General features: G+C 39.2%; 1 protein-coding gene across 7 annotated transcripts; it reads right to left on the bottom strand.

The window, feature by feature from the left end:
- Positions 1-35,113: 35,113 nt before the first annotated feature.
- Positions 35,114-184,886, bottom strand: CALCR (calcitonin receptor). 7 transcript variants are annotated; one of them, XM_038128871.1, is made up of 14 exons: positions 183,826-184,150; positions 125,254-125,493; positions 103,662-103,749; positions 93,573-93,726; positions 90,058-90,168; positions 82,239-82,351; positions 78,095-78,186; positions 73,018-73,144; positions 60,705-60,858; positions 55,849-55,909; positions 55,680-55,746; positions 53,017-53,235; positions 44,446-44,487; positions 35,114-38,773 (listed from the first exon to the last, which is right to left on the bottom strand). In XM_038128871.1, the coding sequence occupies exons 3-14, from the start codon at positions 103,707-103,709 to the stop codon at positions 38,552-38,554; spliced, it is 1,410 nt and encodes a 469-aa protein (XP_037984799.1). In that variant the 5' UTR covers positions 103,710-103,749; positions 125,254-125,493; positions 183,826-184,150; the 3' UTR covers positions 35,114-38,551. The 7 variants fall into 7 exon arrangements, with proteins under 7 accessions (XP_037984799.1, XP_037984801.1, XP_037984800.1 ...); XM_038128873.1 differs by lacking the exons at positions 125,254-125,493; positions 183,826-184,150 and adding an exon at positions 184,795-184,886; XM_038128872.1 differs by lacking the exon at positions 125,254-125,493 and having other exon boundaries at positions 103,662-103,746.
- Between the last annotated feature and the right edge of the window lie 98,870 nt (positions 184,887-283,756).

Raw genomic sequence — 283,756 nt, forward strand, 5'->3', positions numbered from 1 at the left:
TGTCCAATATCTGTCTAAATGTGTTGATCTTTGAAAAACAAAGTATACCAGCAAGCTGAAGATCTAGGGGAAGAGATGCAGGGAGGTACCTCCTGTCACTAAGCACGAAATGAATGATCAGATGTGCAAAATGAGTACAGGTATTTCTGAAGATGTTTTTTACAAATAAATCCAGGGTTTGTACCTCTGTATTTCCTGCCCTATATCACTAGTAATTTTTATTGATACATAGAAAGTCATCCCATTCATTGTATTTCAGTAAACAATAAAAAAGGAATGTCACTTGAGCCTTAAAATGAAAAGGATCCTTGTATAGGAAAATTATCCTGGGGCTGCTATCTGAGAGCTGCAGGGATGGCATGTGGAATATGCACACGGATTTGTGTTCCTTGAAATTCATTCTTATAATATAATGTAAATGTATACACACAGAGAGCTTTTTGTGCTATGTAAGGGACTGCAAAAAAAGAATGGTAAAATTGAACAAGCCTCATGGTACTGCTTTATCTGCTGTCATTGACACTGACACTGAAGCCTGGGAGGTGTTTTGCTTGTGGGAATAGTGGGTGTCCATTAAGGACAAGGTTGTCATCTGAGTAGGAATTCTGAGCTTGGAGTACACCTGAGTTACCGTTCTGCTCCCTCTGCCACTGCCTGTGTGTGCCGCTGATGTGTGGTCTGCAGGAAGCACCACATGTGAGCCTGCTGGAGAGGAGCTCCAGCCCAAAACATTGAAAGCAGCAGGTTGGACACTTGGAGCTCCAGCCCAAAACATTGAAAGCAGCAGGTTGGACACTTGGTGGAGCATGTTGGCCTTGCCCTTAAGGGAGAGCTCATGGATAGTCATACTTGCTGTCCTGGCTGCTCAGGGAGGATACGTGTTTCGGATCTACAGCGCATGGGTGGATCATGGCATGGGTGGATTGAATTGAAATGCAGTGACAGGGCAGCCTGGTGAAAATGTAGCTTGCTCTATGAGAGTTTGCTGTCCTCTTGAATCCTTGGACCCCAATAAATGCAGGAATTCAGATGCCTGATGCAGTTATTAGCGCAGTACTAAGCATCTGTGAGTTTTCAGGACCATTTATTTCCAGAAGTGTAGGAAAATGTCATTAAATGTAAATGAGTTTGACCTGGGGGTATTTCCTGGCCCTGAGCTGCTACTTCAGCTGTCTCCTCCAGCACAGTTAGGATATTTAAGCAGCCAAATGTTCCAACCAGCTGAGTGGTCATGGGTAGTTTATACTGTGCTACATTTCACTACAGAAGATGAATAGTACAATTCACCACTACCATGAATAGTAGTGGTGTGTCATGGCTGTAAAGCCATTAGCCCTTCCTTCCCCCTTGCAGATGCATCCCAGTGCTGTCTCTGCTGTTCGAAAAGGCCTTTCCTTATCAGACCTTTATGCTGAGTTCTGTTTATTTTTAGTGAGGTGTTTACTTCTGCCTTCGATTGCTCAAAATGTCTGCAGTGAGATGCAGGGCTCTGGGTGATGCACGAGTGCTTTTGTCTTGTGTGTCAGGAGAGCTCCTGGTGTTTGTGGCTACCCTGGCCAGGAGAAAGGATGTCCCAGTGGGAACACCTTAGAACTACTGCACACTGCAGCAGCCAGTCACAGAGTCATCCTGAGCTTTGATTCAGGTTCTGCTCTCTCTCAGTGCCTGACGCAGGGAAGTTTGTTATATTTTCCTGTTCTTTACTCCCCTAGGTATAAAATAAACAGCATTATCTATAACATTTTGTGAAGTGCTGTTAGGCCATGGTTCCATAGGCACAAGTTGTAATTTTAGCAGCCATTGGTGACTTAACCCTGGGGAAGCTGAAACATGAACTGTTTCTTTTCACAGGGTAACAGTAGGCAAACAGCCAACATGGATCACGTTTTTATTTTCCTTGAAGCTGAAGTTATATTTCTTAAGGTTCTGAGTTAAGACCTAAATAGCAGAATTAATATGCAAAAAAAGTTAGACCAGGAGGTTCAAGGAGAGTGTAGATGAGATTTAAAATCTTGCTTGCTCACAAGAAAATTAGGACATAAAATTCTTGGCTGTTTATTTTTTTTCACAAATACTGGTTTTTAGTAAAGCCCATATCTGAAACTCTTACAAATGAAACAATCAGATAAAGAGATTGGGGAAATTTTTTTCAATGCCTATCCATGCGTTTTAAGATCTATGTCTACAATAATGGGAAATGATGGGATAATATCTCTAGACACTTTTTTTTTGAGGCAGTAAATTGATTAGCTTCAGTTGCCTGGGTGAGTGAGCAGACTCTAAGCTGCACTCTGTTGAAGATTCTGTATGATTAATTCCCATGAACTTGGGTGCTCTTATCTCATGTCTTTAGGTTGAGAGTGATTTCTGTATTAAATTTCAGTTTTCTGCATTTGAAAGGAGGGAATTTTATGAATAATTAAAACGCATACATTAACCTCTAATGAATGGTCCGTAAAGCTGGAAATTGGACTGAGTGACATGCATGTGGGACGTTTTGAACTGTGCTCTTTGCAGGAATAAGGAAAAAAATTGAAGTAGATAAAAACTTTTCTGGGGGTCAGTATGTGCCTGTATCAGAACCTAAAAAATAGAAGTATAATATTCTCAGGCTTTATCTGGTACTTCATGATGAACCTTTCTGCTCTCACTATTTCATGAGGTCAGTGAAGGATTTTCAGACTGGGCTCTTCTAGTCTGTACTCTCACATGTTTTCCTGAAAATGGGGTAACGTTCATATTTGTTGTTTTATAAACATTGATTTCTTAGGAAAAGAAAATTTTAAAAAAATGCATAAAACTGAGCTTCTTAAAATATTTTCTTAATATGTTCACCTTGCTTTACTTATACAGTGTGGAGGAGAATAGAGATTAAAGCATTAGCTTCTTTTTGCACATAACTGACAGGTAAATAGGGACTTGCCTTTCAGCATGTGCTGGATCATGGGCTCAGGCTACAGAATCATTTCCATGCCGTCCCTGGAGCAAGGCTGACAGAGGGTATCTGGAGGGTCCAGGATGTAGAGTGAGAAGAGTAGCCAGGCTGCAGGCTGAACAGAGTCACCACCTTGCAGAGACCATATTTCTGATATGTTCCTGGGCTGTAGAGGAGCAAATGGTAAAAGTCCCACTACAAAATAGATGATTTTTGATATAGGTTTTGTGGTGTTCAGATCCAGGACTAAAGCAATGAGGGACCAGAGAAATGCAAAATGCTCTGCATGTTTGACAGAATCTCCCATTATCTGCGGCAATATATGGAGAGGAATAGGAGGACAACTGAGCAAAGTGGCCTCTGTCACCTGCCATGGAGAAGGAGCAATAACCCTTCTACTTTCTCCTCGCTGATCTGTTAAGTCAGCCTAATATCTAGTTTTTCATGTTCATCTCTAATCATTATTTTGTATTCAAACCAATTGAATGAAAATGAAGAATATGTTGAACAGTTTCTTCTAGAAGGTATGGAAAACATTGTGCTTATATAAGCAGCCATTCTTCATTGTGCATTAAATACCTGCCCGGGTATCAGTGAAAAGTAATTTGCAGACTTGGTGCATGTGTATTGTCTGTTGTTTAGAATGCCTGTTTTGTGAACATTAGGCTGGTCCAAATAATTGGGTGTAATGAAGAGGAATATTTGTGAGCACAATATTTGTGCTATGAAAAGGCTGAATGCACTTTGGAAGAAGAGTTAGAATTTCATTCCTCCCATTGCAGTCTCTAAGAGTAAGATAATCTGAAAAGAAAAGGGACTACTCTGACAAATTGCTTTTATTTTTGCTTCTCACAATAGCTCACAGACAAAAGACAGACTGTTTTTTTGATGCATTGTGTCAGATCATTCTCTCTTCTGACTCAGCCCCCCTCCTCCAACCTTCATTTTACCCAAATGTCAATTTGGTTGTACATATAGGCATCCCACCATCTTCCTAAATGTGGCCTCGAGGTTTACCTGAAACACCATGGCCTGTATTTTCCCTGTGAAATTTAAAGGTCCCAAACAGTTCCATGTGTACAGGAGGAGAGGTGGGATCAAGTCCATGGTGTTGCCCTTGCAACCAGCAGCCATCAGGCCATTGCCAGTGTCCCCTCGTGGTTCAATCATGTGTGCTCAACTGGAAGAGCTGAGGAAGAAACCTGAGCAAGGAATAAAGTGTCTGAAAATTGGACTTTTTTGAACATTGGGGCATTTAGTCCAATCTAGAAATGCATAATCTCAACCAGAAGCCAAATAATTCTGTCAGCCACCTTGTAAGCTCCTGATCCCAAGGGATAGGATGACCCACAAATGTGGAGGGGACCAGAGGAAATGGTGAGGGTTCCTGATACTGCAGTCTTGCAAACAAGGTCATTAGGTTTTCTTCACAGCTTTCCTGTGAAATTAACCATCTGCTGTGATACCATATAGCCTCAGTGTCACTGTGCTGTTTTAGGCTAGAAAGTAATATGACTGGAGCTTTCACAGTTTCTCAAAGGTAGGAAGGAATAAATTGTAAAATACGGAGGACACTGTCATGACTAAGATAAAGGCAAGAGGTCTGAAGCAATGGAAGCCCAGAATTCTTTCTCCATAGCACCAATGTATCACTGAAGGAGCAGGAAGATGGCACAGCCTGGCTTCAGTCACCAAAAAGGCAGTGAGGAAAAAACTGACAGTGCAAGGAAGGATTGGCAAAAAACACCCTGAAATGAAATGTTGAAATCCAACCTTCAGTAAAAATATGCTTTGAAATAGTAAATCAAACACTGAATTCCAATTAGACACAAAAAACTCTGAAATAAGCTTTTGAGATGAAATCTACCAGTAAAGTGAGAAGGAAATGGTTTCTTCTATAGAAAGTCAAATGTACTTTTTATTCCGTAGAGACACGTATGTGCTCAGGGCCATTGCTGTATGTGAACTCTGTCAGAAAGTCATTTTTCCCCATCATAATCCATTTACAAATTGATTCAGTGAAGTACCAATCACCCTTAGGTCATTTATTTTAAATACACTATCCACTTTCTTTTTTTTCCCCCTTGTTTTTTCTTTTTTAAACTTATGTAAAGATCTGTGGAGAGTCTTGGGTGCTTCGCCTTAGACAGATCTTTTTTTAATGCACCAATATCAGGGCCAGATTACCATTATCCTTGGCCTTAGAGCTGCTGAAGACATTTCTATACCTTTAGTTTTAGTCTTCATCCTCCACTTCCCTGCGTGGGGTGTTGTGTGAAGGGCAGGAATTAGTTCCAGCCCTTTTCTTGGTTGAGAATGTGAGTTTATTTTGGGTTTTTTGTGCGACACAGAAGGAGCAAGACTTCAGCATCTATAAAAACAAATTCCTGCTTTTGTTTCTTTTGTTTTATTATTTTATTTATTTTATTATTTTAAAGTTACTTCCATACTGTAGGCTTAATTTTTCACTTCTACTGTCAGATTTTTTTAAATTTTAATTGAAGGCTCAGAAGAATAGAATGTGTCTTGTCTTTCATAATTTGCCAAGAGATCCTCTGCTGTGAGCTTCTTAAGCAGATTTGGAAGATTTGGCCATGGCCAAGTTTGCCCTAGGAGGGGCTTAATGAGGTTGACTTGACTGTTCTGCCTTTGTTAAGCCCTACTTTAGCAGTACTTTTAGTTGTGCTGATAGAGGAATTGCTGAGTATTATGGGAAATGACACAACCCTTTGATTAGGCAGGAGCTCTATTCATTCCCTTTAGGAGACCCAGCCAGTGGGTTTCTAGCCACTCAGCTCAGCTGCATGCATGTCTAACACCATGAGGAGCTTCTCTGTGCAGGTCCTAAGCACAGCCAAACACAGACCCTACGACCAAAGAGCTGCCCTGGAATGGATTCTTCTGCTTGTGAAAGAAGAATGATGCCCACATAATTTTACTCATTTTCTTATCAGATATTTTAAAAGCCCAGGTGTTTAATCTTAAAAATTGCCAACACAAAAATCTGGAAAAATACTACAACCCAAAGACTCCTCCAAAATAGATAAAATCCATATATTCATTCTGAAATGTTACCTGCATTCAATTTAGTAAAGTAAATCTCATTCATAGAACAATATAACAGGTATTAAAGCATATGTCTAGAAAGGCGGGGCTAAAATTATTAAACTGACTACAAGCTGGAGTTAGGGATCCAAGCTTCTGGAAGGTGCTGGGCTTAGCATGCACAAGATTTCTAATATATACATGTCTGCATGGGGGTTTTGGGCACCCTGTGCAAATCAAACTGACTCCCTGTTATCTAAACTACATGCTAACCTTCACTCATTCTTTCATGGCTGTGAAACAGAGTTGGCTCTGACCTTGCATACACATTTCCTGAAACTATCAGCAAAACTTCTGGGTGATCAAGAATGTGTTGTCATTTCTAAATGAATTTATGTTAGCAGAAACAACATATGAAATGGATCTACCATTTGATTTAGGAACCTGCAAGGTTGTTTCTCAGAAATGTATATTAGAACTGCTAGCGTCTTTATACCTGGCATAGGAAGGAGTTGAGTTCTACTTGCAGTATGGAATTACAGCTTGTATAATTCCAGACTTACATTAGGAGCTGTAGCATGTTGTCTCAGTCAAAAACTGTTAAAACAGTTCTGAACAAAAATAGTCCATCAATACTTTGAAATAAACAGCACTTTAAAAAAAAATCCCAAATCACTCCATTTATTCATATTTCTTTGCTTCCTGTTTACAGTTTAAACCCCGAAGTTTTGTGGGAGAATTTTTGAATTTTTATTAATATTAATTCTTATTACAGTTCCCAGTTGCTTGGTAACTGGTGACAGGCTTATGCTTGTCATATTCATGAAGGATGTAGGAGAATATATAATACAAGCATGAATCAATTGGACTGCCGTCAACTCAAAATATGCTATCCAGGGCAGTTCTTCAAACTGCTCGACAGATTATTTCTCTGCTGTCTTGATCCTGTTCCCTTTTCTGGATTCTACTTGCATGCTCCTGCTCCTCTTATCTTTCCCCTATTCTCTCTACTTTGTTTACCAGGAGTAAAACTCCAGAAATGGCCAATTGTTCTCAGGTCCTGTGTGTGGCGTGAGTAACTCTTAGCTCTGACTTTGATTGCAGTGTGACAGAAGCTTCACTTGCCCAGTGGCTGCCAACAAGCACCTTTGGCTTTTTCAGACACATTTGCTATGCAGTGCAAATGAATCATTCTCTGCCATACAGTGGCATTTGAGAGTTTGAGACAACACAAAATAGATCCAATAACAATCTAATAACAGATTACTATTCATAAGACATTCTGTATAATTTGTCTGGATAGGAGATCAGCTGGGGAAGCAACTCGATGGCTAGGATGGAAATATTTAGCATAATTTTACTCTTATGCTCAAATTCCTTTTATAAGCAAAAAGGAGAACATACATGAAAATAAATGAACATGAGGATAAGGACAACATGAGAAAATAAATGAAAAGGTTTTAGAGTCCAATCATAATAGCATGATTAGTTTAGTTGCAATATTATATATTTGTATTCCATACATGTAATTCAAATTAGTACTGGAGATCCTTGATAATAAAGTTAAAATGTGATAAAATAAAATTTCCTTCTTAGTATATTTTTTATGTTCACCCTTGCAATGCTTCTCCAGTTGACAGGCTGTGAGTTTCAGTGTGTGTACCTGTGGGTGGGTTATGAAGAGGTGTCAGTACCCTGCAGCATTCACCAGGGAAGAGAAAGGTGTCCTGTGTCCCTCCTCTTTGCCAGGACAAACACAGTGGTAATTTTTCGTACACCTTTCTCTTGTGTTCCACTTGGGTTTATTTTGTTTGCTTTTTGCAGCAGCTTGTTTCAATGCTATTCACTGCTTTCCATTTACTTAGTTTTTTCTATTATTTTTCTTACTGCTAGAACTATTTTTCCAGAGCAGTGCAAATTGCACTGTAGGGACTACTGACTTTATCCGCATGATTTGTTTTATAGTCTGTGACCTCCAGTATGATCCTGAACCTACCATCTTCCACACCATTTTCATTCCAGGCAGTTCAGAGAGACTTTTTCCCACACAGCATAGGTATTCATTAAATTATAAACTGTAAGTTAACCAAAATAAGCTTAGGAAACAAGTATCAAATATTGGACTAGTGTAACAGTTAAACAGCTAAATTCAGGCCTGTCCAAGTCAGGGCATCAGGTTATCCAATTTCAGGCCAATACAGAGCCTGTAAGTCATAATGGCAAAAGTCTCATTTACTGCCCTATGTTATCTGGATTCTGCTCAGTCTTAGCATAATACCTTGACTTTGTTAGAAGCTACATTGGAAGGCTTAGACAGAGCCAACTGTGGCTTTCAGGCAGGCAATAATATATAGGCTGACTAGTTTTATTGATGTTTGAGGGGCTTTTTAATTGTGCATGATATATTGTACAGCATAATTAGTTGTCAGATGGATAAGAATGGCATGCTCTGGAATCTTGTGCAATGTCCTCATACTCACGCAACAGACACAGCAAGCATTCTCTTTTACCAGAGAAAAACAATCAGCATTTTGTACTTCAGCCTTTCTTCTCATAACAACAGCAAGTTTTAATAGAAAATGAAATTTGAGGGTAAATTTGTATGTGCATAGTGCATTGCATCATTCTATGGGCTACTGCTGCATTTCTTCCAAAGGTGGTTATTTATGTGTGCAAGCTGAATGGTAGCTATTGAAACAGGTCCAGCCCCTTGAGAACATAATACCATTAATTCACTGTGTTGGTCACATTTTAGATAATCACTGCTGGAGTTGATCCAAAATGGAGTCAATGGACATCAAATCTTGACTCCTCAAAGTCTTTGCCTTTGCATGTAGCAGTCAGGTTGTGTGCACTGTTTTGGTAAAACAGAGAGTTCCTACGAAGGAGAAGCAATGCACTCAGAGCAAGCTGTTGTGAGCACTGCTGTCTACAGCTGATTCCTGTTTTCCTCTCTGCAATCCCAGTTGGTGAAGCAGATTGATTAATTTCCTTCAGTAAAGGGATGCTTACTCTTCTGGGTCCATTTCCCTGGCAAGTTGTTTTGGGTGTTTTGTGTGTTTACTGAGACTAAGCAAGATGGGAGCAGACAGACCATAAGATGTTTTATGTTTCTGCTAGCAATGCAGCCCTTGTTGGGTTTAAAACTGGAGCCTCCTGTGGAGTCCCAGAGAGAGAAACTAACCCTGGGAGCTCAGGCATGGCAAAGGCATCAAGCAAAAAAACCAAACCACAAAGCAGAAGATTTGTGGGAAAAAGCCTTCCCAGAAACCTTCTTTATGTTAAAGTCAATGTATTGTTTATTTCTCAAATAAAAAAATTATTCCTTTTAAGACAAAAAATCAAAAGAAAAAATTAGTTCCAAATTGCTTTTTAATGCTTTGTATACTGCTTCAAGTATATACATTTGTATAAAATTCAAATGTTTCATATCATACTGTTTTCCTCATTATAGAAGAATATTTTGTCTCTCATAATTTATGTAAAGAAGGAGTAGCTCTGATGGCCACTGGCAGAAAAGTGGCTTTTGCTATTCATTTGCACTTAGCCATGAAGTACTGCAGAGTATGTTTCAAACTCTGACTTTGTGGTGAGTGAGATGGGATCATTCAAGCAAGTAAATGTTTCTTTAGGTACTTTGATGAATCAGAGGATAATTTAAATGAGGAAATGTTATATAGTGATTGAGCTTCAGAACATTTTGTTGCAAAATAAGCAGGCAATATAAAACACTGTTATTTTAAACACAGGTAACCAGTCACCTAGGCTGAATCAAGAGGCAAAACTGAGTGAGGGAGCGGCAGCAGCCCAGGTCTTAGGCACTGCTGGGCAGAGCAGCTTCCCTCGTCCTCTACTATGAGTTTCACCTGTATAATGCTGCATGCATACAGGATGCCTTAGAGACCCCTAGGGCTGAGCCAGGCAGGAGTAACATGTCCTGGAAGAGAGCTGGACTTAGACGGTAAGTTCTGGGGCCAGTCTTTTGCTGTAATTTTTCTTACTGCTGTGCTCCTCTCCTGGTTGTTATGCACCTAATCCAAATTTTTCCATTTGTGAAAGACAAATGCAGAGTGTACTGCATTAAAGGACTCAAATATCAACATGCATTGTATACAAAAGCCTACAGTAATTTATCAGAGAGCACCCTGCAGAACAGAGAGCAGCTCCCCATTCAGGTGACAGCAGGTCCCTTCAACCTGCTTCAACCCAAGGACTTAGAGGTGCTGCTGCCAGCCCCTGCTGTCAGGTAGGATTTCAGATGCAGTTGTAGCAGGTAACATACAGGGAAAGGCCCGGCTGAAGTAACTGTGGGCAAAAATTGGATGTAGATAGATCCTATAAAACACAGTGAGGGCACCATGAAGTAGCACAAGAGTCCTCTCATAGTAGCTCCTATTGAAATGTTTACCATGGGGGATGGACTTATATGTTGCATTTTGATGACAATTCTCTAAGGTAATTTCTCAGATATAGAAATGCAACACTTCAATTTTGCTAGGAGTCAGAGAGATAATTTCTGTAAAACATGGTCATTTTTTCAACTCATCCTGCATATCCAGTGCATCCTTCCCCTAATGTTCTTTGTTGTCATTTGCAGATGCCGTTAAAATGTTTTCATTTCATATCTGGAAGTTGTGGGTGTCTTAAAACTATCCTTATCTATTTTATCAGCCAACAGGAGAAATGAGGCCCTGGGGTCTTGAAGTGTAATTCTGGGTGAGATTAGCCCAGCAAACAAAAAACCTGCACATGCGTTGTGTAAACAGGCACTGCTTTTCTGGGCAACTTGGATCATAATTGCAAAAATGAACCTCCTGTCATCTAACCAGAATTTGGTTTGCTGCATGGTGCATTTCATCTCTTTATTTTCAAGATTTTAAAATGATGGTTTATTGGTGTCTCTAAGACCAAGTTGAGCATTTTTCATTCATTTCATTTTGCTCAATTGCAGCTGTTAAGGACCAAAATAAAGAGACTTTAACTACATTTAATATATAACTGACAGTAAATTATCTCTGAAATAAATGACTCTGAACAATCTAAATAATAATAAAATGTATCAGGTTCTGAACTATTAACACTGACTCACTAAAGTGAATTTGTCCAAAAGAGTCAGACACAGCCCATAACCCATGTTCAGAAATTAGTGAATGAATAAGGACTAAGTCCAAATCTTTTGAATAAGTCAAAAGCAGTTTTCCCTTGATGTGCTTTGAGGCTAGAATTCTTGATTTTCTTCTGGCCCTCCTAAAATCTGCACTAGAAACCCTTAGTCAGTGACTCAGAAACTGGTGGCAGAGGTCTGTGATATTTGCAAGGTGCCCAAGATGGAGGAGAAATTTGAGACTCTGACTCCATGTTCTTAGAAGGTTATTTTATTATATTATGATATATGTTGTATTAAAGAATATTATACTAAACTATACTAAAGAATAGAGGAAGGATACAGACAGAAGGGAACAAAGAATGATAATGAAAACTCCTTCCAGAATCCCAACACAGCCTGAATGTGATTGGTCATCAAGTTAAAACAATTCACATGAAACCAATCAAACAACCACCTGTTGTATCAACAATCTCCAAACCACATTCCAAAGCAGCAAAACGCAGGAGAATCAAATGAGATAATATTGTTTTCATTTTTCTCTGAGGCTTCTCATCTTCCCAGGAGAAGAAATTCTGGTGAAGGGATTTTTCGGAAAATATGACAGGGACAGAGGTCCTGTTCAAAAATTAAACACAAACTCTTGCAATTTAATTTGGAATAAAGTATCCAGAAGCAGATGGACAATGAGGATGTAAGATCATGACCACAGCCTTTAGCTTTTAGCAGCTCTTCTGCTCTGTTTAATTCACAGCCCTGAAGTGTTGGAAAGGTTTGCTGTTCTGGCTCCTGGGTTACTGTGTGCATAAATACTTGAAGAAATATAAGCTTTTAAAGTCATTTACTGCCAACAATTCAGTGCGTAGTCATGACAAATCTTCAGGACCAGATGGGTTTTCAGGTTCTGCACATTGACCTTAGGTGCTTAAAGTGGGGCTTAAAGAACTGTAGCAATTTTTATAATTGATGTTTTCTTTTCTTACTGACAGCAATAATAATATATTCCTTAGTTATTTCATATTTTATTATGCCTGAAGAAATGCTAATGTATTGCCATTCAAAGAGTTACAGGATGTGTTTATGTAGAACCCTAAACTGCACAGTTTTGCACATCCTGAGCTTCATATTGTAAATATAAATGTTTCTGTCATTGTATCAAACCCATTAAATTTTAAACCTATTGCAGTAAATATAATAAACAATTTTTATGAGTCATAACATTCATAGTTGCTACAAATGTTAATGAAAAAATGGAATGAAGAAACTGCATGAGTGATAAAATTCATAACTTTTAATGGATTTAATTCCTGCATTGACTATAAACTCATCCTTTTATAGATCCACCAGTTCTGCCTGCTCTGTTCTGAAAGACTTTTTCGAATGTTGACAATATTGCAGTACTGCTGATCCAAACACTGCTACTGCCATTGTGGGGCCATTCTCCATGGACATAAATTAGTTTGGCTTAGACCTGGAGCTGTTAGCAACTGATTAACAAAATTAGAAATCTAAGGACTTATGCTATTGGAACTGAGAATTCCCTGGGGATAGAAGCTGCCCAGAGATTTGTGTGTTTTTGAAGACTGTCTCATGCTATGATTCTGAAACATGTACTAGTGAAAGCTGGAAGAAACATCTTGATAATTTTAGCCAAATTTTGAATCAAATGACTGGTAAAAGCTCTTTGAGAACACCATCAGGCTCAGATTTTTCTTGTCATGGAGCTGAGAAGGAAGGAGACAGCTAAGGAGGCTTCTGGGTGGACCTACCTAAGGTGTGTCTGCTGTTTTCTGGAGCACTTCCAGGGAATCTTCCGAGTCGCTTTACGTGTCTAGAAATTTTAGAAAGAAAAGAAATCAAGAAAACCAAATCAAGAAAAAATGCCACAGTGCAAGAAATGAAATGGAAATACAGGCAATGTTTTCATGATGTGGAATAAAAGGTATTCATCCAGACTCATACAGTAAAATTCACATATTTCTGAGAGGTGTGAGTGCCACATCCTCTCATGGAGGAAGAGAAGTTTCCATATGTAAATGTGAAGTAACATTCACAGATTTATTTTTAATTTGAAAGGACTTGACACTAACTACCAAATCTCTGATATTTTACAATGACCATCATTTTGGTGATGCACAGGGTGGATTAGAAGTACCAGCTCAAAGAAGGTGTGGAGAATTCTCTTTGCTACCTTGCCAGTCAGATGAAAATTTCATGCCAGTTTTGTAACTTCAGTGGAAGGTCTAATATTTGTGATTTTGATATTTTATTATGTTCCTTCTATTTACAGGACTGTGTGCTGAAAAGTAAGGTGGTAAGGGAGAGTCTGGGTTGAAAGCAAATCTCTCCCAGCTCAAAAGTGGAGTATTTTCTAGTTTAAATACATTTTTATATTTTATTGCTATAAACTGGTGAGAACAGAAGTGGCTAGACATTAAGTTAACAAAGTTATCTAAGTTGTTGTTCCACGAGCTAAAGCATATCTTGACTCTAGCATATTAAGCTTATTAACACCTTAAGAACTACCAGTTACCCACTAACCTACAAAATTGCCCTTGAGGTACTAGATTTGAAAGTCTGATAGGTAAGTATTTAGCTATTGTAAGTGAAAATAACCAAAAAGAATAAGTGCTGCTTCCAGGAGTTTTGAATTCTTTTGAAACCTCCAGGCTACTTTACGATTAAATATTGGGGGAAAATACTTTTAGAAAACTTCTCTGTAAATCACTGTGATATGAGAGCTGGCAAGGACTGCTGGCTCTGGCACTGGGTTATTTCATGGCTCTCCAGCTTACCCACCACAGTGCTGAGCTCGCCCTGGTTTCACATGGTGTTTCCATAGGTCACTGCTCTGTTTCTCTGCCAGTAAAGCATCTCAGCAGTGAGCCCCAGCCTCGTGTGAGAGCTGGTGTGTGCAGAAATGTCCAAGAGAGTACTTATCACTCCATGCAGCCTACAATTGCCCTGCCCATGCAGTTTGTAGCCATGCTAATCTGTATCAAAACACATCAGCAGTGGCATTTAAAAAATGAAATCCCTTTATCTTGTCAGCAGTATCCTCATTTCAGAGTTCAGTCAGTGTAGCTGTGTGGCTCAGGACAGGATATGTGCAAAATGATCCCCCCACAGCTCTGTCCTGGACCTCGCCTCTGGTCGTTTTAAATTTACATATGCAGAGGTCTGCAAGGAGGGTCTGCAGTGAGTGGGCAGCTTCTCTCTCTCCATCCTTTGCCATCCCCCAGTCCTCTAAAATGTCAAATCTGAATCGTCTGTCTTCACTTTAAGCCCAAGAAGCTCACCCTGACCACAATGCCAGCTCTCCTACTCATATTATTGACTGAATTTCAAATGCCAGTCATTGTGCTTTCTCCTGCTCTGTGCCTCATGCCTGGGGAAAAATGACTTACCAATAACACCCTCCTGCTGACCATGCTACTCTTCTGCAAATTGCTCCTTAAAATTCTTTCCTTTGCTTTGACATTTTCAAAACATAAGAAACTTACAAAGTTCTTTATATGCCAGGAATAGTGCCTGTCATGGTGTCCAGCACTGTCTCCCTGGTTTCCTGAACCCCTTGTCTGTCTGTATTTGCCATTCTATAATGTTGAGAAGAGTGAATTCTTGTGACACCTACAAAACACAACACAGAAACAATAACAATTGTGAAATCTAGTAATTCACAGCAACATTAAAAAATAATTGAAGAGCAGTTAAGATAAAAATATCTACTTGGGAAGTTAAAGGAAAAAATGGAAGAGCTTAGCTGTTTGGCTTGATTAAATAGCAAGTGGACAGTACAGAGCAGAGGAAAAATGTAACTTGGGAATAATTGTGAAAGGATGACTGTGTGATGCAGAATAAAGGTCTGTACTTTGCTGGGACAGCTGTTACCACCCAGATTTTTTTGGAGGAAGGCAGGTTCTTAAGAATGTTGGGAGCTTCACTGAGTAAGTTCCCTCTTTATATACCATCCTTTCACTACAGCTTAGCTACCATTTCTGACTGTAAATCTCAAACTTGAGCACCTTGTGGAGACCATTTTCTAGGCAGACGCTGCTATAAGCCCACCTCTGTGTCATGGGTGTAAATGTGCTCTGTGGTCCCTTCACCATGGGGACAGGCTATAGAGATAAAATGGAGGTGCTTCGTGTCAAGCAGTGCAGTTGAAGGCTGAGTTCAATTTGTAAAAAGGAAATAGCACATAGAAAAGAAAGAAACCCATATGGCTGAAAAGGCATGAATGAAATGCATCATCAGAGAGATTTGTGGTACCCCTGCAAAACTGAGACGTCTGACAGGGTGTGGCAGGGGCAACAGGGAATCTACAGAACATCCATAACTTTCTGGAGGGGCAGCCCCCGACCCCAGCATTCCAACTTAGTATCTAACTGAGTATCCAGGACTTGAGCAATGTACAATACACTTGCGTTCTTTTTACTAGACCTCAGTTTTGTGTTTTAAGCAAACAGGAAGTTTTAGAGAAAAAACCCAAATTGCCTTAGTAGTAAGGTTTTCAATCCACCAATATCTGTATGGTATTGTCATCTTTGACGAATGCTGTTTTCATGTGCCAATCATTAAAAAGCAGTTTAAAGATTTTTTGGTGAAGAAAATATGTATGATACTGAACACAGTTTCCTATGCCCAGTTAAAAATGCTTTCTGTCACTTTTTGAATCCTTCTATATTGTCCTAGGTTTTTTGAAACTTTCTTTTAAATACTTTTTTACTATTGTAGAATTATTTAAACCACTTCACTGAAGCTGCTGAATGTGATAAATGACTTCCAGGACAAATCATAGTACTATTAAATGCCTGTTTAAGCAATAGTAAATAATAATGGGAATATAATAATGGGAATGTAATAATGAGAAGTTGAGCTTCATGAGGGTTTAGGCCAGGGCTTAGGCAGCTGATTGAATAGATTCCTCTAGGACCCTGACACAGAATATTAAGGCAATTTATATTTCAGGGTTTTTTACTCTGTGTGTATCAGTGGGCACAGAAGAGGCAGAAGAAGCAGAGAAAGGGCAAGAAGACATGGAGCAGAGGCATTGATGGCAACCTGGCAGCAGATAAAAGATGCAGAAAGAGTAAGTGACTAACTTTTTGTGCTAAGATGTTGCTGAAGAAGACATAGAATTAGGCAGAAAGGATCTACCTTGCCATGTCCATAAAAAAGGGATAGGTGCATAGTCAGCCATCTTGATTTATGAGAATGAATAGAAATTCTTCCTAAACCTCATAAGCTGAGGCTGGGCTTTTCCAAAGGGAGTGAGGGAATGAGTTCTGATCTCCTGGTAATATAAGAAGAAAAAAAATTAAAAAGAGCAAAATCAATGTCCTCTAACTTAGCCATGTGAATTTAGGGGCCATGAGTAACCTCTAGTAACCTCTAGAAATCTCTCTTCACTCACTGTGAATGAAAGCTAGGTGGTTAATTTAGATTAGGTACAAAATAAAGTGCCCAGGGAGCTGATGTGAGGTGAAGATAAATCTCACACATGCCTCTTGCATGTCTGAAAGGATGATGTAAATCAGTGAGGTCCTCTGAGTGGAGGAGTTTTATTCTCTGCCACGAGGACTGATGGATTATTTTTCTGTGTAAAGAAGCATCACTTTGAATATCTTTTTCTTTTCAAGTTTCACTGTTGTGTTTGCAAGGTAAATATATGTATGATGAAGTCTACCAGACTAGGCATTGTTTGCTCTGCATTGCCACACTTAGTTTGTTCCTGAGGGGAGGGAAAGCTGAGTTGTGACAGTACATCCTAAGGCTGTTTTCAACATTTGTGAAAATGTGCTTACGAAAATGAATTTTAAAGAGCTGGTGGCTGTAGTTATAATATTTTATGAAAATCCCTTTGTTAGGATTTTCTTCTCCTGAGAAGCTGAGAAGGTCTCAGCTTCAAGTGTAAACAATTTGTTATCTGCTACTGTGGAATGCAGCAGGTGCTTTCTTGATTGGTCAATGTGGGATGTTTCTACTTGGTGACCAGTCGAGGAGGCAGCAGCTCTCGGACTCTCTAGGAGTCACAGAACTTTGTTTTTCATTCCTTTCTATTCATGTCTCGCCTTCTGATAATTCTTTCTCTCTGTTCTTTGTAGTATAGTTATAGTGTAATCTTTTTTAATGTAATATATATCATAATATAATAAACCAGCCTTCTGAAATAGAGTCAAGATCACTCCTTCCCTTCACCAAGTCCTAACTACCCTGAAGACCACTGCATCAGGTGGCCATCAGACAGCATACACTGCAACATATCAAAGTCAGGCAACAACTTGCCACTGTCTGTATGTTGTGTGTGATGCTCTGCCAGCCTGGTAAGTTCATCTGCAGAAAAGGAAGCGATGTGCTCGCTAGAAGCCATGGGGGGCTGACCGAGATGGGCCAGAGACACACCATGCCTGCCACTTTTTCTGCCATGAAAGACATCCCTGGGTTGCATATTGGTGAAAGCAGGGTCTGGCTCTGGGGAGTTTTCAAGTGAACATTTTAATTTGAATATACATTCAAACACTGATAAATGTCCAGTCATGTGGCCGTGTTCAAGCCATAATTCTGTGTGACGCTAACAACCACTTTTGTGAACAGGAGTCACTCACAACTGGCACATTTTATTTCTGAGAGGAGAGTACATTGCTTTCCCAGGTTTTACAGTCACATGCTCAGCAGCCTGTGCCCTGTGATGTGCTGCTTAGTTGCACAGAGGAAGGTGGCCAAATAAATGGCAGACCTGTTGGCAAGGAGGATGCAGCCCTTGCATGACCAGGTGGACTCACGCCTTGGTCCCCAAGTGTTGCTGCCTTTGCAAATGGGACTGCAGCTGGGTCAGGCATGGCTACTGAGAGCAGGGACACAAAATTTAATTTCATATTTGAGGCAGTCATGTAGTAAGGGTGTCCTCTATCAACCTACCCTCTGAGAGGCAGAGAAGCATTTAGGCAGATTCTTACTTTCTTCTGGGCACTTGTGCACAGAAATGGACTCACTGCATTAGATGAGTCAAAACTCGAGTGACTCTCCTGTTAAATGGCAGCCCTCAGGGGGAAGGTGTTATAAGCAAATAATAATAAATTTTAGGATATTCCTAGTTTAAGTGATGGAACCAATGAGAGGAAGGCAGATTTAATGGAAAATTAGAAAATGCATAGTTTGTCCCTGAGATAGAAGGAATGGTAAAATATATCTCTTAATAAGCTAGAGGCACCTGAGATTTCTTTTCCCCCACATATAAAAATGATTATTCTTTCCAAACCTTTCAACATATGGTGAAAAAATTAAATTATTAAATATTGCTTTTCACATCAAATTTCTTCCTTTCAATCTACTTTTATAGGAAAAATATTTGCTACAGTAAGCAGTTCTGGAAGACAGTTGCATGATTTATATTTCCTTATTTTTATCTAGCATTTCTCCTCTGCAGATATATGATAGATGAAGTGAGATTTTCTCTCATTTCAGCAAATATCTTGTGACAATAGGATGATGAAGAAAAAAATCAGAGGAGTAATATCACTGCAAAAAGCTCCATGGTTTTAGTGGAGTCCCTGTAGATTTCCTGGATCAGTCTCTGGACAATTTCTGAGGTGTTAACTTTGTCTGTTTATTAAATCTTCTTTTTCTGTTAATTTTGGTAACATTTTTTGTCAGCCATATGGGCTGTAACCCACACTCAATGGCCACAAAAGGCCAACGCTGAAGTCAAGGAGGATTTACTCCCTCTTGGAACTAGGTAAAGATTTTAGGACATGAATAACAGCAATTTCTTTCACTTTCCTCTAAGTAGGAAAAGTTAACACATTTTACAGAACATCAGCATCTTCTGAAATATAATAATTAGGGCCTCACTTCACTGAAGCACTTGGAAAAATGCTTAGCTAAGTTTTAAACAGAAAAAAACCCCCTGTGTTTAGTCCACTACATTTTAAATCTGAACCAAACTATTAAATTAGCACCTTCTTTGAGTGGCAGGGTCAGTTTTCAAACCTGTGGCTCCTGATATATTGAATGAAGACCCAAACAGGGTGAGTGATCAAAAAAAGCAGTTCAGATTATTGAAGACTTTTCAGAAACTACCTATTTTTTAGGTAAATAAGGGTTATTTAACTTAAAGACTGTAGGTTTATAATTCTTCCTTACAGTCATGCTGCACCAAGGGAACAGCCTTCCCAGGGTTTAACAGCCCTGCAGGCTGGAAGCTGTCTCCTTGTGCTGCTTGTTGCTAGAGCCATCAATCATTATCAGAGCTGGCAAACATACCAGGCCTTTGTGCCACTGCCTGAAATAATATTCTGAACTGATTCAGTAACAGAGCCATTAGGGAAAATTTCTTGGGGACAAAATCAACAGCTTTTTCTCTTCGCCCCATTAATTAATATTGTTATTTCTGCCTGTTAAAATGTTCTTTGAATGCAATGGACAAATGGAAAGCTGATTTTTGCCTAAGGAAGCATTAGATCCAAAAAGTAATGTATTTCTGCACTTGCAGAGTGTTTCAGTCCTAAAGGTCGGTCCATTTGGCTGATTATAGAGTCAGGAAATGGAAATATTTTTCCTACAACTTGTCATTGAGTTTATCTATAACTGATCCAAAGACAGTAAACTTCCCCTACTGCTGGTAAGTTTTGTGAAGTATATCAAATTTGCAAAGCCATAACTTGTCCTTAAAATGCCCTTCTGTTTTCATTTATCCTGCTGGTTATGGAATAGTTATTAAGGCTGTTTTTCCTGGTGTGATGTGCTTTTTACATGGGCACCAGAAGATATATTATCCCGTCATGTAAGCAATAAAATAGGCAATTGGATATAATGCTGGTGTAAAATGGGAATTTTTTCCCTTTTCACTGGTATCATTCCCACTTGGTGCTTTATTCCACTCCACTTTGGTGCCTGTGTTCCTGCACTCCTTTGCTTCAGGGAAACCTGTGGTCCTGACTGCAGGTGAGGGTGAACATGGACATCTGGTCAGAAGGAAACCACAGGGGATGCTACCCCAGAAGCAGCTGTAGCAGGGATTGCTCATGTGTCTGGTGTTTTAGTTACAGGCACTGTTTTGGGAATGAATTGGCACAGCAAGAGCTTCACTGAACTATTTAGACAACTCTCATTATAATTGCTTTTCCCCTAACACTAATGAGCAGTAATATTTGGTGCTGAATCCAGTGGATTTTTGAAGACAATTGGGTTGCAAGGAACAGAGCTAATTCTGTATGGTAAGACTCCTGTGTTTGCATCACTCTTCAGCCCCCCTAGTGTTTGGCCAAATAAAACCTCCCAGAGTGTATGTTTCTCTCTGCCTAGATAGCTGCTTTCATTCTGTCTTTCTTGAGGGATAACATGTTTGTTCCGCTTAAAGGTGGGGAAAGCCTGTATGATTTTCTTAAGAATTATTGAGTTCTTGAAGTAATGTTAAATGGCCTCTGAAGATTCTTTTTGCAGACACAAATGTTCTACTTCTCTTTGATAAAAAGAAAATCAGACAACTGTAAGAGCAGATTTAAATCTGTTCTGCTGAAAATAAGTGTAGTGTAGGTGTTCTTGCCATGTCTGCAACAGAAACCTGCACTGACAGTCTGATCATCTCATCCATCTGGTTTTCTGCTCACACTGCTCCACCAAATTCCCTCTGTGTCTCTGGCTCCTAGGACCTTGTCAGTTTTATGCGGAGATATTTGTTCAAGGTGCATCCAAGAGCTTTCTGGAGATTTTGAGAAAAGCCACTGGGGTCCTGTTGGGACATTACACTGAAAGGATCTCTCTAATCTCTCTTATCTGCTTTCAGACAACAGATGGAATGTGTTTCCCCACTTAAAAAAAGCTGCAAAGACCTGAAACAGCTGGGTGAGATTTTAAATAGTAAGAACTGTGAATTCAGAGATCCCATTACTTTTATTACTTACTCCTGGAAACCTTAGATGAAAGCACCTTTTCTGAGGTGGCACAATGGGCTCCTGGACTTCACTAACTCCCAGACAGGGATCTTGTTGCTCTGGACAGATTTGCAGCCCACTGGGCAAAAGATCCAATGTTTTCTTTCTCTTCTGTCAGCCCCATTTCCAAAGCAGGAGATACCACTATGGCTTCTATGTGCCTGTGTGACACTGTGTGTCTCTCTGTAGGAGTAAGGGCTCTGACTCTCAGCAAAGATAACTTCCTGTCTTTTTCCTGCCCTTCCTCTCTTTCCCACCAGATTTTAGAGGGCCTTACTTTTGCCATGGACTAGCTAGCACAATGTGTGGGTCAGCAGGGATGGGAACAAGTGCTGCCATCAAAGATGAACTGTCTTGTTTGTAAATCACAGCGAGCTGGTTGGAGTGCCCTGTGACCATAAAACAGTTTTGGAGGGTTGTGCAGCATTGCAGGCAAGCTGCTTTGCCATGTCCCCTGATGGGATGTGTTTCCAGCTCCATACCTAGCCTGGAGTCAGGCCAGCCATCCTCCAGCTAGCTGTCCTCCCTAGTCTTACACACATTGGAATGAGTCAGGAATCTGCTTGCTCTGCTTTGTTGCAATGAAGCTTTGAGTTCCTGTGAGACGTGACTTTCATCTCAGGTGCAGTGCTGCTATCCAAGTCTCTTTTTTTCCTCTCTTACTGAACTCCATGCATTGCAGTGCAGCTTTAGATATTGGATCTTAATCTAGCAATCTCCTCTCAAGCATGTGGAATATTCACACTCTATCCTTTCTCAGGTTGTTGTAAAACACGAGTCCAAGTGAGGAAGCTCATCTTCAAAGGACTAGGTGGGTACAGGCAAAGGGAAAGTGGCTTGGACACAACACTCCTCTTCATGTGTTTGAAGTGGATTTCTTTCCTATGAGCAGTTTATCCTAGATTATTTTACAACACTTCTGCTTCCTGTTCTACTGACTCGATACTTTGAGGCCATGCCCATGAAATAAAATACTCTAATTTTTATGTGTGTTTTCATTTCCCCATAAAAACTGCAATACAGATTTACAGACTTTTTTCTCCCCAATCTCATTTGTGATACTTTTCCCTTATGGTAGCCAGAAGCCTTACATAAGGCAGTAAAACCCTCCAGGGTTCAGCAACCAAGTAAAGTGATGGTGCTTATTCCCACCTGCTCAGAAAGAGCACAAAATTGCTCATGGATACACTTGTCCCACATGCAGCATTTGAGCAGGCAGAATGTTGCCAGCTTGCTGAGAGAGCTGCTAGGGCAGTGAGGCTTGGGGGACTGTGGCAAGGCTGGATGGGGTGCTGAACAATCTGGTCTACTGAGAGGGAGATGGGAACTAGATGATCTTTGAAGTCCCTTCCCACCCCAACCATTCTATGATTCCATGACTCTGGAGGAAATCCTGATTCTCTCTTTAATTGCAGCTGCTGTTCCTTTCCCTTGGTAGCATGGCTGGTGAATTACTCTGCAATTCTCCTCTTTACCTTACCCTAGCTCTCTCTCTGAGCATCCTTCTCCAAAGTGAAATTCTTGGTGGAATTCAATGAGGGTTTTTTCCACTGGATTTGCAAATGTTTGTTCCAAATTATAGCATAGTGTACTATATTGCAAATTATCTCATTCGAATAGATAATAATGCTATATTCATTTATAGTATATTGACAAATTATACAGTAATATTTATATTTATATTTATATTTATATTTATATTTATATTTATATTTATATTTATATTTATATTTCGTCTTCCCTGTGACACCTTTCAAAGCAGATGTACCCAACCCAGACTCTGTTGAGAATTTGATCTATGCAAACTGTAGCTGTTTTAAAGTAAAATCCAAGTCTGGGAATTCTAATTGCAGTAATCCAAGGTCACTATAAACTTGGAAAAAATCCTTTCCTGTTCCTTCCTTTCTAAGACCTGCACAAATATTTTTCCTTACACAAGGCGATCATACAAGAATTTTCATTTGTTGTTTAGTTTCATGGTAAGCACATTTTTGTGGTGAATACTGTGTGCTTTGTTACCAAGGATAAAATACTGTTTATTGACTTCTTTAGAAAGATTTCTGAATAAGAGTAGCTGCTACTATTTATTTTCCAAATTATAGAGATTTGGAGCATGTAACCAAAATAATTATTGTATTAGCCTTCTGAAATAGAATTAAGAGTTTTCCAGTTTGGTTAAATGATTAAAAATATGTTCATAGAATATGTTTCTCTTATAACATATACCAAATGACATATAGTTTTATTTCTAAATTACATATTCTGTTTATGTTATTTGTACCTGTGGCAAAACGAGTGAAAGAAAAGCATAGCTCTACACAGCTTCAGTTTTCTTGAGCCTCATTTGACAGAAAATTCATAGAATACACTTTTATCCCATGTGTCACTCAGAGTGTTGACAATAATTTTCAGGCCAAAAGGGTGAAGTCCCTAAGTCAGAGACAGTTCTTGCTGCTTAGTCTGAGCCCTGAAATTGATAGTAGTTTGATTTAATGGTGACCAGGAAAAGGATATAGTGATTTATCAGCTGTGGGGGCAGCCAGATCTGGCAGAAGGATGGGTAGGCAACATGGGAATAATGATTTCTAGAGCTCTTCCAACAATCTCCTTGGTTTCAGTGCTTGGCAGTTGAACTAATTTTGGTCCTATCAGTCTGTTCTGAATCTTCAGGGAATTTATAACATGGCAGTTACAGGGAGAAATGTTTCAGTTAACTCAGACTCCTGAAAATGGAGGCAGCAGCAAACTGCAGACAGCCAATTAATCAAGTGGATAATTGAGAGGGTCATTCAGACTGAGACTCAGCCTTTCAGTCCTGATAGATCCTCACTGTTTCAGTTATCAGTTGTAGAGATGTAAAATTCCTGTGCATCACTGTTATAGAAACTCACGGTTTTTTTATCTCTGAGGCTTTTTTTGCTGAGATTGGCAGCTGTAATTGTTTGGCACCATAGATTTGAGGTATAACTAAGTGATTTGTAATTAGAACAATTGCTGAAGTCTCCATGTCACTGAAATTCTGGAGAGTAAGGCCTTTTGCCATAAAGTGTAGAACACTTATGTTAGAAATCAACCTAGACAGCATCCAGACTTCATGCTAGTGGGAAATAGAGAATGAGTGGCTTGCTGGGGTTTTCAGCTGGACAAGAAATTAAAAGAGAAGCTTAGAAAAAGCAACACATTTTATTTTCAGGGAGAAAAACTTGTTTCCGAGTCCTTAGTGCTAGAATTTATAACTCTGTCTTCCAGATGACCATGTAACAGGTGTTCCCTTCCTCTTTGTTGTGTGGGTTTTCAGTGCTGAGAGCCTGTGAAACTCCCTTTCTCTTTGTAGCCCGTATGGTTAAGGTATGAAATATCTTCAAAAGCTGAGCTTGAGGATTAGAGTATTAAACACCAAACAAAATGCTGTACCAGAAGCAGAGGTTTCAATCTATTGTGCATTTTTTCTCCATGCTCATAATTTGTGGCCTCACCTTCTCTTTCCCAGGTGGAATCAGCTCTTCTCTGGCTGCTGTTCCCCCTGGGTCTATTGGTGTGAAGTGTGCTTTCCTCTTCCTGATCATAACTGAGGAAAGATGCTCACCAGTTCATTGTACAGTACAGAGGGAATTAAACACAGGAAGTGGATCTATTTTGCATTTTCTCTGGAAGCAAAGCTGATGCCAGGGTCTTCCTTTTCCCTCTCCTTTCCCACGTTGCATTTTACCATCTCCTCCCTGCACTGTCCTCTACCACATCTATCAAATGGCTGAGACAGATGAAAGAAATAAAAAATTTGGGGTGTGAAATTTCTCAATTTATTTATTTATAGTTAGAGAAAGTAGTCAAATTTCTATGATTCAAACTGGATGTGTAGAAATGGCTATCTAACATGTAGAGAGAGGAGAAGAAGCACATCAGGTGCTTTTATAATTGCCTTTAAACTGTGTAATAACAAATCTTGTTACTTCTAGATAAGAAATCTTGCCTAAGAGGAGGGTGGACTAGTTTTGCACAAACCTGAATGAAATACCCAATATATTTGGAGCTCTAAGACAAAAATAAGATGTTGTTTAATTCATTAAAGACTATACTCCCCTGGCTGAGGCACAGTGAAAAAAAGATGACAGAGAAATTAATTAGGAAGGGAGAGATCTTAGAAAAATAACAAAAATGCTTCTTAAAGAAAATTTGGAGTATGTTAATGAAGTGTTAACCTCTGCTGGCACTTTTCTAAGACAAATCATGTCAGATGGAAAAACACCAAGCTGCATGCTGGGTGAGAGTCTGCAAGTAAGGCTCTCCTCCTTCCACTGCAGGGCTTTTGAGCTCCTTGATCCCAAGGTGCAGAATAAGTAAGAACAGCCCCCCAAAACAACAACAAAAACAACAAAACAAACAAACAAACAAGCAAACACACCTCTCATAAAATAGTTATTGTACAAAAAAATCTTCATGACATTGAAATACCCTTTTAGTCAGCACAAACCCATTTGTTCATTCTGAGGATAGTTGGCTGCATAGCCAACTCATAGTTTTTTTCAACATAGCCTTTTCTCACCTGCCCTGTGTAATTTCAGCATGTGCTGTGAAAGCAGTGTGTGTGAGCAGACTCCTGAGCTCTTCATAAAGCTCCTCTTGACTTTGCCTTGCTGTACCCAGATAACAGCACTTCTAGCCATTGCCTAGGATCTTTTGGCAATGGAAACTCTTAAATAAGTAATAAACTTAATAAAGATAATGATTGTCTCAATCACAGCTTAGACAGAACCTGAAAGATGGCTATGAGCAGTGAAGGATACCGTGAGCCTCATGTTTGGGAGTAGTATGGAAAATTTCATAATTTTCTGTTCCTACTGGTCATCAGTAGAAAGACCAAAACCAAAGCAGTTAAGTTGAGAGTAAACCCAAATAACTGCTAAAAAATTTGGATGCACAGAAGTGTTTTCTGGATTCTTTAGAGACATTTCTAACTCAAACCAAAGAAAAACAGAACAACACAAGCTTTGTCAACATTGTTTTCATGCAGCCAAATTTTCTCTAAACAACAATAATGGGATTTGAAAGATTTCTAGCCTGACTTTTTTTTTTGTATAGGAAACAGGCTCCATTTGGAGCCTATGTGTTTTCATAGGTAGATGAATTCAAACGTGCTAACTCCTTATTGTTCAGTTACAGTTGGATTGTCAGAAAAATTATAACCTTCCAAATCCCTCTTTTTATGGCTCAGTGGGGTTTTCTCAGCTTTAGGGAGGTTACTTATGACTTCTGCTTTGGCTCTGATGCTCTTTTTATGAAACCCTTCCAAGCCTAAGGAAAGAAGTAACCTCATAACACATAGTTTGCTGCCCCACAGCACACATTTTAGAGAAAGAAAAGCTAGAAAAGTTGTTTGCAATAGAGTTTCCTTCTTGTTTTGTGGTGCTGTAATTAAAGGGGCAAATACCATCTATAGAGAAACTTGTAGCTTGCAGGGATTTAATATATATCCCCAGCTTTTTTTTTTTTTTTCTTTTTTTTTTTTTTTTTTTGGCCTGTTCACTCTAATCTCTGTTGTTTGGGGCTGGGAGGGAAACCTTTTGCCTTTCATATTTTGCCCTACAGCTGTGTAAGACCACAACTATCACCAGCAAACAAATAACAACAACCCCGACCCAATCCTTCCCTTAGAGCAGTGAGTGCCTGAACCCAGAACCAAGCCAACAGGAAGACACATTTAGACACATTTTCTCCACTTTCAACACCCTCTTTCAATGTCAGAAGACAAATGAATCTAACAGGGCATGCTCTCAGCAAAAAATCCGAGGAGTGAGGTGACCCTACTCATGCACAAGACCTCCAGAAATCCTAGCACTTTCAAGCCACATTTTGACAGTCAGTTGTAGCAAAGAATTAGAACAAGAATGAAAGTTTTCTGAAAGATAGAGATGAAGAAATGAAAAATTATTCTGTAAGAAAAATGTCCAAAGTGTGATTCTGGTGTGAATTGTGCATTTTGAATTCTGTGCAAAAATGCAACTAGAATATGTATATTCTACCACCACAGTCCATCATGGCTCCTCTTTAATCCCAGTTTCTTCTTAGTATCAACTGCAACATTGTATTTTGCTTATTGTAGTTTCCATCTTGGAAATTTAGGTTTAATATTTCAGCTGCTTCTAATTTGACCACACTGAAACTTGGCTTTAATCAGGTATGTTTCCCGAGGAATCCAATGAGCTATGTTTTTTGAAGTGTAACAAAAATAGCAAAACTCTGTTGATTTCAGATATATTTTCCAAGGTGCTACATCCAGCAAAACTTGGTTTTGAGAAAATAGAAAAGTGCAGGAAAATTGCTCTTAGTCCATGTCTATTTTCTGGATCTCTCACAACACAAAAATGGTAGAGATGGACTCCAAACCTTAAGATAGCTGATGGACATTGACCAAAACTTTTACTGCTGGGGTTCTTGCCAGCACAGGACAAGACCACACTTTCCATCAGAGATAGAATGCCCATTCATTTAAAGCTAAATTAGCTGGAGAATTGCAAAAGGATAGAGGCTTTCCAGTATGAAACAGTGGGAATTTTTCAAGGCTTTAATGAAAAGGAATAGTTTAGGCTTTTAGGGGAAATAAGATGACTATTTGGGGGTGGTGGGCAATGGCTACAATCACAATAGAGATATGGATCTATTATAAATGCTTCTTGTTATGGCAGATTATTTGGGGGCTTAAATTTAGACTTGCTGGAGTATTCACTGCCTTGGTCCCACACCATTGGGACCAGAGTCTTGGTTTGGAGATTATTACTATGACAGAACATTGATAACCTTTTCAAGCTGTGCCACATGGCATTGTGAAACTGTGATACTTAGCAGAACAACCAAGAGTTCAGACATTTGACTTACCAGAGACAGAGGGAAAATTTTTTAAGACTGAGATCATCCTTAAATAAATTTTAGAAAACCATGGTACTAAAACACCTTTGAATGGCTAGGCTTTCCCTGTTGCTGAAACATGTCAAAGGCTTCATGTCCATTCTAAATGTCAGTGTCACACAGTCTGAATACAAACCATTCCTTACCTATGTCCTTGAAATTCATATGAGCAAAAATGTTTGTTAGGGATTTTTTTGTCATTACAAAATCCATTCACACTCAAGAGCCACACAGAGAAGAATCTCAGAGCAATATCTGAAAACAGCAGAGAAATGTATAAAGTTCTGTGTGAAGCAGAGTGGTTTTCGATTAGAAAATGGAAAAATCATTTTTGGCTGCTGCTTTTAAATTGCATCGACACACACCATTATTCTGCATTTCAGCTCAGAACTACAAGCAACATTATGGGAAAGTACCCGTGGGGAGATGAAATCTGTTTTGACGGGCAATGAGTGCTTTGGTACCAGGAGAAGAAAGCACCCCTCCAGAAGTGAAGTAAATGTCTGAAGATTTGGAGGAGAGTTCCCACTCTGAAAATGGAATATTATTAACAAGCAATTACTTTTTATCACGATATTATCAAAGACAACAGTTTGGTACTTGTCTATCAGACCTGACTTTTTTGTCTAATGTCATTAAAACACTTCCCAAGATAGACACTCTGGTCTCCCTTGGGCCATTGTCCTCCAGACGAGGAAGACTTTCTAAGGCAGATAATGTGAACTGCTAACAAAAGTCCTTTGAACTTATAATTTGTCTGGAGAATATGAAAATAAAAAGGTTTCCTCCCCTGTTACTTTGCAGATGTTGTTTAGGTACAGAAGGTTTCATTAAATAGATACATACTTGACGCCAAGAAAGTATGTATCTGAAATGCATTTGCCAGCCCAATGAATCTGATGGGTAGCAATGGTCCAGACTCTCCTGCGCAGCTTTTCAATGCACTGAGCAAAATAACAAATGCAACTATATTTGGGAAGTGCTACTGGAAGCTTTTTTCAGCCTTGGCTTATTGAAAATATTCTTAGGACACATTTGAACACCACAGTGTCCCATGCACGTAGAATTGCCTAATGTTATTTGACTATACTGCTAATTGGTGGTGCTTCCTCTAAAGTGAAACATTGTTTCAGAAGGAGCTCTCTCCTGGAAGATTGACAAGCATCTCAGAAAAATTAAATTCTGCTGAAGAGCTGATATTTTTGATATCAGTGAACCAGCCTGGGTTTTGTCTTTCTGAGGGCTGCTGGCATTCACACACAGGTCAGTAATTCCTTGTGTATGTCCATTTTGCCTTTGTACAAACAGAAGTAGGTTCCTCAGGTCATCGTGACACAAAGGAGATTTTAACTTACTCAGTAAATTTGTCACTGGTGGTAGACACAGGACAAATTCTTTGTTGAACAGAAAGAGGCATTTTTTTCAGCAGAAATGGAGAAAATTAACATCAGAAGGATGATAGCAAAGCCTGCAGAAAATATTGTGTGAGTTACATGCATTTGATATGCTCTTTTAATTTTTCCTTTTTTAAACATTTATATGGAGATTGACCTTATTCATGGAGAAGGGTTCAGCTCTCTCTACTACATGGATATTTAAAATTATGTGCAATATATCCAGGCTACATATGTGCAATATATCTGCTACGCCTCAGCCCAGCAGCCGCCTTTCAGCAAATGAGTTGCTGGAGCACTGCATCAGGTATAGGAGCTGAATCACCTCCCTGCCCAGCAATACCAGAAATTGCATCACTTAATTTGCATCACTTAAAACCCAGGCTACAGATATAGAGGCTATGCAGGTATTTTGCATTATATCTGAATGTCTAAATATATGTATGGTGTGTGGTCTCTACATCAGGACATGCTAGAGGGCTCTCTTAAGACTGGCCTCTTTCAGAAGATATTGTTGAACATATTTCCTTCTAAATCTTTAAAATGTTTTAAATATTTCAAAAAATTCACTAACCAGAGGGAAGAAACTAGAAATTAGTGCTCATGACTGAGCACTATTGCAAAGGAGGAGATTTTGGTACAAAATTCCTGTCAGAAAGCAGAAACCCAGGTCAGTCAATGTTGTTTGCAGGGATGGAGGGGCAGCTTTTCCCCACTGACCTTTATGGGAACATTGGTTACGACTCAGGGACAGTTTAGATGTATCTATAATAAAATGATCTGACAGGGAATTTTCACCAATGCAAACATGCTTGGAGGAAAAGTCTCAGTTTTGAGTATGGGCCCCTAAATCTGCCAGTGGCAGTTTCAGTGGATTCAGTGAGTCTGGCACCTGGTTTGCAATCATTTTCTTGGGACCACACCGTAAGTCTGTGGCAGGGACATGACTCAAACATAAGTCTGCTGAGTCCATGAAGTCCAGCGCCTTAACCACAGGTTTTTGATTGATTTCAGTAGGTATTTCTTTAATGCTATTATTCTACTAGCTCATAGCTGTCAGAGGTTTCCAGAAAGCTTTTGAGGGAGTGAGGGTTATCGAACTGATTAAGAACTAGTGGTTTGGTATTCATTTGTATCACAATATCATAAGAGAAGAAGACATTCCAAAAATTTTAAAATGAGTCTGACTTTAATTGCAAAAAGAAGCCTCTCACAAAGCCAAAATTTCTGAAAGGTTCAGTTCTACACCAAAGAAATTGCATCTAAACCACTTCTGTGCAAAATGTAAAATAAGGGGCGATTGACTGTTGCTCAGCCTGACATGGATCTCACCAGGAACTGCCTTCCCCAATGGCTAGAGCAGACCAAGATGTCCAGAGTCTCTGAAAACCCTTTCCAGAGCTACATCTTCCTGTACTTACTGTGAAAGGAAATGTCAGATCAAGGCTTAACTTCTGCATTGCTCCCTCCAGCCCTGCTCTCTGATCGACCTCCACAGCTCTTTGAGGGAATGACCTGAAAAGGTGACAGCAGTCCCCACATATTTGCAGCCCCTGTGGGTGACATGGGTGTTACAGATGCAGTACCAAGCACCCCTTTCCCTGAACCATCAATAGCCTTTAATACTGGGAAAACAGGATCTGTGAAGGATGAAATCCTTGTTACGGCAGAGCTCAATTAGCTGATGCTTTTGATTTTGGGAAGGCTGAGATTTCACTCATGTTTTTGCTGTAATTCACCATGCGTAGAAAAATCTTCTTACAAAGAGATACTGACCAAAGTGCAGCTTATGAAGAGCACACAAGGCTGTACATTATGCAGCAAATACTACAGCAGATAGTGAATTTCTTGGCTTGTATATAAAGAGAGGGATATTAAAAAATATACAATTATAATTGTCTTTTCATTAATATCAATAATGAACAATAGATTTGTGACTTATGAATGTGCCTCAGATTTGTCAACATGGGAAGTCTTGCTACATTTTTAAACCTTTTCAATTTTGTGAACCATGCATTTCGAGCATCACCCAATAAAAAATAATTGCAGAAAACTGTCCTACCATGAGCACACAGTAACATGCTATGTAGACATGGATTACTTAAAAAAAAAAAAAAAAGGGAAAAGTTCTTATGTGCCCATGGAATTATTTAAATTCTATCCAGATGTTATTGTATGTGTTTTGATTACTGAAGGAATATTGCTAATTTGTAATGACTGTATATGCTGAGCATCAAGTATATTTATTTTATTTCTTTGTCCTGATTGCATTCACTGCTTTTGCCAAAGTGCAGTGTTGGTAACTGATACACCATTCTGCACTGAAGTGTGTTAGTACTTGTGTAATGTAAAACAAATGTCCGAAAACCAGAGCTCTTTGCTCATGACTTCCTGATGTATAAAAAAGTTGATACCAAGTTACTTCTACTTGGGCTATAGCTTGAAAGGAGAAACACTATTTTTTTTTTTTTTTCATTTACCAAAACTTGACAAGTAGTGACAAACTATTCATCATGTAGGTGATGGTACCTCTGGAACGACCTCATGTCCTTTTACATCCTTTCTAACTCTGACTTTCCAAGGAATCTCCTGTATGGAAGAAATTTTACAGCAGAGGATTAAATGGAAGAATCTCTGAAGTCTCCTTTTTCAAAATTGAAGGTTACTTTGTGTGGCATTCACATGCCCTCTGAACAGAGAGAAGGTGTGAGACAAGCTGAGAAGAAGAGAAAGCACAATTCTTATCTCTCTTGCTGTGCCTGTGTTGTGCCGGAGTAGAATGCAATATGGAGATTATTTACCTGAAGTGAGGCTGTTTTGTTTCCTTGGCCTATCAGGGCCAAGAGTGTGAGTGTGTCGGGACTGTCTGGGGACAGTCATGAGACAGTCAGATGATGAGTGCAGTTCTGTGCAGTTGTGAGCAAGAATGAGTGCAAGGTAGATTCAGTTTTAGATGTATAGAATAATATAGTGTAATACAGTACTTAATAAGACTTCTGATAAGATGGAGTCTTCCTCATCATTCTCTCTCCTCATCGGGGCCATTGCAGCATTGCAATAACTTTGTGCTGGATACACTCATCACCTTGTTATGAGGCCTCTACACTGCTGCCAGTTCAAAGCTGCAGCCTCCCCAGAGGCACACCTCCCTTCTGCTGCTGGAGAGGCAATCATTAGCATGGTGGCTGGGTCCTTGGGAGTTACATATTTGCTATATGCCAAAAGATAATAGAAGAAAAAAGCCTGTTGGATAATATAATAAGAAGAAACTTTTCTTAAGCTATTTCCTCTTCACATTCGGGCCTGAACTTGTTAAGCTTGCCTGCACAGTCTGCAGCAGGCAGAATATGGGCTCTGACCATTTGTAAAGTGACCCTCATTAAAGGCAGCTATTTTATGTAAATTCCTTCTGTGTGGAAGCCTATACTGGCAATGCTGTCTCTGTACCTAAAATACAGCCTGTTTCCTCATGAATTTTATTTCATAGACTGTTCAAATTCTGCAGAACTTTCTCCCACCCCTTCTTAGCAGGGGTGTCAATTGTGATAGTACATATAGCTAAAGGTATCTTGCATGTATCTGCATCCACACTGGGAGAAGATCATGTCCTTGCAATGCTCATCTCCTTGTGTACCTCCCAGAAACACCTATCCATACAATCTAGTGCTGATCAGCCTTGTGCTGCCATCTGGACTGAGGTACATTTGCCCTCTTTGTTCAAAACTAAAGGAATAACAGGAAATAAGAGAGGAGAGTAGGATACAAGGGGTTTCCACCTCTCAGGTTTTTCTGTGTAGTCAGCATGGACTGGGAGGGCCTTTGCATTCTTTTAATTTTGATCTTCTGGAAGCTGTTGCATGCCAAGCTTTTCATATAAGCAACTATACCTATAAATGTAAGAAGTAAAATATATTTACCTTTATGTTAGTGGCCAAGTAATCAGTGAAGTTTGTCAAATACATGTAACACGTACAAATGTGGTGCTAATAGAGAACAAACATTTTACTAGAAAAACCAAGGCAAATATAAAAAATAGTATCTTGTAACCTTAAGGAGCCTATACGTAGCATAATACAGATGAACCAGGATTTTTTATGTCAAATATGCAGGTGATACTGTATTACACCAAGCATTTTCAGTATTTGCTTGATATTTAGATGATCTCTAAAATCAGAACGGTAGAAGTCCTGCCTTTAGCCACACTGCTGAAGACAGTGAGAATTACTTCTCTGTTACCCAGGGTAAAGTGAAATTAAAAGGTTTTCCTTACCAAGGAGCTGCCTGGTCTAAGATCAGTCCTCTCCACGGCAGTGGATCTTATGCTAAGGAGATAACCCAGCATTACCATGCAGCTGAAAAAGAGATTGCACCTGCTCATCTCCCAGTCAGCTCCTTTGCTCAGCTCAGTGTTGGTTTATGAAGCAGAGAAATGCAGTGCAGCCAGTGTCTCTGGTCCTGGTCATTCCCATCATGAGCACATCTGGGATGGGAGTGGGATGATAGATGACCCTGGTTGTCTGTGCTCCATATGGAGTCCCCAGAAAGCATAAAGGCACTTAGTGGAGACTATAAGTCTTCTCTGACCTGCAGGCCCTCCCACTCATGACTTAGATTTTGTTCATGGATGATGGGTCACTTTCTACCTGAACACAGCTCTTATAATAATTTACTGTACATATATTCATATGTATACATGCTATCTAGGCTTTCCAAATGGTTGGTTTTTTCTGGTGCCTCTTGTATAACTTTCAACATCACAAGGTTTGCTTAGATTTTTTCTATTAAAAAAATAAGTATTTAAATAACAGGATTTTATTCTGTCAAAAGTAAAAAAGATAATGTTACTCTGCTTCTGGAGATACTTGGTTTGTGCGCTCAGACTTTTATCCTTAACTTAATTTTAAATCTGCACCTACCATTCCCATAATTCCAGCGGGTAGTTTTTAAAAAACAGTGTGGGCCAAGCACCTGAATTCTAAAATCTGGTTTGGATCAAAATATACATTTTCCAGTCTGATTTTGGTGAGTACATCTTTGACCAAGAGCAAGTCAGCATAAGTTGCAAACTGCAAAAGCAAAATGTTTCTCCTGAAAATGCATAGAAAACACAGATTGAGAAAGAAACACATCTTATGATAGTGATACTGAGGGGGAGAGAAATGCAAAGCATATGAAGGAAGGAGCTGTATCTCTTTGACCATATCATGCAAACCAACATCACCAGCACTTGGGTGTGGGAGAGTTGCATGTAGTTACACATGGGCACACATTGCACATTACACAAAGTAACCTCCTGTAGTGCAGTCACTGCTCAAGGCTGCTTTTGCTTGCAGTGAGAGAAGAAGGACCAGAGTCATAAAATCAATGCTGATGCCCTCTAAATATTGGCTGAAGATAATTGTTTCTTTTAAAGATAGCCTTGTGAGGTCCTGAAATTGGATTATGAAGACAATCTTAAATGCCATAAGGAGAGTTAAATATTTCCTGCTCCAGCAGAGCGCAGTGACCATCTTCACTGCTATGAAATAATGGCAAAGAAGTTTTGACAGGGATTCAGAAGGTCATTGAAATGGTTCCTCTGCCAAGGCAGGTGAGCTGGGCCTGAATCATCCCCAGTGCTGACTGTGCTGATTTGTGTTTTGTGAAACTCACAATACCACAACCTGGTTAGTCATTTTACCCCAATTCTTCCTTTTCCTACAGCAGTAGTACATGCTCTGCAATGGGAGCCTTCTCAGCTCTTGATTTCACAGGTAAAAACAGCTGATCTTTATAAGGATGAGGGCAACATGCTGATCTGTATTTGTGACGCTGAGATTTACTTTATTTTCTCAACTATGCTCTGAATGCTCAGTAAAGGGGTTCCTAAATACAGATTTGGGATCCATCTGGAAGTACATAAAAAGTTGTGCAGAAGGCAGAGAGGGCATGTTCACACTGCAGGTTCTTGTGGCTTGGGATCAATTACTGTTTCAACGCAAATACCTTTTAGGTTACAAATCCTCAAATTTTTGAGCAGTATTTAGCTTCACAGAGACACACCAAATTTTAAAAATTGCTAGCAGTGGAAATGTCGGTATCTTCACATTTTCAGTGTTTCAGATATCCATCTTTGTAAGTCTGCTCATATTTTGCTTATTGAAGCTGGCAAAGAATGGGAGAACAGAAATTCACCATTTTTGTGGGGTTGTTCTTATCCTAAAGCAGAGTTATTTTGCTATGTGAGCACTCTGTAATGTTCTAATTAAGGTAGCATTATTGCTAACAATTTTAATACAGAGAAAATTGTCTGTTTTACTTTTGTTGCTGTTTTATTTCAGATAAAATATATTTATTAAGTAAATAAAATAAAAATGAAGTCTTTCAACATCCCACGCCACAACAAATATTTTAATTTGTGCTGTGTTTCTGTACCTCGTAAAGACTAACAACCATCATCCATCTAAATCTATCTTCCTGATAGATTTGGTTGCTCAGAGCAACCACACAAAACCTTCTGCAAGAGGAAATGCTCACTAAACTGGATTTTTGTGTGTTGGATGTGGTGTTTGAGAGGAAGCTGATACTGCAGAGGTGATAAATGTGAGGTTGCTTTCCTCTTAAAATCCACCCTGAATCCACTGATTCAAGTGTCAGCTCCATCCATACTTTTTGATTCACTTATACATCAATTATGTGTTTCTGCTTTCTTGTGAAATCTATTTGAGTCAAACCAACCTGCTGTCATAATTGGGATTATTGAGGTTGTATCAGCATTCTCAATATTACTGTCACTAGTGTTTGGTGCTATTTATAAAGCAGAGAATAAAATGTACCTTATGTGTGCAATTATGGCATTTCAAACCATGTTGAGATGAAGAAAAATAGCATTTCCCATTGGAAAATATTTTGATTAGAAATTACTCAGTAAGTACCTTTAAAACTCAGCCTTTCCTACAAAACTAAAGTGTGATGACAGCTCTAAAGTCAGTGTGTATGTTAGACCAATTTTTTAGTGGCTGGAAATCATCATCCCTTGATTGCAGCCAAAGCTTCCATAAAGACTGACACAAGCACACCAAAGCTGCAAACAATATCCTAAACCTCAGCTCCTGACTCTGACTTTCCAGAGCACTCTACTAAACAGAGCAAGAAAATATCATTATAGAAGAAAGAAAACAATCAGTATAATGGTAAAGCATTTCCATTTTGTACATCCACATGAACGTAACTGACTGTGAAACAACTTGCACTTACATGTTGTAAACTTTACATTATTAAAACCGACATGTTCATTATTAAACTCTCTATATTATGCACATTTCTTTTACAATCATCTCATTTTTGTCTTTAGAAAGCAGGAATGCCTTCTGCAGCCCTCCTGGGAAGTGCAGTATGCCCCAAAGCTATCCAGAATAATACAGATTCATATCAGAGCCACTTTATTGTCTTTAACAACTGGCTCCTCCGTTTCCTATTGTTCACTGGTGAAAGTAGAAATAGCAATATGAGAAATACTGTTGTTTGAAAAAATACTGTCTTTGTATTCCTTGAAGTCTGAAAAATAGGTATGTGGCTTGAACAAACACACACAATGGTATTTTCTTGTGAGTGCCCCGCTGGATTGACCATGTGATGATCTGCACCGCCAGCAGATGATTCCTTCTTGTTCCTCAGCTCTTCTTTTGTTCTAGAGTGGCAGAGCTGGCAGCTTCCTCCTCATTCTGGGGACAACGTGCCATGGTGCACAGCTGGTGGGTGTGCTGGTGGTGAAAACAGAGCAGCCTCCTTACCTGCAAGGCATGGCCTCATGTATGGATGGACAGGGTGAACCTGGTCCCTTTTCACAGTGCTGGCTTTACAGCTCTGCCTCCTGAACTCACTCCTGGAAGGGACTTTTCCAGTGAGATGCTAACTCGTGTAGCTAGACATGTACATTTTTTCTCCACTTAAAATCTACAAATTGAGGGTAAAGCTTAGACTCTGGTTGTGTCAAGGAAGGAAAATCAGCCTGGCTAGATACAATATTTAAAAATGATTTCAAGTCACTGTGGAGGAAATGGCCTCATGTTTTTGAAGTCTACACTGAACTCCTTCCTGACCATTGAAGAGAGTTGTTCATTGCTCATCCAAGTTAACAGGGATTTGTGTGCTAATTTCAATAGAAACAGAACTAGATCATAAAGAATTTTGGCAAGACTGTGTAATGATTAGGAACTCAGGAGAGCAAGCAGATTCTAAAAGTAAATGCTTCCTGTGCTAAGATATTGATTCTTGATTTCTTTCATGGTTACATTTTCTGCCATGATCACAAATTTATAACAGAAACAAGCATTCATCTACCACTCAACTCAGAATGCCTGTTAAATAAAACATACTTCCCAAACTAATTTCACAGCTTATTCAGAGTGAGAGAATTGTGTCTTAATGATGAGTTTCTGGGTAGAGTAACAGGCTGACAATTTTTCCTATAAATAAATATTCTTGAACTACCAGTATTGATAAATGAAATCTATTCTGAGATGTCTTCAGGACTTGTGTCATTAAGCCTGAAGAATTGATTTGTTTCTCTGTGTTTGAGATCTTGAGATGCAATGATTATTTCACCTTGATTTGCTTTATGCCCCTGCTAAAGTGATGATAATAATTTGGACTATCCTTTGGGGATGGTATTATTTTGTGGCATTCTTTGGAAGGCATCAAGATTTCAATAATTTGGAATGACTTTCTGCTGTTCATATGGTTGATTTTTCTTGCAATGTGCAAGATCTTTTAAGCGGTCATTCAGCTCATTTAAAGAGAAAAATGAATGACTCCAAGTCAGTTACCCTTTGTGAAAGTTGATGGTAGAAAATCTAGTGTTAAGGAAAAGTACCAAAACCAAAAAGTGCTGAAAGTTTCCAATTGTCACATACTGGTTCTTTCTTTCCTATTTGCTATTATCTACCTGTGGCTGTTACAAATGTCAGATGGTCACCTCATACAGGTTCTAGAAGATGTGGAGATTACACAGCCTCATGGGCAGGTCCATGTTCACTCCCGGCTGCAGTGCACAGGAAGAAATGCTATTCCAGGCCTGCATTACACTCTCTCTACATCATTGCTGTCAGAGGTTGATGTGGTTTGAATAGGATGTGTCCTTCTGCCTGGGCCTAAACTCTGACACAGCATCTTGGATTTCCTCACTCCCACCCTTCTCCCCAGTTTTCTCACAAGCAGAGCATGAAATGATGTGTTTGCAGTGGCTGGTGCTGAGCTAGGCACACGTGTCTCCAGATTTCAACGCAACGAGTTCGGAGTCCTCAATGTATCTTCCATTTAACTGTTCATTGTTGGCATCATGATGGTACAGGTACACAGGGACCTCAGTGATGGACGTGGCCGTGTAGGAGGTAGATCGTGTGGAACAATGCTCGCGGCGCCTTTGGCCCCACTGGGCTTTGTACTGTGTCCATTGCCTCTTCAGAGCTCCTTGCACCTGCCAGGGAAACACACTGCTAGCGTGAGGCATGATATAAACACCTGAGACAGGAGAGGAGAGGAGAGGAGAGGAGAGGAGAGGAGAGGAGAGGAGAGGAAAGGAAAGGGAAAGGAAAGGAAAGGAAAGGAAAGGAAAGGAAAGGAAAGGAAAGGAAAGGAAAGGAAAAGGAAAAGGAAAGGAAAGGAAAGGAAAGGAAAGGAAAGGAAAGGAAAGGAAAGGAAAGGAAAGGAAAGGAAAGGAAAGGAAAGGAAAGGAAAGGAAAGGAAAGGAAAGGAAAGGAAAGGAAGGAAAGGAAAGGAAAGGAAAGGAAAGGAAAGGAAAGGAAAGGAAAGGAAAGGAAAGGAAAGGAAAGGAAAGGAAAGGAAAGGAAAGGAAAGGCTGATGCTGCAGCTGAATTATTGCCCCTGAAATGCCTAATGAATTTTGATACCTGAAGAACCTCAGCCTTGAGTAATGAGAATTACCATGAACGGCAAAGTGTAAGTGCACTTCATGAGCTTGCTAGGACTAGTTTTGTAGGAAGAGTTAGAGGATCAGGACAGCCAAACAGAGATTTTATTCTTTAAGGACAGGTTCTGTGCTCACAAAATATAGAATGGTCCTCTGCATAGCAGAGGATGTCAACCTTTGAACAGTCAACTGTTAAGGAAAAGATATTTTTTTCAACATTTACATTAAGAGTGGTGTTATACATGGTATTAGGAAATGATTTAAACTACTGAGTCTTGCCAGGGAAGAAGAAGGACTTCTCCAGCTGCATGTCCATGCATGACAGCTCTTGATAGAAGAGCAGAAAGTGGGCAAATCCTGTCTCTTTTTGTTTAGATGAATGATTCTGAACACACAAAGTGAGAATAGCAGCAGTTTGGCACAATAATCTGATGTAAATGACCCTCTCCTCCAGAGGAAGGCAGGTGTAAGTAAGGCACTGTGATGACAGGAGTCTACCAGTTTCTGTGGTCCTACTGAGGTGGGCACTGTTTGTCATTTGGAGAATGTATTGCTAGTCACCTTTTCCTAACACATAAAGGAAAAAACCAAATGGCTCCGTGGAGGTTAATTAGATACCGAGTGCAGGAAAGGCATATGGTCACAATGGAACTTTAATTACTTGGGCTCTGAGCAATGTTTACGATGCCAATGTTGAAAATTAAAGTGAAATAGCTGCATGTGGGGATGTTTTATGACTCTATGACCCAAGTTTATTAGTGAGAAAGAATTACTGGGTCAAAGAGTAATGCAGTGGCAGCACTTGATACAGCAACATTACACGAGTTAAACTTTGTAAAGATTTTAGCCACTTTAAAATTGCTTTTTGATGTTACAGTATGAATATTTTAGCTTCGCTACCCCAGAAACTACGGGAAGGGACTGGAAGAAGAAATCTTCAGAAGTACTAGGACAGTGACTTTCCCCATATCTCACTGAGGCATTAGGGCAGACACAAGGAGGATGCTGCAGAAACCTTGTGTGTGCACAGCAGCTCTGCCTGCCCGCAGCCACCTGTCCCCCACTGCACCACAGTCACCAGCCAGCGTGCACTTCTGGCCCTCACCTCTGCCCCAAGCTGACCATGTTTGCATTTCACAGCACTTCATCCATTCAGATTCATGTCAGCATCTTCAGTGCAGGCAGCAAGAGCCTGCTCTTAGAGACTTCTGTTCCTTTCCTAGTCCTCTCCTTCCCCTGAGCCCTGCACAGACCCCAAGGCTTTGATCGCTCTTGCACGGGGAGAAGAGCTGCTGTGCAGGTGAGAAGCTCCTGATAAGCTCCCTAGCTGCTCTCAGCTGAACTGGAGTCTGCCATAGGTCTGGAGATGATAGTGTGGCTATCTGGAGAGAGAAGAACAATGTCCCTGAGTCTTACAGAGCCTGTCATGAGGAGTTTATAATTTTCTTCTTCAGAGGGAGTGATGCTTACATTGTATGTATGGTGGGTAGACAACAGCCACATCCCTTCCAGTTCAGCCCACGATCAGAAGTGCCATTATAAAGGTCTAAAAGGCTCCACAGAGCAGTGAGAGCACAAGGTCAAAGCATCTTTTTTTTGTTCTCTGCTGAACTGCTTGTTTGTACAAGGATCTGGCCACAAATGGATAATGGATTGTACAAGTTGCTGCATTTGAGTAGAACTTGCTAATCTAGTTTTCTGCCACGATTCCAAGAATCTCAGATGATCATAACTCAGTGCCAACTAAAACCATTCAGGCATGGATTTTAAATATATAAACAACATTACTGAAAATCACATGCACAGCCACGACGTATTAATGACTGGGGAGGCACCTGGGGACCATGAGGCACACGGGGATGCCTGCCACGCTTTCCACTGTGATGGCAGATAAACTAAAGCAACCACTGAAGCAGTGAAGAGCCCAAGTTTATTTACTCTGGTCTTCAAGACTTTAAAGGTTTTTCTGAGCCATTCACACCTCACTGGCACATAAAATACATGGCTGTTTTTTCCCCAAATAGACTTTCCATTCCGTTGTCCAGCCTTGCAGTCTAGAAGCAATCCCAGGCTTGAAAATGTGGTCTGGTGAGCAGACTATTGCAGAGACCTTGTATCATCTGTACAAAACTGTTGCTGTTGGACAGAGAAACTCCAGTTCTACTGGACACTAAAATTTTATATGAAAACATATAAGAAGATTTTTCATTTCGAAAGTAAAAAACCAAACATTGTTTATGTGTTCTTCCAGATGAATGCAGACATTAGTACAGCTTTCTATTATTATTTTTAGATGTCTTTCTATAGATGGCTGATGGTGCTAAAGTGAGGTTAGTGAGGCAGTAGTGATGAATGCACTAAAAAACACATTAAAGTGGTTCTGAGTTTAGCATTGTTTGTCCTGGCTAAGCTTCATGTATTTCAGTCTTGAAGTTAAATGTTCCAGTAGGAAAAAGTAAATCCCAGATTAGCCAAGCTTCTGCAGTACTAAAATTAATCTCCTTGCCCCACACTGAATTTTCTCATGAGAAATAATTTTAGCGTCTATGGCAGCAGATGTATGCAGCAGCTTGGAAACAATCTTACATCATAACTGAAGACCAGACTGTGTCTTTGGTCTGTGTACTTCTGCATACACCAAGACTGAGGGAAATTAGCTCAATTTTCTTGGTCAAACTCAGATTAGTGCTCCCTTTGGAAGGCCCTAATACCAGCTTGGCATTAGCCTGCTGCTGTTTTTCTATAGGCTTTGTGCCTTATACATCAACAGATTGTGTAACTGTAGAAATAAATGGGAAAAAGGATCACAATCCTTTCATCCTGTCCTGGCCCAGCCCAGCCCAGCCCAGCCCAGCTACTCTAGTGCATGAACTTTGCTGGGTGTTTATGGGTGATGTGCTGTTGCAAGTAGCACCAAACTGTCTTGAGTCTGTATTAGAGAGGTGTCATCTTTGACACTGCTCACCTTAATGGGAAATTCTAAAAAAAGCTACCCTAAATAAAATTTCCTAGAAGAAAATAATGAGAAGGTTTTTCAGCACTCCTGCCACTGACAATCTGCAAATCTGAAGCACACGCAGTGATCTTGAAAATGGGTGTAATGGTGAAAAGTACCCAAGCACCAATAAAATCACCCTCAGCAAGTCTGAAAAGCCTGCATCCTCACAGTCATTTGCTTTTACTGCCTGACTTTGATCCATGTTTCCGATCAGCTGCTCCACCCAGGAGTCATCAATCATGCATATTGGCAAGCAGATGCTTCAGATGTATTCCTGAGTGCATACTTTGAGAATTGTGTTCCTGGGGTTGTAAAGGTGGGCATGCTCTTCTGACATTGTAACTTTGCCAAAAGTACTTTGGAATTAGAGCTAGTTGAAACTAAGAAAATAATATACTTTAAGATACTTTATGTTTTCAGTGCATTTTATTGCGATCTTTCCTCATTTTTAACATTGCTACAACCTTTAATCTAGACAAATCTGAGTGTTCTCATTAGAGATGGAGAATCTACCTCTTGCACTAAAGCTATAAAACATAAAGGGGACTTGTTTTGCAAAATCTAATCTGAAAAAAAAATGCAGGGGACACTGGGGGAGTGAAGAAGAAAATATTCAAGACCAGGATTTTGGGATAACACATTGTTTGGAGGAGACACTGGAGTACTGCTTGCACACAGTGATGCAGTCACTCTTATAGGCAGAGGATGCTTCAAAAACTGCCTCACTGGTCTCTACTTTCTTCACAGTAGGTCCTCCATGCTAGGGAGTATCAGAAGTTTGTCTTTGTTTCCAGGGCATGGATATTCAGCTGTGTCAGAGTGATGACAGTAAGGCAGAAGGAGAAAGATGATAGTAGGCTGCAGATACTGGGGACAGAAATGTGTTAGGAAAAGAGTCGTACATGTCTTCAACTTTGTTTAGTTGGATGCATGAAACCGTGAACTTCTGTAGCATGATCTTTACAGCTCTCACTTTGTGTTAGGTTCTGATGTGATTAGCTGCTCACATTTTGCCATTCTCTGTCATGCCTCCTGAGGAGCCATGCGACAGAACTGCAGCTGAAGACTCTCATCTTTTTTATCCTTCAGTTTCTCAGTACATTTACACAGGGAGCCAACCAGAGGCAAATGTACAGAGATGCTGATAGACAATGGCAGAATTTAATACTCTCTGCTATCCTGAATGTCATCAAATCAGCCAGTAACACCTTATCAGTAAGATAGCCTGCTTCCAGTCTCTATCAAAACATCAGTGTGGTCATGTCATTACATGAAATTTGCTGGTTTCTGATAATACACAGGGATAAAAAGGAACACAAATGTTTTTCTAGGTTTACTTAGTGAGTATTAGCATCACAAAGTTTGTTCTGTATCTAATTCATCTGCTCTGTATTGAAAATGAACTTTTTAATGGACTTCCTAGCTTTGCTAAGATATATGGTGTTTTATTTCGCTGCAGTTGAATGCTCTTGATGTGCTGAAAAAGCTGTATTTCTGCCAACCACCTTTGGAAAATGGCTTGCTGCAGGAATTTAAATGGTTCTTGACATATTTTAACTTACTAGTATTTGTAAAAATAAAGAAGTAGTAAAGTGAATCTAAAACCCACTGTAGGTGTATATTCATACATATGATCCAGCTGTAAGAGATTAGGAGAGATCTTTGCCTCAAGGGTTTTTATTTCTCAATTGCTACACAAGAAACATTGCCTGTAAGAAGGCCAGTGCTAATCCTCAAAGGAGCTCAAGTAATTGCACTCGTCCACCTCTGACAGCACTACCAGGGATGGATTTGCCATGGCTCTGGCCTGACCTCCCCACTGCATTCTTCAGACAGATCTCTGAATGTCTTCTCTGCTTCTTACTGAGAATTGTGGTCCTTCCTGCTGTTCTGGGGCAGGAAGGGGTGTAAAACATTTTCCTCCTTTACTTAGATGTCCATCTCAAACTTGCAGATAGTAGGGCAAGAGTGTCATGCCTGTACCTCCCTAGGTGCCATCTGCTCTGTAGTGGTCACAGACCTGATGAATCTGTTCAGGGATATTCCAGTCACACTCTGCACTGAGCTGTCAGAAGTGCACACCACTGCTTGTGTGTAGAGAGTAAAAGCGACCTGGTGTGGTTTCAAAGTTTGTAGTGTGACATGCTTCACATCTACATTAATGAACAGCAGGATGATTATGTTACAAGCTCTGTTCATTTCCTGCATTTCATGTACTTACCTCACCATTGAAGAAGCAGAATATGGTAGCTACAAGTAAGCCCTAAGAGAAGCAAAATAAAAGAGTTTAGGGATCAGAATATATACACTTCATAATGTTTTGGAAATTTGGACTTTGGATACAAGATAAAAACATTAATCCACTTTCTCTGCATCACAGACACACCCCATCTTTCACAGGTGTGCTATTAAAAGGCTTTTTTTGTCTTTTCATAATGTTTTACTATTTTCCCCCTGCCCCATATTACTATAGTTTATATAGATTATAGATTATCTGTTATGGCTATGAAGTTATTTATATATAAGAGATGTAGAGAAGGAAAATAAAAGGTAGGTATGTATTTTGCTTACAGAGGAGAACCACACTGCCACGGATTTTGCTGAAGAGATGGTAGAGGAATTTTGTCCTATATGTTGCCACTGACTCTTCAGGGTGTAGCTATCCAGTAAAAATTGCCAGACACAGAGAATCCAGCTGTCCCAGGAAGGCTTTAAATTGAACTGTATGTCAGGATAAGTGAACTGGTATGTTGGGCATCACAATGGACGGAGAGGACATGAGAAGAGGTGTAAGTGGCCAGAAAAAGGAAAAAAACCTACCACAGCACATGAGTTAGAGGGTAGGGAGGCAGAAAAAAGAGACACTGCACATGATAGCTTGGTCATACATGGCTTTAAGTTAATTTCATCATCACCAGAGTTGTTCAGATAGCATTTCACTCCTGCTATAAGATTAAACAGAGCCAAGGCAGGAATATGACATGGCAAAGTGGGAAATTAATAAGAGAGAAAATTCTTGCACAGAGAGCCTGCCATTCAGGATTATGTAGTTACACTGGTCCATGTCCTAACTGCACTCGCTCTTATTAAAATAGCATTACATAGCATCACTGGGAGCCAAATGCCTTAATTTTAAATTACTTAAAGCAGTTATTATAAACTAAGCGTATGGCAGTTTGTGAAATTGAGGGGAAAACTGCAATGCAGCTTATGTTCCCAAGGGCTGCTTTGAAGAGCTTTACAGCTGTATCTTTTCTATAAAACCTTCATTTAAATGATTACCAGTTGAATTGTAGATAATGCTTTGCAAAATGCCTTGGACTCTCAGATGCATATTTTGCACCACAAACAGAACAAGAAATAACTTTTAAACAAAATGCTTATATAGAGATACGCAGGCTGGTTTGGACAAGTGCTGACCACTTGAATAATGACAATTATTTTTCTTGAATAGATTTTCTCTGATGCAGAATTTTTAATTTGACGTAAATTCAAATATCAACATGAAACAGCACGTAGGAGGAGGATGAAGGGTAGACATAGTGAGAAATAACAATTTCTTTTCATTTTTTGGCAAAGCAGTGAGTATTTTCAAAAAACTCAAATCCCATCATGCAGTAAGAAATACACAATAGCTTGTCCACAAGCTTTGGGCTGAGAAGCTCCACAAAGTCAAACAAAACCTTACAGCTCTAAAGCAGGACTTTGCCAGACCAGACACTCCTAAATCAAAAGTTTTGCAATGGCAGAAAATGCGCCGGTTCCTCGCAGCCTGTACCAATGCTGCTTGTGCTGTGCACAGCTGGGCACAACCTCTGCTCTTGAACTGCTCTGGGCACCTTGCACCAGGGGTCTGCTATTCTGCTAAATGTGCTTTCACTAGCAGCAGTCAGCCACAATGGCAAACCAGATGGATCTGGATCTCCTCTGGGAGCAGGGATGCTGAGGGACGCTCAGGGACGCTCAGGGACAGTCCACATGAGGCACAGGAAATCAGAAGACAGCATGGGGAGAGAAAGAAGCAGGAGGAGAGAAAGAAGCAAGGAAATTTTTTTCAAGTTTGCTCTTCAGTGAGAGTGGGGGGAATATGGAAACCTCAGTTCACCTAAAGACAGAAATTGAACCTGAACTATTGAAGGGAAGCCATTTTCCGTTTCAATTCCTGCATGGTATTGGAATTCTTCTGTTACATCTTGCAAGTGCTACACTTTTCTGCTATTCAAGAGTTTAGATCCCTTAACTAATGTTTTCTCTTGTCAACTTCAGACAGAAAAGCTAAATAGGAAGGTGGAGAGATGCCTCATATCCCTTTCACTTTCTCTTCTAGTTTAGAGTGAGCTGAAAGCACACCCGGCTTCTTGTTATTTTTAGACCATGCACGTTGTACATGTTCTGGCTGAAGAAATTATTTTCTCTAGTCTGTTCCATGTATATCGCATTGCCCTTCTTCCACCTGCCATGGCCCTCTGGACTCAGCCATCTATCTTTCTATTATTTCTACTTCTGTTTCTGTTTCTGTTATTTCTATTTCTATTTCTATTTTGTATTTGTATTTCTATTTCTATTTCTATTTCTATTTCTATTTCTATTTCTATTTCTATTTCTATTTCTATTTCTATTTCTTCTTTTCATACATAAAGTTTTGCTCATAGTTCAGAGGGATATTGTTATCTTCAGCTGTAAAGCTACAGAGTTTTCAGTAGCAGACACCAGCTTTGTCTCTCTGGAGGGCTTGGGATGACCATAATTCTACAGTGGATCTATTAAAACATGTGACAGACTACATGTAGGTTAATTTAAGGCCCATGGGTTATTTCTCATATCTCTTTGACACATATCTTCCAAATTCTAACTGCTACTGGTTTTTGCTCAGGATACAACTCTTGCTGAGCATGAAATGTCTAAGTCAATTATATCTCTCTGCCACTGTGTGGAGTTGCTAACCAACACAGTTAGTGTTAGTCACACTAACCTGTGATATATTGTCTGCTCCCAGCAAGATAATGTTGGCTGTGGTGTTGAAAGTGGAAATGAGGAATATATCTATTTTAGGATGAGGGCCTTTAACGACTTCTTCTGAAATTCTTTATTTCTGAAACGATGTGATGAACAAATGAATATGGCTTTCAGCTGAATCCTGCCATAGGGACTGTCCAGAGACAGCAGCTCTCAGACTTTCACATACCTTACTTTATTAACACAGTATTGAGTTTTTTTCCACCGTTGAAGTGACTATACTGGCCTAAGTAAATACTGTCTTTGCTTGACAGTATTTAATTTGTATCTCATTCTCCTAGAAGACATGAGTGTCTTGAAGAGAAGTTTGAGTAATTTGCTCAGGTTAGAAATGAACAAATAAAAAATACCAATGCAGATACTGCAAATTTACATAGGTTACTCATCCTCTTTTTACTTTTTTATTCAAGCTTATGTCTCCATAATTCAAGAAAGCATATATAGGAGCACTTATTCCTGCTGTTCCTGACCATGTCCAGGTCCCTAGTTCCTGCCCTAATCAATCATACACTGTGTAGCTGTTGAGATTTTAGTGGGGTCATATATTCGTTATTGATATTAGAAGATAATTTACAGGTGGTCATAACATAAAAATCAGTTTTTTATTCTTTATGTGGACTTTGCTCCACGTCCATTCACTTCTCACTTCTGGAGCTGAATGGACAGCAAAAAAAAAAAAAAAAAAAAAGCGTGGCTGAGGTTGTTCATAGAAGTACATCCCATTCTCACCTCTCTCATTTTGGCAAAGATAAAAAGCTTTGAGAAAAACAGCAGTGCTTTTCTCACCACCTTCACTCACAGCACACCCATACAATGTCTCTGAGGTAAATGACTGCGTTATGAATTGTTAATTTATGTTACATGAAAAAAATAAGCAAAGCAAAAAACATGTCTATGCAGTTTCTGCTGCCACTGAGGTGGGGAGATTATCATGAGAGGGCTGAAGACAGCAGCAAAATGACAGAGACATCCCATCAGCCAAAGCTCATGCTTTGCTTCTCCTGCTTCCTATGGGGATTTTATTACTGTCATATTTTGCATGAAATTTTCATACAAAATTGCCACTTTATTATATTTAGCTTACAAAATCTGTTTTCCCTAACCTTAATTGGCTTGAAATATTAAAAAGTTTTTAAACTACTAATAATTCAAAGAGAAAAAAAAGAAGATAAAGAAAAAAATGCTTATGTTGTCAAAAGCAGTCTTATAACCTTAAGTTTGAACAGAAGGAGAAAATATTTCTGCCTGGTTTTGCATTATAGAGGATATTTATTTCCCTTTAAACTGAGAAACAGATGGAATGAATACCTTCTAAAATACATTGAAATCTCTCACTATTTTTACCCAGCTACTTTTAAATGGGTTAATTTTGTTCTACATAAGGCTGAATAGAGAGCTGAATTTAAAACTTGGAGGCAGCGTAGATACATATGCAGTCCAAAGCCAGGCCTAAAAGATTCAAGATATTCTTGTACCAGAGCAGGCACCTCTGAGCTGCATCCTCCTGCCTGGCACGGTGGGTGCTGCAGTCCTGAGGGTGCTGCTTGGAAACTGCTGAGTGGCACATAAGAGATCTCACTTGTGGAGAAAAAGACAGTGATTATTTTCTGTTCAGCAGAAAAAAAAGCCCTTTTCATTTTCCAACAAAAACCAAGGCTCTTATGCTGAATAGCATTTTAATTTCTCATTAGAGGTAGACTTACACTTTTAGAGCCTCAGTCACCAAAGTATTGAGAAGAGCAGCTTTAGATGCTGTGTAGTGCTGTTGATTCAGGGGCTGTTCCTCCACCCCTCCCTCACAGACCTGCACAGTGACAGTGCCATTTTATGTAACCTGACAGCCTCTAAAAACCTGGCTTTCAGGTGCTAGAGATAGAATGGGACAGTTGGTGTAGGGAGCTTGAAAGCTGAGGCTTATTAATCCCCACGTTGGTTTGAGAGCTCTGGGGGGACTGTGTCTATATTTGGGACTAACTGATGCATCATGCAGGTAATTTTCTACTCTTCCTATTTTCTTGTCAGGCATTTGCTATGGACCAATGTCAGAAATGAGAAGCTGGGGTAGTGGTCCTCAGTAACAAAACCTCTGATGGAAGAGCAGCACCCCAATCTCTTTACAGCCTGGGAATTCTCAAAAGGTTGTCAGTGGTTCCAAGGATGAAGGAAGCATCAGCTCCAGTCCCAGCACCAGCAGAGGTGCAGGAGGCCCTGCCAGGTCATCAGGCACAAGCCACATGTCCTGCTCTATCTTGGAATAGAGACCTGAATGCAGATACATGCAGGACCGAGGGCTGTGGCTGTGCCTCTCCTTTGCAGGAGGCATTCCCTTTGACCAGGTGTACCGTTTTGTCTTCATTGGGCAGCATGATGGGGTTTTCAGGCATTTGAAAGATGTGTTTTCATGCCAGAGGTGTGCTGGTATATATGGTACCCTAATGCTTTACAGCCTGAGGGAGTTTGCATCTTTCATGTGATTTCAGCATTATCGACCAAGTTTTGAAAATCAGGTCCTTTAAGGTAGATCTGCAACTCACTGGCTCTTGTGGAGTGCAAATGTTCGCTTTGTGATGCCTAAGTTAGGAGCTCTGTGAAATAAGAGGGCTCTGTATGTTTGTCAATGAACACACAGCATCCCAATCCATGCACATCATTCCAGATAAGATGTGCTAGTTTTGTGTAGGGTAGAGTTAGTTTTCTTCACAGTGGCTGGTATGGGGCTCTGCTGTGGATGTGTGCTGGATACAGTGTTGATAATGCAGGGATGTTTTAGCTATGGCTGAGCAGGGCCTCCAAAATTCAAGGCCTTTGCTGCTTTTCATCTCGCACCACCTTGAGTGGGCTAGGAGTGCACAAGGAATTGGGAGGGGACACAGTCAGGAGAGCTGAACTCAGCTGATCCAAGGAATATCCCAGAGCATATGGCATCGTGATCAGCATATAAAGTGGGAGAAGAAGAAAAAGGGGGATATTAGGATTGGTGGCTTTTTTTTTGTCCCAGGTAATTTTTACATGTGATGGAGCCCAACTTCCCTGAGGATGGCTGAACCACTGCCTGGCCATGAGAAGGTGAGAATGAATTCTGTATTTTACTTTGCTTGCATATGTGGCTTTTGCTTTTTCTACTAAATTGTCTTTATTTCAACTCATGAGTTTTCCCTGTTTTCACTTATACCCCTCCAGTTCTCTCCTCCATGCCAGTGAAGGGAGCGAGTGAGTGGCTCTGTGGGGCTGAGCTGCCAGCTGGGGTTAAAAAACAATGTAATGATTGAAATGTCTCTCTCTTGCCTGGTGTACTTTTCATTTCAACTTTCTGGAGACTAAAGAGCTGATATTGGTGATGGTGAGAAGATATATGAACCTCCACATCTAGAGGATTAGTGAGAAGTTGTCTAGGTGGTCAGGAAAAGTGTATGCATTCCCGTTTGCAGAACAAAAGCCAGCCTTCCATTCTTTTTATCATTTAGGTATCTGTTCTTCAGATCTGTTAAGAACTGGTCAATTGTGTGAAAGACACATGCAGTAGACATTCAGTGTTCGTGAATTGTTCATATTTGAAAACCCACTCCTGCTTAAAATGGTGAGCATTGATGGCACCATCCCAAAAAGGGTGGGACAGATCAAAACCAGACTTCTGCTGTTATTCAGAAATTACTTCAGCAGAGGAAACCTAGCTTGTTGAAAAATAAAATAAAATAAAATAAAATAAAATACAATACTGGGGTGCTGTTTTTCAGCTGGGAAAACCATTCTCAGAAAGAAATAGCATTACATGGGGTTTTTTTGTGAACAAGTTCTTTCTTATCTTCAATCCTCTGAGTTTTACAATAGACTGCAGTTCTTGTTTGCGCCATTTCTGTGTACATGAATTATATAACTAACACATCAATCCTTCATGTTTGCTTAAAGAATTCATGTACTGTGAAAACCTGCCTCTCTTTCTGTTCTAGAAAAGGCATAAAATTTTCTCATTTAAGCAGTGCAGAAATGAAGAATGTATTAAATTTTGCACCAAAAAAATGGGTAATTTTTCCCAGGATGCCTGCTTATATGTGACTGACATGCCATGAGCTGCAAAACCCCACAGACTCTTGCTGGTGTCTGCACAGGCTGGTGTGGTGTGGGTCATGGGAGCACAATAGCTAGAGGGGAAACACAGCCACTACACAGGCTCAAACAGTATCAGTTAACGACAGAACCAGCCCTAGAAGAAAATGAGCACCAGATTATACAGCTGGTGATCAATCTTAAATATGCATACAAGAAATGTTAGGGAAAGGATTAAGAATGTTTATTTTAAATTTTATTTTAGTCTAAGGGGAAAAGGAAGAATTGCAGTTGGCTGCAGGCAACAGGACAACTGTACAGCCCTCCTAAAAGGCCACATTCCAGCAGGAAGCACACCAAGATTATACTGCAGAGGTGTCAAGAGTTCTTCCATGTGAGCAGAAGGAACCCACCAAGGATGGAACTTTCCTGCCTTGGATTCCTCCCTCACCGAACCCCCTTCATCAGTGCAGCCTCCATTTTAGCCTCAGTTTGGTGATTTTCTGTTGCATAATGATCACAGTTAGAATTTTTAATTAAGACAATTATAATCGATTTTGCAATCCTCCAACAACTGCACGGAATTTAAAAGATATTTTAAGACTAAAGTGATTATTGTAATACTCTGTCTTATCCTAACTCGCTAGAACTGCAATCAAATAACTTGTCACCAAAAAACTAATTTGGAGATATTCCTTTGTAGCTCTTGTAAATGAAAAAGTAACAATACAGGCAACAATAGAAATAACAAAGCTGTCATTCCTTTTAAGCAGAACTGTAATATAATATTTCATACACTTCAAAAGCAGACTTATAACTTCAGTCATTCTACCCATGCAGCAGCAGGAGCACCCACAGTTTTGAAGGCATAAGGACGACAGGCTGGATATATAATCTGACAGGGTTCATAGATTTTGGTAGCCTTATTTATAATTTCATTTAGGGAAAAAGCAGTCCTGAATTTTTAAGCCATTTTCTTAATAAAGCATTAAAATAATTTCTCCACTTACTCCTTCCATACGAATGGAAGCAAGAAATTAGTCACCATATTCACTCATGTTGACCACTACTCACAAATGCATTGAAAAAGTGCCTTTCCTAGTCAATATAGGTCTAGGTATATTCCAGTCAGTCAACCAGATAAGTCAGCATTTAAATGCATTTTGGTTTGGCTTGTTTTGTTTTCAAAAAAAACAAAAACCAAAAAACCAACTAGACTTACTGAATGATGCTGTATTTTCAGAGCGTTTTTGAAATCAAAATGTCAATCTGATAATTTAAACTGCCTAATAATAGAATTATAACTCCTAAATGAAGCTTAGTTATCTCTGCGTTTTCTTTTGTGTGTTGGCATTCCCTCTGAACAACAGTTTGCTAAGACTGCTTATTTTAACATTAAGGTCACAGCACTAGTTTTAGTCAATTTGAGCACTTCAACAGAAGTTGTGCTGGAACATGAAAGCTGTCTATGAACTCAGTTTTCTCTCCATAGTTTAGAAATAGTGTGAACTGATAATTCTGGTAACTTATTACATTGTTTCCTCTATCTTGTCTCTGTTCTTTACACAGTGGTGCTGCTTGTGTAAATGCAGATAATCCAATACTGTGAAGTGGCTAGAGAAGAAGTGAAAACCCAGTTATTTCAGCTACAGGGCAAAACTCCTGGCAACAGTATCTTTGAGTAAATTAGCTTAACATCAAACAATCCAAGTACACTGAAGCTGCTACACACCTGGTAATGCATTAGTATGTGCATGATGTAATCATATATTTCTCCAGCAAGTCGGTTTTCTGGTCTCCAGGGAATAATAACAAACTGAATTCCCAGTAAGGGCACCAGGATTAAAGTAGCTCTGACAGCTTTCATATACATGTTGGACTCAGCACGGTGGGTATCTCTCAGCTTTGTCACCAAAACTCGGACAATGTTCAGCAAAAAGAAAAAATTGACCTGCAAAAACAAAGCTATTGTAGATGAAAGCATTCAAATTAAACAGAGATTCAAAATAAAAATATTACAAAGCACATAAATGGCGGTAAACTGTAGCTTTCTAGCTTTATGGTATCTTATAACGGGCAGTTCCTTGGCAGTCAGGCCTTGGAAAACATCTTGAATATTTTCAGGAAAGATCTATTAAGCAGCTCTACATGCTTTGGAGCCTGCATGGATGCTTCAGGCAGGCAGGGATAAGTTCTAGGATGCACTGGATGTTTTGACACTGATGTGGGCAAATTCAGGGTTTCCAGGGAACACTAAATATTATTCTTATATTGGAAGTTTAAATGGGGTGGACAAATTGTCCCCTGGAAATAACCACATCTCTGTCCCGAGTCTGACAGTTGCCAAGCTATCTTGCCGCTTGGGATAAATTCCAGCATGTCCCCGGACACATGGGACCTATGGGAGCACACAATTTCCCTAAGGAATATGCTGCATGGACTAATGCTTCAGGCTTGTCTGTGAGCAGGGGTGTAAGGCTGTTTTTGAGGAAAACCTAGGGCATCTCTTGCCTCCACCAGACTGCAGGGACCCGGGGCTACTCTACCCACAGGGGACAGGTAACTGTTGCTGTCTCAAGGCAGAAAATTTTGCCCCTGATCCTTATAATCAGTTATACCAAGTAGTTCAGCATCTCCTCTCCTCAGTTATTTCTGGAAATCTGATCTCAGCATAGAGTAACCTGCCCTTGACCCTGGCTTCACAGAGAGCTCCTTGTGGGATGTGCTGAGAGCCTGCAGGAAGAGGGAGGGCAGACCCAGACTGGTAATGAGTTCAGTGATTACCCTGTGGACATCCCTGGATCACAGACCCCTTGGTCTCCAGTGTACCCAGATCACTCTTTTCCACTCTGCTGCAGTAAAATCAGGCACTGACACTTTGGAACTTTAATACACTTGCTTTTTCCTGCTAATTTTTTGAAGTAAGTGTGTAAGTGTATAACTTCCATAGATATTTCAAGAGCTCAAATCACACACACACACACACACACACACACACACACATATATATATATATATATATATATATATATATATATACACACACACCAGAAGTTTCAGTTGAATTTTTTCAGAACAGTGAATCAGCAAGCTCTGGTAAAACATTTAATCACTTCTAAACTACACTGGGAGACCTTTCAACTGTTTTACATTTGTGCTCTACTAGAAAAGAGGAATAATAAATTACTTCTGAGGTCCCAGTCAACATTAAATCTAAACCTTATTCTCCATCCTATTCTGACTTCACACACTCTGCTTAACCTTCACTTTTAGATTTTCTGAAAGTAACTGTAAAAAGTCAAAGAAAGACTTTACAAAGTTAAAACCCCTCAGCTCTTCTGAATCAGTCTGCCACTATGGGATATTTTTGTAGCAAATCAAGCAGGACATTCTGTAGACATTGACATCTTTGTAAGAAAAATAAGACTGGAAATGACATAAGCACAATATAGAAATAATAATGTCTTATTTTGAAAACAGCTAAAGATTGCTCTTTTCCCATAATAGTTGCTTCTTTATCCTTTCTGGTCAAGATAAACAGACTGGAATCACAATGAAAAAAAAAAGTTAAATGGCTTATCTCAGTTGGTAATTGGCATTACAATAGCAGATACAGTCAAGATTGAACCAATAAACCCACAATAAATGTGATTCTATGGGACCAACAGACTACCTATAAGGCAGGGAAGGATGGGCTATTTCATATAGCTGATGTTAAAGACTGCTTCTCCAGAAAGGTAGAAAGATTTTTTGTTTTTTCAGCTATTATATGGAATGTTGTTTATTTAATATTTTCCAAGTACTCACTGTGCTATTGTTCTCTGAGGCAATTATTGCAGGTATGTCCATGCAGGTGTTTGCAAGTAAGAGGCAGATAAAAAGAAGAAAGTGTACCTTGGGTGACACAATGACATGAGCTTGGAGCTTGGGTTGCGTAAAACCTGTTCTGCACTTGTCAGGAAGGTCGGGGTTACCATGCCCAACTGCTTGACTGGCATACCAGATGCTGTATGTATGCACATGGTCAAGCTGCACTTGGAATCTTGTCCTCCTACTCAAACACCTCAGCTTGAGTTCTTTCCCTGGACTCTTTTAGCTGCCAACCTTTGGAACCTACCAGCTCAGTGACCAGAAGAACCCATGCTGAGCAACCAGCTCACCCCAGCTAAAGCACAGTTAAATGATTGATGTTGCATAAATGCAGTGTATTCCTCTCAAGTACCACAGGAAAAAAGTGTTTTGTGAGCCTGTCCTTTGTAACACTGAGTAGAGAAAACCTCTGGTTACTTCTGGGTTTTGACCAAAATACTTCTAGCACATAAGCTTCTATTTTGTTTGGGTTAGTAGCATTTCTAAAATACTTATTATACTGTTGATAGCAAACAATATTCTTACCAATAAAGCTGCCATTACAGGTCCATGAACAATATAAAGCAAATGTGTGTCAACACTCATCCAGCAGCTGGAGGAGAAATACAGCATTAAAATTTGTTATTAACTTGAATAAAATTTGCTGCACAGTTAAACAATGCTAAATTCCTTCAAAAACAGATGTGCTACTCACTTGTCATTGAAGTATCTGGCCCTTGCGACTGCATGAATGGATGCTGGCACTAAAGGGAACCCTGAAATGATTAAAGTTATAGATCAGTCTTGGTATTTGTTTAGCTTGGATTTCATGTGTGTCACACACTAATAAGTCTGTTGTTCACAAAAAGTATGGATGTGAAATTACATCCTTCAGGAAAGAAGTTATTCCATCACACCCAGATCCTGTCTATACCTCAATGATGAGACGCAAAAGGGATTAACATTCAAGGCAAGCCAAAAGGAGAAGCAAAACCCACAGACCATGCTCTCCTGGGGTCTCAAAACTGCTGCCAGGCTCCCCTGTGTTGCTGTGGCTTTTGCAGGGAAGGGTGTGAGCAGGGAGTGTGGGAAGGATGTAGGGATCATTCTGTTCTCAGAGGAGTCTTCTCTCAGGAAACCAGGGACACTTGCTAAAGTCATGTAAATAACTGTTGAGCAAGAGAGACGTACATTGGCTTGCATGCCAGATTATGGAGCAATAAGAAACAGAGTGAAAGTTTCTCTTTTGGAGCCAATGGCATGAGAAAGTGTTTGGAGCCAGGAGGTTTTTGGGGGATGGTAATTTGTGATATCTTCTGTAGGTTCTCAGAGTCTGTTCAGCCAATCCCACTCCATGCAGCTTTATCTCAACAGGGAGAAGAGCTGTGACTACCATAAATCCACGTAACCTGACTTATTTGTGACATCTCAGAGGAGGCTTTGATGGGGAGCTGATGGGAGCAAATTTACACTGGGCTTGGCAACATGCCATGCTTAACAAAATGGAAAGCTCAGGTTCTTTTTTCCGGCTTGTCACTGAGAGTGACAGTCTGGTCCACTCCTTTTCATTTCCCTTCAGCTTGCTTAAATGTCATATCCCTTTCCAACAGGCTAGAAGCCTGGAACTGGGGAGCCTGCACCATGGTGCTGAGCCCAGTCTGTGCAGCATTGTGCATGCAGACAGCTGGACAGGATCTGCTGCCTTGTCTGTCCTGCGCAGAGAGCTTGGCACACACCTTTGGTGCTACTGCAGCTCTCTATGAACCACTAACCTTTCTACTGAGCTTTGGATATTCTACAATTATAAATTAAAATGTGTGAAAATATCCTATTGATACCATGATCAATCATGGAGGGATTAAAAGAACATAGGTCCTGTTTTTTCACGTTAATGGTTTCATAAAAATATTTAGAAGAGATGGAAGATCCTTAGCCATACTGTGGGGAGTGAAAACAGGGTCCAAAGATAAACAGGACACACTTATGTTTCCAGGCATCTTCAAGCAATAGCTATTTACTCTATTGTCAAAAAAAAAAAAAAAAGAAAGAAAAAAATTTTAAAAAAAAGTTCTTATTGCAATTTACCTTGGGAGGACAATGCAGCTGTGGGAGAAGAAACTGGATTGCCTTCTCCTTTATATGTTTTTAGAAAGTGATTCCAAGGCCTCTGGCTGCAGAATTACCTTTTTGGGTGATGATGCACAGCAAAACAACAAAAAGCTCAGAATAAAAAGAAAAGAGCTTATGACCTCAGGGTGAGCTCATGGGATTAACAACTTGAGAAAATAGTTTTGAATGGGAAATGGAGCAAGTCTGGGCCAGTTTTGTTGGAAGATTGAAATGCAATTTTTAAGGGGCCTTTCTAATAGCAAAATTTCTTCAGCTGAAAACTGTGGCCTGGAGTATTGCAAGTAGAACATGCCATATGATGAAAAAAGAGCTTTTTTCTTCTGCTAAATGCATTAGCCTAGGATATTTGGCTCAACAAACTCAAAAGCAAATCTCAAGAATGCTGTGGAAAGTCTTCACTAGCTAGTTACAGGTGAAGAAGCTCATGACTCTCTGAAACTCAGATTTCCAGCTGCAGGCTGGATGGGCTATTCCAGGGCTGAGTGTTGCTCTTGTAAAGGGGCAAAAAGCAGAGAGTGGCGGAGAAGTGGAGCATCAAAGACTGTGGGGTCGTGGTTACATGCATCAGAGTCCCACCTGCACACAGTGAGCAGTGAATGTTGCAGAGAAGGTCCCCAGTCATCCCAGGGACAGGTCAGTATTCCCAGTAACATTTGGAAGGCACTCAAGTTTCAGCACTGTCCAAATAAATGATTCCTTTTTCACTTTCATGCGGGTGAAGCTGCCTGAAGCAGCCAGAGTGAACTGTAATGTTGCACACTGTTTCCTTGTCCTGCCTAATGGTGATTTCCTGACCCAGTGAAACAATAAGAAATGACATCCTCAGCAGGGGCTCCCAGAGAAGGGGTCAGCTGATGGCGTCAGCCTTGAAATACATCTGCCCATGCCAGATTCCGTTCAATCACCTCAAACCTTTTGTAGATGTTTTTATATTTGCTCAGATTTTTATTTTTCTTATAAAGCTATTTTACAAATGTCATTAGTGGTTTAGCCTTGATCTACTGAATTGTAATTCAGAGCACAGTCTGCTCTGGTTCCTCTTTATTGCCCTATGGAGAAACGTGTCTCTGTCCATTGATTAGCGTAGATGGATGTTTAAAGTTAGACGGTGTTACTACTCCTTCTGGAATCAGTGGAATTACAATGATTTATACAAACTTAAGAGGTTACCAGGTTGTCATAATCAGACCATTTTGCTATTCATAATATTTCTATTTAAGTTAGGAGGTGCTAATTGTTACTTTTTTTTCCTTTTAAAATTTTTTTTGTGGAAGTATTTGTCTTTTTTTTGTGGAAGTATTTGTCTAGTTTCATAAAAAATGGCTGCAGACATCATTGTCAAGAGTAATGTCCATTTTAAATAACTTTTTCCTTCTCAATATCACCCTATTACCACTGCCACTACCCTCTTCATTTTTTGGGCAGCTCTGCAGATACTGATGAGTGTCTTATCAGGTAACTTCACTGAATTCCCCACTGTGCTGCTGGTGCCATTCTCAGCACTACTACAGCTGGTTCATTAGCTTTCATTGCAGGCTGGATGTCACAGGAGCATTAAATTGCACTGCCTAAATTGAATAGCACCAGGAAAAAATATGTCTATGGCTGTATTGCTCTTCCACAATTGGATGTGGAGTGACACTATTTTGGGAAGCCTTGTTCTGCAATACACGAGAAAGCTTTGTCTGGAAGCAAATGTTTAAAGTGCCTCGTCACATTGGGTTGCTGTTTCACATCCCTATGAGACTTTTTATATTGAAATATTCTGAGCTATGAGATTTTTGTGATAGCACAGCTGCTTGCTCCAAGAGGACTCAGCTATTTGGATTGGCAAGGTCCAGAAACTCTAACTTGATTTAGGGCTCTTCAGGAAGGTTGTCTTCATTTAAGAGCTGATAATGTTTCACATAATTATAATTCCAAAAGCATTACAAGTGACTCTCTTAGAAAATATGCCATTCTCATAAGAAAAAAGAGTGCATGCTGTTGTTCTCATTTTGAAAAACCCAACAAACAAAAACCATGAAAGACAAATTATTACGTGCCTGGAGACTGCTATCTGGCACTACAAAGTATATAAACTAGAAAATCATGTTAATTTTCTTGGTATCTAATGTAGGTATCCAGAGAGCACTAAGCCTTGTATTGTAAGAGGAAAGTAAATGACCAGATTTTAAAATGAAAATCCAGATAGAGGATAACTTTGCTGTTACTGCCTATTTAGGATCAAATATTGGATGCCTAATTTGCATCTGAAGATGTTGTTTTAAATTTCTTCAGAATATATAGAACTGGGTAATTTCCCTCTGATCTAATTACCTAGTTATCTAATTATCCATTTATCTAATCTAAAAATTGCTAATTTTTATTGGTTTAAACAATAGGCCTATTTTTCTATTTTCTTGCTGTAAATGAAATAATCTTGAAAAAATACAACTTCACCAAAGAGGATGGCAAATATAGGATAAATTGTGTCTGCTTCAGACAGGGTTGCAGGAACATCCCTGTGTGCAGTGGGGCAATGGGTAAAGGTCCATTATTTGCTGGTTTGCTGCACCAGTGGTTTCAAGATAGGGGAGCTGCCTTACCAGAAATTGGAATGAGGCCAGAGATTCATGGTTGCCAAATGGGAAAAAAACTCTTGATATTGATTTTCTGTCAACACTGATGCGGACTGGATTTAAAATAGTGATTGAAATGTAAAAGATTAGCCTTTTATTGGACCAGATAGTCCAAAGAAAAATATCTGCTGCTTCCCATTAAAAAGGCAATGGGTGCCTTAGGAAAACAGAAACAGAAAACAGAAGAGAATGCATATTTGGAGATGAAGAACCAGACCTAGTCATGGTTCCTTCGGCAGTATGCATGTGACCACATGCTGCTGGACAAGACCAGTCCTGACAGCAAAGCCATTATCTACTTAGTAGGTAAAATAGAATTTTTCCTTAAAACAACTTATGGCAAAATGTATTTGGTATTGGATTCGCTTCCAAAGAAATTCTGGTTCCTCTTTGTATGCTGTGTTTGCTTCACTTTGTGACACACAGATACTGATCTTTCCTCCAGATTCCAGGAAAATTATACTTTATAGCTACTGTCACATATTCATGTTTTTGCATACGTGTGACAAAAATAAACAATTTATTTTCAGAAAACAGATATACTGAACAGAAATATATTTTTCCAATAGCTTTTCTTAACAGAACGTAAGCATTTCTTTCTGCAAATCCCAAGATGCAGCAAGTAAAAAATATTTTTATGTGCTGTTTTCTGTAAGTTTCTAAGCCCATATAACTATATTCTCAATTTAGGGGTCCAAGAACTCAGTCTTAAGGTATGATCTAATGATATTAACTAGATCTTAAGTAGTACAGAAGTGCTAGAAGAATTCAAAAATCGAAGTGTACTGACCAATCTTGCTACAAATGGTAGCATACATACCCCAGCCCAAGAGGTAATACCAGTGCAAACGCTGTTCTTCGGCAAACACTGCCACCACGATCAGCGTGTGAAGATAAATGCCTTCGCAGAGCATCCAGAAGTAGTTGCAGCCCAGCATGTACTGATGAAAGAATTGCAGCACTTTGCAGCTTACCTGTTAGATAAATGAGAGAAAGTCACACGCTTGACCAGCATTTTGCATTTAAGTAGGCGAAGACAAATGTTACTGCTAGGCTGTAAGATAGCAAAGGGTAACAAAAATTCCCAGCTCTTTCTGGTTTTTGGTTTTTTTTCAGCACCTATCAGTGAGAAGGATTTCAAACTTTAATAAATGAGATGAACTAAAGGAATTAAATGGAATTAAATGAATTAAATTAAATTAGCCCGGAGAAAAGGAGGCTTGAGGTGACCTTATCACTCTTTACAACTCCCTGAAAGGTGGTTGCAGTCAGGTGGGGGCTGGTCTCTTTCTTCAGGCAGCAACTGACAGAACGAGAGGTCATAGTCTCAAGCTGCATCAAGGGAAATATAGGTTGAATATTAGGAAAAAGTTTCATACAGAAGGGGTGATAAAGTACTGGAATTGTCTGCCCAGGGAGGTCGTGGAGTCACCATCCCTGGATGTGTTTAAAAGAAGACTGGATGTGGCACTCGGTGCCATGGTTTAGTTGAGATGTTAGGGCATGGGTTGGACTCGATGATCTTCCAACCTAGTGATACTGTGGTTCTGTAAATTAAATTAAAATAGAATAAAATCCTCACAAAATATAAGAGAATTATGGTAACAGCACGCCCAAAAATACCAAAAAAAAAAAATTCCTTAAAAACTCAGTAAGCTGGTGGAGGTTTTATAGAACTGAAACAAACCACTTGTTCTAGAGGTCAAAGGAGGGCTGTGAAAAAGACTAGCATCGAGTTCCAATTTGGATGACTTCCTTTTGATCAAACTTTTCTTTTTGAGGGCCCTCCTCTAAACCAAAGTTGTTTACACTTCGAACAGCCCCCAGCTCTGAATGAATTATTTTGGAAATGCAAGCTTCTGTGACAGCAGAGATTCTTTTTGTAGGGTACCAGGGATACTGTCTGCCATTTTGCGAGGTGACAGCTTTCCTCTATTCTGATGAAATAACAAATTGGCATGTGGAGCTAAATGGAGCTGGTGAAGTGGTTCCTGTGCATGGCTCAGACAAGGATGCAGAGAACTTAACAAGGGATTGTGGCTACACATTTCTGGGAAGCAGTGGGCAGATGGTGGAGGGAATCATGTTGTGTCCACTACTGCAGTGTCGACTGGTGAGGGACGATGCTGCTCCTCTTCTGAATGGGTCTCATGTCCATTTGCTTTCTTAGCGACGGCAGTGAGGTCCTCCACCTGGACTCCTTGTCATCACAACCCAGGAGGGCCAGGAGGAATGGCAGGCCTTGCTGTACTGAGAGAGACCCACTGCTTCTGGGGAGCACCACATGCTACCTAGAAATCTGAGGTCATAGCAGTGATAGCAAAGTAACAGTCACCATCTGCGGCCACAGGAGAATAACTATTTCCCTTAACTTCTGCAGAAGAAAACCCTTGGCAAAGAATAAAGGATTATTATGACTAGTACTTTCACACACATCACATTAATTTGAGAATTTATGTGAAAAAGGTATTATAAGGAGTTTAAACACAACAGTGCATTGAGATAAGATGTCATATTCATATTATTCAAAGGGAAACAAAAATCAGTCTGCTTTGGATGAGGTAACAAATGCAGTGTGTTTCAGCTATGGCTAAGTGATGCAATGGAAATATTTTCCTACAATAAAGAAACTGTTTTTCTTTGGTCAGAGCAAGTAAAAGAGATTTTTCATTAAAGAGAACCTTTTACTGATAAGAATTGGATTGGCAAAAATAAAACACAACAAATGCAACCAGTGAAATCCAGGAAAGGATTATTTCAGTACCTTCACACTCTGAAGGGGAGTTAAATGTCATGAGCTTTTCAGTCTGCAATGTGGTGTGCAGGTGACTGAAGCTAGTGGGTTTTGCTGCTCTCATGAGCAGCACAGGCTGACAGGAAATAACAGGTCCTTTCTAATGCAGCCCCATAGGTGTTGCTCAGATTGGTCTCCTGAACAAAGAAATAACAAATACTCCACTTTTTGACAGCCTGGAAACAGACAGCACTGTCCTGCACTGTCCTGTTGATTGCTATAGCAAGGGTAAGTGTGAAAAAATTATCAGGAAAAAATTACCAGTCCTCAAAGTCAGCCTTAAAAAAGCAGCTCCTTTTGTGCTTCTGGAAGGATGGCCAAGAATGAGCCTCTTTTGGCAGAAGGCAGCATGGAAAGAAAGTCAGTCTGCGAGCAGGGAGGCTGTCTCTGGCCACATGTTTGCATTGCATTGATGGGCACAGAAACTGAGAAAGGTTCTCTACAGATCTGTAGGACAGCATCCAAGAAAAAAAGAGTCCATTATTGCTGATTTTCCTTCCTCATAAAAACAATCTCCAATGACTGCAATGATTGTGGCCTAATTACTCAAGGGCAAAAGGGGTCAATAGGAATACAGTCAGTCATATTCCTCTCACTTGCAAATCTCACAGAGAGTTATGGAAATCTTGAAAACACCACAGCTGCAGTATGCAACAAAAGCACTTCAAAAGGATTCTGGAATATTTCCCAGAGGAGAAATAAAACAATTTACTCTCTTTTTACAAGAAAGAGATAGAAACAGTGTCTATGATGTTTTGCAGGGTATACTGTCATGTTATAAACGCTTTTAATGTTCCAGTCCTGCCAAAGGAGTCCCAAAGGTCCATCTGCCTATGAAGGACCCTGCAATTGCACAATAATGTAATTGGCATAGTGCTCTCCTCAGCTAATCCAGCAGCCTCTCATCACATGTGCTTGTCATTTCTCTGTTAAGGCTCTCCTTAGTTATTGGTTAAGAGCTTATGGACAGAAAACTGAACCATTAACTGCACCACTAACCCTCACCGGGGCAAGTCAAGTAAAAACTCTTGAACTGCACAAGCTCCAGAACTCCACTTTCAATGATAATAACAAAATTTAATATGAAGTAAACCTGCTAATTGTTTGAGGAAGGTTGTCCTAGTAATTCAGTCAGAGCAAAAGGCTTGACTCTGTTTTGGCGCAGTAAAGTCTTACAGATTTCTGTGTGTGCCCATCCCTGCAGTGCTCTCCTGGGTAAAGGAACTCAGGTTGGCAGGCTGGGTGGTCTGTGTTTTACATCAGCCCTTGTCAATTCCAGAGAGCCTGCCCTATGGAAAGCAAGTATGAGAAAGCCCCTCAGTGTGCATAATGAAATGTTTCTTCTCCAAAGCTCACTATCCATTGAAATGCCCCCCACAAACATTTCAAACAAAGTGCTGAGAACAGGCCAGCCAGGGTTATCAATTTTAAACCTAGCCAGCTATATGAGCCATCACTACAACTGTACACTTCTTTGTTTAAAGGGAAATAATATTTGACCTTACTATTCTAGTTCCTCTTCACCTCTGGGAAACCTCCCCAGTGCATGGCAGCAAAGGACCCTCCCCGAAGAGATTACAGCTTGCCATGGAGGCCAGATATGATTTATTCAAATTCAGTTTGAAGGCAATACAATATATTCTCAAACTTTCTAAGCGTAGCATTTTAAAAGAGTAGCTTCAAGTCTGGTTACTGCTCTGCCTTAAAAAATGGTGTTTTTTTAATGACTATTAGAACACTATTCAGCTAAAATATTCTTAAATTCCAAGTATCCATATGTTACACAAATAAGCAATAAAAGTTTTTTCCAAAGCAAGACTGTGCTAAGGATTGTAGCTGTAAATCACTGGCTATCAGAACATCACACCATTATACAATGTATCTGCAATGAGTCATCCATTAAACTGTGTTCCAGTCAGAAACCTGGCATACTGGGGTTTGGGAGAAGATTAATGTTTTAATATACTTTTTAACCATTTACAGAATGAAATGTACACGGTTCTCAGAGGGCTCCCAGGTTTTGTGTTACAAGACAGCAAAATATGAAATTGAACAACAGGGGATATTCTTAACAGCATGTGTGTCCATGTCTATGCTACAGCAAAGCAGCCAGCCCAGATTTACACATTCTGGACAGGAATTATTAAGGCTACATCTGCACATACCTGAGTCCTGGCTGCTGTAGCCATAGTTCTCCCTGGACTGCAGCTTTGAGCTCTGCAGGGCCAGAGGGGTCCTCACAGCACATCTGTCTCAGTGTGCAGTGGCCACTAGCTCCTCACCTGCAGCATGGCAAGTGTGACACAGCGTGAGGCAAAGCAAAACAGCCTCACCATTCCCAAGGGATTTTGTCAGCTTGGTTTCTGAGTGGTGTTGCCAGAGGGAGGCAGTTTTTCAGGGATCCATTGCAGATATGAGACTGACTGATGGAGGAAAGCAGATAGGCCAGCAAAGAGGGAGAGAAGACAAGGGCAGGGCTGTGTAAAAACAATAGCACAAGACAGCGCAGCCTGCTGCTCATTTGGACAGGATCTGCTGCCACCTTCTCCCAGTGGAGGGAGGCAATCCCTGACAAAAAGGGTTAAGAGCTCCTGCTATTCCAGGTACCTGTCCCCTACCATGACACCCAAGCAAGAGCCACCAGGCACAGGACAGTAGGACAAGGCAGAGGTTACTCAAATCTGCATCCAGGCATAGCTGAGCTCTGGGCATTGAGCTCTGAACCAGGGTAGTTTAAGTTTGCATGGAGTATATCTAACAGTCAAGTGCACCTACCTTATGTTTGAGGTGTAAGATCTAGACCTACAAAAACATTTCCTGGGGACTAAGTACACTTTGATGACATGGATATATCCACTCACAATTCAGTTAAATGCTTCAGGAGTTTTCTAATGATACAACTGGGATTTGTGATACTAAATATAGACATCCAATCTATCTCTCCAGTAATCAAAAGATGATGATAGAGATGATGGAGATTGTGTTAGAAATTACCTCATCCTAAAGGATATATCTAAAATAAGCCAGATGGATAGTACCCTGACTGTAACTTTGTCTATCTTTAGCATGGGGTGACTAGGTCAGCTGTATGTGTCTGCAAAACAGGCATCCAAATGTAAGACATGTCTGACCTTAAATGTTTATGAGTGTTTTAATTCTCTAGGTGTACTCAGATGCTGCTCCAATGTCTTTCCTGGGGTGACCTGCTGCTAGGTAGAGCTGCCAACCCTTCAAAGGATGTTGGGCCAAGGGGATGTCAGAAAAATTGCAAAGTCAGTCAATTGGGTGTATGAAAGCATAAGCCACTCAGAGGTGAGATGGTGAGCAAAGGAGTTCAATTATCCAAACAACTGACTTATTATTGGCCAATAGCTCATTCTGCCAACTCAATTTAAAGGTCATGTGCATAACTAACCCAAGCCTCTTGATGTTTAACTCCTACTGAAAGTCATTGCCGTCTCTTCTTCCATACCCTTATTCCACATATTTGGCTGTCATCTGTAAAGGCACATTAATGTTCTTTCATTTTTTTTCCTCTTCTGATTCAGGCTGCTTCTGTTTGTTCTTAGATACCTTCAAGAAAGACAGGGTTGCAGGGGCATGGCTGAAAATGGGTGATACTGCTGGTCTGCACAGCAGTCATTGAAGGGCATGTCTGACTTCAGGGTATAGATGTGCAGGATGATGTAGTCCCTGGAGAGGAATGAGCACTCTGCATTTAATTCACTTGACCTGCTTTAGCCACCTTCTTTAGAGTCAGGTAAATTGTCTCAGATTGAGACACAGCTGTCTTTACAAGAAGCACTGCCATTTAATCAGACAAATCCCAGCAAGGAAAATAGCTATGGCAGCATGGGGTCAGGGAGAGTATTGTGTTTTGGAAACATTATTGTACTGTCCTTCTGAGGGGAATTCTTTTGTGAAGAATCCAATGTTTTGAAGGATTTTGAAAAATATTTTTTGGGCAATTCATACTCACATTTCTCACATTTCAGTTAGACCCTTTTAAAGGCATACTGCAAGGAAAAGTTGGAGAGACACCTTGAATGTTTCTAGATATAATTGCTTTATATTCACAGAGAAATATCAACACCTGTGCTGCTTAAATGGTCTATGAATGTGGGAGGCCTTGTGTAAAACATAAGTTCATTAGGATGTGCCACGTCCATGCAGTGAAACACAGAATCCTTCAAAAGGCAACTGTTAACATCTCCACTTGTTGATCTGACATTTAAGGACTGGCTACTTGACATTTTCTATGCCTAGGGACTAATGGCATATTATTATCTGTTTAACTTTCAGTCTCTCAGACTCATTGGAGACAGCACAATTCACAGAAACTTACAGTTGCCCAGGTATTATCCCAAATTTTTACGTCGTCTTCACTTTGTCATCTCTCCTATCTCTGAGGAAGACCAAAAGGTAAAATGAAAAAAGCCTCAGAAAGGCATCTAAGTCAAACACAATTCCATACCCTGGAAGATGAATAGCCTTTTGGAGACTGCCACAGCTCAGATCTGAAGGTAAAGTAAGCACATCTTTCTTGAGCAGCAGTTCTGGAGACGCATAATGAATTTCAGAAAATCTGGAAATGGATTCACTCATTTTGCATAAAGCAAAAGTGTGTGCTTTCCACTGTGGCTAAACAAAAGAATGACAGCAAGAACTGGGATGTTGAGATTCTACTGATTTTGGGAACAACTATGCTGGAAGTGCTCACTTCTCACTGCCACAAGAGCTTCAGAGACTAGGCAGAATGACAGATTAAATCTGACTTTTCACAAGTATTTGCATCTGAAGTTTGGACTTGTATTGGGTATTTGAGTGCAGGTCTACCCCACCTGAGCAGAAAAGATGCGGACAGAAAACCTGGAAATGAGCTCTGGGATTTGATGCCTTCAGCTTCTGGGCAACAATGAGTCTTGCATTACAAGGTTCTTTCTGGAAACACATTTCTGGAGGAAATGGTACTCAGGCTCCTAAATAAGAGGCCATACACAGGATCTGATAGAGTCAGAGTTATTTTGACTCAAAAATCTTTAGACTGGGCTACATGAAAGCTGTCATGTCTCCCTTTCTTTGTTGATGAGGGTACATATAGATAGAGTAGGAGTTTCCTTTCCCTGTCACCTCTGTGGTCACCCCTCTGCAGACACATGAACACTGGAACTGTGCTTGCTTGCACCTCGTGGGCTCAGTCACCACAACTGTGAACCTCAGCAATGTGATGTGGTGCTTTGTTTAATTCAGAAGTTCTTCTTAGTGGACACAGCTTCTCTCTAGCTTTCAACATTAGCGCCAAATCTTCCTGTTACTCTCATTCTATTGATTTTGCAATTGCCCAGGCTCTGTGTCACCTCTTGGTGGCTAAAATGGCTGCTGAGGATAAGTAATCTAATGGAAGCAGGATGGAGGAATAGATGTACTAAGATAAAAGACTTCAGAGATGCTTTGACAGTGACAGGAAAGTTGTGGAAATAGCTAGATGAAAAAAAAGAATCAAATTATTTAACAAGAATGGCACATCCTGAAGCTCTACCCCAAATACAGTACATGAAACAACTCAGAAGATGGAAGCACCCCTTTCCTTTGTGGACCACCACCTTTGCTGTTTCCAGGGAGGTCTGGTCCATGAGGGGAACTGCTGGAAAAACTAAGGAAAATAAATCACATGGAGCAGCAGTTGTGCCATTTGTCCTCACTGGTATAATTTGTGCACATCATATTTGATAAAAAGATGTTTTAGACCCCTCATGCTCTGCCAGGCAGGATATGAAAGCAAGAAGAGGTGAGAAGATAACATTTGTATGGCAAAAAATACCCAAACTGACATTCTTCCCGAAAGGCTGTAAATCTCCTTTGCTTCCTTGTCTTACATTGCCTCTCCATTCCTTTGGGAACAGGGGAATACCAATATTGGAACCCCATAAATCACAGTAACTATTCTTTTACATCTGTCCACACAGCTCAGTGTTTTATTTCTACTATTTTTCTGTAATTGTGGTAGGAAGGAAAACCTAGCACTATTGGGAAGTTGTGGTTTTCACTTTAATTTTTCAATGGAGAGATTATTTATAGCGTTCTAGTGTCCACAAGACACTAGAAATTTTAGTATTGCTACTACCATGGCCTTGCTTTAAAAATTTAATGTCAGTGGGCACCAGCCTTTGTGCTCTCTTGGTCTAAATAATAATGCTGAAAGCAGTAAGATTCTTAAAAGATCTTGGTGCTTAGAAGGCTTGCTTGTTCCAGGAGATGGGTTTTGGGCAGTATAGATAACCAACTGCCCCTTGTCATCCCACCTCATGCCCACAGAGTCAGCAAGCTTAGTGAAATGCTTGAACAGGGAAAGGGACTGTGTTCTCCTGCCAGAGACAAAGAGTGCATGTTGCACCATCAGCTAGGGTGGTAAACTAGCTCAATTTAAAGTGCATCTACATCTACACAAGGAGGGAAAAACAGCCTCCATCCTCTCACCCCTCATGTTCAAGGGCCGAGTTACTTACAGATGCTGCCAGGAGGAAATGAAATCATGCTGTGTGTAATTAAACAGAATTTAAAGCTTTGGGTTCTTGCATACCAGGTCTGCCACTGAACCCATATAAGAGGGTGTACAGATTGTTTATACATTAAGGCCCAAAGAATCTGCGTGGCAACGAGATGGGACTTGACAGTGGGATTGGAGTGTGCCTGAATGGATGCTGTGTCCTTACTCTCTGACATAGCATGGCCAAGCATGAGACCCCACACAGGGCTCCTAGGAACTACTAGTGGAGCACTGGCCCTTGCTATGGCCTCTACAAAACTGCAATTAAAATACAAACTTTCCCACCATACAATGGCAGAAGCAAGGGTGAAACTACCACACAAAAGCTGAAGAGACTACAGAAGAGCCTGCAGAAAGAAGAGAACAGATGTTTCTACTAGAACATGAAAGAGAAAAAAAAATACAGTAAGATCTCTAAAAGCCTTTGTGGAAGAGGTTCTAATTACTGAGACAAATTACTAATTTGTGACCAAACTTAGCCCCACCTAAAAGCATATTTATATGATGCCCATGCAGCTGATGAATTTCCCAGTTTCTCATTGGCAGAGCTGCCCCTTCAGGCATTAGCTGTTGATTCCTTTTACTCCCATCAGTATGAGTATTAAAATGACTACTCTTGTGGAATACGGAAAATGAAAAATACAGATCTAATGCGTAAGATTATATTGAGACATTTGGCAGCAAGAGTTTTATTTATATTTCTGGAGGTTTTATTGGAGAACATCATGTCCACAGATCACCCTTCTACTGTGGGTCAGTCTCATTTAGGAAGGTGATAGATGATATGTCATCCTATGAATGTAGTTCCAGTAATAGCATAATTAATGCAGTTCCTAGTTCAGATACAACAGTCAAAATTTTCAGTATGTGTAATTAGGTGTTCATGCACGTGTCCTGTTTATTTTTGTTTAAACATCTTTGAAACTTGTCCATTGCTTCTTAATTTCTTGTATGGCCACCTGGACTCAGATCCTTCTTTTCCACAGTTTCAGGTTCAGATTTATCCAACAGAAAGAGAAACAGAGAGAGAGAAAATTGTATTACCAGAAAATATGAAGTAAATAAGCAAGTTAAGATCATTGTAAAATTGGCTTGACTTACCATTTTACATGAGCAGAATGATCATCAAAGGATTTAACTCTTAGCAGCAATGTGAGTAAGGATGAGGTACAGATTCTCCTTGTGTAAATGATGCTTTGGATTGTCTCATGTCATTTCTCCCTAGATCACAGGGAGAATAGGGTTGTCTTGGAGTTAAGAAGGAATTTTCTCTCTTGCTCTTCCTGACTTTTCTCCTTGTTATTTAAGAGATTATCCTTTCTTCTTTCAAAATTATATGGATTTGTTGATATCCTCATAAATTATGAATCACTGAAAGTATTTTCCCACGGCATTTCACATGTAAAAATATTGTGAAAATTTAGGTAGGAAAAAAAAAAAGCAATAACTCTTGGGGTGGAAGCACATTTATTATTTTGCAGAATAAATACCAGCAACTTCATCTCAGTATATGGCTGTTATCTGAGTGGTATCCATGACTGCTTGAAATTCAATCTACACATTTCAGTATTTCTGTGTATACAAAAGGTGAGAGCCATACATATATGAGCCTGTGAAGTTCCAAAGATGTGCATGTAGAAAGTGGGTAAGTGCAGCAGACTAGAGGAAGTTGGAAGCAGTAATCTTCAAATGGACTTATTAAAGCAGAGGGCACAGTAGGAGTAGAAAAAAACCCAAGCTGTAAAGCTTTCATTTGCTCTGTTAATAGGCATCATCATTAAAATATTATGGTAATTTTTGTAATTTTTTTAGCATTTTAAACAAAAATCCTCTAAATCTTCATATACTCATATAGAGATTTTCTGTAATTTCATCATATGTTAAAAATATGCTCCTGTCTGTTAGTTTTCTTTTCCCAATCACAAACTTAAAATTTTATTATGTTACTAAGGTAACAGAATACATTTTCTAGTAAGGCTGGGACACTTTGAGCATATTAGCAGGTCACCTCACCTCCTTATTCTTTTTTTTTTGTTTTTTGGGAGGGAAATCTAGACTGTGAGGCAAGATCAAGCAGTGAGTGTACCCTCATCCCATACTCGATGGTGGGACAAAAATGAGAGACCTCAGATCTTCCGGCTCCAAGTTTTGTACCTCATCTGTAGACAATCTTTCACTGCTGGGTCAAAGACATACAAATTTGGTTTGGAAGAAGAAATTGCAAAGCAATGGCTTTGCTCATCAAAACATCTACTTAGCCAATAACTGCAGCCAATTTTGTTAACAGGACACTGCTTGGGTCATTTCCATGGCCATATTGAGCATTTAGGCTCCTGTTCATATTCTGAGCAGAGACCTGAGAGCTGAGTGTGGAACATGAACCTCTGCACCGCCTTGGGGCTCCGTGGCCTCCAAAGACAACTACTGGGGTCACTTTTATACTCTTTGTGCCGTAGTAATGGGGACTGGGGATATCATCATGTGATGCTCAGTGGGCTGGATGGAACCTGTTCAGTGGCTCCATGGCTCTATGGGAGTCTCTGGGAGCTCTGTCATTGACTTCACTGGTGTCGAGATTCCACTTCCAGTAAAGATCAGGCCAAAAGACACTAGAAAGTCTTTTGTTAGACAAATAGTTTTGTTAGAAAATAGTTTCTTAATGAAATCTTAAAACACAAGATTCCTTCCCATGCCCTCAACTTTTAGTTTAAACCGTTTCAGATAATTTATTTGTGCTGTCAGAAAGTATCATTCTTAACCCTGAGGTAATGATTTTACTTCAATTTAGGTGCCTGATTTCATCTGCCAGCTTTTTATCTTCAAATATCAAGTGTATTTTCACTCCACCTCTTGCACAGGCTATCTACACCTGATGCTATGCAATGAGGAGAAACAAAATGTGTGATTTTTAAATTATTCTTCTGCTCTTCTATTTTTTAATCTCCAGATGGTTTCTGAGACTGGTGATGTTTTCTTTAGGCTATACACTTTCTGCTTTAATTAACTTACTTAATCAGCACACATTTGAGAGACACACATGTGATCGGATAATATGAGGTGCTAATATTTAATTCCTTTCATGAAACTAGAGGCAGATAAATGTTGAATTATAATTGAATGATCTTATTAGACTACAAGCTGATTAGTGTTAAAATGAAACTTACCACATTTTCATTAATTTCGCATTGGCTGGGGCTGCTGTAAGGACTGACCACAATGTAATTGCTGGGTTAGAGAGCGAGATCAGAGCTGGATGACTGAGATGTCCCATATATATTTATCAGCTGAGGGGCTGGCACAATTTGTATCACTACCTAAGAGCAGTGAAGGTAGGTAACTAATGCTTTGATTTGATAACTGCCTCCCAAGTTAAAAAATGCAGCAAATAGACCTTTTTGTGTGTTGTATTGGAATAAGCCATCTCTCTTTCCATCCTGTCCCTCCCCAGTGTGTGGTTTGTGAAGAAGGACAAGCAGTCACCAAAGGCATCTATCACCTCAAGGGGCTTTGCTGGGAATGGTCAGGTAGCTATTGCTGGGAGCACTGGAGGTCTGACACATGCTTGTATGGATGGGCTGGCTGGAGCAAGTCTGGGGCTTGTACAAGATTCAAAGATTTTTATTGCTTGGTGAAGGATCTGAGCAAGTTTGAGTGAAGTTCTCAGAATCTGCACCCTCTGTGTGTGTTTTCCCAGATGGCTATCATTAGCTGAGGAATGGGAATTCTAGGTTTTGGCACGGCCATAGTGATTTTTCTTGGTGTTAGGATGGAGAAGAGTCATGCAGTACTTACAGGGTCCCTTTTTACAAGGCCTGGGTTAGGGACGACAGCAATGAGGTGGGCAATTGTAAACATGGAGTTCAGCACATAGGAAAAGAACAAATTCTTATGCAGTGTTATCCTTTGACAGCTGAGGCTCCTGAAAAATATGTAACACATGTCGTAAATTAGTAGTTTTCCTCTGATGTCACTTTAACAAGCTCTTTCTGGCAAGTCTCTCAAAAATGTCTTTTGGCAAGGCATGATTGGAAAATACATGCCTTGCATTGTGGCCATAACCTCTGAAAAATTTTTGGGTTTGTTTTTACACCTGTTTAGCACCACACGCTTCTTAGACCATGTTGTAAAGACCAATCCAGCTACATTCTTAGCTCTTGATGCCCTTCTTTAATTCATGGTAATTGACATATTAAGTGGTAAAGCAGAACCCTGAGAATTTTTGGATGCACATGATGCAAGGAATGAATATCAGGAATACTGCTGTATAAGTAACTGTTCCCTGGAGACTTAATTTCTCAAATACTCAGATGAAAATTATTTTCTACTTCAGGAATTAGTAGTGAGACAGGATGGGAATTTGGGCAGGAATCTGCTTAAATTACAGGGGGATTTGGGTTGGTATCCTGCATATTTCTAACTCCAGCTGAGATCCCAAAACAGAGGAGGTTGTTTTCCTGCTTAGAAGGAGAAGAAATCTCTTGAAATCACTGGTTTTGGGGAAGGTAGGATTGATGCTATTGTGGGTAGCAGAATTTCGCAAGATAAGTTTTCAGAACTCTTGTGAAACCAAATCATGACTGCAGTTTCAGACCTGAACAATGTCCCATTTCTAATTCATACCCAAATCCTCATGTCACCTCCTCATACATCCCTGAGGCACAGGAAAAGGGCCCTGCAGCTCTCCATGCCCCAGAGCATAGCGCCAGGCTGACAGAGAGTGATTGCACAAAGGCAGTCATGGAGCTGTTAGATAATGCTGTGCTGTCCGGTGATCACTGAGAGCAAGGAGGCAAAACTGCTGGGTAAAGAACAGCTAAGAAATATTGCTGTTTTGCTGGGGTAAGCTCAGGACTAGGACTCTTTTGCAGTCTGGAATGGAGCACAGGCTGTGGCTTTCTTTTCCTCTGCAGGTGGAGGCCAGTGCAGAGTGCACTCTCTTCAAAAAAATCTAGCCAGTTGAACTCTTTTCTACTTATTTTGCTTGCTTGTTTGCTTGATTTGTTTCCCTTCTTTAGCCCCTTGGTCATCTGCCATTTATTCTTTGTTTTCCTTACACCTACTTTCCACGTCATTGCATAGAGTTCTTCCCTTAGCTTGAGCTCATCTTTCTGGTTATTGTTATCAGCATCCAGCAATGCTTATCACTTCTTTTGACCTCCTTATTTATCAAGTCACTATCTTTGGTTCAGGATGTCTATGAGATGCAGATCCTGGTGGCTAAGAGAGTATCTCTGTACTCTTGGTCCTGATTTTATAGCCATCCCTTAGCATCAGCTACTGGCAAACACTGAGCGCCAGATACAGGGCTGGGTTCACGAACTTTCAGTTTGATTCACTGTAGGACATGGTATTGGAAAAACCAGACCATTCTTTGGAGCTAATTTTGCTACCCTATGTTCTTGGGCTTACTCCACCTGTATTTGTCCCTATCACAAATCTCACAAATCTAGTCTTGATGTTCCTTTTCTGCTCCTAAGCTCTGGTGATATTTATTCAGTCCTGAGTCTTTCTTTCTCCCCGTACTCCATCACGATACTTGGACTATGCCACTTAATCCCACTTTTTTGGGGACACCATGACATGCTTATCACTGTTTTTCTTTTGCAGCCCTGGGAACAGGACTGGTGTGACATCGGTTCCATTCCCAAGAAATAAAAATTTCCCAGTTTAGTACTGGGAACAATCTCTTCAGCTCCTGGCCACAGAAATGCAGACCCTTGTCTCTCAAGGTGCCTTTCTATATGTTTTTTGATACAGGGAGTCTTTTGTGATAATCTCAGCCAGGTAGGTGTGTCTTAACTCCCATTCCTGTTCTTCCTCACTGCTATACTTGACTTTTGGCAGTTTTATTCACCTATTAAATTGGACTGTCCTTCAGTACATGTTGCCTTTGTGTGCTGCCTAGGCTCCTTTCCCTGCTTGCCTTTCTCTCTTAGTTTTACTTCCTCCTCCTTTTTCTTCAATATTCCCCTTTTTCCTTGATTATGGTTCTCATGTTAAAGATCCACCTGTAGCATTAGTGTTAATTTCCATACCCTCACTTTCTAATTTCACTTTCAGTGTTTGCCATCACAATGGCATCAACACCTGCCTGACTTGGTCCACACCAAGAGGAGAAATTGGAACCTTACTTGATTCATCCTTTCTGCTGGTTTTGATAATCCTTAGCAATGTTCTCCTTCTCTGACCTGTTTTAGCTCTCTTCCTGGCCATTTTTGCATTATTAATCATTCCTTTGTGATGTTTTTGAAAGCTCCTTGGCATTGTCCCCAGTACCTTTCTGTATTCTCCCTACTCTGCTTCACTCTTGGGTGCATGGCATCACTCATGGGGATGGTGCTATGCAGGGCCAGGAGTTGGAATTGACGATCCTTGAGGGTCCCTTCCCACTCAACTTATTCTGTGTTTCTGTGTGATTCTTATAAATCAGTATGCAAGAAGGCATAACTAAGGCAGTCATCCATGTCTAAAACTTGTGAACTTTTTGTGTCTCCAAGCCTCTATCCATTGTCTCTTCAGAATGTCAGTCTATGTTTTCTGCGTCTCCCCTGTGTTTCACATTGGTTCTTTCTCCTACATTTCCTTTTTCAGACAGGTTCTCTTACCTACTCATGGTCACCCTTACTTGACTGTTCCTATCTCTACTTCCCTACTACAATTAGATTATTTTCCTCATAGAAATGCACTGTGAATCTGTCATTTTTCTCATGTATAAATACTGAGAATTTTGATTTTCATGCCTAGACACTTATTTTCCTCTCCTCCCCCATTGCAGGTATCAAATTATTTTCATGCTTTGTACCATGCCCTCCCTTGCCCCTGGGGGAAACACCCCAAAAATTTCACAAAATGTTCTTCCATTCATTACCCTTCAACTCCTTTTAAAACCTTGGCAGCAATTAGACTGCAGGTGCATTCATTACACAACATCTATTATTCTGGCAAATGTAGATTTGTTTTACTCCCCATCCGTCTTTATACAAATGTCTTTGTTTTAATAATTCAATTGGAAGGGATTTGGAGGTAGGAGTACTTCTTTATTTTGTGTTTTATTAAATAAGATAATGGGGTCTCACTCTGTAATTATAGAAATCTTGCAATAAGGTGATGATGCATGAAGCTGTTAGACACTCTACTTTATTAATGCTTTCTCCTGTTATGAGTTAGCATTGCTTAGTGATGCTCATCACTACTGATTCATTGTTCCATTCTGAAAATACTGCAACATCTGTGATGCCAGATCATTATGAATCTTGATACCCAAAAGTGAACTGAAAATAAATCTCTGCCAGTGAAAACTTATATGTGGGAAACTGCAATCCCTGCAAGCTACCTCTAAAGTCAAAGGCTATTATGCAGTCCTGAAACCATCTCTTGCTATCTGATGGACTGTCTGATTGACAGCTTCCTTTCAGCTGAAGGTCAAATAATCTATTGCTGTCATAGCCAGATGATAGAAAACAGCTGAAGGTTACATGAGCCCTGCTCCCACATAGCTTCATTCTCACTTTCCTGTGACTGTAGTTTGGTTTTCTCTTTGACTTCCCATTATGAAGCACTTTGGTTTAATTCCTTTCTCTCTTCTCCCTGTAACCTTTGTGTCATGGCTTAGTCATGGCAGGCGAAGGAGAAGCGGAGGAGGGAAGAGAGGAGGAGGTGTTTCACTGTCTGGAAGGCTGCTGCAAAGACCAGTCTTTCAGTGCAGCCTGGGACCAGTCAAGATCATGCGTTGTTCATGACTCAGAGCTCAAAGTGAGTCAGACAGGCTGACCTTGCCTTGCTTGCTGCAAGGAGTCACCTTGCTGGTCCATTTAGCATACCTAATTTGACCAGATCCTGTCTGTACTGTCCCAAAGAACTCAAACCAGGGTATGGGATTCCAAATCAGATAAAACTGTGCTCTTTCCAGTTTTCTCAAAGCATTACTGTGGCTATGGTTTTGTGCTATTTATCTGCTTAGATGGGAAGGGAAGTCATCAGTTCATTTAGCAGAGTTTCTAACTATCTGGGTAGCTGATTAAGATGTTTTGTCACTGGCACTCAACAAATTGCCTCTTTGGAAATTACCAGAATTCACAGCCTGTGTTTGGATCCACCTATTTGGAGTTTGCAATCTTACAAAATCTTATAATCTATGAGAAGTCCAACCATTTAATTTTCCTGTGTTTCCTAGTCTTTTTCTTAGTGGTGGTGATGTTGTGGACTTGATCTTTTACTACTCTTCCTGCTTGGCAGTTGAGGCAGAGGCATCTAATTCACAGTAGACAGGTTCACAAAAGAACAAGATTGAAATGCTCTATTTAAGATGCCATGCAGTAGCTGAAGTGCTTTCAGTGAATATTAGTCTCTTTTAAAATTTGGATACAGCATTCTGTTTTTCTTTTAATGAGGATAACAGGCTGCACACTAATGCCAGATTCCCTCTTAGGGCTGAGTCCTGTAAGTACCTACTGAGGTCAGTAGCACAGTTCTTCAGCCTCAGATGCAGGTAGTCCTGTTCTCCAGGAGCTTGGAGCTCCCACTCACTGCCCCATGCCCCAGTCACGGCACCTGGCAAGCTCTGGACATGCTCTTAAGGAACATAAGGCAATAGGTAAATGAAAGGCCTTACTGCATCCCCAGCTGCACCCATGTCCCCATGGGCTGCACTTTTCACACCAGTCCTGACAAACACAGCAACATGATCTTGGCTACACTCCACTGGGAGAGGTCCCATTGGTGAGAGGAGCCTGTGCTCAGACTTCTTTATCAGGATTATATAAAAAGACACTCCGAAGAGCTGCTTCTCACTGCCATGACAACTTCCAAGATTTCCTTTGGTTGAGATGCCTCAGGGAAAGAAGAGAGAGTGTCTGTAAGAAACACTTACTTGAAATAGAAGAAAATTGCCAAGGAAATCAACAGGGATGTTATAGACAAAGCGTGGCCGACGATCGCCATGTAATAAAGTATGAACGCCATCTGCAATTTAACAAAAAGAAAAGGCAAACATGAACAATTTGCAGGCACTCTGTTTGTTTTCTCATTAAGGAAGAATTTACAAAATCAACCTCCCATTTTGTATTTTTTGCTTTCAAACATTCTTTTTCTATGTATATTAAATATCAGCAATCTATTAAATAGCATGACTCATGATCTGAAGGTGTTTGTTACACATGCAGATCTGTTCCTGATATATTGAAGTAACCAGTGAGATCTCTGCTCACACTGTGTCACTAACTTTCCCAAGCTCTAGGACAGTGCAGCAGATGTAATACATTTAGATTTTTAATGTGTCATGACAAGTTTTCACACATATGCAAAAAAAAAAATTAAATTAAAGAGGTTGCTGCAGGATTGGTAGAAAACTTTCATGGGTTCAAAACAGCTTAAACAACAGCAATCAAAATCTTAATGGCCACTTTTGGAGATGAGTCAGTATTTAACTGCCCTCAGGACTCGTATTAGGGCTGGGTTTTTGTTCAACGTATTCATCAATGAGCCGATTCAAAAGAACTTCTAAATTTCCAGGTGATACTTCTAGATAATAGTGAGGCACTCACAAGGGGCCTCATTTAACTGAGGGGACAAGGAGATGTCATATGAGCTTTAGTACAGCTTTAATACTGTGGGCTGATTGACATAGGACAAGTCGTCTAAATCCTGTCTACACAATGCTTAACTTAGGACTGGAAACTAAACTCAGGAAGGAGATCTGGGACTCATCCAGGCCAATTCTCTGAATCTTTGGCTTACTGGGTAATGATAGCCAAAAAGCCAGCAAAATAATCATTATGACACAAAAAGGCAGTCAGGGTAGAACAACAACATATGTTTGAAATTTATAGCACTAACCTTAAATGCATGTGTGCTTCTAGTCTCCAATACCCCATGAACATAGAAGAGTGAAGAAAGGTGAAAAAAGGCAACTAAAATAGCTGAGGTTGAGTTTCTGTGGGTACAAAGGCTGGGATTCTCCTTTTTGGAGAGGAGAAGTCAGAGGGGGCTTATGGCCAAGGCCTTCAGAGCCATGGAAGCAGCAGCTGAGGTGACCATTATTGTCAATGCACACCACACAAGAACAGCGCATTCTGAAACAAATTCTGGTTCACATTAGTGTGAACCTCAGTGCTCTGACAGTGCTGTGAATCCAGTACCCATGGACAGATAATTGGCCTTTCACTAAATCTAAGGGAATTCTAAGAGATGTTGATCCATATTTTTATGCCAGTTGTAAAATAAAATTGCAGGATTGCACCTGGGCATCAGAATGTTGAGGTATTTAAATGTCACACTTTGGTCTCAGCCAGGCCCTTAAACATCAGCCATCTGTCAGAGGAGTGAGTGAAGGAGGCTAAACGCTATGCCAGGCTTCACCTTTCTGAAAGCAAGGACATAGCAGCACCCCATCCAGGAAAAAAAAATGGAAGTCCTAGTTCCTCTGCTGGGTTTATTCTCTTTTCAGGTCTATTTAATTCATTTTTCTTTTGCTATGCATGAGCAATTTTCCTCTTCTCAGTAGTTAGAGGAATTGCTTTTTGTAGGCTGAAGTTTTGACACTCACATATATTTGGTATTTCCAAGTAATTTTAAACTTTCCCTTGAGAACAAATATGAAAACAATTCAGAAAGCAAAGCCATTCCTCTTAGTAAAGGTGCACATCCTATGTAATTTGGTTGTGAGACATTTTACAACTTCCAAATACGCTTATGCATTCATTTATCTAGGTGGTGGTGGCCTGATCCAGATTTAAACCAGAGTCACATTTACACTGATTTGACCACACAGAAGAGCCGTGATCTGAGTGTAAACACAATTCACCAAGTTATGGAAAACTGTTTATATTTACTGAAAATACCTAGGTCTCCTAGTTCTCCTTCACAAAGACTAACCGCTGCATTGTTAGTGAGTACAAATGCTTGATAACCTGTTCTGAGAGCACCAGCAATCCCAGAGAGGACAGGCCTGAGCATGGAGAAGATGAGACAACTTTCTCCAAATACAGAGTGGTGGAAGAGGTTTATGTGTGTACGTGTGACATTTGTTCCACTTCATACTACATGACTGCTGTGTGTTTTATGGACAGTAAATGGATATATTCTTAAAGCCTGAACTTAATTTACAGGTGACCTGTTCAAAAATATTTTTTTTATATCTATGTTTTATGCGGCATACAGCCTGAAATACCTAGAAATAAGAAAGATCCTCAGATAGTTACATGCAAGTTTATGTACACCTTGGAGGATTCTTGGTTATTCAATCTATCTAACTTTCTGTTCTCAAGTGCTAAAGTAACTGTATATTTGGGACTCAGCAACTGCTTTTTTAGTGCATCCTGCAAATTTACTATGCCAAATGTTCAAAAAAGCCTTGAAATGTAAAAATGATGGCAGATCAAAATGGACTGAAATGTCAGCTAACAAAGCATACATATTTATTACATTTTTAAGAACTGGCTATAATTTTTTTCAATGATCTGTCTCAAAAGTATAGCATATTGATATTTTCAGTTAACTTCAAACAAATAATGAGCTAATTTCTGCATTCCTTTACACATAAGACTTATATAACATGCTGACTCATTACAATTTTTGTTTGTTCAGATTTTTTAACCTGGATTTAGAAAACTTAAATGTTCTTCCTTGTTCCTCTAGATTTCTTCACTTGAGGGAAGAGAAGCCTCTAAGAGTAATACCTTTGACTCAGTAAAGTAAGTATATTATGCGTAGGTAAGTGGAAATAGTCTACAAATGAAGCACATTTCTGTTTACTGAAGACTTGGTTTAAAGGTCATAATCTAGCTTGCCATTTCTTGTAAGGATAGATTCTTTCTTCATTTCCCAAAACTTTTCGTTTCAGAAAAATCATGATGTGCACATAATTTTCCTTTTTATTCTATCTGTTCTCTGCGTGAATGATGTTCAAAATTCTTCTTCTGGAAGGCATGGATAATAGGTAACAGAAACACATTTTTGCCTCCTTACATGTGCTAACATCTGGAAAAATTATATATTTATGGTGCTTCCATGTAATGCCTCTGTAAGCTCATATTGTTACTATCATTCTTGCCTTGTCACATAGATGAACCTCATTTTACCATGATGGTTTGTCATGCTGAAAAACCCCTTAGAATTCACCTCCTGCCTAGTCCCACAGACTTTTCCAAGGTCTTTTGGGCTGAGTTACCTGCATACTGTTTTTTGGCTGTATAAGAAGACGTCCTCCAACACAAACCCCAAAACAAATCACTTCTTGAATCTTTTCCTTCCACTGTTCCAAATAGTCACAAATTATTCTCTCACAAATCTGTAATCAGATTTTCCTGGACCTCCACTTGCATTTGAGAAATACATTTATTTTTATGAGCTTCCCTAACTTAATTTTTAAAAGCTTTTCTCAGATTTCTCTCTCCTTACTTCTTTTGGTGCTTTTATACTTAGATCTTCTCTTTCAGTTTAACACCTTGATTTTGGAAATATTGATGCAAATAGTTAATTCATTATTGTAAATACTCTCAATGACTTCAGTAAAAGTCAAAGTTAAATGTGTTCATGCTTGTAAGATTTTCTGGATTAATGGTACCTTCAAAATATTTTTTTCAAAGAGTGTGAGTACAGGGTAATACTCTTTGCTTAAGAAAAATAATTTTGGCTTACATTAATATTACTAGCAGAGAAAACATCAACATATTGGAATAATATTGTTACAGAAAGCAAAATTGAACTCTAAAATATTAATTTGTAACTGTTGGTCAATCAGGGAAAATCACAGGAATTAAAAATGCATCTGAAAAATAGTGCAAAACTTGTCACATGAATTACCACTAAATTATCTACCCCATAGCAAAACAATATTGAGGTTTGAGCACTCATTAAAGAATTTGGATAAGCTGAAATCACAAGAACAATGTTACTTAAGTCTTATGCAACAAATAAAGCTGAGATAGGGCTATTCTGGTCTCTCTCACATGTATTATTACTAGCCCAGCACAAAACATTGCCAAACAACCACTGCCTCTTTAAGTTCAGCATACCTTCAACTTTTCAGAGGTGAAAGAGTTGCACAGGGTGTAGTTGGACCAAGTTCGGTTGCTCTCAGGATGGCGGAACCAATTTCCAGTTTCATCACAATATTTTGAGGCCCTCTCTGATGATAAATTGCAATAATAGTTATTTCAATATATGCATATTACGAATTAAAAACCCTATCTAAAATAATTTGTTCGGGAATAAAATGTGTGTGTAATAAAATCCAAATTATTTTCAATGTGTGTAATTGGTATCATTAATACATATCATTAATACATCTTGCTGTTTTGTCATTTTGGTTTTTTCCTGAGGCTGATCTAGTGGTAAACGTGTTTAGCTGTCTCCTTTTTGACTGCACCCACTAGGGTATATGTCTCAGCCTTCATTCAGACACAACATTTAGCTGATAATAATCCATTTAAAGAGGCTGTTGACAGCAGCTTATGGAAGAGAAGATAACCACAGGTGCTGATGCCAGACCTGAAGGAAGTGCGCAGGGTTTCAAGTGTCAGGGTTAAACGAGTTAAGAATATTGTGTACATGAAGGGCGGTCGGCAATGTATAACCCAGAGCCTGGGTGCTGGCAATGCCAACAGCCCCAGCCCAGGGCTCTCTCTGTGCAGAGGAGTGGAAAAGTCTCTCCCAGCCTCCCCACTGGTGGAATCCTGACATGCAGAGCGGGAGCATTGCTTGCTCTCCTCAGGGTCTGCACAGCATGCAGGCACAGAGACAAACAGCCTCACAAACATTTTGGCGCTGGTCCCATGTGTCCAGTTTAATTTAAGATGGCTGCAGAGCTCTCTGTTTCAATAATCTGACAGGTCTTTGGCCTCTACACAGGCGTCTCTGCTGCTGGCTCTTTCGCCACAGGTGGCCCTGGCGTCCTTCTTGACAGCCCTGCCATATGGATGCTGCTCCAGGCTCGTGCTCCTCTGCACGTCCTTTTCTGTGGTGGAGGACAGTGGGGCTTCTGTGGGGTGCCTGGAGCTGCAGGCTTGTGCTGTGTCTGTGTCCCTCTGTCAGGCTCACACTCCTGCTTGGGACACCCTGGATGCTGAGGTGCAGACAGTCGCTCCTAATCACCGGTCAAATTTTAGGCCAGTTCCTTTGGGCTTTCCTCAAGCATTAGCCACTGGGGGATGGGACTCACTGGAATGTTTGCCCAAGTAACAAAGACAGGATAAGATCATAAACTTATAAAATAATAAAGAATTATTTGATGTTTTCTTAGTGACACAGAGGCTTATGAAAAACATGTTTTTTAAATTCTGACTTTTAAAATAGTCTGAAAAGTCTATCATGAATTTCCTTTGCCTTTTCTAGCTCTATAATTTGATTTGCTTCATACTTAGATTATCAGCATTTCCAGTTGATACACTTTTACAAAGCCCATAGACATTTGAACATACATATTTTCATTTTTGTGGTTAACATTCCCACTTACTTTTCTTCCTCTGATGATAAATGGTTTCACTAATTTGTAAGATTCATACACCTAAAGCCTAAAGAAAGGAACTGATCCTATGGTAAGGTAAAGATAGTATAGACTAAGTTATTTTACTCTGACTAAAAATACACTTTATATAGTGCCCTTGCAGAAAAAAAATCCTCCAGAGCACAACATATTTTTGAAATTACTGTGGATTTCAAATAATTGTTTTGGGGGACTTGTTAAATATCAATACGTGCATCAACAATACCAAGAGGGACAGTGCATGATATTTTAGCCTTCCATAGCTGAAGCTTGGAGATAATCTCAGACTGCCCATGTAGCAATGTTCCCTTTTACTCATTGCCAGATGCTATCAAAAGCTGGAAAAAGTTTTTAGTCACAGATGAAAGATTAATGGTCATGCTACCATGGAACACGGTGTGCAAGCGTTGCACTGATTATCCCGTGCACTCTGCGAAGTGCATGGCTCTTGTTAATCTGCTACAGAGAATGTATGGCAATGTCATCCATCATCTCTGTACTTCAGTGCCTGGGCAGGCACTCTGCCGGAGTGTAATGTGGCCTCTGTAAGTTAGAGACAAACCTTTTACCTCATACTTTTCCTTAAAGCCAGACAAACACTGATCCTACTAAAACCCGATCCTACTCTGAAAGCGCCGATGTCCCATGGATTTCTTGTTGTGATGTGACAATACACAACTGGGGAATAAGCACTCTTTGCTGTCCATCCTAGTGACTTAAACAGGTCAAATACCTCTTCTAAATCTATTGTTTTATACAGAAACAGAGCTGCAATCCAACCACTGTTCTACTGCAAGTTTTTCTAGAGTGACCCAGTAGCAGGTGGGGGATGAACCTGGGCATGTGTTGGTTCTTTGTGCTAACCAGAAGATATGGTAAAGTCTGAAAAATTCACACGTGCAGGGATGGGCAAGACAACACCAGCGAGGCAAAATGGAAGTTTGAGATTAGAGATTATTAAAATACTGTGTAAACACTAATTTTTTAGGCTCTGTCTGTACCCTATCAGCTTGGATGGGACACCACTTGGGCATCACATTATTCAAAGTGGAAGAACAGTGACATCAAATTGTACTGATCTCACCTCACTGTAGGAGCCTTAAAGCTACATAACTCATAGGCAGCTGTGCAGAATCTTTGCAGTTAACTGAGACAGATGGACACTTCAAGAACTGTCTGGGCAAAATGGATGTGAGCAATCTCATCCATAAAGGAAGTTTTGTGGGAGCATTGAAGTGTCTTGAAAGATAAACCAGTAGTAATTATTTGCATGGGTATTGTTTGTGTCACTAATAGTGCTTTTATGAATCATATGCTCATTAAAAAACCCTCAGTCATCTACACATAACAAATATCTTAATATCTCTGGAACAACATGATAGCTCTATCAATCAGGCTTTTCACAATTAGACCAGACCTATAGCTAGCACATGTTAAAGGAACTAACATCAGTTTTTTGTTTATTGGTGAGTTATAAGATGGAAGAAGAAAAAAGTTCTCCCTTGTTGCAGTCATTGTCAGCACATACCAGGCACTAAATTCTTTGCCATTGTTTGGATAGACCTCTGCAGTGCTTCATTTTGCAGAGGAAGGAAGAGTTGATGATGCACATCTGATTTACTCACGTCTTTGGTAAAATATTCTGGAAGAAACTTCAAAAATGAAAAAAATAACTCTCATATAATGCAATGGAGACCCTAGAAAACTTAAATTCCAGTGTCCTAGTAAGTGAAGGATTATCACTGTCTTCAGAATGTCTTAGTCAGCAGAACTAGAATCCCTGTAAGAGTGATATTGGGCAGTATGGGGATAGGAATTGATTTTTAAAACGCAGCTGTCAAACTTGCTAAGGAGCAGGACATGAATACACAGAAGGGTAAGAAGAAAAGAAGAAACTGGACAAAGAGTTCAGGTTTGTCTTTTTTATAATTTTCTAAATTATATCCTTCAAGACAAGAAAATAGGACCAGCAGAAATCCAGAACTATCTATTTTAGTTAATTGCAGCCAAAATTTAGATTTTGTGACAGCAAGAGAAGTCCTCTCCCAGTGTCACAGCAGGAAGGCAAGGCATGTTCTTCAATTGTAAGAGGCAACAACACATTAATCATCATCTGATTAATAATCATCTAATTGCTTATGGATGCGTATGGATTTGCTTCCAAATTGCACTTCTAGAAACTCTTCTCCTGAAGAGTTAGAGTAATAGCTTTCAAAAGGGAACTAATGACAGGAACCCAACAAAGCAGAGAACTGAGGGGAGTTTTGCTAAATGCATCTTTGTCACAAAGTGGGGTGGACACTGCTCTAAAACACTGCTTTCTGCCAAAAAGTAAAGAGAGCGAAACTGAGATGAAAAGGGGTGTCAGCCACAAAAAAACTTCCACATTTGGCTCCCTTGCTATATGACTGCACAAAAAAAACCCTGACTAAATGCACTGTACAGGGACAGTGAGATGGGCTGTGTAAGACTCCCCTGCCATAAACCCAACACCCCACAGGTGGCACAGGGCAAGGCTCAGCTCCTCCTGTTGTCCTCAGCAAACCTGCCTTGCTAGAAGGCCATTATATCCACAATGTGCTTTCTTTTCTTCCATTCGTAAGAATATTGCCAGCATGAACTACATACTGCTTTCCTCAAAAACTAAACTCCTACTGATTTCAGTGTGGCCTGGAACCATTTAAGAGGGATTATACCAAAGATTAACCTGTCTAAAATATGAATATAAAATACAAATAGAGAGACTTGCATGTTGCCTGAATAGGAGTATATAAAATAGCCCTGCTCAGAGTTTCACAGCCAGAAGTGGATGAGACAATGAATTTCCTGCTGTCACTGGCATTAAAGCAGTAGGTCTTGTTATGTTTCTAGACAAATTGATTTGTTTTTATGCTTTATCACATTGTGCATGATGTGCACTGCAAGAAAGAGATTGCTTCTTTCAGAATACATTCCTGTCTAGTAAGAACTGATCTAAGTTCAGTGAAATAGGTGGGACTACACTTGGTAGCTAACTGTGAAGTTGTCAGACAGAAAATGAACAGAGCACTGAGCACGTTCTCCTTCACTTTGTTTCTGTGCTGTTTTCTTCAGAATACAATTTCACCTTTTTTACTTTCTAACGTACTCCATCAATTTCTTCTTGGCACCAGTGCTGAATGTTGTTGGGGATCAGATACAGAAGGCTGGTATTTGGCTCCCACAGATATGGATGGGAGGAGGATTTGATACTATGCTGACAATAATGTTTCATTTTTCCATTTATGAATGATGTAAGTATCAAAGGAAAATTGCAGAGGAAGGACATTATTTTATTTCAGGGGTCAAAGCTATACACGGCCTCTTAGTGAAGTGACATAGCCATCAATTAGCTGATACACAGTGGTTTTGCAGGTCATGGTGCAGCCCAAAACAACACAGCATGAAATACTTGTTTTAGAAATCCATGGGGTTACTCACATGCCTAAAATACATACTGAGGTATTTGGATGTCAGAGACTCGATGGGGAGGAAATCTGACAGTCACTACAGTTTTCATCATGAAAAATTGCTATTTTTTAGGATGAAGTTTCTGTTTCTCAGCAGAAAAGCTGGCTGTATTTTGTTTAACATGAACAAGGTACCAAAGGAAATAATGACTTGTGATACAAAACCTGATAGACTTCTCAGGACAGTTCAGCCTGTGCTTTTGGCCACCTCTTAGAGGCAGCCACATTCATTAGCAGCTGACAGACTTGTAGACACCCCACTTATTTCTTGTCTCCCTCCTACTTTATTAAGTCTCCATGTGACAACCAGGCACCTGTAAAGCAAGGCTCACTACCCACTGGTTTGATGCCACATTGGTAACACATGCTGGGTTACTCAACAGCTATTCTAGGAAAGCAGCTCTGGCTCAACCAGGAGATGCTGAGCTGCTGCCAAAACTGGGAAACAGGGTTGACTGACCAGGATGCAGGCAAAGAGACTGATAGAGGTGCTGACGAGGAGAAGAGAAATGTGCCAGAGGAAAATACCAGGTCCGGAAGACCACAGGTATTGTTCCTAAAGAGGACAGCAGAGAGAACAGTAGAAAATTAATTAGTGGAGGAGGCTTTCCTTCCTATGGTGCTGTACACAGAACAGGAATACTAAAAAAATTCCCAAATTTTAATTTTTAAATCTTGCCAGGAAGAGTAACTGCAGTATGGACACACTGTGGGCCAGACTTCATGACGAGCATTTGTACATTAATGAATGCTTTGCAGTCAGTGCACAAGCCACAGGTCTTGGTGTTAATGAGCATTAGTAAGTGGAGTGAGATGCTTCTTCATGGATGGCTTCAAGTGTTTCTTTGAAAAGTGCTGTTGTAGCAGAGCAATTAGTTCAGAACAAGTCACTGTAGACTGACAAGGGGAAAAGCTGAGAATAGTTGATTGGTGATCAAATAGAAGAGTGGCTCGGAAATCACCCCCATCTATGAAGGATGAGGACCTTTAGTCATTTCTGTGATCACAAGGCTGCCCAACACACACCTTTGCAGGTACAAGCTGAGTATTCAATGGAGTATACATAAACAAAGACTGTTAGTGCCACATATTTTTTTCTTCATTGAAAACCGTGGAAGCAGGGAAAGGAAAAGACTTGTGGTAAATCTTCCTAGTCATGAAGAGGGCTGTTGGTGTGTGGGAAGGATATCATGAGTAAGAGGGAGTCTGAAGCAGAAGGTACAGACCACATTTTAGAGGCACTTCTAATACGCATGCAGGAAAAACCCTGTGCAACCTCAGGATCCAGAGCATCAGGCTCTCTCCTGAATGCAGGCACTTCTGTGTGGGAACTGAACCAAGTTTAGCCAAGTCTTTTAAAATTCTCTTTTGGAATCTTTTGTGCAAATAGTCTAATGGTTGAAGTACTGGTCCACAGAGAAGGAGACCTGAGTGAAAGGCAGTCTTGCAGTTGAGGGTCTCAGCTTTTCAGTCTGTTGTCCCCAGGTGCTCCAATGAAGAGCCATGAGCATGACCCTGCTCCAAGACCCCTTCTTGAAAACTATGACACTGTACAGAAAAGAAACGAAGTATTTTGAAGAAAGGGCACAAAAGACAAGCCCTTATGATTTGGTGCCCATTGTCTGTCTCAGGGGTGTAAGTTGCTGTAAAGATGTATTGGGTTGGTCTCAGGGTGTTTCCACAGGAAGTCGATAGTGACCTTGCCACATGAACTCACTTTCCAAGCACAGGATTCCTGAGCAAACAGATTTCTTTCAATCCATCCCGTCCAATACCTACTTCCACTAGAAAGAGGAATGTTCCTTCACTAAAGATTGAACAGAAGTCAGACCGGATCTGATGTTGGAAATTTGCTACTTGCTGAGTGAATCCTGTAATTGTGGACAGCTTGATTTATGAAGAACAGAAATAACAATCAATCTGGCTGCTATTGTAAATGGGATTCAGCAAAATGTGTATGGGGTTTGATTCAACCTGGAAACTCCTCAGTTTCTAAATAAGCACTAAGCTCAAGAAAAGAAACAATTTTAGCTAATGGTACTGGATAATTAACTCATAGCTATGCACTAGTTTGTCTCCTTCATTTCCAGTTGGGCACAGGCATTCTGGGTTAAGCTCGTTGAAAATTTTCAGATTTAGGCACCCTTCCTGTTTAGTTTCATAGATTTTAACTGCAATTGGTGCATTGTGACTGTGTCGAATTTAGCACAGTGTGCCATCAAGCACCACCTAGAAGCAACGTGTCCTGAGCAAGGAACACACAATTGTGTCTCTCTTCAAACAGTACTCTTTGTAGAGTTCAACTTGTGTCTAATATTTCCTCATATCTTTTTAGAAATACTCGCATTAATTTTTCATTTTTCCTTTTAAACATTCTTCAATTACTTTTCTAAGTCTACTTCTAGTATTTGTATGAATAATTCAGCTAAGAACTGAAACTCAGAGACTAAAAGAACATTATTTCTGCTCATCTTATTTCATAAAATTATATTTTCGAATAAAAACAGAATAAAGAACATACTGATACATACTTCGAGCACATAAGCATCTTCTCTTCATTATAAAAACTCAGAATGAGGTGCAAAGAATATCTTGATATTGTAATTCAGAAGCTGACATTTTAATAAACTAGATTCCATAAATCCATGGGTTATAATTATATAAATATACATATAAGATATTTTAAAAATTAAAATATGTTAATTACAGAACCCAAAAGCTTGATTTGTTTTAATTTCAACCAAACTTTCGGAGATTTCCCAGAGCTGCAAAAATGCTCCTGGATTGACCACATCCACTCAATGGCACAAGTGTTCTGAAGACATCATTTGGAAGATAAAATGGTAAAAAGAAATACTGTACCAGTTGGATCAAAGTCTGGAAAATAATCCGGACAATTCTGAGCAGTGAGCCTTCCAGCAGGTGTGTCATCCCAGCACAACCAGCCATCCCATGTTCGGTTGCAGAACAGACCTGGACATTTAAGAAGATTGCAAGAGTTAATTCCACAAAAAGAGTTAATTCCCTCCTGAACCACTCTGTTCTAGCCTCTTGAGGATTATTGCTGCCTGTGGACAATCAAGTTTTCTTTTTTTAGTGCAACCTTTTATTATTGTAACACTCAGAGTGGCATTCAGGTACCAGAAGGTACTTGTTTTTACTGACCTGATGTTATTGGTGTTCATTTTACCAGAAAGTTACATTTTAAAGCATGTTGAACTGAACTTTGAGTGTAGGGTCCAATCCTACAAATTTCTCTTCTTGCTTCTCTTTGTTTCAGCTCTAAGTATGCACACTAGTGGTGCCCAAGGACCTGTGAGATCTCCAATTTTCATTTCACCTTTTGCTGCTCAGCAGGTCTGAAAATCAGTTGGAAATGCAAAGATAGGAAGCATTTGTGGAGACATCTCAGCTAAAAGCAACATCAGCAGAGACAGGTCCCTGTCAGGCTGCTGCCTCGTTCAACACCGGAGGTCGTTGATGTATCTATAAACCCAGTAAAGCAGGTGTAAGACTGATCTGTAGCAGACAGATTCTGCCTGCTGATATTGTCTGGGCAGGCATGCTGTGATCCTGTCCTTGTCATGCCCCTTCTGGGAAGGATGGTGGTGTTGAGGCTGTGGAATGTTCCCAGCCCCCAAACAGCAGAACACAGCTCATCGCTGATCCCTGTTACAGAGATTGTACATGCCATGGTCCTCAGAAATTGTGCTCTAATGCTGCTTGCTGTAACGTGTAAAACGACTCGTTGTGGATTTATACAAGAAACACATTAACCCCCCCCCCCCCACTTCCTGGTTATTTTCTATTCAAAATCAGCTTGTGTTGGAGAAAAAAGTATTTGTCACCAAGATTGTCAGGTTAAAGTGAAATAGAATGAGAAGATACATTTTAGCTTTTTTTCACTCTGGGCCTGAGGAAGTATTAAAATGAAGGTTGTTTTTGAAAGAATTATAATAGAAGGCACCTAATAACCACTGCAAGTTATTAACATATAATAGTTAGTTGCCTCTAGACCTTTTGAAACTATCCACAGATAAACTTTCTAACTGAAGCAAGAAAGCTGTAAAAAGACATCTGAATTGTTCCAACTTGCACCAATAACTGTTTGTAAGTCAAGTAGTTGTTGATTAAAGATAAAAAGCATAAAATTTAAAACCAAAATTTTTCCAGATTAGATCTTGTTCAGAAAAGAAATTTTTATGTACACTTTTTCTTCATTAGCTAAGATTTTATGCACATATATTTTTCAGTTATCAAGTTAAATATGGTAATGGTACTTGTTCACTTAATTAACCAATCACCATATCAGCAGTTATCTTTCCTTCAGGCGTTGTCATGTTCTTCTAGGTCTTTGAAATGTATCTGAAAAACTTTTAGGAACATTTTTGTTATATCAAAGAAGAAGAAGAGTAGAAAGTTATTGCAATTTGAGCCTGTTTTTGAAAAGTAGTGCCAAATGGAGTTGGAGGGAATATCTAGTTTTAAAACTTTAAATCATTTGCCTGGCCTGATAAAGAAAAATAATCACATAGGTCAAGCTATGCATCATGGACTTATCTTCCAAGGTAATCATCAGGATATATATATACATATATATATATATATATATATATATATATATATATATATATATATATATATATATACATATATATATATATACATATATATACATATATATACATATATATACATATATATATATGTGTGTGTGTGTGTGTGTGTGTGTGTGTGTGTGTGTGTGTGTGTATGTATATATATGTGTGTGTGTATATGTGTGTATATATGTATATGCTCACATTTATCCTTCTCTGTCTATCTATATAAGTACACATATACACCCACACATATATACAAACACACTGCTGTTCTGGAGGGGTGGTCATGTGTTTCCTGAGTTTGTCATTTTATTATGGCTTCAGTTCAGAACACAACTTCAGAGGCGCTGGCACCATTCTGTAGTTACCCATTATCCTCATTCAGAGTTATACATGAATGAAGTGCATGTTGCCATGAACCAACAGCCCTCAATGGCATCACTTAAATTTAGCTGCCAGCTGAAGGAATGCAGGCTGTCCTGCAACAGCATTGCCCTTGGGAACACTTCTAGGAATTCATGTCTCAATACATATGAATTCCCAGCTCATGCTGGAAAATCAACCCTTTGGAACTTATCACACAAGGAAAGTACAAAAGAAAGGTGAATCCATTGGTTACTGTAAATGGATGCAAAAATCAGGTGTATATAGAGGTGGAGACTAAAAGAATACTCTAACAAGAAACAGTAAGTTACTTGCCCTGCAAGTCCAGCAACTAAAAGGCTTATTTTTAACTGAAACATCATTCCTTCTATCCAATAATCCTGTTTAACTGCTTGTGGGTATTATTCACCTGAATTAAAACCTGTTTTAAGCAGTGGGAATCTCTATATTCATTCCCAAACAGTTCTGCATCAAGACCTGATTATCTATCTTAACATCTAACTCTTCCTTGAGTCTTACATATCCCAGCAAAATTTTTAAGATAAGAGCTATAGAAATGTGTTTACTCTTGTATTACAAAAAAAAATCTCACATTATTTCCAACAACACTATTAGGTTGGGTATTTTTGTTAATTGTTTAAAATACATTTTTCCCCTTAAACTATGTCCTCAGTATCTGTTGTTTACTTGCATAAGTCTCGCACTTTTCGTGATATTTTTTTCTCTATCTCCTCATATCTTCACTCATATCTTCTGTGAGAAAAAGTGACCAGAACTATCAGTCCCAAACAGAAATGCTGCTTTAAATGCAATTGCAGCTCCACTATTATTTGCCATTTCCCTTTTTATTAATCTTCACGTATGCCTTGTATTCAATAAAGATGTTTCATAAACCTCCTTTATTAGTCTCAGTGTTTTATAACACTAACTCTTTTTCCTATTGTTGCTGCTGAATATAGAATACATGGAACTTGTGCTGGTACAGAGCACGACACCCAGCAGTCAATACACAAATGTCAAAAAATTGAAACACTGATTGGAGCAAACAGAACAACATTTATATTTAGGATTCACAATCAGGTGTGACCTTGCTGAGAGGGTCAGGAAAATGTTATTCCTGAAGCAAGAACAAGAAAGATCCAAGCAGCAAAACACTGAGCCAGAAATGTAGGTGACAGAGGAAGGAAGAGGTGTTCATTCCCTGGGCTCCTTCCAGGCTTTTTCCTTTCTTTCCACTTAGGAGGGTGCTAAGTAAGTGTAAGTTTGATTACTGCTTGTGGAAAAAAACCTGCACCCTGAGGAAGACTATGGGTTAATATAGAGAAGAAAATATTTTTTATAGCTCCATAACCACAAAAGGCAAAACACAGATTCTTAAAAAACCCTTTTTACCTTTTTTCTTGTATGGAGGAGCTCTGTTCATCCTCTCATAACATTTGAACTGCGAGTCTATTATCTTCTGCCGTATGACTGAATTTTCAGTTACTACAGGCTCTAATGTAGGATCAGTATAATTTACAGCAGAAGAAAGACTTGGAACAATTCTCTGTATGGAAAGGAAAAACTGTTAGTAAAACTGGATAAACAAAGAAGATTAAATTTACAAAAAGTGAGGACCAGAAATTTCTATTGCTCATTCTTGAAAGGCCTTTTATTGCACATATGTTTATCATTAGGATGGGCCTTGTACTACTTACGAAGTAAATGCTGAATTTTATTAGTTTACCTCATGAAAACATAATATTTTAACCAAGCCATTTTCCTTGGTGAAGAGAGGATCATTAAAGACTTGATAAAGTCATCAAAATATTTTCATTTAATTTAGTGTCTGCAAGAGAATTTTCTGTTGAACCCATGTATTTCTGTTCACTTGTGCTGATTTGACTCTAGACAGTGCAGACAAAATACCTCAGTGCCACAACCTTTGCTTTGAGCTTCCGCAACAGTTAAGGTCAAATAAGGTAGAGTTAAAACCTCAATACCTGACCTTAGCTCCTAGTTAAGTACCTAAGCAGAACCCCTAAATTTGATTGTCTAAATAACAAGGTCCTCTTTAATACAGTGGCATCTTCTGAATGATCCCATTCTAAACTGCCTGCATGTTAAAGGAAAGGATCACTGCCTTTGGAAGGCTAAGATCTCAGCTAGAGAGGTTGATTATGTTCTTTTGCCTTCCATCCATCCATCCATCCATCCATCCATCCATCCATCCATCCATCCATCCATCCCTCCCTCCCTCCCTCCCTCCCTCCCTCCCTCCCTTCATCACCTACCCCTCCTTCCTTCCCCCCCTTGTACAGCCAAGGTCTGTGAGCAGAAATGAAAGTGTGGAGCTTTAGTTTGTTCTGTTCTGCCTCAATCCTGTATCTTGACTCTCCTTTGCTTGAAGGTGATAGTAAAAGATGAGTTCCTCTGCTTCCCCACTCAAAAGCACTGTAGCACTTTCCTAGCATGGCTGTAGCACTTTTCTAGCAAGACCCTCTGTTTTCCCCTGTACTAAATGGTACTAAAGCCATCACAAACACATTCAGATTCATTTGCAGGCTGCTTTAAAATCTAGGACTCTCATAAACACATAAACTTGACCTTTTTACCAGCAAATGATAATACAGAGATCTTTAGGCATGCATTTGTAGTTGATTGAACTTAAAACATGACAGTTTCGAAAGTTCAAAAATCAGCTTATTTCTTACATTTCGCTGCCCCTTTTTTATGTCACATCACAAGCAATTGTATTCCATCAATACATTACTTTTCCCCCCATTTGCATGCTAAATCACCTTTGTAAATACATGGCAAAACCATAGTGGGCTTGACTTCATTGAAAAAAAAAAGCCATTACTTTTATCCTGATACTTCTGTTTCAAACCATGTCAGTTTAGAATTTTTATACTCTTATATCAAATCAATTATTTTTTTATAATCTCATCTCATCTCATCTCATCTCTTTTGACACAGACGTTTTCAACTGTATACACCTGCTAGTTGGAGGACACGGTGGCAGTCAATCTTGTTGTACTTAAGTAGGTGCTTGAAATAAAGTAGAAGGAATAAGAATGAAAATATTTTCTGGCAGAGATAATTTTATATAAATTTTAGATGTATGTATTCAGCACCCTCTCCCTCTCCCCCCAAGATGTATTTGAACAATAAAGCCATTTGGAATATTTCATCTGGCCACCCAAGTGAAAAATTAAGTATCTAGACAGTCAGAACAGGAAATATAGAAGCAAAGACAAACATCACAGGTTCCTTAGCTTTAAAAAGACTAAGGGGAGCAGCTGGAGTACCTGAGAATAGTTTAAAAACCAGCCAAGCAAAATCCTGAATCCAGCACAGGAAAGTGCAGATGAGGTTCTTCAGACAACCTCAGCTTTGTCTTAGCCCTTCATGTCCATGTCCATGACACAGACTCTGGTGCTTCTCTGAAGTGATTAGTAGATACTGCATGCTTATTTTTGCCATTCTTATTTTGAATGGGAAAGAAGAATTTCCTCAGTTCCAAACTGTTTGGAAGAAACTCGAGACAGAAATAACAGTTTCATCACAGGATACTGGGAGGACTTCTGTGGCAATGTCTTTCTTTTTGATAATTTCTCTGCAATTCTTGGCCAGTTTGGGAACACATCTATGTGTGGGATGATGGTTTTGAGGGGTGAAACACAATTTGGATACCGAAGTCACAGTAATCTTATAGATAGTTTTGCTACTTGCAGTCGGTAATTCCTGAAGAAGTCGGCTCTTATTTGGTACAGTTTAATGGCAATATTCTGATACATGGAGGTAGACAGTACCCATGATGGTGGATAGATTAAATATCTTGCACTGTGTACAAAATTATGTAAAAGTGCTCAGCCATGTAAGCAGGAGGCGCATTCTACTGCCCCTGCACAAGGCAATTGTGGAGCAGCTGAAATTGCCAGTGAAATTTCTACTGCCCACATTTAGGCCAGCAATTTGCTCAGACAGATTAAAATATGGATATGTTGTGTTGCTAAAACTCATCGGTGGAAATCACTTAATGGCCTCCAGTAAAATGAAAGCAAGTTTGGATAAAAGTTGGAATAATAACTCTAGATTTATAACTGTCTCAGTCCTAGGGTCATTTTATGATGCTTGTATCCCCAGCCATCAGCTCTGTTTATGCTGGGTATTATGTTCTGTGCCTTCAAGACTGGCTCTGACAGCAAAGGTGGGGAGAAGAAGCACAGTTTTTGTTATCAGCCTCACTCACTCACTCACTCACTCACTCACTCACTCACTCACTCACTCACTCACTCACTCCTCTACATTTGGCTGGACTGTGCTGTCTGGGCACAGACGGGGCAGAACACTGTGCTCCTTTTGCTTGTTAGTCAGTTTAGAGAGCTGAGGCAGCCCGAGCTTTCCCTGGACTGTTTTTCTTTCCCTTTTCTTGGAACCATTCAAACCTGCTCCAGACCAGGACCCAGGGAAATACTGAGAACACTTTGCAGCCTGCTGGGACTACTCTGCAGCCTTTCCCAGTGCCTGAGGGACTGATAAAAGAGCAACCACCCACTGGAGAGACTTTGTGAATTTGTCATCTCTTCAGAGCAGCAAATGAGTTTTTTCATCGGGTACTGTTCATTTTGTGTGCTGGGGAGGGCTTTGCCTGTTAAATAAACAGGATCTTTCCACTTCTCTCTGAGAAATCCTTCCTGAACTGGTTGGGGTTTGCTTTCTGGAGGGGCCCTCTTTGGAGGTTTTCTCCCAGATTTGCCCTAAACCAGGTTATTCTCTTAAATTATTTTTATTCTTTTATTTTCTTTTTCCTTTTTTGTTTTTCTTTCTACTAAACACAATGACTCAGATTTTCAAAGGTAATTGCCCAAAAATCTTTCTGGGCACTTTTTATGTAGTTGAATAGTTTGTGTGTGAAATCAAATTAAGTGGTTATACATAGGTATGTCATCTGTGATATGCCCTTTAAATCTACTCTTTCTTTGATTGCTATTCCTCATTTTTGTTTGCCTAGATTTGAAAAGCTGGCCTTGGAAGCTTGAACACAATTTTCTTCTCCTTATAAATCAGATTACCACTTCAGCAGATTAATGAAATATAAATTTTGTGGCTTGCCGGAGGTGGAGAAGTCATATCCCTGTTTCAAATACTGGGAGTTTTACCATCCAAAAGAGATTCCCATGTCCACCACTCAGAATTTAAAGCCTGACCTCCCAAAGTCAGTCCAGTGGGCTGATGATCAAGCCTTTATATGCCTGCAGTTCAGTCAGACAAGAATTTTGATGCAGTTTGTGATGCCAGATGTTATTATTTGTTTTAGTCTCCCTCACTCCTTACTGCAACTGTCAGAAAAAGGCAAATGGGGCAGGAGAACATCTCTGGGTCATTGTTCTCTTTTCAGGAGTAGTAGGAGCTTGGGTATGGCTACATGGGAGAGAAAGTTTAGTCTGTATCGTGTTAATGGGAGAGGTTGGGAAAGTCCCAAGAATATCTGTGCATCAGTGTTTGTATAAGCTCTCATGGAATTCATGATTTCCATTCATCTCTTCTACTATGTTTTCATTGTTATGTCAATGTATTTTAAAAATTAAGACTTAAAAGACACATTTGTACCACAAAAAGCCAAGGTCAATTAATCTTTGCCTGGCAACTACCTACAAATATTGAGTCCATAAACTATGGAACAAATTTTAAGTGTTCATTGTTCATTAATGCACATTAAAAAGCCTTCCCATCCCTTCATCAGATACTTCCGATGGAAATATAGATGATGTTTATACAATAAAGGAATGCCTCATTCATTTATAAACATTCTTTATTAAGGAGAAATAAATAATTCACAATAATCAATGTGATCATTGCTTAAAAATGCACTGAATTCTTCAGAAGAAAACAGTTTAAGTGATGTCCCATGCAGCAGTTTAGCAGCCGTACATATGATGTCACTCCTAAAAGTCCAAGTAAATGACGTCATACATACGACCACCAAGCCACCACGTGACAAATGACTGACATAAGAAAGTGAATTATCATTACAAAGAGAAATAACAGGCTGCTGGGAATGCTGAAGTTCACTTTATACCTGGAATGAATAAAGGATTCTGAGAAAGAAATTTGGCTTCATTATTAAACTATACAGGAATGAACAAACAATGCCCTGCTTTCTATAAGAGTAACTGCTGTTAACCTGTGCCAGACTGTGCCTGTTTCTACAAGGGAGAATCCAGATAAAGTAAGCATAAAAGTATTTCACTTTTTCTTCCCCACAATATATATGACATGATGGACAAACATCCCCAAATATTTTTCTTCTGCCATCAAGTAGCTTGCAGGACACTAACATTAACTGTATATGACATTTAGGAAAAGAAGGCATTTATAGCTGTCTTTCCCCCTCCCCCCCCCCCCCCCCCTAAATATAGTAATTTAGCAAGAATTATTAGTGAGCTCAGACTAGCAGAAATTCTGGATGCTCTAACTGTTTTTTATTGATTTCAACAGCTCAAACATTCATTTGGTATAATTCTTCTAAAACTGCTGTGTGCAGTCATCTCTTTGTGGATCACTAAACTCCTGTTCTTCAATACATCACATTTTAGAGCAAGAGCTCAGCATGATTTAGATGAGTTGCAGAGCCCCTCTCATACTTTGATTATGTTTGAACTACTTTTCACAACTGCTAGTTGGGACAGATAAGAAAACAACTGTGATACCTTAGGAAGGTCATTAACATATGATATTCAGTAAACATAATCATTTCTATCCTTCAGAAGTGTGCTAGGAAGCAGCAGGCCATTTCTTTGGGGAAATACTACAACACGACATGCTTTACTTAATCACTGAATGTTAGGATTTTCTCATACTCTACCGCTAGTGGAGCAGGATGGTAATTATCTCAGTGAGATCCCATATGACTAACATGGCAGATTTAGGCAGCTGTTTAAACAAGCATGAGATTATCATGTGCTGTAAGAGCAAGACAAGGCTCTTGTAATGAAAAGCAAGTCACTGATCTTACAGTTCTTTTCCATTTGTACAAGATTTGCTTACAGAAGAAGCTTTACTTTCATTTTAGCCTGATAAAAACTGTGGGCTAATCCAGAATACTTCATGGGTATTTTCTTGCAGCCCTGATTATCCTCTTGTGAGAGGCCTCTTTACTGCAATCAGCTGCATAGTAACAGCCTTGTTTTTAAAAAAAGCAAAGATGTAGTCAAAACGTCCTGATCATCCCTGAAACTGGGTGAATAGAACAGAATACAGCATTCCTATTTCTTGGGAAATGATGAGCAGCTTGACTCCCAAGTTCTCACACTAATTCTTACCACATTGAAATATCAACAGTTTGCTTTCCAGAGCTTCCCTTGTGTGAGAACAGGTTCCAAACTTCTGAGTGCACATACTTACATCATGAAGTAACCCATAAATAATTACACAGGGAGGTGTGCATGCAGAACAGCAGCTTCCAAAGGCATAGTCTGAGGTGATGAGACCCAGGGGGATCTCACCATCCAAGGCTGGGGAAGACTCTGGGCTGCCAGAGGTGCCAGGCAGCAAGAAGGCTCAGAAGAAGTGAGACAAAGGAGGCTGTGATAGATCTTCAGCAGCTCTTCCGGCCCATGGGAGATCTGCTCTGGACCAGATGCTGGAAGAGATGCTGTCTAAGCCGGAAAAGGCTTGTTCTCACAGTACCTGCACAGACATGGGTTTCAGAGATGCACACTGAGAGCCATGGAGCTGGGCAGGAGCAAGAGCCCAGTGGAGTTTGTGGCCACATCACTCCACCGGTGTGTGTTGCCCTCCCAGCTTGAGGATCAAACAGATGCACCATGGGCAGCTCCCCCATTATGGTGGCAAGTGCTTGACTAATGGTTCTGGAGGCTTGAGCCTACCCTATCACAGCTGTATTCCAAAATACATCAGTTTTTGCAGTTACCGAAAATTACATTTAGGTTTTCATGTAAATAATTTTCAATGTTTTGTGAACAGGAATTATTCACGAGTCTTTCAAGTGTTGGAAAGAAGTACCAGGCTCTGCGTATCTTTTTGAATGAGGCTTGGTAATAATTTAACAGTTTTGGACTCAGTGAATGTGCACAATTTGTTTTTTGCTCAAAATGAATTTATTTTAAAATAGATTATTGGTCTAGTGGGCCTAATTGAAAATAGTGTGGCCTTCAGCTGCAGCATCCATTTAGTCCTTATTATGCATGTTGTGGCTAGCTCAGGACACAAAATTGGAGTATGTGGGAAAAACTACTTCATCAATCCTCATTTCCAGGGCCATTTGTAGGCACAGTTCTTACTTGAGAAAATAAAGCAGAAAATAGAAATCTCTTCCATCAATGTCCTGAAAAATTGATCAGTCATACAGGAAAGAGACCCAAACCTTCTTCTTCTTCCTCATTCTCAAAAGTTTGATGCTGCTGGGCGCACTGTGCTGATGCTCCATTTTTCTTGTGAAGAGAAACGTGCACTGGGGACGTGAACTAATCGCTCCAGCATACCAGGGCTTACATACTTGAGGAAACAAATCTCAGTCACATTCTGTGGCTCTCAATAATTGCAAAAAACTAGAGAATATCAGTCTAAAGTGAACTATGACATAATGAACAATTAACTTTTTGAGTGGAATTCCATTTTTATAGTAGAGGACTATACAGTGATGCATTATCCTGCATCCAAAAGCAAGAGAATCCATCAAAGAGGAAGACAATAAGGAATTGCTCATATTTCTAAATTAGATTTTGGAACAACTCATGCTTCAGGGTTTTTTTTGGGCAAAGACAGGTTATTATGGATCTGTACATGGAAGTGCTATCAATTCTATGCAAAAAAGTACATGCATAAAAGAGATGGTTTCTATCAGAAGGTACCAAAAGCCCTTGGTGACAAGTCTCAAGCAGGTGGTGGGAAGGAAGTGTCTGTGCACACCAAGTCTGTGACAAAAAATTGAAGGAGAGATACAAGAAAAATCTGGGAAGTCTTCTGCAAAGCACTAACTGTATAGAGGGCAGGGTGTGCTCCAGCTCTGAGATTGTGTTAGGGAATCACAGCTACACTAAGAAAAGAGATTTCAGGTAAAAGTCTCCCCTACTCAATAGGGGTGACCCCCACACGGGAAATACCAGCACCTACAGTGGGCCAAACAGCACAGAGAGCCTGGAGCCCAGAGCAGAAAACAAGGATCTCAAAGGATTGTGGTGCTTTGCAACAGCTCACAGTGACCAACTGGGAGTGCAGGTCACAAATGACAGGATGACAGGAAACCATGAAAGTCATCAAAGAAGGGAGATCTAGAGGGTGTCTTAGAGGGTGGGGTGGGTAGAGGAGAGGGATGGGAGGTCACTCCTGTGTGTGTCGGAAATCACCTTAATTACTGTATTTTCCTCAGCCTCAGATAGTGGTTGACATGTCTCACAGTTCTTGGAATAAAGGAGTGATGTGAAGAACCAACAAAGTGAGAACAGCCTTTTTGAAAGAGAGACACCCTTTACTCATTAGAAACCATAAATAAAATGCAAAAAATGAATGGCTTCTACCATCTGCAGATGGAAAAATTTTTGGAAAAATGACTGAGGCAAAATATTTTTCATATTTGATCTCACAGCAGTATTCTGGATAAGTTTCATGATGGAAAGAAAAGACCATGTTCATGGTCTACTTCTGTGACTGTGGCTTCTTCCCTACCAAAAGGGAAATTAACCAAAGAGATGTCCAAGTAGAGCACAGTATGCCCACTGCAGTGGGGAAGGAAGGCACATAGAGATTGGAAGCTTGAAAATGTAGGTTAAGTTACCCATTGAGGTCAGAATATGAAGTGCTCTTTGGTGCAAAGATATTTAAAATGAATGCAGATGCAGATCCCACTGAAGAGTTTTTAAAAGAAATCCTCCCTCTGGAGTGCTGCAGAAATGAGCACAGATCTAACACTGCACACTCATGGGTGAGAGATTTAAAAGGTCTGGGGACAAAAGGGCAAGGATCTGTCCTCCAGGGCTGACCTACAAACCCATGCTGTAGGTCAACGCACCTCAAGTGCTCAGAAGTGCTGTGGACAATTTTAGTTATCAGAATATTTACAGCCCTGTAACTTGACTGGGAGCAAAATAACCTGGATCTATTTCTTCATTTGGCATTGGCTTTTTATAGGAAGAATTACTGTTTTTTGTCAAGACCCCTATCAAGCTATGCAGATCACATAGGATTCAAACCAGTTAGCAGAACCAAGTTAGCAGAAATGTATTAACTCTCTTCAATTATTTCTCCATCTCTTTAGCTCTTCTTTGGTGGAGGGTCCTCATCCTGAACCATGAATTCAATATTTTACTGAAGTAATGTGTTCTTTGCTCTTCTCCTGGATTCTCCATGATCTCATTTAATTGTTTTCTTTTAACCTCCTTTTATCCATCATTCTCTTACTGTTCTCTACTTTCCTTTCCTTTTTTATGTATATAAATTTAAGTGGCAAACAGCATTGTGGACAAACTCTGCTAGGCTGAGAGGAGAGGAACAACCCAATAAGTAAACCAGGTAGAGCAGTTCTTGTGGTCTCCAAAATATTTTCTACAGCATGTGAGTTTCTTTTGCTTCTACAGCATGGGATTTGATGAGGAGATGCACAGAGATATTTCACATTCAGATGTTAAAGAAGATGAGAGGCAGAGGGGCAGGAGGAGCAAACCAAGAAAACACGAGAAGAAGAAAGTTTTCTTCAGAAGCACAGAGCTAGAGTTAGATGGGGAATAACGCGACAGGCATCACGCAGATTAGTTGTACCACACTAAGGTAGTGAGGTGCTTGTTCCCAGTAGCATCATTCAGACCTATGCTGATCATTCTATAACTCAGTCTCTGGGCAGTATTCTCAATTGTGACTGCCTGTAATATCTATGATTTTACGATAGTCAATAATAATTTGAGGTTTCACAAGTAGAGTTCAGCAAAAGGATTCAATTTATGTGACAGGTATTCAGTCAGACAGAAATGAATTTACTATATGTTTAGAACCACAATTACTCAACCACATTGCATACATAAAAATAAATGTAATGTTGATATGAAAGAGTTGAAAATAGCATTTGAACTAATAAATAGATTTATAAGATTATTTTTCATTTTGGTTGCCTTCCTAATATCAGATCAACTATAAACAGTGAAAATCCATTGCTACTTAAGTCAGTTTGTTTCACAGAGCAACATAAAGGGCAGTTTTCAAACACACATGCTCCCATGATATGCTGTAGCCTGTAAAATACAGAAATGAAGTCATATGCATAACCTTCTTCAGACTTGCAGCTCTGTCTCACCAAGAAACAATGTTTTCAAGTTCAAACTTTTATTAGATAATCTTATTAACCTCCTTTGAAATTTATTAGTAGGGAAACTCTTCCTTCACCTGCGGAGTATAACAAGTATAAATTGGTACTCATTTTTCTCAACATCACCACAAGTTTAAATACAGCAGGTGCCATGAGCAGTTCATTTTTCTTGTACTTACAGTTAAAAGGATGATGAGTAAGAAGCAACTCTGGGTTGTTTTTTTCATTGTGGAGTCTTCTTGGAGAGACACGTTGTAGATGACCCTTCTGGGAATTAAACAACAAAAATAAAAGCATTATTGGACTTTTCCTTTTACCATAAATTCCTTTTCTTTGTGTATGAGCACATTTTTAGACTTAATCTAGACCCTGTGTGTGGTTGTTTGAGCACCCCCAGCCTTACATGTGCTCAAGTTTGGTCAAATTGGAAGTTGGTACACTTTAAATTTAGTTTCCTTTGTGGATCTCTAGTGGTGAGTGCCAGTGGTGTGGTGTGCAGCTCCAGGTTACTGGGTCACCAGAAGCAGATTCGGGTTAAACCTTGTGTCTTTGCCAGCTGAGGCTACCTTGGTTGTCCTTTTTCAGCTGCTTCTAACCTAATATTGAGCTGCAGACCAATGAACAATCTGGATATTTTAAACCTGACTTGCAAAACCAGAAGGATCCAGTTTGCAAATAAGGGTAATAGCAGCTCAAAATACATGTTTGTGGGACAAGAGAAATCCAGAATTTGAGTAATCTCTAGCCAGGTGAACAAGCTCGTGTGGCAGGAAAAGAGAAACTGGGAACATGTGGGATTACACGCTCCATAATGCGGCTGGGTGGCTGGGCTGTGGATTGACACACAGCAGCGTAAGCCTCGGGCCATCAGGCATGACTGCTTCAGCACAAAGTACTGCGGAGGCAGAGCATGGACAGGACTCCACAGGTTTGAAGGGAACTGGATCAGCAACTTTTTGGTTTTCTGGGTTTTTCCTACATCAACACTTCTCCGGCCTACCTGGGAAAAATATCCAGGGGCCACCAGGTATAATCTTATTGCTTCACAGTTGTGGGAGTTCAAGCAAGTGGAGCCCTTTGCATTAACACACCATTTTAAGTTTTACATAAATGTAAGTTCTCTATTAAAGTGAGAAACAAAGCTTTTGTCAAAGCACATTGTGCCATCTGATGTCTCACAGACCACCAGCAGTGTATGTGCTGAGCAACATAGGACATGTGGCTGTGATCACCTTCAGTCACAGTAACGCAGTGAGCACTCACACACCTTCATTTTTCAGACAGCCTAAAAACTAGAAGTTAGGTGTTTTCTACCTGGACAAACAATCCTGCAAGTACTCTACACATTTGAAACCCATGAATTTAGTGTGAAAAAGGCACAGGGACTTGGATGCTTAGTCTGGTTGACATGCAGTGAATGATACAATGACTTGTGCAACATTTGTCTCAGCAACAGTATTGTAACAGCTTTTCTCATCTTTAAATGGTCTGGAAGGGCACCCATTTTCAGAGGGGAAATTAAATATTGTCTTCATCTAAAGCAGAAATATATAATGTCAAAATGTAATAAAGGTGTGACACTTCCACTTCAATGTAGCACATGTGAGCCAGTCATATGTAACATATGTTAAGTGACGGCGTGCAGCTTTCTCAGGGTCACTAGCTGGGTACACACCTCAAACCATGAGGTCTCTATGTTTTCTTATCTAGATAAGGCTTGCAAACCCTCCTGGGGAGTGCCTTGCTACTCAGGACAGAAGGCACCAACCTGCTCTGCCTGCATTAACCCTGGACTGGGAAACACTGGGCAGACCCCACTGAGCCAGGCACAGGCAAGCCAGCAGATCCTGCTGCTGAGTGTTTAAGGATTTAGGATCCAGGGAGGAGGTTGCAGGTCGGTGTGTGTAACCAAACATGCAGACAGTTTTGAGGAAAGTATTAAAATTATCCCCTCACTCCCAGTGGGATATTTTACCTCTGGATTCCTAATTTAGGCTATTGCTTTGGGCCAGGAGTGAGCTGTACATCACACTTCTACAGTCCCAGGTTTTGTGCAGACCAGAATTGTGGTTATAACCCCACCAGGAGAAGAAATGCCAGGAGTTTAATCCCCATGCCTGAGTTGGGAGTAGAGCCAGCCCCTCCTCTTTCCCCAGCACATTCTATAGCCATTAGCCCACAATGGTCTTGAAATGGTTTAAGTGGCACCAGGATCTCCTGGTACTTCCAATAGAAATTGTGATTGCTGCTCAGTTATTTCTCATATGCCAAAAACCGGTGACCATCAGTCCCAGGCAGAGAGATGGGTCTTCTTACAGCCTCTAGTCAAGTGTCCAGGGAGATGAGGCAAGGCTGGAGATGTATCTACTGTCTTCTACTCCTGTACTCCCTGTGGCTTATCTTTGTACAGTACCTCAATGTTTTGTCTAACCTTCTTTTTTCATACAGGAATTTCCTGAGAAATAAAAATTCCACATTCTCAGTTTTTGGTGTCAGAAACATAAAGACTTTGTGACATTAAAACTGCAGGTATCTAGGACACTTGCAGCTTATCTCATTCATTTTGGGAATCTTGGAGACCCAAATGCTAAGTTGTGTGATGACTACTCAGTTGTTATTGTAACAGATCAGAGTTTTCATTAGCTTGCCTTTTGGTGATTGTGAACTGCATCTCAATGCATTATTGATTCATTTGGATTACATAGGAGCTGCAACACTTGGTACTTCATTTTTCCATTTAAAACCAGTCAAGAAAAAGGGATTATTTTACCTTAGGTTTCCCTTTAACCAAATCCTTTCCAATAAACCAGATGAAAATAAGAAACTAGCTACAGACTTGTCTGTGTCTATTTTTAAGGTAATCACAAAGTTTTCTAAGCCCCCACATTACATATCTGAGCAGCCAATGTGTTCATACACACCAGTGAGGAAACTGAAGATGGAAGGGAAGAAGTTTATTGTATTGTTGTATTACCCAGTCAAAGAAGTTCTTAGACTGGGTAATACAACAGAGACAAATATATTTTGAAAAAAAACACAACAAAAATGTGCTAATAAATACACTTTGAGTAAGAATTATTTATCTAGGACTTTAAAAATATATGAGCCAAATTGTCCCAAAGATTTTCAGGAAAGGCTGAACATTTTATGAAACAGAAGATAGTAAAGCATCAAAGGAGTCAGACAAGCTGATTCCTTAAACTTGCCACGGCATAACTTAGGAGGGGAGTGCTGAGGTATGTGGCTGAGCACTTATACAAATCCCATTTGTATTACATGTAGATATGGGTGGGTGTAGTGCTTCTGCATCCTGTAATGACTGTAAATTGAGGGTGATGCCTACTGCTTGTTAGTAGCCAAAAAAACCGCCAGTAGCCAAAACCCTCCTACTTTTTCAGAGCTCAGGAAGCCATTGCTAAAGACCCTCTTGGCTGTTGGACAAGGGGTTTTATGAGGCTGCAAGTAAAAGCAAAGAAAATTTCAGACAGAGACTAGCAAAGTATATCAGCAGATTTGTTGGCAGAAAAACCTTGGAATATTTACACAAACCAGACTGTGTACTTAGTTTCTAAAAACTTACTTTTAGTCTTTTGCAAATGTCTTCTATGAAGCATTTTAGCCCAAAATGTTAAGAGCATTATGTGGAGAGTTGCATACCAAGCAATTCTGGAGTCTGGCATCTACAGGACCCTCTGTACATTGTTGCATTTGTCTGAATTTGGCAGTGTCACACTGTTTTACCCAGAAATAGTGCCTGAGGGACAAGGTTTTATGCCTTTGCACCACAGGCTCTGGTCGTACAAACAGTGGTTAAAGGAAGAGGCTTAGAGATGGAGGAGATGGTGAATAATAACAGCACACCTGGCCCTGCATAGATCAATTTAAGCTTTTGTGGAATTGAAATGAAAAGTGACTTCTATGCTTTTGCAGTGAAAGAAGAAACAACACATGCAGGACAGAGAGTGGATCACACTGTGACTCTGGAAAACAAGTTACTTGCCTTCTATCAGTATTCAGAGGATACACTCTTGAAATAATCTCGCTGTTACAAAACAATGATTGCTCACAGAAGAATTACATCAGGCTCTCAGCACCCATCAAAGTATCATAGAGTGGTTTGGGTAGGAAGGGACCTTTAAATATCATCTAGGTCAAAACCCCTCTGCCATGGGCAGGGACACTCTCCACTAGTCCAAGTTGCTCAGGGCTCCATCCAACCTGGTCTTGAATACTTTGGGGGACAGGGCATCCAAAACATCTGGGCAACTTGTTCCAGGGTTTTATGTCCCTCAAAGTAAAAAATTCTTCATAATATACAGTCAAAATCCACCTTCTTTCACTTTAAAACCATTGATCTTTTCCTGTGACTACAGACCCTGGTGAAAACTTTCCCCTATCTTTCTTCTAAGACCGTGTTAGCTACTGAAAGGCTACAATAAAGTCTCCCTAGAGCCTTCTCTCCACCAGGCTCAAGACCTCCAGGTCTTTCAGGCTTTTTTTTGTAGGAGACAGCTCCAGCTCTCTGATCATCTTTATAACCTCCTCTGGACTCATTCAAACAGATTCACATCCTTCTTATGTTGGGGCCCCCAGAGCTGGGTGCAGCTCTCCAGGTGGAGTGCTGCTCCAGAGCCGGCAGAGGAGCAGAATCCCCTCCCTCAATTGCCTCGCCACACTGCTTTGGACGTAGCCCAGGATACAACTGTCATGTCACAATGTTCATACCTGATGATGAAGGCTTTAATTTTTTTCAGTTCTTACAATCAAGTTTGAAATACAGAAGTTAAATGCAAACCTTATAATTCTGAAGCAACACTCAGGACTTTACTCACTCTGCTTTCAGTAATGGATAACACGATAAGATCAGCAATATTTTAAAAATCTTGCTTAGTGCTGGGAAACGTTACCATGTTAAAGTCAAATATTTCCAATCTGTGGAACAAAGAAGGAGAAAAAAAAAAAAAGCAGAAAGCTGTGTAACAAAGCAGAGGAATAAAATCTATAGCAGAGCATTCCTGTTATTCTGAGTGCTGGAAGAGTGGGACTACATGAAGTAGATTTGGCCACTGGTCCACACTCAACAGATGAAAGCAAGCACACTGCAGGAATGCTTAGTTCATCACTGAACATTCCTCAAAGCAGAACACTTCCTTGCCATTTTGCTGCATCATTATGCATTTCTTGCTTAGCTTGTCACACAGTAGCACAGTATAATTTTAGCCTTTTAGGCCCAGCTGTGAAATGTCTTTTGAAAAGTGCTTCCAATTTCTGGAGGACTTTGCAGCAGTGCTTGTACAATAAGAAAATATGCAATTATCTACTCTCGGAGACACTGCAGCTTGGACGCAGCCAAAAGCTTGGGACAAATACTACATTGTTGAAAAACAAAGGTTTCAAAAGAATTGCATACATTTATGCCAGACTAAAATCTTCTGCGCATCCTGCAAAATTAAAGCAGAAATTTAGAATTATTCTCTCTATATACAATATTTTAACAGGGAATACAGCTTTCACAGTCCTTATCACCTTTGTGGGTAAGATTAATATTAGTATAATTTAAAAGGAGAGTTGTAAGGATACAGCTAAATATTCACTGCTAAAGAAACTGAAACATGCTACACAGTTTCAGTCAAAACTTTTGAGTTAAGGAAAAAGCCATATCCATGGTTGCCTTATAACTTTAGCTGGAACACCATCTCAACTGTCCTATACTTACAGCCTATACCTTACTTATCAAACAGGCCGGTCAATGCATTTAAAAATACTCTAACAAATCCTTCACTGCAGTGGAGCAAGAATACAATAACAAGGCAGACCTGGATGGACTTTGGAAGCACACATAAAGAGTTAGTGAGAAGTAATAAAAACTGCAGGGTGAGAGGTGAATGTAAGGTAATTTTTCCAATTACCAAATTCTTTCTGTATCACACTGGAAGAATCTTCAAGTAATTGGATAAATGTAACCTCATACATTACATTCTTCCCTCTTGGATCAATACTTGTTTTGGTCAATATTTTCTTGATTTCACAAATTGAGTTTTTTTTGTCAAAAAATTTTATTTTTGTTGCAGCACATTCTGCAAAGAAAAATAGTTATTTAATATTTATTTTCAGCCAGTTCCCTCTCAGTTTTCCATGCAATTCTTCCCCAGGCAAAGCCTCACTGGTCTTTTCTTTTTTAGCCTAAGCATACATTCCTATAAATTATTAGAAGCAAGTGAATATTTTATGGGGTGGGCAAAAAATCAAGAAAAATATTATAAGTTCTTATTATGTCAATTTTTTCTATAAGTCATATAAAGTGTGAAAAATCCTGTGAATAGATTGTTTTAAATCAAATGCACATGATTTAAAACATTTTGTTCTCACTTGGCAGAATAGCCCATGTTACAGCTGGATGTAGGTTTCAATTCTACCTCAAGAAATATGTGCCTGTGTGGAAATAATGCATTTTTCTTGAGTCTGGTTCTGATTTTATAGCAGTTTTGCTAATAATGAACAAACATCTTGATTTTGATTTGAGCTCAGGGTATATAATTATTGATCTCTAAGGGTTGTATCTAAGGCATTATAAGGGTATTTTAAATTCCGTAATAGAAGGAGACAAGTTTTGGGACATCCAGATCCTCTTGTGACAGTCTCTGGAAAAGGCTTTGCATGTCTGAGGTCTCAATTAACTTTTAAAGATACACCAGTTGGTTTACCTAAAGATTTTTTACCTCTGCTGATACATCTTGCTTTACCTGTGCTCTTAAATGATTATATTTACTGCAACACTGATACTTCTGCATTACACCTACCCTACAATGAGTAGAAAAGTGACCCAAAGCTGTCACTGCATTTTAAACTATTTTTACATCTAATCTAAAGATGAATAAAGATACAATAATGTAGTGATTGATGGGAATTTAGGAAAAAATGGTAAATCAGTAAAAATAAGACTATCTGCATCAGTTATTACAGATTATTTGAATATCATGGCTGTAGTGCTTGGGTATTATGTTGTCCCTGTCAGGAATTATGGCACCATTTCTATAAAAGGTTAAATTGAATGCAACCATCTAAATTTCCAGTTTCAATTAGGGCAAAATCTACACATTTCTCCCTAAGGCATTATACATTAATTTTAGAAGTTCAACAAGGTAATTTACATACAGTAAAATACTATGAACTGACATTTTCCCAAAAGGTAGGTATTAGCAACTAAAAATTCTGTAGAAGGCTTCCAGACTAACATATATGAAGAGATGCACTTTCAATGATAACTAGGCAGGTGAAGTTCACAGTGCTCAGGTTAAAATACAAGGTCAAATGGGTCTTTACCAAGACCTGCAGAGAGCAGGTTACTGTTTTCTTTGTGGTTCTTCTTTTTGTCTGTAAATTAGAGTGTATTAGTGAGGAATACAGATGAGGGAACGGGAATCACCTGAACAGGTGAGACAAGTCATTACTGGTGTAACTCACTCACATGCTCCAAGAAAATTTTATAAAAAGCCTTGGTTCTTTGTCCTAAACATTGCTCTGGGCTTGCAGTCTGGAGTCCAGAGTTCATCCAAGTGTCCCCGAGGAGCAGCTGAATCAATATTTTTCCCCATTGTTTGCAGGAAAACAAAAACAGAAGATGGCTAAAATAGAAGGTGGCTAAAACGTGTGAATGCACCTTTTGAGCTGAAAGGTCAGTCATTACTCACTACCAATATTAACAATGACCTTTCAGGGACACCCTTTCAGCTGCCTGCCATGCAAACAGAAGCTCTGGTGACTTCTTCCTCTGCTTATAAATATTAATAAGCAGAAGAATCTTCATAACTATTTGTGGCGTTCAGAATATCAGCAATACCTTCCACAGATCCTGAATACACGTGGTTAAGAATGACCAACCATGTTCACAGAGGTTTCACTGGAACCCAAGTAATCAGGTCCATGGGAAAAAAGCTTCATTTTATGACAGATCAGTAGTAGATGCAATATTTCAAAAAAAAACCAAACCAAACCAAAAAAACAAGAAAAACGGTGAGGCAGGAGAAACAAGGTCTTTCACCACAACCTTCCCAGCCAGGAAGAGCAGAGCAGAGGCTTTGAATCTGTAAGGCTGCATCTTTCTGCCAAGATGAGCTATCATGAATATGTTCTTGAGAAGTTAGTGAATTAAACTTAGTGTATTAAGCTGCATTTATTAAAGAAGTCTTCCTTCCCTGCATTCTGAGGACAACAAAGAAAGTTTAGGCTGACTCTCACAGATTTCAGGCTCTCATTTTGCTTTTGTTTTCTATTGTTCTGGGAGTAAGATCAGAGCCAGATCCTCAAAGTCTTAAGGTTCTCATGGCCTTCAGCAGAGCTACCCTTCTGTGAGCCCTGGCTTTTTCTTTTTTCATGACACATGTTGAGTGGAGCTCTGAGAAAGCACTGGGAAGCAAATCTACTCACCTTGAAAAGGAAAATAGCCTAACATGGGAATGATTTCTTGTCACTTATGTTGGCTCCTCAGAGCCCATTAAATGGTATACTGATTTTTTTTACTGGCCTCTTGGCAATGTCACTGTCTCATTTGATATTACTGTTATTTTAAAGTTCATTAGTTAGATTTTGTTGTCTTTTCATGTATTATTTAGTATATGACATTCTAGTCAGACAAATAATGTGTAGCCTAATTTTGTGGGGCACCAGTGGGGAGCAGGGCCTCTCAAAAGCATCTTGCTAGCCAAGGCCAGTAAGACAGGTTGGAGGTAAAGCAATAAATGTGGTCTGGCTCCCACCTGCTCCACTGTTAGCACTGGAAGCCTCTGGGGCCACTGCAATTCTCCAGCAAGTCAGTCGAAGTCCAATTACAATCACTTATAATGTATTTCTTAAGGATGCCAAAATTAACTCCAAATGCTTCCTTATGCCAAGGTTTGCTTTTGGTAAAGTCTTGATATACACTGGCTGAAGAATGTCTTTAGCAGGGTTTTATTTTTCTGGGGCAGATGAAATTAATTTCTGGCTCCAGTACCCAAAAGATTCAGAACCAGCCCCAGAATGACATCTGAAGTCACTAAGGACAAGCCTCCAGGTTTTGAGTCAGCTGAAAACAGAGTCAATTTTCCTTTCTGAGCACATTCCAGACCCATGCAGGTGCCAGGGGGACTGTTAGTTTAGCATATAGAGCAGGAACTTCAATGCTTATGTAACAGCTAGGCTTAGGGTTTCCCCAAATCTTCCTACCAAATCCAGCTGCAGAGACAGAGGATAATCTGGATCACAAATGATAGTTAAACAAGAAAAGAAATGCCTCCAATGTAGCAGCCTATTTGTAAGACTTTTCAAAATAAACCCCTGGAAGTAGTCTGTAATTCTCAGCAAGATTTTTCCTGTTACACCATAGGTTGCCAGCTTTAGTATTTATTTCACTGGCAATAAATTAAAAGACCTGAAACTTTAGACTCTCTGTGATGTTAAAAACTTCAAATACCCATCCATGATCTAAAGCTTCATGTGGAAAAATAATAGACGGTCTCTTCCATAAATTACATTGCCAGACCAGTTCCTTCATATGGAAAGTACTTCAAATAGCAGATGGAGGACAAAAGGGAAGCATATTTGGATGAGTACAGAGATTCAGAAAAGATTTCTGATGGCTCTGGAAAGAAGTCAGAGCAGTCTTTTCACCAGCAGTTACAGATGACCTTGCTTCTCCTCCTGACTGTCTCATTGAATCCAAATTGATGTGTGTCTATGGGTATGTGTGTAAGCTTCTGCAGAGAGGTATAAATTCCCTACATCTCAAGATGTAGGGAATTTAACACAGCCTGGCTATTATGTGATCTGTAGAGATCATGTCTTGAGGCCTTTTGCCCCTCTAGTATTTATTTGGCCTTCTGGTGATGGAAAGATCTCAGGCTTTTTTTTTTTGCTTATTAGTAACTTGGAGCTTTTGCCTGAAGCTTGCCAAGTATTCATCTGGATGAAGCACTTGACCTTTCTATGAAGTATGTTTTTCAAACACCACTGATTTAAAAAGCACCTAAAGAATATTTTTTTTCTTTAACAATCAAAATATTTTTAGTTATGTCTGCATCTTGGATCTTCTGCACTGTATTTAGTGCTTCACCAAGGAAGTGAGAGGCCAAGCTCTGGTTTCTTAGAGTAAAATCTGTTTTTACATATCACATACCTCACACATTGCACATACACAAGAAAAATGCAATGCAAAAACCATGTATTTTATTTGTGGACTGCAAACAGCACCTGTATATTCTTTTCTTTATTAAGATAAAAATATCCTTAATATTTTAAGTATTGGGGGTTCTTAATTATTAATTTTTATTAGTATGTGCAAGAAAATACCACATTTGTAGCCTCATTCAATGACCCTATTTGAGCAGGTATTTCACATATCTACAAGGAAAAGAAAAACCAATTCTTTGGTTAAGGAAGACATCACTGTGAAATTATTAGTACAGTTTAATAGTACACTTCACAGCAGAGACACAAATAGCAGAACGTGCTTTACTGTGCCTATATGTCCTAATACTTCTTCTTCCAGACCTTGTACTCATAGTTCCCTTCCCTACATTTAGCATTTTCCTACTATCCTTTACTTCCTTTTACCCTTGCATTTTTTTTCCAGAAGATACTATTTCCATGTTCTTTAAATATAGTCATAATGCTATAATGATAGCACAGAGTTCCACAGTATAGAATGGAAAATCTGGTGCAATATAAATTTAGTTTACTTTCAGTGAATATTGTGCTAACTGCTTCCCATACTGTTTCAGTAAAACACTCATGGAATTTATCTCAAAGCTTTACATCCTGTCTAGCTGGCTCTATTATGTCTCAAAATCTTCAGCCCTTTGTTACAGAATTAGGATAGGCTTCTGGAGTTCTGGTTATATATTTCTGCTCCAGGGATCACACCATGACAAACTCATTCAACTTTAGTTTCCCTCTTAATGAAAAGAGTTGGTAATCCAAGTTCAAGTCATGAATCTCACAATCCCTTGGAAAAGACTTCAAAAGAAACAGCAAAAATACAAACAGCAAAAAAAACAAAAAAAACAAAACAACCCAAGTAAACAAAAATCCCCAAACCAAAACCAGAAACCCCCCCCCCCCAAAACCCTCAAAAACACTCTAAAATGAACAAGCAAATTAACAACTCCACAAAAGCTACTTTGGGAAGTGAGTTCTGAAAGAACCACTCTAAGAGGGATTAAATGCATTCACTTTGTACAGTTCAAACAGCTGCTAAGCAGAGAATGACTCAGCCTGCTTCGGAAAAGCTCCCCCCAGTCAGCTGCATCTGGACATCCACTGCATCCCATCACCAACATGCAATTACACATTGCCAGACAGACAGAGGAGCTGCTGGGCAGGATATTGGGTACATGCTGCTGAATACCTTTATGTTAAATATTTTAATTTACTGCAACTGGTATAAAATAACAAGCTTTCAATTTTTGTGGTTCCAGGGCAGTATCAAAGGCATGAAACTCCACTTTTACTCCAGTGTCATCAAAATATGGGGAGTGGTCAATGACAATAACCAAATGTATGGATTTTGCTTGTTTGAAGTGTTTTAATCATGACAATAATTTCTTCATCAATCTCCTATACTCATATATGAGTATATACTAATATTACTGATAGTAATGGGAGAGGATGCGAAAAATCATACTGCTCCTATGATGCAACAACAGTTGCTCCTTGGATTTTTACATTAACTCTTGCCCAGCCATTCATCTCTATTGAATAATTCTACTAGATTGGCTTGCTTACTTGATATTCAAATTAGAATAATAGGACAAAATAAAAAATGAACTAATTTCCTGACTCGCATAATATGGTTTTATGCCATTTCCTGCTTGTGTGATCTGATCCATGTCCAGTAAAACCAGCTTTTGGTACTATGCTTCAATGGCACAAGCTAATGGGCAGATCTTGAATCCTGCTCTTGGTATCACTTTTCTCAGTGTCATCTAGATTTTGACTCAAAAGTTTTGATATTCTTAATTAGATCATTAACTTGGTCTTTGACCATTAGCAACACAAAGCTGGCTTTACTTTCATGAGTTCTGCCAGGAAAAGTAGAACATATGTGGAAAAAATAATCTGTGCATGCACTGAACTATGAGCATTACCTTTGACATGAAAGGCAGTATAAAAGACAAAACATTTGTTCCATTCTGGCCAGCAAACTGCAGAAGTCAGAAGAGGACTTCAAACATAAAGTAGAATCCTTGCCAAGAGCTGCTTTTACTTAATCAGAGAGGATTGAGCTAAAGCCAACACACTGACTTCCACAGGGAAATTCAGATGCATAAGTCATACAAGATGATGAGAGGAAGACTGATTCTTGGAGCTCTTGAAACAAGGTCCCAGCTACTACCAGGAGTTCTGCTAACAGATACTGAACCCACTCTTTAGTCTGATGACAGATACTGAACCAGCTCCTCCATCGGATGATTCAGCCAAAAGGATGTAACACAGACTTGTATCCTGGCACTGCCAGTATTCCTGTGTTCAGGAGGGATACACAGCATTTACCTGGTTTGCAGTGTTCATATTTCAGGAGATGCAGGAATAGCACACAGGGGTGCTGTATCCTATGTTAGCTTTCTGAAGTGAGTGACCCCTAGTCCGCATTATGAGTGCTATCCCTTTTGATCTATGCATCCACAGACCTTCTGGAGGCAAAGCAGCAGATCAGCAGCAGAAGGCCATGAACAGCTTGGCAGAAGTTTTCTGTGGCTTGCGATGACATCTGGTATCTCTTACCTGATGTCAATGGATGTGTATGTTGTGGGCTGCTCTCCCTTATTATTGGATGAGACACCTCCCTTCTTAAATTCTTTACCCACAAAAGGATCAATAGTGGCTTGATAATGGTCAGTTGTCTGCATACCAGGGTGGAAGAATTTCAATACTATTCTGCAGGACATTTAACTAAAGACACTCAGAAATATGCACATGAAATAAATCCTCTGTGCTTTGTCTTGGTATGGAAAGGTGCTGCAATCAGGGGTTCCACCTGTACAAAAAAGCTCCCGGGGAAAGTCCTAAGTACATTAGGGCAATGCCAAAGCTCTGAACTCTGACCCCAGGCTATCATATTTCAGTCTCTCACTTGCAAGGAAAGTATTAGTCATGTACCATAACAAAATGAGCTGTTTGAGTTCATTAAAAAAATTAACTGATTTTATATTGCAATTTCCATTTTTTTTTTATAATTTAGGTACTCACTTAAGCTTTAAGAATTTAGGTTCTCATTTAAGCATTACCACATATATCAAGCAAATCTTGACTAGTATCTCCTTCCTGAAAGACCAGAAAATGTTTGTTTCTATGTGACCAAATGCTGCTGATCTCAATATGAAGCAAAGCTTAAATGAAAATAAAGATTCTACTTGGAAGATTAAGACTTTTTATATCTCTTCTGGAATAAAGCAGCAACAGTCTTTTCATTGAAACGAATGGCTTAAAGTTATTTAAAGGGTCTGTTTCTTGTTTCTATCAGGCACATCTTATTTTAATTTCTCTCTATAGCTATTGGTCGGAAAACTGTCAAATTGCTCTACTCTGGTGAGATAAGGAGTTACCAGCAGATATACAAAAGAGCCTAAACCCTCTTTTGGCTATTAAGGGACCTTGGAATTATTTTATAAAACTTCTGTTTGGATGTGTTGAAAATCAATGACTTATCTTTAGTGCTGTAGTTTTAGCTCCCATTACAATGCATTTGCATTTCAGCTTTCATTTTCAAAGGAAAGACAATGGAGTGATGATATGGTTTTGGAGCTGGTCTGGGTGCTAGATACTCAGCAATGCGTAGATCCTTCTTAGCAAAACTCAGCAGTGTTCCATCTTTATTTAACATGGGGTCACTTTTCCAACAGTTGCAGCGATAGCCCTTAGGAAAAAAATGCTTATTTTGTAGTACTCAATTTTTCTTTTGGAAGACCAGGACTGTGACTTTTCAGGCAGCAAGTCTGTATTTTTCTGTTGGCACAGGACTTTTAACCATTGTAAAAAAAGTGATACTGTCAGCACTGGGTATAATAGGGTCTCACTGGGAATTCTCGTGCCAGGATAGAGGTCAGTGATTCAAGCAGATGTCTATAGCTAAATAAATATCTCATATGAGATTTTAATTCTAGAAGTGAAAGTTTGGGGAAAGATTGTTTGGTAACTTCCTTTTTAATGTCGGGTTCTTCAGTGTGGGAATTTAAGCATTGGATTGCAGCATTTATAACAAATGACAATTGTTGAAATACAGACTGTGAGACCTAAAATATCTGAAATAGGCAAAATTTTCTGGGAGAAATTGTTGTTCTATTTATTTTTTTGTGTGAATCAATGAACTCAATTAAACTGAACTTTAAATGAAATGTATTTTTAAGTAGCTTAATTTTGGAGTGTGGCTTCAAGGCCTAATTCCAGGACTAAGTAATTAATAATATTATATATTGCTGATTGAACAGGAATAAACATCTGGGCCATAAATGTAAATTACATGTAACAACTGTTAAGTTGCTATCAATTTTAAAGTTGCAAGCAATGTTTTTTCTGATTTAACTTTGGCCTTACTTTGGGCCAAACAAAGTCAACATTTGATATCGATTCCAAGAAGTTTGAAGCAGACAGAGAAAAAGAAGGCTGCTGCAAAGAGAAGGGCAGTCTCCCACAGAGAGCAAAGCTTACTCTCTTTACTCATCATGGCTTTCTAGCTCAAACATCCTCCCTGGTAATTGCAATTCTGAGTTGTGGTACACAGCACTGTCCACACAAACAACCATGCCTTGCTTGAATCAAGTTTAATAATGAGGGCTTAGGAATAAGTTCACTGCCCCGCTTAACTGCAAGTCTTACAAAATTCAACAAAACCTTCATACAGACTTGTTACTACCACACTCTGGCGTAAGTGTGCTTTCCTGCTCCAGTGTCCTTCCACAGGCTGTACAACCTGAAGCTCCAACAAAGCCCAACACATGTTGTAATGCCAAAAGAGATTTTAAACTCCACAATTTGCTAAAATAATGAGGCAAAGCTGTCTCCAGGGATGCAGGTTCTGAGTCTATATGAATATTGGGCTGTTTCTTGAAATTTTATTTCAGAAGCCAAGCTCATGTATTGGCAGCTCATCAAAGTTAGTTGTCAGATATGGAAATAAATTTTTGTTCTGAAGAGACAGAATGAAAAAGCCTGTGGCTTGTGACACTGTAATACCAAAAAGAACAGCCATGATTTCTAATGCCAGCATAGAAGATAAACTGCTTATTTTTGTTTTTCTGGATATAATTAAGTACTTTTTTTCACTTTACTATCTATGACTTGAACAGGACATTTCTCCTTACTTGAAGTTAAGTTAGAAAAATATAATGGAAAAACTTCCCTAACCAGCTTTAAGATCCAAAAAAAATTACCAAAATGGGAATGAGGTAGTGAAAAAATTAATGCAATTTTCTACTGATAAAGTTTCATCAGATAATAGCATCAAACTCACTCTATTGGTACTGGAAGTAAAAGCAACTTCACCTGAGCTTTCTAAATTCATATATATGGACTATAATTTCTGCCTTCAGGCTTATTTTTTATTGAAACTATGCAAAATTTTTATATTCCATTGGAAACAGAAGCAAAGGATTATTTTCATACTTGAAGTAAACCTAAGAGAAACTGCAGTTTCATAAAACAGTCTGGCAAAGACATTCAGTCAGAGATATACTTCTTGGCCATGTACAGCAGTCTGCCTACAGATTCTGGTCACTAAACACATTTGAGGAATAAAATAATTGAAATTTGCATCATTATAACACTATTAGGAACTTACAGAGATAAACTTTGCGATGCATAAAAATACATCAGGCAGGTTTTGTGCAATATTATAAAAATTGCACTCTTGTAGAAAATACACAGGATTCAAGTACACAAAACGCTCTTTGAAGTTACAAATGGTGACAGGAGAATGCCTTCCCCACTATAGTGATAGATATTTCACACCAAAATACAGGCTGTTCTCTCTTTCCCCACAGATCAAGTCATGCATGCATTTTTTTTATAAATGCTAAAAATAGGCTACTCCAGCACTGTGCCATAATGGTATCACAAACAGGTTCACCCAAGGAAAATAAACTTTAAAAACAAAAGTCATAGTGGTGTCTGCAAAGTTCCTGGTCAATTCATGCTTTCTACAGTGTTTTTTCACCTTTCTGCCTGTAGGTGTAATGTAAGATCTGTATATTCTTCCATCCTTGATACAGTTGGAGAACAAAAGGAAAGGACACTAGATTCTAGATGTAAAATTTTCTGTATTCTGGAAAGAATACAGAGAATGCGGGGAAAATCATACTTTCTCAAGCAAGCAAATGTCCTTAACTAGCACTGCTGCAAATTACCACTCAAACATTTAATTCCCATTTATTTTGTCAGAATGAGGGGAAGCAGTTATGGTCTCCAGTGTCTTTGGCATCTACAGATTTAGAAATTATTGTCAAGACAAGCGTAACCCCCTCTGTAAGTGTGCACAGAACAGAAGCAAGGAAATATTTGTCAGCCTAAGACCTGAATTCTTTACTCTGTAGAGAAGTTAATAGGTTTTCATTTAAAAACAAGAACAGTATCTCCTTCATTATCTGAGCCACAATGAAAAATTAAGTCTTGAGATGGAGCACACAAACCATCTGTAGCCTTCATAATGCAACAGTCTGAAGTTTTCACAATTCTCTCTAGAGAAGAAAAGCAATAGGCTACTTCAGGATAGGATATTGGGGCACAGTGCTGGCTACAGGTTTTGACTGAGGAAGAAATGATGTTGGGAAAGGTGGTAATTTTTGTACATTTACAAGGACATTTGTCCAAAAATAAGGGACAGGATACAAATAGTCATAAATTTTGACGACAAACCTAAAACTAAGACCAGAGATCATTAAAATTATTATTAAATAACAATATTTTAATTAACTAGATAGCTGTTATGCAAAATCCTCCTCATCTGATTTCTTCCTGCATCATGTGACAGAGAAGCCAGGAGCCAGCACTAGGGCTGAGTATTTGTGTATGGTATAAATTCATGCCTATATGGAAGCAGCTTATCAGTGCTTCTTGCCATTACAAGCAGCACCAGCAAAGAGCTGTACAAGGAGAGTAAAAGTGTGCTGCCTGTGCCATGGAAGTGAATACAAACAGTGAGGCCATCCTGGGATGAATACTATGTGGATTGCCACCACTGCAGCTGGGATGGGGAGCCCCTCACACACAGGGGATTCAGATCAAGACAGAGAGAACTTCCTTCTGGCAGCAGATCAAAGAGAGCTGAACAGAGTTACTAAAAACATTTATTTTTTATTAGACTCTTTCTCACTAACTTTTTTTTAATTCATCTGTCAGAGCCTCAAGATCAATTTGTTTATAAATGCAGTTATGGAGTTACCAATCAGATACCTGTGTTTTCTGTAAGTCCGGGCTACAGTGAATCACCATCACAGAAATTTTGCTTCAGTGGATTTATGAAATACACTAATGTGCTTTATTCATTTTCATGTCAGTACATCTGTCCAGCCAAATTGTACTCTTCAGAAGCTCCACAGTTCAATGTCAAAGCCTTTTTAAAGAAATCAATGCTGCAACCTTTAACAAAGAGCCAGTCCTTCAGTTCCACTTCTGTTTTAAGCAACAATGCATTAGGAACACACTGGGGTTCGCAACATGGAAAAGGGGTACCGTGGCATTGATGGCATTAAGTTTCTCAGGAAGGCCAAAATGTACAAAGGGGTGAAAATGGCTGATAAAAGACAAGTTCAAAGACATCTCCGCCCTCCTCTGGGATAAATATGGGAACAATTTGCATCTCCATTTACAAGGAAATTTTGGGGCCGTTTGTCTGAGGTGTCTCCAGTCATTCCTAGGGTGGAAATGGCAGCTGAAGGAGTTTCAGCAGGGGCCCCATGGCACTAGCTTTGTCATGGCACACAGAAGCTGCTACAGTGACATGAGACTAAGGTGCATATCATAAGCCATAAAATTTAGCCCTACTTTTCTGGGCATTTCAGTTTTGGAAAAAAATAGCAAAATATTCTACATCCATTTTTCAGATGTGGAATGTGAGGTCCAAAAAAAGAGCACCTTGATATACTAAATCGACAGAAACCAGGACAACCAGCATCAAGTACAAGACAGAGCTGCTGGCAAGACGGACTCCAGCGTTTTGTTCTGGTAACTGGTGTTTCATTCTCCTACACTTACTTTCTTCTTGTGACAGTCTTTATTGGAAAGGGGTTACAGTTTGGAAAGGTTTGCTATCAATTTTTGAGGGAACAGTTTATTACAGAGAGCTCCACTATGGAAGTATGGGTTTTGGATATGATCCAGGATACTAGAAAGATGCTGGCTGGATTTTCAAGGAGTGAAAAGCAAAGGTTGACTTACTATTTAAAAATATATATTAAAAAAAATCATCCTTTCTTATGAACCTTTGTTGCTGTTGTTCCCTTCTTGAACTGCCTTGTAAGAACGGAAGCTTTCAAAAGCAGAACAATAATGCTGAACTTCAACAGACACTGAAAATGCCTGAAAAAATTAATTGGCATTGCCTTCTGTTGCTTGCCAACTCCATCGCAGTCAGTCAATGGAGATCGCTCTTGATGTAACATAAAAAAGTAAGCAAGCTATTTCTGATTGTATTTCATGAAATTTGCAAAGCAAAACATTAAAGAAAAAAATCTAAGACATAAATTGACTTTTAATACTGCTATTTTTACTTGAAACTCAAGTGGCCCCTCTCTGTGTTTCACAATAAACTGTGACCGAAGAACTCATGCTTTAGTCAGCCTGCATGTGTAGGCAGCCTTTCCTGAATGCTCTGTTTTTATGAAAATAGTGGTTCCTAGCTCTCTTTGTTGCAGATGAAGAGGATATAAGACAGCAGAACAACATGTCATGGTGTCTGGGCAAATAGCTGTACATGAAGGTATTGGCAGCCTTCAGATTTGCTTTCATCTCTTGGTTGACAGGTGCAAGTGCATGGCATTGATTGTAGCACATTCTTTCAAGTGCACTTGTGAGATCTATCTGTGAATATGTGAATAGTTTGTGAACAGCTCTTTTCACTCTGTCAGATCAGATCAAGAGCAGAAGTAAAGACTGTGCTGCTAACTTGTGGTAAAAATCTATGTACTGCTTCACACATATCTGTATTGATTTGTAGCATGCTGCTCATCCCTATAATTGCATACTTCTAAAATATGAGTCACAGGTAGGATTCTATGATGTTGGACAATACCCTTTTCTGACCCAGAGATGGGGCAAATGAGAAGCATTTTTAAAAACTCTTATTCCATTTTCAGCATCATGAGAAGGGTGTGACAATAGAGATGTTATAATTCACACCATCACAATCAGAAGCCACCTATTTCCTCATTACACTATACACTATAAGCGTTTCTTGGCCTATCAGCTTTTTGCCACACCATGCTGTAAATGCCTTAAAGCCAATCATCTAAAACTACCCCTTGTGGGTCCTACTACAATGCATCTTTCATAGTTCTATTTCTCCAAAGGATCTAGCCTTATTTGCAAGGCCATCCTTTGAAACTTTTTTCTAGCTACATTTCTCTCTCAACAATATCTGTCCCATTCCATGGCATTTCTAAGTCAACATTTCTTGTCTCAAAGTTTGCATATGGATGCATATTGTGTGAGCCTTCTGTCATGCCATAAGAACTCTCTACAAATCCATTTCCCACATTTCCCCCTCTCTCTTGGACAGAAAAAACTTCTTTGATGGCCTTGTTCATTATTTTCTGAGCACGGTGAAGTACACAAGGCACTATCACTAACATTGCTTTGATAAAAATCAATGTATATAAACTTTTATTCCATTTTCAATCTCATAAAAAGAGTGAAACAATACAAATGTTATATTTCACACCATCGCAATCAAAACCCACCTATTTCCTAATTACAATACACTATAAATGTTTCCTAACCCATCAACTTTTTACCACACCATACTATAAGTACCTTAAAATGAATCATCTAAAACTATCCCCTGTAAGTCCTACTACAATGCATCTTTCATAGTTCTATTTCTCCAGACTATCTAATCTTATTTACAAAGCCATCCTTTCAAACTTTTTTCTAACTCCATTTCTGTCTCAACAATATCTATCCTATTCCATAACGTTTCTAAATCAACATTTCTTATCTCAAAGTTTACGTACAAATACATACCACATAAACCTTCTATCATACCTTAAGAACTCTCTACAAATCCATTTACCACATTATGATATGTGACATTACGACATTATGATAAGCAGTGTGTTACAAACTACCATGAAATGCACGGCAAACTTCATATTCTGGGTTTATGTGTTTATAACTGATGCTTGCCCTCACTGCCAAATGAGTATGATCAGAGGTCTGCGTTGCTCTAACTTCATCACAGTTGCAAGGATGCCATTTTTATGCAGGTATTACTCATAATCCAAGTGGAAGACTTACCTATTATCTGAAGAAACCTGTGGATGAATGTGAAAGGCTTCAAAGAGCAAGATTTTGCAAGACAGACCTGTGTGAGGCCCTGCTAGCAGGGAGCAGACAAGACCGTGACTCGAGCCATCAGCAGTGTTAGCTCCTCTCTTACCACAGAATTAGGCTCCAACACTTGGTATTTGCCCTCAAGACACCTAAATCACTTTAGTATTCTTCAGTGAAATCTGGTTCTGCATTCCCAATTTTCCCCAGAGATGCAATGGGAGCCATGCATGACACAGGACAACATGATGTCCTACAGGGGTACAGGTGTAAATCTCTCGAGATACTCCTTGAGAAGGAATACCCTAAAGCAGGCCTACAATAAATGTCTTTCTTGCTCCTTTAAATTTTTGTCATCTGGAGAATATTTGTGTGACACCTACATAGGTTATTGACTAAATTTCAAAGAATTATTTAATTCCTTCAATCAGTCCTTCTTCTTCACTGAGTTTGGGATGGTGGAAGTCATGATAAGAAATGTGAGACAATCATTTGATCATAGATAAATTTAAGTCTTCTCAAATATCAAGAGAGAAGACAGCTGTACCAGAACTTCTACCCAGTTACTTTGAGCCTTGTCTTGCAGTCAGTGGTGTGTAGTAGACGTAGATATTAGCAGTATGCCCCCATCTGAATCTCTAGGGAGAAGTGTTTTTCTTTTATCCTGTTAGGATTTAATTTGGTGAAACACTAGACTTAAATTCTCTAGCGCATAAACTCATCAAGATATTTTCATCTGTAACTGGCCCTGTCTCAGGAGAATTACAGGAACCCAGTAAGATACACATAAATTCATTTATTGTTTGCTAATAAGGGTATAAAGCTGAACAACTGTATCAGTAGTATCAGTTGGTCAATTCTCAACTTCTTTCATCTTTCTTAGTCTTTAGTTTTCTCTTAAACTCTAATCTCTGCCTTTCAGAAATTTAATTTATGTCAAGAAGTTGCAAAGAGTGAAAGGCAAACACAGCCAAGTGACAGCTGCTGTACTCCAGAGAACTGCAATATCCATTCTGGAAACAGTCACTACATTTCAAGATTCAGTCAAGTACTCTCCCAGGAGCCCCTGGTTCAGTCTAGCCTTGGGTACATTTGTTTTGATGTAAACAAGAGAACATATGTTACACTACTAAACAGCAGCACTTCCTAGCTGAACAGACTAACAAAAACCTCTTGTGCTCATGCATTTGCACATGGGACTGAGCTGTGATGTGTGACACCATCTCTATTTCTGAGTTCTTGAAATCATAGACTAACCTGTGCCCCAGCTGGGAGCCTGGAAGGTAAAACCTCCAGTCATGTAAGTTCTCCAGGAATACACTGGGCTTCTCCTTTCAACAGAACAAATTCTATAATGAAGTCCTAGTCTGTCTTTTGCATTCTGATGATTTGCTAGTAGCTGCTCATAATGTCCCTTTGTACTCTGATGAAGAAGGCTGTGTGACAAGGTCCAATCTTTACTTTGTGCAGTAGAAACCAACAGTAGTTCCACGAAATCTGTAAAGGATGAATAGAATTAAGGCAAGAGCATTTTTAGGCCTCAAATTGGCAAGCACTTTTCTATCTACTTAATATTATGAACGTGAACAATTGTGGAGATTGCAAAAGTTGGTTGGAGTGTTTTTTTTGTTGTGGGTTTCACCTTTTTCAAAGTATCAACTGTTTCTGACCTGTGGTCAGTACTAATTCTTAGTTTAAAACTTTGTCACCATGACATGGTCATTATTAATTACTATTGGTGATCTTAATTAAATTCAATTTAAATTTAATTTGAAAGAACCATGTTTTCATTTCTTTTTTTCCTTATATCCTTTACATACCATCAGCAAAAATTTTTGTTGGTCCAAACTCCTGCAGTTCATCATTAATCTATGTCATCTGAGAACTTAAAACCATAAATTAATTCAAATTACATCTTTTATGAGAATAGATACACATTGCAGATTGCTGCAGCACAGTACTGATTATTGACTTCCTAGTTCTAATATAACTATATGTAGATTTATAATTATAATTAAAAACCATAACGTTTTACCTGATATCTTTGCTAATTAAATATGGCATTCATAATACAGTACTTTGATTAAATCATTTATAATGATGGATCCTCCCTAAATGGTTGGAAGCACTAAAGATAATTAATTTAAAAATTAGTAAATTGATCTTCATTGAATAAAACCATTCAAATATGCAGCTAATCTCCTGCTAGTTTTTCAAAGCAAATTTTAATAATTATATCCGTTGGCAAAATCTAAAAAAGGAAAGCATGAGAAATAAGAGGGCCCAAAGAACTACAAGATTTTGCACATGGATATCCAGAGTGTTCCTAAGAATGCCAATGTAGTATTTTTGTGTTGTTTTGGCAGGGAATAATTAGTCTATTTTTGGACTAATCACTTGAGGTGGATGACTACTAACAATCCCGTGAAATGTTAAAAAAAAATAAAAATTAAACAAGCCTAAGCATTTCCAGAAAAAACTGAAGGTATATTTTTGTACATAAACTGCATGATCACACGCCCACCAATTTCATGCAGTTTTGGCTACTAATCATCTGATCGGGGAAATACTGGACTTGTGCCTGATGCGTCCACCTGTAAAGCCATCTTTGAAAAATGGAGGAATTGTTTAGTTCCTAGAAGTACAGCTCAGAGGGATAAAAGCAGCCAGTGAAATATTTGTATCCCATTATGTGGGAAGGTCATTTCACACTAACTCTTCTTCAGGCAAGTAGCTCTTTGCTTCACTCTTTTTCACCCTAGCGTATGACCAGGACTGTCTCCTTCACTCATCCTTGCCCTTAGACTTTTCCAGGGTCTGTGGGGCTGTTCCTCCCAGGCAGAGGCCTGGATAGCTGGACTTGCCCATCAAGGTAAGGTAATCTGTGAAGGGAAGGAGGTGTTAAAATTTTTAGCTGCCTCTAAAGCTCACTTTGCTTCCCCAATCCTCTTACTGTGCCCTCAGAAAGATGCCCAATAAGAATGTGAACTAGTAATCCCTTGACAACCTTGAAATAGTTGAAAATAAAGCAAGATGAAATAGAACTTGCCTTATCCACAAAGACTGACTCCACCTTTCTGATTTTACCAGCACAATATGCCCACAGAACAGAAAAATAATCAATGAACACAAATTAATTGCTTAACTTCTGGAAATGGCTTATCATTATATTAAATTTCCAATTTGTTATCTGCCTGAATGATAAAGATATTTAGCTCATGACTGCTTTTGCTTCAGGAAGGAAAGAAACAGGTGCAGGACAGGAGTAATACTGGCTTATTAATTTTCACTACTTTAATGGCATGGGGTCTCAAAATTAGAGCCACAGCCTCACCATGATAATTGCAATGCAAACTGGTACAGCACCTTGTTCAAGAGAGTGCAAGGCATGCACAGGACTCAGGTTACACAAGTGGAAAAAAATGAAGGATGAAAAGAGCATGATAAGACAACCACAGTGCACAGCCCACCAGATGCTTGCAACAAAACTTAACAGTCTGGTCATTTAAATAGTTTAGTACTATACACAGAGGACTCATTTCACAGCTGCTTGGAACAGTGTTATCTATGCTGCCTTTGTATTTACTCTGCTGCCTTGGGAGGCTTGAAGGATGGAGAGGCTAGATGGAATGAAATTAAATGTTTAGTTACAACTTTTATCTGTCTGGGTGTGCATAGAACTTTTTCAAGCTACAAAACAGACAAATTTGCTTAGATTATTTTCCTGAACTTCCTTTAATTTGTAATCAAAAGGTATACAGAAAATAGAAGTGTGGCAGATCTCATTTTGAAAAAGAAATCATAGCCTTTATGGAGGATTTCATACTGAGACACAGTATCAGAATAAATTTAGTTAGCTGATATATATTTGACGGAAACAATACCTCCCTCCAAACCCTCAGAGAAAGACAGAATGGTTTACAGAGAGAGAGCCCTCACTGGAAATGCCTGTGAACAAAATTAAAGGGACTTTTCGACCTCTGGAAGATCAGCTCCTGAGAGCTGTGTGTGTGTGTGTGTGTGTGTGTGTGACTCTGCCAGACAAGAGTTTTCTTCCATTCATGAATTCAGGCTAACTCATAAGACATTAGAATTCCTGTCTTGTCTCAAACCTACAGCCAACACAAGGTCTGAGTCACCTATTTCAGAGAATAATCTCATAAAAAGCAATCGTTATCAGCATTACAAACATTTCCTTGTGCCAGACCTGCAAACATTTTCTTTGAGGTTGGTTTCCAAAAAAGTCCAGGTTAATATGACTTAGCCTACTCCCCAGAAGGGTATTGGAGCAGATAGGGGAATGATGTAAAAGAACTAAAATCAGATTTGCTTAGTACATTATCCTTCTTTTGACACTCTGGGGGATTTAGTGAGACTCTGTGGAGAGGGATAATAACAGCAAAATATAGCAGTAAGCTGAGTTTTCAACAGCTATTGATCTGTGCCTTTGAGTTCAGCACTAAGGCCTCTATTTTGAAAACATCCTGCCTCATAAGACCTCTTTCCCAGCACTTAAACACCCCTGAAAAAAGGAAGAGAAGTGTCTCAGCAGCAGGTTAAGATGAGGTTTCAAGGGAAAATGGGTGAATGAGAGCCCTCGGAATAGGTACAAATAGGTGAAGTAGAAGCAATGCATGTGTCTGCTCATGTTTAAAATGCTACATCCTTTTTCCAGAGCTAGCCCTTCTAACGTAGGCCACTGAAGTCAATGGTATTTTACATTGCTTTGTCTGAGTTTGCACTTGTAATCTGTAGCAGAGCAGGGAAATAGGTCTTTGTCTTCACAGGTCCAATCAACCCCTCTGCTACAAGATTATCTTTCCCCATACACTGATAAAACATTCATCCTTTTCTACTCCCATCACAGCCCAATTCAGTTCTACTTCAATAGGCACATTTAAAGGACTGAATTGCTGGAACATATTGCAGCTCAGTATATTTAGACTGATGTTTTTTGAGTCTGTTATTTTTGAATGTCATAGAAACACTTTGCTGCACCACTTAGTCTGTAATTTTAGTACTAAATACGACAGGAATAATTCTAGGAATGAGAGAGGTATTTACTATAAACAAATCCAAAGAATAATAACACCTACAATCCTCCAGAATCCATTTTTCTATCAGTTATGCATATATTACTGACAGTATAATCAGAAGCTATGGAATATTTACCATCTGCAGAGCTGGAAGCAGCAGAAGGGACACTTCTGTCAAATTGGAGTCCTAGGAACAGAATTCAGTTCCTTAAAGCAGATGCACACATCTACTTCTCCATCTATGCAGAAAGCCCAGGGTGTCCCTGAGCTTGAGACTGGAGGAATGGCCTCAGTGGTAGGAAGCTCAAGCCCCGCTGAGGCAGGTGAGCAGAAGATGTGGCACCAGTGAGCTTGCACCAGAAATTGATAGCTTCTACAGGAGCCACAATGCACAGGAGAAGGTATGGCCAGAGGCCAAGAATGGGATCTTCTAGCACAACTGGAGATAAAAATCTGTGACTTCTGAAAGCAAGGATGCTCCCTCTCCAACTGTAGATGTTTAATGCAAAACTATTGAAGCAAATGGGAAAACTTTATTAAAGAAGAAAAGTTAGATGGAAGAGGAAAGGAACATGCCTATAACTTATGAACTGGAGGAGATGAATGTTACAGATATTAAAATCATAGGGGGAGGAGAATTTGGGAAGAAGTCCAAGTGTAAGCATTGTATGAAGCAGCGTAGCCAAACAGTAAAACCAGGACATACTAAAGGCTGACATCAAAACAACCTGACAACCATGGGCTAACTGAAGGAGAAGTCACAACACCTGGTGGTCTGCAGCAAGCAGTGGAGAACTCAAAGCCACTGCCTGTCCTCTGTTGTCACTGACCTCTGAGGATGAATGACAGCCAGGTACGGGCCCAGAGCCACCAGCAAAGCTTACTGCAGCTCCTCTGGGCACCCTGCCAAGCTTCTGTCTCCTGGAAACCACTTACTACTGTCTCAACACCAAGGCCAAAGGGCATTCACAGAAAGTTGTCACTTTGAAGACCTCCTGAGGATCAAGGCAGACTGAGGGCTGCTGCCAGCTGTGTTTGGGTGGCTTTCAATCCCAAATTTCATGTTCTTTCTCCCTCTTCTCTTCCCTTGGTAGCACGTCCTCAGCTGTGAGGCTCCAGCATGGCTTCGTGGTCCATACCCTTCTGAATACCTGCAGCAGCACAGAGACAACAGGCTGAAGCAAGAAAAAGGGAAGTGCAGCTCATTTGACCCAGCTATCCATCAGAGAGAGAGAAAAGGAAACTAGCATATCCTTGAGTGTCTGATGGACTACACAGCATTCCTCCACTGGTTGCTTGCAGCCATTGCTGAGCAGACCCCAGGTTTTCCAGGACTCAGTTCAGGCAGAGTAGACCCCACTGCTCTTTCCAGAGCCAGCGGGTGTGAAGGGCAGAGGGAGTTGGGCTCCAAAAGGGCAACTTTCTCCCTCACATCCCCCACAGCAGGACTGAGCAATGGGCAGCTACCAGCAGCCTGCTGAGCCCCAGGGACTCTGTATCCTGTGAGCTGCTGTCCTCTGTGGCAGTCAGGAGAGAGGGAGCAGCCTCAGGCATTGGAGTAGTGAAAAACAGCAGGGTAAAAGTTTCATGCTAAGCAGCAAGAGTGGAAGGAGCAGGCTTCTAGAGGGAAATTGTTCCTTTGTGTTGAATTTTTGTGTGTGCTGAATGGAGACTGGGCAAGACCTTCCTGCTGCTCCAAGAGCCCTGGGGCAGCTATGAGGCCTGAGCACAGCAGACATACCCCTGTAGGTTCCATGATAGTGCTCTCACCCTTGGCTGCCTGTCCAAACTGAGCAAAACCTGAGTTCCTGAGCTACACAGGCTCTGCACAACACTGGGATGACCCACAGTTTGGTGAGTTCACCAACTCAGACAACAGCTTGTCTTCATCCACTGCTCTGCAAAGGGAAGATGATAAGTGTCCTGCCATGGAACCACGTCTCCACTGAAATGACTATTCCTTGCCAAGCAAGATACCTGGGATTATGGGAATAGGTGAGAAAGCCTTTTAAACAAGACTACAACTTTTCTGCCCCATTAGCCACAGGCTAAAGACAGGCAACCCTGGCACTTTCCAACAGAGTGCTGTTTGTGCCACTCTATGTGCTCAGCACTCTGAAATGAAGGAACCCTCTGAAACTGCTTGTTTCTCTGGATGTTCATGTGCAAGACAGAGTGTGCAGTATAACTGTGTTGTGTCACGTCATCAGCCCTTTGTGCTGTGCTCCCTGCCAAAGCCATCTTCAAACTCTCCATAGCCAGCACATCTGTTATTTCAGCCCAAAATTACAATGCAATGCTTCATCTTCAAAATGCAACTTCCTCTCTTTATCTCTCAGATGAAGGCTGTGAAAAGACAGACTGTCCTGAAGTCCTAGACTTTGGCCTTTCTACACTGTAGTAATTTTCCTGTATCCAATGAAGTCAGTGAAAGCCTGCAAATTATAATAGGCCCCAGTTTTCATGCTCACTCATTCTGAGGCCAACATCCATCCCTGTCTAACTGATTAAAAGCAGTTATGCCACACATTGAAATACAGTTTGGGGAAGTGAACATCTTCACAGTGTGACAACAGCCATGAATGCAGATAGAGCCCCTTGCTGACTAAATACTGATTAATGTAAAAGCAGATATATAAAGCCATTTGCATGTTCCAGCAGCCAAACCACTCTTGCAGTCAAAAAATGAGCTCAAGTCTTCTTCTTACCTTGTTAATTCATCGGCTACTGGCTACAAAGAAATCCATATGCAAACATTCCTCATTTCAAGATTAAGTCTTTTATGAATTGGCATAATTTATAGGAAGAAGATTGATCAGAATTATAGATTCTAGGTTCACAAATCAAGTTTCTACATACTGTGACTAAGAGCCCTTTTCAGGAAAATTGTACTCAGAAGAAGATATAAATACATATGTAAATATGAGTGTGCATTGAAGTCTCACAATCAGCAAAGCCAGAGATAATTTAAAGGAGTCAGATTTAGGTCTGCATTTTCATGTTTTCCTAAACTGAAACTAATCAGAGACAAATTTTAATAGGACTATTGACCATTAACTGGGCCATTATTACATATTTTGGAACTCTTCATTATCTATATGAGCACTTTAGGCTCTTACCACATTTACTCTACATATCTTTCCTTGCACATGCAACATGAGGACTTTCAAGCACCAATTAATAGATAGTAGTAGAGGAGATGACAGATGGCTTAATTTAGGAATAGGAAATATTTAACATCCACATAAAGCAGCATTCTGCTCAGCTGTCGCTCTTCATCACTCCTCTCTGTATGCGTCTTAGGTATTACAGTTACATATACCTGCTTAACTAGCAGATATGCACATTGCTGATATTAGCTGAACCTGAGTCAGCTTTTAAACTAGTGGCAACTCAGGGTTTCTGCACTATCTCTCATAGACTTCTAGATTCCTGTCAGAGCTTTGAAATTCAAGGCAGGATTTCTCTGTGTTAGGTAGTAACTCAGCCACCTGACAGTAGTAGTACTAACTAGTAATAAAAATGGCAACAAGTACAGCTTCAAGAGAATAATTTCATATAAATCCTTAATTGCTCTCTCAGATCCTTTATCACTTTCTCAGAAGAATACCGGCAACCATTTTGCTTTCACAGTTTCATGTCACCACAAACCCGTATTTGCTAGATAGAAGTATGTAGTGCACAAAGCAATGATGAGCTTGTGGAGGTGCCAATTGCAGCTGTGGGGTGCGGGTGTGCACAGGCAGAGAACAATTCTTCTCAAAATGCCTCTTTAGTCCTTACCAACAGTTTAAAATACCGCATTTGTGGACAATAGCTAAATGATGCCAGATAATATCAGTTCTTTTCAAAAATTATCATAGAAGAATTAACAAAAATTTAGAATTTGATGCTCAAAGTGTAACAAGTTTCTGCTGAAGTTATAACCAAGTCACTTGAGCTCTAATTTGCATTCAAATATGAACCATGGCATAAAATGAGCATTTGACTTTCATCTTCCACATTAAAAGTCTCAAACTAAATATTTGCATTTTCAATATGTGATGAAAGAAAACAAAACAGGAAAAGCTCTATGCACAGCATTTAACTAGAAGTCTTGATTCAGGTTTTTCATATCCTCTTATTAACTAGAGGTAAGACCTGGGTTCCAGTTTGTAGGGCAATGTGATTATACAGTAACGTCTAGTCCTTCTCCTACCAAGAGAATAATCCACCCATTTTCAGGTGTATCCTTTTTATCAAACTACTGAAACCAATAGACTTCTATTCACTACTTCACCTTGGATGTTTCCTCAGGATTTGATGGAGACCTGATTACTGAGACAGACAATGAATTAGGAATAGAATTCAGTGTATGCTACATGCTATAAGATATTTTTTATTTCTATTTTGTTACTGCTTTCCTTTATTTCTACTACAAATGGTAAAATTGTGCACAGAGGCCTGACTGAGGGACTTGTAATTACAATTACATATTTATATGCAAAGGAATATGTATTAGAAAGGAAATTGGCAAAATTCAGGTCGCTTTAGCTTGGATATACCTAGAAAGAAGTATCTCCTCTTTTGTACTAACTGAAGAAGAAAGCTTCCTTTTAACAAGATTCCTAACACCAATTTTAATAGTTAGCGCCCATAGCACTGTAATAAAATTTAAATTTAGAAATGGCTAGCACACTTCAGGAGGCTGAATGGTTGTTGACAAAGTACTTGCACAGATTTGCATGATTCAGTGTTGCTGTGAGAGCACTTAAAGAGAAAGGAGAGCCATGAAGTCCATTAAAACTGCAAACTTACTTCAACTGAAGCAAATATTGTTACTAAATGACATTAGTGAGATAACACATGGAAGAGAGAACAAAGGCAAAGGAAATGGATTTCATATCTTCTACTTGCAAATCAAAAGAGTGAATGAATTCTCAAGGAAAATACTGTAATTTCTATCACATGGAGGACTAGGAGGAGAACAAATGATTACCCCAGCAGAGAGCTCAACTGGTTCTTTTTAGTCAAATGGCATCCTCCTCCCCTCTTCATTGGCATGCTTTACTTTCAAGACTTGCATCTCCACAGGTGCCAGGTGTCCTGGAGTGCAGGTGGGAAGGGAGGGATGTCCCCAAGGGAAGGGCTCAGCTGTGGCACACATCCTCCCTCCGGCAGTGGGGAGCGCGCCATTGCTCACACAACCAAGGAGAACAAGAAACCTGCCCCATATATTTGCTGTTCAGGATATTTAGTGATTCAGTACTTTTACTTATTAATTCCATTTTTTATATTTAGTTATTACTTTTTAATATTTTAGTTACTGATTTAATTTCCTATTGAAATGTTGCAGGTCTTGTCAATCTTCCTGCTTCTCAGGGTGAACATGACCATGTTGAAATGGACAGATTACACTAAGTCCTTGACACTGCTCCCCAAGCAACCGAAACATGTTTCCTGTTTTGAGTAGAAAGGAATGGGAAAAATTAAAGGGAATTTTAAAATTCTCATTTTAGCTAGGGAAACTGAGACCAGAATGCTGTTTAACAGCATGACATTTAGGAAAAGAGAGTGCTGCAGAGTGGACTGGTCAAATACACTGCTAAAACAAAATATTATTAATCCTTTACCTTTCTGAAATGCAACATTGATTTAGAATTTATTCCTTATTGTGGGTGGAAAGCACTGTAATTTACTTCTCTTGTAATGAATACTGACTTCATGACCAAAGGATTTAGGTGAAGAATAGAAAGTGAATTTTAGCTGAAAATAAATTTGCTAAAATTGCACAACATCAATCACAAGTTAAAAATTCACCAGAAATATGAGTTTTGGTTCCCTGAAACTTCATGCAGAACTGTTATTTAGTTTAGGCTGAAAAAATGGGTAATGTGAGATTTTGTTATTTTTTATAAAAAATCATGTTTTTTCTTCACCATTTGCTTAGAGATCATGATAATAAGCCACTGTCCCTCGAAAAACCCCACAAAACCTGGGAAAATAAGTTTCCATCATTCCACTACAATGGGTTAGTTCTGTTGGCTTCCCTTTTTTTACTCTCAGGTCAACTTCAAACATTTTTTAAGTCTTATTTTCTAAGGACTGTGACTTGCATACCCTGATTTTTTTTGTGTGCCAATATTTAGGATAAAATTACATATGTCTTCAGGTAACACAGATTTTAGTACAGTGACAAAAGGCAAGAATTTTAAAATGACTGGCCTGTATTTCAGGGGATGTGGGAAAGATACTAACTATCACTGTCTAGCTGAAATGTTCTGCAGACTAGACCCCGGATATAACAGACATAACCCCTCTGTAACAGGAACTACAAAAGCCTGGAAGACCCACTTTTGAATCATGTATCTGGTGCCCTTTTCAGCTGGCCTGGGGATGTAGCTCTCAATTCCTAACAGTTCCATCACTGCTGATAGTCTGCCTCAGAAGAAAGATTGAAAAGAATGGCTCATCAAGGAGACACAGGCACAAACCAGATTACATTACCTCTGTCTGGCTTGCAGCAGCAGTGACTCTTTTTACATTTCCAGTTTCTACTTTTACTAAAAGCCTCATCCTTCAGAAATGTGGCTGCTGTTTCAGCACATGGCATGCAATGTTCTGAAATCCTGTGTTTCAACACCTTTCCTGGGAAAACAACATAAATCAGACTAGACTAGCACTTCACCTGCAGTCAGGCAGGGGAGCTGAAACACTGGGTATGGCACAACAGGAGCACAGGCCTAAGCTGCATGGTTCATTTTCACTGCTGTTCCTGCTAGTGGCACTGGTGAATGGCCCACTGCAGCCATTCCTGATGCCTTCTACAGAACATCGACGGGGAATGAGAACTGCTCTCTTTTGGCAGGCATCCCCAGGGAAGAAGAAGGGAGAATCTCAGAGTCTTTCCATGCAAGAATTAAAATTTAGATCAGGGTTTGTTTATTTATAATGATTCAATCTTCAGACTACAAACATAGGCCTCCGACCAACATCAGTCATGTATGTAGAACTCAGAAACACATATCTGATTGAAAATGGAAATGCTGAATAAAGCACTGTCCTAAAACCAGCAAGGAACTGCCTTAATTAATTTTGAAAAATTCCCCCCGTTAGTGAGTCAGAGGCACTCCACAATTTTCCTCATTAATTTGTTGTGGAGACTGAAAGAAGCCTTCTCAGTACTGCCAGGACAGTGCATCAAAATAATTTGTCAACAATGCCACTTTTATTCTGTAGCAGATTTGCATCTTATTTGCAATTGCTCTATACATGGGAATTTGAGCACTAGTCCATGCTTCTCTATTACCAGGAAAAAAAGGAATATATTCCTCGGATAAAACCAAAATAAACAAAGCAAAAACTTTTGGAATATATTTGCTTTTGAAATACAAATCTCTGAGATGGGTAATAAATTCAATTGCTCACGGCTCTTTCCCGTTCAGTATTTTTTTTAATTCCACAAATAATATTCTTCTCAATTTCCATAAATAGAGGTCATTTTTCACAAAGGATAATCAGGAAATTTGGATTGGCCAATCCAAACCTGCCATTGTCCACACAGATCCACAAATTTAAAGAATGAGAGTGATTGAAACCTTGAGCATACTTGAAACCTCTCAATTAAGTCTATCAAGGAATACATTTCCATTAATATTTTGATTCCAATTATGTAAAATTTTCTTAACAGGGAAAATAAAAAATGACTTCATGAAAAGTTCAAGAAAAATGGTTAAGACATGCCTACAAAGACATTTTATCCAACTGTTTCTTAGATCACATGAATAATACATTTTTAAACTGAAGCAGAACAGTGTCATTATAGGTTTTAAAAATTTTAAAAGAACTTTTTAGGGAATAAAAATCTTGAGGAATAAATGAGCAGCTTTACATTTTAACATTAGCACTGAAAAACAGAGAAGGGATACTGAAGAATGAAAACACTGTTCCATTACAGAAAATAAATTGTTCAAGCTACCATCATCGCTCCAGTTCTGTTTGCTGTGCTTTTAACTCAAAATAAATGAATTTAGAACAGTCTGCAATAGTAAATAATTGGAAATCCGTTCTATGTCTAAATGACAGTTAGAGGAGATACAGCTGTGTTGGAAGCAAGCCTTATCAATATTGTATTCTGATTTTTGCAACACTTGACAAGATACAGAACCATCACTTATTTTCTCTCTTTCAGGGAGATAAATTTGTGCTCTTTTAAAAAAAATGAAAAACTATTTTACTTAGAACAGTGAAACATAGCATTTTGTGCCATCTTTGACATTTAACAAAGGATGGAAAGATTGTGTTTCTAGAACTGCAAAGTGCCATAAAACAGAAAAAATTGTCAATGGTGATTGATAGATTTTAGAAGGAATATTTGCTTTAATGACTGTCACAATAATTCTTGGAAGAAAAAGAATAGATAGGAAATAAGATTAAACATAAATGCCTTAAGAAGGACAAACATTTTTCTTCTGAGGAATATTACTAAATTTGTGTACTTCAATGAGATATTTTAGTACTGTTAAGAGCTGATTTTCTTAAATTATATAGAAGCTTTGAAATGTCATGTCATAGCTTGCTTAAATGATTTATAGACCTAAAGTCCTATGTTAGGAGGATAGTCTGCTTTATTCAGAGCAAATGGGTATGGGAATCTAGAAGAATACTGAAAGAATTAATTTTTTTTTTCAAAAAAAGAGAGATGTATTATGGTTGGCAGTGTATTTTTAACACACACTGGAGAAATTAATCAATACCTCTGTTATGAATTCGCATTTTATTTGTGTTTTGTTTTTTCTTTTACTATGAAACTATGAGAAATAAAATAAGAAAGTTACCACAACCATATTTTGTTTTTACCTTGTAGATTGATCCTTAAATCCTACTCTGTCATTAACCATTATGTGTACTATGACAATATCCAGTAGACCTTGTCACAGATCAGTAACCCCTTGTGTTCATCAAAGTAGGAAAACATGCAAAGGAAAATATATCTGTGCAAGGAAATGTAGCTGTATGACAAGAGAAACGGGTCAATAGAGAGGGAGAATGGAGTAAAAGGAAGAAGATCTCCAGCCAACTGCCTCAACAGTCTGACCACTGCTGAGGTCAATAAAAATCCTAGAACAAGAGAGTTTTTAGGGGAACAGTGAAGTGGTTATTCACCAGGGGCTATTCCCAATGATGTGAGGTGGTCCAGGAAAGAGAATTAAGGGTGTTCCCTAAGAACAAGTGGTTGGTGCATTAGTGAGGTACACCAGGGTTATTTAGAAGTAGAAAGAGGCTAACTGATAATGCCCCAGCTATGTGACTGTCGAGTGACTTAGCATAGTGCAGGCTAGAAGAGGCCCATGAGTGAAGGGAAAGAGACTAAGGAGGCTGAGCTTCCAGAGGGATACAGGGGCATGGCTGATGCCCCTAAAGATGATGGATGACCCAGTCATAAAAAAGGGAAATGAGATGATATTGGAGACATTAAACAACTCAGCCTAACTTCAATATACAGAATGATACTGAACAGTGATAGAAGACAAACAATTTATGACTACCTAGTAAATAATACACTGATAAGAAACAATCTTTGTGAGTACGTCAAGAAGAAATTGTATCGAGCCAGACTAATTTCACGCCAGGTTATCTAACTGTTGAGACTGCTGTTGGTGTGACTTGAACATGATTTTTCTAACACAGTCCTTAAAACTTGCTCCCAAAAAAAAGCTGGGAAACATGGTCTAGATGACAGCACTATAAGATGGATGCAGACGCAGTTGAAAAACAGGATTTAAGGATTTGATAAAAAATATTTCCTGTCAGCAAAGTGAGGCATATCAATATTGTGGGGCTCTCTCCAGAGCCTGATATTATCTAAATTTTAAAATCCAAACTTTCTCCTTACCCATATGTGAGGTTGTCTATGGAGCATAATGTCCCTTTTTAAACACTTTTGATATCAGCTTTTTATTATTGTTGGGGACAAATTAACGTCCAGAGGAGAGGAACATAAAATCTGTCTGAGAAAGCTGTCTCAAGAGATGTGGGGAAAGATGTCTAAATATAGGAAAGATTTAGCAGCATTTTGAAATAGGGGAAAGAGGTTAAATTTCTTTTGCCCATGAAGGACAGGAAAAGAGATAATCTGCATAATATTCCAGAGGGAAGATCCGGTTGCACCTCAGAAAAAGCAGTCCATCTGCACTGCTTTAGAAAGCACTCAGATAGGTACCCTGGTGTCTTTATAGAAAATCTTTTATTATTCTGCAGCAATAGGAAGAGAGAGGTATTTGCTCATGACAGAAGAGATGATGGCAGTATCTGAGAAGCAAGTCCGTAGTTCCTGGAGTAAGGCTGTTTTGAACAGATCTCCTCATCCTTGTCTAATTCCCAACAGTGTCTGTCAGCTCACTGTCTGTTACTTTGTCCAATCCCTTTTGGAAAACCTGCCAATACTCTGCTTTTCACAGACTCCTGTGGCAACAGTGAACTTCCACTGGTTCATCAGTTGCTTTTATCTGTTTTAAATTACAGCTCCCTATTTCCAGTCTTGTGGGACTTGGTGAATAATACTTTGGCATGCATTTATCTCATTAACCACCTTAATGATTTTGTAACCCTGGAGCACATCTCTATGGTTTTTTTCTCTCCAAACTGCAGGCTTGTTACCACTTCCACTTCTTCATAAAAGGTGGTTACTTCAGCCATTTAGGTCTTACACTAACTTGTGAGGCAATGGATTTTAACCATAGGCAGGAAAGGAACATCACCCTTTCAGTTTTTACATTTACCATGTGATTTCACACTTCAAGTAAAATCTGACAAGAAAAAAATGGTGCAACAGCCCCATTTATAACACCAGTGAATGCAAGTCTATCTGCTGGCTTGTCTAATATCTACTGGTTTTATTTTAAAAATGTTATTCTTTTAATCTGTCTTCTGTTTAACCATTCTCTTGCCTTGTAGCTGCATGTCAGAGGAACACGTATAATCCATTTCATTCCATTTCCATTTCAGCTTTGTGGCTGACAGCTGAAACTCATTTGCTTTTGGCCTTCTGTTTGCATTACCAATTGAGCCATCTTCCTAAAGAGCAAATGGCCATTTGTGTCTCTTCACTAAGACATGGTAGGAGAGGCCACTGCAATATTATAACCAGATGCAGAATCACACCTGGACAATGGGAGTGAAGCTAGTGGGCACCACAACAGCCCTCCCCCACCAACATTTCTGATTCAGACAAGGAAATGGCTAACTCTTTCCCTGCATTCCCTGGACATTTAATGTGGTTCTGTTTGTAACTTTCATTTTGATTGTAGTTTTACATTCAGCTTTCTACAGTACATAGTTTCAGTTCTTTGGTAAGCACTTCAGATATTACATGAAAGATGCCTTTTGGTGGTGACTTCTCAGTACACAAGGGAATGAGATGCTAGTTATCTTTAAATTTCAGAGACTTTATGCTTAATGAAAAGCAAATCCCAAAACTGATATGAGACAAAAGCACTAGAATAACAAGCATAACAAGCAAATTCATTAGAAAATATATTACAAAATTACTGAAGTATTCGCTCCGTTATACAAAGGGTCTGACAGTGAAAGGAGATATGTTACAATAATGTATTGGGATAATGTTGACAACTCCATGGAGAAACAAAACTAGAAGTTTAAAGTATCATATCTAAAAGTCTTCTGAGAGAAAGGTAAATAGTAAAAGGAAGTGGATGTATCACTATGGTTATGGATGGTCCCATAAAAAGCCTGAGTCTACTGGGAAAGGCAGCTCAGACAACTGACGGTCCTGGTTTTCCTGATTGACATAACAGTCAGCTCCATCTCACGTGTTGGAAGGAGGAGATGGCACTGCTGTGCAAGTCCCTTTCAGGAGCAGGCAGTTACAATACCAGTGGTGGTGTACCTTTTCTTTCTGTTCCCTATTGTGATGACAGCTGTAGCAGAGCATCTTTGTGGTGGCTGAATGCACAGTAATGACATCATCTTTTGTTTATCTTCATTGTGATTTGATAAATGATGGAAAAATACAACAGATTGAGAGAGTTTCCCTTAGCAGCAGTAGCAGCTCATAGACAACATTATGTCTACCAGAACATTAAGTTTCTACCTCTCAAAGCAGAATGATTAATTAACTCTGTTGTACTTAGGATAAACTAATACATACACACATGGCAGTTTTACTCGTAATTTACAGGACTGTTTTTTGAAAGTATCTGTGTTTTTTTAAAATTGCCAATGACAAAAGTCTGGCATGATACTCAGTGATTTTGTGTCAGTTCCTAAGGGTTGAAAGCATTTGAATCCTGTTCTCATGGTGCAATACCTACAACTGTGAAGGTGAGTGATGAAGCAAAGGACTGACATGGACTGATGAGGATTAAAGCATGATGCCTTACACAGTTCTAAAATAAACGGGAAATAATTTTCTGTCTCCAGAGGTGGCATTCAGCTACCAAGTTCTTCAGTTGAGCAGATGTTTTAGAAGACCAGAGGTTATGCACAATATCTAAGCTAGAATAAACCAGGTGAATAATAGAATGTTTGCCACTGGCTAGCATTTACAGGGAGATTTTTTGCAATGTTAAAAAATTCTCAGTGATCAGGCATTAAAGAATGTCTAGCACCAAAAGATTGTAGAAAGAGTCAATTAAAGGCCTTTTTAAAAGAAAGAAAAATATTGTGCTTCTAGGCATCATGTATTTATTTGTCATTTCTTAAAAAGCTGAGAGGCAGGCACATAGAAAGAAGCCAAATGATGCTGCATAGTAGCTTAAACATTTTGAACAGTATTAAAACTCATAAAAATCAGTAATTTCAGAAATATTAAATTTCCAGTTGTGTCCACAAAATAAGCTGTAACAATTATTAGCAACTATTTAATCTAAAAAAAAAATTTAGGAAGGATGGAATACAGAAAGACAATCTGTTGCAATGCTGTCCTAATCTTCTATGAGCATTATTTTTACTGGTAATGTTTTATGGAATTTTGTAATGATAAAATATTTTGCTTTGGAAGCACAGAAAACGCAAACCAATTTTTGTTTCATCTATGATTTAGTACTTCACATCTTTCATCAATCTTCATATAATTGCATTTTAGCCACTATGCATAATCTTTCAGATACGTGCATCTTTAACCTATAACTCTGATGTAAAGACACATAGTTGTAAAAAAACCCCCATAAAATAAACAAACACATCACATTTACAAAGAATAACAGAATCATTAAGGCTGAAAAAGACATCTAAGAAGACTGAGTCCAACCATTAACCCGCCACTTCTGCGTTCACTACTAAAGTATATCACCAAGTGCCACATCCACATGCCAAATGAACACTTCCAGGGATGGAGATTCTACTCTGGGCAGCCTATTACAGTGCTTGGTAAGTGAACAGGTACCAGATTTTGTGGTTTCAAGAGTCCTAGTTGGCTGAGGCTTTTATTCTGTGGCAGTTGGTATTAAATGTTTTCTTTATCTAATTTTCCTTTACCCAGTTGGGGTTGTTGTATAAAAAGTCTTGTCTTCTGTTTCATCAATAAAACAGGCAATTTAGAAATATATCTGTTATTTGCTGAGACCTGGAAATGCTTTTCCATGCTCAGGTTCATAAAGATCCACTACCACAAAAGACTGAAGCAGTGGGAAAAATAAACTATGAGCAAGGTCCTTATCAAAAGCTCATCCATATGAGCTGGAAAACTTCCTCTGATTTTAAATCTGATTTTGTTAACAAGCACCCTTTCCTTGTCTGTACTGCTACTCATATTGGAGAAAAAAGAACTAGACAACAAGGGATATGTCAGAAAAGGATTTAGATAACCAAATAAGGATCCAATAATAAGTATTTAATAAGTATTATAAGATAATAAGATAATAAGTATTTAAATTGGAATTTAAATACTTTTTTTGGGGGGACACATAAAAAACTGCCTTTCCAAGAAGTACCTAAACTTCGTATTTATGTGTGCTTTACAAGTTCCCACATACCTAAAACTATCTCAGGGCTAAGCCTCAAAAATTATCAATTCATCTGTCAGAATCCACTGCAACTATATCTATACCTTCAATTTAAATAATATCAGGATATGGTGCAAGCAACAAGTTTCTTCTTCCTCTTATCCATTTGAATGTGTTCTGGCATGATTTCAATCCATATCAACTAATGCTGTCTTTGAGACTGTTTTGCTGTAGATGACATTGCAGTTCAGGCCCAAAGGAATTTTCAATAGGCAGTGCAGGAATAAATATGTAGTTTTATGGCAAAAAGAAACAGGAAAAAGCTCTTCCAATCCCCCCTTTTCATAGGGAAATATAAACATCTATTTTCTTAGCCTGTAAACTCTTTGGGACTGGCATACTTTGTGTTTTTCCTACAGGAATATGCCACTGTGTGCAGTGCTTAGCAGTGAGGTCACCTACTTGGCTATTCTAGAATCTATGTTGTTTCTACATTTCTACCTTCTATACAGTCCTAATTTATATGGACTGCCCAAAAGAGTAAAACAGAAAATATGAAGATAGCTTTTATTGTCCCCCAAGTTGTAGGCATGGAGGTTCACCTTTGATTCTTGTGTTCTTCTCTGCATGGGAATCCAGCCTCAGCATCAGACCTGGAATGCACCTTTACTGTTACCACCAACCCTATATGAGTGATATGACACATGTATTGCAATACCACAGCCACAAACCTTTACGAGGACAGGCCAGCAAAAACCCTGGACCCTTTGCAATGCTGTAATGATACAGAAATTTTGAGGAATTCTAACATTTTAAAGGGCATTGGCCACAATCAATTCCTGAATGACAGAGGAGAAAAAACGAGTGAGCTGGAATCTATACCCAAAGAAAGTATCCCAACTCTATATGCCCACTGGGGAGCAATTCCTGCTTGCACATTCTCACATTCAGTGTGCTGACTGAACCTAGACCTAAGAAGGTTGACTGCTCATCCTACAACATTATTTTGAAGTGCAACTTTTCATAATCCAGCCTTTCTACTCTCTCTCTAGTAAACAAACTAGAACTTTATAGCCTGGGTGAGAGGACAGTTGGAATGGCAAAAACCTTCTTGGGCAGTCAGACTTGGAGGTTGGCAGTCAATGGCTCAAACACTACTAGAAGGCTGCAACAAGTGCATTCTTGCATGGCTCTGTTCCAGGACCTGTCCTGTCCAACACCTTGCCAATGACCCGGAGGAGGTGATTGAGTACAGTTCCATCAAACTTGCAGATGACACCAAATTGGGAAGAACAGCCTCAAGGGCAGGTCTGTCGTGCAGAGGGACACAGACAGGCTGGAGGAACAGGCTGACACATGAACATGAAATTTTATGGTAATCTTTTCAAAATTCTGTACCTGGGAGTCTTGACAGAGGGCAAGATGAGCCAGCATGAGCCAGCAGCGTGCTCTGGCAGCCAAGATGGGCAACAGTATCCTGGGTTATACTAAGCACAGACAGATGATTCAGGGATGTGATTATCACTCTCTACTTGGTACTTGTTCGATCACATTTGGAACATTGCATACAGTTTCAGGTTTTCCACAAAAAAATGCAGTGTTAATAAAATGAAGTAGTTCAGATGAGAGCCACCAAGACTGTAGGAGGACAAGAGACAATGAACATAAATTGAAACGAAAAATTTCTGACAGGATATAAGAAAAAACTTTTTCACTCTAAGGACCGTCAGTCATTGGAGCAGGTTTTCTAGTGAGGTCTTACGGTCTCCATCCTTGCTGATTTTCAGGACTCAGCTAAAGAAAGCCACAAGGAACCTTGATCTCCTTGCTGATATGACTTCAAGTTTATATATGTTGGACTGGAGACCTTCTTGTGTCTCCAAACTCCACTCAGCTGTGATTCTGTTGTTCTATGACTCCTGGTTCCTTTAGAGCAAAAGTTTTACAACATAATTTTTTGAGTTTTACTGAAAAAATCAGCATTCTTCTGGTTTCTTCTGGGTCATGCACTTTGAATTAGAATTACCTTATTGTTCCAAGACTCATCTGAACTATTCATTGTCACAAAGATGACTAGAAGTGCTAATTAAGTTGATGAGCTGTGAATTGTCAATTTGGATCTCTCAGCCATCACAGTTACACTGAAATAAATTATATGCATTATTAAAGGGTGAATATCATAACACCTATGTTATAACTAAGGAAGTCTCAGAAGAGAAGACTTAATTTTCTCATTTTCCTGAAGAAAATTAGTTGTATTCCCATACCACAAAACATGAATTTGAAACCACTCACACAATTTACCAAACTTAAATACATCAAGGGTGGTTTGAAAGAATTGAACTGTTTTCTTAGTAATTCTGTCATATTTTTTAAAGTAACAAAACTTGCTAATGTTAGCACATGTATTTATGTATAACATTTGTGTTGCCTAACAATCAGTAGGGAAAAAGAAAAGCCAAGGCTTTTCTCCATGCAGATCTGACAGATATGACATCTAGGAAATAAATCTATTTTCCAAGTTTTTTGTTACTGAATTCAAAAAGAAATCATCTACTGTTGACCACTTGAACTTGAAGATCCACTGTTGACCACTTGAACAGAATTGTGTGCAAGATTGTTACTTTCTATAGTGTGATGTAACTTCTATTATTTATCTATGAGAAAATAAGTAAGACCAGCACTACAAGATAGCTTCTCCACAATTTTGCACCAGGACAGCTCATTCAAACAGTATTACAAACCACACAAGACTCTAATAAAGATATCACATACAACAGTGTCATCAGGAGAGTCTGCAGTGGACTTGTCTGTGGTGAAAAAACTGTCCTCATGGCTTGTTCAGCAATCTGCAGATTTCAGGGTACATGCTGTGGATCCAGTTTGCAGAGCACTCTGTGAGTTGTTTGTTATGAGCACAAAACAAGACCTTACTGGTAAAATATTAAGAAAATAAGATAAAAAACATTGCACTGACTGAACACAGCAAGAAAGCAGTTAATTAATGGGTCTAAATGAGAGAGCCAGGCTATTCTACACAAATTTTTTAAAACAGCAATCAGATATTGAACATAGGAACCCCTTAAACAGAGGGCAGTAAAGATCTGTCTCTGACTTATGTTCTTTTCTTTCAAACACAGAGACAGGGAAGAAAAGATAATGTCAGTTAAGGTAACAGCAGATGAGACCAAATAATTACAAATGGTTGAATGCAGAAGCTGCAGGATGTACTTTAATATCAAGTGGGTACTTGTTAGAAGCTATTTATGTATCAAGTATTGCATGAGAGGACCCACAGGGATAAAAATGCCAGAGTGCTAGAGATGCAGCTGGAAATCAGGATGGAATTCAGGCGAGACCCTAGGACAGGATGGATGAAAGGAAGAAGAAGTTTCAGCAAAGAATACCTGATGAGAATGGCTGAACACCATTATGAGGTAGAAAAGACAGGCATGGAGGAAGGAATGAAAAATAATAAAAACGCCCAGAATGGGCTTGTTGCTCCAGAAGACAAAGATAAGAAGAAAAAACAGAAGGGATAAGGAGAGGGAGAACTAGTGTGTCAGGAAGAGCAGATGGGGGTACCAGAAGACTAGAAAATTATATGGGAATAGGATAATACATTGAAGACTCTGTAGGAGAATTGAAAAAATATTTTAAAAAAAGGGGAAAAAGAACAGAGATATGCTGCAACATCATGAAAAGGCAATTTTCAAAGGGACTCACTGGCCCTATCTGTATAAACATTTTGGTTTAGAGCAAAGGAGTTCTGAAACAGATTACTACAATGTTTCTGCGTAGTGCATGTCCGTTTTGTTGGTGGAGTTGCTTGGCTTCCACCTTAGGGAGAAAACTATGCCAGAAGTTGTTCTCTTAAGTGTAAATGAAAAGCACGACTGCCCTGAGGAAGAACTAAAGGGCCAGTCCAAAGTGGGCTATATTGTCACAAAGTTCTACCCCACATGCATGAACGTCAAAAAGTTCTTAAACCCCGAAGAGTTTCTGTCACAATCTGAAGATTTTTGAGACCTATAAAATGAACCAAATGCTGTGTATCTGCTGTCATATTTATCATCAACAGTCAGCCCTTGACTCTTTGAATCTCTAGCACTCCTTTCCCCTTCATCTTCTCTAATCCTAGCTTGGAAACCTTATTTAACTTCTCTATGTCAGCTGTTGTCTGTCCACCCTTTCTGATCTTTTATTATTGACTTTTATCCCTTTTGCAATGATGAGGTGCAAAACTCCGGAAGGTGCAAATTATACTGTGCCATGAAAGGGCTGAAGGTTTCCTCAGGAGCAGGCTAGCACTGGCAGTCTCAGAGGGCTGCATCATGATTAATGAGTGAAGAGGACTGATGAGCCAAACAATCTTAAATTTGAAAGGATGAAAATCATTCTTGATGAGCAAGGGCAGCAACCACCCTTTGGGGGCAGCACAGCAGGAGTGTCCATATTCTGGAGAGATTGAATTGGTTTCCTGGTGAGAGCTATCATTGATTATGTTGCCCATTTGGCTGTCTGTGCTCTGGGATACAGGACAACACATCTCCAAGCACACTCTTTAGCCACTCTGGGATCCTGTCCATGCATCCCACACGTGTTTTGAAGAACACTCCAAAAGCAGAAACAGCAGTGACTCTCTGGCTTGCTTCTAGTGCTTTTGCAAAGCAAATGTGTGTCAGTGTTCCAGAGTCCAGTTCAGACCAGTATACTGTTCCTGTGCAGGTCATTATAGTGGAATGGGAGTAACACGATGTTTCTGACGCTTGGATCATGACTGACAGGAGATGATGTATGTTACAAAGGCTGCTCTACTTTAATAAATGTCTGTGGCTATGAGTTGCGGGTGAACTCCTCAATGTGACAGCTAACTACATCAGAAGCTCCCCTCCTAGTCCCAGCCTGTACAAGTGTCAAGCTGTGTGCCAGTGACTGTCCAGCTGTGCAGGCAGCATGTCATGACACAGCTCTGCTTGAGTCCCAGACAGACACTTGTGCCATTGAGCACCTAGAGGTACAGGAATGGAGGAAAGCTTGTGCACTGGGAGGAATACCAGATAGCTGATTGCCTGGGGACCAGGGAGAGCCAGGCCAGGCTGATGCAGCGTCTCCATAGAACATGACCTCTGCTGTTCCTCAGTGTGGACAGGCAGTCAGGGATAGTAGTAGAGTAAACCCCTGTCGTAGTAGAGGAAACCCCTGTCGGGACATTTCTACTGTGCTCAGGCCTTGTCTGCTACTCCAGGTGCTCTTGCAACAGCAGGAGGCTCCGGTCCACTCTTCAAATCAACTCAACAAACACACACCCCGCCCCCCCCCCTCCCCATTCCCCACAACAACAAGGAAAAAAACAATCAAAAAAAAAAAAAGCCAAAAAAAAAATCAACATGAGGGAGCAATTTCCCTCTAGGAGCCTTCTCCTCCCAATCTCACTGTTTATTATCACCTCTCAATCTTGCTCTCTGGCTGCCACCAGTCTTGGTGATCATGTATGGGAACAGAGGCATCAGTTTAGGCTGAGGAACCAGAGTAACCCTAGGCTAGAGTAAAATATCCACATGTGCATAATGAATATGTTGCAAACATAAGCACCAACTGCTTTGATCTGCTTTGCTCCTGTTGTACCAAATTATGTACTAAGATAGACACAGACAGCAGTACAAGGGCTGACAGGTCTGTTGCTGCAGTGGATGCAGGAAATGAAGCATAGGTTTGTTGTGTGTCAGAAGCAAAGGTAAAAAATGGGGGCTTTTTATAGAAGTTAATAATTCCCATAGCTGCAAAACATAACTGGTATGAAAACCAGCTGTAATTGCTGTTCTTCTTAAGGTATTTAAAAGATACTGTACTGATCTGTTTGTTTAGACAGAAAGAAAACACAGATCTACACCTGTATCCTCTGCGAACATAAGCCAGAATGAATATCAACACAGCTATATAGATATACATCAGTTATCTATTTTCAGAAATCCTGTCAGGATCAGCTATAAATTATAGAGAATTTTTCTACAAATATGTTGGAAAGTGATCAAATTAATGTTTGTGCCAGTATCAGGAAGAAATAAAGGGGGTGTGGATGGAGGAAAGTGGGAGCTGGCGGCAAATGCTGAAATACCAGCTGTAATTATAAAAAGATAAAAACAATTTTCACATGCATTACAGAGTTTAGTCACAGAACTAGGGCATCTTTATTTTATGAGCTTCCCTATTACCAAGCTGTGCAGCCCAGCCATGAAATTAACAGTCAAATAAGGAACTTAATCCTGACACAAATAGCATTCCCACAGACAGTACTGGGAGATTTGTCAGAAAAGTGTGTTCAGAACTTGACCTCTAAAATGAATACAGTGTTGGTGGGTTCCTAATTATAACATCTCATTTAGCTACCAGAGTAAGGCAACTGAAGCAGTAAGAAGTACAGAGAAGTCAGTTGTTGACAGATGGCTTGGTCTTTGCAGCCATTACTCACAGAAAATAATATTTGCTCACACAAGGTGGCCCACAGCATTCACTGGAGTGTAACATAACTTATCAGAGGAATTCAAGTTTCATGATAAATCTTTCTAAAAACAAGTTGTGGCAGAGAATCAATCTTTTTTTTTTTTTTTTTCAAGAACAGTTTTTTGTGGGTAAAATCACTACTTTCCATTAAAGTAATCATGGACAAATTACTTGTTTCAGCGACTTTAAGAGCCCCTAATTAATTCAGGAAAACTTTCCGTTTCCTTTTAAACTAAACAGCTAGCTTGCAATCTGAAGTCATGAACAACAAAAGTTCACCAAAAACATGGGTGTTTTAATGATTGTCAAATGAGTTTTTATGCTTTGTAAGCAATTTTCTAACTTATATGCAAGTTGTTATTTGGCTTTGTGCTGGAACTGCTCAAACCAAATTCAAAGTCTGCTGACGTCAGCAGGAATCGTTTCTGTGACTTTAGTACTTCTGCAGGAATAATGGGACCATTCAACCCCAAAAAGCAATGAGACCTCATCAGTTGAAGGATGAAGATCATAGTTCTGGACTGAGATCAAATTATGCTAAGAAAGCTACCACAGCTGTCAGAAAGAGACTTTAGCTGACTGGTATTTCCCAGGTGTGGGAAAAGAAAAATATCAGAGGCATATTCCCACGAAACCTATTTAATAATGGATATACAGCAATGCACAGAACCTTTAGTGCATGGACACTTTTTGAGGTTTCTGGTTTCTACTGATACCAAAGAAACTAAAGCAAGTTTGTCAAATCAACTTAATTAAGAAAGCATACACTCACAGGAAGCCTTTATTATCTTATTCATCCTAGAAAATTAATTTTTAATCAATAGAACTGTAACCATAGTGTTGTCATGAGCAGCAGAAGAAAACAGAGTAACCCATGAGTTTTAGTATCAGTTTTAGTAATTGCAAATTTGAAGCACATTTCTTCCTCATAATGCTTGAATATCCAAACTACTGTGCAGTAGAATTTGGAGTTTAGGCATGATGTCACAGTCTTGCTTCTCTTTTACAGAGAACTATCCAATTCAGCATAAGTATAAACGAACAAATATTACTCTCTTTAGTGAGATATGAACATCAAAATATGATTAAAGCATTACCTCCTGAATCTATTCTAAAGGAACGCAATAGATTAGACACAAGATTCATTCCCAGTGCATTAGAATGGCTGCATGCTTGAAACAGGACTAGACAGGAAGAGCAAAAAGAACCATTCCAAACCTTCTTCATCCCCATTGTCCATGGTATTTTATTTTCTTGTTTAGTTATACTGCAATCAGAGATTTCAGCAGTAGTATAACCGGAATTCAGCAGCACTGCATTTTGTCCTGATGCCTATATAATTGCCAGAGGAGTGTATTTTATTTACACAGCTGTGATGTGTTTTGTAAACAGGTTGATCACAACTTCTGAAAGCTCATGGAGAATTATTGCAAAGGAAAAAAAAGAAGAGCTTACACAAGCTCCCACGTGTTTGACTTCTTGCCATGTTTACAGATAGGACCACAAAATAATGCTTCTGTCTGTTTTTTTCTGGAAAGTGGCCAAAGCTATTTAAGGACAAGCAGCCCAACAGGATCCTATCTGAGCACAGCTGCACCAACCACTGCTTTAAAGTCCCAAAGTACTATGACCAGTCCCAAAGCAGTAAGACTGGTTCCCCTTCTGGAATTAATAAAGCTCCTGTTAAACACCATCCAATAAATTTTAAAAAAAGAAAAAAAAGAGAGAAGTTCATTTACAAAGCTAACGCACTCCATCACTTTTATAATGACAATTGCATGACAGATACTGCTGTCATTATTTCTGCTGTCAACACAGCTTCTGAGTGAAAAAGTAGGATTTTTACCTCAAGTTGCATTTGCTTTCCTCAGATAACCATACCCTTATCAGAAAAGCTTTCTCTTTATCATGCATTATCAATAATCTTACTCTAGATTTACCCCACAACAGCTTATGCACAAACAGTGCTCTGATGTAACAAAATCCCCAGTTATGTTTGTTTAGCGTATCGCATCTGTGGAAAGTTTTAACTCAATCTGCTGGCTGAAGGTCTTTTGGACTGCTGAGTCACACATGATTAATTCTAACAATATTTTAATTTCCTTCATGATTAGGTAACTAATGATTTGAAATGAGATTGGGTGTTCTAAACTGAATCAGAATTAGCTTTTTTTTTTGATGAATGAACTATAATTGATTTATGAAGTGGGACTCTCTAGGGCCTGACTTTGTAGTGCTTATTGATGAGGCTAAATTCCCATTGAAACCAATGAGCAATTTTCCTCAATAAGCACTGAAGGATCTGCCCTTATGGTGTAGAAGTTATAACTAGCTCTAGCTTTTGAGCCACTCTTAGGACTGCAATTACAAACACTCCAGAGTCATAATCCCCAAAACAAATTTTGCTAAGAATTACACCAGAATTTCTGAATAATGTGTACATTGAGTTCTCCCAAGGGTTTTATGTCTTTCCATGACTACAGTATTTTGCTAGCATAATAAACACAGAAACCTGAGTTGGAAGTACTTGGGCAATATACTCCTAAAGTGCTCTCCACCAAAAGAAGTCTGGATACACTATGCAGATGCAATTCAGTTTTTTTCTGTAATAATCATTCCTCTTTATCTTTTTCTTGTAATGTCTCAATGAGCTCTCATGAACAAAATGAAGAAGCTGACTGTATTTGGAAGTCTAGGAAGGGATTAAAAGTCACACAAATGTGGTGTTTTGGTATTTTCTTAATGGATACTTCCCATTATTAAATAAAACTATTTGTTTTTTCTAGACCAAATGCACAAATGCTATTTTTCCCCAATGAATAATTAAAAAAAACCTAAAGTCTTCTGTTTAGTGTTTTAATGAAATATTCTGTGTTTTTTTCTTTTTTCTATTTTTTAAAAATCAAGATGTTGGCGATTAAAGATCATCTTCTTTATAGACGTGTGTCAAGAAGCAAGTCTCTCAAAAATGAACATATTTTAGAACTATTTCGCTGAGATAATTCCACGTTTCTTTTTAAAGCAATTTGGCAAACATTTTTAATGAAAAATCTCCTAAACAAAAGTGCCTGCATTTCTAACATTACAACTCGAGAACAATTTTGAAAGGCAATTAATTAGATATTAGTACATATTAATTTTCAAAGCAGCTGTTGTATTAAATCTGCACATGAGTTATAACACCTGTCATCTCCTGATGTCATGAAGTTGCTATGTTAGAATTTGAATGGACTTTTCTCTGCTGGCATCAGTGAGAGCTGAATTTGCCATGATGCCTCTGTCCTGTCAGGCCTGAGGTTCAATAGGCTAAGAATGATCCCTCATGTCTGAACACAACTTCAATTTGAGTTTCAAAGCCTTAAGAGATTTCAGCTTTTATAGGATTTTGCCAGGAGACAGACAGGGTTTTCACTAATATTAAGGGTATGCCAAGGAGTTTTAGGAAATGATGGAATATCTGCTAGTTTCCGGCAAAGAACAACTATTTCAATAGTGACCTTGAAAAACAAATTAGGAAAGAGAGGTATCTCTCTATTGAGAGGGAATGAATGAGGAACGCACCTGAAGCTGGGAGAGAATAATTTTCTGAATTGTCAATGTCAATATTTAGTGTAAAATATGAATCTTCTAGAAGCTTCCTAGAAGAATTACCATTTTTCCTGTTCATTACGTAACCAGGTACTTTTCACTGTTTTGAGAAAAACAGTTACTGGTGTTCATTTCTATAGAAACACTCATGTACCACATAGTAGTAGATAGCTGTGCAAGCACTGCTAAGGTAGCAATTTTCTATGACAATAAGAAATTTTCTGAGACAATGCTACAGTCTCAAACCCAGTAGTATATTTAAAGATACATACTTATGTTCTCTGATAAAAACAATCTTATATCACATCAAAAATATAATCCAGAAAATCTTCTGAAATAGACCAGAAAACTGCAAAGATTAGTCCACAAATGTCTCAGTTCTGTGTTGTTACTGTCGTTTTTGGAGGCATAGCTCTCTGAAGATGTATAAGAATCCTTTATTTTATCCCTCAGGATGGTGCTGATTGACTACCTCCTGCTACCAAGTGATGCACACACAGAAAAGTCTTCTGTCTCTTTACTTGTGGAAGAAAGAGATTAAGTTTGATGCTCTTTTCCCTAACAGACCAGAGACTTCTCCCCAGTAAACCAGACAAAGGACCAAAGGCTGGCTACAGCAGCCACTTCAAGCCAGATTTTACCAGTTTCCCCTGTTAAATTAATAGCACCATATTCTGTCTGAAACCGGTGGCACTTGCACCAAGAGACACCGCTCAGTAAGTTCTCTGGGATCTAGGAAAACCACAACTAACTTCTCTCAGGGGTGCCAACATCAACCAGAGCTCTGCCACCTGCAACCACGGCCCCAGGGAGCACAGGCAGAGTGAACTGCAGCACTGAGGACATGAGTTTGCCTTTCCTAAGTGTGCTGGGATCTCCCAAGACTTATTCAAAATTAATTAAATTATTCATTGGCTGATGAACTACCCATCTCACTGCATCTGGATATTCACTCAGGTGAGCTTTATATACCATCCAGTTTCTGACAGAGACAGGGCTGTGCTGGCTGGGTTCCCCACACTAATGTGCAGCTGTGCAGTCCACTGTGACCAGTAAATGCCATTTGCCAAGAGCTGCTTGTCTTGAAACTGTAACAGTACTGTCCTAGCCATGACCAGGACCTCAGGAAACCAATGAAAAATCCCCTGCAGGGGACCATAATGGCTCATAGTCTCTGTAAACCAGACCACAAATTCAGCAGACCATGACACACCTTCCTGTTTAAAAAAAAATCCCTTGTCTCAAGTATCTATGGCAAACTGATAAATACCAAAAATGTCCCCACTACTGGGAATGGCTGTTTTCCTGGCCAGCACATCAGGCATTGGACCAGGGATGCTGAGGGCCAAGAAAATGAACACAAGTTTAAAAATTATTTCTGGGGGTAAACTGTAAAAATTGGTACCTAGCACAGGGTGAGCTCTGCAAATGTTGTTGTCAGAAAAGCATTTCCGGAACTCTGAAGAGGATCCTACTTACATGCTGTATAGACTGAGGAAGCTCGTTCCACATCTACAGTTTCTCCCAAAAAAAACATTATTATGGTCTCTGTCATAAGTTGAAAGCAAGCCTCCATTATCTAGATGTCTCCTTTGTTTGGGTTTTGTGTGATTTAGATATTATTCTGAGTACTGACATTTCAAATCTACCACTTGATTTGTGTTTTAATATTCCAAACATTCAAGGAAAAGTATTGGGCTCTCTAATCCAAATGTTAATTTGGCTTTCTGAAAAGCATTGGGATGAATTCTGATCAGTACTTCTGCATTAGCCTCAGAGCTGAGTTTTATAACTGTATGTAAAGATGAAAGAAGTGATCAAACGCAGAAACTGCTGATTTAGAAGGTTAGAATACCAATCTATAAACAAATTTACTTTTTCAGTATTGCATTGGTCTGCCAAATCAGACCTCAGTAAAAGCATGAATAAAGCACATTCTCTCAGTGGCTGTTTGTTGAGTGAAGCTGGCTGAAGAGTTGCATTTCTGATTTGTGAAAAAGTTTTGGTGGGAAGAAGAGAGGGTTATTTGGTTTTACTCTGAATCAAACAACAAATCCCTTTTTAAATTTCCCACGAACTGGAAACTGAGAGAATATTTCATTCTGACAATCCTAGCACATGAAACTTCCTCCAGGAAATAACCTCACTGCACGCAGCAGCTGCTCAGTGAGATCAGCATTCCTGGTGCTGTCACGCTTGCTGATCACCCACCTTGCTTTGCCCAGCAGCTGCCAGGGTGCCCCAGCCCCGTGCCCCCCAGTGCCCTGGCTCCCTACTCACAGCCCTGCAGCTACACCCAGCCATTCCTCCACAACTGGCCACAAACCCCACATTTCCACAGCTTTCAGGCTCCAGCCCATGAAGACAGAACCTGCCAAAACTCTCAGCTCAACAGCAGAAAGTTTGTAAGCCCTGGAGCACCTGGCTTTCTTAGGGCCTTAGCTATTGGGAGTGCTGGTCCACCCTGGTCCACCAGTACACCTGACTGAATGTTTATTTAACAGAAATATTTGCAAAAAACCATTTTGATTTAGGGAAAAATTATTGGTTCCCAGGTCTCTGGTATGCACAAGTCATTCTTCTTTAGAATACAAAACATAAGAAACCATAAGTGGCAGACCGACCTCTCTGTCTCACAATGCCCTTATTTTCCCTGAAGGCAGGTATCTATATGGACACAGAGGAGAGAAATGGATCCTCATTAGTGTTGCCTCTGAGTGAAACAGACTCCCATTAAAGGCAATGTTTTTTGTAAGATTCCAGACTATGAATTATTCCAGCATGGAAAAATCTGCCTTTCCTAAGCTTATGAGAAAGATACTATCAGTGTAGTCCTTGATTTAGAATCATAAACTGCTGTATTTCATGGGATGCTTAGACTGACTTCAGATTAAAATTAGCAAGATGCATTTAAAAAGATGAACTTACACATACATGTTGTAAAACAATACTACAGCTGTTCTTTTCCATAAGTACAGCTTATAGAAATAAGAAATTGTTAATGAAACCTCAGAATGAGCACAATACAAAATGCAGCACATTCAAGAAAGACACTAAGATTACATTTATACTTTTGATACAAACATGCCCAAAACAGTTCCCTGGTACTAAGGCATGCAATAACCCCCACATATACTATTCAGCTGTCTTCTTTTTGAAAACAGAGTATCCACATTCCAGCTGCCTGTTGTGCACATCCCAGGCCCATGCCAGTTCCCAAACTTCATCCAGCAATTCTTGGGAGAGCTCTAAAACAGCTGAGGAGAAGAGTGTGCCAGAGGCTTCTCCTACAGTTTTGTGTGTATTGTCATGTAAAGGCAGTTACCCACAAAAGGACTAGATGTAGGCTAGAATGACAAGTCTTGAATCTGTATTCAAATTTTTGGCCAAAGGAAAATAATTATTTCACTGAAGTGTTTTGGTTTTCCATTGGAAAGTGTCATGATTCCATGAGGAATTTTTTTTTTGTGGCAACACATGGGGAAGAAGAAATATCATATTATTTCTGCTGTTATACTGAGATAACATACTGCAGTCTGATTCCTCAGACTTTCTGTTGCTGCCTGAGCTGCTATATAGACTCATGTGAACTGAGTTTGCAAACCTCCCATTCACATTTTCCTCTATCAGCTAATTGATACCATTCAATAAATGATTAAAAAATATTATGGGTTCAAAAAAAAGTCTTATATCTGCCTAACATTTCTTATTTGGGATACTTTTGAACTTTTTATTTCCTATAAACTTCGAGTTATATTCTAAATTAACAAAATTTTTCACAGCAGGAATCAACTGCTGAACATCTTTATAACTCTATTTTTCTTACTCCTCAGATGAAACAAAAAAAAGGAAATTAACACACCTTAAAACTATTGATTCTATCATGAAACTATACATTGTTTAAAATTAATATTGCTGTTATAGCTATGACACTTCAGAACAGTCAAATAAGGTTCATATTTTCAGCCCAAATGATTTTTCTCTTTGAATAATATTAACACCAATATTAAGTTATTAGCTAGTACAGAAATAGTACTGCAAAGTTTACCCACATAAAGATGCACATATCACTTGGAGGACAGACCAGAAGATATCAGAATTGACAAAGGTGATAAAATTTTACTCACAGAACTTCCAACAGTCTATTAAGTACATGGTCACACGCCTTCTTTCACCACAACGAATAACTGACAGGCTTGAGGTAATGAAATTATTTGTGTAAAGTGATAAAGCAAGTCAAATCTAAATCATGTTACTCTTAATCCCAGATATGATGGCATGCAGTATATTCACTGTCTATGTAAGAACACAAAGGTCATAAGGAAGACAAACAACTGCACACATTTAGCCAGTCATTAATGACAACTTTTATTGGATTCTGACATATGAAATTCATCAAAGTAACTTTTTTGCTCTGGAGTTTCAAAAGGATATGAGCAAAACACTTGTACTGGAGCCTTTTTGTCTGTGTTGCCCATGACCCACACATTTAAAAAAATGAAAAGAAAAATCTGTCACTGTGATAAATTTAACATGCTGTACTTTTTATTATGAAGATATGTTCATTTAATTGATACCACTATGTACAATGCCAATCTTTCAGAATGCCTGCAGACTCTTTTAGTATTCTTGTCAGAGCAACATATATACTTACATAATAAGCACGAGGATAAGTATACGGGACACAGGCTTTACATGAGCAGCAGTTGTCATTAGAGAAATACAAGCAATAGGGCCTCTTGATACCCCAATAATATTACACGCCTTACAAATTGTCAAACATTTTGCTACCTATTCCCTAGAGAATCTTCCTAAAGTCAGGCTGCATTAGGTATTCTGAATGTATTAATTTTGCCTTCCTGTGTATTATGTTATCCTTATACAGTTCCTTTTCATCCTATAATGGGATTTTAGGAAACTATTCCCACATTCTTTTAATGCCGTTTCAAAAAATTATTTTGTAATCAAACAGTCAAACCTGAGTGCAAGGGCTGCTACTGAGAAGTCTCTATCACAGTCACAATAAATTTAACAAGCAGAATTTTCTGAGGAATAAGTTGTTCTTATTATCAAACCGAAAATGAAGAATTCTGTCAAGCTAGCAGGAAGTATAGCTATAATCCTAAATGTGATGATTACTTCTTCAGACAGTTGTACACAGAACTGCTTAAACTACACCATTGCTCCTCTGTGTCAAAATATTGAGAAAAAATTGTGAATTTTGAGAATTTTTTCCATGTAGCCATTATACTAACAACCAACATTATATCTCAACATTAAACATGCTTACATAATCTGGATTTGAAAATCTGAACTACTTATCCCCTAAGTATTTTACTGCACAATATTAATTCAATAAATTGTCAATAAATTGTATTTAAGACTAAGTTTTGATGCACCATCAAAAAGAAGTTTTGGATAATATTAAATGTTTTAATTCTAATTGTACTCATAATAAACTAGGATATAGTCAGGCTCCCACTCCCCACCTTGCATTGATAACAGTATCCTATTTTTCAAGGCTAAGGATGTCCTGTGTAAGTAGTGCAGAAATATGATTAATGAATAACACTGTAGTAACATTTTAGAAAAGAATACACTCAAAAATCCACTTGTGAAAATGGTCACCACAACAAAAGTGTTCTCCAAGTTTGTTGTTTTGGTTTGGTTTTTTTGGTAAAAATCAGAGTCATGTCCTTGTAAGTGTGAGGGCACAGCTTACAGAAAAGCACCACTGAAACATTCTAAGCATATTTTTGTTACTTTATTAAAATTTATCCTAAGAAGTTAATGTCAATTTCATCTGTTATTAGACTGCAGTAACCAACAAATATTGTGGAGTTGTAATGCTTTGTATCACAAGAACAGAATGCAGTATAGATGCAATACAATGCTTTACAATGGAGCTAACAAGTAACATAATAAAGAAAAAGCAGACTAAAAGGGAGAGACTGGAGTCCATAAAATATCAGCTACACATGGAGATTAGGAGTCCACAGAATGAAGAGGGACTATTCATGTAGACATCTACATGAATATAACACATAGGCAGGCATGACAGGCTAGAAAGGGATGTGTGTTGCACAGACTGACCCTCAAATTAGGGACCAAATGGTCATATGGAAGGCAACCTGTTTACACACAGCCCTCCATTTCTAAATAACATTGTCTTTTTGAAATGGAAAGAAAGCCAGTTGTGTTTGATTTGCACCAGAGTCTCTAGTTGGGATGATCTGGTGCAAGACCTGAACTGGTTTGCACTCTTGGTCAGCAAAGGAGCACCAAGGCTCAGGACTCACTGGCCAATTGAGGAACACCTTTATGACAAGACACAGAGCAGTTCCCTCAGATAGATAAGAAAATTTAGTCCCTTTTACATAAGCAGGAACTTCCAAACTTAGAAACTGACTGAAATTTTCAGAAAGGCTGACTTCAAGAGGATAGTTATAATTTCTATAAGTTTTACCAAAGGAGTACTTTTTGTACTGCTGTGCATTATTTGAACACAACTGCAAAGGGATGCAGTAATGCCCAGGTTGTTTCTAATGGAGATTTTGATGTGAACAGCTTGTTAATAATTAAGACTTAATTAAACCCAACACCCGAAACAGATGCCAGAAATACAGCAGAACTTCCCTTCTGATCAGGAATCAGTCTGACTTTTATTGCTGCAGTGACTGATTCATCAAGAACTGCATGCATTTATATGGTGGCATACAAGCAGGTCTCCTGACACAACTCAAAACTGAAGCAGAGCAGGGGAAGAACTTCCCTGCCCCCAGTGCAGCCACAACAGCTACTGCTTTTATGTTGAACAAGGCCTTCCTTCTGTACACAAATGAAACAGGCACTTTTGATTTCAGGTTTTTATGCCACAATAATTATTTCCTTTTCCGTGAACAAAATTTTAACTAAAAGAGAATCTGCACACATCTTCCTTTTCCTTGTATGATCTGAAATAAAACCTATCTTCCCCTGCAGGACTTCACAGAACTCATTTTCCTTTATTTCTGAGATCTGAGATCTACATTACAACTCTGTTTTCAGTATCCAAACCCTTCTGTTTCTGTTCCTCCTCAGAAGGAGGAAAATGGGAATTTTACCCCACATCAGTTGCTTGCATGAAAAAGATTAATACCAGGAAATGAATATATTTTTAGCTGACTTGAATGTGATTTAGCAGCTGGAAACAAGGACAGTTTGTTCCATGAGAATGCCATGCAGTACTCCATGGGCACTAGTTTGGAAAGTGTTGGTAGAACTTTAAATAACCTTGTCGAGCTAGACATGTTTTCCAGAGAAACTTTGCCACATTTAGAGCTCCAGTTGGCCTTCACATGCCATGTAATTTTGATTGTAACAGCTCCCTCCCACTCAGAACAGAGCTGTCAGCAAGAAAAAGCTCCCACATCAAAAGGTGGAGACAACTCCAGCCAGCAGAAACAGTGGCAAGTTCTGCAGGCTTTCCATTGTAGTGATGCAAGAAAACAAGAAAATGATAGGAGTCATGCATTTAATCATTCTCTAAAGAGAATTTAAAAAATCTGTTTACAATTGTTCACAACCAAAATTACATATAATATTTTCATTGTGCAGTTGTATTAATGATAAGGGAGTGAGGAAATGAAGCAAGTTTTCCAGAGAAGTTGTGGATGCACCATCCCTGGAAGTGTTCATGGCCAGGCTGGATGGAGCTCTGAGCAACCTGGTCTAGTGCAAGGTGTCCCTGCCCATGGCAGGGGGTTTGGAACTAGACAATCTTTAAGGTCCCTCCCAACCCAAATCTTTCTGTGATTCTATGATTCCATAACTTTAAGTCTCCAGACTGTAAGATCTTTTTCACTTAATCCAATAAATGGTGATGTGGGGTTTATAGCAGCATTTCTTAATCTATGCTACATAAAGGATCACTTTTTGGAAAAATACCTGTAGATCATTGTGATACTCTTTTTTCTTCTGTGAAAAACAGCTGGAGATTTGCACATTCATGCATTTTCCCCAGATGGTTTCTTCTACATGTGTAAGACTCTGGTATAGTGTTAAGTGGTTTTTTAGGAGTTTGAGGAACTGCAAGCCATAGGCGTCAATTAACTTAACAAACACAGAAACAGTTATAAGTCCACAAAATAAGTTTGCAATGTCCCACTGCACTATACAACATGCAAACTACTAACAAGCTATCCACACCATTGAAGTGAGGCCTTTGCAGATGACTCCTGATGCCAAGCTTGGGAGTACAAAAAGCTAAAGCATAATAAAATCATCAGGTAGGAAGGATCTTTTCTGTTTCTTTTGTGTTCCTATTGGTGTTCTTTAATTTCTGTGATTTGGAAAATTTCTCACATTAGTCATAGTCTGAAAGGGGCAAGATTTTCAGTTCTGCGCCCTAAAAATGTTGACATTGACTATCCCCATTTTTCTGACATTCAGTAAATCCACAAGTTTAAAACTACTTGCCAGCTGCTAGAAATGAGCAAAACAGAAAAGTCATTCTGGTTGATTAGTGTTTTGAAATTATCTGTTTTCCTCCTAAGACAGGCCAGTACTAGCCAACACTCCCCTTTCCACACCAGGGCGAAAAGCACCCATCAAACCCAGAGGTAACTTCGGTGGGATTTGTCTTTCCATCCCATAAGCAGAGTCTGTTTTCTCATTAGCTGTGGTACCTGCAGCACTGTGGGAATGCAACGCACTCTGTACAGCTGAGCTCCTCCACTGACTCACAAGGGCAGCGAGTGCTGTGTTTTGCAGACCTCTGAGCAGTACATCAGATTAAAACAAAATGCCCTGCCTCCTTATACATTTTTTATTTTTATACTATAAATATAGTTAAGTTCATTGGTGAGCTTTTGAGCTCACCTTCACTTCACTATGAGTGATTTAGCTCCCCTGCAACCAAAGTAAAACCAGAGATAATGGAAAGATCAGCATTGTGCCACATCTGCCTGGGAGCCATGCATGGGTTAATTCTGGTGACATTAAGACCCAGAGAGGCTTCAGCAAACCACCTAAAGGGGATGTAAAGCCTAGTACACAAAGCTAAATGTATAACCCAATATTAGCAGAATATGCAGTCATATTTCAAGCTTGTATTATTATACAGGAGAGCTAAAGAGCATATTAACTTCCCTCTAGTGAGCCTAATTTCATTTTCAACTGCTTTTCCTCACTTCAAATTTGCAATTCAATGCAATCAATTTCACTTTGGTTAAACAGTTTAATGTGCTCTAATAAAAACAGGCAATTGATATTCTAATTCTGTTGTATTGAAACTAGCACTGTATTATGAACACACATGACAAAATATAGCAAGCACTATGGCAGCTATTAAGGACATTTTTTCTTTAGTTGTTTGTATGAGATATAACAGCACATTTAATTTCAAAGGGCTAGAAGGTAATTTACAAATTACAACTTTAAATACCAAATAATCCTAATTTCTGTTTCTGAGATACATCAGAGTAGTCTTCCAACACTTCACAGCAGTACCATGTCATAATTTAAGGACCAGTAAATACTTTTTGTGCACTAAATGTTTCTGGGATCTGCTGACAGCATCTGCCATTCTAGTTTTCCTGATGCTGCATGGAGAAAGATTATATAGAGGTGCAATAGAATTGAAATATCTGGATTTGAGAATTTTTCAGAACATCTTTTCTGAGGAAGTCTCAAAAACTTCCTGCCTTCTATAGACTGGAACAGAGGAAGCCAAGGGAGGAATGAAGCGTTTTCTCAGTTTTTGTTGTGTGTTTTGTTGTGGTGCTGGAAATAATTTTATACAGCATAGTCATCTGTCTAAATAATCTCACAAAGAAATAAACAAACAGAAACACTAAGCAATGTCCTTAGTTACCATTAACTAATCAAGAATCTTGTTTTTGTGTTTAGTCATCAAACATACCTGCAGTATTGGTTCTGGACAAAGACTATCATCTAAGAAAACAGCCATTACACTATTGTATTCCTTGCTGACTTTCCAGCATGATTTCAACAATCTTGAAGCTTATAAATCTTGAAATCTGATGAAATGACCATCTGATACATCAGATGTCAAATCAGGCCAGTCCTTTTCCTTCTGGATCTTGACCTTTCTTGACAAATTTTCATTAATGGCAGAGGCAATCCTGCTGAAAAGGGCTGAAGAAACATGGAGCACTAAAATGCCCAAAGGAAACCTGAGTGTACCCATAACTTAATGGATTTGGATAAATCCCTTAATTTGTGTGTTTGAAGTCAGATCTTCTGAGAATCTAAATCTTGAATCCCACTCTAATTTTTCAAACAAATTTTCTGACGCATTCCTTTGTTGCCCTCAGAAATTATGAAAACTCATGAAAATATCAAATGGGAATAGATTTAGAGTTGGTTTACTTGACTGTGTTTTTTCCAGGCAGATCATTATATTCAAGGCAAAGGTTTTTGAATTACATTTGCAAATGTGAGCAGGATCACCTTCAGGAGGATTAGTGGATTTGCATTGATGAAATATTGCAATACACAAGACATGTACTTATTAGTCTCACAGTTGATACTTCTCTCCCTTACAAGTGCTACCTGCTAGCATTGATTTAATATTTTTTCTTCTGAATTAAGGCCAGATTAATTATCTTACAGAAAGCCAAGCTTATTTATGAATCAATTACCTCCTATGTGCATTTTATGGTCTTATTTTTCTGCATTTCTCAATAAATGAGAAGCTATTAAATTTGGACAAACATTTTTACAGATCAGTCGGTAGGCAGGCAACAATGACAGTATTGAATTATTTCCATAGAAATGAGCTCATTACCCCTGTCTGTTTGTGGCAAAATAGTTTTAAATGTGTTTTGCATATGTGTTGCCAATCTGGTAGGCAGAGATAGTTGCAGGAAATGTAATTAATAGATAAACACTAAGCCAAGTATGGGCACAAAACAGTTACATTCTGAACTGCTCAGTTATTTTGTTAACTTATCCCTTGTCTAATTCTTGATCAATAAATCAAGAATAACAACAATAATTTTTTCTCAGAATTGCCCACTCTGGGTATTTCACAGGATTATTAAGAACTTTTCTGATCTATGTCGGTTTTAGTGATTTCAGCTGAAGCACAATTAGATCCTGAGGTCTTGTCGAAATATCAAATCATGTATCTGAGCAGAAATCACACAAATCATGCCTAAAAAAGGAGCATGACATACCCAAGTTGGTATAGTAAGCAATAATTATTAAACACCCAGACTGTGTCACAGTATGAAAAAAAAATGCACTTGCTCAAGCAAATATTCTCCTCTTCAAACCACACATTGCTTTGCAACTTCAACATCAATAACTCTCTTCCCTGAGTCAAGACCACATAATGTTCAGTAAAAAAGCAAAGCAACTGGAAGGTGCTTCAAGTTAGCAGGTTCAAAAGCTAAACCAGGATCAAATACTAAGTATAAAGCAGAAGCTGTTACACATGTGAAACTTGCTTTCTTTTTACAAGTTTTATGTTTTAAAGGACATAAAGGAGGACACAAATTTGGGGGCATTTACAAACAAACAAAATAGAAACAAACCCAGTAATCTACTGGATAGCCAAACACCAGTACAGCAATCCAGCCACAAATCTATCTGGGGTATCACCAAATACAGATGTAATCTAAGGAAATATTACCATCAAGCAAATAGTATTAGAGAAAAGGCCATAAAAGGGCCTTCACAGTTGGTTTTTTTTTTTGGTCAGTTTATCCAGTGCAGCTATTTATTGTGACCCATTACAAGACTCAAGCTCCAGGACTGAGCCGTCTAGAGAGACTTTGGCCAGCTTGAAGACCCATATCTATTTATACTTTCTCTTTTAACTTCATCAACATACAATTTAAAAAATTATTTTAAAAATTAATTTCAAACTTTCCATGTACTTGCTCCAGTCTATCTTCTGGATCTCTTCCATACTTTTACTATCAGGATTTCTTTTGAATCCATGTTTTCTTCTACTATCTAATAACTGTAAGTCTGCCATAACTTTATTCGTACTGGACAATGTTGTACCAAAAGCCTACTTGACTCATCCTACTGTCTCTTTTCCTGCCCTCTCAGTCTCTCGGCTTTACTCACACTTCTGTTTTCAAAGTTGATCTATAAAAAACTTTCCCTTCCTGATTATAGCCTGTAATTTCATTCAGTGCCTGCTATAATTTCTTAATTAACTGACTATATAATTAAACTTTGCTGCATTTTCTGAAACATCTGCCACAAAAGAAGTGCTACAAATAAACTTGTAGTATTACTGAATACGTTGCTATTAACTACAGTTACATACAACTATCTCTGTTTCTATCCACATTGAGTTCATCTTTCTCTTGGCTTAGCTGGTAAATCTTCTGGGATGGGAACAGTGTTTTGGTTTGGTGTTTGAAGAGCCCTGAAGAGTAGGTTTCAACTACTCTGAGACAGAGGATAGTTTAATTTAAAGAAACTTTAATGATTCATAGGGATAAATGTTCCCTACAGAATCTGACATAATTAATTCTGCATTGATGCATTCAATAATTTTTCCTTTCTTCAAACTGGAACTCAGTTTGCTTAAATATGGGGGGAGTCTGTCCTACAGACCACTCATTAGCAAGCAATAAAGAGTACCTTTATTGGAAAGAAAAGAAACTTCCCTACATGACCCTCCTCAGGCTGGGCCTCTGCACCCCTCAGCCCGATCCAGGACCAAGTTGCAATATTTGAAGATGCGAACCATCCGTGGGGGCTGTGTGAGCACAGCTCTCCATGCCTGCACAGAAAGCTGGGACAGATGCACTGAATAGGTTGCTGATTTGTTAAGCAATTGCCACAGAGCTCGAGTTATGATTACAGACAGTCCTTGCTACCAGACACCTACTGCTTTAACATCAGCAATGAAGATGAGTCACTAAAGCAACTTGGGAGCATCATTCAGCAAGGGCTGAGACAAATATCTCTGTCTGCTGCAATGGTGTATGCTGTGACATCTAAGAGAGCACTGCCCTGGGGTGTTCTCTGCATTATTATCTCTCTCCCCCACTTCTATCTCAAATATTGAAACTCCATTCCTGCTGTAAGTTCAAAGGAAAAAGGAATTTTGCCCCTTCACTTTCCTCCAGCAGCCTGCTTATTTCAGAAGACTTTTATCGGTCTATCCAGGCCTGAAACATTATTTACTGGGGTCCTTCCCCTGATGCTATTAGTTCAGCTCCTCTGAGCTTTTTCCTGACAGCAGCAGCAGATTTATAAATTACCTTGATTCATACACTGCCATTCACTCTCTGAAGGGTGGGTATGATCCTATCCTATGAATTTCAGCCTGGTACAACCTGGGAGAATCATGGTTGGACGCAGATAAACAGAGATGGTCTGTCTGCAGACTTGGGAAGATGACTTCACATTTGGTTAGAAAATTACCCTTGTAGTCCTCAGACATACTCATTTAATGTGGTACTACTTTTTGATAATTGCACCAAAAAAAGTTTTCCCATAGTTCTGTTTTAAATGGAATTTTCTTGCTCTTGATATTGCTTCTATTTATATATTTATATATTTATCAGCAATAATCCACATCCTTTTTTTATTTTTGTCTTTTGGGGAGTTTTCTCTGGGATAGATTGTCCCAGGCAAAGTAGGCAGGGATGGAGGAAGTTATAGAGATGGACTCTTTGATTAGTGTGTTTGTGAAAAGCACAACACTGAGTGCACATTTATAGAGAGTATAAAAACAACTGTATTCTCCTTAAAACAACATCTTCAAAACAATTTTGAATTAAATACATATTCAGAACAAATAACAGAAGAAATTAAATAGGCCAGTATCTTAAACTCACTTTTTTAAAACTTCACTTCTCAGTGACCTCTCAGTCTGATGCAAATTGACAGTATGATTGATTTATTACAGTAACAGCGCTTTTAGACACAACTAGACCAGTTGCAGATTGGCAGAGGACACTATGGCATATTTATCCCCATGTTAATCCACAAACCTCAGAGTAGTAAATTGCAGGAAAATGTTTAAAAACCCCCTCTATGTTCCATTTGATACAGATCTACCAATCCTATTCTGTGCAAAGATGGCTTTGGAACTAGTGAGACTTGTTCATCTACCAAGTGTATTTATTTCAGATCCTGTATTACTGAGTGGCTGAGAACTTCTTTTGGTCTTGTTTCCAGCCACAACTGCTGCTTTTCTCCTCCAAGCAAGGTGAACCTTCAAGCAGAGCAGGAGGTGAAGCTTGAGTTGAAGAACAACTCTTTGGAAACACTTTCTCAAGACATCCCCAGATATCCCTGACTACTCAACATCCTGATCCACTACATGTTTCTGAACAAGTTAAGGAGATTCGTTTTCCACCTGCAATCAACTGTGAATTATCTGTGTGCTTTCAGAGAATGGATCTGTGTGCTTTAACTGAATGGGTAGCTGGCACCTGATACTGATGCCCTGTGCCAAACACTAACAGCCCAAAGCATGTGCTTGTTCAAACTACCTCTGATGACATCATTCTCATGTAGAACTCTGTGCAAACACTGAAGGGTTTGTGACCACATAGACTTCCCAAGGTATCATGAGCATTTTTTCTTAGGAAGAAAAAAATGAATACATTTCAAAAATGAGCAAGCTGTAACAGAGGCAAATTAAATGCAGATGATAAGATGTCACAATTTCAGGCATCGGTTGCTCAAATGTAAATATGATATCCTAATCACCACGTTCTGGAAACAAGTCTTTAATTTAAACCAGAGCCCTCAAGTCAGAAAACACAGAGTGATTTTAGTAGGTGCTGTGAACATGTACCTCATTGTAAACTCCATCTGAAACTTGCTCTGAACCAATGACGGAAAACTTTCTCCCTCTCTTTCTTCCATTTAGATTCCTAAATAGAGATTTTTTTTGAAGCTTGGAAATGCCAAATTTGAGAGCCTTGAATAAAAGTACTCACAACGACATAACTTCTGCATGTGCCAATTCTGTGATAATCCATTCAAATTCTGCAGAAAAAAATGCATTTAACTAAAGAAAAAAAACCAAACGACCTCAACTCAAACCAACTGATGCCAGCACTGTGTTAAAAGGATGCCACCTACCGGGCACCTCATCAACCTCCAGCAAGTGATCCGGAGAGGTAGATGAAGTAGATTTGACAAAACTGAAAAAGACTGCTTTTTAGGGTAGTTCCCTAAAACTGGAATAAGAAAATTTAAAATTAAAACCTCTCAGTGCTCCTTAAGCTTGGGGTTTCCCACAAATTCAGAGTTTTCTTTCTTTTCTGTCAGCTTTCTCATGCTTTTTTTTTTTTTCTCTTGTAGTAGTAGCAGCAGCAATAGCTATATTTCATGAGCATTTATTCTTTTATTTTCCTACTAACTCTTTCCCCCTGGTGCTTTTATTCCTGATGAGAAGACTGCATCTTAAAATCTGTTTACCATTCTTTTTGTTCTCCTCCATTTGGCTAACAGGTACTGTCCAGGCTTTCCATTGAAAATGGAAATTGTTTTTAATTAAACAATTAAAAATGCAATATAGGCACACACAAGCAAACAAGCAAATATGATGGAATTAATATCATGTTTTAGGGGAAAATCAGGCTTTGCTTTAGGCTCTGCTTTAGGTGTGGTCAAAAAGAAAAGTTAAAAAAGAAGTTTCAGCTTTGAGTTTATATTTCCTGGGTTTGTGAGATTATTTCAGCCCTGTTATTTAATTGTTCCGCCACTACATTCTGCCTCAACTATGGGGCTCCCTGGTTATTTCTCGTATTGTTTTCTAGTAGGAAACTGCCAAGTATACTTATGTCTTACATCCCTTCCAATTGTGGAGTGAAAGATACCAGAAAAATCCTCAGAAGTGGAATGAGTTTGTAGTCTCCATTATTAAACATAGACCTTCAGAAAAGTGTGTAGCTGTTGCCCATGTCTTGTTTAAGAGTACTAAAAAACCAGAGGGACACATTCTCATTCACAACTCAGATCAATTTATTCTATTCTAGCCGAGTTAAAAGACTTTGAAACAAGCAAGGATTACATCCATATCTACCTTCTCCAGATTCCTTTCCACTAACAGATTAAGGCAAAGTAATATTAATTATATAAGTAGATTTTCAGTCTTTGTCTTAGATCCTATTCTCATTTTCACTGTCTTCACTGTTTGCTACACTGACAGTACAAAGAGGACTTCATATGAATCAACTGTTTTCAAGGAAGAGTTCAGGCTTTGATATAACAAGTGTGATATACAAGGGGTCACAGAGTTGGTTTACTGAGCTTTAAAAGAAGTATCCATATGCCTTCTAAGAGCATCCTTCTTTTTGTAATTGGAAGAACTACTTGGTGCAGTAATTGATGTGGTAACAGTACAGATGTGCTTTTTATCCACCAACACACAGTTTCTTCTTCTCACCCAAACCAAGGTGTGCCTACTTACCTTGTTCTAACCTCACACTCCTTGGGAGCTCTATGATTTTTTGCTATTTCATTCCTTTGACGTGGCACAGCATATAGACCTTACTTTAACAGTGTATCTCCTGGATACAGAAACCTAAATAAAAATGTAGATAGATTTCCCTTTTTCTCCTCTTGGGAAAAGTCACATCAGACAAGTTAGCTTGCATACTCAAGAAGTTCTTTGTTTGCCCTGTCTTGTTGGCAGTGCTTCTTACTTGCTTTTTTTGCCTTAAAATTTCACTTAGGATGAGGATGCTATGGAAAATAATTTGTGAAATGCTGCTTAAATGAAATTTGAAGAAAAAAAATCCAAATTACTGATTTTTAAGAACACCAAATATACCTTCTCAAACTTTTCACCCTCATGCCCATACCCAAGGATTTTGTCCATACCCAAGGATTATCCTGAAATATCAAAGACATTTAAGAAGAAGGAAACAGCTCAGGAATAATCATGTAGAAATTAGGCAAAATGGAGAAAGAGGAAAGGTAGTTTATGACTAGATCTCTCTCTCAAATAGATGTGTGGATATCTGAAGGGGTCTCCAAAAGTCTCTCTCTCTCTTTTTGCTTTTACCTGGGAGTTCTTCATATATAATCCTATTGCTTTGGGATTCAGCAGATTTTGAGGAAGTCAGTGTAGCAAACAGGATTTCACCAGTATGATATTCCTCTCTTTGTAAACAGACATTGACATGGATACGAAAGCCTATGAAAATTCTGGTTGTCTTAAAAGTAAAAAAGTATCTTAAGATGTTTTACAGTATCCCCTATTTTAACTACTTTGAAAAACAGATCACATCTTGTATTAGTCCTGTCACAGAAAAACCTGCCCCTGACACATTTCAGTCTCTCTGTCAGGATGGCAGTTCTTTCAGCTGTGGGAGCTACCTCATGCCCTAGCACCACTTCATTTCTCTTGCAGTGCATGAAATCTGCTCTTAAAAAAATACCTTAAAAGGAATCAAAGTATGAAGAACAGAGATGTACTTCTTTTATTAGTCTAATGGTAATGACCCACAGAGAAAATGTAAGTTCTTCATGGACTAGCATTAAACCTGAACACTAACAGACTGGCTGTCAGACTGCCACCTTCTTGAAGATTGATGAGCTTTATTCAGCAGCATTAAGATCACTTTAACATTAGCTCTCAAGAGTATTCTTTTTAGCTTTCTGGGTTTTTTTAAAGTCTAAGGTACTTAAATTACTGCATTGTTTTCCCTTTCCACCTTTGCTTTTACTAATGGATTAAATTTTTACCAAAGACTCTGAGTTCAGTGATGTTAAAAGATCTTCTAAATGAAAACATGGTACTTGCCTGTACACTTAACATGTTTGTAAATCACTGGTGTCCATATGTCATATAAGGTCTCTTCTCTTGGAATTAAATTAATAAAACCAAATTCATGTAATAAAATCATAATTAAAGCCTCCCCAGATTATAAAGGTAACTCCAAAGTTACCACTTGCATAAACCTTATTTAGCTTTTTTTGGAAATAGTTACCACAGTTTTTAATGCTGGTTCTCATATTTCTTTTGCCCTTGGAATCCTCCTTCCCTGGGTTTTTAAGGATGAACAGTGCCCACTTAAAGAAAAGTGTTTCAAGACTTTATCACTGGTAGTCAGTGGATCTCATTTATTGTACATACATAAAACCTTTCATGGTAAACAGATTTATTATTTCTCTACAAGGCTTTTTCCTTGGTGCTCATTTCTGCAGTATAAATGCTTCACTGACAAATAATTAACCTCCAAACTACTGCTGTTTGGTGAGACATAACATTATTATGATTCCACAATGTTGCATTGATGGGTAGGCATTTTTTTCCTTAATCAAAGACATCTAAAACTTACTACCTGTAAGCTTTCAGTAGCTCAGCATATCATCCACATGGAAGAGGAAGAAGCAATATCTAACACATGGAAGGAAAAGCATTTAAAAGATAGCTGACAGTGAATTGGGCTTTTGTAATGTTGCATAAATGTACATCACTATTGCAATCTGCACAGCTCATGCAGCCCATCCTGTAGAGGTATTTCCCATGGAATGTTGCCTTTTATTTCGAGGTAAATCGTGTCTATTTTCTAAATTTCTTAGGCCATTTTTGTATTGTGCATAAAAGCCTGCTCCTCCTTCAAGTTCTTACAGAGAGGACATAATTTCTGCTGTTTAGCAGGTGAGTAGCTTACCCTGCTCTGAGTTTAATGTCCTTTGGAGAGATCAGCACTTTCAGCTCTTTTCCTTTTTTCCATTTTTGGATATGCCTGGACGCCTCCTTTCGAAACCACAGTAATTCCCTGAGTCATAGAATAAAATTGGCTGTAAAGGACCTCAGGAGATAATCTAAGCCCCCCGTTCAAAGCAGGGCTAACTTCAAAGCTTGATCTGCTTATTCAGAGTCACAACCAGGCTAGTTTGAATCTCCACAAGGAGGGGAATTCCACAGCTCCTCTGGGCAATCCATTCCAGTAGAGCACTCTCTACTGTTACCACTCATCTGCTTGCTAATGATTTGGATCTGACTGTGATTTCTAAATGTCCCTGGTACCATGTGATTAACATTATCAGATTTTAGTGGCGTTCACTCTGGTAAGAGTGTGAGATATTCTGCTATTCCAAGACCTTTCTTCTTCAATATATCATGTGCCAACAATTTACCAGCAGATTTTCTGAAACACTGCCTTCTGGATAAAGTGTTGGAAAGCACTAATTAGCTGCTCTCCTTGTCCTATCAGACTTTCCAGTATCAAACTGTGCATCTAACATAATGAATTTGGTTGTTATAGAGGGCCAGAAAGTGATGACATTTAGCATGAGTGGGTTGTTTGTTCCTGCATGATTGCACGATTGTTCTTGAGTTGATTTGTTCTTGATTCATTGCCTTAAATATCTTTAATATCTGTGCATATGTGGAATACCCTATCATTTCTCTTCTCTACTGCCATCATCAAGTGCACTCCTTCCCATGGCTTCTTCACTTTTCTAATTAACATCTTTATTGCCAAGGGGCTTGCAGTGGAAATAACTACCACAGAGCAGTGCACTTCTGGTACTGCCTTCTAGGTAGATTCTGCAGCAAGCAGTTGACATCCTCTGTTTTCAAACACACTCATAAACCATTACACAGGCCTGCCAGGCCAAATATTTTTTTCCACATTTTAGTAATGTATTTGTCAAATTTAATGCATAGCTAACCTTTTGATGCAAAATTACTTCTGCAGGAGCATCTATTATAGAGATATCTGGATGTTTATTTGTATCTTTGGACTTTTATCTGCAGAGGATGAATTTTCTTGTATATTACTAGCCATGTTGTATGCCACAGATTCAATGTTTCCTAAAGTTAGTCCCAAAACTTGTCCCCAGTACTGATGCTCATTTTTATGGCTACTTTTCTTAATTTATTTGAAAAGATGTATATCTCATCACTATAAATTTCCTTTTTTTAACATCAACATTTCTGTTGGCTGCTTTCCCCAGCAACATTCTTCAGCTGCACACATTTCACCTTTGATCTCCTCAGTTTGCTTTGCAGTATTTAGCATACATTTCTTAAAAACCTGCTTTTCATTTTTCATTTTATGACACTCCCATGCTCACTGGCAGCTTGCTGGGTTTATGGCTCTGGACCATGCTTCTAACGTGAACTTTGGTTGGTGCTTCTCTCTGGGACTGTGCACACAAATGACAGCTGACCCACCTTTTATCATCTACATGTCATCACCAAATGTCCCCTCATCTGATCTGTATCTTTTATTTTCTAGCTATTCTAGTGGTATTCTAGGATGTTCAAGTGTCCTCCACTAACATTCATACTTTTATTTCATTTTTACCTCTCCTCAGCAGAACCAGTCTATTTTTAATCGGTTTCAGCTGGTTGATTCACTCATACCAAAGGACTCAGTAGGTCTTCAGCTTTCCTAAGATTCCTTTGCTCAACAGAGAATTTCTCTCTCTGAAACCATATACTTCAAATTGCCCCAACTGTCTATCCACATTTCCTCTGTCAGCTTCAAAACTTATGCCTTATAGACATCTACAAATCTCCTCATCTCTCTGTACAAAATCACATGAGAAGCAGGATCTTCCTCATTCTTTGCCTGAAGTCCAGCAAAAAATAATATTCCATCAACCAAACCTGTGCATTTAATGAAGATTTCTTCTTCCAAAAGGTCTGCACTTCCAGCCTTTCTCTGTGTGAGGAACATAAAATTTTCTCCAGTTCCTGTCTGTCAGCTTGGTTTAAAATACTACCATAAAGACTGGTGCATGGTTTACAGTCTGCAAGTCCTGCTCACACACTGAATGTGCTGAACTAAAAAGAATTGCAAAAATTAATTAGCTTCCCAGATAGCTTCTGTACCATACCCACTGAAACCTGACACAATAAACCCATTACACCAGTGTTTTAACGACACATGGTGAAAATGGCTCATGTGAGAGACTAGAGCCTTTAAACTCTGCTGCAGAAGTTCTTCACCAAAAATCTTCACAGATGTGTGCTGACAAAAGAATATGGGTGAGACTCTGGCTGGTCATGTATAGTCATACATGCATTGTAAAGGATAGTGCCTCTTTCTACTCTGAGCTTCTCCATCATGAACTTTTTTTCTGTTGTACTCTTGTCTCCTCCCAGACATTAGCTATTTCTGCTCACTCTTTCCACTCCATTCTTTCAGTACCATTTACAATTCCTAGTCAGACCTAGTTCCTTCCAAGCTTTCTGCCACTGCAGTTTGAATCTCTTTCCCAGGCATTCACTTTCTCCCTTTCTTAGCACTCTCATTTTCTCGGCTTCATGACTCCAATATTTTTAGTGGGGAAGGGGGGAGGTAATTCTGTCTCTTCCAATGCATCTTCCTCCTAATGTTCTGATGTCCTGCAAGTTCCTACCCCCAACTAGTCTCTAAATGCCTGTTTCTGGAAATGTCAGTTTCTCCCACAGCATCTGTTGTAAATCTTGTCCTTCTCAAATGACTCCTACCCCAAACTCCACACTCTACTGGTCCTCAGTACTAACTCCTAATTCTGGTATCCTTCTTCCATGTGTGAAACCATTTCCATTTTCCATATTGTTTATACCTCTATACCTCTTCCTGGTTTTTTTTTTGTTTGTTTTTTTGTTGGTTTTTTTTGGTTTTTTTTTGTACTTTAGGCGTGTTCTTTCAGCTCTTAGGCAGCACAAACTGGCTTTTACTACCTCAAAACTGTGACTGCAGAGGAAATCTCTAGAAGATCTGGGCTGTACATGTGTGGGTGTGCTCTTACACAAATGTGGAAGGTTCAGTCTTGACTCAGAAGCCATCTACTGCCAAGTCCATTTTCCACTGCATGGTAGCACAAGAACTTCTCAGGCAAAAAGGGCGACCAGAACATGTGAACATAAGCAAAGGGATATATCATGCACCGTAGGAGATCTTCAGAGATCGTGAAAATTATCTGGCTAAAACTTTCCAAATAAATCCAACAGATTGAAGATAGAGGTACTTTTTTTTTTTTTTTAAATAAATATGCACTATGAATAAGGCTGTTTTCTCTCCCAATATCTCCTCCAGTCTGTTGCATCCTCGTCTATTCAAACCACGTCCACCATTGAGTTCAAGACACTTACTACATTACAGTGAAATTTAAAAAATTAAAATATTATTTTAGTATAAAATTTTTTATACATAACTGAAATTTTGTTCACTTGCAAAAGTATTTTTATAATGATAGTAAACCCAAGATTTTACTTTTAAAATCCTGGAATTAATACGTTTAATTTTCACTTCTGAAAAAATTGAACATTTTCAACAGTAAAATTAGTTCTGAAATTTCTTAAATTCTACACTGAAGTACTTGGCATAACTAACTTTCTTTAAATACTAAACTCGTGTGATTTTTCCATGTGGAATTACATATCAGTTGAAAAAAAATATAATTCATAACTTCAAGAAACCTTGCATCAAATATGTTCTGTGATGTGGTATGTGATATGTCTGTAGCATTTGATGATTCACATCACAGCAAGTAATATACTGACCATGTATTGCAAGTTATGTAAAAAAGTAGATGAATTATAGGCTTTGATGCTAATAAAGCATCAAAGCATCAAACTGTCCCAATATTTTGCAAGGAGATGGAGATACTTTCAGTTAATATTTGAGGTTCCTCAGGACCCTTTCTGCATACAGTGTGTACATAGCTCCTTCTGGCTTAATCACATTCATTTCTCATGCACTATAGGCCATTTAAGTCCCACTTCTTTTCCTCTTAGTAAAGGAGAGGCTGCTAGTTTAAATGCAAAGATTTGTGTAATTTGCACTGTGCAAACAATTCAAACAGCTACAACAACGACAAAGTGCTGGAGTGGGCTTGGCTTATTACTCTGCATGTACATCAGAACAGCAGATGAAAAGGAAGTGATAAATTTATTTGGTGGCTACCTACTGGTTTCTCCAGTGATGACCTCTGATTACATCAGGGCATTTCATGGGATAAACACTTTTCTTCCAAAACATTTCAGATCTGATTGCCATGAAGTCAGCAGCCATTTAAACACTTATAAATCCACACATACTTGTTTTCCTTTCAGTGCTGAAATTACTCCAGTCTTTAGGAAGTATACATTATCAAATACCCTGAGACAATAAAACCAAAAAAATGCAAGAAAAAACAGCTGACAAGAATATAGTGGGTCTGCTTTATCTGTGAGAACATATGGTAACAATGATTATTATTTATTATTTGATCCTGCTTCAACCCAAAATGTACTTGGCAACATTTGAACACAGAAGAAAACATTGTATTCTAACACAAAATAGCTCAAAGGCTTTAAAGAGTCAGACCCTTCAGCAGTCTGTATTTGTGGAAATGGCCCAGAGAACATTAAAGGAAATCTCCACTCACACCATTTGTTCCCCATCACCGAGTTTTAATCAAGACCAGAGCTTAGAGGACTTGCTAAATTCCAAGTACTACAACTCTGCACAGTAAGGAGCCTGTGATCAGCTGTCTATGGCTTACTCTTTCTGTTTCTCGATGTTCTTAAACACCCTGAAGCAAAACCAAAGATTTACCAGAGATTCTCTAAGCTAGTTTGACTAAACTGCCCTTTGAAATGTAAATGGAATTTCCCCTGCTACAATATAGGTAAATGGAAGACAGTGCTGTCTATAAGTTATCAGGCATTTTGTAGCATACCTTCCCAGTTCATTTCTACCACCAGATACTCAGGTGCATATAGCATTCAAAACACTTCTTTCTTCTTAGTTTTCCCTTTCCTCCAAAACATTTCACTCTTTAAATTTTGTGTTATTTGATGCAATTTCTACATCCCATACCCTTCAGTCCAGTGTTTCTCTCTCTGCAGCAACAGCACAACTGAGGATAACAGCAGTAAACCTATCTTCCCTTTCTGTATTGTTTTGACAACAAAAGCAAATGAAGATTCCATTAGCAGCTGGATTGGCTGGTGAGAACAAAAAGAGTGCTTATCCAGTGGGATCCAACTTCTAGTCACATGAGGACACTCATCAGTCACACCTTTTTTTACCAAATCCAAAAAACTTCAGAAAGTTTCTCTAAGCAATCTAAGTAGTGAAGGTGTGAGCATCCTCTCTCTCCTGTCCTTTAATATTTAAGGCTGGATGAGATTTCACACAACCTATTTAAGAGTATGAAAAGCTCACCCTGTTTAGTGAGCTAGTAGAGCTAATATGTGTATATAGCATATATGTGGCAATGTAAAGATCATCTAATATCTTCTGTGCTCATTTTACTACGATGGATGACACTAGCCCATAACATAAAAAGAGCTGTAACTTTGTGTGACAGCATTCATACCTCTTCCATGAGGAATCGTGCTTATCCATTAAGAGATGCTTACCACCTGCTTAAAAAGATGCTAAAAGCTGGCATATGGCAAATTACACCATCATGTTTCAACAATGAAAAGGAAGTGAAAAGCAAGAGAGGGGCAAGTGAAAAGCTAGTGAAAAGCTAGTGATGAGCAGTGAAGAGCAAGTGAAGAGCAAGTGAAAAGCTAGTGATGAAGCCCCTGCAGAGTACAGGTAAGGAAGACAAAAGAACACAAGCGACAGAGTAAGGCTACAGATCCCTAAGATTATGTGAACAGAGACATAAATCAAATAAAGTTGGAAAAAAATCACATGGTGATAGGTCTGCTCAAAAAAACATAGCTTGTGCAAATGTGAGACATAAAGAGATTTTGTACTGAAGGAAGAGTAAAACATCACCAGTCTGGCTCTGAACCATAATGGGGATAAATTTAAACAGAAAAATCATTTTGAGGACTCATTTTGCTTCTTCACAGATCACAAGCCACATCCAGCTTGGCCTTGAACACTTCCAAGTATGCAGCATCCGCAACTTCTCTGGGCAACCCATTCTAGTGTCTCACCACTCTTATCTAAAGTTTTTTCCTGTGATACAATCTAAATCTGCCCTCTTCCTGTTTAAAGCCATTCCCCTTTGTCCTATCACTACATACCCTTGTAGAATATCACTCTCCAGCCCTCTTGTTGACCCATTTTAAGTACTGGAGGACTGCTATAAGGTCTCCCTGGAGCTTTCTCTTCTCCAGGCTGAACAGCCCCAACTCTCAGTCTGTCCTCACAGCAGAGGTGTTCCAGCCCTCTGATCAACTTCACATTCCTCCTCCAGAACTGCTCCAAGATGTTCATATCCTTCTTGTGTTGGTGGTCCCAGAGCTGGATGCAGCCCTGCAGGTGGGGTCTCACAAGAGCAGAACAGAGTGGGAGAATCACCTCCTTGACCTCATGCTGCTTTCTGTGCAGCCCAGAACACGACTGACTTTCTGGGCTGCATGAGCACATGGCTCATGCTGAGCTTCTCTCCAACCTGGTATTCTATGATTCACTTAAATCATGATAGCTAGATTTGCTACAGATAACTGCTCTGGCACACAAAACTTGTAGGGATCATCAAGATACAAATAAAATACAACTGAAGAGCTACCTGTGATTTTTCTAAGCAGTTAACACTCATTGCTGATATCAGCTGGAGGGAAATCAAGACTAAAAAAAGAGTCATCCATCTGCATACATCATAGCTTAGATGCTACAGTCACTTGAGCTTTCTTATGTTAGATAATGCCCCAGTGCTGTCTGAGAGAAACAGAAGTGGCTAATTCACTCTATGAATTTATTCAGTCTGTGGTTATCTTTCTCTGTCTTCCATCAAGCTCTAAACAGTGCCACGAATTACAGCTGTTTTTGTTATGTGAGCACTGAAAAGCAAGTAAGTATTTCATTATTAAAAAACCACAAGCAGAAAATGTAGCTGACCTTTGAAGGGGCACTGCCAAATGCAGAGTCTCATTCCAGTCACTAATAAAAGGTAAAATAGAAGTTTAGTTTGTTTTTCTTTTACAAGTATATCTCAGCACAGTCTTAAGCATGAAGCTTTGATATCTTTGTAATGGCAATACTGTATTTTCAGAAGCATGTAATATATTAGAAAGAGGTATTTTTAATTGTCAGCTTAATTCTGAGAAGACAACTCTGAAGACATGGCACAATTCATCTGGATTCAAACAACTTCCAAATATGTCTGAAAACTCACTTGGCATTGCCTACAGGATGTTCAATTTCTAAAAGAAATAACCAGAATAAAAATCTTTTTTTCTAATTGCTATGGGGCAGTTAAACACTTTGTAGACCACCCAGGAAGAGAAAGACATTACAAACACCTCCTTTTGAATAATAACAATTTTATAACTCCTGCTTTACCCCGAGGTAATAAGGACATCCCAAAATAAACATGTCAAAGCCACCAACATGTTTCTATCATATCTTAATGCTCCTTGAAAGTACACACCATTAGAGCTATCTTGAATAACATGCAGTAAAACCATAGATTTAAAAATACTGCTTGTTTATTTGAATTCATCAAATGTATTATTCACCTAACTCTTGGTAATAGTTAACATTATTCATCAAAAACCACAGGCAAAGTGATTCGGTTCTTATATACACTGCTGGATATGACCAAGCAAGAAATTATTTGCTAAACAGTGTCACATGAAACTGCAACATTGAAATGCTACATATTCAACTGAAATGGATGCCTATTTCAAAAAACACTCCTATGAGCGTGGTGAGAACAGCCATTCTGCCAAATCGGTGTCAGGTCTTCTATATTATAAGTGACAAAAAGCCAGGGTCCAGATGCCACACCATGTCACCTTTCCTGAACCCCACATGATAACTTTGGAAAAAGGAGTATGGCCATCAAGTTGAGGTGCTGTAGATAAGGTGCACTTACATGAACTGCATTTTTCAGTTGGTTTTGTGTACAATATTGACAGGTAAGAAAATGACTACTGCACCATCCATCCACCCCCTGGACCCTGGAGTCTTCCTCCCTGCATGTTTCCTCAGTCTCTGGTAAACAGATTAATCTGATCCTTGTTGAAAGCCACCTTTCAGGACTACACTTCAGTGTGTTACTTGCTAAAACCAGTTCTACTTCTCCTGTCTACCATATGATTCTAATTCCAAAGGCACTTTGGGAACCATGGAAAAACATACGGCAGCATACCTTTGCTGTGCTTGATATGTACTCTTGTTCCCAGTGCTATCCCCTATCAACTACGACCAATGACTACACTTTCTTCTCATGACTGAACACTCAAATTTCTTGTACTTACTTGGTTAAGTGGTAAATCTTTGCATACATCCATACAAAGCAGCACAAAGAGTCAAAAGGAGCTCACTGCCAGAGGGCAACTACCACCCCCAGGTCCTTCCCATACTCCTTAACTGAGAGTCACCTCAAAATCATGGAGCTAACTGAACAGCTCACAGGCTCTCTGGTAAGGCAAGACCATATCCTTGGTTTGTTCAGAAGATGTCCCGAAGACAGATTCCTGTGGTATCTGTGGATACCACCTCGATTAAAAAGGTGTCCATCTGAAATGGCTGTAATTACACTTAGCAGGAAACTTGGATTTTCCACTTGTAACTTCCAGGTGAAGCCCAGCATTGTTAGCAGTGCTCATTCTTAACTGAGACATGGGCAATTCCCTCTGCTATTGTCATCTCATATTAGGTAGCTCTCCATGTGAGCAATTCAGTGTGCCTCTTCATTTAAGTCACTTCAAAATTCACTCCATTGAAGTGGCTAAAAGCAATGTCAAATGGAAAGTGGGTATAAGAACAAAACCCAGTATAAAACAATGTGTAATTATATGCTGTTCTATTGAAGGCCAATGCTACTAAATATAGAGATTAATACTGAAAGAAAATAAGATCAGTGGGAAATAACATACAACCTTAAGGTATTGGTAATTCATTTCTGGATACCTTTATCAAAGAATCAATTAACATTTAATCTTAAAAGGTGCACAGTCTACCGTTGTTACGTACAGAGTATTCATGTTTCAGACCGAGACTGTCATCTGGCCTTTGGCTAGATGTCTTAGACCTTCTTGACTATTTACACTGCAAATTTTTCAAGAGACTGAATTTAACTCTGTGTGTGTAGTTCTAGGTAGGGAGCTGACTGGATGCCACTCTAACACAAACAGTGGTTGAAAGTGCTCAGCACGTAACAGGATCGCTCCTGAAAGGCCCAGGTAAGATCTGTGCCCGCATTAATATGAGTTTCAATGCTGACAAATGAAAACAGTTAGGACTCAAACATTTATTACCAAAAATAAAACAAAACTGAATTTACCAGCTTACTAATACATACCAACTATCAGAACCAACCATCACTTTCAAAACCAAATTTCATTGGATTTGCTAGCATAACTTTCAGTCAAGTATACCTCAATTATTTAGTTGCTTATTTTCCCAAAAGTTCTATTTGCATGCATTAGGAAAAAAATAAGCATAGAAAAATCTTTTTTCCTATCTAATGATTTTTCAGGAACTTTGAGTCATGATATGCTCTCCCTTCCTCCATTTTCACTTATACAAAACTAGTAGGAATTACTGACAGCTATGTTGGTCACACCACTATTATTTTGTAACAGGACTTGCATGCAGCTTCTTATAGGTCTACAGATACAGATTTAAAATTAACTAGGTTTTAAACATTATCCCACTTTATCTTGATCTAGAAGAGAGCTAGAATAAAAAAAAATCATCAAATTCTCTGTAGAACATTTTTTTCATCATTAATGAAAATTCTCAACTTTTTCAGATGCTTTTCAAAATCACTCAGCTGTAGACATGCAAAGAAAAAATTTGCTAAACTCGATTCTGTCAGTTTATGAAGCTAATCCTTGTAAACATATTATTCATTACTATTTCATTAGGATTTTTAGAAAAGATGCTCCAGTTCATCTCTCAACAAAGCTTATAAACTGCAGAGAACTAAACAGTAACATGGCTCAGTTGCTTGCTGATATTTTTATAGTAGTTCAAATATTTAGCAGTTTTCTTCTAAACTTCTTTGCCACAAACAAAATAATCAGAAAATAGTCTCCCCTGTGTTGCTTGTATACCTTGGTTAAAATAAGGTGCACATGTAAACTGCAATCCAAATTTTTTATGAAAAAGTGATTGAGTCTGATGAAACATAAAAACTGGAGTGTAAGACAAATCTGAACTGTCAACTCCTCTTGAAAGCACAATACAGTTTATTCTATATAGCTTTTTAAAACAACTATTAAGACCTGTGTGGCTCCTATTCATTATTCTAGAGCAGTATGATGTAGAGTTGTTTGAAGTGCCATCACCAGCCAGATTTAAACATTGCCACTTGAATTTCTATGTAAATTTGGCTGGCACTCACTATAAATGATAATGAAGACCTATGGTGAAACCCACCCTTTGGAGGGGTTAATTGGGATTTTGCCATTTATCTTAACAGGACCAACATCTACCCAAGATTTATGAAATTTGCTTACTCTAATATACGCCAGTAGATACAGAAACACAGTATTTTAGTTCATTCAGTACTATTTCATGTCAGCTAGCATATGACAACTATAGTAAGCATCAGAGTGGCAGCTTAGCAAAAGTTGCCTACCAGCAAAGGTTATCATATGTCTGAAGAAATTACAATGAAGTATTAGCTCGCCTGTATTTAATTTACCTACTTGACAATTATGCCTGGGATTCTGAGAGGTGAATTAAATTCCTTCTTCAGCTCAATACCACCTGCAGTTTGAGCTGTTGGCAGCAAAGAAATGTCATCCTGGTCAGCCCTGATCCACTCAGCCCTAAAGCAGCATAGTGACCCTTTCACTGACCAAACACAAGGGTTCCCCCCACAATATCATCCTTCAACCCCGAAGGGGAAAAGAACCAGAGGCAAGACCTTAATTTCATTCAGTACCTATAAAAAAAAAGCAAAGGCATGATATTGCAATGTCTTGTTTAATTCATTCTAAACTCCCCCTAATCAGACTACTTAACTCTAAAGTGCACAGTCCTGAGAATATCTCACACTGCATTACCCTTAAGAAGTTCAAGGGTTGCCAGTGTACGTAAAAGCTTGTCAGGAAGACATCTGTTAGATATCGACAATATCGACCTCAAGAGGTCTTAGGATACACATCTTTCTATTTGCTCTTTTTATGAATGATTTTTTCATTCATCATTTCCGCTACAATTGCCATTCTGTGACTAAAATAAACCCGAAGTTTTTCTTTCCTTTGCAAATTGTCAACTACATTAACCTTGTCAAAAAGACCTACGAGAATGAAATCAATATAGCAATTTAAAGACAAAATTGGCAGGCACTATATTGTACTTGGACACATTCGGTAAGTAGCCTCATACATCAATCTACCGTCATCAATGGCAATATTCTGAAACCTACTAATGTTGTTTATTACATTTGCGGTGTGAAACGCCAAAGTAAGTACAGATGTCTGTCCAGAAGATGAAAAATAACTCGGAGGTAATATCTGACGTGCCTGAGAAGCACGAACTAGTGACTCAGGTGTCATTTAAACGCGCTGCGCTCCCAGCACGGAGAGCGATACGCTACCGGCAGTGACCTGCTCGCCGGTGCAGAAGCCGCAGCGGAAACTCCGGGATCCACCGTGTCCCGTCCCCGCGCTGCGCCCCGACCGCCAGCTCCGGGCAGCGGCGCGGCCGTCCCTCGCCCCTTCCCACGGGGTGCACCGCACACGCCGCCGCAGCCGGTCGGAGCTCCTACAACCCACTCCCTCTTGCCCCTCTGATTTTTGGGTGCACTGCCGGCCAGAGGCTGCGCTCCCCCCGGTACCCCGCTCCCCGCCTGCCCCGCGCCTTCGCTGGACCCCGGCGCCTCTCCCGCCCCGCCTGCCCCGCGGCCGCTCTCCCGGGGGCGGCGGGTGCTGAAGGGCAGGCGGCGAAGTTGCCAGGACTTACGGTGGCAGCGCTAGTGACGCTGGCGCGGTACCTCTCCCGGCCTCCCGTCACCTCGGGCCACCTCAGCGGCGACTCCGTGCCCGCACCGGAGCAGCCCGGCCGCCCCTTCACTCCTCGGAGGGGCGCATGGCGCTGCCCGCTCCCCGACACCCGCCCGGTGGGTCCTCGCGTTCCGGAGAGGGCGGACAGGTACCAGCCAGGGTCGAGCCCCTCCGGCGGGGCTGCGCCTCGGGAAGCATCTGCCTCCTCTCTCCCGCGACGCGCCCGCTCCCCGCTCCACCCCGGGCGCGGCGGGGCTTCGCGCCGACGTCGGTGCGGGGCGGCCGGAGCCCGCCCGGCGGCGGCGGCAGCGCCTCCCCCGCCCCCGCCTCCCCGCGGCTCCCGGCGCTGCTGCCGGCGGGGCGGCCGTGCCGGAGCCGGGCTGCGGGGGCGGCGGGGAGCGGCGCTCCCGACACAGCGCCTGAGGAGCGGGGGGTCCTGCTGCCCGGGGTCGAGCGACGCCCGGCCCAGGGACAGGGACGCGGCTCCCGTGCCCCTCGTCCCCGCGGGGGAGGCGGGGGCGGCAGCCCGGCAGACTGCTCTTTGTACCGTAGGTCCCTTCCGTGCGGGGTCGGGAGCTCCCGGCCCGGCCGGGCTCTAACCGCAGCGTGGGTGCGTCGCCGGGCCGGAGTTCGGACCCTGAGATGTCAGAGGCCCGGCCGGCGACCTCCCCTCCTCCTCCTCCTCTTGGAGGATCTGAGCCAGCGTTGAGCTTCTATCGCGGGCATCTTTTGGAAAGGAAAGCCGGGGGAATGTAGGGCGTGGAGCGTGGGACCCCTGCGATCCGGCACCTAGGCGGGTGGGGCGCTGCCCCCGCAGCGGATCGAGGGTTGCTGGGGCCCCTAGCCGCCCCGGGGATGCTGTACCGCGTTCTCCCGTCTGCCCCTTCTCCTCAGATGCTCTTCCAGCTTGCCTGAACCATCTACCTACCGTCCACCAAGCTGGGGAGGATGAACAAGAGATGGCCGCAGCGTTCATCCGACGGCAGAGACATCTAAATTGCCGTTTCTGCTCCACAAGTCATGTAAACGTTTTAAAGTAACTAACTCTAAGAAGAGGCCGAGAAAGACCTGGTTCCAAGCACCTCTGGGCACCTCTGGTCTCCTCAGAAAAGCCGACCCCAGCTACACGGGCGTCCGGGGGCAATTAAGTCAACATCCCCCCTCTCGCAGAAGAGCGTCGAGTGGTGGTGCATGAAGCAGTGCAGGGGAGGACTTTTCTGCTATGACTGTTGCAAGCTGCCCAAAATTTAAATACCCAGAGAGCCACAGTGAGGGGGGAGCCGGAGCGAACGCACGGTGATTCACCTCAGCACTCCTGACAAACATCTCAGTGCGGATAGCAGGTAGTGGGGTGTCTTCCCAGCAGGTGGAGTCAGGAGGCAAACAAACTTGCTCAAAAGGTACCACCACTCGGCTGAGGACAGCTTTTTTCTTTCGTTTTTCTGTGTGAAGGATGTTGCTGTCATCAAATAAAGTGAACTCTGGTTTAAAGTCGCTTGGCTTACTTCTGAATGGAAAGTTAGCTCCTACTGAAGCGGTTCTCAGTCGTTTTTCTTCAACCTGCCACTTTCTCTTACAGACTACAGCCAAATTTTACAGCTTGCCTTTCTCACAGAAACCTGCATGCAAAAGCAGCTAGCTACCTTTTTGCAGCTGAAGCCATCTGAGAAGGGTGGGAGGGACAGGAACAAGGAAGCTTAGTGCTCAGAAGGAGGTTCTAGGCTTAGTATGCACCAAGGTTCAAGAAAAAGGAACTTTTTGCCACTTTTCCCAGCAGCTGCTGAAAGAGTTCCTCCAGATAATACCATCGAAGAATATTTGTCCTCCTTGATATCGGGGTGGGGGGGGCAACCATAATAAGGGTTGCGACACTCAAAGAATACTGATGTAAATTGTTATCCCTTTAGGATTCAAACTTTCACTGTTGGTTTTATCCTTTGCTCTTGTGGAGACAACAAAGAGAAACAGTCAAAACTGCTTTTATGAGCTCTCATAGCACCAGAATTGCTTCACTCTTCACAGCATTCTCTGGTAGGAGCAGTGGCAGGTTCTCATTAGCTGCACTAGGTGTGGCACCACGGAGCAGCACCCCCATGGACTCACTGCAGTCGTGTCCCTCTCATGCTACAGCTGCCCCGAGGTGGGCTCGGGTGAGTCACAGCTCTAAATGCTTCAGGTGTCTGTGGAAGGGGAACTGCTGAGGAGCAAAACCTTATGCTGAAGCCTAGGGAAAGTGGGAGGCTCCCCCTTCCTAACACTGCAGCAGTAAATTGAAAAAGATGAAACAGAGAGCTAGTTTCTCCCAAGGTCCACCTATTTAGGATTTTTTTTTTGTATGTTATCCAGCTAATACTGTTCATTCTATGATTGGAACGCATCACATTTTCACTGATGGGTTTTATATTTATTTTAAAACTGATTGCATGTTGCTCTGTTTTCTTAGTGAATAGTATTCATCTGCTTAAGTATAAATCTGTCATCCCATAATCTGGAAATAGCTTTCCTAAGGTTTGGGTGTTTTTATAAACTCCCATTTTGTTAACCATTACCTTGACACAGAAACAGCACTTTCTCATTTGCTCTGCTACAAGCAATTCCCCTGTGCCCCATGGGACTGCAAGCATGAGTACTTACTTCTTAGAATGTGTGTGAAATACTGATCTGATCCGTAAATAACTACTGGAAATTATTAACTGTACCTCAATGGTTTTATTTCCGCTTGTGCTCAGGAGTCATTACAACACTGAATTCTGCAGAGAAAAGGCTGAGCTTATGTTTTATGTTGTGATAGTATAGTTTTGCTTTGTATATGAAAAGTGAAGAAAGTCCAAACCTTTCAAAAATTCAGTGATTTTATTCTGTTATGAGGGAAAACAGTTTTCCACACAGTATGTAAAGTTTTGCAGTTGCGTAGTTTGTCTCATTTTCACCATCTTTTATTCTGTAAATATATTTTGTTTGCCCTTAATGGTACTAGAAGTAAGGATGCCACTTGTGACAGGCACTGTTCTAATTTTCTTGGTCAGGTTTTTGAATTCGAATGAAATTGGAAAGAATTTGAAAGAAAAATTCCCAGCTGGACCTATGAATTTTGTAGAGATATTTCCAAAACCTTTTGCAGATGCCTGCATTGCCAGCTGTTTGGAGACAAGCTATTTCCTGCCATAATTTGTATATCTTTTTTGCTTGGCATGGTGTACCCCATAGGAATTACCTGGAGCCCAGTATTATCAAAGAAGAGGTTGTTCAGATTTAGTTTGTTTGAAGCATGGGAAGTGTGAGCATTGAGCTGCCTACAGAAGACTGTGGAGGCATGCTGTATCTTTTGAGAAAAGAATTGCAAATAATGCATTTGAGTGAGGGCCACATTCACAACTTGGATAAAATACTGGAATTAGTAAAACATGGGATTTAGACAAAAAGGATAATACATTCACCAGGGTCAAGAGAATGGGAATTCGCCATTAGCTTTAGCATAAGTTATGTCAGTCCCTAAAAGGCTTCCATAGGAATATTCAATTCTTTTACATACAACTTGCTAATCTTCACTCCTAAAAGTGACTTGACTGAAAACTCTGAGAATAGTTACAGCACTGCCAGTAGCAATGCAGGCTTCCAAAGCCTGCCTGCTGGAAAACACATCAGCTCTGTGAGGGGGAAGTTCATGGAGTGACTAGAGCTGCTGTTCAGACCAAGCATCCCTGATGAGATAATTTCTCTTTTAATTTTCAGAAAAAGAGATCATTCTGGAATTAAGGGTTTGCAGAGTGACAGGTAAACATATTTAAGAAGCTACTGCCAGTTGCAGAAGTCCATTCCAAACATGAAAGGCAACATCAGGAGAAGTACAGAAATGCTCAAGTAGCTGGAACACATACCAACAGTTTAGACCAGGATTATTAGCAGAATAGAACAGTTTTTTATTTCTAATCCCAGAAGCTATCAAATTATTCAAGATCTGTCTTTTTAAGACAGCTCTTTCCAAAATTAATGACTGTGTTTAATTTTTTGTTAGCTTTGTTTTGTAGAAACCTGAAAAATCAGGACTTGTGTGTTTATCCGACATCAGGTATCTCATTAGAATGATGTATAAATTGTTTTAATGTCACAATAGATTTATTTAAATCAGTTGCTTAATGCACAGTAATCTCAGTAACTTCCTTAATGTACAAAAAAGGCACGGGTAATTACATTTTCCTCTTTGCTTAAATTTCTATTTTTAATTTATGTTATATTATTTAATCTCCCCAAGATTCTTCAGTTCACATCTCAGGGCATTCTAAGAGGATCTCCAAAACATTTTAAAGTGAAGGAAAAACTCCTGACATATGCCTCTAAAAGATAAATTCTTGGATTTTAGAAGGGTTTGGGGTTTTTTAAAGAACAATACATTCAGTCAGTAATCCAGAGACACAAAAAGCAAAGAAATAGAAAATGAAAAATACAAAAAAATTACTTGTATTCAAGTTTTCAAAGAATAAACAAAATGAATAGAGACATTCCAGTTGTTAGTATTTATGCCACATTCAATTTTCTCTAGAAAAGGCTATTTCAATTTAGCAATACATGTTTGCATTAGTACAGTGCTCAGTAATTATCCATATTGGTAGCAGAAACACAGTGGGCTTTGCTTGCACTGTGTAGAGGAGGGAAAGGGAAAGCAAACAAGAGAATGAAAATCTGGGGAATGTTTCCAAAGAGTGGGCATCTGATTCCCTCAGAATGAGCAAGTATTTTCCATGTTCACTTGGAATCAAACACCCCAGGCTTCATTAAGCCAGTGTGTAGCTGTACATGATTCTAGAGAGAGCCTCAGCCAAGCATCAAAAAGAAAAGCTATTCAGGAGAATTAAATGCACTGGCTGTTACAAGAAATGTCCTTTCTGGTGCTTGTGCAGTATATAAATCATAAAATATTCTAGATTACACAAAATTTCCCTGGAAACTATTTCAAGAGCCTTATGAGATGTCTACAAACCACCAGCAGGCATATTTAATAAATCATACATACTTATAAATTCCCATCAATGTAAGTTTTACCTTAATTAAAAAATGTAGTTTAAAACAAGAAATTTCACATTATTTGAAGTTACAGGTACTGGAAGAATCTATTAAAACTCAAGACTCAGCTATGTATTTTCATACAGATTAAATTTTCTATCTTTGCAAGAGTGGCCTAGGGTCTATGTATCATTAAGGCTTTGCTTGCCCCCTCAGTATATGTTTTAAATGAAACTAAAGCAGTGCTAAAAGGTAGTACTGGTTTTGTGAAAAAAGGTGAATTTTGGTTCAAATCTTGACTCTGCTAGACAGACATTCATATTTCTGATTAGCATGGTATTTTAAAAGCTCCTATTGCCTGAAAAATATAACTGTAATAGACACATAACTGATTAAACCCCAGCTCCTGACTGGAAATGTAGGCTTAATCATTCTCATTATCATCATTTGTTTGTCACTCAGTTTGACATGTGTAAAATTAGGTTTTGGCCCTCCAAACAAGTTGGTGTGTAGAAATCTCCTTGCGTTGGGTGTGAAAGTTCTCCCACAGCACCACGACGAGTGACTGACAGAGAGTTCCTTGAGTGCAGAGATGTTTGCGGGTGGGGGTGTTAACTGTAGTCTTTAGAGGGAGGCACTGCTGTCTCCCACCAACAGAATGCCTGCCAGAGCCTTTGGATCACAGATCTATGCATGTACTTGAGCAGTGAGGGGCCTTACCCATCCTTGGCCATAATGGCATGTAGTACAGGGAAGCTGGGAAATGTTTCAACTGCCTTTATGGCTGGTTATCAGTATCTCAAAGATACATCAGAGAAGAAATCTAATTGATTTTTCTCAGCTTTTTAAGTAAAAATTAAATTGGCAGAACTCATTTGAAATGGATAACCACCTTTATGTGATGTTTAGAGACAGAGCAGCTGAAGAGGCAAAACTTCCAGATAGTTTTGTCCAGATACATCTGATTTCCCCGATAGTCCTTTCTTCTTTACTCTGCAGCCTGTAAGGAATCTGCAAAGTAGGGACTTATTTTCAGCATTTCATCTAGCATCATAATTATAACCCACGTGAGTCTAGAGGGTTTGATTAGCATGAGAACATTAGCTGCTACTTCTACAGTTAAACTTACTGTAAGGAATGGGGAGCATAATTATGAGTAGGTTTCTAAATATACAGCACATATTAAAGAAAGTAGGATGAGAATGTTTGCATCTCAAAGGACCTAAATTTAGGTTCTGATGACAAAACAAGTAAGTGATTGCATGCAGTTGGGGCCAAACACTAGCCTGGAATAGGGAACTAGCAGGGAAACACTACAGAGACCAAATTTTTACTTCTCATGTTGATTCACAAAACAAATTCACCTTGTCACTTCCAGTGTTATTCTCCTCTCACTTCTCTTCACACATGCACACAAGTGACATATTTTTTCCAGTATGGTTACTAATTGAATATCTTTGAAGCAGTCTTTCCTGTAACAGCTGCCCATTTAAATCTCACCAACCAAACTTCTAATAGAAACTAAATGTAGTTATTGAGGATCAGATGCTCAGAGAGAGCTGCAAATCACAGACACAAGTCTTGAGGGAAATGTCTGAGCGTAAAAATGTTGCTTACCTTTGTCTGAACCTTATGATTCACTTTGCACAGCAGAGGCACAGATGGCTGTGAATCTGAGGTCTCCCTTAGCTCACCTCCTTTCCTCCTAAGTGAAATCATGTGAAGAGCTCCTAGATCAGCCCTGTATTTCTGAAAGAGCACTGTAAGGTTGGTGATTCTTCAGTAATTTGAAACAGATACAGGGACAGGGATGAGAGGTATCTTGCTCTAGATGGTCCAGACATTTGAATGTAACCAGGACTCCCAGAGGAATCTCATTTTGTCTGCTACTTTTTTCTTCTCTATTTCTATTCTTGATATATTTTATGGCTTTGTGGTACAGCCCTCTCCTTAGCTCTTCTTTATCATCATGAAGCCTTTGAAGACAGTCATGACTAAAATACTCCTCTGTGTTTTGTTTTTAAACACTCTGCTATTTCAAAGAGAAAAGTAAATCCTAGGAAGAGAGGAGATGCAGTAGTTGTTGCCTTCGTAAGTCCAAACCAGTCATTTTAGTTATTGCTGAATATCAAAAAGCAAGAATATTAGAAGTTTTCAGTCAGAAGACTGTCAGTGTGTTTCAGTCTTGGCCCACATCTTTTCTGTTTGTGTTTAGGACCTTGTCTGTAGAACAGATTTGGAAAAAGATTTAGAGGTTTCTTTCAGATGACAGTGAAAAATCTGAAATTTGCACACAAATAACAAATGTCTCAGACAATAAATTGCAGTCTTGTAACTTCCTGTATGATGTGGTTTTAGCATTTTTTTATGCTGAAACTTTTCTTAAACTGTTACTTTTTGCTGCCAGGTCCTAAAAATAAACATATGGCATAGTTTTCCATACTGTTACATTCTGAGTTGTACTTCACCTCACAGGGGTTTAACCACATTCTTCTTTTCAAATTCTTCATAGCCTGATTTTTGCCACTTACAGTTTTACAAAATGTGAAAATAATTCAAATTCAGGCAGCAGATATATCCAGGACTGTCACCTCTCTCCACACCACTCAGGCATACACATGTACACAATTGCATCTTTATTCTTCAGCAGTATTGATCCATTTGTTGTCCAGTGTAATGTTCCCCCCTGAACTTTGAACACAAGTTAAATGTTAGCTTGATACTCAAAGAAGGCTGCAAATCACAGAAGAAAATTTGAGAGAGATGTGCTTAAAATTTCTGGTCCCAGTTTAAGCACATGGTGTGAATTCAATAATTAAAATTTCCATACACCTTTTCTAAAGAGGGTGAATTCTAAGGACGTTATTAGAGGTGTGGTGGGACCAGTTTGACTGCAGGTTAATCTTATGCAAATCCTGATCTTTTGTGAGGCTGGCATCATTTTTCTCAACATAACATCACTGAACTCAGTTTGCGAGGTGAGTTTTCCTAGTGATTGATGAATTTTGTTGGGGCATGGATCCTGGCTGACCACATGTCTCTATGAGCATGGGTCCTTAGAAGAGGAGTTGGAAGTTGAGGGTCAGTAACTTTTAAAACATAAATAAATGTTTGACACTATTATTATTTCCATATTTATTAAACCATAATCAAAACTTTTTGGGTTTCATTCTTTCTAACAGTGATTCTATTTACTGCAAGCGCATGAGACGGTGTGTGGTATGAGTTGTGGATGACACAATTCTTGTCAAAGATCTAGGACATTTAAAGGTGTTTCCAACCCCTTCCAAGGGAAGTCAGACAAGATATAATTCCCTTCTTCCCAGAGTAACATCAATCACACATCACAATGTCATATATATAATTTAATAACAACAGGCACATAATGTCCAGTGGGCTGAACTTGTTTCTGCAAGTTCATTTTACTTTCCAGTACCAAATGTTTATGAGATACTCTTTCAGCTGGTCAAGATTTATTAAATCTTTTTCCTGTAAGATGAAGGAACCTGCTTTTTTTTTTGCTATGTGTTTTCATTGATGGTTTTTGCTATATGTTTTGATTTTTTTCAGGATGAGGTTGAGAATGCAAAAATATTTGAAAAATGGAGCTACAGATTTGTCTGTTTCCTTTTTGCAACTATTATTAAGATGCTAGAGATCTTTGTGCCCAGAGAAAAGCCATTATATCAAGATGAATTTTCTTACTGTAGAGTGTATTTAGTTCAGAAAATAAAGCAATCCAAATAGTGAAGGTTTGTTTAGTGGAACCATGTCTGCAGTCTCTTGGAAAGGACTCTTTCCTCTGAGTTCATGACATTCAGGTTGGGAGACTATCTTTTGTTTCAGCAGCTATTACAAGAAGGATATAAAGCATCAGCCTCATGAAGCAAAATAAAAAAATGTCTAACTGGAATAGCTCAGTGAAAGTTGACAGTGATGCTTTCATTGACATCACTGCTAAATAACCTCTGAAAACACATGGCATGTACCTAGTTGCCTAAAACTGGGTCCTAGTAGTCTACTGAATATTTGCTCAAGAACTCAATTCCCAGTGCTCTTTTATATCTGTAGAGAAGAGTGAAGAGAGGCAAGCAGAAGTGCTGAGCAGAGTTTTACTATGCTTTTGTGTATATTATGCTGTTTCTAGCAAACCAATGACAAATAAAATTGGTTGGATTTTTTTTGAGATTGAATATATATTACTATCTCATTTCTGAGTGTTCTAAATGCACAAATGTTGTACTATCTAGTTATCTAGGTAACTGAAAGAATAGTTGTAACAAAGAATTATATTGAATTTGCTGATTTCATAATGTGTGAGGAATATGAGTACTCGATGGGGAACCAGACAAACTACTACTTTGAGAAGGAAGACTGGGGAGGAGAGAAATCTCCTCCTACTTGTCACCATCTTGTTGCTTCATAACTTTGAGATGAAATCAAAACACTTTTTCTGGTAATTTCTAGGAGACAGGATGATGTGGGATGATGCCTTGGCCCCATCATGCAGGAAAGTTCATCTGATGTACCTGTTGTGCTAAATACTCACTTCTAGGTTTAGATATACTGATTTCCTCAAGACACATTTAGACCATGCAAAAGGCAAGATAATTCTCTTCATTACAAAAGCAAAGTAAGCTATCTGGCAAAAAGATTTAGAAATTGTCCCAGACATTTGTATTTTCCTGAAAGATAGTTATGGGTTTTTCACACTGAGTAGAGTGAATATGATGGCTCCCTCTTTATCTCATCTGCTTTGATATCCTAATCTGGACATGATAGAAGGGAACTGGCATGAGTCCTGCTCCAGAACTCTAAAAGTCCTTTTCTGATTCTACTTCTAGTATTTCTGTGGTAGATTTTGCTGTGCTTTTAAAATAAGAGTTCATTTTCTTCCAATTTGGCACTCATAGATTGAAAACCCATTGCTTTTCTTCTTCCTTTTTTCCCCCCAAATATGTCTCTAGAATCTCTTTGTCATTGTATTCAATTTTTTTTTATTTAATTGTCTTCATGCACTTTTTTCTCCCCTATTCTCCTTTAGAGCTATTTGAGATAGATAGAAACAGTGTGCTAGCAATGAGCAAGATTGGGAAAGTTGAGAATTAAGTAAGAGAAGATTAATTTTTTCACAGCTTAGGTGTTTTTTTTCCCTGCATGAAGAAGATTTGTGATTCCTGACCCACAACTGCTCAGTGTGTGCTGCTGTGGGCAGTTAGTATGGAAGCCACTAGGGAGAGCACAGCCAAATCAAGGAGAGCCCAGGAAATGCTTCAGCCAGCCTGTATTTGCCTCTAGAGGTCTCCCAACTCTTCTTACTTTTGAAAGCCCAAAGGAATGCATTTGGCACCGCTGTCAGCTGCCTTCAGCATGTGGTCTCTCTCTTTCTGGCCATCCCATCATGCCCCGGTCCTCAGAATTAGCTGTGTAACATTTGTGTTTTGTGGTTCACGAATACAATTTTTTCTTGTTGCTACTTAGCATTACTGTACCCTGTCAACTGACCGCAGCACAGCTCAGGCAGAAAGATTAATTGCTGTTTTGAGGAAAAATACTGGGTAATGCAGACAGTTTGTGTCATAATAAAATCTGGTGTCTTTAAATGAGCATTTAATTGGTATACTCCATGAAAACATTTCCAAGCAAAGTGTATGCAAAACTGAGTGGCATTAAAATGTCTTTGTGGTACTTGTCAGCAGAAAAATGGAATCCCCCCCAAAATTTGATAATGCTCTTGCTCCACTGCTTGTAGCATCTCAGAATGTGTCAGCTGGAAAAGCATCTCTGCCATGCTTCTTTCTTCCTTGGGGCTGATGGCTGGCTGACTGTCCCAGCTTTTGCAAATGGCATTCAGGAGCTGTTTGATAGGGGTTACTCATCCTGCTTCATATTGTTCTTTTATTTAGGTGTGACTCCCAAGTGTTTTTGTCTAATTTGCATCAGTGAGAACACAGATCCACTCCCTGAATCAGTCCAGTATGACACTTTCCTGTTAGTATGATCCAGGAGAAGACTGAAGCAGAACAGGGTGGCATATCATACCACCCATTTCAACGTGAATTTAGACCCATTTTCACCCTCTGTGGGCGAAGAACACGGCTGTATTCAGAATGCCAGCAGGAACTCAGCAGGAGCTGCTGCTCTCAGGCACAAGATAGAGGCAATCAGGTGCTTCCTGCAGGTGCTGTGGAGCTGCCTGCTTTGGATTGCTTCCTCTCACACCAGCAGGATGCTTTTGGTCCTGTCCTGAGAAAAGGAAGTGGGTGCTGGCTCACGGCCAGCAGCCTGGCAGCAGCAAATATCTCTCATGTCCCTTGTCCCTGGGAATGAAGGGTTTCTGCTCACTCTCACATTTTAAACACCAAATCTAGAAGATTAAAATGGCCAGCCTAACTTAAATGAAGGAGACTCTGAGGCAATCAAAAAAAAAAAAGGAGACTAAATTTAAAGGGCAGTCATCTAGAGGATCAACCTTCACAGGTTTTTGTGGAAAATTAGAGGAAAATAGGAACATAGAGCATGCAGTATGTCAAACACATAGTCAGTAAAGCTGTTGTACCCCAACTGATGTCTCATATCTAGAGCCCTGGGGTAGACACAGATTTGGTGAACTAATTATTGTGTGGAGAGTGGGAACATCCTATATATAAATATCAATCTTTTTATCAGTAGAAAATAATCTGAAATTTGGAGACTAGAGTTTTTCATAGGGCACAACATGCTATGAAGAAAATTTGTTCTCAAATCACTAGAAAAAATGCAAAATCCATATGATAAATCTTTTAAATTATATGATATTATTTTAAAATATGTATTGGATGTTTTAAAGTATGACATTTGAAATTTGTTTCAGAAATAACTTTGTGACTAGGAATTTCCTAGATTTTAAAAATTATTCATTAAAATATTAAGTGGCATGTGGCCATGGCCATTTTTGGTCTAGTGCAAATAAATCAAAAGATTTCCTGGTTTCAAATTTTGATTGTTAATTAATCATGTTTTAAAGTGGAGTTTTTTCTTGGTGAATGGATTTTGGTGGACAATTTTAACTTTTGAATGGCCCCTAAAATTTATAATACTTTTTTAACTTAGGGAAGATTTCGTTAAGAAAGAAGTGGATTCAAACCTTTCTGCAATGATGAAAAGAGGCTGCCAAGTAACTGTAACTATAAGGTTACTGTAGTAAGGAATTCTCACTTTTCCGTGTTAATTTAGCTTTCAGATTTCAGACCCAGATGGGGAGCAATGAGGACTGTGGCTCTGGCTTTAAATAAGACAGATGCTTCTTTCTGAAGAACTGTATTCAACCATCAAGCAGCAGCTGGATAAAAAAGAGACCAACAATGAGCTGTGAGAGTGATCAGCTGCCAAGCAAGTGTGGTTTAAGAAGATGTAAGATAATCTGTTCAGTCTGAAAAACACCAAGAGAAGATCTAAGGGATTATTAAAAAGGAAAGCAGATGCTGATCACTTATTTGCTGCTGGTAAGAGGTCAGATATCATGTTTTTAACTACAAGTACTAACAAGGTATTAACTATGAGTAACCAAAATTTAGGGATTTATATCAGGAAGGTAAGGAGGGTGAAGGAGAGGAATATATTATCTGTAAGGTGTCATATCTTTCTCACTGGAAGATTTGAAAAGGACCCCATGGAGTCCAAAATAGTTTGTATAGTCTGGTCTCCTATGACTGGGTAAGTCCTTCCTGTGCCCCAATCATCTCAGACCAAATAACCATCTCCTTCCCACTCTTAATCATATCCTTCCCATTCCCTACCCTGTTTTCCAGGCAAAGTAAAGCAAGGTATAGGCCACAAACCCTAGAAATAAAAATTTCTTGCAGCAGATCCCTGGTTCAGCTGTTATGGAGGGGTGCAGTGGTGAATTTGCATCAGAGATTGCAGCTATTTGCCAGCTGCCATCATGGATTAGATAGAGAGATAAACTCTCTGGCTGCTCTACAGATTCTTTTCAGTCCTATATTTTGGTGATCTGCTGCAGAAAATAATCAGAGACAGATTTGAGCTGACAGCCAAACTGGTTGATCATCATCATACTGCTTCATACAGAAGAAGGGTGGCAAACACATTCTAGCACAATACTGGTACCCCATAATGCAGCTGTGTGGAGCTGAAAAGGTAATGTCAGTTGTAGAATTAGACACCTAGTAGCACAGATATCACTCTGACCCACCAGTCCAGAATGCCAAATGTTATGTGACGCTTTCACAGCCCTGGGGATGATGTGACAGGAGCAGAAAGAAGGTAGCACTGCAAACTTTCTCAAGTGCTTGCCTGAGTAAAGAGATACTTGATAAAACAACATTTCAGATTCTCCTGTTAAAAATTTGCCTCTTGAGTGAGAAATGAATTAATTTTGACAGTTCCAATGGAGATGAGAAGATAGGCCTTGAGCTGCTAAACCCTTTTTCTCATACTCCCTTTCTTTCCCTCGATAAACTTGTGCCTGCCCACCAGCTCTACAGGGATGAATATCTGAAGTATTTAGATACTTCAGCAATGGCATGAGTCCCCTAGTGCCTTTGGAAATGTCTCTAAGGGCTTCTCCTTCATTGTTTTCCATATTTCAGGAGTTGATTCCAAAGAGCAAATTCTTGTAAACTGAATTTTCAATTCCTCTAAATTGAAAAATATGTGCTGAAGCTGTAAAATTCTATTTTCAGAGTTGGTGTGAGTATATGCTCTTGAAGACTTTTCCATAACCATGCCACAGGTAAAAAATAAGGCACTGAAGAAACACTCAGAATAATATACTTATTTCCCAGCTATCCTTTTAAAAACAGCTCTGAGTATTATGCATTGCATGTTAGACATAAGAAAAAAAATCATCTGCCAGCACAATTTAGCAAAGCTGATGACTTTAAAGACTTTCAACACAAAGCTGCCACTGATAAAAACTTGCTGTGACTCAGCTTTGCTTTGCGTAAGAGCAGGTCATTTTGCTACTTATTGTTGATTACTGCATTTAAACCCCTCTGAGATCTTCCAAAGGTCTGTGAACTGTTAGGAACTGTGCATGTTAAATTGCAGATCTTTAACAGAAAAAGTGATTTTCAAGGATTGGCTGATAAAATTTAAAATATAATTAAAGATGCTCAGGTCCATGGATATAATGAATGGCCCATATTTTTGCTTATTCTACTGTAAAGCAAAACAGCATTCAAGTTCAGGGTAAAACCAGGTGAAAATATTTTCGTCAGTTAAGGCTATAAAAGGTTCACCTACTTCTGTATACAAAGCAGGAGGGTTTATCAGCTTTTGTGTTCAGTATTATGCCAAAGAGTAAAGCACGAATGTTAAGAGATTAAAGTCTTAAAAAGGCTCCAGAAAAAAACTATTTGTTCCAAATCAGATCATGCACATATATCTAAATATAAATTATTCCATACTAAATATATTTAATAAATGAGTGTGTGTGAATAATTCCATACTAGACAGAATAATGCATCTGGGTGCAAACTGGGCAGATGGGGACCAGGCCTGGGTGCCTCGGGGGACAGCAAATTGAACACCAGTCAGCAGTGTGTCCTTGCAAGCAATGAACACAACCAGCAGGTCAAGGAATAGGCACATTCCTGGAAGGCACTTCCAAGGCCACACTAGGAGTGCTGTGTCCAGATCTGTCTCTTGCAGGGTGGGACTTGCCAGAGAAGGAATGACAATTCTGAGACTCCAGCAGAAAAACTCTACAGTGGGCTGGAGATGGAGCGCTGAGGGAGCTGGTTTTGCTCAGCCTGGGGAAGAGAACGCTACAGAGGGACCTGACTTTTTTTTTTCTCCAACTGCCTAAAAGCGTATTACAGAGAAGATGAAACTCGACTTTCCTCCGGTTGGCGTATCTGTTAGTCAGGATCTGGCAGAAACTGGTCTAAAGTGGAAATTACTCTTCCTGTGAACAATTCTGTGATTCTGTTGTATTCATCTGGTCTGTTGTTAAAGTTTTCTTATGATGGAGAACCTACTATCTGCCCAAAAAATCTATTGCAGTGCTTCCAACAGGAGTTAAAAAAAATATACTCAAAGCAACTGTAGATTGTGAGTGCACTAAATCAGCTTCTTGAAATATTTGCAACCTTTAAATTGCAGAACAGTGACAATGCCTGTCAGCCAGAGGGTGAAACTGAATACACTGTATTTCTTCTAGCTGACTTGAAGGAAATGGAAATAGTTAGGCATTTGAATAATGGAATTATATTATCTAAAGCAGGAGTTAGCAGCCTATTTCTTGCCAGAAACGGGATATGTATTTCAAACCCATTTGTCAGTCCCAGTGTTAAAGCGTCAAAAAATTTCTGATTAAAATAGATACGGCTGAAGAACATATGAAATTATTTCATTCCTTCAAGTAGTTCTCCATTTCTATTTTTGGTAAAAATATACTTGAAATACATTATTTCCAATTTATGATATTCTAGGAAGTTAATTGCCAAAAATCCATTGTTGTATTGCCCAAAGAGTGTTATATCTGGACATTTAGGATGAACCCCAAAAGCACGTGTTTCTGAAAAAAAAAAGCTGTAGAATCTTAATCATAAGAACTACAGTATTTTTTGATTTTTCACCATGTTAGAGGGTATTCCAGTACCTAATTTTGTTGTACTCACAGGAGTACTAACAAATCTTTCATAAACTTCCAACAAATTTTGACTTCATTGCCCAACCTCTTGCTCACTTTATTTTCTTGTTTGTTTTAAAAGTAATGCAGATCAATCTCCTTCTGTATAAGAATAACTTTTTTTTATATCATTATATTTGGAACATGTAGTTTGTTCTTTTGCCCTCAGTAACAGGCACATAACATCAGCTCAGTGGTCTCCAGAATCTCATATTCAGCATGCAAGTTGAAATGCCTTCTTAAACAAAACAGAAATGTTGCTGAACAGAAAGCAATGCTGTACAGAAAGTGAGTATATGAAGTGTGCATCTTCAGCAAACACAAAAGTCTATGTTCATCAGATATGTGCATGTCATCTCTTTATATGTCCAAGGCTCATTTCTACTGTTAGTGACTGTGGCTGAAAGATTTTTGTTGGTAGTCACTGAAAGGACATTGCTTTTACAGAGAATCATGACTCATCTTTTCAAGTTCTCCAGTTGGATGCCTAAATTCAGTAGCATTTTTCTACCAAATAAAATACCTATATTAAGAATGGCAGAATCAAGTTGCAGTTCCCAACAGAAATCAGATAGCTGATGGTTTTTTTCCCTAATAAATCCATCTCTGGCACTCCCAGGATTTAGAATATTATCCTAGTCTAGTGCCTGATCCACTCAAGCATCCTCTGCGCCATGCAAGAGTTTGAGGTTAAGCTTACCCTGCACAGGTTCTCTGTTCATACAGGGTACTCATGAAGTGCTGGCACAGCACTAAGAAGATGAGGAATTGATACCTCTAAAACTGAATTTTATCTGTTGCTAAAATATTTTACCTGTTGCTAAAATTTTTTCTAATCCTGCTACATATCTGGATTTTAAATTTCTTGGAATTGTTTTCATAAACAAGAACACATTCAGCCTAACTTTCAAAAGTATGCAAAGACTAAATGCAAATAAATATTACAGTCCTTGAAATGGCAACAAAGCAGATGTATTCTACAAACAGTGAAAAATTCCTTTCTCAGGGTAGCATTTCCATACTTTAGAGGAAAAACTAAAAACAGGTTTTGGTTTATAGACTGAATCCTCTCTGCTTAGTTTATACCCAGGACATGGTGTGACAGCAAAACTAGTCTGTTCCTAACCTATTATGTTCCACAAAAGGTAGATAAGGTGTATAATGAGAACATGACTGTGGTGCATGTCTTCCCTCATGTCTCCTAAATTTTCTTCAGGGTGTTTCTATGAGTGTGGATCTGTAAGAGCTGCAGACACTCATATTTGGCTTTGCTGAGGGCTGATGTCACTTAGTGGCAGAATGGTGCCACAAAGCTGTAGGAAGTGTGTGCATTTGCATGGAGAGGCAGAGACCAGTGTGCAGGAGAGCTGTGAAGGTAATGTTTCTGCAGGTTTTATATTTCAGCCCTCAACATAACCATGCTGAGGATAAACCTGGGAATTATATTGACTATTTTGTGTGTTACTGAAGTTAATTCAACATGGATCTCATTCCTCATAAGAGTTGCTCGAGTCAGACCTATTGGGTCTGCATACTTACATACTAAATATATAAGGAATTTTTCAAAAAAAAAAAATTGATTTGACAGTGATTGTCCAAGTCAAAGCATCATAGATATCCCACCTCTTCATGGGATTTTAAGTGCTTTTCCTAACAAGCATCCTAGAAGATCAGTGTTCTCTTACAACTTGTGAAAGGAATGTGGTGGGTTGCCCCTGTGTGGACAGCAGCTGCACACTAAAGCTGCTCTTTCACTCACTTCTTCATCTGGACAGATGAGAGACAATACAACAAAAGGCTCATGGGCTGAGATAAGGGTAGGGAGAGATCACCCAGCAGTTAAGGTCACAGGCAAAACATATGACTTGAGGAAATAAATGTAGTTTATTACCAGTCAAATTAGAGTAGTTTAATAAGAAGTAAAACCAAAAAATAAAAATGCCTTTCTGCACCTCTCTATTCTCCCCAGGCTTTACTTTATTCCTGATTCTCTACCTCCTTCTCTCAGCAGTACAGGGGGATGAGGAAGGGAGGCTGGAGTCAATCCACAACATTGTTTCTGACGCTGCTTCCTCCTCTCAATCTTCCCCTGCTCAACATGGGTCCTTCCCAGGGGCTCCAGTTCTGCAGAAACAGACTGCTCCACCTCCAGTCCCTTCCACAGGGTCACAAGTCCTGCCAACACATCACCTCCAGCATGGAGTCCTGTCTCCTTAGCTTCAGAGGTCCAGCCAGGATCCTGCCCCAGCATCAACTTCCCAGGAGATCACAACCTCCTTTGGGCATTCCCTTGCTCCACGGTGGGGTCCTCCACTGGCTGCAGGTGGATCTCTGCTCCACCATGGGCCTCCATGGGCTAGGCTCGGGGAGGAAGACTCCTTCACCATGATCTTCACCACTGACTGCAGGGAAATCTCTGCCCTGGTGCCCAGAGTACTTCCTCCTCCTCCTCCTTCTTCTTCACTATAAATTTATAAACATTGAAGCTATGGCCTGACCCATTTCAGACTTAATTTCCAATGACATAAATTGCTCACAAGAGCCTCCTGACAAGATCTTGATTGATGTTAAACAGAGCTCCCTCTGCTTGAGTGGGGTATATGTGGTCAGCTTTCTTTTCATAGGGTTTGCTGGTCTGTGGAGCCTCTTTCACAACAGGCTCATTTAGGTTTATTGTCTTTTTTTTGTAGCTGATTTAAGATCTTGAGCTGTTTTTTACTTTGATGCATACATTCACTCTCTTCTCAGCTTTGTACACTGATTCAGCTCTTAGAATCTTCATCTTGAACAGCAGACTGAAAGGCTTAACTAAAATATTTTTATTTCAGCTTTGTGGTAATTCCATAAGGAAGAAAAAGTGCTTGAGGTGTAGCAAGATGCTGAAGGCAGCTGAAGAATTGCACAACTTGGCCCAGAGTCACACTTTTACAGACACTGCCTTCTCACTAAAAGGTGAGGTCTTAGGTCTATCTACAGAGATGTAACCGCTCTGGTAGCAAAAGTCCCCTTCTCCAATCAAAAATAATTCTCTTTGGTGCAATTTAGGAATTTTTACCTGATGTTAAGCAGTTAAATACTTATCTAGTGGTGATGTGCTATTGTCGCTTGTGATACCCATTGATGCTTGTGATACTAAAGGAGATATTCAGAGCACATACCTTTGTGATCAGAGACCTTTTCATGGCCCTAGCCCTATCTAGGTACTTTCAGCCACCTTCAGTTTATTTATCATAATTTCCTTTCACATGTCACCTTTCCTTTTCCCACAAGTACTTTTGAGCCTTTCTCCATGCCACTGTTCTCTAATGAGCCCTCTGCCATTAGAGTTTCCATTCTGTCCTTCAAAATACTGTCATCAAACCCCTTTTATCACTTTTTTTTTTTTTTTTTTATGTTCAGGACATGCTACTATCTCAAGTAAATAGAAAAAATAGCATAATCAAGAAAATACTAAGAAAAACATCCTCCTTACAGATCTCTAGATGTCATCATATTTTCTTTTTCTTTGGAAATTTTACCTCCAGGTGATGTTCTGTCTTCATTATCTGCATTACAGGGTACTCAGAGAGGCCAGGGCCTCTCTTTGCTGTGCCAGTAAGACATCTTGTATATCTGAACCTTGAGCTTAGAAAGTGCTTGGCTCTCAGTCAACTTCGGGATTTATGGTGTCTTAGATATTTGGTCAGTATTTAGGTGCTTTGCAAGATCAGCAATGTATAAACAACAACTAATGCTGTCTAACCCACAGCCTCTGTCCTTGGCCTAACAATCAAAAATTACTTTGTACGGTAAGTATTTTATAAGGGATGAAGATGTGAAAACTGTTGATGCCTGAGCCAGTCAGGAGGACAGCAAAGGATGCTTCCAGCATTTCCATGTTTTCTGTGCTGATGATGGTGAGCTGCAGTTTCAGTCAGAGGAAGTGAATTGTAACAGGAAAGTGTGAAGATGCCCAAGCATATTTTGTATAATTTCTCTGCTTAGAAAGAGAAAAAGATTCTGTTTCTAAATTCATTAGCCCATTTCTCCACATTTTGTAATATGTAAAGTAATTAGTTAATTTCAGCCAAAGTTGACAGTGGATAGGATTTTCCAAAATGTTCAATTCTAAAAACTATGGTGAGGACCAGTTACTGGATAGACAGGAAAGATCAAAATGCACCGTACCACAAAAGAAAATTATTTAGTTCTGTCAAATATAAGTCCTTAAGAGGAGCAACACACCATTTAGTAGCTCTAGCTTTGAACTAGTCCTAACTATGTTGCCACTTACTCAACCCAGTAGGTGTGGAGCATTTGATGCACCCTGTGAGGCAGGACACAGAAAAGCTTCAGTGATGTTGTGTGTGGGTGGAGAGGCACAGGAGGTGCAGGACATGGAATCAGTAGGAGCTGGGATCTGTTGCTACCACTGCCTGTTGACAGCAGGTGGTATATTTTTGATATTTCAACCCTGGAACACTGAAGGAGAAATGCTTTGAAGGACAAATCCTTTAAAGGAGAAATACAGTAAGCATAATTTTGCCTTTAATTTCATTGTTGTTACTACTGTTTTTACTGGTATTTCTCTAAGCATCCTTATCTGTTGTTTTTCTAATACCTTTGACACAAATACCTTTGAGAATGACATCTGAGAGTCAATCAGTTAGTGGCACTGAATTCTGCCTGTCTGGGTCCTAATGTAGAATCACATACTATTCAGCTAGATGAATTAAGCAAGTTTGTAAATGTTTAGGATATTAGGTATTCAGAGTTCGTAATAAATGTATCTATCACAAGTTGTTCTCCTCTGGGCAGTCGGAAATGTATGGAGTAGGATACACTTTAAAAGGATTGGAAAGTCTTCCCGTCCAGCTGAATTTATTAAATACTCAGAGCAGATCAGAAAGGGATTTGATAACTTGCAGAACAGCTTTTGCAATATAGGTTTATCTAATTTGTCACAAGTTTATATAACCCTCACTTTCCTGCAGCAGAAATGATACATGAAGTAATTCCGTTTTGCAATTGTTTTCAGAATTCATTGAAGTTAAAAAAAAAAGGAAGTAACACTGTTAGTAGTTGAGAGTTCTGCTTCCATACAACTCAATGAAACTCCATCCTCTCATTACATTTATACCAGTAGTTTGTGCATTTTGCCCCAAAATTAAAATGTTGGATGAGGATGGGAATCTCACTTTATTTATACCTTGGACTAAAGCTGACTTCACAGATTTCAGGTAAGTGAGATCATATACTCTTGTTCAATGGGTTTATTCTCTTGGGAAATCATAAGTATTGTTGTGATGTACTTTAATGAAAAGTATCATAATAGAATTATGCATAAGGACCTTTTTCTACGAGATGCAAACCATATCTACTCCATTTCCCCAAATACTAAGTATCCTTCTCTCTCAAGCTGCCTTAATTTGATTAGCATCATCCCTTCAACTCAGAATAATTTGTGTTTTGCTCAAAAAGTGTTTCTTCTATCATATAATAAATATGTGATTTTCTTTAAACATTGAAAAGCATTCTCCTTTTTCCAACGGTATTATTTAGTCTAATATAAAATACAGTTTACAAAGGCTGCCTTACTCCCACTTGTATCTCAAATCATAAACACTTAGAATCTGCCTTATCATACACATCAATCCACACATGTTGCCACTTATCCAGTGTACTAATTCGAATGTGGTTTCCCAAGTAAGCAAACTAGTCTGCAGCTTCTAGTATGGATTTCCACTCACAGCACAGGCCAGGAAGCAGCTCACCATTTTTAGAAGGAACACTAGAATAATGACTTTTTGCCTTCAGAACAACTTTGTAGGGTATTTGCTTTCAATTAACTTTGACATGTCTGACAACATTACCTTGGCAGTTTTAAAATCTCATTAAAATGCAATTGAAATACAGATGCTACTCCTCAAATAAAGGCTTTCTCACTTTATTTAGAAAGAAGCTACCAATATATTTATGCTTATGTCCAATTTGTCTTCTGTTCATTTCATTTTGTTAGGAAACCCAGTGTTGTGATTGCATCATACTGCTCATGTTATTGTGTGATCAGTTTGACAAAGGAAAGAGCAGGTGAGCCAACAAAAAGGCATGTATTTGAAATGTCTTTTTTCCTATGCTACATTAATTTTAAATAAACATTTTCAGCTTCCATTTGTAACAGGCTGTTATGGTGTGCCAATTCTCTCCTTTCTTGTGCAAGCATCCTGCTGCCAGCTGACCCTACTAACTGTGAGCAGGTTTGATGGCACTGATCTAAGGACTATGTGCAGCTTCTGTTTCTGCAGATCTGGTCACATTTTATGAGTAGATTTTATCATTAAAAGAGATGGGACTGTGTCGCAAGACACCATAATATTTACTTGAATTCTTCAATTTTTAAATATTCAACTATTTACTTTTGACTTTGAGGGTCAGATCATCAAAGAGCTGTAAATCTGAACAGTCTCATCAAATACAATGGAAAAAAAGATTGATTTCTCAAGCTTCTGTTTAAATTACAAATAAAACAATTTTTCAGGGCTACTGTCCTCTGCTTATTCCCTTGACAAACTTTTGTCAATGAAGAGACACATCTTGCTCCCTAATGCAAACAGTGACATCGATCACAAAGGAGAAATATCTCAACTTAGAGAAATTAAAAAGATTATGAACCATTAACTGGTTCAAACAGGGATTTGATTATTTTTATTTGGCAGGGTTTTTTTGCTACCATGTCTTCAGATAACAGTTTCTGTGTTGGATAATCCTTACTGTCGTGAGGCACTGGAAGAGGCTGCCCAGAAAAGTTGTGGATACCCCATCTCTGCAAATGTTCAAGTGTAGGCTGGATGGGGCTTTGAGGAACTTGGTGTAGTTGTAGGTGACCCTGCTTATGTCAGGGGCGTTAGAACTAGATGATCTCAAGGTCCCTTCAAGCACAAACCATTCTCCAATTCTATGATTCTCTGATATATTATCTGAAATATAATATAATGCAGTTTTGTCTGAAAGTGGACTGTGTGGTATTCCACTGCTGAGGTACAGCTGCATTTTTCTTCCTGCCTGTTCACTTTGCAGTTTTCTAAACTACTCATTAAATGACATGCAAATGTCTGAACATTTATTGCAGAGGAGGAAATATTTTCTTTCAAGGGTCAGGGGATTTTGTTATTTTATTTTGTTGATTAAGAAGTTTATATATGCAGTAACAAAGAACAAATATTTTATTCCCAGTTTGTTCCTTACGTGTTGGTTTATCTATTTTCAATGGATTTTGTATCTCAGAGGTATTTGCTTTGTTTTAATATAAAAGATACAGTGGAGCAATTTTCACATTATATCAATTTTTTCTGGTCTATCTTTGGAAAAATCAATAAAATGAGGTGAAAATAAAGGCTGTGACTCACTGGCTGATATACACAGAAAAATGGCACATTGCAATGCATTTTTTTAAAAAAACTATGTAAAGATTCCGTATGGTTTGGTTCAGATTTGCTCTCCCAACAGATCTAAAATCCGTGGTGACCACTGACATTGTCACAGGGAAATTCCATGCAAATCAGCCAGAGCAGGATGCCACAGTGTCTCTTTTCCAGCTTTAGATTGCATGTCTATGGAAGTCGTCTTCAGATGCTGCAAGCTGACACTGATATCCAAGAACTGAAACCTTCTTTATGCTCTGGAAGCTCAGAATTTCCTCTGGCAGGTTTCTGTCCTGCTGCTGAGGGGAAGTTGGACCTGGGGGGCTGCAGGGTGGATTGATGTTGTCTGCCTGCATCATCAATCCACCTACTATGCTTTTGGAGCAATGTGTGCTCGTTTCAAGAGTCACAGACATACTTGGGCTGGCTTTAATATGGATGAATTTGCTGCCTGTCTTTCAGTGGGGTGATGAGTAATTTGATTTTCTTTTCCTCCAGTTGTTAAAATGAAATGCGTATTTTATGGCGAGGCTGTGGGATCCTTTCAAAATTGGTACTTTTCATCACAGCTTATCTTGATCCTAATAAAACATTGACATTTTATTTGCCAGGGTGTTTGCAGTCTTCAAAAAGAGACATTCATTGGCTCTTAGCCACTCTTCAGCGCAGCATTACTTGCGCTTAGATTGTTATTATGTACAGCATTGTTGTTATTATTATCTACCAGGATTACTGCTGCTCAGACATGAGATGAGCTGTGTTAAGGGCTGTCTGCTTCAGACTAATGTAAGGCTTCTGACTTCAAATATTCTGCAGTAATTAGATGTTTTAACCAAAGTTTTGTTCTACCTTTCAAAGAACATTATGCTCCAAATATAATGAGCTATGGATATTTTAACTTCCACATTGATGTCTTCAAAAATATTCTCCTTTCTGTTTCTCGATCTTGTTTTGGGCCTCAGAATTACTTTCCTCTTCATTACTCCCTGTGGAGGGTGAATTATTTATTCACATCTGTCTTGTCCCACAGGCTCTTCCATTCATCAGGTATTCACAGTCGGTTTGTATCTCTTCTCCTTGATCCAACAACTAGACTTCCTGTAATTTCTCAAATTTTGCTTTAACGAAGTTGATTGCCAATCAGGAATGCAAGGAGTATAGACTGTGATTAGACACATGGAGATCAGACCCACAAATATAAGTGTGCTTAGACTATACTTGTATAATCAAGATATTCTGTGAAACATCAAGTAGATCTTAGAGTATCGGTGGCAATTTCTGTGAGAAACATTATATGAGCTGTTAAAAATGCTCCAAAACAGGGTCTGATACAACACAGCAGCTGCCCTATGCTGCTCCATCCTGCTCCTGTAATTTTTTTAAAGAGATTGTTACCATTTAGGAAATAGAGCAAGAAACAAAAATTAGTGTCATGGTTTGGCCGCTGGCCCAATGCCAGTGCCCCCATGAAAACCTATTCTTCCCTGGTGTCTGCTGTGAGATGTGATTAGAGACAGAGCAAAGCAGGCCTCCACTTGTGAATAAAGGGAAAAAAAAAACTTTATTATTATATAACTACAATAAAATGAACACACAAAGCAAAATGGAAACCTTTCAAAATGTTTCTCCTCCCCCCACTCAATTTCCCACAGCATAAAACAAAACCTTAGATCTTTATCCAGTCCATCACCCTTTAAATAATCAACTCAGTCCATCTCCACCCTTCCGACAATCACCTCTCATTTCATCAAGGAGAGAGGAGCCCCCCTTGTGCCACAGGTTTCCCCTGGAAACACAGCCGAGTCCAGCTGTGTTTCCCCGTCACTCAGCAACCACCTTCGTGACTTCTTCCTTCCATGTTCAGTGCTCTCACCACTGCACATGGACCAGAGCTGCTTTAGGGTTTCCCTTTTCAAGGATGCTTCGCCCAGTTCCAGGAGAAAACGACAGTCTCTCACCTTTTCAGGACACCAGTCCCCCCCAATATTTCACCCCCTGGGGCCGAGGGGTCTCGAGAGCACCATCACCTCATCATCTCTCGTCTCCGCTCACATCACTCCTTTGGCACCACCTCCCCCTAAAATGCAGTCTCTGAATTACAGGAAAGGTTCTGTCCATGGCTATACAAGAAAAGTCCAGCCAAAAGCCACTCCATCATGTCCTCCACCTAGGATTTTTCTCAACTTCTCTCAGTCGTTCTTCAACCTTCACAGCTTTCATCACACTTGCGTATTTCCTCTTACTTTATTTCCGTCTCTCTCCTCCTTCAACTCCCGGAGGATCAGCATTTGCAAGGTTTCCATCATCCCACAGAAGGGTTAAAATCACAGTCTCTACTCATCCCAAATTCCCACGCTGGCTCCGCTGGGCACTCTTCCACTGCCCCTCCACTTCTCCTTCTCGGCCAGGCCAGTGCTATCGAATTCCAAGGTAGCACTGGCACCTCTCTCTCTCTCTCTCTCTCCTGAGGAAGGGGGGGGACTGCCCAATGCCTCTCCGAGTTCTTCCACCCTTCCATCTCTGTGGGGAACTCACTCTTGTCCAAACCATCACCTCCCGTCGCTGCCCAAGGCTCCTGCCTACCTCCCTCCGGCCTCGTGGCCTCCCCCGCCCAGCCCGAAGCCGGGCAGGGGAGGTCTGACTCCTCCATCCACCGGAACCAAGAGAGAGCGTTCCCCTGGGAGTTCCTTGCTTTAACCCCTGTGTTCTCAGAGGCGTATCCATATCCTCAATGGCCAAACCAGGTGCCAATATTCACATCTGAGCACCTATTGGTTTGACCACCACCACCTCCCAAAAACTCACTTCCTCTCAAACCACGACAATTAGGTATAGCAAGATACCGCAACAAAGACTTTCTATACTGAATTAGATTCAGCATTAGATTAGATTCCTTGACTCTGGATGCATTTGTACCTGTTTTACTATCTGTAACAGAAGTTTTTTACTCAGAAGTCAGGTTGGGATGGATTTTGTTCACATTTTCCCCTGGATTTTCAAAACCATTTTAAATCCTGAATTCCACAGTGAAGGACAAAGTACCCAGATAATTCACTTCTTGAGCACTTTATTCTCAAACTACAGACCAGCTTTCAAAAGGAACAGGCATGCAGTTGCACATGTGCAATTATATATATTTATAAATTTATTATGTGCATATATATCCTGTAAGTTCAGGTTGTATTAAAAGATATAGCATTTACTGCTACGCCATTCCTCTCTTTATTCTAGCACATCTGGCATCTTCCACAGAAAAACTCTGACTTTTTAAAAATATCAACTTAAAAAATGTTGATGACAGAGTACCTGTGTGTAATCACTACTATAATTTGCAAATTAAAAAAAAATAAGAGTGACATGGAAAAAAAATGTAAGGTCACTGAAATTATTAGGGTAAGGCACATTGCAGTAGCCCCTCCAAATTGCAATGCAATGGTGCTGTCAGCCTCCCAAGTGCCTCCTTCAGCAATAAGATCTTGTGAAGAACTCCTGTAGGAGGAAATGGGTATGGCAGAAATGTAGCCTCTAGTTCTGACCCATGACACAATAAACTAATTCAAACTGGCAGAGGGAAATAAGCTGTCAAAACGTGGGAGGACTGAACTTCTTATTTTTAAAGCAAGACCGTGCATTTTATACCCATAGCTGCCTCAACAGTATTCCAAAGTTTGGTCCCTAAGTGTCAAGAGAAGCCATGGAAAACAAGAAAAAAAGCAGGGAGTGAAAGGTTATGCTTTACTGTGCTGACTGAATTTTTTATAGCCATCTGTGTTGAAAGAGATAATCTAGAGATTCATGGAGGATTGGAGCAGGAAAATAATGAAAATACTAATACATTCTAGAAACTACTGAACTGTGTATTTCTGAATGGTCTTTTTATTTCCTGCCTATTTTCCTTCCTGTCTCGAGTTTCTATTCTGCAATAAGTCTTTATGCTAATTAAGAGAGGCAGGAATACTTATATGGCTTTGAATCAAAGAGGATGTTTGTGCAATGCAGAATAGGATGCTGTGATTTATATTGGTTTTCTGTGCTGCAGTTTTATTTTAGCATGATGGAGCCTTGGTTCTGGTTTGAGTGCTTAGTGATAGACTGGGCTGGAAGGAGCTTTCAAATAGCATTCCTCTTTTGTATAATAAGGGAGTATGTCATGTTGATGTTTTGATAGCTCAGCAGGTGTTCCAGTCTCATACTTAGATGGCAGAGGGAAAAAATGCAAGTTAACTGAAGGTTCCCATTGTAATTGGAGTGTGTCTGTGAGTTACAGTCAGTCCATAAGGCAATCCTGCATAATATTGCTTGTGAGAAGAAGTATTTGAATGTTCATTGTCTTTTTTTTTTGTTCTAGTTTGTTGTGCTCTTGTGTTTTCCTTTTTGTCACTTCCTGATTACACTGTTGCTAAAGTAAGTCATGAAGACTAAGTGTCATTTCAGTGAGTTATAGGGATGTATATACAGATTACAGTCAATATGGAAATTCAATAAAAAAGCAATTACAGATAAGCATGTCTGCCAGCTTCTGCTTGCAAGCTGTAAATAGCTGATCAGAGACTGATTTCATCTAGTGAGTCAGATGCTTTTCTTACAGTTAATCGGTTCAGATAATATTTTTTGTAGGATAAATCTCATTCCCCAAATAGAATGAGAGAATTGTTCCATTTTGACAAGACCTCAAACCTCTGCTTACCATTTTATGCTGGGTTTGGCTGGGGTGGAGTTACTTTCTTCACGGTGGCTGGCATGGGGCTGTGTTTTGGATTTGTGCTGGACACATGATGGTAAAGCAGAGATGATTTTGTTATTGCTGAGCAGAGTTTACACAGGGCCAAGGCCTCCCCTGGTTTTTGTTCTGCCATGTTGTCAAGGGCACTGGGGGTTAATGGGAGGCTGGGAGGAGGCACAGACAGGACAGGTGACCCCAGCTGACCAAAGGGAATTCCAGACCATGGGACATCATGCTCAGTATACAAAGTGGGGGGAAGAAGGGGGAACTTGGGGGACTTTTGGAGTGATGGTGTTTGTCATCACAAGTCACCGTTACACATGATGGGGCCTTGTTCTCCTGGGCTTGGCTGTGCACCTGCCTGCCCCTGGGAAGAACTGAATTAATTCCTTGTTTCTCTTTGCTTGTGTGTGTGGCTTTTTCTTTCCCTATTAAACTGCTTCTATCTCAATCTACATGTTTTATTTTGATTTTTCCCCCAATTTCATTAGGTTGGTTGGGGAGAGGAAGGTTGAGTGAGCTTCTGTGTGGTGCTTAATTTTCAGCTAGGATAAACTGTGACACATTTCCAAAGATACTGTAGAAAACTTTATTTCAAGGGCTTAATTCAGTTTTAGCAGTTTGGCTGATCCCACCATCTGCATTGTAATCTATTTCATCTCTATCTGAATTCAAGAAGATCCTGAGCAAGATCATCATCTGGGCACAAGGTTACTAGGAAGGACAAACTCTTACAACCTTTGGTGCCAGCTTCAGCATCTGAAAGTCTGTATGTCTTCTTCTGAGCTGAAAGCTCCTTTCCAAGTGTCACTCGTGTTCTTGTCACTGTAGCATCTGTTGTCAGGGAGCTCAGTTTGGGATTTCCCATCCATGTATTTTGACACATGATACTATATAACCATATCCATGGGTTATGTAATAAACAAAGGGATTAATAAACACCTAGGACCATGTAAGTGTGTATCCATTCCAAATTATTTAACAACTCACGACATATTTTTACTAGCAGAATTTACCTAATATTAGTTCCATTGTATTTTCGAGATCCTTGAACTTCAAACATTGAATTTTTATTGATTATATTGCTTACAGATCATTGTTTGCTTTATTTTAGTTATGATCTTCATATCCAGTGTATAAAATTTGATTGAATATATGGAAGATAAATCTGAAAAAAACCCACTTATATGTTCTATGACTTTAAACTAAGAAGTGAAACTCAGTAATTGGTTGACCTGTTCTATCCGCTTGTAAGGCAAGAAGTTATATTTCTAACTAAAGATGTGTTTATCAAGGATGAAGTTGAGATTGAGCTCACTGGAAAAGAATAAAACATTTTTGTTTCTTCTTCATCTTACATGTTTATGGCTGGCTGCCTACAGCTAGAAGAAAAAAGTTTTTCCTTTTGAGCTTTTATTAGATTGGCAACCAAAGGCATTTTACAGATTTACTATAAAATTTGCTGCCATTTACGAAAGAAGCTGATAACCATCTTTTAATGATACTGATAAGGGTGTTATGAGTCTCTGACCACCAAATGATAATCAGGTTCTAGGAAATTACTGGGAAAATGCAAAAGCATGACAACTTTTTTCCTCTACACAGTAAGTCATGGACCAAAGCAAGAAAAGTCCCTGCTCCATTTAAATGTATGTGAAGAAAACAAATGGCTTTTCTTTTTTCCTTTTTTTTATTTTTTTTTTAGGTCAGGTAATTTAATGGGTTTTTAGCTGTAAAACTGGCAGAAAAGTAAACAGAATATTTTGACAAGTACTGTGGTTGAAAGACTCCAGTCAATTTATTGTATCCTACATGTCAGAAATTCATCCAAATCACAACAAGCATTGGATGCTCAATTTGGGCCTTACACTGAAGCCTGCTGGCAGTAATTTATTGTAGCTGCCCTTACAGAGTTACTGACAGAAGGATTCTTTCCTCAGCTGTAACAAAGAGAGCTTTTCCAGCAGCATATAGATAAATACATAAAATCAATTTCCTGGTGGAAGAGGATACAGGATCAGTTTTCAAATATTAATGCCTAAATTCTGCACAGAGAGGACAATGTACAAACTAGGTATGCTTTGTGCACTTAATAAAGAGAACTCCAAGTGAAAAAATTCATGTTACAGATACAAAGCTGTTGTTTCTGCAGCAACCAATTAATGAAAATTTTCATTAACTAGCACACAGAGTTCATTCAGAAGAAATTATTCACATTTTCTTGATACAGGCTACTAACAGGCTTTTTGAGGTCTCATCTGCTTTTTAAATACAATTCTCCATCATATGCAGCTATTTGCACCTTCTTGATCTCTGTTCAGATGAGGAGAACACTGAGCAGGGTTAATGAAGTCAAAGCCATATAACTGGATTTCACATTTTGGACAAAATTTTGAGGGGGAAAATGCCTAATTTATTACCCTTTTTAATAAAAAATATTTAAGAAGTGCCAGAGCTTTTAGGGATATATAAATATCTTGACATCCTTCCAGAGCTAGTTTATTTGCATCTTGAAGATGTCTTTCATGGACAAACTATAGGTCCTTGGGGAGGGGGGTAAGGGTGGAAATATTACAGACCAAACAAAAAAAAAACCCACACAACAAAAAAATAACAAGATAGTTAATAGGTTATTGCTGTACATTACTGTAAATAGTTTTTAGTTGTTCCTTATCATTATCCACCTTCAAAACCTTTTCATTCTCCAGACCAGGGTTTCACTACAAGAAATCTTTCAGAAAGAAGACTTCAGATGGCTGTGGGATGTCAGAGTTCAAATATCTCATGGTATAGAATGAATGAGTACTCACTACAGCTACCTTTAGGTGGTTATTCTTTATGCAGGAGGTTCACTGGTCACTTTCATGTTCAAAGTTCCTTTTACCCTTATCCTGATCCATTCTTTTGAAAACATAAACTCATTTCTCACTGGTTTAACCTTCACAACCCCCTTTATAAGTTTTTCTTTACACAGTCCCTTGCTTTGCCACAGTAGAAGTGTGATTTCTGTGGCTGTGAGTGTTTAGAACATGATAAAGGGTACAGCAGCATTTTTGCCAAGCTGCTCACAGTCACTACACCCTGAAAGAGCTGCTCCAACAGCAGCCTTTGCCTTTAATTGCTTCAAATGACCGGAGGCTAATATAACATAATAGGCTTATAAAATACATCAATACAAAAGGCTTCTCAGGGAGTCTGAGTAGCAGAAGATGTGTACAGTCATATCAGTCAGAAATCATGCCATGAGAATAAAAAAGAGCTTTATGAAAACTGTCTGTTAAACAAGATGATGCACTGGCTTTCCTAAAAACCAGAAGAAGTCTAAAATATGTCCTCAATAAAAGGAAAGACAAATCTAAACTTCCAAGGGAACAGTGCACAATATATATTTCTTCTGCTACTTTCACAATTGGAACTGGGAAAGAATAATACTATTTTCCATAAAGTCATAGAAAAAATATGAAAAAGAAAAGAATTTTTCCATAAGGAAAAAAAATTGTAACTGAGATTCTCATACATAAATGGGAAAAAGTGGACACTGAGTGGACACTGTTCAGCCTAAAATACTGTGAAGCTAAGAACCTGTGGAAGTTTTTTGATTTCTCCTGTTGAAATTAGGAGAAGACAAGTAAAACATGTTATATGTGTATATATATTCAGATATTCAATTTTAGAGAATAGATTATTGACAGTATCTTATTTTTCAAAGAGATGTTTTAAAACAGACCATTTTATTAGTATGGATTTGAGGGTTTGCTTGTAAAGGAACCAAAAAAAAGGAAGTCGCTCTTATAAATGGTAATTTTTCTATGTCCCCTTGGGCACATTTTGAAGAGGAAAAACCTTCATTATACATTGGGTTTTTTCCTTTTTGCTAAAATAAAGAGTCTGAAAATTTTTATTAGTCCTAGTTGAAAAAAAATGTTCCTCTATTTATTAATATTCACTGTTGGCTATTAAAATTCATTTATATTCATCGAATTACAATTTTATTAATAAAATATCAAAGTGAGGAAGCTTGGTCATCTGTCATCCTAACCCACCATCATGATTTCAGCAAGACTCAGTAGAGATTGAAGCATCAGTTCACACAGAACTTGTAGCAGGGCAGGGTCCTGAGGGGAGAGAACTGTATTCCAAGTGCTCTGTTGTGATCCAAGTTAAGCTCTATAACCAAAGGGGTGATAGTAGCATGGTCACTTCTTCAGTCACAGGCCTGAAGCTTGGAAGGAAAGTATCTGATTCAAGGGCTTCTTAACTGGTGAGCTTCTTCATTGCTGGTGAGCTGAAATTCTAATTAGAACAGTCAACAATCAATGTTTTAAGAACTTTGTATAATTACCGGGTATAATCAAGGGTTCCAGGCATGCCAGAAGCATTTGCTCACAAAAGAAAGTGAGGGAAACTTACAAGTGAGCTTGTTTTTATTTCTTTACAATGTCATCTTATTGCATGAAGCAGGTTTTCCAAATCCAAGAGAAATTATCAATGTAGCTGCCACCAGGGATTCCTGTATGAGGTAGTTGTTGACTGTGTTGTCTTTTTGATGAATTGGTTGTAGAATTAAAGCTTGAATCTAGAAAGGATTTATGTATTTTGACACCAATATCAGCTCTGAGCAGAAATGCTCATCGTCAGTTGACAGAGGAGGTCACTGTTCTTAAAACTGTTGCCATACAGTTTTGAGAGCTACTCTTACCAAAAGCCCCAAGTAATTTATACTTCCCATTACTAGAAAGTCAATGAAGATCACTTTGTGTTCAGGCATTTTGCGTTCATAGAGTGCAATTTTACTAACAGGGCGACCTTTTCAAAATGTGATGTTTAGCCACCTTTTCTTGTAGTGCATTTCATGGCTGGGGTTTTTTTTTGCAGAGAAACACACACACACAAAAAAAAAAAAAAAAAAAAAAAAAAAAAAAAAAAAAAAAAAAAAAAAAAAACCAAAAACAAAACAAAAGCAAGATTCAATGAAGGATGTAGAAGAAATACAGAGTCCTGGAAAAAACACTCTGCAAAATACACAGGAAAAGGCTGGTACCTCAGGATATGAGCAGTGTCCATCCCTCACTAAATAGGATGATCATAAAAATTAAGCACCTTACAAGACTTACACCACTGCTGCCTCTGCTGTACAATATCCAGCCACTCTATGGATGGTGAAGGTTCAATTTTACTTCATCATGAGAGAGTTCAGACCCAGCTTTTTCACCCTGCAAGACAGTGTATTGGTCCGCAGGCTGTTCTCTATGGGTAGTCCTTCCCTTTCCACTGAGGTCACCAGTAGTGCAGAACACAGGGTGCACTGGGCCAGCATGAGAACATGCAAGAGGGGAGTGGATTCTGGAAATTAAAAATTAGGAAGTGAAGGAAGAGAGCTACATCAAAAATATAATGTCAGACAGGTTCTTGTATAAACTCTTATAAGGAAATTATCTCCATAACCCCCTTAAGGCAAATGATGTGTAGCCACTCAGCCACATTGTCTTGTAACAAATACTTTACTACAGATTCAGAGGAGCCTGATCTGATGGCTGCATGTGAGGTGCAATCTGGTAACACCTTCTGGATCTGATCTAGATCTGATCCCACAGGAAACTTAGAGCATGGGGCATTAGCTGTGCTCAGGGGTAGGCTGCAAGATAGTATGACTGGGGACACTTTGGAGAATAGGTCTAGGAAACTCGAGAGCCGTAGTCAGGGAGGTATCCAAGGAGCTAATTTCATAATTGCATGGTGTCTGTCTGGGATGACAAACTATTTTTCACGCACCTTAAATTTCTCTTCTACCTTGTTCCAGGATCTGGTGTGGAATAGAACCCCAAGACTTGTCTGTTTTAAGATTTCGACATCACATCATGCAAGCCAGGACTGACAAATTCCTGCCACCATCATTTGGAAGGTTGTGCTTAATATTTCTGACGGCGTTCCTGACTCTGAAGTCGAGAAATGTAGCAAGGAATTCAGATGTACTCTTCAGCCACCAGAGACACACTTGAGTGAATTACTAATCTCCCTAGACACCTGGAATGCAGATAATGAATTTGTATGTACAGCCTGATCATCCACCAGAGCAAATCAAATCATTCCTCACTCTGCTGTGGCAGGAGGATTTTAAAGCTCCTATTCCGAGACTCCCCTCTTGCTATTGGCAGGGCTAGATCCTCCAGAGCACTAACAGCTGTGCTGCCTTTCAACAGCCTTTCCTTCCAAAAGGGAGAAATGACAAATTCAGTAACACTGGGCTAAGCTGATAAAACATACAGGCATACATGGCAGTCCAAAACGACTCTTCAAACCAGCAGCTGACTTACAATTCATGACATCAAGCCCAGTGGCTTGGCTGTGTGAGATTTCTGATTGTTGTGGATTTGGTTAGCTCTTCCAGCTTTGTGCCAGCACTATACCAAGCTGGGACACACAGCTTTCAGTAAAGCACTGCAGCAACATCAGCACGTACATAAGAGATACCACGTTCCTCTAGGGCTGGCAGGATCCTGCTCTCCTCTCACTTTGAGTGATAGCGGTTGTGATTGCCAGGAGCTTTCTCTGCCTTCAGCAGCAGCCTGGTTCTTTGCTGGGATTTGCTTCCAGCTGGGCCAGAGCACACCTGCAACACACCAGGATGTCCCCAAACATCACCCTCGAGTGCAGCAGATGTTGTACTTCAGTGTTTATAGAGAAGCAAATCCTGGGGATGGCTAAAGCCATCTCCAGCAAGCACACAGTACTAGAAAGGGATGTTCTAGAAGTCCCTTTTCCTGTGCGTGACTGTACGTCCGGATGAAGGAAGAGACACTGAAAAACAGCTGGCCAAAGGGAGGAAAAGTGCATACTGAGAAAGTGGTGAAAACCTCCCCAATGTGCTAAGCTTCAGAGTCTGTTGTATCTGGAGAAACAAATAAGCGCACATCACCAAGAAACTGCTGCGTCTGCACAAGGCCACGAGCACACATAAGTGTCAACAGAGACTTGTTTGCATCCACAAGGGCAATGGCTGCCCTGTGCAAACAAAGCCTGCAGGATGATGCACATATATGATAGGAAAAAAGCATCCTCTGAAAGGCTTTCAAAAATATGACCTGAAAGCCACTAGTGTGGCAGTCCAGCCTGCCTCTCTGAATATAGATCTGGAGCTGTCCTCCAGCTCTCGCTCCAGCTGCGAAACAACAAATATATGATTGAGTTAGATCACCTTTCTCCTTGAAAAAGGAGTTTTCAACAGGGAGAATGAGTTGTCCAAAATTCCATGTTTGCTCAGAAAATAGAATGATGAGAACTGCTCACAGTTCTTACACCTTGCCTTATTGGTCCTCTCTTTTATTATAGAATACCATACTTGATCCCAACATTTCTTTTTTAACTTTCCAGCAAATTTGGCATCCTACAACTTTATCACTGCATCACAAATGAAGGATCATGCAGTTGAGGTTGTGGACAATCAACTTTGCTTTGACGAGATAAAACTTACAGCTTTTTTCACTATTTTCTTATACAATCTTTAGGTTTCTTATTGCTGATGTGTTCTATGGCAGGGTGAGAACATTTTGTAGGTTACAAGTCGTGTATGAGAACAAGAGAGAGAAGAAAAAAGCAGTAGTGGTTTCCTTATATCTTAAAGAACTTAATTTCTACTAACATTCTGGCAAGACCCAAGGGTGAAATTGAATGAGACACGATTAATAAATAATCTTAATACACATTTTACATTTACCTTTCAAGTAGCCATTAAAGCAATTCACACAAAAGTTGCTTTTAGTCTTCCCTTAAATTACTCAGCTTTTCTCTGCTCTACTCCTAGCCCTGAGGGGGTTTGAAAGGGTTTTTACAAATCTGTGTGAAGGAGGGTCAATTCTAACACTCTCTTTGTCTTTTTGCAGGTCCTTGTATTTGCAAAGAATAAACCAACAACTGGCAAACATGCAAAGACCATCCATCTTCCTCACTGGATAAATCACTTGAAACTAAAGAGTGCTTGGTTTCCTTTTTTTAAAAGATCTTATGCTAGCTTTTCTTTTCAAGAGAGTTTTGAAGAGGAGGCCATCATTAGGGAATTCTGTATGAGTTTATTTTATGTTTGTTTATCAGATGTTTTCTGTAAGAAACTGCTAATTAATTGCTGATTGATAAAAATTAAATAGGCAGCTAGAATTCCCTGAAGCAGCAAGCAGCAGCTGAATCCAGTGCTTTGGGGAAGAAGCTTTTCCAGGGACTGCAGATCTAATGAATACATTGACACAGCAGGTCAATTGCTTCTGCTCGTGTGGAATTCTGTTCATTGCTCTAACACTGCCTAAACCCCGTGAAGGACACAAGTGCCTCCCCAAATATTGTTAATCCCTGATGTTTTTGTTCTCACCCACTCCATTACTTTGCATCTGAATATGTCAGCATTTTGATGAAAAATTTGATTTTTATGTGATTTGTTTTGATGGTATCATTTTGATTATTTGGCCCCATTTACCAAATGGGGCTAAGGGCCCATTAAAAATGGGCCCAGCCAGATAAAATGACTGATCTCTGTACTGTGACAAAAGATCTTCCAGAGGTACAAAGTTCACCTATTAATAAAAGGACTTGGTTTGGGTTTGTTTTTTCAGTCCTCTTTCCCTCTTCAGCAGAATAAAATTACATGAAGCCACTCCTTTAAGTGGGACTTCAGAGGGACAGAAACCTTTACAAGAACAGCTGTTCCTTTAGTGCAGAAACCTCTGCCAAATAACATCATGAGCTCAAGCTCTTTCTTTTTGGCTTAATAGGAATTAAATTGGTGCCATGCCAAATTGTCACAGGTTCATCAGCTGTTCTGAAAAGAAACTCTCTTACTAAGTGTCCGTTTTCTGTTTGCAGGAAGTATTTTGGTTTTTAGGAAAACAATGGGAGGCATTGTTACCCTAAAACCTATTCAGCTTTTTATCCTAAATCCTATTCACCTTTAAAAAATATACTGGAAGCAGTTTTTTCCTCATCTATTTTAAGATTTAAATTCCAAGAGGACCTAATCATGTGCATAAGCTATAAAGGTACTTTCAATAAAGATGTAATTATGTATGTATTGCATATGTAATTATGTTCTGATAGGATCAGGGCCAAAGTGTGCATGTGTTCCCTTCCAGATTTTTAAATGAAAGTGGATAAATGAAGGAATGATAAGGCATGACATTTCTTTGTAGGTGTATGGGTGAGGTTTTTTTTCTAATTTGGTAACCAGTTAAAAGTATAATTCCTGGAGATCTGACCTGAAAAAAAAAAAAAAAAACCTACTAAACTTTAACTCTTTAAATAGAAAGGTAAACTGTATCCTACCTTCTTTTTTTTTTTTTTTTTTGAATTTCAAATTTAGGCAAATCACTTGTCAAAATGTCACGTCAAGAGAGTAAAAGAAAAAATTTCAGTAAGTGTTAAGAAATGCACCTCAACTGCATTGTAAAGTTATTTTTCTTGTTGACAAAAGATCAAAATATAGCACGAATTTATGAATAATTTTCAGAAGCTGGTATGTGCATTACTTTTGAAAAAAAGTAGTGAAATACAGTTTTAACTTCCAGATCCAGCTTTATTTTAAACCTACTTAAAAATTCTCACTACTAATCCTTTTTCAGTTATATAACTTTTCCAGAATTCAAGCATTTGAAATTAAATTCTCTTTTCAAGCATCTACCACGGACTGAATATTTTAATTTAATTACTGATGACATACTTCACCTATTTTTAAGATAAAGGTCAATGTAAAATACACTGTCCTGATTACTTAAAAAAAAGAGATGTTGTTTTGTTTTATGTTTGGGGTTTTTTGGGTTTTTTTTTTCTTGTTTTAGAACAAAAAATAGAAACCCGGAAAAGAATACAATGGGGATATTTCTTTTCTTATCACTGCTCATGTATTTTTTGCAGACTAATTATTGACTAAATCTTGCCAGGTATATTTCCCAGAAAGTAAAATAAATAATAAAGCTAAGCAAGACTTTCTGTGGGGGAGCACACAGCCAGGTACACTTCATTTTAGATCCAGAATTTACCATTTGCATTCCAAAATGCATTTACTTATCTATTTCAGCATTGAAGCTCAGCTGGTGCACAGGAGCTGCCCAAAAAAAGAGGAAGGAAGAGCCAGAGGTGGGAAGGGATGGATTGAGGATAACTTTATAGGGTCCATATTTTGCCTTTCCTTGGGAAAAAAGCCAGAGTTTCCAAAGTTCCTTTCTTTCTGGTAGAAGACTTGTATCTCTTGGTCTCAGAACATCTCTTTCCCTCTTTAGGGCTCATCCTCAAGGTAGATGACAATGCATTACTGATGGTTCATTAGCCCAAGCAACAGTGAACCAGAATGTTTCTCATGGGAAAGATATTCATCAATATGGTGAAACTATGGGATTTTCTGCAGTTTGCTCCAATGAACAAGCAAAAGATGACATGCCCAAATTTCAGAGTCTTAGACTCCTTGTACAAAAGAGCTACTGTGGTTTTGTTTGGCTGGGGTTTTTGTTTCTCATAATTTTTTTTTTTCCAAAACAGAAAAGTTGTGGAGAAAATTACCATTTTAGAAATTGCATTGTGCATGGTCACTGTGGTCTTTAACTTCAGGACTTTCTTTTTTGCTGCCCGGTGTAGAGCTGGTTTGGGAATGAATCAGGAGCTCAATTTGTTTTAGTACACAGACACTGAGCTGAAGATCAGGCAGGTACTAAAGGGAAAGGAGTCACCATATGCAGAGAACATTGTCCCAAAAACTGGGGCCTAGTTCTAATTTACCCACTGATGCTTTGTGTAGTCCTGGACAGATCAGGTAAATCAGAGTTTTCACAGGTGGTCTTTGGGATGTTTTCTTTTTACCCATTTTCCAGCTGTCTGACTTGGGGGCTCTGGTTTATAAAAGCACAAATAGCAACCACAGCTGGAGTCTCTGCAATTTCTCTTATCTTGAATACATACTTCTAAATAGCACAAAGCTCTCTGGAAATTCAGACCCAACTTCTTCAAACAGGACATTCAAATTAATAAATATTTATCCTTACTCCTCTGTGCCTAAATTCCCCCTTTTATATAAGGAATAATACCTTCTGTCCTTGTTCTCCCTGCCAGCTCATGTGCAGAAGGAAAGGAATTATCCTGTTGTGAGAATAGAGCTCAAATCACACCTGCAAAATGCAAAACATATGTTTTACATGCAAAGGAGTTCCTGGCCCTCCCTGTCTTAAAAGATGACAGTTTTTAACCAGGACAGAAATTTGGCAAAGTCCAGGTCCTCAGCCTGTAGGGATGGTTGTCCTGGCAGGTGCTGTGATTGCTCGAGGCTGTTGAAATTAGAGCAAATTTAGACTTTGGCCTGGGTTCAGAGAAGGGATTTCTTTCTAGTACTTTTAATTCTTTAGTGACACAGGTTGATGAGTGTCACTCTTTAAATCAAATCTCTGATTGTGAATTGTCTAAATGAATCTGGCTGCAATGGTTCAGGGAGTAGAGTTTTTAAGATGCCTCTGGAAAACCTTTGTTGTTATGTCTCATGTTGAACCTGTGTATTGTTGCAAGGACCATGTAATGAACAGAAAATGAATCCTTCTACTGTCCTTACCAAAGCTGTATGGCACTTCACTCTGAGGATCTAATTATTTTCAGTGTGGAGAAGAGGACTAAATAAGGCTCTAGAGAAATACTTTACATGTTTTAGAACAGAATGATTGCATGTCCATTTTGGTTAATGAGCATACTTTGTAAAGATGGGTTTGAAATACTTTATGAACCTCACTGGAGGTGAAAATCATTGGTTAATTTACAGAACAGGTATTTGGGTAAGAGCCATGTGATGAGCAACTTTTTTCTTCATAAAGCTGAAGCCAGTAAAGAAGAGTCAAGTTTTACAGAAGTTGCCTTCTTTGTGTTGTGATGTTGCTCTGATTTAGGCTACTCACCTGTCAGGGTATATATGACTTGTCTTCTCCCATCCTGTATTTCTACTTTGCAAAATAGCTACCATTTCAGTCTGTAAAGTTAATTTCTAATGGCTTGTCTTACCCTCTGCTAATATACCGTACTTCCATTCAAGTAGTGCTGAGAGCAAGGAAGGAATGGACGACATCAATTCAGTCAGCACTGACAGGGAAAATAAATTCTGTTGTTGCCAAGCATCAAATGAAGAGAAGCAAAAAATAGCTGGCAGCAGAATGCAGAAAAACATGTGCTCTGTTTCATTACAAGCTCCAGTATCAGAAATATAAAAAAATACACTTTTCTCCCTCTGAAGCATGATGGTTGACTCTGCATATTAGGTGTATCTATCTCCCTAAAGATTTTGCAAAGACTTTTTGCGAAACCCAAATAAAAATGGTGCAGATCTAGGATCATTTTAGATGTGCTATTGAAACTTGTATAATTTTTTTCCGGCCAGAAGACAACATCTTTATCTTAACTCTGTAACAGACTAAGGTCGATTTTGTACGATCAGATTTACTTGGTAACTGAGTTTTATTTTAACCTGAACTACATAATCCATTGCCATATGTGATAAGGAGATCGTGATGCTCTGATACAATTAATAAGTGGTGTTTGCAAATTAGAGGCATGCAGGTGTATTTGCGTGTCATATTCACATGCCTCTTATTTTCTACTTTAGTCTTAATCCCCAGATACTTGTGTTTATACAATTGTGTCCTTTTCTGTCTGTTTTGACATGAAGTGAAAGCTTCCTTTGCCAAAGGCCCTTGAGTGCAGAAAAACCCATGCACTAAAGCCTTGTCATTGCATCCAATATGGGCGGTTCATTTCAGTTTCCTTCGCCTTGTTCTCCAGACCTCTGGTGGGATTCTGGTGCCCTGCTGTCTCCACTTCACTGTGGCCTTTCTTGCACAGAATTCTGGCAGCAGTGCTGGAGTGCATCCTCCACAGATTACACGTGCTGCAGCGAGAACCCATACCTGAGTATAAATAAGTGCAGATCTGCAGAACCTGTGCGATATGTGAGGCAGGAGGAGAGAGGGTGAGTGGGCAGCTGTCTTGTGTCTTCCAGGTGGAAGACAGAAACAGATGAACAGAAGTAGAAGACTTTGGCTGTAGCAGGTCATTCTCTGATGGCAACTTGTTTTCCCAAGAAATAATTGAGCCATTTATCCTCAGGTTTGGTCTAAGCAGTTATATGAGCACATTTAAAAGGTCATACGAGTAGAGAAATGGCAGATTTGAAAACTCTCCTTTTCATTTGCAAGATGCAGCAATTCTGCTCACCTTTGCTTATGCTGCCCACTGTAAATAAGCAATGTTGATGCTAACTTTTGGACCACATATCATACTTGGATCATGTTCTGGACTGGCACCATCTTTAGTTTCTGTTAGTGAAACACGTGTTTTATGCTGCAATTATTTTTAGAAGTGTCTTCAACACTTGATATGGATCCTTGTGTCATAGACCTCCTTGGAGCATACCGTGTTTGGGATGTTTAATATGCCATAGATTTTATCCTGATGTTTGATGTTCTGTTTACAATCAGTTCATGACCATCAAAGCATTTAATGGAAACATATTCAGATTTTCTGATTTTACACTTTGTGAAATTGTTTTTCATAAGATTCAGATATACTGCATCTGCTCCCTGCAGTTTTACAGTGCAGAGAGCTGCTAATAAAACGTTATTGTTGACAGTTCAGTCACAATATAAAATTCTTACAGCTGCTAAACATTTAAAGATGTTTAATTGTTTTTTAATGAGTATTTTGGTACTTAACTTTTAATAGGATATTGTGAAATTTATTATCTTGTAAAAAAACCTGAAAGAACAGGTTTTAAGTGTGGATGCCTTGGATACTAGAAGTTTCATCAGTGCTGCTGTGCAGCTACTGGCTTATTCTTTTATGAGTACTGCTAAGAAAGTTTTCTAGGAAAAAAACCCAAAACCAGAGCAACAACAAAATACAAAATATTAGCAGTAAAATATCTGATTAAAAAAACCAAACTTGCAGTAGTACCAGAAGCAACAAAAAAGGCTGTATCTAAAACTTAGATTGGCAAGACAATGTTATGTGCCCTTAACTGTACTCAGCCAATCAAACTTGGCTGGAGGATTTAATCTTGTAAATATATCTAACCACTAAAGAAAAAGGCCAAAAATCTTCCTCTGAGTTTTGTAGGTGCCTGCATGATGTCAGCATGTGTGGCACACGTGAGACCAGTCCAGCCCTGCTCTGAGCCTGTTGGCACCTCTGAGGGCAGCTGGGGCTCTGCTGCTGGGACAGCCAGCTTCAGCCAGCTTCTTCCTCCTGGCTTTTGTCCCAGTCCATTGCTTTGTTATTCAGGTAACAATGCCACATTTTCTGTGTCCTTTTCTGCTGCAGCCTGCACATCTATTTCAGGTAAGCCATCTGAAGAGCCATTATTGGTTATCTGACTTCTGCCTAGGTGGTTGTAAGCTGAGAGACGTGGTGGAATCCTGCATCCATCGTTTTTCATCCTGGTGGAATTCAGAATCATTATTTTTCCATCAAAAGGTTTTTCTTTGTATCCTGGTTCTGGCCAGGACAGGGTTAATTTTAACCCTGTCCTGGCTGGAACCAGGGCACTGACATGAATCACTGCATTTACATTTCAGATTTAATCTAAATAAGCGGAATTTAATCTAAATAAGTGGAATATTAGGTAAGTATATCTTTCAAAAGAGACAGATGCTCTGAAAATTATATAAGGGACACGCTTAAAGGAGTTCAGTAATTGAAAGCAAATGTGTCAGATGTCACAGAGTGAAGTAACAAAATGGAAAGGAGCAAACTAGGTGTGACTCAGTGGGTGACTTTCATCAGAGCAGGCATTTTTTCATAGGTATTTTCTTGTTGCCTATGCCTGACAACATGACATAGGGAAACGTCTTTGTGCAGTTTAGAAGTCTGAAAAACCTCACTTACAAAAGGAAATCCGAACTTTTTTTTTTTTCAAGTATGTAAACAAAACATTTGAAGTTTTGAAATTTGTTAATTTTCTATCCAAAAAATATTTAAAGATATTCTTCTTGGATTTAAGAGTAGTTTTGGTTGAGGATAAATCAATGATTTAAATTTTATTATTTTCAAAACAAACACAGTATCTATGTACCTAAGTACATGAAAATTCCAAAGATATCCACACCTCAACTATAGAATGTTTTATAATGCTACTAAATTAGTAAATTTTGAAAATTACTGTAGGAGAACAAGATTAATCCATTTTTTGGACTTTTATGTCAGCTGTGGTCTTGACAATAGAAGAAGCCACAAGGATTGAAGAACAAGTATGGTAGTGAAGGGTACAGGGTAAAAGGATTAGCCTTCCTTTATTTAATCTCTATAAAAAACTTTCAAGTATGACTCTTTGTGTCACCTGGAGATCAATCTCTCAATGACAATTCCTTACTTCCATTTGACTTTTAAATACATAATCATTACATTTCATATTCGTACTATCAGGTAACGTAAATTCCACAATGCCTTGGAAAATAAATTCCAAAATAAGTTCACTTATTTCTACGCAACATCCCTACATTTTGTCTTAAAGATGATTTGCAATTATTCACAGAGCAATTATTTATGCTGCATTACCTCATGACTAGGAGGAGAGATGCAGGCCCAAAATGTAAAACTGAAATATATTGCTGTGGGTGGTTTTTAAAAGACATTGATTTTTATTCCCCATCTGTCACATTGGTTCGCAGCCAATATCCATCAGTGAGCTGTGTGATTAATGGGGTACTGAAGAAGCAATGAACAATTGCACAATTGTTTAACTTGTTGCTTTATTTTTCCTTTTGCATTAGTATTATCATCCTACAGCATCTGTTGTTAATGCCAAGCATAATAAATATGCTGGATACAGCACACATTGCTATCAATAGTAATAATAACTAATATAATACGCCACAGGCTTCTGAAAAAGTGAGGCAAAGCATCTCTGCCTATAACTTTACAAATTCTTCACTCTCCTGAGGCTGTCCCAGAGCCACATGTGGCTCCTTGGGAGCCAAGGAAAGTCAGCAGCATGTCTTGTAAAAACAACTCTTGTAAAAACACCCCCTGGTCTGGCCTCTGCCCTCTGTCTCCAGCTACAGACAGCTGCAACCCAGCTGTTGTTACCTGACAGGTTATGCAAAATCTGAGCATCTTTATCTGGTGAAGATCCTCCAGCACTCCTCAGTAGAAATTTGCTGCTTGTGCATAATATTCCAGATTTCTACATTTATTTTAAAAATGCAAAATCATGGTGCTTGAAACATATAACTGCTGTAACAGCAAATATTGATGCAATACTTATTTGAAGCCTTGTTGATAACAGACGGTATCCCTATCAAGTACAAATTATGAAAGAATGAATTTTACACAGTGACTCCATGTATCATAAATTACAAAATTATCCCAAATTGTACTGCCCTGCTCTTGTTCATAATGACTTCAGTTTCCACATTGTATGGAGCAGCAATCCAACAACAGCAACAATCAAATCAAGTATTTCTGTCTTCAGCTGCCTCCCCTGCTTTACACTGCAGATGAATTACATAGATACCTCGGTGCTACTCAGTGGCTTCAAAAACGTCAGCAAGCCTTTGGAGTTGCCATAATAATGCTTGAAAATGTTTCCAAAGTATATTCAGACTTTGTGAGATTCATAATAACAAACAATCTGAGATGACAGAAAGGTAGGGTTTTCTTTTTGAAAGATGGACTGTGAACTATTAGAACGTGCATCACTTTCTCAGCCTAGAGGTGGATTTCATCAATTCAGGCTCTTTTACAACACTAAGTGTCTGGACTTCAAAATATCCTAAAAAAGTTGCAAATCTGCTTTACATAGTATAATGCAGTTTTTATAAGTAAATCAAATATAAGGCTTTTGTGTCTGCAGCTAATGGGAATTTTCACAGTCCTTCGTGATAGTTAGGAATCATCTTAACAATAAGATGCTGGCAAGCACTGGTTTTTTGTCTCCTCCCACAGAAAGCAAATGAATGGTTTGTTATTTTGCTTGTGTGCATGTATCTGTGCTTTCTTGCAGTTCACTAACAAAAATAGATTCCAAAAATTTGATACCTAGAAAAGAATATACCTTCATATGCTACTTATGCTTCATATGCAAAGCCACTAGAGAATGATCTATTGAAGGGGCTGACATCATTGCTAATTACAATCTTCTCCTTAAAGTTTTGAGAACTGTAAGTCTGCTGCACAGAAATTTCTTTAGAATAAAATTCCTGCATTCCAGAATTTTCAAACTCCATAAAATCATGGAGGACACAGGGAGAAAGTGAATCAGGCAGTATTGATTTTGTGGCTTTCTCAGTAAAATAACAGGGGACATCAAAGGAAACCAAAAGGAGACCTATTCAAAACACACTTTCAAAAACTTGGGATGTGAATGGTCTGGCTGCAGGGTGTTGTGAAGCTAAAGGTTTTCAGTCACTTGCTCAGGGACCCAGCTAGAGAGAGGATATTGAATTGTACAGAAGGTCTGTACAGACCTTCAGCATCATCTGCCATGGCCTTTCATTCTTATCTTCCTTCTAGTAACTCTAGATTGTGGGGGAAAAATGATATTGCAATTCTTCCAATATACTTAAATAAGAGATGATGTTTTTCTCTTGTATAGAAAACTCTTATGTTTCATATAAATGTCTGTATGGCCTAGATTATCTTTTATAGGCAAACAGCATCTATATAGGTGAATGATAATAGCTTCTAAAACTGCTGTATGAACATAGAAGCATTTCTTTTGTTTGGTTTAAGAAGTTTCCATTAATTTTACTTAGATTGACATTGAAATGTAAAAGATTGTATGCTCATAACACTAGGTATGAAGTTAAAATCAGTATTTAATACAGTAATAAGGTAAGAAGAAATGGATCGAGATTGCTCTGTAGAAATTAAAAGTTCCAATTATTATATCAAGCCTTTTCATTCCAACTAACTTAATTGTACAATGCATTTAAAACTTTATAAAACTACACATATTTTCAGAATTATTTAGTGTTAGTATGCTTTAAATAAGACTTATTATCACGGTGATTTTTTTTGACTCTGGGTTTGGAGGTGTTAAAACTGCCTAAACATGAAACCAACCATTTGTGTCCATCTTGGAAGTGTTTTTGAGTTCTTTTTTCCAGGGAATATGGTACAGGAGCTTTTCCCAGTTGCAATTCAGGGCAGGGCTCTGAATTGCTTATTGTATCCTCTCCATCATCCAGTGGCTATAGAAGAAATACATCTCCTAAATCTTGGCACATGGATTAAGTTTTTTATGTGAATATGCCTTTGTGCCATTTTCATGGGTTACTCCACACCATACTTATATATTTCACAGGCTAAATTGCCCTAGGTTCTACTAGTGTAAGTCTGTAAATTATTATAATCAGGACTACTGCTGAAAGGTCCATGAATCCTTCAGAGCAGGACTTTCCAGCTGTGCTTGTTCAACGCCCATCACAATCAGGCCTGATTCTTGCCTGGAATTTTTGGGCACTGTAACAATACAGAAAGTAATGCTAATAGCCTTTGGCTGTTGTCTGCAGATGTTGAACCCGGGAGGCAAGGCTCTGCATGCAGGAAGTACTAAAATACCCCATTTTCCTAGGACAGCAGTGACAGATTGTTGAACTCATGTGTTCCCAGACCAAAAAGGCACAGAAAAATGCTGAAAAAAGAGGGGACTAAAAATCAGAAACCAATGTGGCTGAAAGACTTCAGCCAGTTTCTGCTTTCCACTAAGCTACAAAAAGTACCATCACTGGTGGTGGGATTCGGGGAACTTTTCTAGTACGATGCTGGATGAAAAGACATTTACACATTTCTACTATGCTTTTTGGAAAAGTCTTTAGTGTGGAATAAGAGTGCTTTCTGTTAAGGCTGTTGCAACAGCAGCTTGCAATCCTGTTCATTCAAATGTAGCCAGCAGGTAAGAGAATAATCATTTATCAGCCTCTTGCTTTCCTTGCCAGGTATGAAAAAAATAGTTAATGACATGTACAAGGACACTTCTGGCTGGATTAGCCACAAAAAACTGCCCCTGTTTCAAACCAGGCAATTGGCAGCTTTCATTTCTGGATCAGCAGAGGAACTTCACCAGCAAGGCTTAGAATGTCATCTACACAATAGAGCCGAAGACCCCAAAAAGTTCAGAAAAACTTTGCACATTTTTAAGAGGGGCTCAACCATTCTTGTCCAAATAACAGGACAGAAAATGGCTCAATTTTTCTCCAGGTTGTAGTATATCAGTACCTTTTCAAGCACTTAGGATACCTCTTTACTCTTGCAGGATATAAACATTTCTCCCCTTTTCACAGCTCTTAGCAGACCTGTGCTCTGCAGTATGTGCAGGCTGAGAGTAGCTTTACAAGCATCCACAGGAAGGCAGAAAACTCTGCTCTGGGACATCACACAATGTTCTGAGAGTGAACCCAAAATTCTGAATCTCAGCTGTGGCAATGGTAGGTGAATTGTAAACCAGCTTCCAGCATCCTGGTTTTACTGTTGTGTTTAAGAAAGACAACAATTTGTCCCCAGCTTGAAACAGTTGTAGAAAACAACATAACTCACTTTCCAGTGGCTTGTACAAACTTATTTTTCATTTGCCACAATAGTTTTTGTTATCTCCAACTGTCCATATCTCTCCAACCAAAACCAAATTAGAGCTTCTCTATGAAACTCAGACAAAATGATAAAGTTGTCATAATTTTAGAAAGACACTGGCAGGTCCCTCTGCATTGACTTATTTTGTTGTGAGAATTATGACTTTTTATGGACAGTCTCAATTTCTCCATTTTTCCTGCACACTGTGTTCCAAGAGAAGAACATCATGTTTAGGGAGCACAAAATCATGTGAACCCTTTCTCTGGGAGCCTCCAGCCTGACATGCAGAGAGGTGTGCCAGCACTGGTTACTTCATGGAAGTTGAAAGACAATGTCTTGTCATTAGGTAGAAAATTCATAATATCAGAGATCACTATAGGTCACTCAAGGGTGTTACATCAGCAATCTGAATGATACGTTGATGTTTTATCTCCTCCCAGCTGCCAGAAAAACTGAACAATGCTGGACACCCTCTTTCTAATGAAGCCTCAGTCTAGCTCCATATTCTCTCTTTCAAAGGAAACTGTTTAATTTCAAACTTTATTCCATAGCAGGAAGTCTTGGAGAATAAATGAGACTTTGAATTAATCTTAACATTGAATTAAACTATTTCCAAGTAGGATTGAACCAAACTGTAATGGATTAGTGTTAGATACTCAGGATTCTCCTACTTTTTGATCAAATGACATTGAAAGGGTCATTGAAAAATTAAACACTACTTCGATCAACAAAGACTGAAGCATACAATTTCAAAATGTTTTATCCTCTTTAGTTTTTTTTTTTTTTGTATAAATTTTTGTCAAAAAAAATCCTTCAAATGTGTTCCAGCAACTTATGAAGTAAATGGAATCTTCTTTTTTCCTAGAAGTTGTGATTCCAAAATCCTTGGTCTTCCATGGCTTCATGGCTGATTGACATGTTCCAGCTGCTGAAACAAACGAAAATCACAACTGCTTCATTTTGCGTGATGCATTTTAATAATATTGTCTGAGCATATTGTCTGAGGTTGTACACTGTCTGGAGATACCAATAATATTGTTAGGTGCTAATAAAGGTTGAGAGTCCAGCCATGCGTTTTCTTGGTGTTTCTATTTATGAGTCTGAGCTCATTTACAAAATAGTCCAAGAGTAAATCAGTAGCAGATGATATAACTGCAGATCCTGAGTTGCTCTGTCATGCTCCTACTGCTGGATGTCTCTCCTGCAAAGAAAGAAGCATGCTCCCAGCTGAGGATTTTATGGACCAGCAAAAAAACCCTATTTGATTTTTAAAATGTACATAAGGGTCATATAAAAATATCCTGGCAACTAAACACCATTGGAATAAAAGCATTTTATTTCTTACAAACAAATAATTGTACAGCCTGCATCACCAGCTAGTAAAAATAATGAAATATATCTTCAAACTTCATCCTTTCTTTTTAAAGTATAAATTCTGCCATTTTTTTTCTTTTTTAAGGAGTGCTTATCTGTTATAGACAAAAAGGGCTGGAAGATTTTCTCCTTTGAAGATATATCCATTTTGTTTGCATGAATCCAAGAACATTTGGATCTTCTCAAGCCTACATCAAAGAGTTTATCATGTTCAGCATCAAAAAAGTAGTGATAGAGATGCACTTTTAAGAGCAAAGCCTGTAGCTTCATTTTTGCCTTTATATTTGAATGGGACTTTCAAAAGGAAGAAAAATTACAGAACAGGCAATTTTTCACAAAAGGAAAATACTTGTCTTTAAAATGACTTTTCAATTCAACCGAAAATTAAATACATCTTTCTAAAATAAAGGATTCCAATTAGGAATAAAAAAATCCATTCAGCATTCTATGATTAATTTAAGCTTTGAAGAACAGTAAGCAATGTTTTTTCCTTGAAACATGAAAGAATATTTCATCTTTAAAGAAAACCAAGCTTTAATTGGTCTCTTAATCCAATCCATAGTCTAAATGTGAGTGCAATGCTATGATATCCTGCAGTATCTATCAAAGCAACATTATCCCATGTCCTGTGCCAACTCACTGCCTTGTAAAGACCTTTTATCTTTGATTCTTTTGCTTGAGAGGGCTACAGCCACTAATCTCCAGAGCCTCTTCTTTCCCAAGAGAGACATCACACAAAATTGAGTCAAACATCTCAGTTTCTGTTTTTTATTCTCAGTTTCCTTTCTCATCCATCACTGCCTTTCAAAGTCCTGTCAGTAGTACTTCCATTAGTGATGAGTTAGTTTGTTGGTTCAGGCAATCACTTTTCAGTTTTATTATCTATTGATGTTTATAAGGAAGCATTGAACAAGTGGTCTCAGTTGACACATGAAGACTGAGTGGACAAGGCTTCTTTTCGGCCTCTGTCTCTAACCCCTAGTGTTGTTTGAGATCTCATGATCTTTACAGCAATGTGATTGTGAACAAATTCTGCCAACTTCCTCAAAGTCTGAAGGAAAGGCAGTCCTGTAAAGCTTGTCTAGGTGCTAAAAGTGCTTTCCCAGTCCTGCCAGTATTCATAAGCTGTGCTTGCAAACAGAAAGGATAGAAGTAAAAATGTGGAATTATTTGCTGGGCTACAATAAAATTTAAAAATTTAAATTAAATTTAAAAATAAGCCCTAGCTTATTTTTGCAGGATATTTCAGTGGCCAAAATGACTAATGTAAGGGTTCTTTTAATGCTTAGTAAGCACAATAGCTCACATTCTACTTTTAGCTTAGGAACCCCTAATCCACTGGCTGGACATACCTCCATTCTTATTGTCCATAAGCTACCACTGCTACTCACTGGTGGAGACCTAAAAGTTGAGTAGAATGACCTTTGGTGTGATATTGGTGAGAGAGTTATTCTATCCTTATATTTATGTCATGATGTCTGTTTATTCCATCTCTTTACTTGTGTGCGGAAATGAAATAATGCTACTGTTACCCTCAGATTCACTCTAATGTCTTTTTATATAAGATTAATAAGGATTCATTTAATACACATTCAGCTAAAGAAATTAATTTAATTACACTGTAAACTACAAAATCTAATGCATAGCTAAGTGTCAACTCTCCAGAGAAGTGACACCACTGTGATTAATGCTATAATTTTTCTTGTTTTCCATGTCTTTGGGCACAGAACTTGTCACTCATTATCTCAGACATATAGCATGGTGATAAGTGGAGACAGTGCATGATTCTCAGCTTGTTTCACACTTTCTGCCCTCAAATGAATCCATTTGTCTCCTCTGAAAAATCCAGATTCAATGATCTAGGTCTGAAAATCTTGTTACTACGAAGAAGCTGCAGATGAATGGCATATCATGATATTCTTCTTGTCTGCATAACTTTTACTAATGGAAAAGTAAAATGGCATTGATGTTTTCATTTTTCTGATTGTCTTCACTTGCATCCTGGTTTCAAGGCTGCTACCTGGTCATTATGGTCGGCCAGGCTACAGAAAAGAGCTAAGTACAGTCACCCTGGAAGCCTAAAAGCACTTCTAATTTCTCTATCCCCCTTTTGCAGATTAAGGATATCCTGAGTTTCCCTGGACATGCTGAAGAAGGATTCCAGTGGAGACACCTCAGCTTATATACAATGCTGTTTTCTGAGGAAACAACCTTGCCTCTTTGAGTCTTTTCTGATGCACCAGCCCCAACTCTAGACAATACTGCTGGAGCTGTAATTTCTTGACCAAACCTCCAAAACAGAGAAGGTGAAATGCATACAGGTTGCAGATTAGTCCATAATTAGGAATTCTTGACAAGTTGAGATGTAGGGGTCATGCTTACAAGTGTTTCTCCGTCTAGCCATGGCAATGATATACAGTCCCAGCACTGCATTCATGTGAGCACCAAGAGGTCCCCCAGCAGCCCCCAGGCATTCAATTCAAGGGGAAAGAAAATGTCCTCATGCTCCAGGACTCCCAAGCATTGATTTCTTGGGATGGAGGTGGAGTCTCCAAGTCACCTCACTGTCCTCTGTGTCCTGTTTGGACACGTCACAGTTCCTTTTTGCATACCGTCTGAGATTCCTGAAGATAAAACCACAACCTATTTTTCCACCCCATAGAGACAAGGCATTTTAACAGATCCATTTTCAGTGAAACACTATTGTTAAGGGAACTTGGTACTTCAGCTGAAGCAGTTCTTGGACATTTTCCACTGTCCTTTAATAAATGTGAGTACTTAAGCTGGTGATCAGTCATAACCTCTGCTGGTTCTGCACAAAGATCTTCATCTATGAGGTCAACTAAAGTGATAGTTTTATACAAGAAAGTCCTTTTAAGTATGCACTGAATTCTCAGCAGGAATTATAGTTTATTATGGAAGGTTAATATCTCTTTGAATCGGGAGCTGGATTTATGTCAGATTACTCGCAGAGTTTCAGATTGCCAAATACCTGCTACACAAGGATGGGCTTTCTTCAAATGCAACATGGCAGTTTATTTAGAAAAATAAATCACTTGCAAAAACATTTATTAATGTAAACCAGAAAAACTTAAAGATATGCTGTATATGTTCCAAGCTAGTAAACTCAATAGTTGTCCATTAGGCTTAAGTGTACCCAAGATAATACAGAAGACTGCAGTTGCATCTCCATCTGTCTTGTGTGCCTTAGGATTCCACACAATCTAACTTGGAACATATTTTTGGCACATAATACTGAGAGGAGAATAAAACTACCAGTAATGTTTGTACCTCTACCCTCTGTCTTAGCATCGTTGTCACGGCTGTAGCAAGACCCAGTACGAGCACATCCTGTAGGGACACCAGTCTGGCAAGAGTTACACACACTTCATAAACAGTTCCAGACAGCAGTACAAAATATGTAGCACTGCATTTGGCATGAAAGAGTGTCATGGTTTAACTGCAGCTGGCAACTAAGCACCAGACATCTGCTCGTTCAACCTTCCCCCAGGCTGCATGGGGGCAAGAAATTTGGAAGGGGAAAAGGGGAAAACTCTTGGGTTTAGAGGAGTTAATAACCACAACAATAACAAAAATAATGAATATATAAACAAAACCAACAATAACAGTAATTAAAAGGAAGACAGCAGACATAAATAAAATTTAGGAAAGGCAAGTGATGAAAATTTAAATAATTGCTCACCACCAACTGATGGATGCCCAGCCAGTGCCTGAGCAGTGAACTCCTGAACAACCTTCCCCCAGCTTTATATACTGATGGTGATGTCATGTGGTCTGGAATATCCCTGTGGTCAGTTTGGGTCAGCTGTCCTGATCGCAACCCCTTCCAACTCCTTGTGTACCCCTAGCCTCCTGTCTGGTGGGGTGGTGTGAGAAGCAGAAAAGGCACTGACTCTGTTAACCACTGGTCAGCAATAACAAAAGCATCCCTGAATTACCAACATTGTGTTCAGCAGAAATCCAAAACACAGCCCCAAAACAGCTACTGTGAAAAAAATTACTTCTACCATAGCCAAAAACAGTGCAAATAGATGCCCAACAGGCTTAATCAGTTCAGGTACAGGCAACAGATTTCCTGAGGTCTCGTATTTTTGAAATCCAAAAATGAACTTCTTATGTGGATTGTAAGCATTTTTTATTTAGTCATTGAACCTAATTTCATCTTCCATCAAAATTTACTGGCATGAGGAAAAGACTATTGACCACATTTTACTACCCTCATTCAGGCTGAGTACTGAGGTTTATCTCACTGTTTTCCTGATCTGTCTTTACTGACCTGCCCAAGACATAAGTGAATGAGCCCACAGCACTGCTGTACAAGCAGCCAGGGTGAGACACAAAGTCAGGGATAAGTCCACAGCCAGAGTTTTTAGGTATAACATGCTATTTCTTTGTAAGACCAGATTTTTTTAAAATGAGCAGCATTGCAACATCTTGGTACTTTTAAATATGGTCTCACCTCCTCCTTCCCCAGCACAAATAGATTATTAATCAATTGATTGTAAAACATAAACCCCGTTCTTTTTCATTCATGTTTGCCTGTTCTGTTTGTTACACATAAAGCCCATGGCTCCTACTTAGCTATATTCATGCAGTGAAGATCAATAATGACATCAATTGCCAAAAGACATTTACCCATCCAGAATGAACAAATACTTGAATTTTTTGGGCAAGAACTGTAAGAAGCATTTATCTTTTATCTCTGTACTTCCCCTCTAAAAATGTGGATGAATTCTGTGCAAAGATAATGACAAAATTAATTGAAAAATGCCATTATAACAATGTCTTACATCTAGTGACCCTTGCTCCTTAAATCAGCTCACAGTGCTGTGTGTTTGCAGAGCACAATCAAAAACCCAGGAGTTTTCAGACACTATCCTTCTAACTTTTTCCATCTGTTTTAGAAACGCGCAAAAAAAAAATCTTCCCTTGGAGCCTCTAACATCTTAAAGCACCATTTCAAGCCAGAGATAATTGCTGTGTGGTCCCTCAATGCACCCAAAGCACACATACAAAATGATAATCACTGCACTTCTGCCTGCATGTCATATTACAGCCAGGTTCCTACAGGAAAAATCCTCCCTCCCTGTTTGTGAAGAAAATAGATTTAGGTTATGCTTTTTGTGAAAAAGTGGGAGTGAAAGCAGTGGGAGAACAATGCAGAAGACAGAATGAGTTTTCAAGTGTTTTTTGCAGTGGTACAGCTGTGTGTGCTAAGCCTCAGACATATCCTGACATGACCAAACCATCCTGGGCTCAAATATGGGTTTTCTCAGGGCAGAGCAATCAGTGCATCGGAGTCTGGCTTTAATATTGATTTTAAACTTTTTAAGACCCCTGATGGGAAGGTTATAAAGACCAGCCATGGAAACTTGCTTTAAATTGAATATATAGATTTATTACTAAAAAATTGCCCAGTCATATCACTGGTAATGTATCTTATTTGTTCCTCATTTAAGAAAACCTTATAAATTCTAACTGTCCACATTTTTCTCTATACAGCACCTGAAAGATCAATATCTGGAAAGTTTCACAAGTCTGGATAAATGCAGGAAACACAAAGTATTTCTATTAGATTTAGCACTTATCCAGAAACAGGTACCCAAGCAATTAAATAAACCATTTAGTGTTGATTACGCTACATACAGATTACAGATTACTGATTACATACAGTTTTATCCTTTTTTTTTTTTTTTTTTTTTTAAGGGCCTTTTTTTTCCTTTATTACTGCAAATGGGATTACAAGGGTGGCCAAACATCTTGTGTCAGTCCTCTGAAGACAGGTCTGCTAATTCATGTCCCTTTCTAAGGCCCTCGGCATGGCAATCCACTTGCTGTTCCCAGCCAAAGCAATTCTGCAACACACTTGTCTAGCCACAGACCATCTGTGAAGAGCAGAATGGAATCTTCCTCTTTCATGGATGTGAGTCTGAGGAACAAACTGCAGTGGTCTGGCTTGTTTTGCTGGCTGATTATTCAGAAGTCATTGCATCATGACAAAGCAATCCTTTCTTTCAGATATAAGACCACCCAGAAGTGATTGCTATCCAACACTGAGAACTGGAAAGAAAGCAGTGAGTTTCAGATAAACAAACCTCCTCAGATAACCTGAACATCCTTACTCAGTGATGAGGGATGCTAAAAGAGCTCTCATTTAGAGATAATGTATGAAAACTGCCAGAAACCTTGAAGGATTTTTCAAGCTAATATACAGATATAAATCTTGGGAGACATTTTTTTGTGTTCTGTAAAAAAATGCAAGAAATCCATTCTTTCAGAGAGAAAAAATGTAGCTAGCCTTTTACTTTTTAGTGGGTTTTTAGTTTCTCTTCTGTTTTTTCTCACAGTAGGGTGATTAATGCCTGCTGGTGATCCTGTAGTAATATCTCTGTGCCAACAGCAAGATGATAAAGGCTAATTCAGGCACGGACAGACAAATGACCCAGCTGCCTTCTCTGCTGTCTCTATGTGTCCCACAGCAGTGTGAGGCACCTTACCTGCCAGCACACCTTCCCACCAGCACCAGGGTTACACAACATGATGACCCCATGTCAAACTCCATCACTTTTCTAGTCAGATACTTTGCTTAATCATTTCCCACATTTTAAAGCAGCTCTTAATCCATGATATTGACCTCTTTCATGTAGACACTAGAAGACCAAAATAGAGTGGAACAACAGAAGGATGGAGAAGACAAGCTCCAGGACTGAATCCTCCTCATAACCAGGGATGGGAGAAGTGCTGAACAGCTGAGACTCACTGCAGTTTCAGCTGCTGCTTAAACAGCTTAAAAAGTGGTGAAGAGCTATTGAAAAATGGGAGATGCTCAACCAGCTGCAATCCTTGTGCAGTAGAGGACTGAGAGAATAATTTATCCTGTGGATTCACAGCTGCCTTCAGAAGACTTAACCTCTAGGAGCATCCTTCCCCAGATGCCATTCCCTGTTAGGAAATGGTCTGGAGGCAGGGCAGCTTGGGCATTGATCCACAGCTCCATGGGGAAGTGGATAAGATTTGCAGGAGGATGGCAGGAGCAGCAAAGAGGACACTGTAGGACTGGTTGGGGTATCAAACAGCATGGTAGGTTCTTTGAATGATGGAAAGCTTTCTCTCAAAACTGATTTTGATGTGAAATTAAGTTTTCAGCAAAACAGTATTTTTGTAAGAACTGCCTTGTTCTGCAGGCAGCTTTGATTTCTTTATTGTTTGAAAGAACTACTTACAAGTTTCCATTTTTGTAGCTAAAAAAATGCCTAGAATCTTACTTTCTGGGTGTTTTAACTGAAAAATGTATTTTCCACTAGGAAAAAAAACCCTAAAAATAAGTCTAACTTTTTCTTCTGTTGACTTATCTTCTGTTTTACAAAACAAAAAGTATATCCGTGTGCTTTTCAAGGTATCTATAAGCGTAGATAAAATAAATGCAAAATAGGATAAACAGAGTTTACCTTACTTAATTATAAGGTGGTACTTCTGCAAGAAAAAAAAGTCTTCCTTAGATCCTATTAAATGCAATGAAATTGCCAGCCACTCTGTTAACTCTAAGTTTTGGATCACTTTTTTCAGTAATACACTTCACATTTTCCCTTAACCTTCAGACAACTGGATTACCCTCTGACTTTACTTTTCAGGAGTTACTTAGATGCTGGACAGGATGACTGCAGTTTTCTCTTCTAAATGTTTCCATATATAGAAAACAAATCCGTCCAATTCTGATCTGCTTTCTCTCACTGTCCAAATATAAATTATTTTAAAATTTTTGACTTTTTCTTTTTCTGCTATCAGGAGACCCAGGAGTTTTGAAGTGCTTTATCCACAAAGCAGGAATGTGTTCCCATGGACGAGGTGCACAGATGCTGCTGGCCAGGCCCCTGCTGGGAGTTATCAAGGCTTAGAGCACTCAGGCTGTGTTGCAGTGGTTTTGATTTTCAGCAACAGAATGATGAGGAGATCAGCCTGTAATTTAGAAGTATTTCTGTACTGAAGAAATATTTCACCCTTTTTCACACTTTTTCCATATTTACTCCATTTTTTTCATAACTTTTCCTGCCTCCTACTTCATCACTTCCCCATTCCGATGCTTTCTTTGATAGTTCTGCTTTTCCAGCCATGCCTACAAATGCCTCCATAAACTTTTCTCTCCCTCATCACAGAGGGCTCCAGGCAGCAGCCAGCCCCAAATTACAAAGCCAAAGGAAAAACAAAGTAAGAGCTCAATTTTTTTTCATGTAGGAAATCTAACAGAAATGTTATATCTAACCACAATAAGGCAGAAATATTGCTTGAAACATGTTCTAACCTGATGCAGGGAAAACAACAGACTAGCTGCATCCCTTCAGTCTTAAATGTAATCCCGAGATTCCCCTCTAGCACACCTCAGCTCCGTGTTCCCCAATTCCCTGTCCCAAAAGTTTAGAATCCTACTGTCTGTACTGTGAGCCTTGGTTTACAAACAGCACTTCCCTGATCTCAACTTGTAGCTGGCTTGGGAAAAAAAACAAACAAACATCTGAAACAAGCTTTTCTAACTGAAGAGACCTAATCTTCTCTGGCTTCCTATTTTGGGGTTGCAAAGCAGTGTGATACTCTTTGCTATGTGTTGTGTTCTATACTTTGCAGTTATATAATCTGAGAAAATAGAAACGTAACAATGAAGGCAGCAGTCACACTGCCTCTGACACAACAAGGAAACAAAAATCCAGCATACTAATGAAAGATTACAAAAAATGTGGCACAAGGGAAATACTCTTAAAAACAGCTCTTTGGATGGAAAGAAAGGTCCTGCAGGAATTTCCCAGTGTGAACACCAAGTGGCAACCTGGGAATTAAATCTCCCTCTCTGGCACAGCAAAGGCACATTATGTGCTTTGCCCAGGCTTTCCTTTCAGCCCTAGGATAAACCCTGGCCTGGTCTCTCCATGGAAACATTTTCTTTGAAAGTTAGTACTGTCAATTCACTCCAGCAATTGAAACTTGGCTTTGCAACCTGTGCTGGATAACTTTCACCATAGTTATTGTCCCATCCCTTTCTTATTTTCTGCCCACCCAGCTCCTTCTTCAGCCAATACCAGGGAGAATAGGAAAAAAGATCTCCTCAGTGCCTTTAGGTGGCCTAAGAGCAGGAGATGGCATTGCAGGCAGGAGTCAGGAATCAAACTGCTTTCCCACAGATCTGGATATTGGGAAAAAAAGCAACTGGTTCCTCAGCAGGGAAGAAGACATATCACATCCAGTTTTACATCTTTTTTGAGAAACTGAGTTGTAGGTTTTTTGGAAAATTTGGGCACCCATTATATTTTCCATCTTTTTGGGCTTGTTTTTTTCCTAGGCAGTTTCTCATCAAAGAGTGTCCTGTGTCTGTTGTTGTCTTCTTTTTTCTCCTCTAATGGAAAGCTGCTGTGAACTCTCAGCCAAGATGGGGATAATAAATACCTCCAAATGATCATTCTTTTTGTAGGTGCAGGTGGGAGCTCAGTGTACCAGCACAAAGTGTCTGCTAATAATTTTATGCTGTGTGTACTGCATTCACATTAAAAAAAAAAGGTGGGATAATAATCTTCAGTGCAGTTTGTGGGATCAGTCCTAAAACCTGGAAAAATAAATGCATTTGCACACCTCATAGTACTGATTTGATTATTCTGTTAAATCAGAGCTGCTAACCTTTTGCTGTGCCTGTACCCTTGGACCCTGGATTACCACTAGGAATATAAGAAGAAATGGGAAACTCCCAGTCATTAAAGTTAGCTATAAGGCTGGTTTTAAACAACTGACACTCTCTAATGCTTCTTCAACATTACACAAGAACATCTCTGCATTGACTTAAAAAATAATGCAAGACCCAGGAATTCTGGCTCAGTATTGGTTTATTCTTACCATAACACATAGCTGGAAATACAGTGTATCACTCCATACAAAGACATGTATTTGTACCATTTTATTATGGTATCTGGGTGTTAGATGGGATAGAGTCAGCTTCTTTTCAGCGGCTGTTACAGTGCTGTGTTTGGATTTGGAATGAGAATGGTGTTGATGGCACACTGATGATTTTGTTTTCTGCTAACTTGTGTTTATTCCAAGTCAAGGACTTTTGTTTTTTATTTTTTCTGTGTCTCATGCTCTGCCAGTGAGGAAGTGTGCAAAAGAAACTGAGAGGGAGCATATCTGGGACAGGTGAGCTGAGCTGATCAAAGGGATATTGCATGCCATGGAAAGTCATGCCCAGTACATACACTGGGGAGAGTTGCCTGGAAGGGTGGCTGATCTGGGCTCAGGAAGGGGTGTCTGGCATCGGTCAGCAGGTGGTGAGAGATTGCACTGTGCATCATTTGTTGTTTCTTTTTTAACTATTATTATTATTATTATTATTATTATTATTATTAATCACCATTATTACTGTATTTTACTTTATTTTCAATTATTATATTGGTCTTATCTCAACATACAAGTTTTACTTTAAATCTCATCCCCATTCCACCAGGGTGAGGGAGAGAGGGAGTGAGTAGCTACATGGTGCTTTTTTTTCACCTGGGCTTAAAACCACAACATATGGTTAAAAGAAATGACACCAAAAAAAATCTTCTTGCAGATACTTATGATCTATGATTCTGTCTAGTGAATGTGATGATCTAAAGTTGTATTATGGTTTGAATTCTAAAAAATCTATCATAAAATCATAGTAATAAAGACTAGGGATTCTTTGCACCTCTCACAACTTTTGCACTTTCTTTCCTGTTAAAGGCATATTTCTCCCTGTCCTGTTTATTTGAGCAAAACGCAAAGTCTTCATTGCACTTTGGTCTCGGTTTTCTCCTAATGCTCTTCAAGTCTTTACTTTGCCTTCACAGGATTGCCAAAGCAGCACCTGTGTTTGCAAAGACCGGATGTTTTGGGAGTTGAGCTGTAACTGTATGACCCTTTCCAGCAGCAGTGTTAGTATACTGTCCTATGTCTCCAAAATGGGACAGATGCAATTCCACATTTTGCACTCTTATTTTGCACTCCAAACTCAGTTACACCATTCTGATAAATGCACAAAGTTTTCAACACACTTCCATTTTAGCTCATATATAAAAAAATACAGCATTAAAATAATCTTAATATTTTTTGTCTCTAGTAATGGCAAAATGAAAATAGCTAATTTGTAGAAGATGTATTGTTTCAGAATATACATTTCACATATAGCCTCACTAAAAGGGATATGATGATAAAGAATACCAACAAGAGGATACTAGGGGACATAAAGAGCAGTAAGATGAGGGAGTTGCTGTTTCTATTTTTTTTCCTTTTATTCTTTCACTACAACAGTCTCATTACCTGCCTTCATTGTCTTGGAATGCTTTTTAAAACCTCTAAATCATGGAAAAGAATTGTCATATTCTTTCCTATGTCTGGTAATTCAGTGGCAACATTATCAGCACCTGGTGTTTTGTTGTTCCTGAGCTCCTGATTGCCTCTTGAATCACTTCGAAATTTAATCCTTCCACAAATAGCTCATGTGTCTGGGAGACATCTTTTTATTCACCATCTCCCTGTAGTGGACACTAAAAGTACTTTTCCATGCTCTTCTGTAATTGAGTTTTTTATAATGAAAAGGATTAGTTATTTGTTCTTTATCAGACATAGATGTGGTTAATATCCTCTCTTCCATGCATCGATACCCTTGTAAAATGTGTTTATTTTACTAATCTTCCTAACCTAATTCATTTTTTTCCCCAAGCCATGGAAGTATTGCCTTTCTGCTCGCACTGCTGACCTCATGAGTTTCCTTCTGGCTGTAGAGTGTTTCTCGTCTGGAGTTCAGTTCTGATTCTGAAGGCTCCAACATTGCTGTATGTCAATCTCAGCTATTTTCCTGCAATCTTTATCAAACTGTTGTTTTTCCATTATTTTTGAATTTGTTCCTAGTATCTGTTCCAATGGTTTTTTTGCCATCTCCTAGCAGGGGTCTCACCTGGTATCAGTTTTCTCATAAACATCCCAAAATTTTTGGAAGACTCCAAACACTTTTAACTTCTGACCAATATTCCTCTCCTAATTCTGGATTCTCCAAAGAGTTTGCATTTCTTCTGTGTCTCATCTGTTTCATTTTGCTCAGTTCTTGGTTGGAGGCAATCATTTTCCTGCAGTACAGAGAGCTCACCTGCAGCCAGCTCCCTATCTCTTTCTGCTGTGTCTTTAACATTCTCATCTGGACCCCACAAATCTTCCTTCCCTTCCTTAGGGTACCAATCATCCAGGAAAACACTGGCAATTTAAATAAACTTAGCTTTAGCTCTTCAGAGAACCAATCTTGTGTTTTATGATCAGTGAGCTTCATCACAAGTGTTTCCTGGTGCCTTCCCTTAAATCACAGGCAGGAGCACAGAGAGAAAAGCAAACCCACTTGCTGCTGAGACCATAGCATTCACCAGTCTTCCAGGTCCCATTTCAATCTCTGCAGCTACCTCTTCATTGCAAAAAATGCCAGACTCCAACTTCAAGAGGCTCCTAGTCCTATTCATTATTTCACAGCTGAAATAATCACAACTAAGAGGTTCCTGGTTTATGTAAAGCCAAAATGCTGGATGTTTATATTCTCCTGTATTATTTCCACAGCTCAGATTATTCAGAAAAAAAAAAAAGTATATTAAGCTTTTGGTATTTTTTCCATTTAAATTTTCCTGGTGAAGGGACCAACAATGTGCACAACAACCAATTTGCAGGAACAATTTCCTTAGGGTAATAATTATTCTTCAGTATATCTGACCTAGATAACTTTGGGCATACCTGCGGCAATGCAAAATATAGGGAAGAGGTACTGGGAAACAAAAGGCTAAGGAGTGTTTTAAACATTGGTTAGTACATGCTTTTGCACAATACTTTGTCCTATTTACTGACTGAAGAATTAATTCACTCTGTAGCTAAATGTATTAAAATTCTAAACATACCAAAGCCAGCAAAATGTAAAGAGAAGAACAACTAAGACAGCTGAAAGAGGAAGGGCAAGCAAATTTAAAGCAAATAATAAAGAATAACTTCACATTTATTAATTTTGTGTAAACAAAATTTAACTTAAACTGCATCACTTTGAACCTTATTTAAAGTCAGACTGAGAGTGTGAGCCTATGCCTAAATCACATTGACTGAAAGAATTGTGCCCACTTATAAAGCTGAACATGGATCTTGAAGTTAATGGAAGCCTCCATATTGAGTATATTAAAAAATATGTTTAGCACGAACAGGATGATGATCTGCACACTTGCACACAGTGGGGCTTTGGAGGAAGCCTCCCAAGGAAGGTGAGTTCCACGTGCCATGGCAGAGGGGACTGTGATCTCTGTACCTAAGAGCTTGTGGTGTTGGACCACTGCAGATTGATCTGCTGATTCCTCCACTGCTCCCACCAGTGCAAGGGAGTAACAGGCACAATGCCTCAGTTTGTATCCTAACAGAGGGTTGCCATGGGAAGAGTTGCTGAATGGCGTCTTGGCATTCTTAGCAAGCCCTTCCAACCTGTAGCTCACTCCGCAGTCACCGGAGCGGAGAGGCGCCGGCTAGCTGCCCCCTATGTCACCGGCGGGGGCCACAAGAGTGGCCACTCCCAGGCTTTCTTCCAAGAATTCCAGGGTAGTGGTGCTGTCTGTGGCGTGGGTGACACAGACGATAGTGTGCTGCGAAGTCCCGAAGCAAAGGAAGCAGAGAGTGGACACTTGTATGGGTGCCAAGAAAACTTATTTCCAGACAAGACCAGGGACAAGTGTCGGGGGAAAAGAGTCTGGGAAGGTATTTAAAAAGGGAGCGGGCGTGATGGGAGGAGACATAAAGCAACCAATAAGCAAAGGCAAGGGGAGGAGTACGAAATACAGTTGAACCAATGAAGATTACACAGGGGAGGGAAGAAGCCCCGGAGGCAAATCATGTACAGATGATTGACACAGAAAATTCTCGAAATAAAGGGGGGGGTGGTTACAATGATGGGCAGGGGGAGTGGGCAGCACCATAAGGATTGACAAAAGCTTATAAGTGTATTAGGGGAGGAGCAGGGGATCAATCACTTTGAGGGGCAAACTAGTGGCGGGAAAAACAGGTGGTAAACAACTTGGGGAGAAACCATTCTGAGGAGTTTAGACGGCGGGAACAGAGGATCAAAGCATTTCTTGAACTAACAGAAAATAACTATCTTTTACAACAGAACCGACATTAACATTTAAAAAAGTACATGATGCCACACCAACCTCTCTAAATGTGTAAGATACAGCAGTTAATGGCCAAGAAAACAAAGGCTTACATTTGAAATCTATGCAGCAAAAAACAGACCAAAAGCCAGGTTCTGGCCAAAGAACACCACAGGATGAGGCGCTCACGTGTCAAGGCGTGAACGCAACAAACACGTCATCTCTTGCATTACAGCATTCTACACCAAATCCTGCAAAGCACAGAAGCTGTCCGAGCCACCTTTGGCAGTTGTTGCCGCAGTCTGCGGGATCTTTGCCGTACCCCAACCGTCTCCAGCCAAGCCTTCGGCTGGGTGGGGAGCAGTGGAACCAGGCCCAGGTGGGCTGGGAGGAGGTGGCTGTGGGGGCTGGGTGGGCTCGGGGCCCCATCGCCCTCGGAGCCACCTCTCTGCACTGACCCCTGGAGGGGAAGCTGGCTCTTCTGGCCCACAGCTTGTGTCCAGCATGAGGAAGAGTGGCACAGGGGAAAAAGCCCTGCAAAACTTCCGAACACCTTCTTTGGCCCTGGAAGGTCCTTCTTATCTTTCTAACTAGAAGCAGCTCATATTACTCAGAAGGGTGATTGCTTAGAAGAGGGATATACCCTCATAAAAAAAAAAAAAAACAAAAAAACAACAAAAAAAAACCCACTGGTTTGTGGACTAGTTGAGCCTATTTCTTTGCAGAATACTTTTCTCAGGGATTTAAGAATTAAGTATAGCTGATGGGATATCCTGGGAATTCTGTTTGATTGGGGAACAGTTTGTGTGGTAAAATTACACAGTTATCTTTTTCTAGCGTGCTTTCAGGGTGATGCTCCAAGTTTAGGACTGGAAACTTTGTATTTAGGAAATGAAAAATACAAAGGGTCTTTTTTCCCCTCTCCTTTTGAAATAATCTAAAACTGGGAAGCAGATTTTGAGAATTAGTGCTAATATAGCCGTTTGAAGGGACGGTACCAAAGAGGCTGAGTGCTGAAGACCCCCTCTCCCAGAGCAGAGGATATCCTTCATTCCTCAGCATCAGAGAAAGCTCTGCATAACTATCTGATTTTACACTACTGTGAGGAAGTCACAGGAAAATAAACACAGAAGCATCCCTGGCTTTATTTGTTTCTTGTAAAACTTATATTTTGCTGTGTATCATTCTTACCCAGACACAGTCCTTAAAGAGTAAACACTGTCCTTAAGGCACCATTAACTAAAACTAAAAGAGGAAAATATTTTTTAAAATATTTTTAAAATACTTTTCTCTAGAGGTGGTGATTCCTGAAAGCATTGCCTGCAAGATACAGGAAATATTCACTTTGCATTAGGTTCTACTAGGTTCCTTACTCATATGAAGTCATGCTTGGGAAAATATTCTTTCTTAAGAAAATTAATAAATGCTGTCCCAAGACCTCTTTTCCTCTTTTCTATAGACACACAGAAAACTTTATTTCTAGTGGTGGAAAACAAAATTTTCAAGAATGTATTGAAAGATCAGAAGGAAGTAAGGTAAATATTTTCATGGATGTCTCTAATTATGCTTTCAATTTTGTGTTTAGCTTTTCAGACCTGCGACTTTAGGATCCTAAAATGGAAACACATTAAACCAAATATGGTCTTTAATTAAAACACCAGAGTATTAGAAAATGAGCATATTTTTTTGGCTTTCTATCCATTTCCTGAATTAGGCAAAAAATTAAGTATTATGGTAATATTTGCTTATTTCAAGCAATGGGCAGAAAAAATTATCTATTCTTAAAGCAGCTTGGATAAAGTCCAGAATGTCTGATTTCCAGCTCACTGTAACAACACTCCAAAAGGCCAGTGATTTGGATAAACCCTGGTATCTTAATATTTATTTTCCATATAGCCTTATCCACAGGTCTTTCAATGTCAGAATTACCTCAGTGAACCAGAAACTTCTTGTTTTGGTGCATAGATATTAAACAATTCATATTGTTCAATTTCTATCAATGTCTTTCCTGGTAAGTCAAGCCCAAAGATAACCCTGTATACTAAACTTCAGGCTTGAACACTGTGTGTGTCAACGCAGCCAGCTCACCAGGAGGTCGTGGGTCCCTTGTGCTTAGGTGATAACAAATCCAAGTGTGGTCCAGGCTATCTGCTGGCAGAGGCAAACCCATCATGCTGCTCCTCAACTACTTCCCCTCCAGCTGTTGTCTGTCTTTTTCATTTGGACTGTAACCTCTTCATTGCAGGGTCCTTCCTTCAGCCCCTCTTTAGCTTTTGGCAGGAAGGAGGAATCCCAGTTCCAGGATGGGTCTCTAGGTGCTGCTGTAATACCAATAATAATACATGCTTCTGCAAATATTTTTCCAGATAATAAATCTGTATCGGGACTGCCTGATGTTTTTGGCTCCTCAGAAAGAGATGGACAGAAATACCATATTTTCAGCTGACTGTGGTTCTCACACTGCAGAACTGGTGTCCAACCCATGCTGTATCCCACCAGTGTAACCAGCTTCCCTCACCTGTACTGGGGCGTGAGGAGGATCTGCCTGCCCCAGAACCTGCAGCCCACTTTTCAGGATAATAATGCTTTGACCAAACAGAAGCATGGCATGCATATGCCCCTTTTAGACTAGTGTATGAGGAATTTTGGCCAAAATACAGCCTCTCCTTGCATCTATTTCCATTCCTTTGAAACTGTCAGAACCCCTTGAACTTGCTATCAGAGGAGAAAAAAAAGTTATTTCCATTAGCTTGCTACACATTTGTGTCCTCAGCTGTGTCAGCAGGGGTGCTGAGCAGTGACCTTGCAAGACTGGAGTGCAATACACAAACCAGCTGCTAATCCCAATAGGAAGAGGTAGGCCAAATGCCTCCAGTACTGCTTCTAGCTTTGCTCACAACGTGCACATCTGGCATCAGTTAGTTAGTTAGCGCTAGTCCAGCACGAGTTAGCTCTAGTGCTGTCTGCATTACAATTGTAAAATTGCTGATAGTTCTGCTGCAAGATATTTCCTCCCATGAATTTGGGATTAAGGCAGCTGCAAATTTGTCTAGCATCCCTACGACTTTTTTTTTTTTTTTTTTTTTTATGGATATTGCAGATATTTTGGAACTGGAGAAACAAAAGAAATAGATAGGCAAGTACAGTGAGAGAAAGACACAGTGTGACCCGAACTGGGAAGAGAAAAGAAGATATTTGGATGACAGTTATGCACTTCCCTCTCTTTACCTTTTACTGGAGTTAAACCATTCCACCTGACTTTGTAGAAGTACTTTGAGAAGAATGGAGTGAAATAGCATACATCTGTGTATTATTAGTACCATAATTCTTACCATTATTACTATTGTTATCTACAGTAAAACACCAGCATTTTGCTTTCCTATCAAATCATGAGCACATTTCCTATAGTAGTCATATGATCCCCATTGAAATCAAGAGATTTAAACGGGGATCAATTGCATTGGTCCATGTCCCTGCACTTCATGGCATGCCGTGCCTTTTGATGGCTTTCACTTGGGCGAAGATTTTTTTTTTTCAGTATGCATGCCATGTCTCACATATCTTCTCCTCAAAGTTGTGTCTTCCTCCTTGATGTTTTCCCCTGATTTTGCAGCATTGGTCAGGTTAGTTTTGGCATGTTTTGGCCCTTTGCACCTGCACCGCATGTACTCCTGGTCCATTTAATTTTAGTCACTAAATGTCCCAGTTTTCTGGTTTTTGGATTTTTTTCAATTGCATTTCCTTTGATCATATCTCCATTCCAGAGCATTTGTAAGTCCTTCTTTTCTGCTTGTAGGATTTCAATGGGGATCAATTTTAGCAAGCTTTGGTCCATGTCCCTGCACTTGATGGCATCCCATGCCTTTTGATGGCTTACACTTTGGCTACATTTTTTTTTTCTTTTTTTCCCTTTTGGGAAGGGAAACGGAATCTTGTGAAACAGAAAAGAAAGGCATACAAACACTCTGGAAAGGAGATAGGATCAAATGAAATGCAACTGAGAAAAACTCAAAACCCAGAAAACTGGGACATTGAATGATGACCAGAAAATGGTCTGGGAGGAAATGAGGTACAGTGCAAAGGACCAAAACATGCCAAAACTAAGCTCACCAATGTGAAAGCAGGGGGAAGAATCAAAGAGGAAGACACAACTTTGAGGGGAAGATATGAGAGACATGGCATGGATATTAAAAGAAAAAAAATCGTGGCCAAAGTGAAAGCCATCAAAAGGCATGGGATGCCATGAAGTGCAGGAGGGACATGGACCAAAACTTGCCAAAATTGAAATCACAAGATTCCTTTTTTCTTACCAAATTTGCTTTCCATGTTCCTGCACTTCATGACATCCCATGTTTTTTGATCACTTTCACTTTGGCGACAATTGTTTATAACCTAAATACCTCAAACTGATTATAGCCACTGCATACACATAGTAACAGCCAGGCTTAATTTGACTCGTATAATATGGATGTTCTTGTTCATATAATAAAATTTAATCAGATTATGGAGTTGTTTAGGTTCACACAGAAATTATATCACTGTCATGCAAGAAGTGATCAGTGAAAGTCAATGATAACTAGAGGTACTTACTGCATCTTCATGTTTAGGGCGGACTGCTTCTGACAGCCTGCTGGGCAGACTGTTGAGGTGTTCAAATGCTCATGAGAGCAATGAACTTATACAAATACCTCTGAAGTCAAAACTCACAATACAAATTTTTATAGCTGTGGATGGGGCACAAAAAATAAAGAACTAGAAGGCTTTAAAAACAAACAAACAACTACAAAACAACAAATTAATGAAGAAACAAATAAAAAAAGGGGGGGGGGGAAGAAGCCACCCAAAACAAGTGACAGGTTATAAAGCAGAGAAGCAAGAATTTTGCTTTTAAACTATTTTGTTCTGATGTAAGAAACTCATGGTCATACAGCCACCAGAAAACCATTTTTACAGTCTGATTTTCAGTGCAATTTTAGGTGTTAAAAACCAAAGTGGAAAACAGAAGATTTGAGGGAAAATTTGTAGCTGGGCTCAATTTTGGAGGATTCTTAAGAGCAAGAAAATTGACCTACTGGAACAATTTATTGTCCAGCATGTTTTCATATTTCATTTATGGTGAGGACTAGCTACTTTCTCAGGGGAAGTACAGGAACACTCATGTAAATAATTACCAAATCATCTGGCCACATATTTATTGCCAACTCCTCTACCCTGTCCTACATTCACCTGCTCAGAGAAACAGCATGATATTTACCACATGTCCGCAGTTTTTAAAGTTTTATGCAACCAAAAATCCAAAGGTTTCCAGAATTTCAAGTCCAGTTTAAACAGTATTTAGCTCTTGCCTCTGTTACTACTTTGCAACAGTGAGTGCTAGTGGTTGAAAAAGCATTAAACCCATTTCCATATACGTGGACCTTATATATTCTGCCTTGCTTGAATATATATGCCTTGAAATGCCTCAGTCTGATGTTGAGTAAGGCGGGAGACCACCTTTCCTTTGCCCTCTCTGAGGCACTGCCAGACCTGGAGGTGCTGAGTGCTGGAACCTTTGTAGCCCTGTCTGTGCAGCCTAGGCTCTGGCTGCCTGAAGCCTGGTTTGCCCATTGGTGAGTGACCAATGACACTGGCTGTGCACTGTCACCAGAAGCACCGATGGGGTAAGAGTGCCAGCCTGGTGCCCACAGTGGGCCCATGCTGCCTCTTCTGACACACTGTTGGATTCAGGGATGTCTCGTCCTCTCCCATGGAAAGTGAATCCAGCATGGAGTTGGCAGCACCCACGTGCTCAGTTGCAAACCTTGGCTTACCAGTAATTAACAACTCCTGACTTGGAAGCCACTTTTTTTCTCTGACCTCTTTCATGAAAGCATCCTATTTTCTGTTAATCGGTTCTTGCTGCTTCCTTGGCTTTCAATGGAGTTATAATCCTGTAGAGGGTGAAATTCTCAATGACTTCAAGGAAGGCTACAAGGAACCTGCAAAGTGCCTTGGGGAGAAGGTGGGAAATAAATGCCAATTAGTGTGTTAGCGTGACAAACAGTGGTCACAGTTTTAATAACAATTCACTTTTTATTCTCTGCAACTAAGATGACACTGCTGCTTCTCATTTTTAATTAATAGAAGAAAATATAATCAGAACATTTATTCTCTCCATGCATGGTTCTGATTATAAACAGCTACAGAAGAAAAGGCAACAAATCAGACCTGTTCATCCCTGTGAATCCAAAAAGCATGTTCATCTACAAGTGTTCATTCTTTTCACCTGTCACTCCAAGGTAGATATCAAATGCTGGTATTTACTCAGCTCACTGACCCTGAAGAAGCTGTCCAAAAATTGGTAGAAGTAATTTTCTTCACTGATACCAAAAGCTACAGTCAGTCCCAAAACTGTCTATTAATTACAGTGATCAGAGAAGGGACAAGCTCCAAAGACCTGTGCAGGACCTGCTGTGCTCACAAAGTTGGCTTTGCAATCACACCTACATTTGTGGAAGCTAATACCACAATTATTATGCTAATTTGTGGAAGGAGAGACTCATAAGAGGTGTCCTGAGGTCTATGCCATGCTCAGAGCTGTACTCATGAAGCACCTCAACTGCCTTTGAACTCTCTTTGGCCTCTAACACAAAACAAGTGTGCAGCATATTTAACAATTCAGCCCTGGCACAGGCACAGAAGTTGATCAGAATGAACAGCAAAACCATCTGTTTTGGCTCACCATGGTGAGCTGGATAGCTTCAGCCTCTCACCCGTTCATGGTAGGGGAGCCCATTTCTTTGAATTTCTTTCCCGGTGATTTTACTGGCATGTTAAATTCTTCATCAGTTAAGCTAAGTAATAATAGAATTTTGTAGTGTCATATGCCTAAAGCAGCATCAGGAAGCTGAATTGATCATTCATGGATTTTAATCCTTGGTTTTCCTTATTTATTTAATTTTAAATAAATGTGAACTGTTAAGTGATCTGTCAGTGTGGCAGAGCAAGGGAAGATAAGCACACCGAGCTCTGAAAGTGTAGAGGAAGCATGAAGCAGATCAAGAGCTGACACCTTAGATCTGCAGAGGCTGCATTTCAATGTACTTAGAGAAGAATGCCTAAGTAGAAATCTGTCTGGAGGTTGACCTGTCCTGTTTGGGCCGAGTTGATGAAGGCACTGACTTACGTTTCCTGTTTGACTTATTTTAGCAAGTTACCTGAGGCTGTGAAGTTCTGTCTTTTTCCTCTTAAGCAATATATTTCCTAGTCAATAGGAATCACCAAGCTCAGTTATAACCTCAGTTACATCTGTGTGTCCCAGCAGGTTCTAGCTAATACATAAGCCCCGGCACCTTTCCTGCATCAGTGACTTTTATGAGTATGGGGAATGCTACAGCTGAGGAGAGGCAGAGGAGCAGCTGGAGCACTATCAGGCTCTGTAGCCTTGCAGGAGGTGCTGCAGCCATGAAGAGGATTCACCTTGATGCCTGCAGTACTGAGAGCCTTTGGAGAGGCACTGAGTGTGAAATGGGATTTTCTTGTGTTCCAGGGAGGAAAAAGATTTTTCTATGAGAGTCAGTGAGTGCAGAAACACTCTTAACTACCCTCATAACAGAAATGCTGTTTCATGACACCACTTTTCACAGCAAACACTACTTGCTTATTCACTATCACACTCAACCCTTGCTACATGATATACTTGGCACCTTTTATGATTTATCTACCTCTGCAACTCCTGTACTGGTCCCCATTGACTAAAGTGATATAGGTAGTAGAGGGTAATAGCAGCACACCAAACAATGGGTATTAATCTCATATACTAGAAAAAGCCTTTTTCTTAAAAGGGTGTGGAAAAAGAGAGGCCCCATCTCTTCCATCTCTTCACCTAAAGGAACAGATAGTAAATTGAATATAAGGGAAAGAGGAGCTGGAAAGTAAGAAAGATGAAGGAAGCCATAAACCAAATTTTTGCCCTTTATGGATAAAAACATTACAAAACCTGTAGCTTTATTGAGATTTCTCTGGGACCTACGCTATAGAAAATGTTGGTTTAGTGTTTGCTCATGGGATTTTTTTGACACAGCATCTTGAAAGGACCGTGCCTGATGGAGAGCTGTAGTGATGGGATGGCCCAGTTGCCATGCACAGTGTAGGGCTCCATAGCTGGGTTTCCAGAGGCAAGCTGCAGCACTGGTATTCAACTCATGGTGGGGAAAATTTCAGGCACTCTCTCCCCCACCCCAGCCCCTTTTCTGCTGTGGGATTTCACATAGGAGGAGATGACCAAGACCTTGTGGCTTGTCCTGTTGTGGTATGAACATCCTTGACAAAAGGAAGTGGTTGGTTTGTCTAGTCAGATCTCAGGGGATAGAACATGTAAGAGGCCCAGGCTTTTAACCCATTGTGAGGGTTGCACCCAGAAGAAGGTTTAGAATTTTTATTAGAGCAAAGGCTGGAAACTTTTGACTCTGTTCACTTGATATGGCAAAGATTTCTGTAAGTCCTGCAATAATACTTTACTAATTTACATCAGCAAAGATTTTATAGTAATAGTTCTCTGATTGTTCTGTTTTTCCATGTTTATTACAACCGAAGGATTCAAACACAGACACTGTGCATTTAACTCTTTCCTTTCTGTGCTCTGCATCTTTCAGTATCATGCACATGTGAGGACATTCTTCACAATGTTAAGCCACTGTTCCCTTTCTAAGACTACTGATACAGGAGTGTCAGCATCATTGTCTCTTTAAATTTCTATTTATTGTGGACAGTACCAAAAATCTTGGCTGTCTATTTCAAATAATTTTTTGTTTTAAAAGACATGTTATCTATGTGTGTATAGATATTCACATGTTTCTAATAACATCTAGTTACTAGTAATGGTTGAGAAAATATCTGCTTTTATAAGAAAATTAGGGACTTTTCCTGCCTTTTTGAACTCTAGAAATAAGTCTCCTCACATTAACACAATAGAAGAGAAGCTGAAAGATCCATGAGGTCGTTTAAAAATTAACTTCCTAGACACTATTCAGAGAACTAGCATAGATATTCTTCTTATAAAAGTAATTCCTAATCTACTATAGTCTTGTTTAGTGTTTCAGTGCTTTTATAAGAAAGCAAGGCTAACATGACAACACTTCTAAGTTATTAAAATTGAGATTAAATTGTGCTTTAGGGAGCTTTCTTTGGAAAAAAAAAAAGAGAAGAATATTTTGATCAGATTTGTGATTCCAAAGCAATACTGGTTACCGTATTTTTGTGGTCTTGTACTTCACATCTCCGTGTCTGCATTTCATGAATTGAGAGAAAAAAAGGCACTGCTACCTGTCTCTCTGATACCAGGAGCAAAGCAATGAGTTCATCTCAGAAATTTCCCTGTGTTCTTGACGATAAAACTGCTGTCCCCAGAAGTTTAGAATGCATCTGAAATATGTCTTCAGGGCTCACACTGGAAGAGGAAGACTGCTGATGAAAAATTCTTATTGAATCATTCACAAATATCTCTCTTTCCTCAAAGAATTTTTGTTCTGACATAGCCCAGTTATGGATGAATCAACCCTAGTAATCCTAGGCCAAATCCTGGGCCAATTTTCATGCCTAGTAATCCTAGGCCAAAATCAAAGACTTTTTAATTCCCTTTATATAGCTGTGTGGATAACTGAAACAGTTGAGCTAGATTTCTGTATGTGCAGATGTTGAATAAATCTAAGAGCAAGAAGAATATTTTGCGTCTTGCTTTGGCACCAGCAAAAGAGCTGCTGAGATGGAAGTGATGTATGTCCAGCAGTCCCCAGAGTGCCACAAAGAGCTCTGGGGTGGTCCATGAGGTTGATGTTCCTGAGGATGAGAGCTGAAGTTGCCAAAAAAAAAGTCAAGCAGAAGAATTAAATCTGGTATGTCACTCTTTTCTACACTTTGAGACATTTTCTCATATTTCTTAATAAAAGTGGAGTTTAGGTCCCCCTTGGGCAGAAACAGGGATGGGATGTGGGTTCCCTCTCTATTAATAAGCTCTCACATGCCTCAGTCAACATCTCCTGCCCAAGGGGTTCCAGGTCTGACCCTGGCAGAAAGGTGTGCTTTTCTCAGCCAAGTGAGCAGCAGATCAGCTGGAGCCCTGAGGGTCACTCACCATTAAAACCAAATGCTCTAGAGATGAATTCATCCTCTTGGGCACAGCAGGATGTCACACCAGAACTGCTGCCCATGGTATCCCATGATGCCACCCAGAAGCTGGATTCTCAGGAGAATATGGGCATTCCCTTGGGTGAGATACCTTTTCCTGCACAGCATGGGCTCCCCAGGTGCCCTTTGCAGACTCCTACAGCCCATTTGGAAGGGGATGGACACCTTTGCCCCAGGACCAGCCCCACTGTGCCTAAGCTCCAGACACCCACATCCTCCTGTGCATCTCAGTGTCCTGCAGTTGTTCCCTGCCTTGCAGATCATGGTGAGTTCTCCTCTCTCCTTTCAGAGCTCTTGGACTTGCTCTTGCTCACTCTCTCCCTCTTCATGAGGGTGTTACCTGGGTATTTTTTCAGAGCCTCCAGAAGGAGGTTGTTTACAAACATTCTTCATGGCAGCTGCGTGACTTGAGACACCCAAGAAATCTGAAATGGAAGAGAAGAAACAGAAGCACTCCTAGAATTTGAAAGAAAACAATGTCTTCAGGCAGAGCTCAAGCTAGGCCTGCCAAAGTGCTTCCCGGCATGGAGAAAGTTTTTAGCCTTTGACTCCTGCTCATCAGCAGACCAACAACCTGCAGTTTTACTATGGCTGTCAGTTGCTCCTAGTGATTCATCTTCAGTGTGAAAACTTACTGACTGCAGCTAGAAAAAAAACAATGGATTTTCTATATCCATCCAGACAGTGATCTCTGGAGAGAGTATTAGGTGGCTTCTTAAACCTACTTTTTCCTGCTTGAATCTATGCTGGGTACTGCTACTTCTTTGACAGATAGGAGGGCAGCTGAGGAAATTATCCTGGGGACAAAACTTGAAAATTATCTATTTTGCTCTAACGATTCAATAGCAGACTAGTGGTATGAAAGCCGGGGAATTAGAGCTAATATCCTCACACATCTCTGATTCCCTTGGCTCCTGGTGTGCATTGATGTAAGAGGGAAGAGAATAAGAACCCAGCTACTCTCCATTTCAGTGGCGCCGTATCTAATCACAAACAGCACATATCAGAGGCACAGACAAGCCTTGGGGATATGCTGATCAGTCACCTGGTAAAACATAATGACTCACACAAGGCTGTACTTGGAGTCTTTCTCCTGCTTAGTCCATTGCGTATGCTGAGCCTTTCTGTAATACATGTGAGGTCTGATTTCCCTTACTCCTTACAAAGTTTTTCCACCTCCCAACAGTGAGTCATCACTCTTTGCTATGCCTCCTGAATCAAACTCAAGACATCTCCTCCTACATTTCCTGAATATATACAGTTGAGCAGATGACCAGGTGAAGTCAGTTTACATAGTGAAACTATTATGAAACTCTGAAACTTATTATACAGTGGATGATCATCCTTGTACCCAAGGGATGGGAGGAAGAATTTTTCCTTTTGTTAACACTGTAAGTATGACTGCAAAGATTAGCATGAAAATTATCCCGTTTGTGGCCCCTGGGATAGAAATGGCATCATGCTACTACTTTCAGAATGCTGCACTTTGACCTGTCTACCTTCCTGTATAATGACTACCTTCTTTTAACAAGTCAGGTGTCAATAGTTCTCAGAATTCACTAAAGATGAAGAAATTATAGCATTTAACAAATCCGGTTCATTAGTCTGGGAGCCTACTTTTAAAAACATAATTTTCTTTTGCTTTCATTCTTTGATGTGTCTTTCCACCTTATGCCAGTGACAACCCAACACTCAGGCATTCAGTTTCTCAGTGACTTTCAAGACTTATATCTGTATTAGCACCTCATTCCTGCCTTTCTGCTCTAGGATATGGCCTTTATCATTCTGATGGGGTTTTTTTTGTTTTATTTTTTTTCCCCCCCAGGGATTTTCTGGTAAACAGATTGGGGATTGATCTGGGTTGTTCATAATATATATATTTTTTCTTTAATAGTTCTAATTCCTAGCTTGGTTTCCAGCACCAAGCAGCATTGCAAGTGAAGGGAGTATATGGTGTGCCAGTAGGAACAAAGCACCTGGGAAGAAATGAGAGTACCCAGGGTAGAGAAGGGCCAAGAACTTCTGACTTTGTCACTAGGTGCAAAATCTAAAGAGTCAAATCTGGGATTTGTGCCTGTATTGACAGAAAGAAATTAGGTTTTGTTCTCAGAAATGCAAGAGCCTGGAGTTGTTTCTATAATGAATGAACTGCTGAACTCTTGAGGATGTATAACCCACAGTTAAATATTTCAGACATGGAGGAGACAGTAGGAAAGACATTTCAGATTAGTTTTTAGCCAGTATTATTTAGGATGAGAGAACAAACTGACCTGTTTTTCAAAGGAAGTGTTCCAGAGCTTCTAGGGAAGAATAGGTTTTGTTTGTCAGGGAAAACCAGTATTTTATATAGATTTTCTTAAAATTACTTTCTTTTAATGATGATGATTGCCCATGAGTTTGTACATAATTGCACATGAGGCATGATAATGAAAAGTTTAACCTTTCATCCAGGATTGCAGATTTACTAAGTAATTTAATCTTTCTAGGAAAGGGGGATGATTCATATGTACTTGTATATATACATTATCTGACATGGAAGTGCCAAGCACTTTTCACCTGCCTAGGAGTTCCACAAAGCACCTTTGTGTCCATCCTGAGAAATAAATCTTATTTAGATTTTGACATTCAGCATCAATTTTCCACTAAAATCTTGGGGTTTTGCCTGTAAAGTGCAAAATTCCAAACATGAAAATAATTAACTTGAAGAGTGATGTCTTTGTTCTGTTATTTTCTTGCTACCTGCAAAAAATAAAAGTACAAGTCTATTCTAAAGTCCAGAAAAAATGCTTTATGAAGGAAAAGTTAATTTGCATATGAAATAGGTTCAACTCTTAAATTCTGCATGAATTCCAAATGGAAATGGATGCATTTTATTTTAAGCAAGACAATGCTGCTTTTATTTTCCTTTTCCTGAAATAAAACCACTATCACATTGTTTAAAGCAATACTGCTGTAGATTGACATCTGACTTTACAAAGGACAATTAATTTATAAAATTTAAGCCTGTCTCTTGAGATATTACTAGAACAAGGCAGTAGATATCAACAGCTTGAATGCAGCCCTGCTAGCAAAAATCAGTATTGGTCAGTCTGAAAGGTGCAGTAAGCTGTGAATTAATGAGTAACCTACAGAAGGCTATGAGAGACTTTCATTTCTCAGTTTTCCTTACCTCAAAGAAAAGTTACTGGACTCTGCTCATTTGGTTCATGGAAAATTAGCTTAGTGGCTTCCTGATGTGCTCCCTTCCTTCCTCTGCTGCTTTCAACTTGCCTCAGGCTGGTAGTTAAAAGCCCTGTGCAAACACAGAGGTTGGGTTAGGCTGTGGTATCAAAACAAAAAAGGGAGGGAGGGAGGGAGAAGGGGCTGTCTCAAGGGTTTGAGGACTATTTCACCAGCTGAAAATGTTGCACAGAGGACTATGGGAGAGCCAGAAGAGTCTCCAATATCCTGATCAAAACAATACACTGTAAAACAGGTAAATCATGACTATCTGCACTACTTCCTCATGAAGTAAAAAGACTCCACAATAGCTGTTTCTGCCAAGGTGAAGTTTTTTGGATAGGTCATTAGTTGAAATTCTCAATTTTGCTGTGAATATATTTAAGAATTCTGCAGACTGAGGGAAGCTTGCAATTTAATTGGGGAAAATGGCAGATTTGTTATAAAACTTTATGTGGCTAATTTTCTCAGTTTTTATTCTGCTATTTAAAAAAAGGAGGAAAACTTCCTTTTCTTTGTGTGTGATGTTGGGAGATAAAAATGGCACTTCCTCTGAGCCCCAAGACTCAAAGGGGCTTACAAAATGAAGAATCAATAAAAAGAATAATATCTTTTTAAAGTATTGTCTTTTAAACAAAACCAGCTTCCAGGACTCATTTAACTGCCGAAGAATGCAAGTTACTACAATCATCAGCTAGACATGAGAAGATTAAAATAAATCTCCAGTGTGGAGTCTACACTCTACTGCTTATCAAGTAAAGAAACCTTTTGACACATGGTCTCAAGTCTGCTGTTTCTGTGGGCTGAGTTCATATCTCTGATGCCAACTTTCTCCTATCTCAGGCTGTCACATAAGTGAGTGAGTGAGGGACCTATGCTGATGATAGAGTATGTCAATCTCACATTCTCCTTTACATACACGAATATATCAGGCTTTTCATCTTTTGACACACAGCAATAATAGTTGCTTTCTGGGTTGTCTTTTCCCTCCCTTGACACGACTGAGTCAGTCTCCTGGGACCAAAGCTCAGCCATAACCTACAGGAATGAGGCATCCTGGATCAAATCTTTAGGCCTTGAAAGACCTAAATTCAGTTCTTTGCTCTTTGCACAGTGGTGGGGAGGAAGTGGCAGATGACAGATGACTGGTACATAGTTCATAAAATGAAGGGAGCAGCATGTTTTCCCATCTCTCTCATGCTTCAAAAATAGGAATTATTTGTCCTGCCAAGCACATATATAAATAACCTTCTTATCTGTGCTTTGCACAAATTGGTGAAGTCAGCAAAAATACATGATTATTCATTTATTTTTCCTCAATGTTCAGTGGATGTTATATAGTCAAAGGAAAATATATTTTCAGGTGTCAATTACCATTGCCAAAAATTTGCATTTGTAAAACTAGAACAAAAGCACTCAGAAGAGGATGTGAAAAAACCCCAAAACATTCACATGAAACACATTGAACATGGTGGAAAAAGCATAGGATCTGGTAAAATGTAAGAGACTCTCTGCAAATATTGACCCTGGAAATAACAATGCTTTTGTGATGGGAATATCAGACAGTGGAAAAGAATAGGCTTGCCCATCATGTTATGGCCTACAAGCTGGTTGACCTCTGCCCACAAAGTTGTTCTGAAAATGCCACCAATGCAAATGTCCTTTCAGAGACAGGAGCCTCCTCTTAGCACCCTTGAGATGACGACCTTTAGGTGCCCAGATATCTTCAAGGTTCAGTGAGATGCTGACAGATACCTTATTTTAAAATTCACTATTTTGATCTTGAAACTTGACAAAGTTTATTAATTTTTGCTCTTGACTCACACTTTTATCCACCTGTAAGCCAGTAAGACCTTCAACTTGTCACCTGGATAAAACTAGAGTTTATGCAGTTACAATAGCCAGGAAAGAGTTTAATTTAGTGGCATGTTTCTTTCTGCTCTGTGTCAGGGTATGCTTTGTGGTTACTGTTTAAAAATAAATATTCAGTATGAGCATTTTGAACATTTTCTTTTTTTTCTTTTCTTTTTTTTTTCTTTTTTTTTAAATTTTTAACTGTACCATGGTTGAAAGTTACTTTCCTTCATGCACATAGATCTCTGTGGTATGAAAATTTTGCTGTACATCAGAATTGTAAGCAATGCCCAAGACTCAGCTGGCATCTAACCCTGAGTGTTAAGATCTATAGTCTAGTGCAGAGGCAATGCAGACACACAGAAACTATTGCCTAAAGGTAGTCACATGAAAAAGGAACTGATTTCCACCTTTCCAGTTTAAAGCAGCTGTCCCTTTTCCTTTTAAATATTTTCAACTTTCTCTAAGGTCTGTGACAATATTGTATTCACAGACATCCTTATTCTTCTTCTAAATGTCAGGATGCTTATTCTAATAGGTTTGAAGCTGGAGACTGTAATGTGCATAAAATAATTGCTTACGCCAAAATATGAAATATATTTAGCTGGACGAATAGCAGCAGCAACCACTTCAGTAAATTAATCTTAGGCATACATACATACAAGCTTATACAAATTATTTATTCAACCAAATAAAAACACCTGGGTTGCATTCATGATGAAAAACACTGTGGAGGTTTCATTGGGACAGTCTGCTTATCTTGCATAGCTATTAAAAAACCTGGGACGTTATGTGTGGATACCTCCCTGCCTCACTAATGTATTGCCGGTTTCCATCTACCTGCTTTTTTTTCTAGAAAAGATCTAAGAAAGCTAAATTATAGGCTCTGATAGCTGCAGTAAGAATGTAAAATTATCCAATATCAGTTGCCAGTAAAACGAAATAGAGATAAATGCAAAGCTTTCAGGCCCTTCAGACTGTGGGCGGGTGGAAAGGGTCTGCCTCGGTGCTATGGACCTCACGGCTCTGCATGCCAGCCCTCAGCAGATAGGAAGCTCACAGGTTTTCAGCAGTTTTCTTTGACTTTCTGATCATCTGTACCTGGTACTGTTGCCAAAGCTGGAGAAATAACATTTTAAATTTATAAATGAAACCAGAAGAAAACCTTGTCCAAGATCTAATGTTTTTTACCTCCTATATTTTATGTCTGTATAAATTCCTGGGGCATCAGTATAGTTTTTCAATGCGGTTGGCTGCACTCAGGTACCACATGATTGAACCATGTAAAAACTGGAATAGGAGAGGGTTCATGCTGTGTTACCAGAGAACTGCCCTGCTACCTGCAGACATGAAATGATTCCATGAGCAACAAGTAAGGTATGATGGTGGGGAGGGAAGAAGATTAAAAAGGAGACATCTGAGGAAGAATAAAGATGCAAAACTATTGCTACTGTTTATTCCAAATTTAAATATTTGCTGCTTTCAACACTTCCTGAGTGTAGTTTTTTCCTTTTATTTCAGCAATTGCTGATGGGGGGGTAACTCAATTTATTCAAATGAAGGACATTTCTTGCAGGACCCTACAAGAAAGATGGAGAGAGGCTACTCATACAAGAGTAGGTAGTTACAGGGCAAGGGGAAACAGCTCCAAACTGAGAGTAGGTTTAGATTAGATTTATGAAAGAAATGCTTTGAGGATGCCATGGGAGCTGGGTTTTCATCCAGGACAGGGAAGTCCATTCTGAAAGGGAGATGGTATTGCCCATAGAGCTGCTGCTGCTGAATCCACTGTGCCACCCCTTTGCTTCATCAGCACAAGTGTCCTGCATTTCTTAGCTGTTCTGAGAATGGAATACATGTAATAGCTATTCCTCTAAATAGTCAGCATGTTTGCTTTGTGTTCACTTTGTAATGCTGACAGCTGTAAACTGAAAATCTGTTGTTATTCTTGGCACATTTCCTACTCCTTGAGGCACAACTCACTGCCCTAGAATTCAGAGGTTCTAATTGTCCCTGATTGTCTTGGTTTTTATTGTGTTTGACCAGGATTTTTTTTAAATGACAAAAAACAATCTGAATGAAAATGATCTTGTCCTGATAGAGTTCATGGTTGTAAGAGAAAGGACTGAATCTGAGCAGATGATGACTATTAGCACTGTGCTTCAAAAGGCTGCAGACAGGGAGGCAAGGCACCCACAGAGAAGAATACCAAAGGGTAAAAATATTTCAGGACAAATGCTTATTCCTACACAAAGCAATATCAAGGACACAAAATAAATGAAGGGGGCAAAGTTTATTTCAAAGTGAAACCTGCAGAAGGGCATCAAGTGAAACCAACGTTGACAAAATGCATAAAAAATTAAATAATGTGCTACATTCTCATTTATATATCTTTTATGAGAAATGGAGACAAAATAATCATCAGGAAGAGGATTAAAATGCTTGGAACCTAATAGGTGTCACTTTCACAAAAATTTTAATAGTGATTGTTATTTAAACAATTGAGGGACATTGAGGAAGAAAGTCCACACCAGGAGAGGGAAAAGAGCAGATTAAAGACTGTTTAGGTGAGTGGGATATATTCAGGCTGAAAGCACAAGATGAACATATCCTTGATTTCTTACAGACCTAGCCAAACTGTATGTGCTTGAATAATTATGATTTTTAATCTAAAAGAAGCATTTACTAAGAAATAGTGAAGTCCCAGAGAACACTGAGAAGGAGAAATACTATAAAGAGAACAACTTTTTTTAAAAGTGGAAGAAATGGTGATCCAGAGAACTACACCTTAGGCAGCTTAGTTTTAGCACCCATAAAGACTAAAAGAAATGACATTTAAATAGTCATAGAAATTATTTGAAAATTATAAAATATAAACCTAAAAATTTAGAAAAATATCATAATTTGGTATAGAAAATAGATATCTAAATTAGGACATTACTGAACAATGTAAAAAGATGGTGATGATTATCTAGGCAGCCTGTCAGGGTAGAGCAAGACAAAAATTCAGTTTAAGTAGAGGCAGAGAAGACATGTGTTAGATTTTAGAACAAGCTTAAAAGTTATAAATATGTTTGGGTAGTATCATTTTCAGTAGAATTTGCAGTTACAAAGTCCCTGAAGAAGAAAACCATCTTCCTTTTCCTACATAAAGTTTGCTTTCACACCTCCCAGCAGTGAACTTTGTTGTGAGAGCAACTTCCCACAGACTGCCCGTGCAAGGCCAGCTTTGATGGGTTTCCTCTGCCTGTGGTTGCTTAACTTTGAAATGGAAATAGATGTTTCATAGAGAATCTCTCAGATTTGAGTAGGCAATACTCAAACAGACCAACGCCCATTGGGAATGGTCAGGACAGAGGTGAGCCTGCCAGGGCTTCTGAATCTGCTCAGACAAATTGCCCTTGCCTGCCCTACATCAGAAATGGCCTGGCACCTCTATAGCCCTGCTGTGCATGTCTTGAACTTAGGGAAAGTCTCAAGAGTGGCTTCTGCACATCAGAGCATCTCCTTTTTGGTCTTGAAACACTGCCATCAAAACGTACAAGTGTTGCACAGTTCATCTACACAGAAATGAGACTGACCTCAAGGTTAGGTGAATCAATATATCCTTTAGAAAACATTAAAGAGTTATGAATTCTCCTGGGTAAATATTCCTACCATGTGCCAAATATAGAGGGTAATGGGTTTACTTTAACCCAGTTAAAAGAGGTACCTGAGATGCAAGCAGAAAATAATAATTGAGCCTTGTCAGCAGATTTATATTTAATTGAGCTCCTCCAAGGGAGGCTAAAACTGTGCAAGAAGAGAGCAGCAGCAAGACACATATGCAGTGATCAGGTCTATGACAGCCTTGGCTCTCTGGAGAATGTGCGATTTGTGCACATGAACAAAAGCTTTATTGGACCACCAGGCAAACTTTCATCTGGAAAATGGCCACGTAAAAGTAAAGACTGGGAGGGAAGAGAGATCTCCCAACACAGCATGTCTGACTGGAAGTGACTGAGCCTCTGGCTGCTCAGTAAACCACATCTTAAAATCTCTTTTATTAAAAAAGGCTAAAATCCCTCTTAAAATAAGGTCTTTTTGCTTCATTTGCTTTTTTTTTTTTTTTTTTTCTAGGCAGCTGTTCCAAAACCTCACTGATCTCATGATTCACACAACTTTTGAATTTCTGTCCTAAACTGACAGTATTTTGCTATTTCATTTGTTCTTTTCTGGCAATATCATTCAATTTTCATGGTGAGGGAGGAGCCACATCCTGTCTCAAGCTTTGTTTTGCTCTTAATCTGAGGAAGACAAGTGTCCTTCACTTTCAGAGCCATACACAGCCTAATAATCCCCGTGGTGATGCATGAATGAGCTGGCTTGACAAAACAGGACTGGTCCTGCAATGTCACTGAAAGGGATAGAGTGATGATAGTCCTTCTGGGGTCATTCAGCTATTCCTGGAGGAAGTTATGAGGTAATTAACACAATAAAAGTGAATTTGGGCTGTGGTTAGGGATAGGGTTAGTGTCTTCCCTGAGACACTGGGATGAGGGGAGCCTCCTCCTGTTTTTTATGCTGTAGCTGAAAACCAATCAAGGATTTTTTGGCAGAAACTTGATCTAATATCCAGAGCAGCAGCTCTGTAATTCTCAGGAAAGATGCAGCATGGCTTTGGGTCAGTGGCTAGCCACCATTATTAACAAAGACAAATCAGGACAGAGGAAAAATCACAGTTCTGCCCTACTTCTATTTCTGGCTCATAGTCTTTCATGAACTGGTAACAGCCAGAGAGGGGCCAAAGAAGGCCATTCCTTCACCAAAGAAGAAATGTTGCATTTCCATAACCCTTGTCCTTATCCTGCAGACAGGGCTTTTCTCTGTCACACTATCTGCACTGCTACAAGGTCTAGGCAGTCCCTTACCACATTATTTTTCATGAAATAGTAAGGTCAGTCTTTCTATTACATCTCACTGGTAACTCTGATGGAACTTGGATGTTTTCATCTCTACCTCTTGCCAGCAGCTGTTTTTACATTTCTGAAAGTTTAACATTTGGCTGCTAAAAATGCATTCCAAAATCTAGACGTAGATACCCACAAAAATACAGGCTCAGTCACAGAGCTCTGACTTCAGAGGGCTGCAGTCAGTTGATGTTTGAGAAAACCAGACCATTTTTGTTAGCAATGAGCTCCACATAGAGCAACCTGATTTCTCTGAACACCTTTCTCAGTACATAGAAGACCATTGCTAAAGCAGTGAAAATATTATTCAAAAGACACAGGATAAATGTTACAGACCCTGGATTCTTAAACCCTATCTTCAAACCAAAACTTAACCTTTATCTTAAAAAACTGACTGTGTGTATTTGAAATAAGAGTACCAAGTGATATTTTTCTTATAGGTTGTTTAAAGGGAGAGTTAATATGTGGTTTTTATTCTTTTCTTTTAGCCCTTGGGAAAGAATAACACAACATATATACATGGAGAGAAAAAGTACAGCAATCTTTGCAGAGGGCAAAACCACAGAAATCTTTGCAGAGCCAGCATTGTTTTCTCTTCAGGTATTTATTTTTGGTGATATCTTATCTGGGTGACAGAAAACACAAATGAAAAACGACAGCAAACAGTGCAGAGACTGGCAGCTGTCTGCATGAAATATGACAAGGTTTATGCAACCAGCTCTGGCTCATTTCTCAACCCATTATTCAAGAAGTGTTACACACTGAACCTGCATGACTCTGATGACCAGCAGCATGCATTCAGATCACCTCTAAGGACAGAGCACCAGGGCTGCATGTCACCAGATCCAGGATGGCAGGTCAGGAAGTCAGTCAAATTGTGCATTTATCCTTTCTGTGTGCTTCCAGTTCCTTGTGAATGAGAGGAAAATACAATAATTCTTCAGCAATTTGGGAATAAAACTGAATTTAAATTATCATACCCTTATCTGTTGTGAGGAACTACAAAAGATAAGGTTTTTTTTTCTTTATTACAATTTTTTCATGAAATAATATGTGTCAATCACTACAGAATTTATTCCACTTGGGAATATACATAACCATTTTGAAAAGCTGAAAAGGCAAAGGAGAGATCTGGGCTGACTGACCAGAATCATAGTATAATTTAGGTTGGAGAAGACCTTTAAGGTCAGTAACTCCACTGTTAACCCAGCACTGCCAGATCTACCACAAATCACAGCATCTAATAATGCCCTCAAGAAAACATCCCTGAGATAAAATATCAGCAAAAAATTTCCTATGGAATGCAGTTTGTAGACTGACAGCTGAAGAACAAGCTCCCACAGATAAGTGCTGCAATATTCCAAGGAAGCACTTGAATGTTTGGATAACTAGTTGATGAATAAGTGCAAGAATCTATCTGTATTTCCATCAGAAACCTGCTTTGTTTGGATGCAAATACAGTCCAAGCTGGACCCTAGCACACAGGATTGTAAGTAGGCCAAGTACTTCCTGATGAGAAGCAAAATTTGCTATCATTCCATCCTTTAACAAATAAAGATGTTCAGGAAAAAGCTCTGTAAGGTAACTAAGTCAAGCTTCTTCTTCAACATGTCTGGCATCCCCTCCTGTCAGGAACTGTATGTTTTGTAGGCAATTGGCTATTGAAGTGCACTAGGTGCTTTGTCATTCCCAGGCTCACAGCCAACAGTAGCTTAATGCTGCTCTCGAGGTGAGTCTCCTCTCCATCTTTAACCTATAGTACCTTCTTATCTATAGACTGTTTCTACAGATTTGTACTCTGGTGCCAGTACAGGTAACAGCTTGAGAGGTTTTATTATTTTCATATTCTGCTCCCTTAAGCCAGCTGCAGTGTAAAATGCAAATACAATACAGTTAGCAATGGGCTAACTGTTTGATCCTAATTTGCATATCTGGCACAGTGGTCAAGGACTGTCGTTCCAAGAACAGCAGTATTTTCAGGCTTTGTCCCAGAGCTGTTCAGCATCACTGAGGAGGTGGTGACACCACATTTATAACATCCTATTAGTGTAAGTAGTAAAGAGCGAGACCCACAGAAATGCCCCAGAAAAGCAAAACAGAATTACTTGCTGCTGAAGTCTAAAGGTTCACAGGAGGGGATTCCACCCCTCTTCTTTCTCCTGATGAGACCCCATGTGCCATGTGAAGTACTGTGTCCAGCTCTGTGGTTGTCACCACAGGAAAGACAGCAGAGGAACAGGAAAGACACCACAGGAAAGGCATTAGAGCAGGTCTGGAGGAGGGTCACAAAAGTGGTCTGAGGGAAAGAGTGAGAGAGTTGTAGTTGTTCAACCTGGAAAAGGGAAGGTTCTGGGGAGACCTTACTGCAGCATTTCAATATTTAAAAGAGGGCTTATAAGAGAGATGGAGAAAGACTCTTTTGGATAGGCTTGTTGCAATAACACAATGGGTAGTGGGTTTAAGCTAATACATGGTAAATTAGGCTAGCTCTAAGGAAGAAGATTTTCACAAAGATAGTGATGAGACACTGGGATGTGTTGCCCAGAGAAGTAGTGAATGCCTCATCCCTGGAAGTGTTCAAGGTCAGGTTGATCTAGTTGTCCAGATAAACTTGATCTAGTTGAAGACATCCCTGACATCATTGCAGGAGAGTTGGACAAGATGACCTTTAGAAGTCCGTTCCAACACAAACTCTTACATGATTCTGTGATAATGTCTGGGACCAGAAAGAAGCACAGTATAGGCTTGGCCCATTGAAATTACTTTCCTCTGATAACAAATGGAAAAGTCATTTATGTATCTTTCCTGTCTTCTGCCCAAATCATTAATATAATAAAAAGTTGCTCACATGAATAACAGGCACCCAGTGGAAGAGCCCCAAGCTTCCCATTTTCTTTGTGCTCCCACTATAATTAAAATAAAACAGTCAATCTTCTTCTAGATAACACTTGGACTTGGTTTTCTGCCATGGTTTGATTGGATTCTTGAAAATTTTTTATCCCACTGTTGTACAGGTGAAAATCTATATATGACAATAGTTCAAATTAATAGTATAAACCTCTATGTTTGTGCTAGATAGTGTAATTTCTACAGCTGAAATGACATGAAAAATATATGTGTAGAGGACACATTATGAACTGTCAGTCATCTAAGCAGAGAAAGCCTGCAGACCTGTGGGCCTGGACAATACTATGTGAAGAATGCAAAATTAACTTTTGAGGTAGGAAGGAAGAATAGATTCTTTTTTATTGATGCATTTTCAGGTGCTGACTGATCACTGCTAAGCTTAAGCACATAAACATCACAGGCACAGGGAAGAGAGTCTAAAACATCCCTGTGAGATTGCCAGCTCTGTATTTCCTCCCAGCCATCAAACTCTCGATCAGCTCCTGACGCACAAGTTACTCCCTTCTTCCAAACCCCTCCAGGTGTTGACTCACCATGAGGTGAAGAAAATCTGCCAAGGCAGCTCCTGAAGTACCAGGACACATCACTGGGTTTGAGCAAATATTCTTTATTTATTGAAATATTTTTTAAATTTTTAATGCACTTGCACCGTGATGTAGAAGAAATTCACTGGTTTTCTGTGTTCTCGATTTACCATCCAGGCTTGTCCTTCAATAGATTTACAATACCACTAACTGGCATGACTGCATTTGAGGAGGTGAATGAAACTTCCTGGCCATCATTTTTTAGATGACAGAATTACTCCACCTTTACATTTCCTTTAAGGTCAAAAAGGCTGTTTTTCTTTCCAGAGTGCTTTTGCCAGGGAACCACTTGCTCTCCACTCACAAATCTTTTGCTCTGTACCTATAAGAATTTCAACAGCCAAAACAAACCTAAACAGCTTAAGTCATCAGAAGAATCTTTTCCAAACACCTGGTGGGACTGAGGATGTAGTTCATGTTATAAAATGCTGGTGTAAAATGCTCATGCAGTCCAGTTCTCTCACGCCTAAGTAAGCATGACCTGGACTGCAAGAACTGGTGGTTCCTTACAGGCCCAAGTTAACACAGAAGACTCCCAGCAGCTGCCAAACAAAGGCCATGCTCATTGTGGCTACAGATCCTCTGACATGTATTTAGAGGGTTTTTTTGTGGGAAGAATCACATGTGGAAGAAGAATGACCAGGAGATGCCAGAGGGGAACCAGAGCTGGTGAAATAATGAGTCATTTTAACAAAACTGCCAATTTTTTTCCCTGCTGCTTCCTGACACAAAGGGAGCAAGTTCAGCTCTTGCAGCCCCCAAGAGAGCTGCATTTTGTAGCAGCAGTATTTCCCTCCAACACTGAACTTTTTATTCTGGAAAGGGGCACCTCCCTTATTGTCGGTTAAAATGATGATTATCTTCCAACTGTGATCCCTTTTCTGAAAACCTAAAATATTTTCCTCCTGTGAGGGGAGCAGCAATGACACCATTACATCTGACAGTTAAAACTCACGTGAAGAATATAACCCATGTTCTGGATCCCAGCTATTACAGCCAATTGTGTCATATCACTCAATTAAGTTTTTTAAAACTTTATTTTGAAACTACAAAGGCTTCTCAATCTATTATTGACCTACCATTTCCCAGCAGGAGGCTGTTAAGGGTTGAATTTATGCAACAGGAAGCAATCTCTCAATCTTAAGTGTGTGTTTTCAAGAACAAATTAAAATTACTACTGATAAGCCCCATCTTATTGATGAAACATTTAGGAATATAGGCAGATATGTATTTCTCCTATAACTATGCAGTAAAATTGTTTGCTTAATAAATTCTACTTTTGCTCAGTTTGCTGTAACATCCAAGCAGGTTAAGGTTTAAGAGTAATTGTGTCTGATTTTGAAATATGCTGCACAATAAATAGCCTTAATTTACAAAAGGGTTGGAATTCAGAGCATTCTAGAAATGTGAGTGCTTTTAAGATGTCCTACTTTTTCTTGCTCAAAAGTCTGGAAATGCATTTCTTCACAGATTTTCCTTATCTTATAAGCTTATAAGAATAGCTTATAATTTTATTTGCAGTGTTTTTTTCATGCTTCCTGTGCATCTGAAAGTCTGCCTTGTGGGATATAAACCCTTTACTAAAACAAGATTAACATCTGAAATTGCTCTTTTCATGGTTCTTGCCCTTTAAGTCCTGTTTGTCTGCACCACTGGCACTTGCTCACAATCTTCCACTTGCAAATCCAAAGGAACAACATTCATCCTGTGCTTCAACAAACCCTTGTAAGCGAGCTCAGGAGTGATGCTGTAGGTTCTGCTCGCACATATGGGAGCTTGGGCTCCTCCAAGGTCTGTAATGCAGCACCCTCTAGTCCAGAAGGTGAGTCAGAGTGCTCAACTCCATGGGCCAACCTTCTCAGCAGCTTGAGGGTAAAGTATCCAGTAGGTCACCACATACCCTAAAAACTGAGAGCATATGGCATGGATACTGTGTCAGTGTCCCAAAAGGATGAAACTGTGATTGGAACCAGTGACAATAGCTGTGAGTTGAAGAGTTTAGAGTTTTTTGTTTCTTTCTTTTTTTCTCTTAAAGACAAAGCTAAGCATGGACTTCCATCACCTCTGTCTTGAGTCACTGGTGAAATTCTCCAGTTTTTAGGAGTTGAAGCAGGGGAGTAGCTTTCCCTACTAGTGGGTTACAGAAATAGATTATGGATCTGAAAGGTAAGTGGTGCCCAAAGGAGAGTTTGCTGCCAAGGCTTTGCTGACAGGTGCAGGTACACTAACAGCTTCTGTCTGAGCTCTGCAGGTGTTCTGCAAATTTTCAGAGGCTGTCTGTTAGCTTACTTCTGCCTCATTTATCCTCATTTAATGCTGTAAATCATTTATCTCTATTTAACATAACTCACAGTCTCTTTAACTTGACAGTGGTAATAGACACTCACCTGGCTAATCTTCATATAGAATTCTCAATTTAAATTTTATTTAACTTCTATTAGTTCAAATATTTTTAAGGAACCTGAAGGAAATTTCTACTGAAATGCCCTTGTGAAAGATAAAATGTCATTTTTGAAAGATAAACTACTCTTTTTTCAACTTTCAAACATCCTACATTACTCACATGTCATCCAATATAAATGTGATGCTGGAATAAGCAGAAAACAAAATTTAAAAGGAAGCTAGGCAATAAAGTTTGCATCATAGAAAGCATTTTTATATTTGCAAAATAAAAGGAAAAAAAAGAAAAATGGACTTCTGAAATTTCCTCTGGGAAAATGCATTAAAATCAGATCTTCACTTTTAACCTTGCTGTGAATAATGTCAGCTCTGGGTCAGCTTTGTGGTAGCAACCCCCACTCTCCCTCCTCTCCTCTGCCAACTGTTTCCCTTCCTTTCTTGGATTTCACAACAGAGCTGGTATTTCTCTTATCTCAGCTAGCTTTTCCCACATCTAAACACATAATTTCCTCCCCTAACTCCCCCAGTCACCAGCTCCTGGTAGTGCATGTACTCTCCAAGTGATAATTCTTGCTGATCTTGGCAAGCCATGTTGCTCTTCTGGCTCCTTTGAGTGCTCTCCAGAGCAAAACTGGGTGCAAAGCAACCAGGCTTGTAGCAAAGCACTTCCCTATATTCTCTTTCCTATGTCCTGTGTTGTTGTAAAAGTCAGTCTGTAAAATGTTATTTTCTATTATTTCAATAGTGGCCATGAAGTTTATTTAGTTTAATAGAAGAAACAACTATTTTAACCTGCTCTTTGTCTTTGGAAAAGGGCTTCAATTTCATATTACTATTTTCCTCTAATTCATTCCTTAAACTGTGAGGATATCACAAAGCAACACCCCCTCCACATGTTTGCTAGAAACATGGTTTTGGGAGACCTATAAAAATGAAGTAAAAAAGTGATCCCAGACATAGTAAGTATAAGAAAGAACTGCCCAAGAACGCATTCCTGTGTGCTACCAAATAGGAATTAATCTGATATTCAACATTCTGTGACTGGTTTTGTTTGCCAAGTCTCTGGAGTGCCTGGGAGCTCTCACCAAAGCAGGGCACTGCCATGGGAGGCACTGTGCAAAGAAAGGGGGAAAAAAGACACCTGAAAAACTAAGTAACACAATAAAACACTTGGGATCTGCATAGCTGTAATTGCTAAAGTAAAAACACTCAATATTCTGTCTGATTTTTTCAAAATAAAATTCCAGCTGGTACAGAAGAATGCCTTCCTTCAAGGAAAGCAGAGTCTTAAAGTACTGGGCATGAACTCATTAGGCAGAACATCTGGCATATAACATAGGAGATAACATAGTCCAGCCTGAACAAAAATTTATGCTTGTATTTTTGTAATGGCTATCAAGATGACATTATAAAAGAAATCTAAAAGAAAATTAAGTGGGATAGAAGAGCAGCACTGCTGTGGAAACAAATGTAGGAGTGACATCAAAAGATGCTTAGTCATGAGACCAGACTTCTTACAGGACAAATGTGCTACCCTGTCTCACTGCTGTGACTCTTGGAGGCTGTGGTTTTCCACCTATCCAGCAGTAATAATGACAGGAAATCAATGCCACAGATATTTGACAAAGAGTATTAGGGGTTTCAGTGAAATACTGAGTATTTAAACAGCTTGGTCTGGTTTGGTGTGGATTACCACTTAATTCCTTGAGGCCCAGAGCTAGAAGTGGGTGCTTAGACCTTTCTTGTACAGCAAATAAGAAGTTCCTCTTGATTTAGAGGAAGTTTTTGGTAGAAACAGAATCTTTCTCAGCCTTTTTTTTTTTTCTGCCCTCTTTGTGTACATGAGGATGCTGTACTCAAACGGGCTTTTTGCTGTAAAAAAAAAGAGATGAGAAAGGTTTTCTACATGCACAAGTCTATTAGTGGCTGAGTGCAAATTTCCTTGGAGGAGAAAACTTCACCAAAGGTTTGAATCCACAGGTTAATTCTCATAAGCTGTTAAAGCCTGACCAGTTGGTAGACACAAATCAAGAATTTAAGCCATTTCCTCTTCTATTTCTTTGTCCCCAGCCTTTAACAGATGACCCAACAGGAGTAAAACCATAATAGCATAAATTTGTATAAAACAAGGAATAAAGGGTAAAGAAAATTATTTCCTTCACACCTCCAGGGCAGTCCATAATAGTATACACAGCAATGACACTGTACAGTCCTGTACACACTCTGTTTCAGGCAACTTGTGGGGCTTGAAGCATGGAGCAAAACAGAGAAGGGTTTGGATGTGCAAAAAAGCCTCTAGCAAGATATTTCAGTTTCTGACATTCCTCATCTTCTGAGATAAGCACTGAACCACTTTTTGTCTATCAAATGCTGACCATTTTACACATGGTCACTATCAATCAGTAGGAATCAATCAGTATTTTATTGTATATCAATTACTACTGGAGTTTTTATTCATATGTATTCAGTTTATCATTTTAACATGAAAACTGATTTTGTTTACAAGAGGATACCTGGAGCCTACTTGGGTAGGTGAGGTGATCAGCTTTTCAAGAAGCAGGGAAAAATCAAGGGAAACACTAGAATCAGTTTGGGTAGATTATATTCATCCTCTGACACCAATAAGAACACCATTTCATCATGTCCTGATTTCTGTATCAATAAATACATTCACCATTTCACTAAGTTTTATTTTAAAAAGTCATTTGAGAAAAAGAATTAGTTAGGACATTATTTGCGCTATCTTTATTAAGTTGCTTGGGAATTAACTTATGGCAGTATTTCATTTGCCAGAATTCTTTTCTTAGGTATTTTACAATTTACCTGCCTGATTGTTCAGGGAATACAGCTCAGATTTAAGTACAATGTAAGAAATCACTGAGAAAGCAGAATTTAAAATGCAATCAGGTTCTTTTAGCCCACAAAATCAAGAAAAATTTACATAGATTTTTTTTTTCAACAGTTAAAATATTTATCTTGACAAAGTGATCTGGATTTGTAACCTAGTCTTCTAAACTGATTCATTTAAACCTCCCCTATTTCTCACAGTCGACAGAGATTCAGCCTAAAGGTGTGGTGGCACTGTAAGGTAATTAAAACCACAACACAAGATAACACCTTTCTTTCCATGGAATTGATCTAGCAATCAGTCTGGACATATTGCTGTGAAAACAGACTTTTAGAGCATGAGGAGGAGGCCTCAAGTTAGCATAGGTGTTCTTACCACAGGGAAATGTGAATTACTTGGAATTACTTTGGCTGAATTACTTTGGCTTCTTCTCTGCATTATGCAATGCCCAGTTAGAGCAGATAAACTAGGATTGCTTAGCAGCTGGAATTATTTAACCTATGGGATTTACTGCATGTGAAAAATGAAGTCAGTTCTCTGGAGGGAACACGCAGTTACTTAGAAATACAAGTGAAATATTTGGAGTGAAGTAATTCATCTGGAATGGTGAAAATTTAATTTCTGTAATTTAGTCCTAGGTCTGTAACTGTGCTTTTTTTCCCCAGGAAATTTCAGGAATTATTTTATTTGACTGGCAATATGGAATCAAAACCTGAGAATGTTGCAGAGTCTGGTGCTGGAAAGAGTCTGGTGCTAAAGCACAACTGAAGCAGCTGTGACCTACCCCACCAGTGTGACAGTACTGGCTCCAGAGGAGTAACACTGGAGAACCAGCCCAGGAAATTGTTATGAAGAGCACAATTAAAGGGTACATACAAAATATTTTGTTCATTTGTGCTCGACAACTTTCAGAATTTTGGTCCTCAGATTTCCAGCTAAGCTAGGAGATTCTAAGATCTGTAGATACATACACTTTTTCCTCCAAAGTCCTAAGTGAATAAAAATCTTTCAAACATGGTCAGAAGTAAACAAACGTCTCTCTCATAACCACCCTGGTAAGATTTACTAAGTTGTCATTCTTTCATGTCTCATAATCATCTAGACATTGGCATTCTTAGAGCACATAAATGAGAAAGCCTTGCACACAAAGGGGCTATGGGAGATGGGTGATGCATCAGATGCTAGAATCTGACTGTAAAGCTAGTTTCTTTTCTTTTGAAAAAGCAGAAATTCAGATGGCAAATTCTTAAATTTTTCATACAAATTGTTCCCTGCTTTTTTTTTTATTCCATTGGGATATAGTTGTGTTTAATAACATCTTTCTCTTTCAATGAATAATGAATTATTGAATAATTCAACAAGAAAGCTTGGAAGAGATAGGCTGCATTGTGAGGCTAGAGTGTTTGAGAGGAATGTGTGGGTTTATAATATCTTAGCAGAGGAAAGAACTGACTCTGGGTCTTCACATCTATGCAAGGGCTGTACCCATTGTTTGTCTTGTGTGTCTTCCCCAAGTACAATTTAGGGGCCCCAAGAATGCCATTGGAGGTTATGGGTTTCTGCATTTCAACTGTGATGAGGCTGAGTAAGTATGCTTGAATTTAGTTTTTATTTTGGTGAATCATCTTCAGCTAATAATGAGGATTTTGAACATAGCTGAATCTTTCCTGTACACTTCTAAGCTTCTGCTGGCACGCAGACAAGCACACATCATGGTATTGGCACCCTGCTCCTGGCAGGAGGCTGGGACATGTAGACTCCCACAACAGCAACAACCAAGAGTGCTCCAACACTTGCTTGGCCCATGGCCATAATGTGTTTTTGCCATCTCTCTAGAAACTATCGAAATCAGCTTCTAAGTGTTCCCAGATTCCTTTTCCTTGGGAGCAGAAATCTGATGGTGACACTGAAAGGCAAGACTCCCACAGGATTCTGTATGTCAGCCTCTTACAGGGACCTTCAGCCAGAAATATTTCTTTTTTTGTCTCAAGCTTTTATGTGGCCTTTTTACAGCTTGAAATAATGTTTTCCATCAGTTATAGAAAATATTTTAGTATCCTTATAAATGTTTATTTACCTGTTCAGTAAAACAATGAGATCTGGGGCTAAATGCTACAGATAAAAAGGAGATTGAAGTAGCATGCACAGAGATGCAGCTAATACCTCTAAGAAAATGTCATGTTCACAGTACTCATGGTGAAATGGCATCAGCCAAAACAGCATCTTTTCTCTCATGTCTTCCCAATAATCACTGTTCCTTTCTAATCTGAAATTCTTCCTATCCTCGCATTCTCTCTCTAAGCAACTCTGTAGCTAGGCAGAGACTTTTAATTGAATAGGCACAGACTTGGCAGAATATCTTCAGGTGGGATATTTACAGACAAAATTAGATTAATAAATTTAGCTTACTCTAATGAAACATTTCCTTCTCTTTCCTTTTACTTCATTCAAGACAAGCATTCAAGAGGATGGAGTGAAGAGGGAGCAAGGAAACATCCTGTAACCTATCCGTCTTTGGGGGATTCCTTGAACTATTCAGTGTAGTTACTCAGAAAGTCAGTGGTTCATGAAACAAAGAAAATGTAGCTTACATCTAGGAAAACACTTGGGCAGAAACTCGAGTCATATTGCAGGTATTTATCCAATTCAAAATAAATCAAAATGGTTCCAAACAGTTCCTTGCACTTTAAGCCACCGAGTCACTAATTTCCTCATCAGCAGAAAAGTGGCTCTTATGTAAAATACATCAATGAAATCAGAAAATTTGCTAAAGAAGGGGTCACTACTACTTTTTCACTAAGGACATGGTGCAGGTTTTCAGATGGCCCATCCAGCTGACCAGTGCTAATTTGTAGCTGGCAAGGACCTTTTCACAGCAATATTGTGACAGCAGTAGATGTGAGCTGTCAAGGACACTGAGCTGGGATTTTTAGGCAACTAAGCCTTGTTGGGTGCATGCATTACAGCCTAACATTCTGTACCTTGATAAATGATGGGCAAAATTAGTCACTTGCTATATGGCATTAACAGGTCATGCTCAAGGCTCTTGGTATATTTTCACAGTCATGAAATATTTATTTCTCAGATTACCTGCATATAAGACAAATATCCATCACTTGAAAAGAGGAATTTAATTTGTCTGGACAAAAATAACCTCAAAGGCTCTGGGAGCTCTGAAGATAAACTCCTTGGTATTTCTAACAGGCTAGAAGAAGAAGAGGAAACATTTCTGCCTTGGTCTAATTAGAATCTTGCCCTTTTGATCCCCATTTTCAAGCTGCTGTTTTTCAGGACCCAGTGAATTTGGGCTTTGGTCACATGGCACACATGCCTGTGTGCAAGCAGGGAGCTGTGGATGTTGTAGTGAAGGGATGTCCTCATCAGGTTTTGGAGAGTGCAAAGCAGAGCTGGGAGGGGAGATACTGCAGCAGCTGAGGCCAGTGCTTATCCAGGTGGATAACAGGACATTTCAGAGTTCCTGCTCTGGAAAGGAAGAATACAGCCCAGCCCAGCACTCTGGAAGGTTTCCAAGTCCTGGCAGGCTGATAGGGAGGCACAACACATAGACAATGTGTCTAGCTCAGGAACAGGAGGTTCTTGCTGTGTTATAATGTGCAGGTTGGGTCTCACAGAAAACTGGCTTTCCTGAAAGATGAGGCAATTTGTACTTTGAAGCAGTTCAGTATTTATGAAGGATCATCTCTGATTGTAATGAGCAATGATATAAATCTACTTTTTACTGATTTTCAAATTGAGTTATATTTTGTATTTTTAAAAACTTCTTAGTCAACCTTATTGAGTATAATTTCCCATTCTGTTTTCCAGTAATTAGTGAAATGAATTTCACTTCATTGTGGGGTATGACAGCTCTGTGTGCCCTGGAACCAGAATGGAATAAAAAGAGGAATTATATGGGGGACAGGATAATGTCTGCTCCATAGTGGGCAGATTCAGATCGTGTAGCTGTCCTGCAATGCCACATGATTCCTCTGTCCAAATCCAGCCCAGCATGATCCAAACCTTGTTTCTAATAACACATCAGGTGATCACTTACTCAGCCCAGTCTGCTGCTAAACCCCTGTGAAAGAAATGGTACCACAAGGCCTGAGCTTCACACCACTGTGACAGCAGGGGCTGGCAAATCTGATGAACATCAATTGTTTAAAGTGAGTTTATCCCCCTTCTGAGCCATGAAAATGTTTTCTCAAAAACAATTCCAGGCAATAATGATTTCACAGACAGAAATGTGTTTCTTGAGACTGTACGTTATACCTTTTTTGAGGGAAAAAATAAAGAAAGCGGACAGTCCTCAGGACAATTCGAAGAACTTTTTGAACTTGGAAAGAAATCCTTCTTATGGTAACAAAGGAGTTACTTTGGCATTTTTCCTGGTTGTTATTTTTTAGGAACATTTCCTGGTTAAATTGTCATTGCTAACTGGTTTTCTTTTTTTTTTTTACCAAACGTGGGAAGAATTATAAAGTACTCTCTATCAATAATAAAAGGCAGTAAAAGATTTACAAGGGGTACAAGAGTGCAAAGCAAAATTTTAGGGAAGCAAACTAGTGGAGCAAAGCTAGTACAATTTTCTGAAAGATGTTGTTATCATATTCAGTTGCATCAGGGCATCCCTGAAATTAAAACTGATGAAGTAAATGGAAACATCAAATTAACTAAGAATGTTTGAAACCCAAATTCTATGGCATTCCCAAGATTTCCAGTAAGAGTATTGCCTAAAAAAAGACTGCAAAGTTAGAATTTTGGCTAATAAGAATATGTGGGATGCTCCTGGGTTAGTTTTACAGAACATCATCAAACAGTGGGCTATAAAACCAGCAGTGCATAATAACAGCTAACTGCAAACACTCTGTAAGCCAATCTTTCTGTTTTAACTTTAGAGGGAAATTTGATTTCAGAAGTAAAGGAAACATCTATGTTTCTTCCAATAACCTCTAAGTAGACAGTATTTTATGTAGTAAATGAAATGGGAGGCAATAGCTACTTTCAGACTACAGTATGATGATAAACCTGAGTTTGAAAAAATACATGCATAGTCCTGAGATTATGCCTTAGCAGGAATAGCCAATTACACCCATTTAGCTTTCTAGAACCACTTTATGTGATTAGAAAAATGAATACTAGGGGAATTAATGTATACGCTCCTACATTCCTCAGTATAATTTGTGCTCTATACATCTGTCTTTTAGATGACAATTTTAGGGACCAGGTCTTTTACAAAACATCAAATAAGCTGTTCATCTCAGTAGAAAAGAGCCGTATTGTGCGATAAGAAAAACTGCTGATCAGATTTAACTTTGGAAAATAGCATGGCTGTTCATGCAGCTTGTAAAATGTTGCTGAGATTTTATTTTTTGAAACAGTTTTGAGATACAGAAATGGCTCAATGTGTGAGAAGAATCCCACTGGTGTCTGCCTATGTCGAATATTGCTGCCGTGACTTTGCTTTCCATTTTGCTAGATTTCAAACCTTTGTGTTTAAAGAGAAAGAATCCAAATATTTAATGTGGAACAGAAAAATTGTATGTAAGAAGAAAACAAAATATAAAATGAATTTGCATTGATACATAAAATATTTGGCTAAACAGACTAAAATTATGTCCATCTTTCTTTTTCCAGATGGCCCAGCCTTGCATTGCTCGTGCTGTGTTCTGGCTGTGCGTGACTGTATTAGTGCTAAAACCAGCTGCCTATTTGAGAGCTGGTTTTCTTGGCATTAGGTACCAGAATTACCCAAACTGAAGTTTGCCTGCTATCCCAGTCCCTCTGTTCTTTTTTAGGCAAATCAGTAAGGTCCTTTATGATCCAACTTGCAAGCAAATTCCACTAACTTTGTGAAATGTGATCACGAATGGAGCTCCATTGTTCACAGGGCAGGGTGAGTAGAAATGATAGCTTATGGTGTGGGAGATTGTGCCTTCAGGCTTTGCCATGTGCTGGGTGCTGAGATGCCCCCAGTTTTCTTGTTCATTTCCTAGCTTATGTGCAGTGTCAAGAAAATGCAGTTTCACAATGTTTTTAAAGTCATGCAGGCCAGCAGCAGCCTTGGTGCTTTCATGCAAGGCTGGGCTGGTATCTCCAGGCTGAAAGCCCTGGGAGTACAACACAGAGATGGATGATATGGCTCTGCAGGGATTTGGGCAGCTTCAGAAGCTGAAACACTTTCTTTACGTTCACTTATCCACTCAGCTTTAGCCCCAGTGCCTCAGATAAAGGGCACCTCTCTGTAGATTAAGCACCTCTGATAAATGTTCATGGTGGACTATAAGCACTCTGAAAGGACTCCCATGCCTTGCAGTTCTTCAAAAGATGTAACACTGGGGTTTGCCTGTATTTCTTTGTGACTTCTCAGTCAAATGAGAAGTCACACCAACTTTTCATCTACCAGGCTTCCAAAACTTCTCATTGACATGGAAATTATATACGTGCAAGGTATATATGAAATCTCAGACTTGGATTTTTCAAAGCATTACAAAAGAAACAAACTTTGTGTTAAGAAATATCAGCCTGTGTGAGACTGGCTGTTTAGTGAGAACATACTACTCCACACATTTTATAGGGCAGAAAGGAGCAAAGCATTCTGCTTCTTTACATGAAGGATGATTTGGTTAGATTTGATTACTCTTGTTCTTCTTTTACTAAAAATGATACATTTGAGAGGAAATTCAATCTTCTAAAAACAATATTTCATTAAAACCTGGTATTTATACTTCTATTTTGTTCCAGGCCAGCAGTAAAAGAAAATATTTGGAACTTGGAGATTACCCAAAGGACAGAAATTTGGGGTTATAAGAAGCAGCACTGCTTACCAGGCCTGAATTTCACACATATTGACTTCTCTGATTGCTTCCAAACCAGTTTCTTACTGTGTGGCCTTTGTAGGAAAACACCATCAGTTCACCGTTTACTCATATATCGGTCATTCTCAGCCATCAATACATTTGTGAACCTTCCTGCTGTTTTACTAGCATGACTGGATTCACATGAACCCAAATCTCTGGCCTTTCCCATAATCTGCTACAAAGCCACCCCTCCAGAGCTTTCTGATTCAGCTGGTGCAGGGAACCAACGCAAGAACCATTTCACAATACATAAGGTGTATGTGTATTTTCCCACATTACTCCTCACCCATCCCAGCCACTAACCAAACATGACGTGTGACAGAAGACATATTGTCAAACGTAGGTAAATGTGATAGATCATTGCTCTTCCTTGTCTTTGCTGTAGGATTATAGCTGTCCTGTTTTTCAGCAGTCAGTGAGAAAATTTAAGTCTCAGAAACTGATTGTGTTCCTTATAGATTTCCAAAATAAACAAAAACTTGAGCAACATATCTAGCAACTTAGCAATTCTTAACAACTCTAGCAATTTTCTCTTTAGTGTTGAACATCAAAAAAATATTTATGTATTTCCAGTTATATTGAAGTCTATGCCAAAAATGTTAGCAAAAAGTCAAGAAGTCAGTACAAGAAGTTGTGTTGGATGATGACAGGGACTAATTCAGTGCCACAGTACCTCCATTAGCTGAAAGGACTGATCTTGTGGGTGAAATGGCAGAGACCTTGAGGGTTACCATCTGCTCATCTCAGTCCCATTTCTGAGATTTAGTGACATAGTAGCAGAGTCAGACATAAGCACAGAGAAAGTAAAAATAACTACTACCTCAGGACAAAAAATAAGAAATTAAAAACAAGCCTGTTTATCCTGGTTGATCTTTCAGAAATATTTTAATGTAATTGTTCCATTATGAATAGAATGGTAATGGTTTTATTCAGTAGGTTTTCTGGATTGCCTTTAAAGTGGATGAGAGGCACACATGAAATTCTTCATATTCAAATAAGCTTCAGTCCCACCTTCCCCCCTGAAACCATCACCCTTTCTTTATGCAGCACTGTAAAGCCTCTTGATGAGGTATTGCTCCCTTAACTGAGCTGGCAGACCTATCTGTCCTTGCAATCTTCACCGCCTGCCTCCATCAATTCTCCTTTTCTTTCATGTATGCAAATACATATCTATGGCATGAGCCATCAGTTGAGTTTTAGATCTCATGAAGAGGCCAAACAAGAGTGC

The sequence above is a fragment of the Motacilla alba genome, chromosome 2, assembly GCF_015832195.1.
Source record: "Motacilla alba alba isolate MOTALB_02 chromosome 2, Motacilla_alba_V1.0_pri, whole genome shotgun sequence".
Classification (NCBI taxonomy): Eukaryota; Metazoa; Chordata; class Aves; order Passeriformes; family Motacillidae; genus Motacilla; species Motacilla alba.

Bases quoted from the DNA above. Each gene is read 5' to 3' on its own strand.
- CALCR (XM_038128873.1), bottom strand. From the start codon at position 103,709: ATGAAAAAAACAACCCAGAGTTGCTTCTTACTCATCATCCTTTTAACT. The intron at 82,352-90,057 runs GTACAGTATTTC...ATTTATCATCAG, and splicing joins TCCAGACTTTGATCCAACTG to AGAGGGCCTCAAAATATTGT. The intron at 44,488-53,016 runs GTGTGTAGCAGC...TGCTTCTCTTAG, and splicing joins ACATACTAATGCATTACCAG to GGCTTACTTGTAGCTACCAT.